This window comes from Carcharodon carcharias, chromosome 9 (genome assembly GCF_017639515.1).
Source record: "Carcharodon carcharias isolate sCarCar2 chromosome 9, sCarCar2.pri, whole genome shotgun sequence".
NCBI classification, from domain to species: Eukaryota; Metazoa; Chordata; class Chondrichthyes; order Lamniformes; family Lamnidae; genus Carcharodon; species Carcharodon carcharias.
The window spans coordinates 143,366,614-143,624,284 of NC_054475.1; the positions used below are offsets into that span (position 1 = coordinate 143,366,614).

General features: G+C 42.3%; 2 protein-coding genes, 2 non-coding genes and 1 pseudogene across 8 annotated transcripts; 1 reads left to right on the forward strand and 4 right to left on the reverse strand.

Moving 5' to 3' along the window:
* Positions 1 to 9,155: 9,155 nt before the first annotated feature.
* On the reverse strand, positions 9,156 to 9,264 carry LOC121282675 (annotated as a pseudogene).
* A 19,369-nt stretch (positions 9,265 to 28,633) lies between these two features.
* Positions 28,634 to 185,939, reverse strand: LOC121281905 (zinc finger MYM-type protein 3-like). Of its 5 annotated transcripts, none has more exons than XM_041195067.1 (25): positions 185,846 to 185,939; positions 128,835 to 129,710; positions 116,865 to 116,938; positions 116,691 to 116,757; positions 111,961 to 112,282; positions 108,962 to 109,130; positions 106,230 to 106,442; positions 102,938 to 103,088; positions 101,814 to 101,929; positions 96,367 to 96,453; positions 94,340 to 94,490; positions 88,666 to 88,838; positions 85,539 to 85,704; positions 79,296 to 79,366; positions 76,905 to 77,079; positions 75,723 to 75,838; positions 74,288 to 74,462; positions 72,329 to 72,475; positions 71,524 to 71,627; positions 70,612 to 70,780; positions 67,823 to 67,974; positions 60,564 to 60,678; positions 48,406 to 48,666; positions 36,562 to 36,679; positions 28,634 to 33,450 (listed from the first exon to the last, which is right to left on the reverse strand). In XM_041195067.1, the coding sequence occupies exons 1-25, from the start codon at positions 185,928 to 185,930 to the stop codon at positions 33,249 to 33,251; spliced, it is 4,455 nt and encodes a 1,484-aa protein (XP_041051001.1). In that variant the 5' UTR covers positions 185,931 to 185,939; the 3' UTR covers positions 28,634 to 33,248. The 5 variants fall into 5 exon arrangements, 4 of the variants coding, with proteins under 4 accessions (XP_041051001.1, XP_041051002.1, XP_041051003.1 ...); XM_041195068.1 differs by lacking the exon at positions 185,846 to 185,939 and adding an exon at positions 144,525 to 144,648; XM_041195069.1 differs by lacking the exon at positions 185,846 to 185,939 and adding an exon at positions 142,637 to 142,751.
* An 18,017-nt stretch (positions 185,940 to 203,956) lies between these two features.
* On the reverse strand, positions 203,957 to 204,070 carry trnal-caa. The gene is made up of 2 exons: positions 204,033 to 204,070; positions 203,957 to 204,002 (listed from the first exon to the last, which is right to left on the reverse strand). It is a non-coding gene; the product is annotated as a tRNA-Leu (tRNA).
* A 2,112-nt stretch (positions 204,071 to 206,182) lies between these two features.
* On the reverse strand, positions 206,183 to 206,296 carry trnal-caa. Its single transcript has 2 exons — positions 206,259 to 206,296; positions 206,183 to 206,228 (listed from the first exon to the last, which is right to left on the reverse strand). It is a non-coding gene; the product is annotated as a tRNA-Leu (tRNA).
* A 551-nt stretch (positions 206,297 to 206,847) lies between these two features.
* LOC121281806 (cytochrome c oxidase subunit 7B, mitochondrial-like) lies at positions 206,848 to 217,870 on the forward strand. Its single transcript, XM_041194809.1, has 3 exons — positions 206,848 to 206,944; positions 210,114 to 210,238; positions 217,656 to 217,870. Exons 1-3 carry the CDS (start codon positions 206,908 to 206,910, stop codon positions 217,731 to 217,733), a joined length of 240 nt encoding a protein of 79 aa, XP_041050743.1. The 5' UTR covers positions 206,848 to 206,907; the 3' UTR covers positions 217,734 to 217,870.
* Positions 217,871 to 257,671: the final 39,801 nt, after the last annotated feature.

Consider the following 257,671-nt stretch of genomic DNA (forward strand, 5'->3'; position numbering starts at 1 on the left):
TCAAAGCTTCTCAAAAAGCAGGGCAACTCAGACAACAACTTGGATAAAAGCAAAATACTGCGGATGCTGGAACAAGAACAAAAATAGCTGGAAAAACTCAGCAGGTCTGACAGCATCTGCGGAGAGGAATACAGTTGACGTTTAGAGTCTGTTTGACTCTTCATCAGAACTAAGGAAATAGAGAAATGAGGTGAAATATAAGCTGGTAGATGGGAGTGGGACAGGTAGAGCTGGATAGAGGGCCAGTGATAGGTGGAGGCAAAGAAGAGATTGCCAAAGATGTCATAGACAAATTGACAAAGGGGTGTTGACGGTGGTGATATTATCTAAGGATTGTGCTAATGGGGACATTAAGGGTAGCAAGCAGGACAAGCTAGTGGCAGATGGACCTAGTGGGGGTGGGGTGGGGGGGAAGCGATCGAAATGGGCTAAAAGGTGGAGATAAAACAACAGATCGAAATAAATTTAAAAATAGGTGGGGAAATAATTTTTTTTTAAAATTATAAATTATTGGAAAGGGGGTGGGGATGGAGGAGACAGTTCATTATCTGAAATTGTTGAACTCAATATTAAGTCCAGAAGGCTGTAAAGTGCCTAGTTGGAAGATGGGTTTGCTTTGAGCTTCACTGGAACATTGCAGCAGGCCAAGGACGGACATGTGGGCAAGGGAGCAGGGTGCTGTGTTGAAATGGCAAGCGACAGGGAAGTCTGGGTCATGCTTGTGGACAGACCGAAGGCGCAACACTCTCTTCTTTGCCTCCACCTATCACTGGCCCTCTATCCAGCCCTACCTGTCCCACCCCCCTCTACCAGCTTATACTTCACCCCATTTCTCTATTTCCTTAGTTCTGATGAAGTCATACGGACTCAAAACATCAACTGTATTCCTCTCCGCAGATGCTGTCAGACCTGCTGAGTTTTTCCAGGTATTTTTGTTTTTGTTTCAGACAACAAGTTCCTGTTTTCCGCACTTAACCACACATATACAGTTGCTGAAAGTTGCCCGATTTACTCTTTAATAGCAGTGAGCGCCAATAGCTTTATTGTCATTTTTACCAAAAGATCCAGGTCAATGTCCTTTGAACCCACTTACGGTTTGCATGACAGCATCTTCCCTGGTTTTTATTCTTCACATCCGCCGTTAAAGAGATTCCATCTGACTTTTCTTATTGGTAATTTATTTTAAATTGTGTCCCCCAGTACTTGACTGTTTATGGAATCCAAGTGAGATTTTAACATTAAATGGACAATGACCATCTGGCAGAGCAACTTATCAAGTTAAAAGATGGGTACGCAAAGTTGGTCTGCGTCTTTCTGCATTCCCAGTACCCATCTGGGTTGATTTTTTTCAAGGTACTTGTCCATATTCCACTTTCCTGCAACTTTAGTCTGTCATCATGTCGATTACAGACATGACTGGTGTGGAAAATATCACTTCTGCCAATATTCTATGTTTCTCTCTTCCCACCAAAAATGTTATGCAAACACTGTTTGCTCCAGAAGGTATTCCTTGTGCACTGTGTAGCTAACACAAGCACTTATTTATTCCAGGAATCTTGGTTGGCCCAAGATTTCCAAAGGGAACTTTTCCTCAATTCTTCCTGCAATTCTTCAGTACTTGGAATAGAATCTTGCAGAACCGAGGGATTGAATAAAACGTCTTTTCAAGAGTGGTGCTCAAGGAACACAAGGTTTTAAAAGATTGTCTTTCAGAATTACTGCCCATCAGTAAACAGGGAAAGGCTTTAGTGAGGGTGAAATGAATGAAAAGAATTGGAAGACACAGATTATAAACATTTCTGCAATGAATTTATTGCAGGACAGTATGAGTTTGCTACATTTAGAAGGATTGGCACAATCTTAGAGCCTTCTAGAGCCTTAAGAAAATGCAAACATCATATCTTGGAACATTTGTAATGTCTGCATAACATGGTTGGAATTGGACAACAATGTGTGGAAATCCCAGCCTGTCAACTTAGACACTTTCTTTATGCATAAACTAAATCAGTTTCCAAGTTAACAGGAAACCACCTTTAGATGAACTGCATGTCCCAGGGAGCTTTGCAGTATGGACAGCTAAAATGAAAATTCCCTCACACTCAGGTTCAATCACAAGGAACTTCACAGCAGAAGTCTCACAAGTTACTGGACAACAATCAGGAGTTTGAAACCTTGTTTTTTTTTGCCTCCTTAGTCCTGGGCACTGTTGTCAATTAACTGAGCATTGGATCAGTGGAGAAGCTAGCTCAGGATGGATCACATTTTGAAACTTAAACCTTCTTGCTATGTGCAACTCAGGACCACTGGGAAAGAGCTAAAGTTATAAAATAAATGCCATAAGAAGAAAAGCGTTTTTAAAACTGCAACATTAATTAGAAAAAAATTTCTTGAACAAATTCCAGAAGAATAATCACAGAATCACTTGGCACCATGCTCAATGAAAAAAATGTTAACGGTTTGTATTAGGAGTATACAGCTTCTTCGTTTAAGTAAAGGAATACTTCGGGAATACTTTATAATATTGCATATGCTTAGAGATAGGACAGTGGTCTAGAAATTCAGCTGCACAGGGTCTGTGTCTTGAGCATTAAATGGCCTCCCAGTATAGAGCACACTCATTATTCACTGGAAATGCATCCCCTGCCATATTGGTAAAGGCCAAAACATCAGCTTACAGTGCCTGTGCCTGAAACAGAGGCCTACCTCCAGTTTGAGGCCCCTACTGCAGAATATTTTGCCCTGAATGCCAGCTGCACTTAGGAAGAACAGGTCCATATGCAGCCCAACATGCAACAAAGTAAGTTTTTTGTTTAAATACTTAACTGATTGTGGAGCCAGGAGGAGCACTGACCTGATCTTCAATCACACTTTGCTTTCGAGCTGCCTAATTGAAAAAAGTTAGAATTTGACATTGTCCTGTTCTTTTCCACTCAGACAGCAAAACTAGTCATCCAGGTAAATCTAGCAAACCTGTGTTCCTCCAACACAGCTACTAATTTCAAACCATGAGCCTCCATTGTCTTTGAGCCTTTGTTAGTGCTGTCAAAACTATTCAGTTTTTCTATAATTCAGCAATGTGGTTAAATAGTCATTTTTATTGCAATGTTTTTATTAAAATATGTTTACAGTTGGTCATCCAAATATTAAGTTGTGTGAGTGACCAATTCACATTTCATGTGCTTTTTCTTTTTTATTTCAATTTTGGTAAATTCAACAGTAGCTGTCAAACAAGAAAAACAACTGATGGTATTTTGTATTCAGTGTGCACGTAGACAAGGGTAGCAGGTGCAAGGGGATATTGTCAACTCCAAGTTCCTCTCCAACCCACTCACCATCTTGACTTGGAAATATAGGCCCAGATCTTCTATTCAGCGGTCAAGTGGGAGTGCTGTTTACTGTTTTATGTTGGAGCCTTTTTTAAAATGTATTCTTTCATGGGATGTGGACATTACTTTCAAGGCCAGCATTTGTTGCTCATCCCTAATCGTCTTTGAACTGAGGGGCTTGCTAGGCCATTTCAGAGAGCAGTTATGAGTCAACCACATTGCTGTGGATCTGGAGTTACATGCAGGCCAGTCCAGGTAAGGATGGCAGATTTCATAGGAACATTGGAACAGGATTAGATCATTCAGCCCATTGAGCCTGCTCTGCCATTCAATATGATCATAGCTAATAATCTACTTCATTGCCTTTTTCCCACACTATCCCCATGTTCCTTCATGTCATTAATATTTAGAAAGTCACTCTCTACTTTAAACATATTCAATAGCCCTCTGGGGTAGAGAATCCAAAAGATTCACAACCCTCTGAATAAAAAAAAATTCTCCTCATCTCAGTCCTAAGTGGCTTCCCCCTTATTTTGAAATTGTGTCGCCTGGTTCTAGATTCCCCAGCCAGGGGAAACATTTTACCTGCATCTACCCTGTCTATTCCTTTTACATATTTTGTTGGTTTCAATGAAATCACATCTCATTCTTCAAAACTAGAGAATACAAGCCGAGTTTCCCCAATCTCTCTTCTTAGGGCAGTTCTGCCATCCCGGGAACAAGTCTGGTGAACTTTCGTTGCACGTCCTCTTTGGTAATAATATTCTGCCTAAGGTAAGGGGATCAAAACTGCACACAGCATTCCAGGTGCGATCTAACCAAAGTTCTGTACGATTGAAGGAAGACTTTGCTACTGGTGCACTCAAATTCTCTTGCAATAAAGGATAACACACCATTAGCCTTCGTAATTGCTTGTTGCAGCTGCATGTTAACCTTCAGTGGCTTATTGATGAGGATGCCCAGGTCCCATTGTACATCTACACTTTCTGATCTCTTACCATTTAAGAAATACTCTGTACATCTGTTCTTCTTACCAAAGTGATAACCTCACATTTTTCCACATTTCTTCCACTGCCTTGTTCTTGCCCAGTTACTGGGCAGAATTTTACGACAGTGGGATTTTATGTTCCCACTGAAGTTAATGGGGTTTATAATGGCTCACCGCATTTTACAACCCTGACCCCGCCAAAACGGGGCCATAAAAGTCTGCCCACTAAGTCTGTACAAATCGCCTTGAAGCCACTTTGCATCTTCCTCACAACATACATTCCCACCTGGCTTTGTGTCATCTGTGAACTTGGAAATATTACATTTGGTCCCCACACCCAAATCATTGAAATATATTAAGTTTTTTTTTACTGTCTCCTCTTTAAATTTCTTCAAACCACACATCAGTCCTTACTAAGGCTCTTAGGTGTCCTGTCCCTGGTTTCCCTGCTAACATTGCTCTTGCTCAGATTCCTCTTTCCCTCCCTGTATAGAAGTTGCTTCATCTGCAACCAATGCCTTGCACCACCCAATCAGGTGGCTGAGATGAAGAATATACTCTGCAAACAGCCTACTACTAATTTAAAGCTCTATACAATGGAGCATTAAGTACTGCCATAATGCCTTACTGTGCTTTGAAACATCTTTTTACAGCTGCAGATATATTTTTCCAGATAATTCAGTACATGGGGAAAATTATTTACAAAATGGGTTCACCTAGTAAATAAAGGATTTTTAGCCAATGCTATTTGGGATAAAAGTAACATAAGAAATAGGAGCATGAGTAGGCATTTTGGACCCTCAAGCCTACTCTGCCATTCAATATGATCATGGCTGATCTGAATGTGGCCTTAACCCTATTTTCCTACCTGCCTCCTCCCTCGATAACCCTTAACTCTCTTGGAGATCAAATGTCTAACTTAGCCTCGAGACCCAGCCTTCAAAACTCACTGGGGCAAAATTCCCAATATTAGTGACCCTTTTGAGAGAAGAAATTCCTCTGCATCTCCATCTGAAATAGGAGACCTCTTATTTTGAAACTGTGCCCACCAGTTCTCGATTCCCCCACAAGGGGAAACATCCTTTCAACATCTACCTTGTCGAGCCTCCTCAGAAACTTATATTTCAACAAGATCACCTCTCGTTCTTTTAAACTCCGATAGGTCCAACCTTTCCTCATTAGACAACCCCTTCATCTCAGGAATCAACTTAGTTAACCTTCTCTGAACTGCAAGTATATCCCTCCTTAAATAAGGAAACCAAATCTGTACACAATACTCTAGATATGGTCTCAACAATGCCATGGACAGTAGAAGGACTTTCCTATATATTCCCTATATTCCATCCCCCTTGCAATAAAGGCCAACATTCGATCTATTTGCCACCTTAATTATTTGCTGGACCTGCAAGATAACCTTATGTGATTCATGTATGAGGACACCCAGATCCCTCTGTACTGCAGCATTCTGCAGCTAACACAACTGTAAAGAAAAGACTATAAATCTGATGTTGGCCATTACTTCACAGCACGAGGAACCTGAGGCACAATGAAAGGATTTATTTTCAGTGTCATGTGGCACATATGTCAGCATAGAGTTAAAAGACAATATCTTTTTCAATTAGTGATAGAAGCAATTTTAACAACTTTGAGCAATTGATTCAAATGTGAACACTATCATCCCATGACTTAAAATGGAGCTCTTAAAATGTCAGTTCTGATGCATTTTAAAATGTCACATAGGTTTTTATTAATGATAAAAAGTGTGCATTGCCCTTCAATGAAAATGCACATGCTCTATTTATGAGAGAGAGGAATCATTCTCAAGTCTTTTTGTGAGTTATTTGTTTTCTGCTGTGGATGTAAGCTAGCCGTCCATTGACAGACAAATTATAATATCAATAAAACACTGGAGAGCAACTCCTAGGCTTCAATAATTCTGAATACAATGATTAGAATTGGCTATCCCCTCATTTATTTAAAAGCTTCATTTGGTGCTCAACTTCCCACTGATGGCCTGGTTGATAATAGCAATCTTAATATGAGTCCATGTCCTACTTTGAATGGCATAGTTTTCAACGGAGCATCAATACACTATGTCTCCCTGGATTCCCTAAAAAACATTAGCACAGGAGATCGTAATCACTGTCACACAATAGCTGCAAAGTGATATCCAATTCAAACATTGATGGTAATTCCTAATAAGGACTATTTCAAGCAACCACCCATCCTTTAATAACGGTACCAAGGAGTAAAAATAAATGATAGATAAGTCAATTGATCATGAAATAACTGGCCAAAGCGACCTTGAATCATACAGCGCAGAAGGTGTTTATCTGGCCCATTGGGGTTATGTAAGGTCTTTGAAAGAGCAGTCCAATGAGTCCCACTCCTTTGCTCTTTCTGCATAGCTTTGCAATTTTTCCCTATTCAAACATATGTCAAATCTTCTTTTGAAAGTTACTGTTGAATCTGCTTCCACTATCCTGTCAGATATTACCTTGAATTTGCTGTGGTCATCAACCCTCCTGCAGGTAGAAACAGTTTCTCCCTATTTAGTTTATCAAAACACCTCATAATTTTAGACATCACTATTAAATCTCCCCTTTACCTTCTCTGCTGTAAGAAGAATAAGCCCAGCTTCTCTTGGCTCTCCACATGACTGAAGTTTTTCAAACCAGATACCATTTTAGTAAACTACCTCTACACTCTCTCCAAGGAATTGACATCCTCCTTAAAACATGGGGCTGAATTTTCCCAGAATTGCACTAAGTGCGGTAGCAGGCGGGTAAAATGGAGTTCTACCCGCTGATAAAAATGGCAGGTTTTCATGTTGTATCTTCCCGAGCCCACCTCATTATATATTCACTCCCGCGAAACACGCCATTTCCATGGCAAGCGGGCTCTCATTTGCCCGTTCATCATCACCCCACTGTTGCATCATGCTGGCCGCCATCTTTAAAGGGCAGCTGCCAGCAAAGCGCTCATCAGCACCGATGCCTGGGAGACGTGGCCAGCAAAGGCAAAAAGACTTCAGCCCCCCCACTTCAACAACAGGTCCCTCAAATGACTGCTGGATGCCGTGGAGGCCCGCCGGGATGTGCTCTACACCCGCTCTGGCTGCAGGATGGGTACCAATGTCACCAACCCAGCTTGGGAGGCAGTGGCAGTGGTGGTCAGCGCCAACGCCCTTCAGAAGAGAACACCCAGTGCTGCAAAAGGATGAATGATCTCCTCCATTCCACAAGGGTAAGTCACTCTTTTCATCACTCCCAACACACACTCACAAACCCATCAAACACTCACAGGGCCCTCACTCACTGGCAGTGCAAGGGACATCACCATTCACTCTTTCACAGACACAATCATTGTCCTCATCCCGTCCATGGGACCACTCACCACCCACACAGGCCAGACATACTTATCATCTGGCCCAGCAGGTTCGGATACACTCTCCCCATCTCTATCCATGCAGGACAAACTGGCTCACAACAGGAGGGAAAGGTCACAGGCAGGTAGAGGGATGCAAGAATTCAAAGTTCTCACAGAATTTGGAAACAGAGCCACCCAGCTGGCCAACGATGACCACAACCAGTCCTGTGCTGATGGTGAGGTCGGCACTGCTCTGCCAAGTGAGGGTCCAACAGTGCAAAATTCATCAGATAACCATGGTGTGAGTGATATGTCCTCTTTCACAGGCCACTGCCATGCACTAATTATCTTCCCTTGCTTTTGCAGCCACATCTGGGAAGCAGTTGATGGAGTCCACGACCCAGGTCCTCCAAGTAAGCTCTGAAGAAATCTCCGAAGAGGAATCTGAAGGCACCCTCCCTGAAGTACTGTCACAACGCTTATCCACACCCTCCACCAGCGCAGACACACACACCTTGGTGGGACCTAGCTTTAGAATAGCCTTGGGATCACAATCTGGTGAACACATCACACTTTCTGATCCACAGCAGGTAGAGACAGGGACTCCCCAGGACCCCGGCACTTGGAGGATTGCTGGAAGCCAGAACATTGCTGAGTCCGGGTCAGATGACAAGCCTCTGGACTCGGTCATGTCACAGTTGCTGGAGCTGCAAAGGCAAACTCGGGAATGTCAGGAAGGGATGTCCGCTGCACTCTTCAGATTGCAAAGTACAATGGAGGAGTCAGTCCATCTTCAAGCTGAGGTAATAGTGCCGGCATTGCAATGCACCAAGGTCAACACTGGCAGGATGGCGGCCACCTTGGAGGCTTTGGTCCAGCATGTCACTCCAGCACTGCTGCGCGGGCTCCATTGCTGATGTAATAGTTGGCCTCTGAGAGAGTGTATGCGAGTGGGGTGCTGGACAGCTCGATCTCACTCCAGCTACCCCTTCCGCTCACACAGTCAGCCAGGGGCCCTCAGTACCCATAGGGAGGAGGATCAGGAGGTGATGCTCTAAGGCCATCCACTCAGGTGACTCTGGGAATGACTGGCCCATCTGACACCCCTCTTCCTGTGACCTCCACAGATCCAGCTTCACAGGCCAAGGAGGGTGCCACTGTCACACGGCAGGATCCCGAAAGCAGGCCAGGGACCCCAAGCCTCGGCCCTCCAGAGGACGCCCGCCAAAGTCATCACAGACAGAACGTCACAGTCAGCAGGCTGCCTCCATCTCCGCTCTGATGTCCGGGGTGCACCAAGATGTAGCGGCAGAGTTAGGAAAGTTAAGTAAAAGTAACTCTTTCGAGTACAAACACGTTTCCATCTGTTTCAGATGAAGTTACATTGTTTGCCATTGTGAGATTTGAACTCTTGACCTTGGGGTTACAAACCCAGTACCATAACCACTTGGCTATTTAGGCCAAGCTTATAAAGCCTACTGCACCTGGTATTCCCAGGCGGTCTCCCATCCAAGTACTAACCAGGCCTGAGTCTGCTTAGCTTCCAAGATCGGGCATTTTCAGACTAGTATGGCCGTAGGCAAAGTAACTCATTCAAGTACAAACACGTTTCCATCTGTTCCTATTCAGATGAAGTTACATTGTTTCATAGTTTGCCATTGTGAGATTTGAACTCTTGATCTTGGGGTTACAAACCCAGTACCATAACCACTTGACTATTTAGGCCAAGCGCTGTAGGCAAAGTAACTCTTTCGAGTACAAACCCGTTTCCATCTGTTTCAGATGAAGTTACATTGTTTCATAGTTTGCCATTGTGAGATTTGAACTCTTGATGAAGTTACATTGTTTCATAGTTTGCCATTGTGAGATTTGAACTCTTGATCTTGGGATTACAAACCCAGTACCATAACCACTTGGCTATTTAGGCCAAGTAGTTGCACAGCCTGGGCACGGGTGTTGATCACTTGTACATGATGTTCACTATTGTCAATAAACTCCCAAGAATGTCTCCCTGCCTGTGGCTCCTTGTTCTGATGAGCAGTATTCTTGTGCAGAACGGTTTCACATCTGAGTGATAAGATAAAAGGCAGGTGTCTCAGTCCAGGGCCTCTTCCCTTTGCTCTGTGCGGCCTTCAGACCACAATGATGGTTCAGCCTCACACTCTCTGGAAACACTACTGATGTCTGCACCTCGGCGGTGCTGGTCATTGCTGCCAGAATGTAGTGGGCAGGCACCACAGAGTCCTCTCATTCTCTCTGTGTGCTCTCAGCACCTTTAAGGCGGGGCTGGCCCCCATCACACCCGCATCTACGACCAGTGATGCTGTGCACCAGCTCCTGAAGGGTTGAGTTGCTGAAGGCGGACACAGCGTCAGATGAGTCTAAAGTTTCATGGCTGCATCTCTGAGATGGTCCTGATCATGGAGCGCAAGCAAGCTGCCATTGACCAGACAGGAGTCAGACATTCTCAGAGGCTGTGTGAAGATCTATGGAGTGTCCTCACTGCATGTTGTCAGCATCCTCCTGCGATCGAGTGACTATTAAGGCCGCCATTGCATCTCCATGACAGGAGCATTCTCACAGAGGGTATTGGTGCTGCAATAAGTTAGGTTGGAGTCAAACATTCACAACTGTGATGTGAAGATCTACGAAGACACCTCACTGCATGTCGTCATCATCCGCCGCAAATCTGGCAGCTGTGAGGACCTCCTGAGTGTGCCTGCCTCCTCTAGCCAGTGTGAGAGCCTCATCCCCATTGTCGTCATGGCTTAGGACCCCCTCATCCTCATCCCCGTAGTGTCCTCCTCATTGGAGGAGACATGCAGCTCCTCCATCTCTTCCTCAGCCAGATCCTCACTCCGTTGCAGCGCCAGGTTGTAAAGGACGCAGTAAACGACGACGATGTGTGACACCCTCTGCGGACTGTATTGCAGGTCTCCACCAGACCGGTCCAGGCACTGGAACCACATCTTCAGCATCCCACTGGTCTGTTCCACCAAGTTGCGAGCTGCTGCATGAGCTTCATTATAGCGTCGCTCAGCTGCAGTCTGAGGCCACCGCACAGGTGTCATCAGCCACGCCCTCTGCAGGTAGCCATTGTCCCCAAGGAGCCTATTTCCAAGTTTTGCGCCTATACCCAAATCCAGGTCATTCATACATGTCAAAAAGAGCTGGGTGAACACCAGTGTCCACTTCTCTCCAATCTGACAGTTATTCAACACTACTCTCTGCTTGCTGTATCTGAGTCAATTTCATATCCACATTGCCTCTGCCTCTTTAATCCCATGGGCTTCAATTTTACTAACAAGTCTATTGCGGCATTTTATCAAATGTCTTTGGAAAGTTCATAATCTTAAAATTAGAGGTAGGCCCTTTAAGAGTATACCCTGGAAGCACTTTTTTCATACAGAGGTAGGTGGATATCTGGAATTCTCACTCTCAAAAAGCTGTAGATGCTGAGTCAATTGCAACTTTCAAGACTGGGATTGACAGATTTTTGGTAGGTAAGGATATCAGAGCTATGGTTCAAAGGATCCTAATGGAGCGGAGGTAGAGATCAGCCATGGTCAAATTGAATGGCTGAACAGAATTGTGGGGCTGAATAGCCTGCTTCTGTTCTTACTTTCCTATGCACCAGACTAAATACAAATATAAGTTCTGCACCCACTTAGGTCCCCAACTGAGCCACAGGAAACAGAAATGTTATAAGCAGAGGCTGCAATCTGCAAGGGGTTTGTAAGAGAGAGAGAAGATGGCTCCAACGATGTCTTCTTGCAGGCAGCCTACCTCTTTGCCAACAAATACAATCAAACTTAGAAATACAGAAGAAAAAGGAGATAGTTACTCATATCCCAAAAAAATAAAGCATTTGTTGGTGCAAAGGGGTTCTTGAACATCCCCAAATTCATTACTCGATAGCTTAACATTTTTTATTACTCAATTATTTGCTTTTACTTACATTCACAATAACAGATATTAATAGTTAGCTAGTAGAGTATTATGAGGTTATAAGACAGCCCCAGAATTTTACATAATATAAACTAAGAGCTTATTAAACTTTAAACATGTATATACGCCCCTTTCTTTTAGGGAGCGGTTGCTGTTTTTGTTGAATCTTTTCCATTACAGCCATGAGATTTTCCCTGATCAGTGCCAATATGGCCATTGGGCTTTTTTCATCTTTGCTTTTTGTGTTGTGACTTTTTTTTTTAAATAAATTTACGTTTATTTGTAGAACATCAGAAATGAGTGAAAACTGCTGTCAGTTAACAGGAAAAGTGATTTACTTGAAAACTAGCACTCCTTTTGACCGCGATATAAGATTCTTTTAGAAGTTAGTTCTGCATTAAACAGATGAAGGTAGGAAATGGAATTGACAGCAAATAGATTGGCCACAGGACTCCTTGGTGATAATTTGCAGATGTCTCCCAATGAATCGATTGTGGAAGGCCACAACTTCACACATTAATGATGTATTAAAAGTTAATTTATCTTTTGTCTTTCAGAAGATCTTTTGCATATTTCTTGTGTTTTCCCTTTTGAACTCTGAGCTGCAACTTGAATTTTAACATTTTATTTTATATAGTAACATAATATTACGAGGAAACATACATGAACATTTCCTGTAAAATTATTTTTCCCCACTTTTGCCCCTTTACTGAAAACTCCATTTTAGTTTAACAGGCTGTGGCAGTTCTTCTGGCCATTCTTTAGGTGTAAAGATCTGAACAGCAAGTGTTCGATATCTGCGGGAATTGGGCAAAGCATCACACACCAGATTGATCCTGTCCTCACGTTTCTTCCACATACATGCACTTTCCAGCAAAGGACTCTGGAGTGGAACCCTGGCTACTGGTTTAATCTGTTTCATTGTGGCCACTCATCCCTCATTATAGTATCGAGGCTGCCTCTGCAGCCAGGACCACCTACTTCAGCAAGACCAATGATGAAATGTGGGCTCTCCTAGTCGACAAGCCTATTGGTGCAGTGGGTCAGTGACTGTTAGATCATTGTCAGAAACTGTTATGAGAATAACTCTAAGCCCTGCACTATTATAATGAAAAGAGGTTCTGAGATTACTTTAAATGCTGTACGATTATAATGCCAACAGCTTGATAGGTCTTGTAGAATGTTTTAATGCAGAATTGTCAGTCTAACAGCCAAGTGTAGGACAGGCTCAGATCTACACTCTCTAAGATGCTCCTAGTATTTTCTGAACAGTGTTACAATATTGCATAAAAGTACAGCGCTATTTACTACCCTGACAGATTAACGCAACAGTATTATAGCAGCTTTACAAAAATACACATTTTTCTTTCTTTATGCCTACTTTACATTTTGTTTTTGTGAAACAAAATCTTGTTGAGTTAAAGAAAAAAATATTGTCAGAATGAGACAGGTTCAATGTACTGAAATTGTGGTTTCCATTTTCATGATGTTGCTATTATCTATTTATTTGAACTGAAGTAAGAAATAAAGTTAATAGAAAAACAACTTCAAAGTGATATGTGTCACAAATTGTAGTAGATTTCAGAATGCATCTGTTTGAATGATAAGGTAATGCAGTGCATCATTTAATAGTTATAGAGAGTTACAGTTTGCACATGGTTCCTTGAACCAGTTTCAGGCCGGAACGGACAGGTGCCGGGGAACAATTCCTCTCTTTCAGCAGCTTAGCCAAACATAGGGTAGGGAATCTGGAGGAAGCTGAGATAGTAAAAGCAGATTTTAAAATTAAAAAGAAAAACAAATCTCACTCATGCAGGAAATGTTTTATTTTCTATGTACCAATGTCAGATAATAAGGGTCAAAGAAATGAAGGAGCAAAGATAATAACAGCAGATCAGTCTTGATGTTCCTATAAAAACCTAGTGTAAGTGAGAGGGAACTCATTTCCCTCCTGTTTGGAATTTATTCCAATACTTTTATTGATGAATTGATTGCAAATTTCACATTGTTTGACTATTAAACTTATTTTGCACAATACGCTGGTCACAATCCCACAAAACATTCTATGGATATCACAGTATATTGAATCAGGCAAATGAACATTTACTAAATGACATCGGTTGTTATCTATAGCTGTAAATATGAGGCAGTACAATGATAACATGTAAAAGTTTCATGATGGCAAGCTAGAGATTCTTACCTCCAATTCCCTAAAAGTTTCTAATGCCAGCTGTATCAAAAGGGATGGGATTGAACAGAGCCAAGATGTTTCAGCTAAGGCCAGGAAGTAGGCGATGCTGTTGGCCTCACAACCAGAAATGTCTTGGAGAGTATTTAAGAGGGAAAAGGGAGATAATGCTAAACATTAATATTTCCAAGACATTACAAGTGAATTTTGAAATTCTCAGGTATGCCATCTCTACTCTGTAGATTGACCATTAGTGCATTCTAATCTTACTCATGTGAATTCCATCAGTCTCCATCTCATTGTTGAGTCACATGCTTGCCCTATTTCCTCCAACTTCCCCAGTGGCTCCCAAATATGACCACAAGAAGTTATTTTTCTGTGCTATCACTGCAAGGAGAAGAGGGAACTTTCATCCATTCTGTTTATCACCAGAAATTATTCAAGCCTACTTGCATCCATCTGTACAGTATTTATCCAAATTGTTTAGTTAACAAGCCAAGCTGGACATGCTGGAATGTAGTTATCATACTGTCCAGCAATTTCCATGATGATGTAATAATGAACAGTGGTCTGAAATTAAAACTGTTGAGGGAATTATTCACAGATCCCAAAAAGGGGGAAAACATTGTGCCAGAAGTGTTAATCTTTTGAATGCTGATTAACCTGTCCTGCACTACCTTTTTTTAAATAAATGATGCTTCCTGAGATGTTGAAAAGATTGGAGTTAGATTACTTAGACAACTGTTGGGTGAGGTATTAATAGTAAAACCCTATGATTCCCAACATGTTTCTTTACATTTAATTTTACTTTGGTTTATGGCAAACATCTATTTTGGTTAAAATATCACAATGTTACCCATGACAGAGCCATTTAATCTAACAAATATTAAGATCTTTTAAAAAATGAACAAATTAATTCCATTTATCAAGAGTCTAGGGTTTCTTTGAATATACATCTATGAAAAAACTATTGGTGGTTATATACCAGCAACATAAGTTTTCAAAGCAAAGGCTTAAATAAGACAGCTGCAATTGGAGGATTTTAGCAAAACAATTAATAAAAATATCTAAATGTTTAGCAAATTAAAAATACAAATTGTTGATACTATGCATCCATAATTTTTTCTAACATAATCCACATGCAAAGAACACAGTACTAATGTCAACTAAACAAAAATTTGGAACCTTGCTTCTAAACACACATTTTCTGTATACAAATAGAAAAATGTAATCCCTTAAGATTTACACAATCTCAGTCTATATCTCAGTAATAAATGCACACAGACTCTCATACTGGAGGCTGTTGATTAACAAGATGCACATCACCAAAGGTAGACAATGGATTGAGCTAACACCCCAAGTCATCAGTAAGATTTAATACTTTCTTCAGTCAGAAGTACAAGAATGCTGAGGTGCAGGTGGTGTCCCATTATTTAAAATTATTTTATTTATGTTTTCCACAGCCTTCCCATATTTCCTTTCAATATGGATTGTTAACCCACAAAGAATCTTCTTTCTAACTGTAACTGACAAGGGGTGATACAAGTGGGTGGCATGATCCAACATCAGATAAACAAGTTAGTTTTTTCCTCATTACCTTATAGCTTAACCCCATCCCTCTTCAAATTAGCAGGTAGGTGAAAATGGAAGCCTTCTTCATATGGATTCGAAACATTAACTCTGTCTTTCTCTCCACAGATGCTGTTAGACCTGCTGAGTTTTTCCAGCATTTTCTGTTTTTGCTTCAGATTTCCAGCACCCGCAGTATTTTTCATTTATCTAAATAGGAGTTTCTGGTCAGAAATCACCACTTCCACCTGATACTGGCTTAGGACGTAAATGCACCACGCAATATGGTACTAAATCATACAGAGCAATATTGGGCTCAGTCAGTTTATTTTTATCTTAAAGAGTTAATTATCACTCCAGCATTTCCGAGATAGAATGAAAATGTGAGCCAAGATTCCTGTTGTTTCTCTTCATTTTTGTGTCGTGCCCCTGCAGGAAAATGTGGATTTGGCTTTAAAGATGCATTGGGATTAGTTGTGGCATCTCCACTTTAGAAGAGATTGCAGATACCTACCATGTTGGTTCAAACATGAAAAATAGCCGGGCAAGGGGCTAGATTCCAAGGATCTCGACCTCAGCATGAGTCACTACCTTCAGGAAGGAAGGGGAGGAATAAAAAACATTCAATTGGATGAAGGACAGAAACCATCACATAATTGCAAATTTTTTAAAAAACACACAATCCAATGAAATAAGAATGTTAACAAAGATAGGAATAAACTCTGGAGAAAGCCATTGTCACATAATTAGGTTCATATCAATATATCTCATTTATGAGTGCATTTCTATGCTCTATTTTCACTAAATTGAAGGGAGAGGTGGAAGAGGGAAAGACAGTGGCATAGTGGTATTGTCTCTGAATTAACGATCGAGAGACCCAAGGTAATGTTCTGGGGACCAGGGTTTGATTCCTACCACGGCAGATGGTGAAATTTGAATTCAATAAAAATATGATATTAAAAGTCTAATGATGAATGATAATCCATCTGGTACAACAATGCCCTTTTGGGAAGGAAATCTGCCTCGTCTGGCAATGTGGCTCCAGAGGAATTTGGTTGACTCTTAACTGCCTTCTGAAATGGACTAGCAACCACTTAATTTTTTCAATCAGGAGCTGGACGGATCACCTGGCATCACCTAGGCAAACTTAGCCCTGTTGACCCTGCAAAGTCATCCTTACTAACATCTGGGGGTTAGTGCCAAAATTCTTCCCTATCCCACGAGCAGAGGTGGCAGCACAGCAATATATAGTCGGGAGGGAGTTGTCCTGGGCCCCATGAAGTCTCATGGCATCAAGTCCTGCTGATTATCATGTACCACCCCCCATCAGCTGATGAATCAGTACGCCTCCATGTTGAACGCTACTTGGAAGAAGCAGAGGGTGGCAAGGAAGCAGAACATACTCTGGGTGGGGGTCCATAAGTCAATGTCCATAAGTGGCTTGGTAGTACTAATATAGGCCAAGCTGGCTAAATCCTAAAGCACATAATTGCTAGAATGGGTCTGCTGCAGGCGGTGAAGGAAAAAAAAACATACTTGACGTCATCCTCACCAACTTGCCTGCCGCAGATGCATCTGCCCATGACAGTATCGGTAGGGGTGACAACCACACAGTCCTTGTGGAGAAGAAGTCCCGTCTTCACAATGAGGATACCCTCCATCGTGTTGTGTGGCACTACCACCGTGCTAAATGGGATAGATTTTGAACAGATCTAGCAACTCAAGACTGGGCATCCATGATGCGCTGCGGGGCATCAGCAGCAGAATCGTACTCGAACACAATCTGTAACCTCATGGCCTGGCATATCTCCCACTCTGCCATTACCATCATGTCAGGGATCAACCCTACTTCAATGAAGCATGCAGAAGGGCATGCCAGCAGCAGCACCAGACATACCTAAAAATGAGGTGCCAACCTGGTGAAGCTAAAACACAGGACTACTTGCATGCCAACCAACATAGGCAGCAAGTGATAGACAGGGCTAAGTGATTCCACAAACAACGGATCAGATCTAAGCTCTGCAGTTCTGCTACATCCAGTCATGAAGGTGGTGAACAATTAAATAACTCATTGGAGGAGAAAGTCCCACAAACATCCTCCAATGGGGGAGCCCAGCATTATCAGTGAAAAAGATAAGGCTGAAGCAGTTGCAACAATCTTCAATCAGAAGTGCCAAATGGATGATCCATCTCGGCCTCCTCTGGGGGTCCCCAACATCATAGATGGCAGTATTCAGCCAATTTGATTCACTCCACATGATATCAAGAAATGGCTGAAGGCACTGGATATTGCAAAGACTGTGGGCCTCAACAACATTCCGTCAATAGTACTGAAGACTTGTGCCCTAGAACTTGTTGCGCCCTAGCCAAGCTGTTCCAGTACAGCTACAAGACTGGCATCTAACTGGCAATGTGAAAAATTGCCTAGGTTTATCCTAAACACAAAGTGCAGGACAAATCCAAACCAGCAAATTATCGCCCCATCAGTCTACTCTCGATCATCAGTAAAGTAATGGAAGGTGTCATCAACAGTACTATCAAGCGGCACTTGCTTAGCAACAATCTGCTCACTGATGTTCAGTTTGGGTTCTGCCAGAGCCACTGAGCTCCTGACCTCATTACAACCTTGGTTTAAATATGGACAAAAGAGCTGAACTCCAGAGGTGAGGTGAGTGACTGCCCTTGACATCAAGGCAACATTTGATCAGGTATGGAATCAAAATGCCCTAGCAAAACTTGAGTCAATGGGATTCAGGGGGAAAACTCTCTGCTGGTTGGAGTCATACCTAGCACAACGGAAGATGCTTGTGGTTGTTGGAGGTCAATCACCTCTTTTCCAGGACATCATTGCAGGAGTTCTTCAGGGTACTGTCATTGGCCCAACCAGTTTCAGCTGCTTCATCAGTGACATTCCTTCCATCACAAGGTCAGAAGAGAGGATGTTCACTAACGATTGCACAATGTTCAGCACCATTCACGACTCCTTAGATACTGAAACAATCTGCGTCCAAATGCAGCAAGACCTGGAAAATATCCAGGTTTGGGTTGACAAGTGACAAGTAACATTCACGTCACACAAGTGTCAGGCAAAGACCATCTCCAACAAGAGAGAATCTAACCATCGCCCCATGACATTTAATGGCATTACCATCGCTGAACGCCCACTATCAACATTCTGGGGGGGTTACTATTGACCAGAAACTGACCTGGACTAGCCATATAAAAAAATGTGGCTACAAGAGCAGGTCAGAGGCTAGGAATCCTGCGGCGAGTAACTCACCACCTGACTCTCCAAAGCTTGTCTAGCATCTACAAGGCACAAGTCAGGAGTGTGATGGAATACTCTCCACTGGCCTGGATGAGTGCAGCTCCAACAACACTCAAGAAGCTTGACACCATCCTGGACAAAGCAGCCTGCTTGATTGGCACCCCATCCACAAACATTCACTCTCTCCACTACTGACATACAGTAGCAGCAGTGTGTGCCATCTACAAGATGCGCTGCAGGAACTCACCAAGGCTCTTTAGACAGCACCTTCCAAACTCACGATCACTACCAATCAGAAGGACAAGGGCAGCAGACACATGGGAACATCACCACCTGGAGTTCCCCTCCAAGCTACCCACCATCCTGATTTGGAAAATTATTGCCATTCCTTCACTGTCACTGTGTCAAAATCCAGGAACTCCCTCTATAACAGAACTTTGGCTGTACCTATACCACACAGATTGCAGCAATTCAAGAAAGCAACTCACCACCACCTTCTCAAGGGCAATTAGTGATGGGCAATAAATGCCAGCCTATCCAGCGACACCAACATGCCATGAATTAATTAAAGTCTAATTGAACTGCAAATAATTGGATTTACCCAAATTCACAATAGCAGCAGAATTGATGCAAATGCTACTAACAGTGAGACCAGTGTGAACATCTGATCATATCACATTGTATGCTAGTTAGAGTCACTTGTGCTGTGCCACAAACTGTGTTGTAGAAATTTATTAGTTTTATTAGCGTTGGTATGTGTGCTTTCTTCCTAACAATTGAATTTGAGTTAATAATGTGCTTGAATCTAGTTAATTGGAGACAAAAACATTTTAAAAGGGTCTTAACTACTGTCCTTTGCAGCTTTAAAACCAGGAGCAGTCCTTTCTTCTTTAGATATGCAAGTCCTATTTTGCATTTACTTCCAGAACAGGCCAGTTTCGTCTGCATTGAAGATCTGCGCTGCCTGGTAGCCTCCCTCCTACAATCGCTGTAGCACCTTGAGCAGTTCTCCGGCAGCTGCATGGTCAGCTGAAGCAGCCTCACACGCTAACTTTACATTAAAAAGCGTTCTGAGCTGCATAAAGCAATCAAACCATCCTGTACTGGCTGAGAATCCTTTGGAAGGCAAAGGAGAGGCACCTTCTGCACCACCTTCATCATCACTATTATCACCGGTGACACCAACACTACCCTTTTTATTACTTTTTACGTACTGTACAATTCAAATGCTTTATTTCTCATGATTGGACCATTAACTGTGGGCCTCCTTTGATGCTGTTGCTCTATCCATACGTTTAATTACTTCTCCATCTCCTCCAAGTGTGGATTTCTCCTACTTATAAAAGTTAACCTAACAGTATGACTACCAAAAACACTAATACTAGCCCTTATTTTTTGCTTCAGACTGCCTAATGTACCTGATTGTAGATTCATTGACACTGTATTCCCTGGCCAACATGGTAGCACTTACGCCATTTTTCAGTCTAAGATTGCGATTTTTTGTGCAAGTGTTATTGCGTTCCTGGGACACTTTCTGCTTGGCTGACTCACTTGTTTTTAACAAGGGGCTGACCAGTATTTTACAGTACAGGATTCACTGTATCTTGTAAATCACAGTGACCCACATGCAGTTACAGACAACGATGCATAGTGCACACTTCCTACTAGGGGAAATACACCATGGAAACCTTGGCTTTTCTAACTTTTAAATGCTGTTTTTTTCTTTATTTCAGGGCCAGTATATGTTCAGATAGAAACTTTTAATGTTTAAATCGCTGATAGGCAAAGATATGGGGCTGTAATGGGTGATCGTGTGTAAAAGGACTGTTGCAAGGGTAAACGCAATTCGCGGAAGTTGTCACAAATGCCAGGACTTTACTGTATAAGGATCTATTTAAAAGCAAAAATAAAAATGTAAATGCTTGTATTGTGTAGATTTATAGGAAAACCACATATAATGCCATAACATTTGGGCTGTATCAACATTTTTCTCAGGGCCTTGGCAGCTGAAAGATCATAAGTTCTGGAATTCGCTCCCCGAACCTCTCTTTCCTCCTTAAAGACCTTCCCTAAAAACTACCTTTTTGACCAAGCTTTTGGTTACCTGTCCCAATAGCTCATGTACTCTTGTGTTGCCATCAGGAACTGCTGAACAGAGGTCATAAGCTTCCCTGCAAGGAGGGTGGCTGAATGAAAATACAGGACCTTGGGCTGCTGTTGCATGTCTCACAGTAGTCAGCCAGGGTTCAAAACACACAGGATGGCAGACAAATTTGCCCTTGAAAGCTCCCAAAAAGGGTGACAAATAAGTTGTCCCTGTATGTGAGAAGAGACAGATCAAGGATGTTGCACACACAAGGCTCAGCTCCTGGCGCACATGGTAAAGTCATGATATTGAGCTCAAGTCGCTGCCATTATGGTTGGGTAGGAAACCCCATCATGCTTTCTGATAATAGCCCAATTTCTATAAAACAGTTGTCCTTCAACTTAACACAAACAAACATCACTTTGAAACAAAAAAAGCTGGAAGAATGTAACAGGTCAATCAGGATATGTGGACAGAACAAACAGGTTAACTTTTCAAGTTGGGTCTGCTTTCCCATCTGAGAAATGAGTGACAACTAGCATATTAACAGGATCAAAAAAGAAGTCAGAGGGAGAAAAAGAAACAGACCAACGCACAGAGAAGAACGAATAACTAAGACAAAATCAGAGGAAGACTAGGAGTTGAATGATGGAATTTAAAGTTTAAAACCTAGGGGTCAGATGTTAGTTGAAATAGATTTGAGAACGAGGATGTTGATAAAGTAATTTAGAGACATAGTCAGAGGTCTACAGCACAGAAAAAGGCCCTTTGGCCCAGTGAGTCTGCGCTGGTCAAACAAGTACCCAACTATTCTAACCCCAATTTCCAGCACTAGGCCCATAGCCTTGTATGCCATGGCATCGCAAGTGCACATCCAAATACTTCTTAAATGTTTTAGAACAAAGAACAAAGAAAAGTACAGCACAGGAACAGGCCCTTCGGCCCTCCAAGCCTGCGCTAATCATATTGCCCATCAACTAAAACATTTTGCACTTCCGGGGTCCGTATACCTCTATTCCCATCCTATTCATGTATTTGTCAAGCTGTCTCTTAAACACCACTATCGTAACTGCTTCCACCACCTCCTCTGGCAGTGAATTCCAGACACTCACAACCCTCTGCGTAAAAAACTTGCCCCGCACATCTCCTCTATAGTTTTCTCCTCTCACCTTAAATCTATGTCCCCTAGTAATTGACTCTTCCACCCTGGGAAAAAGCTTCTGACTATCTACTCTGTCTATGCCACATAATTTTGTAAACTTCTATCAAGTCGCCCCTCAATCTCCGTCACTCTAGTGAGTACAATCCGAGTTTCTCCAACCTCTTTTCGTAGCTAATAACCTCCAGACCAGGCAGCATCCTGGTAAACCTCGTCTGCACCTTCTCCAACGCCTCCATATCCTTCTGGTAATGTGGTGACCTGAATTGCACGCAATATTCCAAGTGTGGCCTAACCATGGTTCTATACAGCTGCAGCATGACTTCCCAGCTTTTATACTCAATACCCCTGCCAATGAAGGCAAGCATGCCATATGCCTTCCTGACTACCTTATCCACCTGCGTTGCCACTTTCAGTGACCTGTGGACCTGCACACCTAGATCTTTCTGCCCGGCGATGCACTTAAGGGTTCTGCCATTTACTGTATAATTCCTGCCTGTATTAGACCTTCCAAAATGCATGACCTCGCATTTGTCCGGATTAAACTCCATCTGCCATTTCTCCGCCCTAGTCTCCAACCGATCTATATCCCGTTGTATCCTTTGACAATCCTCTTCATTATCTGCAACTCCTCCAACCTTAGTGTCGTCTGCAAACTTACTAATTAGACCTGTTACATTTTCCTCCAAATCATTTATGTATACTACCAAAGGGTTGCAGGGTGCCTGGCAGAGAGAGACAACATATATTGTTTTTGAGCTTAATATTGAGCTTTAAATTCAACAAAAAGTTTAACTGCCAAATTTCAAAATTCACTCGTAATTTTCCAAGTCATTTCTACATATTTCGTAACTGCTACTACTCCCTATTGCAATGTCATCAACAAATTTCAGGGCTCGCATTTGCTTTCATCACAATATCAGTTGGGAACATCATTCCCAGGAGGCCACACAGCTTTTATGGTAGCAATTTTGCTTGAGTGAGAAGGTTGTGTGTTAACATATCACTCCAGAGACTTGAGTACATAACCTAGGCTGGCACTTCAGTGTCATACTGAAGAAGTTTGGCATTCCAGGAACTGTTTTTCAGATGAGATATTGAACCAAAACCTTATCATCTTGCAATTGGACATAAATAACTCATGACTGTTTGCAAGAAAGAGTAAAGAACTTCTCTCAATGTCCAGGCCTAAACCTATCCCTCAATCACTACGACTGAAGAAGATGACCTGATCATTTGTCTTATGGTAGCACAAATGCCAAAGAATGTATCTATTAAAAAGGTTCTAAAAAAAAGCCAATGCTAACACTGAAGGTAATGTAACTACATGACATCACCTGATAAAGCAGTAGTGAAAATAAATAAAGAGCCCCTGAAAAGCAAAAGCTAGTCCTCAACAAAATCTCAAAAAAAACTCAAAAATAATTTTCATCCCTGAACACCTGTAGTGGAAACCAGCAAGCAATCTGCCTGTCTATCAAATGGCTGAGAAAGATGTACCCTTTTTTGACTGATAAAATGTTAAGACACTTCACCCTTCAGTCATTCATAGGGAATAGGTGAGCGATTTTTAACACTGGCTAATGCAAAATGAAAGCCATTTATTATTTTTATGCTACCACGTAAAACAGTTTATAACGAGAAAGCAGGCTACTATTTGACCTGGTGACCAGATACTATTTTTGTAGGACAGATGCTCATTGTCTCAGTATTGCATTTCTTGATACATCAGATGATGGGTAGTTTTGCTCATTAACCCATTATGCTACCACCGAGTACTTCCACTGATTATAACTGGTCATTCTGTAACCAGGAGCTGGCTGATCTTGGGATTAACAATAAACTTTTAAACTTTCACTGGCTTAGGACACTCCTATTACATGTCTGAGTCATTCAATGGTGCCTAGGCCATGTATGGTTCAATGTCTCAAAGGCTCAGTAAGTCAAAACAATATTATATTGACACAGATTGTGTGTTTATGATACTTGAACAATAATGAGTCCTGTATTTACAGACAAAAATTTAAATTGGTTTAGCCCGAACTACATGGAACAGCCAGCATTTTGAATTCTCTGATCAGCAGATTACAGTGTGAACGCATATTATCTGTAATGTAGGCAACAATGGGACACCACTTTGTTTCAGTTTGGGGAAAACTCAGGCTTACTTGTGGAAATTGACATTTGCAGCAATGGTTGAATATAGATGTCCAGGGCAAGAGAGGATCTGGGTTGCTTTTAATTCATTCATGGGAAGCGAGTATCACAGGCTAGTCCAGCATTTTTTGCCCATCCTCAATTGCCTTTGAGAAGGTGGTGGTGAGCTGCCTTCTTGACCCGCTGTAGTCCATGTGATACAGGAACACCCAGAGTGCTGTTCAAAAGGGAGTGGCGTAGTGGTATTGTTACTGGACTAGAATACAGAGACCCAAGGTAATTGATTCCCACTGCAGTAGATGGTGAAATTTGAGTTCAATAAAAATCTGGACTTATAAAGTCTAATGATGAAACCATTGTCCATTAAAACCCATCTGGTTCACTAATGTTCTTTAGGGAAGGAAATCTGCCTTCCTCTTCTGGTCTTGCCTACATGCGGCTCCAGACCTGCAGCAATGTGGTTGACTCAAATACCCTCAGAAATAGCCTACAAGCCACTCAGTTCTCAAGGGCAATTAGGGATGGGCAATAAATGCAGCCCTAGCCAGCAACACCCCTATTCCATGAATGAATAAAACTAAAGTTCCAGGATTTTGACCCAGCACAGTGAAGGAATGGTGATATATCTCTAAGTCAGGATGGCGTGTGGTTTGGAGAGTGACATGCAGCTGGTAGTGTTTCCATGCATCTACTGCCCTTGCCCTTTTAGATGGTGGCAGTCATGGGTTTGGAATGTACTGTCTAAGAAGCATTGGCAAGTTCCTCCAGTGCTAGATGGTACATATTGCTTCCATTATATGTCAGTGGTGGAGGGAGTGAATGTTTGTGAATAAGGTGCCAATCAAGCAGGCTGCGTTGCTGTCGAGCTTCTTGAGTGTTGTTTGAGCTGTACTCATCCAGGCCAGTGTAGAGTATTCCATCACACACCTAACTTGTGCCTTGTTGATGATGGACAGGCTTTGGGGAGTCAGGAGGTGATCGTCACGATTCCTAGCCGCTGACCTGCTCTTGTAGCCACAGTATTTATATGGCTAGTCCAGTTCAGTTTCTGATCAATGGTAACCCCCTAGATGTTGATAGTGGGGGATTCAGTGATGGTAATGCCAATATCAAGGGGCAATAGTTACATTCTATTGTTGGAGCTGGTCATTGCCTGGCACTTGTGTGGCATGAATGTTACTTGCCACTTGTTAGCTCAAGCCTGGATATTGTCCAGGTCTTGCTGCATTTGGACACTACTGCATCAGTATGAGTTGTGAATGGTGCTGAACATTGTGCAGTCATCAACAAACATCCCCAATTCTGACCTCATGATGAATGGAAGGTCATTGATGAAGCAGCCGAAGGTGGTTAGGCCTAGGACACTACCCCGAGGAACTCCTGCAGTGATGCTCTGGAACTGTGATTGATCTCTAAAAACCAGGGTGGTAATGGGCTAGGTTGGATTTGTCCTACATTTTGTGGACAAATTGTGTGATGTCCTGTGAAATGAATTGGCTGAAGATTGTTACAAATACTTGGGTAGCCCCATCAGCGAGTTGCTTAATTGCCCACCACCATTCATGACTGGATGTAGGAGGACTGCAGAGCTTATATGTGATCAGCTGGTTGTGGGGTCGCTTAGCTCGGTCTAGCACATGGTGCTTAGGCTGTTTGGCATGCAAGTAGTCCTATGTTGTAGGTTCACAAGGTTGACACCTCATTTTTAGGTATGCTTGGTGCTGCTCCTGGCATGCCTTCCTGCACTCTTCATTGAACCAGGGTTGATCCCCTGACATGGTGGTAAGAACAGAGTGGGGGGATACGCCATATCACAAGGTCACAGATTGTGGTCCAGTACAATTCTGTTGTTGATGACCCACAGCACCATATAGATGTCCAGTCACAAGTTGCTAGATCTGTTCAAAATCTATCCCATTTAGCATGTCGTAGTGCCACACAACACATGGAGGGTAAAGGAAATGGGGAGGAAAATGGACAAAAGGTGTGGAAAGATGACTAAAGAAAATCTTGGAACTTAAAAAAATATGCATTTAAGTATGCTTGGGGTTGGGTCTGTTTGATTTGATTAGTCACCTGCAGAATTCTGGCTAAAAAGTCATGACAAAAATTCCATCACCTTCCATTCTACAAACTTAGATAACTTCCACAAGATGAAATTGACAGATGGCTCTTTTTCTCCCCAAGCCAAGTAAATTGCCGAACACTCCAAGAAAGAAAAAGCAAATGCAAGATATCTGACTGAAATAAACCTAATTCTGTTACCAACAATTAATAAGTCCCAAAGGGAAAAAAATCCAATCAGAACCACAGACATCATCCTTCATCGCATTATGTTCTGAAAGGATATACACCCAAAGTATCAACCCATCTCACTGGATATGCACCTCTCATCACCAGCATTTTCTTTGCAACAGAACATGGAATATACAGTCTGAAATGGGGTCATACGGACTCAAAAGGTTAATTCTGCTTCTCTCTCCACAGCTGCTGCCAGGCCTGCTGAGTTTTTCCAGAATTTTTTTTTTTTCAGATTTCCAGCATCAGCAGCATTTTGCTTTTATACAGTTAAGGTCTGATGTTTAGTGCAGAAGACTGCACAATGCTCATAAGACAGGAATTGTTCCTGAAGCTTGAATTGAGCTTGATTGCAACTGTGTAGGAGGCCAAGGATGCTGTTAACATGGGTAAGGGAAGGATACTTCAAGTAGCAAGCAACAGGGTGATTAGGCAAGAACACACATGGTCAGAAGAGATGCAGTGATCCAGTTTAAACTTGGCACCCTCAATACAGGTGACATCAGGGAGCAGCAATTGCTAGACTGAACTCCATGCACATAAATTGTCACCTTACATGTAAGGGTGTATATAACTTTGTGGTCAGGAATGTATAGTTTTGGTTACTCCCTCCATTTCCCTCTTTCCCACTCCCCAGACTTGTGAAAATGATTGTGATTATTTCGTTTTAAGTTCTGATGATGTGCATACACCCAAACATTAACTTACCTTAAACCTTCACAGATGCCAAGTAGACTATATTTCCTCTAGGTTATTTAAAATTTTCAATATCTGCAGGTCCTTCTTTTTATGGTGTTGTCAATAGTAGGTGCAGAGATGCATTAGGCCCAGAGTTACACCTGCAGTTATCTGAATATTACATCATTCCTAGTTATCAAATGTCTGGATAAGTGAATCAATAGCACAAAGTGATGCAGTTACAGATCTGGTATTAGGAGGCTACTTTTGTCTCACAAAGGCTGTGCTTGAATACTGTTCGATCTCCTTCGGCTTCCAAAAAATTTTGGGGAATACCATTGGGTTCATTTACTCTGCAGCAGTTGTGTCACACTGGTCCATAGAATATACAGGAGAACCTTCTGAAACCAAACTCTGTAAGCTCTCTGTAAAATTCTCTGTAAACACTGCACAACATACAAGGTTATTCAACACAATATATTTACTGTATTTTATCATGCTCGTTACTTTTGTATCTGTATACAGCTCCAGCATTACTTAAGGGGGTGGGGGGAGGGCAGGTGTCTGAATTTTTTGATGAGATGAGCTAAGCTGCATTAAATAACCCCTCTCATTGTCTATATTATGACCGATAGCAGATACTATAGTATATACATATACGAGCACAAAAAATTATAGCCCAGAGTTTGCAACAGTAATGACGACAATCCTGTCAGCCTTTGCTGTCATTACTCATCTTGAATTGGTAGCAGCAACTTCTAGTCCACAAATGCACAAATGTGGAAATTCAGATGCCGATGGCAGTGATTCCACACTGCTCCAGAGAGTGCGCTGTTGAGAATAACTGAATTCTAATAACTAAATTAGAAATTATTGAACCGAGAACTTCCAATTGCTTATTGCACTGCAAAAATTTTTGTAGAAGTTACACTTTGTTGAACGAGCTGTAACTATTTTTAAAAACATACTAATCAATAATTACCCATTAACAGCCTAACCAGCCCTGAAATAATTTTGATGAATGTCATTTTTTCATTATAAGAAATTCCACTTATTTCTATTTTTTTTTTTTTAAGTTCATCATATTTTAGCTTCTACCTAAATCTCAATCATTTATTTCGTTATCAGTAAAATTTTAAATTAATAGCGACAGGATTCGGTGGTTTTTACTTCCTGGTTTGTTATCTGTGAGAATGCTTCAATGTAGCTGCCTACCTGCTTCATGACATCTGGACATCCCCTTGACTTGGCGTCAGATTCAAACTAACGTCAGGAAAGGGAAAATCTGCAGCACAGAGATTGCTAGATCTTTGTGGGCAGCTTTCTTTGAAGTCAACGGCAAGTGCAAAATCCAGCCCATTAACAGAAAACTAATAGCAGCCTTTATTCTACTTTAATAGTCTTGCACCAATTGAGTGAGTTGGCTCAGTGGAGGTGGAATTGCTAATCCTTCATTTACTTGCAGGCAATTACATTTATATCAAGTAAAAGGTAAAAAGCAGTTACTTGCAATAATGAACTTGCAAGGTGCTTAGGGTTAAACGCCCTATAACATGTATTACTCTAAGTGCAAGGGTCACCTTATATATATATATATTATATTTTGCATAACTTTTATTCAATATACAATAGTTGTTTACATAGCAGCTTATTGTATTAGAGGTTCAATCAAACCAAAGAATAAAGCTCTATTGCAAACTATTGTAAAATGCAGTACTTTACAACACTTGAAGTTAAGAACACAATAGAAACAAGACAGCTAATGGTTCAAATTGTGTTCACGGACACTCCCCTGCACATCTTCCTTGTCACACTCCTCCCCATAAACAAGGAGAGCATTTACAGTAAAATAAATTTTCCAAGTTCTTGACAGTAAAGAGACAAGAATTCTGAGTGAGGACAAAGATCGAGACTGATAAGGTTTGGCATGAGTGTTCATTTGGGGTATGGAGGGAGGAAAACAGTAAAATAATTACAGCTAGGTTCTGCATCTATACAGCATTCCATGAATGGGAAGAAACAATAAAATGGCATCACAGTAACTCTTATACAAATTTCATTCTCCCAACTCAAAAAGCATTATGTCTGAGTTCCAATGGCATTTCAACATAGCTGCATCCACTGTTTCTCAGCCTCAAATCAAATAGCACAGTAATTCACTGGGAACAGCAAGGATGACAAGAGAAGGCATCAAAATGGTGAGATAAAGGAAGAAAAGCTAATCAGATTCTTCACCTCTCTCCCTAGCCCAATAGCTCACTTTATGCCAATGAAAGATGGAACAACACACAAGGAAGCATAGCAATGAGAGGCAATACTGGGTAATCTACAAAAAAATAATTAGGTAGTACGATTGTTTTGGAAAATGTATTGATATAAAAAGGTGAAATCAGTGCAATTCAAAAACAAACTATTATAGAAATTTATTGAAACAAAAGATAAAAGCACACTTAAAATATAATCACTCAGAATTCAGTGACTATGCTGAATATTTTCCAATTCAAAGAGGGACTGAAATCTTGCAGTAGTCTTAAATGAAGCAGAATTTCACATGCGGCATGATGTGGTGTACGTTTGTATGTATTAAACTGAAAAGTTATAAGAAAAGGTTCACATAGCCAATATTCTAATATGTGCAGGTATTTTACTTCCCCAATGGCTCAGTTGACAAATGCACACCCACTTTGAAATGGAGTCATATAAACTAAGAAACTTTCCTGCTTTATGCCCAACCTGTGCTGCACTAACATTGCACCTGAGATAAGGATTGGATTGCTACAACTTTCTTCAACTCCCCTAAGCAAAAAAGAGAAAAATCAAGAGATCCAAAGCAATATCCAGTGACCCATGCGGTAAAGTGCATGTGTTTGGATGTCAGAAGAAAACAAGATCAAGTTTAGCTATTCTACCACTGTTTCTCCTAGTCAAATTACCTGCTAGTATTCACTAAAGTGGCTTATATACAAAAAAGCTGCCACAGGGGTGACAGTGGTAATGTACCCAACATAAGTCAGTGAGCTCAGGAATGGAGAAATCATGTCAAGAGGTGAGATGTTTGAAATATATTCAGCACATTTATCCTTCTTAGAAGGTCTCATTTTCCTTGATTCTCCTTTCCTGGCTTACTGGCCATCAGAAGAATTGCAATAAACCTCAATTATGTGGCACATTCAACAGGAAACGCAATGTTACTTTTCTATTTGATTTTCCGCTGTGATGAGGTGAGGAAGTAAAAGAGATACTTTTAAAATATTATATCCGAGCTAATCAACCATATTGCAAACAAGAGACTTAGTAGTCCATCTCTGCAGAACTAGCCTAAACTGGCAACTACATTTACAGGTAATTCAACACAAATGTCAGTTACCAGAGATAAACGTTATTCTTTCCAAAACAAACCACCTCATACAGTTGGTCCAACAAATATTTTGATGAATGGTTTCGTCAGTGTAGACTGGGAGTGGAAAAGAGAAAGGGCTGACAAAAGATCTGGGCAATTTCCCTTACTTGCAAGGTTTCAGCAACACTTCATGAACTCTGATGTGATGAATCATCAGAAGATATGAAAAAGCAGTCTTATAGACTTTTCCCTCTGATCTCTTCAGCTACATACCAGAAGGTGCATCTTTGTTTTAGGAAATCATTTTCATCACAAAAAAGTCGAGCATCAAGTTTGGGAATTCTGCACAAGTTATAAAGGACCAATGAATGCACAATAGACAAAAAAATATAACTGGGAGAACACAATTAATCTTTATGTTTTCAGCCACTTTTCTACAATCTTTTCCAATAAAATATGATGACATCATAGTTCAGCTTTGGTCAACAATTTATACAATGACAGATACCTGTGTGGTTAATCTTGGGAACAGTAAGACAACCAATGCCCATAAATGGATGGACAGGGTGTATTTTAACACGCCCAAACTGAATCCCAGTTCAATGCAACTATTACTGATATTTATTAGAAAGAATCTAATAAATAGACAACTGCATTTCCACAAGCAGATACCATTTAACAGGGTCCATTTAGAACAAACTTAGGCCACCATCTTTCTTCTAATCCCTTTTCCAAGGCAAGAGATAGCATTTTGGAAGTATTACAGCACTCTACATAATGAGATCTCAAGATCCTTATTGTTTCAAATTACCCATCTACCAAGAATTTCTTTCACTTTAAGCGGAGAAGACATAGATCTTCACAGATTACAGTTCAACATAAGGAAGATATAAAAAGGGTCATTATAGTGTCCCTACACTAAATACCCTAAAAATGCTTCACTGCGGACATGTAAATACTTTTTTCCCTAACTGTTACATCACAAAAAAAAGTACACTTTCTGAAATAATTTGAGTGAAACGCAACTGCTTTCTTCTAGGTAGGAGTTTTAACTATTGGTGATTGTGATACAGCAGTTTGTAAATCCCTTGCAACGTAATGTCCATCCAGTTTGCAAAAGCACCTTTTAAATTTTTCTTTAAAAAATTAAACTGTGAGCGAACTTGGCAAACCATCAGGTTACCAACTGAATACTGTGCAGATATTTACCATTTTAAAACAGATTGGTTTTACACTGATCTAACTCACTGAAACAAATTCATATATACTACAGAAATACACACAAGAGACAGTATCCCCTTTTTGATCCCCTTCTCTCCTGGGTTTCTATGAATACTGAATTTCTCAACAGTTCAGTTGAACCACCTGGCAGCACGAAGACAGAGCAAGTGCTGTACAATGATGGAGCAACACTTCTGCTTACCTTAATCCCCATCAACCCTTAATTGCCAAAACAGAAGCAAACATTTTATTCCATTAGTTATCTGCATGAGCTGCAGAGATTTTGTTTGAGTTTCACTTCGAATTCTAATCCAACTGTCGTGGTCCTAAAGAAAGAGGATTTAGCTGGTCTCTCAGTCCTACAGGTCAAGTTGTGAAAGCATTATTGTTCCTCATGGTAGCAGCACTGCAGGATGAGGTGAGGGAATTACAAAGGATTATTTCAACAGAAATTAAAATTCAGATTAAGAAATTATTGGGAACAGAAAAATACTGTCCAGATAACCTTCCCATCCCCATTCCCCAATATTTCAAGGTCCTCTGCACTAGCATTTATGTCATCAACTAGCACCTATAAATGTTCACAGACGTTTTGTTTGTAATAAAAAAATATCCAAAATACAATAAAATCTTCTTACAGATTCAGAAATCAGCAAACATACAAAGGGGCAGGCAAGGACTATGGAGAAGGGTCAATTTATGGTACTCAAACTCCTCATGTTTCTTCTCTGCTGTTCAGAAGCCATTTTCTCTAGCAATTATTCACTAGGCCATCAATCTCTTAAGCCTGAATAAGACCCAGCAGATTGAGCCAGAAAACACCTTTTAAACAAACAGGTATCTCGCTGGTGGTATTCACCTTCCAAATCAATTATAAAAAATACATTTTTAAAAAAAAAATGCTATTCACGCACTTTGGAAACATTTCTCCTTGCACATTCCTGCTCCAAACTTCATCAAGGGATAGCTGAGAATAAATTTGTAATGTAATAACAGAATGCAATGAACTTCAGATGCATATTCTGTATGTGTGACTACACCACTTGTCTTCAAATTCTCCTCCTGACCACCTGTCAGCAATGCAGTAACTTAGGACAAGGTTCCATAGCAACAAATTCTTGGGATATTCAATCTTAACAGCAAAAGATGTGACCCTTCTCCCCCCCCCCCCACCCCCCACAAATAAAATAGGAGCAATAGGTGGAATGTTCTGGAAGGCAGGCTACTTTGCAGCATCTGTCATTCCACAACTGATGTCCATTTAAGCAACTCTAAAATCCCAAGCACTGCAATTAAATGGAGGCTTCTCCCATTGCATCAGCGTGCATACTCCAATCATCACAGCTGTTCCATTCAGAGCAAGGGCCAAGTTGTTTGCTTATTGACTGCAGGAGTTTCAGGTTCAAAGTATTTTTTGGTCTCTAGAGAATGTTACGTACACCCAATTGTTAACAAGTGTATGCAAGCTAAAAGGGATACTGTCTCTAAACAATGGCGATAGTCTAACCGTCTCTGCTCTCACAAACAGGCCACATGACTCTGCAAGTATGTGTGTAGTAATTTTTTTCCGCAGCACCAAGTAGGCCAGCCTATAATGACCCATTGTTTTTCTAATAAAAGTATAACAGAACTCTGTACAACATCTACTACACATCATCCTTCAACGTCATCATCTTCTAGCGAATCCTTCGAATAGTCGTCATAGATTTCCTTCACAGCCATAATTCTGTTCAGCATGCTCTCCAACATACTCCGATCCATGGGAATTACTGAGTACCACAGGGGGCTCTCTGCCACACAGGAGCGCTCAGGCTGCAAGTAGAAAACATCGTTCCTGTTCTTCATACTCTCAGGGCTAGGGCAAAACAAAAAACAAAATTTAGAAAAGTGTCATTGATAAAATGCTGTTTTCACCTCCTCCCCTGAGTTCCATCCTATTGTCAAACATATGCTGACAATTTTTTCTGTTAAATCAGCTAAGAAAACCTTGCCTTTGGCTCCTTACCCCCTACTTTGATGACGCATTTACGGCTGATTCTTATATGTGGTAACAAATTTACACAAAAGCATCCCAGCTGGAAGGTTAATTCCCAAGTTAGTTGACTTCTGTCGAAAAGCAATTAAGTCACTGCAATTAGTCTCTGCATCCATGCATCACTGATGGGAACGTCTGCATGCAAACATATGGCTGAACATAGTGACATCACTATTCCTGGCCATAATGGGGTTAAGAAATTCCCTGAAGATAACAGTGATGAGAGACTGGGATTAGTTTTACATACAATTTGTACACAGCCTTCTTCCAAAACTGTGTTTTGCTTGAGAAGTCACCCTTGCTTTTATCGGGAAAAGCTGTGGTAGTTTCAGTCGCTAATTCTGTTTGCTGCAGTTTGTAGAGCCTGTTTGCCATGTAAATAAGCTTTGTTGCTTGCTGTAAAATATACTTATTTGCTAGAAGATCTGCCCCACGGGCAACTGAGTGGCCGGCACAGTGCAACTGAATGGCCAGCACTATCAATAGACACTCTGGTTAACAGACTGGAATTGATGCCCCCTTTGGTCAGGCTTCAAACACACACACTCAATGAAGATTGGCAATCTATCAAGATACAATGGAACCATACCAATATAACTCAGCTCTTTTAAGTAGAAGGTGTGAAGAAAATAGTTCCTTTAAAGAGGAACCATCTTCATGAAAAGGGTTCATTTTAATTTTTGTGGTGGCAAAGGGACCAAAAGAGAAAGATCACAGAGAGCTGCATTATTTTTGTTATAATGCCCTCCTCAAGCAGCTTGTGGCTTTATATACAACATAAGATGAAAATACATGTCAAAACCCTTTTTGTCATGAAAATACCATCTCTTTCATATTACTGTGGTTTATTGTAAAGTAGGTTTATGAAAGAGAGTGGGTACGGTTCTCTGTGATTTAATTCAATTGGAGTCAGATTGCAAGGTTGAAATTATCAAAAGTTAGATGTAAAAGGCATTTGAAAGGCTAATGAGGAAACATGAAGAGAACAGCATATAAAGGTGGGAAGGAAATTTGCATTTTTAGACAATGACAGAGGATGGAATTTACAGGTTGGAGAGAGGGAAACATATATAAAGAAGGATGGAAAGCTCTGTTGGGGGGCCATGTAAGATTGAAGAGGACCATGTAAAACATCCTTGGGGAGAAAAGCCTCCAGCCTTTTGCAGAAGTCTAGTAACTAAAGCTGTGTTACAAGCCTTTGGAATTCCACTGTCATGTGGGTGCTGTGGTAAGCTTGCTGGATTGTCTTATCTAAATTTAAAATCCATTTTGGATTGTTGCCTTAAAGAAGTGTGTAGTTGGGAATCAGGTTAATTAGGGGTTTTGGGATTTGTTATGGTATTAAGTAACTGCAATCTTATGTATGTGCTTGAAATCTTTTCTTCCGCTAATAAATGTTTAAATTTAATTTTAAAAATCTCTAAAGGTATTAGTGGACTCATTACTCTGAAATCAGTGCACAAATCTCGTAATAAATACAAATTGCAAAACCGTTGTGATAGCGTAGCCAAGATTTCCTTGTGCACTTGGTCCACCTGGCACACATCATAATATTTTCATAAGATAATCTGACCTTGAATAGTGAATTAAAATGTTGCTTTTTAATAAACCTGTATCTTTGTACTGTAATATATTAAAAGCAGATCAATTCTATTTGATGGCAATCGTGATAAAGGTGAAAAGGTAGGTTTAGCAGCCTTTCGGTGGCAACTCATGTGTATGTCATGCTGCTTGCTCTAATTGAGGGAAATTTTGTGAAATGCAAGATATCTAAAACTGGAAGTTTGGCCTTAGATGACGTGCTCTGAAGCTTATGAATACACACTGAAACAGTTTATGTAGAGATTTAAAAATAAGTTTTTGGAAGATGCTCCATAAAGTGAACAGAAACTTAATGCCTGACTCCCAAGCTGTCAGAATTTAACATAACACATCACACCCAAAACTTCCTTCCACATTATCTGACAAAAAAAGCAGAGCTCATTCTCTGCCAATCAGCAATGTATGCAACATTCTTTATTCTTGTCAATGTCTCCATAATGCTGTTTTACTTGAAGATGAAAAAGTGAATTTTCTTAAATCTATAAAAACAAGGCAGGTCTTTATTTTCCCTCCTAAAAAAAGGCAATGCCAAGATACAAGAATTAGTTACGTTCAGCACAATAATCAGTTCAGCATTAGTGCAATCGGAAACAATGGGGAAATCTCAACTTGCTCAGTTCCGCTTTAAAAGGAGGCGGAATGAGGGAAATGATGAAGGATATCAGCAACCGACTTGCACCCAGGAGGCAGTTTGGCAATTTAAATATATAACAAGGCCACAAGCCTCACATATAATCATGAGTGAAATCTTAACCCCGGCCAGACAAGTTTTCCAGGCCTCAAGAAACCCAGTCATAAAGGGAGATGAGGACGGCAGAATCCAGGAGGGTAAGTGCATTTCCACTTACAATGGATCCACTTTGCCTGCCTCAACTAACCTCCCAATCTTCCCTCTGGCCTTCAATCTCCACTGACCTCAATCTCAGGTCTTCCAATCTACCTCTAACTCCAGATTACGATCTTCTGGGTTTACAGACCTTAAAAGTAAGCCAATATTTCAAATGCCACTTTGACGACAACACGGTGCACTTTAGTCAAGTGTTTTCATACTATTTCTCTACATGATCAGGAGTAGGGTTTAATTTTTTTTTAAACTTATAAATATTTTGAACAAAGATCATTGAACAGATCACAAGAATAGATTTTTTATTCCCCATGAAAATTGAAAAATCTCTTTATTCTGCATGCAAATATGTTACACCTGGCCGGTGACTGAGTGATACTAATACTGGATGCCAGAAATAGAAAATTTCCAGCACTGATATTCTTCACCTTGATCACAAAAATCTACCCAAAATGCAAGTTTAAAATGCCAGTAGGTGGCCTCACCATTTCGAGAGGTAGAACTCATAAAATTTCACAGGGCATCTTAAGGGATTCATTCGGTTTTCTCTCTGCTCCAAAACAGCAACTTCTTCTTCACGTTTCCTCTTTCCCATAGTGCTGCCTATAAACAAAATACAGGGGAGAAGAAAACTGAGCCAGGTGCAGAGATAGAAATGATCTTCATAAATTTTTGATTCTGACTTCCCTGGGCAAACAATATTTATAAATTAATGCTTCAGATAACATTATTTTAAATAATTAGCCACTGTGTAATAACTAAAAACAAAAGTACGATCGTTTTAACCTTTATACTGCAAGGATTGTAGAAGTTCAATTTTAGCAAATAACTATTTGTATAGATCTAATAAAGAGAAAAAATACCCCTATGCTTTTTGTCCCTTCTCATCCTCAAGTCATCAACTCTAATTACATACAATCCCACAGGCCAGGAGCCATCTGGTACTGCTCCCAAATAGACACTTCTCAAGGTTGAATCTAGACAATGAGCACTGACGTGTCATTCCTACCTGAGGGCCTTTCAGCTGAGTTCAGTCCTCACTTTCCAGCATAAGTCACTGGATGGGACACAGAATTAGTGACCGAAGCCAATTCTTCCCTGTTGTTCTAGCTCATGGTGCCAAAATTAATGGCAGTTAAATATTAATCAGCTGAAAGAGAATGCCTGAATAGGTGCTAATTACCGAGAGCAGGAAATTGAGCGAGCACTTGCAACTTGAGCATGAATTAAAATAGGTTCAGAGTAAACAATACCTGACACAGAGCGGATGTAAACACAGTGCAGTGTAAACCGAACATAAAGGTTGCAAGTTTGGTGGGAGAAGTACAGGAGGGGAAGGAGGTGCTGCTTTTTTGCCTCCTGTACTTGTAGTGGCTCATGTAAGCTTGAGGCAGTTACGTGTTTAATGCTTTTGACCAGTGTTTTTGTGCAAGTTAGTGCATGGAGAAAGAAAAAACAAATTATAAAGCAGATATAAATAATCTTGACAAAGATATGGCAGAATAGATTGTCTCTCCAGACTGCAACGTGTGGGAGTTTGTAGACATTGAGACCGTCTCATGTGAACATTTGCAATAGATGCACCTCTCTAATCCCTCACATCACTCAATGACTGAGCTGAAAAGACTCCTAACATGTAAAGTGGGGTGAAGAACTGTTTGGACTGTTTTCTCCAGAAAGGTGGTGCATTTCTTAAGCGTATCCAAGACAGTTTTCTGCAACAATAGGCCCAAGAATCAGCAAGGGGTATGCCATATTGGATTGGTTACAGTGTTATTAGATAAATGTTCACTGCAATCATAATATGATCAAATTCAACAGAATGTTTGAAAGGGGAGAAACACAAAACAACTAATAAGATTCTAGATTTAGGAAACACCAGCCTCAAAGCATTGAACTGGGTAAATTTGTTAATGGGTAGAACAAGACAAAAATCAGCCAGAGGGGTTCAAAGAGGAAATTAATGAGACACACAACCAATTTATACCCCAAAGGGACAAAAGCTTGACTTGCCAGAAAATAAAAATCAGCCCTGGACAACACAAAACTAAGAAAAACATACGAAAGTACAAAAAAAGACAAATTTTAATGAAAGGGAGACAAAGAACAGCAGAGGTGCCAAAATAGATAGTAAGAGGTACAAAAAGGAAGCATGAAAATAAAGTTAGCAATGGATATCAAAATTAATACAAAAGATGCTTACATTACATAAAAAAGGACAATCAGGAGCAATACTAGTCTCTTGAAAATTGCTAACAGTATTACTGTCAACGAAAATAGGGAAATGGCAAACATGTTCAATAATTTGCATTATTAGAGGAAGGGGTTAGCATGCCAGAAATTTCAAGGAAACTAATACTGAATAAAGGGAGAGGTTCAACAAAATTAACAAAACCAAAATAAAAGAATAAAATAATAGGATTAAAAAGACTGACAAATCCCCAGGACCATTCTACTATTTAAAGGAATAGGGGAGAATATTGCAAGTATCCCAAACATAACCTTTCAAAGTCTCTTGATTCCAGAACTATTCCTTTAGAATTGCTCATGTCCCTCCACTATTTAAGAAGGGTGACAGAAGGAAATTATAGATCAGTTAATCTAACGTCCGTTGTCAGGGAATTACCACTCTATAATTAAGGATAGAGTGACTGAACACCTTGAAAACTTTCAGCTGTTTGGAGAGTCGGCATGGGTTTTGTACAGGGTAGCTCAGGTGACAAAGCTGATTGAATTTTTTGAAAATATGATTAAAGTAGTGGACAGGGGTTGTCTATCGTTGCCATTTATAAGGGCTTCCAGAAGGCATTGGTAACTTCCCTCAAAGAAAATTAGCAAAGTTGAAGTTTATGGGATTGAAGGCAAACTAGTTATTTGGTTACGAAATTGGTCGAGAGGCAGGAGACAGAGGGTAGTGATAATGGTGAAGGATTCCTTCACCTTTTTGAAGGCCTGGCAGGACTTGCATACAGATAGTCATGCCATGTCCGTTTTGTTTGTTCGACATTGCTAGCCTTTTCACCAATGTACCACTCAAGGAAGTCAGAGACTTTGCACCGCCATACTATATCATGGCAAACTACACGCACCGCCATTGTCTGAATCTGTATTCATTGAAGTTATGAACTCAGCAACTCGTGCAGTTGACACTACATATGCCTAAATAGTGTTGCTATAGGATGCCCTCTAGTTCCAGCTCTTACAAACATCCTTTGTTGCCTTCCATGAGAAACGTGTCTTCGAATGAATGACACCCAACCCCTTAGCCATTGCATATTTCTGATATGTAAATGATACGTTTGCTATTTTTGAATTCACAGCTGCATATAAGAATTTTCTTACACACCTTAATGGGCTCCATCCTGCACTTAAATTCATCTTTGAAATGGAGCAGTCAAATGAGCTCCCTTTCCCTGATGTGGTTAGGAAATCCGCCAATGGGTTCTCTACTAGTATCTCCTGCAAGTCACTTTCATTGGTCAATTTACATGTTGGGATTCCTACAGTTCCACGTGCTATAAGATTGGGTTTAATCGGCAACCTCATAAATAAGGCCCCAAACCATTTGCTCACGGCAAGCTTGATGAAAGCCACCCTGCAGGATAAATGGCTGCCCAGATTAGATCCCTGCTTGCTGTATATCATGCACACTCAAGAATTGGCCTAAAAGGTGCCACCTTTGGTGCTGTTCCCCAGTCTACTTCAGAATGAGGTGTCTCAAAAAATTTGAGCAACAGGTGAAGCTAGCCATTTCACACTGCTGCCAAGCAGTAGCGACACGAGTGGTATTCTCCACAAAGAAGATGCTACCATCAAGGCAAGTAACACGATATATGAATTCCAGTGCTGTTGAGATGCCAGGTATGTGTGCTGTATGTCCTAATGACTGGCAGATCAGATCAAACAGCACATCCCTTAGACCGTTTGCAAAAGGATAAGTATTGACCATACTCAACAAGTCTGTGCTTGCAAAAACTCAACATAAGTGCCCAAGATTAGATGCGATTCCATGATTGCACAGCACTTGCTAAACAATTCTGACTGTGCTAAGAATTACACTGACAACCAATTTAAGATGATCAGTCGGGCTTGCATTGTGACTCACTTATATGTGCCAGAAGCTACATACATTCAAGCACAGGGCCCATTCCTTTGCAGACAGAAGCATCCCCACACATTGTGCCTTTTTCAACTCCCTGGTTCATTCCTCATGGCAATGCCTTGACAAGAGCTGTCTTGAATGGCTGGCTTGAATTTAAACAAAAGCTTGCCAGTTAACTATTGCCTGGTTCATTCTTCATGGCAACACGTCTACCAGAGTCAAGTTGCCAACCAATCAGCACTGACTTCCCATGCACTAGATACTGTTGTTCCCTTTACAATTGGAATTATTGTAAATCTGCCCTGATGAGAGCAGGACAAAAAGCTGTGACAGCATGTCTTTTTCTCAGCAATACCAAACACCATAGTGATAGCCATAGTTTCAGTCAGGTATTCTAATTGGCGGGGTGTGATTTGTGGTGTTCTAAAAGGATGTGCTGGGATCTCAATGGCTTACCATATTTATCAACTTAAATGATTGGAAAGAAAACCATATTTCCAAGTTAGCCACCTATTTGTGTGCCACTGGTATTGAAAGCAATGACGAAGCGGTATTGCTAGATTAAATAAATGGACAAAACTGTAGCTACTGGATTTCAATATATCGAAATGTGAGATCATCCTGTTTGGACCTAAAAAGGAGAGAACAGCTTATTTTCTAAATAATGAAAAGCTAGAAGTCATGGAGATCCAATAAAAATTTGGGGGCCCTGGTGTCATGAACAGGTACAGAAAATAATCCAAAAAGGCTTATGGAATGTTGGCCTTTATATAGAGAGCAGTGTTGCTCTGGATCCAATAGAATTTCGATGCCTGTCAAACTTGTGGTCATCAGATCACCATTTTCGCTAAGATACAAAATATGCATAATATTAATAAAAACAAATGCGCAATCTTTCAAAAATAGATTTGAGGTTTCAAACCAAGAGAAATAAAGATCAACACACAGTAACTATTAGTTATCCCAAAAAAAAAGCATCAGCAGTAATATGCACCAACAAAATAGCCATAACATAAAGGCTAGATACAATATTTACTATTACAAATTTAAATGTTCAATGCAATACTTTGCAATCTTTTCCTTTCACCAACATCCTGAAATTGGGCAGAAACTTTTCACAAACTCAGCATTTCAACTCTACCTCCAGATTCACATCTAGTATCTGCAGTCAACACGTCACCAAATTAAAGTGAACACTGAAAATAGCTGTGCAATGCCCAAGTGGAGACCACAAATTCATTTTCCTTCAAAAACCAACACCACAGCATCGAATTTTATCTTTTGACTGATGGTTGACTTGGCTTTGAAGTGGATAACCGCACCTATCCAGGGTGAACACACCAATGAGCCCTTGAGATAGTCGAGAATTATAGCTGTCAAAGTGAAATGAACTAAAAGTTAAGTCCAAAATTTTCAAAATCAGAGGAGTGCTTGTCAAGTTTGCTGAGCAGATTCTCCAGCCAGTTTACATAGCAGTGCCAGTCAAAAATCAGCATCTTCCACATACTGCTGCAGATTTGGAAAGCGCACGAAATCCTCACTCTGCACGTGGTGCCACAAAGAGTCATAGGGGTATACAGCACAGAAAAAGGCCCTTCGGCCCATCGAGTCTGCGCCAGTCAAACAAGTACTTAACTATTCTAATCCCATTTTCCAGCATTGGGCCCATAGCCTTGCGTGCCATGGCATCACAAGTGCACATCCAAATACTTTTTAAATGCCATGAGGGTTTCTGCCTCTACCACCCTTTCAGGCAGTGAGTTCCAGGTTCCCACCACCCTCTGGGTGAAATAATTCTTCCTCACATCCCCTCTAAACCTCCTGCCCCTTATCTTAAATCTATGCCCCATAGTTATTGATCCCTCCACCAAGGGCGAAAGTTCCTTCCTGTCTACCCTATCTATGCCCCTCAATTTTATACACCTCAAATCATGTCCCCCCCTCAATCTCCTCTACTCCAGGGAAAATAGCCCCAGTGTATACAATCTTTCCTCCTAACTAAAATTCTCCAGCCCAGGCAACATCCTGGTATATCTCCTCTGCACTCTCTCTAATGCAATCACATCCTTCCCATAATGCGGGTTCCAGAGCTGCACACAATACTCTAGCTGTGGCTTAACCAGCATTTTATACAGTTCCAGCATATTTTCCCTGCTCTTATATTCTATGCCTCGGCTAATAAAGGCAAGTATCCCATATGCCTTCTTAACCACCTTATCTACCTGTCCTGCTACCTTAAGGGACTGGTAGACATGCACACCAAGGTCCCTCTGATCCTCGGTACTTCCCAGGGTCCTACTATTCATCGTGTATTTCCGTGCCTTGTTTGTCCTGCCCAAGTGCATCACCTCACACTTATCCAGATTAAATTCCATTTGTCACTGATCAGCCCATCTATATCCTCCTGTAATCTAAGGCTATCCTCCTCACTGTTTACCACCCCACCAATTTTCGTGTCATCCGTAAACTTACTGATCAACTCTCCTACATTCAAGTCTAAATCGTTTATATATACACCACAACAGCAAGGGATCCAACACCTATCCTTGTGGAACCCTACTAGACACAGGCATCCAGTCACAAAAACACCCCACAACCATCACCTTTTGCTTCCTGCCACTCAGCCAATTCTGGATCCAAGTGGGCTCTTACCTTCATTATCAGTCTCCCATTCAGGACCTTATCAAAAGCCTTACTGAAGTCCAAGATGACTACATCAAATGCATTGCCCTCATCTACACACCTGGCCACCTCTTCAAAAACGTCAATCAAATGGGTCAGATATGACCTCCCCTTGACAAAACCATGCTGACTGTCCTTGATTAATCCCTGCCTCTCCAAGTGTAGATTAATTCTGTCCCTCAGAATTGCTTCCAATAGTTTCCCCACCACTGAGCTTAGACTGACTGGCCTGTAGTTCCCTGGTTTAACCCTTCCTCCCTTCTTGAATAATGGTACCACATTGGCTGTCCTACAGTCCTCTGGCACCTCTCCTGAGGCCAGAGAGGTATTGAAAATTATTGCCAGCGCCCCTATCTCCTCCCTTGCCTCACTCAGCAGCCTGGGATACATTCCATCCAGGCCTGGAGATTTATCTACTTTTAAGCCTGCCAGACCACTTAGAACCTCCTCCCTTTCTATGCTAATTTCATTAATTATATCACAGTCCTTCTGCCTGATTTCCATACCCATGTCGTCCCTCTCACTTATGAACACCGACACCAAGTATTCATTTAGAACTCTACCTAAGTCTTCCGGCTCCACACACAAATTACCATTATGCTCCTTAATAGGCCCTACTCTTTCCCTATTTATCCTCTTACTCTTAATGTACTTGTAAAATAACTTTGGATTTTCCTTTATTTTACCCACCAATGTTTTTTTCATGCCTCCTTTTTGCTCTCCTAATTTCCTTTTTAAGGCCCCCCTACACATTATATACTCCTCTAGGGCTTCCGCTGTTTTAAGCCCATGGTGTCTGCCTCCCTTTTTCTCTTCATCCAATCCTGTATATCCCTCGACATCCAGGGTTCCCTGGATTTGTTGGTCCTACCCTTTGTCTTTAATGGAAGATGTTGGCCCTATTTCCTTCTTGAATGAGTCCCACTGCTCTGACGCAGATTTACCTGAAAGTAGCTGCTCCCAATTCACTCTGGCCAAATCATATCTGACCTTATTAAAATCGGCCTTACCCCAATTTAGAACTCTGATTTCTGGCCCATCCTTGTCCTTTTCCATAACAACCTTGCATCTATAGGAGTTATGATCACTATCTGCAAAACATTCCCCCACTGATACCTCTACCAGTTCCGGCTTCATTCCCTAAAATTAAGTCCAAGACTGCCCCATCTCTTGTAGGACTTCTACGTACTGGCTTAAAAAGTTCTCCTGGATGCATTTTAAAAATTCCGCTCCCTCTAAACCTATGACACTATGACTAACCCAGTTAATGTTGGGCAAGTTGAAATCCCCCACTATTACTACCCTATTAATTTTACACTTCTCTGAAACTTGCCTACATATCGGCTCTTTTATTCCTCTCTGACTGTTTGGAGGCCTATAGTACACTCCCAGCAATGTGATTACTCCTTTTTTGTTTTTCAGTTCTACCCAAATGGCTTCGTTTGAGGAGCCTTTTAAGATGTCATCCCTCCTTACTGCTATAATTGATTCCTTGATCAATACTGCGATACCCCCTCCTTTTTTAAGTCCTTCCTTGTCACACCTAAAGACCCTATATCCTGGAATACTGAGCTGGCAATCCTGTGCCCCTTTCAAACATGTCCCTTTGACCTCGTACTTCCATGTGTTAATTTGTGCCCTCAACTCATCTGCCTTATTTCGTCAGACTCATTGCATTAAAATAAATGCCATCCGACCGTGCCAAACTCCCTTGTGCCTTAACAGGCCTATAATTTCTATGCCTTCCAGACTTATTTGCTCTATAATTTTGGCTGTGCATCTCCCCAACAGCACTAGCAAACTTCCCCGCAAGGATGTTGGTCCCATTCCAGCCCAGATGCAGCTTGTACAGGTCCCACCGCCCCCAGAAATGGTCCCAATGTCCCAGAAATCTAAAGCCCTCCCTCCTGCACCATCTCTCCAGCTATGCATTCATCTGGACTAACCTCCTATTTTTATACTCACTAGCGCATGGCACCGGAAATAACCCAGAGATTACTACCTTTGAGATCCTGTTCCTGCTTCCTAGCTCCCTAAATTCTACCTGCAGGACCTCATCCCTCTTTCTACCTATGTCAATAGTGCCAATATGTACCATGATCTTTGTCTGTTTGCTCTTCCCCTTTAGAATGCCCTGCAGCCGCTCAGTGACATTCTTGAAACTGGCATCAGGGAGGCAACATACCATCCTGGAGTCACGTCTATGGCCACAGAAATGCATGCCTGTTTCTCTTACTATTGAGTCTCCTACCACTATTGCTCTTCCCCTCTTTTTCCACACCCCCTGTGCAGCTGAGCCACCCTCAGTGTCATGAGCGTGGCTGCACTCCCCAGAGGAACTGTCACTCTCACTGTTTTCCAGCACAGAAAAATGGTTCTCGAGGGAGATGAACCCTGGGGATTTCCTGACTACCTGCCTGACATCTTCCTTATGACTGATGGTCACTCATTCCCTCTCTGTCTGCACTTCCATAAGTTGTGGGGTGACCATGTCTAAAAACGTGCTATCCACAAAAAACTCAGCCTCGCAGATGCACTTCAGAGCCTCCAGCTGCCGCTCAAGCTCCAAAACTCGGAGCTCAAGTAGCTGCAGCTAGATACACTACCTGCATAAGTGGTCAGTCAGAACACAAGGAACGTCTAGGGCTTCCCACATGTTGTAGTTGGTATATATAACACTGGACTGAGCTGCCCTGCCAGAATTCCAATTTTGACAAGCTCTCGCAAATACTGTGCCAAATCGCAAATCTGATTTCCCTGAAATTTCAGGTTCAGTTCTTTCAAGTGGGCGGTTACGCTTCATCCAGAGTAAGTTGTCAACTTTCCATTCTTGGCAAGAAAGTTTCAGATTGGAGTGAACAAGGCATTAAATCATTGCAAGACCTTTCCACGGCTCAGCCTCTGTACATTCGCAAAGTAGATGATTTTGATGAAATCTGACTCCGTTTCTTCCAACAACTCCACATGAATGAAACTGACCATTTTGAAAACCTTGTTCATCAAATCTTTCAGCATGTCTTCCCTCACCATTTGAGCACAGAAGTGTTCTGGATACAAAATGTAGTGAAACAAGGCCAAATCATCTCCATCAGGACCGTTCGCAGCCGAGATAGAGATTTTTGTCCAATTCATTGCAGATGCACCATGCATCACAACCATAAATCCAATTCAAAACTTTTCCGCAACACCTTTAAAAATACCAAGCATGTCAAAGTGCACTCCTTTGGCCCAGAAATTTCCAGCATCCCTTTGTGAATGCGAGTCTTCGGACATAAAATGAATCCAGAAAACAAACTGCGCGGCGACTCAGATGTCACATGACTTATCCAACGCCACCAAAAATGAAAGTTCTTTCACTGAGTATGCAGTTGGGCTTCAGGATTTTGCGCCAAATCTTGCAATTGACGAACAATGGTCTGGTAACCCAGCTAAACATTTTGAACCTTCAGCATGATGTCATATTTTTGTTTTTGGATCATAATGTTTGAGCAAAGTTCCATATTGTACAGATAGTGGATTTCTTTTACCAGTTCTCCACTTGAAAACTTGATTTTTTCCAAGCCAGAATCCATACAGCTTTGTAGCCAGCTCAGACGATGAAAGTAACTTTCAAATTCTGCTGCTGCTTCAAATTAGGTTCCTGATTAGCAATTTTGTTGACTCAATTTTGATCACCAAAGAGGAAACTTCCTGTCCAACTTTTGTGCACTTTGGAAACTATTTTTCAAACTGACAACCTTGTTTTTGTAGAATGCTTTATTAAATAGCATACACAGTGGTTTCTCATTCCTTTTCCTGACCTCAAATTTCAACACTCATTCACACGAACTCATGCTAGATTTCTATTGAAGTGCAGGCCTTTTCATCGTTAGTCTCAGGTTCGCACTGCTGTTTCTGATAACAAACTTATCCATGTTTGAAATGTGGGAAAAAACAAGTAAATTAGAGCAGCAATTCATCAGTCCTGTGCTGATTTATCACGTGGCGAACGTATTGGACAACACTGATCTACGGAACCAGAATACAAGGGAGTGGAAGTCATGCTACAGATGTACAAAACCCAGCTAGGTCACACCTGGAATACTGTGGGCAGTTCTGGGTAGCACACCTGAGGGATCTAAACAGTTGCCCTGGCAGACCTAATGCCTACACAGTTTTACTGCCTTGGGGTCACAAGTTAGAATCTTTGTTCATTTTATTCCTTACTAACATAAGGAAGCAGAAATCATCTTTAGCATTCCAATTACTAGCATGATGAGGGCAGTTAACTCAGCACAGTCCAGGAGTCAAACCTGGGACCTCCTGGTCTTACATTACATTGCACCAGTCAGTATCACTATCTAATAACACTTTGAAAGGGGAGGATTGGGCTAGGAGGAAGTTTGGTGGTGTGGGAGAGAGTCATTTTTAAAATCCTAAACAGGATCTATTTCAAGTAAAGAGCTAATACTTGTGGTCTCTCACATAAACATGACTCATTTGCTCTGCTGCACTGGTTATAAATAGAATAGAAAGAGTTTAAAATAGAAGCATAGCAGAGTAGGGGGGGGTGGGGGGTTAGGGAAATGAATCAATAAGCCAGTTTTATTTTAAACTGGTGCAGGACTTAGCAGTTCTCCCTTAAGGGAAGAGGAAAAGGAGTACAAGAAAATAAATGAGGATCAAACCAATAACAAATAATTACTCCAAATTATCCCAGGTTTGCTAATATGGATCATGATCAGGAATAAAGCCTTTTGTTGTTTATTTTCCTGCATCTGGTTGAAAAACAATAAACTGATTCACTCATAGGTACAGGTCCTGAGTAGGGCTGCCAACCCTCCACGATTGCCCTGGAATCTCCAGGAATTGAATATTCATCCATAGGACACCATTGCAAGTGAAAACAGAGCGGAAAAATCATAGGCCCATTAAACAAAATTACAGGCATTTTTTCTTTGTTTTCCATTTTCTTCACAAACCTCATTTACTAACTGGAAAATTGTCACACTGGGGTGATAGGGGAGTAGTTGTATGACTAACGAACAAGCTTAATCCAATTAGACATCAAAAAAATTTGTTCCCTTTCCAACTGGCGTCGTATGGTCCTGCATCTGAGGATGGACTAATGGAGTGTGAAGGTTGGGTTTGAGATGGGAGGCCATGAAATGAAACCTTCAGGAATACAATCAACCAGAGCTGACAATCTTAGTCCTAATTCCCTGCCATATTCATCCTCAGCAAGAAGGGAATACATAGACAACCAGAATCCATAAAAACACTCTCTCATTCTTTTCAACAACCGTTGACACTGGTTTGGTTTCACAGGGAGCAATCACACTTGGTCTGGTCAACACTCCTCGGGTCTGAGCATTTATAATGAATGTCAGTTGCTATTTGAACATAGGGGCCACAACAAGCAAACCCAAACCCAAAAAAAGTCTAGAGATTATCTGAGTGCTGGACTGGTGTTATTGCCTCACTGTATTACATTACATGCCCATGTAGAATGCAAGGGCCCCAAACTTCCATCCAATTATTCTCTGCCATGATATACAATACTTACTTTGATCTCTTCCCTTTTTGTAATTAGCAGGCATGTAATAGCGGATGCTGACAAGCTTTGTGGTTCCTCTGGGTGTTGTGCACTTCCTGGACTGCCGAACAACATTAATGAAGGACAGTCGCATGTGCTCTTCTACACACTTCAGTCCAAAATACTTTGTGTTAAAGAACATGAGTGTGTTCAGTAGAACAAAGGGTGAGTATACTCCCAGTTGCTTACATTCCCATAGATGCTCTTCCTCTACCCTGGAGAATATTAAACCTAAGGGGAAACAGTGACGCAATATTAATGAATATAATCATCAAATCGCATAAGTACTTTATGATGCTTTCTAATTTGAAAATTTTCAAATATAATTACAAAGTAGCATTGCCTTCAGCACCCTATGACATAGTGGATGATGGAAAGGAAGATCAACTAGAGCTCTCACTCATCAACATGCATAGATACTGGGTGAGGAAAAGGGTCAGGATCAGTTATAGTGAACCCGTGGCCAAGAAGGCTGTCAAGACTTGCTTCCAAACTAATAAATATAGTCATGTGAACAAGTAACTGTGGAACCACGTTCTGTAAGGGATTTATTAAAAAATTAGGAAACAGGGTTATTTGCTATGTTCACTATAATGAAATAAAACAATAGGACATGGGGGTGGGGGGGAGAGGACACAAATACAGAAGTGATACAAACTTATATCTTGAGGATAGACAAGAGCCTTCAGCTTAAGCCCTCTCCATCACCATGGGCTGATCACTCTTGTATTGGGTAAAACTAAGGAATAAATTATGTATTTAACAATCCAGCGCCAGCTCAAAAGGGAAATAGATGAGTGAAAACTACATAGACAAACACTAACAACAAATACCAAGCAGCAGAGAGCAGAACATTATTCACAAAAAATAAAAAAAACAAAATCTTGGAAATACTCAGGAAGTCTGGCAGCACCTATAGAGAGAAAAATAGTTAGCATTTCAGGTCTGTTTATCAGAGTGCTAAATTCATTTTAGGAAAAAGTATCAAATGCCAGAGATCATACAAAAATAGAACATAGGCCAGTAAGTATCCAAAATTCATCGTTGGAATTCTCAATACTAGAGAGCAGGGTACATTGGGTCGTTGAATCTATTCAAGGCTGAGTTGGACAGATTTTTGATCTCCAAAGAGTCAAGGGTTCTGGGTGGCAGACAAAAGAATGGTGTCGAGGCTATAGTCACATCAGCTATTACTTATTGAATGGCAGAGCAGGTTCAAGGGGCCAAATGGTCTACTCCTGCTCCTATTGGATGGGTGAGGGAAGCAGCCACGCATTAGAGAAACCTGCATAAAAAGTGACTATTCCTCTGCAGCTGAGACAGTTCAGGCGCAGCCACATTGATATGATTGGTGTCAGCCTTCCAGCTTATCAGCCCGCTCAAGCAACGCAGCATCATCAAACTGCCACCAAGCGCTCCAAAGCTTTTCACCCCCCCACCACTGGTTGCTTTTTAGTGGACTGCAGAACAGTTGGACGACTGCACACTTTGTACAATCTCCTTGCTAAAACTGGCCATAGAGCAGTCACTGCTGGAGGCACTCACAGCCTCTTACCATGTCAGCATCCCGATTTGGACCAATCAACCTCATGGTTCAAGCTAACAGTGCAGTCTTTCAGCACGGGTTAGGAGAATGCCTGCACCTGAGCTGACAGCACAACATGCAGTGCAATGGACAAAGCTGCTGCCAATCAGTCAGGTGGAGTGGGGCGAAAATGAGTGGAGTTTTGGGCAGCCACGCAGCGTACCAACCTCTGGCCATCCGAGTGGCGACTAGTACTCTCGGGAACATTAACGGGCATCCACATTTAACCAGGAAAGGTTCATCCTGCAGGAGTAGTAGTACTTCAGGGTCATGGAGCCTGGTGAACTAGCTACATGCCTGATGGCCTATAGAGAGCAAAGGCGATGGAGGAGAGGGCGACTGAGGCTCCTGGCTGCGCAGGGGCAGGAGCAGCAACCTCAGGAAGAAGGGGCGGCTGAGGCCCCCCTCACATGAAGAGTCACAGTGAGCTGTCACTGGTCAGCACCTAGCGACACCCAGGGTCTACAGATACTGCCTTTCACTTCTGCAGATGACCGACAACCAGCATTGCCAAAAACTGCACATGTCTAGGGAACTGGTTGATCACATCTGCCAGCTACTGCAGGAGTTGGCAGCACAGGGACATGGAGGGCATCCACTTCCAGTAGCCATGAAAGTGACCACAGCGCTCAATTTCCATGCCAGTGGCTCCTTTCAGGGCTCCATAGGTGACCTCTGTGGATCTCTCAAGCCTTCACCCACCAAAGTATCTAAGAGGTCATGGATGCCATCTTTGCGAGGGCACACAACTTAGTGCATTTCGCCCAGGACTAGGTCAGCCAGGATACAAGAGCGATTGGATTCGCCCAGATCTCAGGTTTCCCACAAGTGCAGGGTGCAATCGACTGCACTCACTGCGCTCAGATCTCCGTCACAACACGCAGCTACATCAACTGCAAGGGGTTCCACTCGCTGAATGTGCAGCTGGTGAGGGGACCACCAGAAATGCATCCTGCAGGTGTGCGCAAAGTGTCCAGGGAGTATGCACAATTCCTGCAACCTCAGTCGGTCAGATCCCTGACATCTTCCAGGGTCCACAGAGGCTGCAGGAACAGCTCCTCAGAGATGAGGGCTACCAGCAGAGGGCATGGCTGATGACACTCGTGCGGCAGCCTCAGATTGCAGCAGAGCAACAGTATAATGAGGTTGCAACTTGGTGGGGCAGACCATTGGGATGCTGAACATGAGGTACTGATGCTTGGACTGGTCTGGTGGAGCCTTGCAATACAGTCCGCAGAGGGGGGGTCATGCATCATCTGCTGCGCCCTTTACAACCCGGCGCTGCAGCAGGGAGGCAAACTGGCTGAGGAGGAGATGGAGGTCTCCTCCAATGAGGATGCTGCCATCGGAGATGAGGGTGAGGAGGTCTTTGGAAACGACGATGACAGGGATGAGGCCCTTGCACTGGCTAGACGAGGCAGGCATTCGGGAGGCCCTCATGAATGCGAGATTTGTGGAGAATGACAACGACATGCAGTGGGGTGACCCCATAGATCCTCACATAGCCTCAGAACGTTTGACTCCTGTCTGGTTGAGGGCAGCTTGCTTGTGCTTTGTGGTCAGGGTCATATCAAAGACACAGCCATGAAACTTTAGAAGCATCTGATCCTTTGTTTGCCTTCAGCACCAGACCCCTTCAGAAGCACAACATCAGTGGTCACAAATGCTAAAGAGATGGGGGCCAGCCCACCTTAAAAAGGTGCTCAGAGAGCACACAGAGAGACGTAACTTTGTGGCATTGGCCCACTACATTCTGGCAGCAATGGCAAGCACCGAGGTGGAGACATCAGTAATGTGTCCAGGGAGTGAGAGGCTGGACCATCATTTTGGTCTGAAGGCTGCACAGAGCACAGGGAAGAGGCCCTGGGCAGAGACACCTGCCTTTATCTTGCACAGAAAGGTTTCACATCTGAGTGACAAGAACGCTGTTCTTCAGAACAAGGAGCCACAGGTAAGGAGACATTCTAGGGAGTTTATTTATAACAGTGAAACAGTGAACAGTATCTACAAGTAATCAACAACTACGCACAGGCTGTGCAAATTACAGCTTGGCCGCTTGGTCTAAATAGCCAAGTGGTTATGGTACTGGGTTTGTAACCTCAAGATCAAGAGTTCAAGTCTCACAATAGCAAACTATGAAACAATGTAACTTCATCTGAAACAGATGGAAACGTGTTTGTACTTGAAAGAGTTACTCCTTGAGTACTCGTTGAACGTTGTTTGTGATACTATTTTGGCTTGGCCTAAATAGCCAAGTGGTTATGGTACTGGGTTTGTAACCCCAAGATCAAGAGTTCAAATCTCACAATGGCAAACTATGAAACAATGTAACTTCATCTGAATAGGAACAGATGGAAACGTCTTTGTACTCGAAAGAGTTACAGCTTGGCCGCTTGGCCTAAATAGCCAAGTGGTTATGGTACTGGGTTTGTAACCCCAAGATCAAGAGTTCAAGTCTCACAATGGCAAACTACGAAACAATGTAACTTCATCTGAATAGGAACAGATGGAAACATGTTTGTACTCGAAAGAGTTACATACGAGGCAAAAACACGTGGAGGAATTGAAATGTAAAACTGCAAGAATATCAAGAGTTCAAGTCTCACAATAGCCAACTATGAAACAATGTAACTTCATCTGAAACAGATGGAAACGGGTTTGTACTCGAAAGAGTTACAGCTTGGCCTAAATAGCCAAGTGGTTATGGTACTGGGTTTGTAACCCCAAGATCAAGAGTTCAAATCTCACAATGGCAAACTACGAAACAATGTAACTTCATCTGAATAGGAACAGATGGAAACATGTTTGTACTCGAAAGAGTTACATACGAGGCAAAAACACGTGGAGGAATTGAAATGTAAAACTGCAAGAATATCAAGAGTTCAAGTCTCACAATAGCCAACTATGAAACAATGTAACTTCATCTGAAACAGATGGAAACGGTTTTGTACTCGAAAGAGTTACAGCTTCCTGACTGGGCTCAAGTGCAGCTCATTCCTGCCTGTGTGGGAGCTGTTGCTGTGTGCCAGCTGTGGCTGCTGCTAATGGGAGAGGTACACCCCTGCTGCTCCTCTTGCTTTTTCCAACATACTCCTCTCGACTTTTACAAGCTGCTCTGGTTCTGCTGCTGCCCAAGGGATACTAGAAACCTACTGCTGGTATTGTAGCCAGGGCTGCAGGGGCCTGGAGCTGCAAGGCCTGAGGCTTGAAGAATTGGAGGAGAGAGGTGCTGCAAGACAGGGAGACCAGGAAGTAAGAGCTTTTCTCATTACAGCTGCAGTGGGTGTCTAGACTTTTGTCTGGCGGGGGCTGTGAAGGCAGTGTTGCTTTGTAGGGGGAGGAAGACGGCTACTGAAGGGATTTGGGGAGAAGGGGTGCGTGCGTGTCCATTTCATTTTGCCCCTACCTTCAGCACCTGACCTCTTCAGGAGCACAGCATCAGTGGTCACAGATGCTGAAGATATGTCCAATTCCAGGTAGTGGGTGCTGGCTGGTGAACAGGGATGGACTTACTTCCAGCAGTACTGGCTGCCTGGTGAAGACATTGTCCTCCCACTTCAGGAACAACAGCTAGGCCCCCAACACCCCGCTCCATTCCACCCAGCGACACCCATCTTTCCCCTTCTGTGCCTCCCTGTCCTTTTTCCTCCTCTTTCTCCTCCCCTTCTGTCTTTACACACAAGGAGGGAGAGGGTAATCCTCCTTTTCCCCCTCCCCCTCTTTCTAAACACTGTTACTACCACCGACAGAGCTCAGGGTGGGTGTGGCTCATCCCCCAATGGCTGCCACAGGCTCACCGGTAGCCAGGCCCTCCGGGGTAGCTGTGGGGGCGGCGCTATCACTGGTGGCAGGCCTGCCAAGACAACCTATGCAGGAGTGACTGCTTCCGTGGCCCTGACACTGTTCTGCCTACTGACCAGAGCCATGAGGATAAAGAGCTACATTCGCCCTGAGAGGACCGTAGAAACACGCGTGAAGGCTTTGGCTAGGGTTGTCGACCCTTCGGCCATTGTTGCAGCCTTGCGCACGTACGGGAAGGCGGTGTTCTTCCCGAGGTCCGAGCGGGCGGTGCATCTAGGGGGGCTCACCGTAGGCGGGACCAGCTGGCGGTGGATCCTCTTGAGGCCATCATGGGGAGGCACTTCATTCCCAGTGAGCTCCTCCTCCCACACCTTCAACAACTGGGAGAAGTCAGGTCCCGGGTGGTATGGATCCCGCTCGGTCTCAGGGAGCCCAGTCTCTGCCATGTGTACTCCTTCCAGCACTAGGTCTTTGCTCACCTGGCCCAGGAGGAGTGCACGGAGGAGCTGTTTGATGTCATCTTTGAAGGGCCTGCCCACTGTGTTTTCTGGTCTGTAGACAGCGTGTGGTGCCATTGCCTGTGAGGAGGTGGTACACATCCAAAAGAACTGCCCCAATGTCACTCAGGCAGCCGCAGCTGGCACCACTGCTCCTCCCCCCCTGCCACCACTCCATCTTCCTCCCCGTAAGGGGAGGTACCGCCGGCGAGGCGGGGGAGAGACCCTGCACCGGAAGAAGGTATGACAGAAGACCTGCCATGCACTGGCTGCCCGCCCCACAACCCCCAACCAACCCTGATCCCCAGACACCCGGGGACATCGGCTCGAGGAGAAAGATATCACCCAACCTCGACGACGTGTCTCTGCGTGCTCTGAGGCCGGTGTGTGCCTCAGCACCATGTGCTGGGCCCAGCGCTGTTCACGTGTGGGGTCCCGTGTCCGACGGCGATGGGGCGCATGACCCCGAGCTGGTGGTCGTCCTAAAAAGGATAGAGCAGCCAGAACCCTAGAGGGCAGAGCGCCCAGAGGGCTGGATGAGGCAGCGGGGGCCTCGCAGATGGAGGTCTCCCCTGCCCCCAAAGCCTACCCCAGAAAGGACACCACCCCTCGGAGGGGAAAGGGCCTCGCAACTTGTCAGGTCGGATATGACGCCTCCCCCAGTGAAGAGGTGGTGGCATCTCCACCCCATAAGTCGTCGTTCTGCCCTCTGGGGGGAGCCCAAACACCCAACCCCTTGCTGCAGTCCACTCAGCAGGGCCCCTCAGGGATTGGTGAGGGTATCACCCTTGCGGTGGTGCCCCACCCTGACCCACCTTGTACCCCTGAGATGCCATCTGGACCACCAGGGGACTGCAGCAGTCCCTTCATGACCCAGCGGTTGGGGCCATTGGATGGCAGTGGCAAGGAAGGCCTCCCCGTTCCCTCCCAAACTTCAGCGCTGGGCTTAAATCTGAAGTTTTCTCCAGGCTTGCCAGGCGACCCGGTGCTTTGAGCTGCCACCGCCCTTTGGCCCAAATCCCCAAGAGGAGACGAGAGAGGAACCCTCTGCCCTCGATCCTGGGGGGTGGGATAAAGGCAAAGTTGGAGCCAACTGGCAGCTCCAAACCAGCCCTGTCCTAAATACAGAGGAAAGGCTGGAAGCTGGAGGAGACGACCTGGAGGAGGATGGGGTTTCAGTGGTGCCCCCCACCAATTCTCCCCTCATCCCTTTATGGGAGCTCGAGGACTTTTTAGCGAGTAATCACAGCCGCCAAGACAGGGTCCAGTCAGCCCAGGGCCGGTTGCATTCTTTGCCTCCTGTGTTCTGGTCCGCCTGAGGTCCTAAAACCCCCTGGGCTGGACCGGAATGCTAAGAGGAGGGTCCAAACATTTCTTTCTGGGCTCCTGAAGGAGAGGAAGGGATTAAAATAATCCTCTCCTTCTTACACTAGGCATGATGATGATGGTAGCACATGCTTCTGGCATGAAGGCTATCATAGCCAGCCTCAACATCAACACCAGCAGGGATGCACAGCACAGGTTCCAGAACTTCTCGGTCCTCAGGGACTGGAAGCATGTGGTGTGCTTCCTGCAGGAAGCCCATGCCATTCCGGGAGACAAAGCTATGTGGCTCCTGGAGTGGTAAGGTGTTGGGGGGGGGGGGGGGGGGGGGGGGGGGGGGGGGGGGTTCTACATGAGTCACCTAGTCTCCAATTTCGGCAGGGTGGCTATCTTGTTGGCCCCACATTTTCAGCCGGAGATCAAGGAACCAATGCCAGGCCGGTTGCTGCACCCTACTGTGCACTTCAGGGGCGCGGCGCTTCACTTTGAGAACGTGTACGCTCCACTGGGCGTGCAGCAACAAGCAAGCTCCATTCATCTTGGCTCCATCAATATGGGCAAGTGCAATGTCCTCAAGGTGGGGTGGGGTGGATTTCAACTATACCCTCAAGGCCAGGGACCGTCTTGGTGCCAAGCGCCGCATGCTTGGTGTGAGCAGGTTGAGGGGCCTGATCAGGTCCTTTGACTTGGTGGACATTTGGTGACATCTCCATCTGAATCGTGTTTCCACTTGCCTGGAGTCAGAGCATCCAGAGGACTGCCTTTATGTTTCCAAGGCATTCGTGTCCTGGACTCCATTTGCTTCTGTGAGGTAGGTGCCGCGCTCAGACCACCGTCTGGTATGGTTGGAACTAGCTGCATTCTGTGCTCAGACGGAGTCTGCGTACTGGCACGTTAACAACCTGCTGCTGGAGGACCAGCTGTTTCTGTACTCATTCCAACATTTCTGGGCCGGCTGGAGAAAGAAGCGGGGAGGCTTCCTCTACTTGAGGCTATGGTGGGACGTTGGCAAGGCTCACATCCACGTCCTCTGTCAGGAGTAGATGAGGGGGTCGACAAAGAGGCAGAAATACAGGATCGAGGAGAAGGAAATGCTCAACCTGGAGGCACACCTCTGTCAGCCTGATGCGGACCTGGCCTTGTGGCTGGTGTACGAAGAGAAGAAAGGTGTGCTGCGGGACCTGCAACTCGTCGGGCTCCGCGGTGAAGTTGCAGATCCAGTTCCTTGAAGACCTGGACCGCAGTTCCCCCATCTTCTACTCGCTGGATAAAAGGCATGGGGTCTGTCAGCAGCTCCTTCCACTGCTGGCCGAAGACAGGCTCCTTGTCTCGGATCTGGAGGGCATCAGGGCCACTGCCAAATCCTACTACACTGCCCTGTTGTCTCCGGCTCCGTCCATCGAGGAAGCTCGCAGAGTTTTGTGGGAGGACCTGTCGCAGGTCGGCCCAGAGGGTGCCGGAAAGCCTGATTCCCCTATAAGTCTGGGGGAGTAGACTAGTGCCATCGACAGCCTCTCCAGGGGCAAGTCTCCGGGGCTGGACGGGCTGAACATGATGTTCTTCAGGGTGCTCTGGGACGTCCTGGGGAGCGACTACCTGGGGGTCCTGGGGAAGACTATCACTACTGGGGAGATGCCCACTGGGCAGCCATTGCCCTGCTGCCTAAGAAGAGGAGTCTCTGCCAAATTAAGAACCCTCTCAGCACAGATTACAAGATTTTTGCCAGGGCAATGTCTTATCGCCTTGGCATCATGCTGGGCCATATGATCCACCCTGACCAGTCCTACACGGTCATGGCCGCACTATTTTTGATAATATCCATCTGGTCCGGGACATCACCCACTTTTCCCGGAGTACTGGTCTGTCGAGCGCCTTCCTGTCTCTTGACCAGGAGAAGGCATTCGATAGGGTGGATCACGAATATTTATATTGGGACTCTGTGAGCATTCAGGTTAAGGATGCATTTCGTCGCCCAGGTTAGACTTCCATACGCTACCGCAGAGTGTCTGGTTAAGGTTAACGGGTCCCTGACAGTGCCCCTTCGCTTTGGGTGAGGTGTGCGTCAGGGCTGCCCCGTCTGGCCAATTGTATTGTGTGTGGAGCCTTTCCTGCGCCTCTTGCGGAAGAGGTTGTCGGGATTGGTTTTACGCAAGCCAGGCATCGGTGTGGTCCTCTCGGCTTACGGCAATGTCATGCTCATGTTCACCGAGCCAGCTGACCTGCAGAGGATGCCCGAGTGCCAGGAGGTGTACTCTGCCGCGTCCTCTGCCAGGATCAGCTGGGCCAAGTGTCCTGGACTCCTGGTCGGTCAGTGGCAGATGGATCCCCTGCCTGAGGAGCTCAGGCATTTCACCTGGAGCAGGACCAGCCTCCTCGACCTGGGGGTCCACCTCTGCCCTGCTGAGGAATCCTGGCCAACGATCTGGCAGGAGCTGGAGGCCAAAGTCACCACCTGCTTGCTCCGAGTGCTGTCTAACCGGGGTCGAGTGCTCGTCATAAACCAGCTGATTGTTGCCATATTGTGGCACCGGCTGGTCACTTTGACCCTTCCCCCGAACTTTGTCACAAAAATCCAGAGAATGCACATCAACTTCTTCTGAGACAAAAGGCTGCACTTGGTTGCTGCTAAGGTTCTGAGTCTCCCGCTTAGGGAGGGCCGTCAGGTGCTGGTGTGCCTTCCCACCCAGGTGGGGACTTACCGCCTTCAGGCCCTGCAGCGATACCTTTACGTCAAGCCCCCTCTGAGATGGTGTGCCCTGGCGACGTATTTCTTCCTCCAGGTGCACGACCTGAATTATGATGTGCAGCTCCTGGTTGTAGACCCAAGGGGCCTTTGTGGCTCCTTGCAAGCGTTGCCCGTCTTTTACCAAGAGCTGATCAAAGTCTGGAACATGGTCGCCTCGTGGCGCAGCTCTCCACCATCAGGAGTGGCGGCTTTTGTCAGAGATCTCCGGCTCAGGAATCTGGCCCTCCACCCTTTTGAATGGCTGGCGGAGATGAGGACTGTGGCTGTCGGGGTGACCAGGATCGGGGACGTGCTGGGTGGTGGAGGACTGGGCTGGATGCTTCCACAGGAGTTGGCGAATCACAGGTCGGTGGACGTCTGGCTCGCGGCCAATGCCATCCAAGATGGTCGTGCTCGGCCCAGACATCATTCTGGATCTCGAGATGACGGAGGTCTGCGGTGGTCTTCCGTCTGAGCGTACCCATTTGGACAGAATTCCACATTGGCTCCAAGTCCCGAACCCTCCCTCGGGAGGCAGTACCCCGCAACCAGAAACGGTAGCACAGCGCAGAGGGGTTTCCAGTATGGGCTGCTGCTGCACACCCTTCATTTCCTTGTCTTTGCCCGCCACCCAGACACCCACTGGCATGCGATGTTGCTGTCCAGAGCGGAGGTCCCCAGAGGGAGGCCCTCTACAGTGCAGTCGTCCCCTTTTCCATCGGGGACCTGGGTGGAGGGCGTTGTATGCAGCAGCCCCATACAACCGTACAATGCGTTGGTTCATGGACTCCCAAGATGCTTGCGTCTTTTGCAGCCTTGTGGAGTCCATGGACCATGCTTACATAGGGTGTCTTAGGCTGCACTCCCTTTTCAGTTTTTGAAAAACTTTTTACTGTTGTTTTGTTTGCACTTCAGTCCCATGCTCCTGCTCTACAGGCACCTGGTGCGGAGCGGGGCCGGGAAAGAGGGCCTCGTGAACCTGCTCCTGGGCCTGGCCAAGTTGGCCACAACAGATCCAGACAGCAGGCAATCAAGGGGGTCATCTGACCCGACTGTTTGCCCCTCTTCCGTGGCTATGTTCACGGCCGGGTGTCCCTGGAGAGGGAGCATGCAGTGTCTGTCGGCTCTGTCAAGACCTTCTGTGCTCGGTGGGCACGGTAGGGACTGGGGCTTTTTTTATTGACCCTCTTACAAACATCTAACCAAAATGCAAGTAAGTTTTCTTTGAATTTTGTCTTTGTTTTTGCAGTTTCCCCTTAAAGGGCTACTTTTACTTTATCCCTAATTTTGTTAATTTAGTTTAATCGTTTAACTCAAAAGAGTTACATCTTAACTTTCTTAACTCTGCTGCTAAGTCTTGGTGCTCCCTGGCCAACCACAGTGGAGGTGGAGGCAAGCTGCTGACTGCAATGCCCTATGACCTTGGCGGGCATCCTCTAGAGGGCCAAGACTAAAGAGCACTAGCCCGCTTACAGCGTCCTGCTGTGTGGCAGTGGCACCCTCCTCGGCTGGAGCTGCTGAGGTCACAGGAAGAGGGAATTGGGAAAGGCCGGAGACACCTGGAGTCACCTAATGGATGGCCCTGGGGTGTGCACCTGTTGATCCTCCTCCCTATGGATGCCCAAATGTCCCAGGCTGACTCCTTGAGAAGGGGGAGCTGCCCGACACCTCTCGTGTACACACTTTTGTTGGCCGACAATGGCATCAGCAATGGAGCTGAGCCTACACAGCGGTGTTGGAGGGGATGGGGCAAGTCGGGTGGCAGGAGAAAGAGAAAGAGATGTGTGCACGTGCGTGAGGGGGTCCCGTGGGGTCAGCCTGGGTCTTTACAATTTAGCTACTCAGAAATCAGAACAGGTTTTAATTCTTCTAACTTTGTCTGGGTAACTATTGGTATAACCCTGGCGGAACCATCCAAAGTTTGAGATTTAAATCGCATTTCGGATGGTTCCCAGCGCAGCACAATTGTCCAGAGGAAGTGTGTACTTCCGGCAATTGCCGTGGAAACCCTTACCTGGGAGTTTCTCAGAGAGATTTCCCAAGGGCATCTTTGGGGTACTCCCCAAATCCAACGGTGGGGAGCGCAGAAGTTACGGGCCATCCTCTGGTAATTGGTTACTCTCCACCAACACAGGTATAAATAAGTAAGGGTGGACATATGCAATGTTTAAAATGGTAGGAAATCTGAAGAACTTACCATTTGGAAGCAAACTTGGTTGCCAGCCTTGTAACATTTTATTCAACTCTTGGACAAAGGTCAGGTAATAAAGATCAGTGAATATGTTGACCATTCGGTTGTTTTCAAGCAGGAACTATAATAAAGCAGATCAGAAGCAGCAAAATGTGAAATGAAACACCTGATTATCCACACTTTAAAAAATTACAATCTTAACTAACTTTTACTATGGGGTGGGGGGGGGGGGGGAGGAGTTTATTAAATCTATTGAATTTTATATCTATTTAACTTTCTCCTCCTGTATTTACTTCCATTTTAGCCAGGCTGCTCATTTTGTTCTGATATTAGTAAGTGAGCAACTAGTTTAGATAGCAAGGTACTGAGGATTAGTGAGGCATGACACATTTAATTCCTTCATGGGGCAGAATTTTCAATGTGCACTGCTGCGGGGGAAGCACCACGTAGAAAGCCTGCAATTCTGCTCAAGTTAGTGGCGGGGCAAATAAGTAGTTGTCTCTAGTCCCCAGGGAACATGGTGATGGGCAAATGTGTTATATTATGTTCCCAATTAATAGAAAATCCAATAAACACTGAAAGGGCTGGATTTTGATTCCATAGATATTTCCCATTAGACTTATTAGAAAAAGAAACTTGTATTTTTTAATATATAAAAACAATTTTCACACAATATAGTTGATGGGGAATTCTGATAAATTATTTTATCCAAGTCATCATAAAAATCATACAACGCAGGAGGCAGCCATACAGCCCGCCATGCCTGTGCCAGTTCTTTGAAAGAGCTATCCAACACATCCCATTCTCCTGCTCTGTTCCTACAGCCCTGTATTTTTTTCCTTTTAAAGTATATATTCAAGAAACTATGAATTTCAAACACAAAGACAGTTGACTTGTGTCACTACATGAAAATAGTATCTCAGGCGGCATACATTTTTAAACTCAAACTCTGTTAAAGAAAGCAGATCCCAGGCAGTACAGTGCGCTGCATGCTGGAACAGGCATATTCAACGATCATGGGTTCAATTCCTATTCTGCTCATTTCCCAATGATGGAATCTTCTAAATGGCAGCCCACAGAAGTGTCAGTGAAAATGGTTTACTCTCTGCTTGGCTATTGCAGCTTTTGAAAGCTAAAGAGTAAACAAAAACACCACTTTGTCCTTTCCTTGCTTTGGGTGCAAAAGCTAATTGTGGAGGGCAAGACAATGGAGAAAAAGAAGGAAGAGCGAGATAAGCAGGGTCCGGAAATTAAATTGGTTTCAAGATGGTAAAATTAGAAAAATTAGAGGTCAAAAGTCATTCTTGTGTAGTCATCTTCAGAGCCAAACAGGAACATCTAAACATTCTAGAATTACTGCTGATGACTCTCCAGACAGGCTGCACTTGATTTATTCTTTCATGGAATGTGGGTGTCGCTGGCAAGGGCAGCATCTGTTGCATTTCAGAGGGCAATTAAGGGCTGGTCTGGACTCGCAAATAGGCCGACCATATAAGGATGGCAGATTTCCTCCCCTAAAGGACACTAGTGAACCAGATGGGTTTTAATGACAATCAATTTATAAATTCATGGTCACCATTACTAAGACTAGTTTTCAATCCCAGATTGAAATTGAATTCCAACTGAATTTAAATTCCACCAGCTGCCACGGTGGGATTTTAATCTGTGTCCTGAGAACATTAGCCTGAACCTCTTAAGTCTAGTGACATTACCACTGCACCAGCATCCCCCCCTGCCCCGCCCCTCTCCACCCCACCTAAATTGTTATAGATATAAATCAGTTACTGGATTTAGAGATGAGCTGATGTGGGTGAAGCTGGAAGCATGTAATTATGATGTTGATGGGTATACAAGGTGGGAGCAGCTCAGGCCAAATAAGATGCCAACATTGCTAACAGTCTACTTTCACCCGAGTCTAAGGCCGGGAAGGCAGGCTGGAGGAAGTGATGAGAGTACAGAGATGGTGAAAGGGCCAAAGACAAAGACTTCAGTCTTCCCAATTTAACTGGAGGAAATTGCAGCTCAGCCAAGATCGCACATCTGACTCACAGTAAAACATCCAAATATACGAGCTAGGAGCAGGAGTACGCCACTTGGCCCCTCAAGCCTGCTCCAGCACTTAATAAGATCACAGTTGACCTGGCTGTAATCTTAACCCTACATTCCCACCTACCCCTGAATCTATCAATCACTGCCTTAAAATTATTTAAAGCTCTGCTTCCACTGCCTTTCGAGTAAGGAGTTCCAAAGACTCATGACCCTCCAAGAAAAAAAAAATTCTCTTCACATCTGTCTTAAACAGTCAACCTCTTATTTTTAAATAATGACCCAACACAAAGGTATCCAAGCTTTTCTCTTTGCAGGCTGCGTAGGTACATACCAGGGAGCCTTAATGGTCACAGAGTTTAAATCCAAGGATCATTTGTATACATCTCTGGTTGCTGTTATTAACAGATTTAAATTTAAGGATTAACCATCAAGTGAGCAGCTTTAAGAAAAGCCCTTTCCACAACCCCAGGCCCACAAAATTAAAAAAAGACAGATTAAAAAATATTAAAGCAAACAGGACTGAGCTCCATGAGCTCAGAGGCTTAAGGCTGAAAACTATCACAACACTGCATTAAGCTATTGATAAGACTTTTGTCTGTAGCTTAAAACATTAGCCTGCAAGCACTCTTAGATTTTACAAGTAATAATTAACAAACTGAAGATGCATATTTGCATCCACATAAACAACCAACAAAGAATAATTTCACTGATTAGAGGCTGAGGATGCTTTTGATGGGAAATACAAGTGTCATTTTGACAACAGTATCAATGTTTTCATTTTAGTGAAATATTAATATACGTTCATCAAATGTTTATCCACAAGCTCCAGGGGCCAGTAGTCTGTTTAAATCTTCATTGCTGTCTCCCCCCACTTTTCTGAATAAAATTGCTTCCAATTTCAAAATAACAACTACATTCAGAACATTTATACACCAGTGTTTGACCGAAGCTGACCTAAGAGCTGGTGATGTTTCCTTTTGGTGAGAATCAGAAACTGCTTCCCACAAGAAAGTAGATGCAAAGGCAGATGCAGTCACGTGTTCTGCATACTTTAATAGCCCAAAGCATTCATCGAGCCAGAGAAAAAGCACATCATGTGCATTGCCTAGTTCCTGACAGAGACAATAAAAAAAATGCAAATGCAGGAAAGTAAACTACAGATTCACTGGCATCCAAAAAATGAAAAAGGCTGTTTACAAATGCTGGGGAAAGGGGACTACTGCAAGTTTCTAGCATTTGCATTTTTATTTCCTACCTCTGTTGTACCAGTTACATATGTGAAAGCTGCGGTATTTTCAGTATTTGCTCTTGGACACCCCTACAGTACTTGCATCAGAACATCACCTCTTCAGATTCTTCCTGAACCTCCGCCCACTACCCTCCCCACCGCCTTCGGTTTGTAGCTTAAAAAAATGCTTGGAAGCCAGCTCTCAGGACTCCACCTGTGTTGCTTTCAAAACAGTTATGATGTATTTGGGGCGCCACTAAGAGCGCTGGCCGTATTGCACAGAGCTCCGGCTAGTGAGATAGGGACTTCACACTCGTTTTCTGACTCGACCCGTTCGTTCCTAGGACTACTTCCCCACCCACCTCAACTTTTTCCTACAATTTACAGGCTTTTAAAGCCCAAGCTTAGATAATAATTGTTTATTTGCACACAATCAAAATAGAGATTGACCAAAGATCACGATCATCACCGATAATAGATTGCATCACAAACAGGGGCTGAATCACATAAATGCATTAACTACTTTTTCAGGAATTATTCTAGGATCATAAGGTAAAAGTACCAATCTGCTGGTTAGTAATTTTTTTTTACACAACAGCCCACTTATTCAGCATATTTCTACCATTTTTAGACATGCATTTGTTCACTACTTATCCTAAGAAAGTGGTGGGGGGGGGAGGGGGCTTCCTCTTTAACCTCTGCACTTGGATCTTAACCCTCTCCCAAAAAAAGGATGGAAATTTTTAAAATACGTAATTTCCAAAGAAAAAAAAAATCTAGCACTGAAAAACTGCATTGAGTGAGCAAATCCAGGAACAATGCGCTTGAACTGAGATTCATTCATTAAATATGCTTGGATCAGGAATTCTGTCCAATGGAATGCTGGTGGCCTATACTTAGATCAGACGTGTTTCCCCTGACTCAAGTGTCCTTATGGTTTAGCCACCCATCAATCTGAGTCTTATAATATCTGTGGTCTTATGGCCATTTTTAACAACTCTCAGTTGCTTCATTGCCTTTGGCTTCAGAGAAGTCCTTGCAAACTAGTAAAGAAATCAATTCAAAAGAATGTAAGGAGCATGTATGCTATTTTCCAATGTAATAAACTCTAACATTAATCGATGAATATTCAAATACAGGTAAAACATATCAGGTTTCAGTTTGAAAACCTAAACAGTCAGATTTTTGGTGCTGGGGAAGGGTCAGAGGAGGAGACTGTAATGTGTATATTTCAACAGAGGATGCTTGTGCGATACTCGCAGTTGTCTTAGTGGTACTTGAGAATCACAATACTTGGTCTAAACATGTCACTGGCAAAACTTATAAACTGGTAATTAAGAACACTTGATTTCAATTCAGAACTTCTATTTCCACCACATTTTCAGACAGTACATTCCAGATCATAACTTGGTGCATTAAAAATATTCCTTCCTCATTTTCCCCTTGGCTATTTTGACCATTACCTTAAACCTGTTATCTCTTGTTACTGAGCCTCTGCCAGTGAAAAATGTTTATCCCTATCCACTAAATCAAAACCACTCATTTTTGAACACCTTGGTAAAAAAAAAATCCCCCCTCCACCATTCTCCATGGGGAACAATTCCAACTTCTATAGTCTCCAAGTTGAAGACCCTCATTCCTGATATCATTCTGGTAAATCTCCTCTGTATCCTCTCAGAAGACCTGAAAATTCTTCCAAATTTGTGGTACCTAGAATTAGACACAATAATCTAGCAGAGTTTTATCATGGAAGAGAATAATTTGTAACCCAAAAAATGGGAAGAGACAGAAGGCAATGGTAATGAGAGGGCAGAATCAAGGAATTTGAAGGTAATGAGAACAAGTGCAATAAAGGCAAAAAATGCTGAAAAAACTCAGGAGGTCTGGCAGCACATGGAGACAGAAACAAAGTTAATGCTTTGAGTCCATATGACGCCTTCAGAGTTGTGACCGTGCAGTTGGAGTCTACAATTTTTCTTTTTTTAAAGTTTATTTTTGTTAGCTTCGTTTTTGCAAAGTCTTCTCACCTTTTTATACAAACGCTTTACTGAAGCTTGATTCCACAGGTGCGAGACACCCGCACATCCTGCTCAAACTTCCGAAGAGCACCTCAGGCTGCATCAAGATGGTAAATTTCCATTTCTCACTTTATTTATCCTATAGCCTCCAAGTGAGACTGAAAACTTAAGTTTCTGTCCCAGTTTGGTACTAAGGGATCCCCACAGCCCTCTAATGTCATAAATGGTCAAATAACCCCATACTGTCTAAAGTTACACAAAACGAAATGTCCTTTGTGCCATGGGTAGAACAGGACAGTAAGACATCACGGTCATCTGAGAGGCCAGAAACTGCTAGCAAACAGATTTCATTTTATATTGTGTTCACAAGTCCAAATTTTAAAACGACTGAAGTACTGGAGTAACAGTTAATAGATGCTCTTGCAATAAAAGCAAGTGTTCCAACAACACCTATTCATATTCCAGGAATATTGTGAAAAACACTGAAATTTAAAAAAAAAGAAATACATCAATGCTCACATTTGTAACAGAGGCCGCCTTTCAATTTAGGGTTCAAATTAAAGTAACCTCCTTCTTGGCTCAGCAAAAACTGCTCGAGTTATGAAACCTATGATAGTTCACAATTCAAAATTACATTTGATTATGCTTGCAGCAGCAAACAGGCCACTGCTCCCTCTAGTGGAGGAGCAGCATATAAGCGGAAAGAGGAAAGCAAAACAAAAACCAACGCAAAAAAGTTTCAAACAAATTAGTGTCAAAAACCATGAAGAACACTCCTTTCATTTTCTAGGTGCTGTTTGATATGATCCACCAGTCTTTGGGATGTATTGCTGTGATGCTAGGTATGTAGGGCGTATTATTCTCCATGGCACGCTTCTACCAGAGTCCACTTGCCAACCAATCAGCATTTCCTTTGAAGTGTAAATTGTTACTCCCTTTACATTTGGTATTCTTGCGAATGTCCTGATGAGTGCAAGCCGAAAAGCTTTGACGTCTTTTTCAGCAATACTCAACTTGAACCAAAGTTCTTCTGATTTTGACCAAGTGATGTGTATAAGCAATAAGCTATCAATTAATTATAGAAACAGATTCACAGCACAGAAGTTGGCCATTTGGCCCATCATGTGCAAGCCAATTGATAAGGGTGTCCAGCCTAATCCCTCTTTCCAGCTCTAGTTCTATAGCCCTGGAGGTTACACCACCTCAATTGCATATCCTAGTGACTTTTGAAGGCAAATGAAAGTTTCTGCCTCCACCAGCCTTTTAGGCAGTGAGTTCCAGGTCTCCACCACCTTCTGGATGAAAGAATTACTCAACTCCCCTTTAATCCTTCTACCAATTACTTTAAATCTACGTCCCCTGGGTTATTACCTCACCACCCACCCCTCCCCAACACAGAAATAGTCCTTGCAATCCACTTTTATCACGACTCCTCAATTTTATACACCTTTCCTAAATCTGACTGCCTTCCGCTGTTCCAAAGAAATTAACCCCAGCCCATCCAATTATTCCTCATAACTAAAATTCTCCATCCATATCAACACCCTCATATATGTCTTCTTTGTCCTCTCTAATGCGATTCACATCCATCCCTGTGATCAGAACTGTAATGCTATAGTCTATGTTTTATAAGTTCTAGCATAACCTCCCTGCTCTTTGATGCTAGGCTTAGGCCAAGAAAGGAAAGTATCCCAAATGCCATCTTGACCACCTTTTTCCATCTGACCTTCTATCTTCAGGGACCAGTAGACATAAACTCCAAGGTCCCTCTGTTCCTTCCGTAACTCCCTCCTTTACAGTGGAAGGTGAATGGGAAGTTCTTTTGTGACTCTCTCTCTCCCCCCCCCCCCCCAAAATCTCCTGTACAAGGAGACGTAGGCAAAAAGCTGGCATTCTGGCACTCTTAGATAAAATGCACAACAAAATTAACATGCAGATTCAGCTCATATAAATCAAATTTATAAACAAACCTGTTGAATCCCAAGACACAAGTAGTAAACACTATCCGGCTCATATCGCTCCCCATTGGGCCTCTGTACTTCTTTAACAAATTGGGCCAGCCCGTAGTTTAGTTCTGCAGCAGTGCAGGATAAAATATCCTCTTTAATCCTCATCGGTTTAGCTGATGGGGTGGAACAAAATATTTTTAAGGTTAAATGGAGCAAACAAGTCGTTCCCACAAAGTTAGAACGATAAAAGGTAGCATCCAAGTATATGCTCCCTGCACTGTTGCCACTACCAACGACCCCCCCCCTGCCCCATGAAGGTTGGTTTTGAATCTCTAACTGGGTTACTGATGCAAGAGAGTCTCAGATATATGGTTTTCACAAATAAATACATGGAATTACAGAATTCAATCCAATGCAAAACCTCTACCCTCCCCCCAACCCAAAACATCGGATAAAAATCCCAAAATTACACAAGGAAACAGGAGTCAAACTTCTACAGTTAGAATAAAGCAATGGCTCTCTGCAAAAGCATCAATGCCAAGTGCCTGGTATGGAGCATCTCAGTTGAATCTCATCCTGTTATACCAGTTGTATTCAAGAAACTCTCAAATCTCACTGTTCTGTGGGTTTTACTTGCTGTTGAGTAAAACAGCTTACAATTCAAAGCAAAGCTCACCTAGTGTCAACTTCATCCATCATCAGGGTATTAGGTGGCTTAAAGGAGTGATAAACACCATTGAGCATTGAAAAAAATATCTATGGTAGTGTCAAATTTTTAACAGCCAGCCATTTGAAAACAGTAAGTGAAAGATGAGAGCAAAAGCTGGGCATTCTGCAACAAGTGGTTCATCTCATGTTCCCTCAAAGTTTCTCCACCATCTACTAGATGGCTCAAGGCAGGAGTGAGATGAAACATACCCCACCTGCCTAGATGCAACAATTTTTCTTATTCATTCATGGGATGTGCGCGTTGCTGGCATTTATTGCCCATCCCTTATTGCCTTCGAGAAGGTGGTGGTGAACTGCCTTCTTGAACTGCTGCAGTCCATGTGGTGTTAGGGAGGGAGTTCCAGGATTTTGACCCAGCGACAGTAAAGGAATGGCGATATGTTTCCAAGTCAGAATTGAGTGATTTGGAGGGGAACTTCCAAGTGGTGGTGTTCCCATCTATCTGCTGCCCTTGTCCTTCAAGATGGTAGCAGTCATGGGTTTGGAAGGTACTGTCGAAGGAGCCTTGGTGAGTTCCTTCAGTGCATCTTGTAGATGGTACACACTGTTGCCACCATGTGTCAGTGGTGGAGGGAGTGAATATTTGTGGATGTGGTGCCAATCAAGTGGGCTGCTTTGTCTTGGATGGTGTCAAGCTTCTTCAGTGTTGTGGGAGCTGCACTCATCCAGGCAAGTGGAGAGTGTTCCATTACACTCCTGACTAGTGCCTTGTGGATGCTAGATAGGCTTTGGGGAGTCAGGTGAGTTATTTGCCACAAGCTTCCACACATTTCACCTGCTCTTGTAGCCACAGTATTTATATGGCTGGTCCAGTTCAGTTTCTGGTCAATGGTAACCGTTCCCCCCGGATGTTGATTGATTGTGCGGGGGTTCAGCTCTGGTAAGGCCGTTGAATGCCATGACAGATGGTTATGAATTCTCCAACAAGAGAATATAGAGTTTATCTTGACTATATCTCCTACCATTAGGATCTCTATCATGGAAAGTAAAAGCAGTATTACTGTAGGACATACTCTTGATTTGGACGTAGATCACCATTACCACAGGTCAATATCCTGGAAATTTCTACTTAATACCACAGTGCTAGCATCATCACTACAAGAATGCTATGGCTCAACAGCACCACCTCAGAGGAACCAGGGATGGGCAATAAATGTCACAATCATGCACATTTGGATAACAAATCCTCAAAAAACAAGTGCCAGGAAGGAGAACAAGTGGGATATTTCACAAAATACCACACACGTATTATTCATCACCACTGCAAAATACACTGGACAATTCATGTTGTGGAAATGCTTTCACTCAAAAGTATCTGAAAACAAATTTTGAAAAATGATTACATACCAATAAACTTCTATTCTTCAAAAATGTTTTAGCAGCTGTCTTTTTCTCCCCAATTTTCTTCTCTCCTCAAAGCAGTGACCAGGGTGCCACAGGCGATGGAAGCCTTGTTACCTCAAGTGTCCAGTCTCAAGTTATGAACCAGGACAGGGATTGTCAAACTATACAACTGTATAGGACATTACAGCCTCAAAGCTGAACATTGTTCACAGTAGTTATTGCTAGTTGATTCTTTTAAATGTAAAACTCAGTTTAATAGAGGATTTTTACCAAGTAACGCAAAAAAATATATTTTTTTAAAAACTGGGATGTTTTAAAAATCTCATCAAAACAATAGATGCTGGTCTCCACATTTTCAGCACTAAGCAATTACCCCCAGGTCAACTGTAAAAGTGAACATCCCGACCTCAGGAAACCATTCCCTACTGTACCTATGACATTATTCCATTTACCAAAAAAGCTGACCTGTGGCACTCTGAGATTTCCTATTCAATACCAACTGGTGTCACAATAAGGAAAAGTTTTGCACTGTGGCCGACATTCACTTCAGAACAGATGAAGCTTTTTTTTTAAAAAAAAACCAAAGTATTCCAGGACTACTTTTCTGCAGTACAGAACAGAGAGTTCTGGGTGCAGGGTTTTGGCTAGTGGTTATCTTGCTGAGACTATTAGAGAAGTGGAATAAAAGATGCACACCAAGCCAATCAACAGGAAATAAAACAAAGGCCTACACTTACGTCCAAACCTGAGCTCTTCACTTTTACTGGTATCACCACTGGCATATTTAGCCTGGAGCCAGGACTTCCAGGCATTGACTCCATACGAGTAATTTAATCCAGTACAGCACTGTTGGCTAGCAAGAGAATCACGTGAACAACTTTCTGAAAGCATGAGCCGCTTCTGACCCTGCAAGTCAGCAAACAAAAATAAAGTCAACACTAAAATTAAGTTTTTCTTTACGGTAGAGTGAACAGATTTTGCCACATTTCCCTGAAAACCTCTTGGAATTGTCCCATTCCTCTTTGCTCCACTTAATTCACAGAATCTAAGCTTCCTTTTATTTTTAAATTAGGAACTTTTTTTTTTAATTTCAAAAACCTGTTACACAAAAGCAATCATTCATATTGGGGTACAATTTTACAACTTTTTGCCCCTTTATGTACCTCATCTAAGCGGTCATTCTTCATGCTGTGAAGCCAAGTAGCTGGTGGCATGGATCAATTTTTTGAATGAACCAAGTCCAAGACAAATTTAATTCTGTCCCCACAATATGTTTATGCACATCCACTTTCTAACAGGGGGCAACGTGTAAATGTCAGCAGCAGCTACATTCACATATTTTCTCTCTCTCCAACTCATACTTCTAATCATATTATCAATGCAGCCGAACAGCTAACTCACTACAGATGAGGTCAAACATTCCTAATTTCTGTTTCTGAGTGCCACATTGGCATTTACCTACAATCTCTAGTGGTACTGGGGCTTTTTTTTTATAAACCCATGTGATACTGATGGCAAGATTGTCTAGTAAACCTCAACAATTTTATATTAGTTTTAAATAGACCCAGAAGCTACAATTTGAACCCACTGACTGTTCTAATAGTCATGCGACTCTGCTGAATAGATACACAAACTCAAAGAAATCGCACCCTTCTGACAGCTCGTGGGATTTCAGATTCTTGTTGTTCTTCATCTGTTGTCACAAGCCCACAGTCAAACAGAAAGTCAACACCCGAGTTAAGCTCCAATGGGGCTGGAAAATAAAAGAAATGTAATTTTAAAACATATGTATAAAAAAATTAAAATTCCCAAACAAGTTATTACAGCAAAGTCTTGGGAAAATATGAAAATTATCAGCCATTTTGGCTTTCTGATGAGAATATAAATCCTTAGATCACAGGAATTACTGCAACATAGTAAAAGCCATTTAATCAGGTCATCTCCATGGAAAACAATTTTTCAATGAACTGACTGTCACATGCTTGTAGAATAGCCAAGTCTCATGTGGTTTCCACTGTTTACCCTTGCTCCTTCTTGTCTACCTTATGATAACAACCTGAATCATAGCTATTGAGAAAAGTCAACAGAACAATTTCTATTGGTTTGAACACTGTTACTTTATACAGAAGACAGGTAGTCAAATCCTGGGTCAACTTTTCTTCTTTCATTCTCTATACAGAGAATAAATGCAATGATTCACAAATGCATTTAGACTTGCAAGTCAGTGAGACCTTGTCAAATGTTATTTCATAATACACAAAAAGGGAGAAAAGTGCAGAAATGCTCCCTGGACTCCAATTCTGCTCAAGTTTGAATGTCAAATTAGCAATGTTTTCAAATTTGCATTGCAAAAATACGATTAGCAATTAAAAAAGTTAAGTTTACAATACACTGTAATTCACAATGTCATAGCTTCAAAGCAACATGAATATACCAGCAGCCACTTATACATACTTTTGGGGAAGTCTGCTTCCAAATCCTGCCCCGGTTCATCCAAGACATTAGCCATCTTAACTGCCATGGCCAAAACATCATCTCTGGCAGGTCCAAATAAGTCACAGTCTTCCAAGAGCCCATCAGCACTCTGATTGCTAGCAAGATCTGTTCAGGCAAGGAGGAAATAACTCTGTCTTATTGCATATTAAAAAGATAACAAATAATTTAAAAGGCTGGTGGGGGGGAGGGGTGGGGGGCGCAGCGGCGGAGGGTGGGGTGTGTGTGTGTGTATGGGGATGTTGGGGGCAGAAAAAAAGGAGAATGCAATAACTGTTCAACATTAATAACCCTTGGCCAGTAAATGTATGTAGACTTGAAAGAAGAAAACTGATGTTAAGTGTCATTTTTGCTCAGCTGTCAGCACATTCATCTAGGAGTCAGAAGGGTTGAGTTCAAGTTGTTAATCGTATATTAATTATGTTTAATTGTATGCAAGTAGTGGCTTGTTACTGGGGATTCACTTGCACTCTTATAAATATGAACAAGCTGAAACAGGGGATTTGGGGATCTGTATTGTTTTGAAAAAGAGTACCTATGTAGACAAGAGCTTATGAAAGTGTATAAAGATTGGCTCCAGTCCTATCCTTCACCACTGGGCTTTTTGGAACAAAACATAAGCTCCACTTCAGGGCAGCATGAAATATAGACTGACATCAGTTCTGTAATGAGGCACTATTGCATTGCTGAAAGTACTATGGGCAGAATCTTGCCCTTGGCATGCGGGATTGGTGGGGGCGGTTGGTAAGCCGACCGCTGTCCGCGATCAGCAGCGCACCGCGATTTTACACGGGCGGGCCATGATATGCGAGCGGCAGTGCTAAGCACTGCCTGTGTGTGTGTGTGTGTGTGTGTGGTGGGGTGGGGGGGTGGTAGCAGCAGCACCAGGCCTGGCGCAGAAGAGTGCTGAATAATCTCCCTGAGGCACAGAGCTGCCTCAGAGATATGAAGAATATATTGAACAAATTATTGAACATCAGAAATACTTAACACCACATATTCCCTCATGTGACTGTCACATGAGCAGGGGCATGTTTTTAATTAAAAAATAAAGTTTTTATTTTATTTGCAAACCTCATCCCAACCATGAATGAAGTTTCTAAAAAAAATGCAAAGGCCGCTTGGCCTTTTCGCCTGCCTGCCAATCTTTAGGTTGAACAGGCATGATAAATTAAACTCAATTGGTTACTTAATGGCCTTAACAGGCCTTTTAACTGTCGGAGGGTGCGCTGCCGGCTCTGGCGCTTGCCCGCCGACCGAACTATCATGCAACTGTGCATTGACTTCGGCACATTTGGCCGATCACAATGCGTGTAATTTCACACTCAGTCAGGTCGGGTGCAGCATGCCCGCCAAGCTTAATTTTCTGCCCTATATTGCCAATGACATGTTGAACAGAGCTGGAAGTTTTAGATCCCATGATGTGATCTAAGGGGCAGCATGGTGTTCTATTGTTCTTCAGAAGCCAACAACAAATGCAATGCTGCAAACGAGTGAATAAAAACAAAACAGGACACCATTTGCCGCCTCCTTTCTGTTTTGCTTATCCAATTATTTTCTGAATTAGAACCATGATCAATATTCATCATGCTGCACATCAAAGTTTATTAAACCAATAAGACTATCAGACCAATGCAGAGGTTCAGTGAGGAGCAGGACACTTCGAAATCTGATAAACAGGTTACAGAAACCAGGACAGGCTTTGGATTATAGTCTTTTGAAACCACGAGAAAAATTATGATCAGATACAGAGTAGGTGCACATTATGTCAAAAGCCATACTGGGGAAAACTACAATATTGTTAGTGTATGAAGGTCAATATTTTGACAAATATGGTTTAATGAAGGATCCAAATCTTCATCTAAACAGGTTTAAGAACAACACGGAAAGAAAAATGACCAGAATAAAAACGAAACTTGCCGCAGAGATCTGATGAAGCTTTCTCCATTTCCTCAGCCTCTGCTATCATCTCTGCCATGGCGAGTATATCAGCTTCAAACGGGTTTGAAGGAATTTTGACCTTCAGTTCCTCTATTGTCTCTACTATCTTATCAGCACTGTCTAAAGTGGTAGGAAGGAACATCGGAATAGGAACCTATTTGCAAATCACATGACAGCTTGTTACAAAGGTAAAATGTTTCATTTCAAGTCTCACTTACAAACATTTCTGTACATGCCAGTAACTGGGAAATATTTGTTTTTACCTTTCTTTACTCTTGAATGCTGTAAAATCGATCCATCCATTCCAAATAATCCTTCACATCTGAAAATTATATTTCCTACAAACCACAGCTATACCTCATGTCTCCCAATGCTTCTCCAATAGTTAGATGCTGTATCCCCAAGTTCTACTTTTCTCCAAGTTCAGCTTAATGGCATGTCTCTTGATCGTGCGCCCCAAAAATCCAGCCACATGCTATGGCCCCCCAACCCTTTCCTTCCATCTAAAATCCTGTAAGACCTGATAGTAGCCCAATCCTCCTTGAAAACCCTTCCAGAAACTATGGTCAATCAACCCCCTCTATCAAAACCTATATAAAGCAACTGCTCTAATCATACTCCTTCTCAAACTTATATGACATGCCCTCTCAGCACTCAAAATTTCTCTATAAATGAGTTTTGCTGCAGTATTTAACCTTGACTTTCATTTTCTTTTAATAATTCAAAATATAATGTGTTATGGAATATGACAGCTGTCATATTATAGGAATTATAGAAATGTACACAACAAAAACAGATGACTTGATCATCAACAGGTAATTCCATCACAGGAAGTGTCATAAGCAAGCCTGATACAGTTCTCACCAAATGTCTACACGTGCATACTTTCCAGTAGAGATTCCCGGATGCGCTTCAGGAGCAGGAATCGGGAGTGGGAATTCCCTTCCCTTTCCCCTTCCCTATTCCTATCCTGTCAGCACTTCACTGTTGAGTCTGTCCAATGAAAAATGACGCTCAACAAAGTTACAATAGGACAGTCATGCTTTCAAGAGACAAATGAAGGGGAGAAAATTAGAACTGAAATAAACACTTGCACCCAATTGACTGCAGTGTTTCCACCTCCTTCCATCTCCCCAAACTTTTACAAATTCAGCAGCTGAAAAGTAATTTCTCTCAGGTTTTAAAAAAGCTTGCAAAATTAAATCATAGCCATCAGAACTAATTTGAACCAATAAGAAATAGGATAGACTGACCATTTGCATGCTTTCTATATCACGCTCACAAGCTTAAAAATGCAGCTCTAAAATAAAAATTAAAATTGCATATATTCTTTCAATGATATGTACCTTGCAAATTACGATATTTGACTTACAGGTTCTAGTGAAGTATAAGTTACAAAAGCAGTGAAACTTACTGGGATTGGCATAGAGAAAGGCACTGGCGTGTTCTGACAATACATATGCAAAGGCACTGGTATGAAGACTGGCACAGGGATGGGCACCACAATCAGTTGTGGCTTCCATTCCTCCTCTGAAACAGAAAATTAACACATTTAACAAAACGCGTTCAAGTATAGTAATTTACTTGCAGATTTAGAAAAATCACTAACTTCTTAGAATTACTGGGAAATGTTTTAATGCTTTTTAAAAACCTTAAATCAAACTATTTTCTAATGAAGGAATCCACCAAGAACTTCTCATTCCTCCAAATAAGGAGGTCTTAAATGCCTTGAACCAATGGAAGTTAGATAGCACCTTAGTCTGAAAGAGCAAGACCTTGAACCAAGTATTGCTACAAGCACTCCTCCTCCTAGAAGCCCCCTTCCAAATGAATTGGTAGGCCATTCCATAGGACATTAAACATTAACCACCGTGTCGGAGTGGAGTCAAAAATAGCTAACAAAATGAGGATGGCAGATTTTTCTTTAAGTGATATGAGTGAATCAGTGCTTTTTACTAAGACAATCAGCAACGTCATGATGACTTTTAAATAATAAGCTGGAATTGGTAAAGATTTATTTTTAAACTGAACTCATATTTTAAAGTTACCATGGCAAGATTTGAACTCTTTCTGGATGACTCGTCTGACAACATCACCTACACATACCCTTGATGTGGACCTGTCAGTTTCAGTGATGGGCGATTAAGCCAGGTGTGTGGCAGATATGCTCAAGATTGGACTTCTTGGACTTTGAGAGCGCAAAGATGCAGTCCATACCAAAATCAACAACCAGGAAGAGTTTACAGATTCCAGGTATTAATCACTTCTAAATAACTATTATATCAGAGTGCATACTCAACATTAACCTTCTGAACTCCACCTATATCCAAGATACTTTCTATAATGTCCTTTCACATCTGTCTTCATTGGCTATTAGTAACAACACATAGCAAAGAGGAAGGGGAAGCTGACAATGACAACTGTGTAATCTAAATACCCTCAGTATGACGAGCAATTTAAATGTTGATCAAAGGTCTTCAGTTTCTCTACAGCCTTTTAAACAAATTTGACAAATAACAAGAAAGACATAGCAGGATCATCAATTGGCTATGCATTGCTCCCATTAACAGTGCTTCTCTTCATCCTAATCATTTACCTGTTTGACATCCTTTGGACTTCATTTCAGGTTTACAGGAGATGCCCTTATTCTGAGTCAAGGGTTTACACAGTACAGCCTTATTCTTCAGTGTCACAGGAGGTGGAGATGGCGGTGAAGGTGGTGGCGGCGGTGGAGGTGGTGGCTGTTTTGATGATCGAGTCTGTACAGATGCCTAATAAGAAACATTTTAAAATTAGAAACATACAGGACAGTTATCACATTATTGGAAGAATTGAATCTTGAACAAACTATTTTAGCCCAAGTGGATTAATGCACGTGAAACTGCATCATAGTCAACCAAGTTTCCAAGTTGAATTCTTGGTCTGTGATGAGACAGCCAATCTCAGTCAGGGTGGAGTGGGCCCACAACAAGAGGCCTCCCTTACTCCACACAAATCACAGCCATAGTTCTGTTCTAAAATACTATCCAGTGATTCATGCTTATGAGTATCTGTAGGGTCATCGGACAGGACAACAGAATCAGGTAGGAGCTATGCTGCACTACCCCACCCCCCACCCCAACACTAATTGTCCAAGTTCACACATGAACAACAGTCAGTGGTGAACTCCAGGATGAGTTAGTAGGGAAAAAAGTGGGAAAAGAACATTAGATGATGGAATGCTTTCTTCAAAGAATGTGTGAAATGTCACTGGAAGCTATATGAACCAAGTCACATGGCTATGATTGAAAACACCATATTCAACATTCTGAGTCCCACTCTAGAATTTTTCCTACCCTTTAACAAAATTAGGATTTGGTGGTTCTTTGAAACCATCAACCCACAATCTCAAAGCTCTGCAATAAGTAACATGCTGTATCTCGTTTCCTGCCTAGCCACCCAAAGTACTGCTCCACTTTCAGGGTTAAACATCAATGATTATTTTATAGTTAATCATGGTTTGCAGCAGCTGGCCCAATTTCATAACTGAAACATGCACCTATTTTATCTGTAGCCATCCTACAGTGTGAGAAATATTAAGTTGTTACTGAGCTTTTCCCCTTTTTGATTTTTATCTTCTTGATGGAAAGAGCCTCAACTCATCAAAATCCAGCTTCAATCCTTTCCAGAACACCCGTAAACTATGATCCCATTCAACACAGTAGACAGAAGAGGACCAGAAACCCCCTCCCCCGTCTGTTATCCCTCCAGTTTTTCACTTTCACAAGAGGGCAACAAAAAATGTTCAGAAAGAATATAGGTTTTGAAAAAGGACTCAAAGTGCAAACCGCAAACAAATGCAGGAAAAGGAAGGTACTCTGTGATTAAGTACCTGTGAATATTTGTATATACTCACAGAATTACCTTCCATTCCATTGAAAATAATATTTCTGAGTATTAATACAGTGTGAGACTAAGATTTTCAGTTCAATGCCATCTTCCACTTCCCAGGATAGTGCTTATGAGCAAGAGACTCCCAATAAAAGCAGTTAATGCTTTACAAACTGAAATACGAACAAAATATGCTTAAATACACAGTTCTGATGAAGAGTCAAATCTGAAACTTTACCTATTTTTCTCTTTCAGATGTTGAATGGCCTGCTGTACGTTTCCAGCATTTTTTTTGTTTTTATTTCAGATATTCAGCATTCACACTGCTTTTTACCAATGCTTTGCTGATTAACTCCTTAATAAATAAAAGTTATATAAAATAAATGGTTAATAATGGGTTTGAAGGTAGGATAAGCACAAAGATAAATCAAATGCTCCATGGAACAGAGTGTTTCTTGCAGTGGTGGGATTCTGGAGGGCGGCTGACTACTTATGAACGAGTAATACAAGTACAAGGTAGAAACTGTGGAGTTTTGTTCAACTATCATTGGAGACCATACGATATTTTGCAGAACTTTCCCTCATTACAATGGTGGCATGGAATCCATCACAGGACAGATTGTACAAGAGTCTGTGGAGGAAGTGAGCTTGATAAGCCATATAGCCTTTTCCTGTTCAATGCTTTCTTACATTTGTTTGTATCCAATATGATTATGTTTCCATTACACAAAACCAGAAACAAAATTTCACAGTCTGCAGAATTACACAAAGCAAAAACAAAAATAAAGGATTAAGACTTAGGTGATTTAAAAATGATAAAATTGCAATTTCCTGACCTTTGATGACATGTTCGATATGCCTGAAGTGTACAAAGTGCATCCAATTTCCATGGCAACTTTTCTCTGATTCAGGAACTTTTGTCTTTAAAGTTATGAATGGAATATGGATGCACTCACCTCAGACATTCAGAGTTCAATCTCTCTACTGTTCAGCTAGCACCCGGAGCATGGGAGGAAACACACTGAATGTGGAGTTAAAATGGTTTAAAAAAAAAAAAACACTTCAATCCACTCCTGTGGTAGGTGGAAGATCATTCAAAACAAAAAACTTTACTTACTTCAAATTGCGTGGGAGAGGGAGTCGGAGAGGGAGTCGGAGACGTCGCATTCTTAGACTCCTGCGCCTCATCTGCAAACAAAAGACACAGATTGTTTGAAACAAACTGAGCCGATGTTTGTGACTGTGCACGTTCGAGAGTGTGCACATTTGTGGATGTGCATGTTTACAAAACCTCAGCAAGTTGCTTTTTTTTCCAAAACTCACCCACATAAATAATGTGGAAGTAATTTGAGGTCACTACTGCACATCTCTGTACTTGCACTAGTTTGCGCGAGTCGTGCAACATTTGCACGGCATACTACCAACCACAGTTTCTGGGACAAAACACAAACATGCCAATTATTTCTCATTTTAGAAATACATATATGTGTTCATTACATTTTTTCAGCATTACTAAATGCACAGTTAAATATTTTTGAAATGCTGGTAGTTGAACGAACAATTTAAAAAGGACCGTGGGGCGCACATTGATGTCTGGGATTTGGATTTGAAGACAGCTCAGACCAACAAGACTAAAATGTCACATCCCATAGCCACCTGAAACAAATAAAAATGAACCCGGTGCAACCAAATATCTGCCAGGCATCAGCTCACTGAATAAAACCACAGTCTAACCGAAGGTTGGGGCAGAGAGGAATAAGATTTTAATTGGAACTAAAGATTCCTATACCAACCTTACAGGGATTGAAAGCAAAAACCATCCTTCACCTGATCAGCACAACAGAAGAAACAATTCTGCTACTTTTATAAGACTAGAAGCTCAAAATTCAATAAAAACACATTTAACTAAAATCTTACATCCATTTCAAACTTGTACACAGCCAGAAGTCATCACAATGGAGATGTCCAAAACTGGGAGTCTAAGAGAGGGATGGTGGGGGTTTGTTTTGTTGATGACAATTGACCAAACTCTGAAAAAAAGCTGTAATTCTGAAAAAAAAATGGAGGTGAAAAAGTTGTGTGCCTGGTTACTATTTTAGAAATTCATGAAAGCCCACTCAAAACCATCTGAGCATACTCCTTTGTCCTTTTTTAAAATATGTTACCCTATTAAGTAGTTAATTGTTGTTAAGCTAGTAGTCACAAGGTAAGTTAAAGCCATTGCTTCCCTATCCAATTTACAAAATACTTGCAAGTCTTATATGCCTCAAAGGATGATTTTAAATCACTTGCCCTGGTTCCTGGCTCCGAATGCTGCATGCATACTCTAAATGCTCCTGACTGTAATTGTCCATGCAAAGAAATGATAGGAGCAGCTTAAGAGTTTTGCCTGCGACATCAGGTCAACTAGCACTAATGAAACACTAATTAAATCAGGAGATGCACAATGTATAAAGGGCAGGAGAAGCATCTTTTCATATCTCCCCATTTGCCTGGTTATGAAGAAAAATGTGTGTCTGCTCAACACCATTTTTCACTTCTCCAGACTCATGGACTGTGCAAGACAAATGTTATAATTATCTTGCATTGCTTCACAGTATTCCATTAAAGTGCGTCATTTACTCATGAATAGTACATAGGTTGGAGTCTGTTAGAAGGCAGGAATACCTCAAATGTTTCAGGTGGTATCCTAAACCATGGAAATGAAGCATTACAAAATTTTAATAGCACCAGAACTCAGATAAATTGTACTCTTGATCCAACTCGCTGGCATTATTCACAGATATGCACAAATTAGGTTCTTGGTGTGTGTGTGTGTGTGTGTGTGTGTGTGTGTGTGTGTGTGTGTGTGTGTGTGTGGGGGGGGGGGAGAAGGGGCTCCTGATGCCAGTGCCTCATGTGACTGATTTAATCTGTCTCTACATGTAAACTACAGGTTAAACTGAAGTGATATTGGGTTGTATTTTATTGCCCATTACAGGAAAACGGCATTTGTGCATTTAAATAGTGTGCAGGTCACAAAGAGTAGGGAATTGCCAATTATACTGGCATTTATGGCAGTCATTCATTCACTGATCAGTCAACTTCATATTAAGCTACTTAATTGCATGTAAGTCTTGAGCACAACATATTTTATTTATAATTAAAATCTTGGCCTGGATGTAGAATTAACTACACTCTTCAAATATAGATGCTGGCACAACTTACTGTATGTACATTTTATTGCCAGTGCCCATTGACCAGAAATTTAACTGGACTAGCTATTTAAATAGTGTGGCTACAACAGGTCAGAGACTTTTGAATTCCTACTGAGTAACTCACCTCCTGACTCCCCAAAGCCTGTCCACCAAGGCACAAGTTAGGAGTGTGATGGAATACTCTCCACTTGCCTGGATGAGTGCAGCTCCAGCAACACTCACGAAGCCTGACAGCATCCGGGACAAAGCAGCCCGCTTAACTAGCATCCCATCCATCATCTTAAACATTCACTTCCTTCACAACACACACTGTGGCAGCAGTGTGTACCTAATACAAGGTATACTGCAGCAACTCGCCAAGGCTCCTTCAACACCATCTTCCAAACCCATGACCTTTAGCACCAAGGACAGCAAATGTACGAGAACAACAAGCCACACACCTGAATTATATCACCGTTCCTTCACTGTCATTGGGTCAAAATCCTGGAACTCCATTTCTAACAGCACTGTGGCTGTACCCACATCAGATAGACTGTAGAGATTCAAGGAAGCGGTTCACCGCCACTTTCAAGAGTATTTAGGGATATACAACACATGCTGGCCTTGCCAGTGACAATCACATCCATTAAAATAATTTTTAAAAAAATCAACTCAAGAGCATGGATATCGCATCTCATTTTATTGGCTGCTGTCGAAAGGTAACTTTAAAGCAGCGCTCTACAAACTTAAATTCATTGCAGAGCATTTCCTAGGAGCAAGCAGTCCAATGGACAGAACCTTTTGTTGAGTAACACCTCTGAGCTGCCACAATCTTAAACATAGCAGCAGTAAATATCAATACGCATAGTATGTTTCTTTAACATTTCAGGCCTGCATAACTTGGTTCTTTAAAAGAACAAAAGGACACAAGTATTTTATTTCACAACCTTCACTAAGCAATCCTAATCCAGTGCATCTAGATTTGGAAGATCTATCATGGATTTGATATGAGTTGTTAGTACACTTATTTACTATGCTGATACCAATATGCTAGGACAAAAGAGTAAGAAGAAAATTGCACTTAAGCCAATACGCTTAACTATTATACAATACATCCCTTGTTTGTTACTCCAAATCTCATAGTCCCATAATGACTGTTATGTTTATAACCATCAGTACATCATAGTGTTTTATAGCTCAAAATGCTCTCTCTCAGCACTATCCAACTCTGGAAGGATAAAATCAAAGATAATACTGGTTATTTTTCCACAACTGAAATGGACATTATATAAAAACTCACATGCTCGGTGCTACACTTCACTGAAATCCTAGTTAATAAGGCTAACATTCACAAAGTCTTAATAATGCAGTGATTTTGATTCATATTGCATTGTTCTGCAGGGCTGATATCAGTCTTAATTCAATGTCATTTCAAACCTACATTTTAATTTTTTATTTACTTCGACATATCTCTTTTCTCAGCAATACTCAAGGTCTGTACTACCAAATGTCATTTGTTCCAAGAGTTCAAAGTGGTCATCCAAACCACTGGAACAAAAGGCAGCTTTCTCGCTCATCTCCAACCATCCATACCTTTGTACATCATGTGGATGATATGCACACAAAATAAAAACTAAGATGCTATATTATACAGCATGTTCATCAGCATTTGAAAAGAGAAATGTATACTAACATTCTGTAGACCTTTTGTTAGAACGGTTCTGATGAAGGGTTTATATATGATTAATCTTAGGCCAAATCACTTCCAGTATTTGTCAGTTTCTTTATTGCTAGAAGTGCATACACGCAGCATTACAAGACACTTATTCACCAATCACTTAACAGTCAACTGGAGAGACAACAATAAGAGGCAAAGTCCTCAGTACTTTTCTAGGAAGTGTACAATTTGCTACCATCCATGAGTCCCAAATCTTTACAATCTGAGCCATGACAAAAGTAGGGGTATTAGTTATAGGTTCCCAGCTTTAAGACAAGGCTAAAGGATGCCATTATTCCATATATGTAAGATCACAATCTAGCAATGCTTCCATGAAATGCTCATCTGTGAATACTAACAATGCAAGTTAGATAAGGATCTACATTTTACCACCAATAATTAAAACACCTTGGCAATGCTCACATTAATTAACGCTGTTATCTGAGAACCATACTCCAGGGTCCTCACCTTTTCAGCAGAAAGAATAAGCAAGTAAGACAGGACAAAACTGTGAAGATCATTATTATAAAAATAACTGAATTAAATATCCCAATTTTTGTTTTAAGCAATCACATTGAGCTCGGATTAATGGATGCTCTCCCCTCACCACCACCAACCGCAGCCTCCCCCTCCCCACAAATAGAGGAGAAGCTGCTTACTTAATAGCTGCATGCCTTTTCAAAAGCACACTACTTGTGCTAGCGCTATGACTTCTGCGCAGGGAGTTGAACCAGCAAATGTGCACACACTTGATGGAATGTTCTAACCATAAATAACATTATTTAAAGGACTTCTACTTCTAAATGAAACATTAAAACCCCAAGACCTTGAAATTAAACTAGGTGTAACAATGCAAAGGCACTATTTTAGCAAAAGGATTAATCTGTTTAAAATAAACAGATTGATGCCTCTGCCAAAACCGAAAGGAATTTAAGATAAACACATGAATTGCCTGTATGTTAGTAACTCATTGAAATTTAAACTTACATGAGGTTACAAAGTGTACTGAAGGATTACGTAAACTATACGATATATGAAAAGTATCACCTTGGTTCAGTGGTAGCATTCTGAGCTGGAAAATCAGAAGTTCAAATTCCATTTCAGGATTTAAGCACAATCAAGGTTGACACCTCCAATGAAGAAATGCTGCATTATTGGAAGTACTGGGTTTTGGATGAAACATGAAATCGAGATCTGCCTGCTTTGCCTACTCATGTAACAAATCCCATGGCAATATTTTGAAGAGCAGGCAAATTTTCCAACTTTGCTGGCCAATATTTAACCACAAATCAGCACCACCAAAAAAAATATAACCAGTCAAATGCCTCATTGCTCTTTGTGTAACCTGGCTATGATCAAATTAGTTGTTACTTCTTTGAAATGTAGTTTATTATTCTGTAATGCCTAGGCTATGAGTTGAAATCTTAAGGACCTTAAAGGTCTGCATACACACAAGTTCATCTTTTCACCATGGAGGTCAGGAAGGACTCACATTTCATGGGAAATTAGCATCCACATGATGCATACTAACTAAACTGATTTTTATATGAAAAGGATTCCAAGATGAGAACGGCTCCGACAGTTGCACTTTCAATTCAGTTCAAGCATTCTTTTGTCATTCTAAGCGATACCCTTGTGGGACAGAGCCAAGAAAAAGCCCACCCTATCACCTCAGCAGTCAAGGTGATAGATCAGATCAGTCACCTCTACCCACTCCAATCAATGAGTGCAAGATATCCCAACCAAGTAACAAAAAAAGGGCAGCCTTTAAACAAACACTTGACAGAGAAAACAATTTCATACAAGTCAATGTGTAAGCAGCACACATTAGTTTTTATTTTGGCAGGGAGAATTAAAGCTTTTTTTGAAAGCAAGTGGTCATCGTGTTACCCCTTCCACAGCAAGAAGAAAATGTAATGGTAAGCAAATGCATGGGAGAATGCAATTATAAAAGGCAAGGATCTGAAAGGCTCCAGATCTTAATAGCTAAAGCAAAGTTGTAGTAGTTTAAGTATTGATTTGAAAAGGAAAGTTGTATTACTGACTGAAATCATTCTTGCACATGCCTCTTCCTCAAAATAAACATACACATATAACCTATACATCGGTTAATCTCACAATTCTATACTGTGTAGGGTGTGCTTTCATCCAGCATCGAATAGTGAGAATATGGGACTGCAATATCCTAGATAACTGCCATGAAATTCTGCTAAGTTAATGAAGAATTACCTACAATGACAAGATTACTGCAAGTTTACAGAGATGCACAGATTCAGCTGATAGAGCGAAGATTAGAACTCGCAAACATCAGCTAAGAATAGTCAAGTGGTCACGCCCCAATGGTTGCTATGAAATGGCTAACAGATCAATAACTATAGCAAAGCACCATTTGACACACCGGTGCAATTTGCTGTACTAGTATATCACGTCCACTGCCTACAACATGCGGCTTTCTCTACCCACTTACTGTTGAGTAGACTTTCGGGTCCCTTCTGCGTCGCTAGATTGGGCTGGTTTTGCTGACTGTAGAAGCGCAAGAGGCACTGCTGGTTGCAGAAGTGTTTAATTTCCCCGCGCCAGTGTACCGTTTCCAGAAGCTTGCCCTGACGTTTGCAGGCATGGCATCTGGCTACCTGAAGGACACAGTGAACAATTAGGAAGCAGTCACCTTCCGCACCCAAACAAACATGTTGCACAAGGCAGGTCACAGCTGTTAACACAAAGCATGGAACGAGAAAAAGGCCATTCAATCCATCAAGCTTGTTCCTTCCACAGACGGTGTACAATCTGCCCTATCATGGGCTCAAGCACGTTTATTTAATGACCCGAGGGAAAGTTCTGCAAAATTTCTCCCTACTCCCAAGAAGGTTGAACATGCCTCCACAATATCTATCCAGAGTCACTCAAACCTGGCCGGTTGCTCTCCGCAGATGACATTTTCTGGTCCCAGCAGCACAGGAACCATCGTGTTCCATGGAGCATTTGATGATCTCTGTCTGTACCTATCTCTATAATCTTACATCGCATTCCTAGCCAGATACTTATCCAGCTTTTTTTTTGATGGAGTTCGACACCATTAACTGCTTTTGCCAGGAGTCTGTTCCACAGATCCATTACTCTGTGAGGAAGGGGGGACAAAAGGTAAGATTTGTAGCCAAGTCTGAATGACAAGATGGTGAAATTCAATGTCCTAAATACAACATCATCTGTAAGAAAATATCCGTGCCTCTGTTTAAGGCTGGCTGCAAAATCCAGGTTCACAATGTGCCTGTGGAGAAACAGCGGAAGATAGATTTTTTTTTAAAACCGCCAAGGTAGCTAATATAAGGACATGTAACATTACAACAGATTTTGACTATAGAACAATGAGCAGTTCTTCTTTCAAATTTTTCTTTCTTTTGACATTATTAAAACATTTTAAAAATAGGCACTACATCATGGCCCACCACATGGTACAATAATACGTTTTGAGGTTAACTATTATCTAATCACAAGTTTGTCCTTCGAGTTCTTCTGTCAAGCATAAGTTCCCACAGCAGTCCTCCAAGTCATTTGCATCTTCATTGATATACTGGCTGTAGAAATGACCTGGAAGGAACTCACTGGCTCAACTACATAATCAAAAGATTTAACAGCACAGGCAGCCATTCGGCCCCAAGTTCTTTGGCTGGTTTTCTGAGAACAACTTACTTGGTTCTAATCAGCTGCCTTTACCCTGCAACTTTTTAATTTTCCTTTACATATATTTATGCATTTACTTTTCAAAAACGTTCAACGTCTTAACCTTTTGTCTAAAAGGACTTTAACAAAACTCTTCAATTCTGAGCATTATCATCACATTCCCCATTTCATTGGTCCAATCTCAAAACTAACACTCAGTGCACCATTTCTGAATGCCCCTCCAAGAATCTGGGATCCATTCTCAAATACAGCACCCAACACTGGGCACATTATTCTAATTGTAGCATAACCAATGATTATTATAATTTTACATTCTTATGCCTCCACTTAAAAAACCTAGTATTTTGTATGTCTTTTAAAAAGGTCAAATCAACTTGCCTTTCTAATGGTTTGCCTATCAGTATTCTCAAAACTCCATACACATTTAGTCCTATTCAAGTTTCATATTTTAATGCACATTTTCTCTTGTCCTTCCTTGAAAAAGTAATCTCACAATTGCATTAAATTTCATCGGATCTGCCAATTCTATCGGCAAATCTTCTTGGAGGCCTCTAAGCAAGCTAATGAAGTTAGCTAATTTTGCAACATAGCTATCTAGCACAACTTCTACACTCAAGGCCTTACAAACACTGCGGTCAGAGCTGCTGCTTCCTCTCAGACTTCTCTCAGCATTCTAGGATTCAAGACAGCAGGGTTAACTTCTTTTCATAATGAGTTTTTATCAACACTTTTATGATTTCATTATCTATATTTAGCTAATCTCATAGTTCCAACTGTTCTACTCATGCCCTCTCGTGTCCACCATCACACTCGCTGGAAATCAAAGGACTAATTTAATATTTACACCATTCCATGACTATTACATGAATTTATATTTATAAGACCCATCTACTACATTGCTGGCCAGCCTAATAGTTTTGTTTACTTTTTATATTTTTAAACCATGGTTCATGTTGTAGCCCATGGAGCATGGTGTTTTCTCTATTCATCTCAGGAACTTCAGCCTTTTCTCTAATTCCTTTACTACTTCTGGGACTGCATTTAGATCTACCTAAACGCCTCCCATTGGAGTGTTTCCCCACTATCAAACTTCTAATTTTCCCTTGAATTCATCTGGCTCATTCCATTCCATATTGTCAAAGTTTCGACTTCTTTTTTGAAAAAAAGTGGTTACTTTTCTTTTTAACTGTTTGTTCTCCATATTAGCGTAGGACAAGGAGGTCATTACCCTTTTCCACCCAACAAGGTATAAAAATAAATTTATATCTTAAGAATTAAAGGGGGGGCAGGGGAAGAGATGCATATATTAACTATGAAAACCTCTCTACACTTCAGTCTGCAGTGAAAAATACATACAGCTATCTTAATTTTACAGATCACTCAGGAAACAAGAGCGGCGGTAACTGGAATGCTTGGACAGATTTAGAAAAACTTTTCATTTATCAAAAGGTAGAGATAACAAAAGGTTAGAACAATTCGGACATTTTAATATCAAAGCCACTGCATTAGAATTATTTCTATTCAAAGTGCTTGGTAGGCTGTTCATTTCAAACTTCAAACCATATCAGTTCCTCTGAAGACTCAGCAGTTAATGATGCCTGATGTGGTGTGTGCCACACAAAAGATGAAAGTGGCACATTCAATCTACAGTCTAAGGTAAGTTAACTGATTTTTTTCAGGGCAATTATATTGGTGCTACATTTGGACATGACACCCTTTCACCCAGGAAAGTGGAAATAAAACATCATCCACAACAATCTGCACACTTGCACCAAATTATTGATCACAGGCTTCTAGTCTACAGGTGTAAAGCCCTGAAGTTCTTTACCCCACAGGTGAAAGAGGAGGAGAAAAAAAAATGTGAGGGTGAATGCAAGAGCCAGAAAACTAATGATATTCAACTTCCTACTGACCTTGAAGTACCACAGTAGGTATTTGCTTTTGCATTCCTCCCCACAGAAATCCCATGTATTTCCATCCAGCTCTTTGGTCACTGCCCTCTGACAGGTCTGGGAACAGTAAGCACACGTGATGCAGCACAAGCCCAGGTTTTTGGTAAAGTCCTGCTTATAAAGAAGCACACAACCTGCAGACAATGCACATGAAGAAAGAAAATTAAAGGAGGTCAAGAATAGTGCAGCAAATCAATTACACCCAAAGACACTGAAGAAACCAATCACCTAGTTTTTATAAGGGTAACACCCCTTTTCAAAAGTTATCTCCCCCCCCTTTAGATTCTCCTTAAAATTTCCATCATCCTTGCATTGAGGGTAGGCAGCCTGTTCCCAAGCCTTTAACAGCACTCCACAGAACTGATGATTAAGATGGAAACAAGAAGAAAATATGGCATTGCCAAAGCTTGAAGTGAACCCAGTCAACAGTTGGGTCACGAAAGATCAGCAGCAAAGAGGCACCCCACCCCCTCACCAAATCAATAAAGCAGCTCCAAAACACGCTGTGCTCTTCCATATCAGTGACATTGCCAGAGCAGTCTGCAAACAAGTGAACATAGCAGTTAGGGTGGGAAGTGCCTCCTTTAATGTGAGCAAAGGCAGGTCTATCTGCTTTGTAGGCTAACCTCCACTTGTTAAATTGATGAGCATTTACCACATAGAACTCATGTAGTCTAGCAAAACAATTTGTTAAAACCATCCAATGACCATTCATATTTGCATATCTTGGCAATAGTAGTCAGTGCCATACATGATCTAACATAGGTCCAGGGCCTTCATACAACATGGCACAAGGAAACTGTGTGCAGTGCTGCCTACTTAAAACATAACACAAAAAAATTGTAGCACATTATTTTTCCATATTTTATAGAAAATAGTTATACTGCAGGTGTGAAGGAGCCTGATGAATGAATGAGACAATTTAAACATCATGGCAATCTTCTTTAGACAAAGGCACAATACTTCACTTGGCATTTTGAAGTTAAATAATTTCATATCAAGCAATGCAACTGCCTTACTTCTGTGCTCCAGTTAATAATTATTGCATAACATGATTCTGCTTACTCTAAGACTATGAAAAGAAAAATTCATGTTAACCAAACTCGTCCACCTAAACTTAATTTCGAAATGATGCCTCTTTAACTCAGGCATATCGCAAAATCCAAACCAATTTTTGTTTTTTTTCAGCATTTAAGTCAGGTGCGCGTGTGGACATTTCCCCAAATTAATGAAGCTAGTGAACAATGAAGTCAGGGAATTCAAAAAGCCCCAGATTTCATTTGCACTGAATTAACTAATCTCATCCAGGAGTAGCAGCACGGATGCAAAAGTTAGCCTCCACTCTGGGATTATGGAAGTGGAGTGAGCGAAAACAATCAGGAAGGTTTCCTGGTCCTAAAGCCAACTCATGACCTGTGTTGAAAAAAAGGATCATGTGTAGACACTGAATGAGCAAAGGATCAGGCGGAGTTCATGCATTATTTCCCCCCACAGACAGCTAAAAGATTAGCAATACTTGCTCTCCTCACACACAGCTGCATAACTGGCCAACACTCACTCACCAGAGATCAGAACTCCTAGTCTACGCATGTTTTATAAAAAAATAAATGTGGTGGGGCAGAAAACAGAGGGGTTAATGATCAACAAAACTTTAGTGTACCTAACAAAGTTTGACTGAACCTCAAAACTTGGCTTGGGAGCTGTGCAAACCAGAAAAAAGTACTGGATAGATATTATGTAGTCAGTCATTAAGGTCTCTTCTGAACTAGGAGGCTTTAGCTCAGTACAAGTTGAGTAACCTTCATTCATAAATCTGAAAAACCAAACACACCCAAAAACCATACTTTTCTTGAACCTCATCAAACTTTTAGTGCAGGAAATCTATTGACCCGAGCCGACACGAACCTTGGCAACCACACCCGACCTTTAGTGCAGAAAGTCCAGTTGATTGCCTGCAGTTTACCTTGCCATTTCTGTCTACACTGCTTACCTTGAGAACCCGCTCCTACCAACGGAATCATAGATTTCGCCACGAACAGGAACTTACTACAGGTACCCTGTATTGATTATTCAGCAGTACATCTCACTTTTGTAGCAATTTTATTTAATTTAGATTATAGCTAGCCTAGGATTAGGCCTTTACCATATGTAAGTAGGCCTAGGCCATATGTGGTATCCAAAACTGAAATCTGAGACACAATCGACCCCAAGGGTTTCAGATAAAGGATACTCGAGCAATAGCAAGTTAGTCCAAAACACCAGGCCACGTTAAAAGAAAATTTCTTTCTGCAGCTCTTTTCCTCTGTGGCTAAATAAATTATTCAACTGCAACACTAACAAACCTGTAAGCAACACAGTTCACAGAATTTTTATTAACGTGAAGATTTTTAAACTGAGAAAAATAAACTGAATGGAACACTCAACAAATCATTCTAAGATGTGTATTGCACCTTTAACATATAAAGTGCCCCTAAATAGTTTAATGGCCTGGGGGTGTCTAGAGGGAAAAAATAAAATAAAAGGAACAAACAACAAGCATATTTTCCAAAATGGAGAAGAAAAAGGGTGCATAGGTTTAGGGACAGAGCTTCGGAGTTGGGTTGGAGCAACTACGGCTTTGCCAACAATCATGGTATGAAGTTGAAAGGATATGATGCATGAAAGGCCAGTCAGAGGATTGAAAAGCTTCAGATAAAAAAAATTAGAGGTAGGTACAGCAATGTCACAGATAAGGCTGAAAGACAAGGATGAGCGCTTTCATTTAATGGTTGGGGGACTTGGGGTCAAAGTTTGCAAGGACAGGAGTGACAGGTGAGTGGAACATTAATAGCCAAGATGTAGGGCAGATGAGTTTTAGACCAGATGGAGAACGGGAAGGCAGTGAAAAGAGCTTAATGGCGACAAAAGCATGACTAAGGGTTTCAGCGTTGAAAAGCTATATTAAGACCTTTTTTTAAAAATGCAGTATGTAGTACTGATGTTCAGCGCATTTGCTGAAAGGGTGGGCAAAGCAGATTCAGTAACAACTTTCAAAAGGCAATTAGAACTATTTGAATGGGGAAAAGCTTTCAGGGCTATGGGGAAAGCGCCCAAAGAGCTAGCACAGGTATGATGGGCCAAATGCCCAGTGCTGCACCCTTCTTATGATTCTAAGATGCAGGCAATGTTAGAGACAGATACAGGTTAGGGCATAGGATTTTAAGCCAAGTTTAGGGTGCAGCAGGAACCCAAGGAATTGTGTGGTCCAATGCAGTCTGAACAAGTAGCCAGAGATGGGGGATTAAAATGCCAAATAGCAGGGGAACAGCTAGTAACAGGGACCGCAAACAGTGGGTTTAGGCGTTTTGATGTTCAGTTGCAAAGTGCTGACACCGATCACCCACAGAAGTGAACCCAAGCATGGTAACTCGAGATGCCAGACATGACAGCGCAGAAATGCAAACAAAGGCTGTGAATTTGTGCCGCAACTCTAGAGGGAGCACTTCCTGCACGTGCTCAGTTGCAGTGTCAATTGTATCAGTTGGCAGCATTAAAACAAACAAGTTGGCTTGACAGAAACTAATAATAAAATTCATGTTACCCATTTTTTTAGGTCTGTGCAGTACTTAACCATTTGCAGGTTCTCAATCTAGTCCACTATTCATTTAACAACAATCCCCCTTGTAAAACATGCTTCCGACAATTCAGTAAAAGATACAAAACCAGGAAATTTCAGTAAACAAAGATTCTCAACTTCCAATATGGAGAACTGATTATAATATTTAATTTAAGGATACTTTTATATCAATAAAAAATATTTCAACTAAAATATTTTTTTAAAAATTCAGTAACCAATGTGGGACACAAAATGATAGCCCTGGGATTAAGGGTCCCATTATACATCAATTGAGCTACCTAAGCTGTGTAGAAGCTCCATGCACAAAGCTTCAGCATACTGGATCTTGCCTAGTAAAGGCTTTAAACTCTATTTCAATGTATCTCTAGGGTTAAACATTGGGGCCTACAGCAAGGATTCAAAATCAGTGATGCACAAACTAGATGCGTAGAGTAAGCCTTTTTCAGAAGAGTACAGTTGACGTGTCGAGTCCTCATGACCCTTCAACAGAACTGTTCTGTTGAAGGGTCATGGGGACTCAAAACGTCAACTGTACTCTTCTCCGCCGATGCTTCCAGACCTGCTGAGTTTTTCCAGGTATTTCTGTTTTTGTTTTGGATTTCCAGCATCCATAGTTTTTTGTTTTTATATATATTTTTCTTTTTAAGCCTTTTTCAGTATTGTTCTGAATATTTTAAACGAGATCCAAACTCCTCCTGACATAGAGAAAGGAACCAGGAACAGTTGCACATGCGCCAGTGACCACAATGTGGGCTGAGTGCATGCATGCAATTACACCTGACACCTTTCCAGTCAGCAACAGGAGTCACAGTGCAACAAAAACAAAAAAATTGCTGTCTTTGGGCTAGTATATGTAGAATCAAGCAAAAGCAGCTTGCAGGAGCTGAACAGTGAAGAGGAAATAGGGGGTTGGGGAAAGATAGTGTGGTAATCAATGTCAAACGCCTTAGAGGACAAAGGGGGATAATGACTGTAATGGCAGTCAGACAGGGTAACAACATTAAACAAAAACAGAATTACCTGGAAAAACTCAACAGGTCTGGCAGCATTGGTGGAGAAGAAAAGAATTGACATAGAGTCCTCATGACCCTTCAACAGATGAGGACTCGAAATGTCAACTCTTTTCTTCTCCGTCGATGCTGCCAGACCTGAGTTTTTCCAGGTAATTCTGTTTTTGTTTTGGATTTCCAGCATCCGCAGTTTTTTGTTTTTATCTCTTTGGGTAACAACATTCTTGACTTTGATCATGGCAGTCACAATACTCCAGGCAAAATGAAAGTTGAAACAGATAAAGGTTAGAATATTGTTTTTTTCAGAGAGGGACAGAACTAGGGGGTAATGCCAGAATTGTGAACTTTGAAGAAAAGAGGTTGCAGGTGGGTTGATAGTTGGGAATGATGAGTTTTTGGATGGCAGTGACAACAGCAGTTTTAAATAGAGGTCAGTGGCTGAGGAAAGTTGACCATTAACAATGTCAGATGGCATTAGGCTAAAGGCGAGTTGTTAGGGGTCAAGAATTGAACATGGAGTGGGTCAAGGGGACAGGAGATGGGTCTCATAGAAGCTTTGGATGGAAACTATATATAGAACAATAGACAGTTGACAAGAAGTCAGAAGCAGGGGGGTGAGAAAGCAATAAGAGAAGCTAGATGGATTTGAGGTGGTGATCAGCTCTATCGAAGATGAATCTCTTGGGTTGTTCTTGCCCTCCAAGATGATTTTAGAGTGGTATATGGCTTTGAGTGACAAGAACAAGGCACTGTAAAATTTTGTGCATGCCAAGTTCAGGGAACTGATTTCATAGAGCAAATATGACAATTGCCAGTGGAAAGACAGAGGTGGGAAAGAGATTTGATGGGAATGAGGACAATGAAGGCAGAAACGAAGGAATATAAAATTAGATAATGTAAAGGAACTGCTATCTTTGGTAAGGGAGCCTTCACCCCTATGCTTTATAAAGGACAAAATTTACTCAATTATTTTTCTGCATAAGACTGCTCTATTAGTTTGATACCATACCTTCACTACAGAAATTCTTTTCTACTCCTGAAAATTTTATCTTCTCATGTAGTATCTTCTCCTGTTTGCAATATTCACAGACAGACACAACACCATGCAGCCTTTTATAATCTTCACAGCATACTCTGCAACAAAACTGTCGAACGCTGCCCTAAAAAAAATACAATTAAAAAAGTGAATGTCCCCGCTCAAACAACAAAATCGCCCTCTTCGCCCACTAATTTCAAATACAATCTCTCCCTTTAGTTACTTTCCTTTTAAAATATGAATTGTTATTTTTTTTTTACAAGAAAATAAAGCATTCAAATCTATTTCTTTTAGCCAAAAGTGGAAAAATCCAGGTGAATACATTGCCTGCTCGGAAACTCAACCACTGCAACAAAATAATCAGAGCACGCAATCTATTGCTGACTTTAAAATATAAAAACAAAGCATACTTGTTCTAGCTAAAGATTCATTTTCCACCTCTAGAACACACTGTGTAGATTCAGTTTGGATCAGTGGTAACATCCTGCCTGAGTTGGAAGTCCATGTTTCACACCAGGATTTCAACAGTTATTCTGGGCTGATACACAAGTGCAGTCCTAAGGGAGCGCTGCCATTTCAGAGGCATGTTAAACTGAGGCAATATCCCGTTACACTGTATAATTGGCAAAAATGATCTGCTATTCTGCCCAACATTCATTCATCAACCAACATGTCAAAGCAGATTATTTGGTTCTTTATCTGCCACTTGTGGCTCTTTTGTGTTTAAAAGTTGGCTACTATGCTTCCCTACAAGGCCACAGTAACAATAGCAGAGAAAAAAAAATCTAAAACTGCAGAGCAATCGGGAACATTTGTGACTACAAAAGACTTTTCACACACAAATACAAGTTCCTTCTTTTTTTCCACCTCCAAGTTTCTTGGCTATGCTTCATCTACAAGGGGACATACTGCCAGGTCCTCTACCATTGCCTGTGTTTCTTTGCTGGCCTGCAATGGGCTTTTGTAGGGCCAAAATGGTTATTACTGTGCCGGCATCAAGAAACATGAAACCAAACCAACTGAACAAAGTTCAGTCCCAGAAACTGAGAAAGAGAATCAACCCAAATGCTCATTTATTTTTTAAAGTTGTGTGAATTTAAATAGACATTCCATTTAGGTTCTCTACAAATTATCTAAAGGGTAGCCAGAAACTGCTAAACTTTGCCTTAATAAAGGGATTTGAGAATATCACAAGTGATTTATATCAGTGGTGATTTCACAAGTGAGTGTGGAAACTAAACACAGTGGCATTGCATTGCTAGAACATTTCAGGACATAACTTGCATTCCATATTTTCAATTAAACACAACAATGTTTGTCAAAGTACGGCGTATCTAATTATAATATTTTGAAGGTCATTCATCATAAAAGCCAATGCGTCCTTACATATTTCTCAATTTCTGATAATTCTGGTCTCCTTTTCATGTTTTACTACCTTCATCAGAACATTTGTCAATCTTCCTCTTCTTGTAAAAATGAAAGTCTTTCCATCATGATGATGAGTGAATACTCGGCAAGATTAAACTTGGCTCAGTGATAAGGTCTTGTGGTGCAGTGGGTAGCATCCCTTCCTCTGAGCCAAAATTGCTAGGTTCAAGTCCCACTTCAGGGCTTGATGGCCACAGATGCATTCATAACATGGCCAAATATGTACATGTAAATCCTTCCAATATGATTGTGGCAGGCAGTAAAAGTGGGACAGACTCCTGGTCAGCCATGCTTGATGTGGAGTAGTGTCCCGAGCTATAGCTCCTGGCAACCTGTTCCAGGAAAAACTAGCTATGGAAACAGACATAACCATGTACTTAGTCTGCCTCATGCATCACTTGACAGGGGGAGCTTCTACGTCTAAGCTATTGGCCCATTAGAATATAACCACCAAACAAAAGGATAATAAAACACAGAAGGGAAGGAGCTATTACCATCTTTATCTTCAAACTTATTTATTCCCCAACATTATGCATATCTGGAGTACAGAAACAAATTACCAATGCCCTCACCTGCCAGTCCAGTATTTCTGGTTTTCCACTGAAGATGTTGTGGCAGTATGTGCAGTTAAGCTGTATGCTGCCTTCAGGGCTGGATTGCTGCAATGACAGGTTTTCAAAATTAACAGAAATAGAAGGTGGCTATGAATGATATGAATACTCAGAGGAACATTATTTATGAGGCACAAGTTTAATATATGGCAGCTTTACATGAAACATTAAGAATTTCATCTCTTAAGCAAGCATGACATAGCCCTTTGACCTTCAACAATTATAGCCACTGAAACAATAATGGTCTCATTTTTACATTACCAAGTGTACTCAACAGCCACAGAGAGCCCAAGGTGCCTCCAATCAATGCACCCTACCTCCAAATATCCATAAAGCAGCATGCAAATTTACACTTCACTTATTCAAAACCTTCTAGACCAAAGATGCATAAAATTATATAAACTCTGGAATGGTTCCTGTCGAGTGGAAGGTAGCACATGCGACCTCACCATTTAAGAAAGAAGGGAGAGAGAAATGGTGAGCTGCAGGCATATTAGCCTGACATCAGTAGTAGGGAAAGTACTAGAATCTACAATAAATGTGATAACAAGGCACTTAGAAAATAATGGTAGGGTTGGGCAGAGTCAATACGAATTTATGAAAGGGAAATCATGTTTAACAAACCTGTTGGAGCTTTTTTGAGTATGTATCTAGCAGAATCCAGCAGATGTGGTATATTTAGATTTCAGAAAGCTTTTGATAAGTTCCCATACAAAAGATTAGTAAATAAAATTAGAGCATTTAAGATTGGAGGTAATATACTGGCATGGACTGAGAACTGGTTAGCGGACAGAAAAGAGAGTAGGAATAAATGAGTCATTTTCAGGTTGGCAGGCCAGTGGGATACCACAATGATCAGTGCTTGGGCCCCAGCTATTCACAATTTATATCAATGATTTAGATATCAGGATTCAAGATAATATTTCCAAGCTTGCAGATGACACAAAACTAGGTGGAAATGTGAGTTGTGAGGAGGATACAAAGACAGTTCAAGAGGATATGGAGAAGCTAAGCAAGTGGACAAAAATTTGGCAGGTGGAATACAATGATAGGAAAAACAGAAACAGTGTATTTCTTAAATGGTGAAAGGCTGGAAAGTGTTGAACTTCAAAGGGACTTGGGTGTCTTTGGTTCACGAGTCACTGAAAGCTAACATGCAGATAGAGCATGCAATTAAGACGGCAAATGGCATGGTAGCCTTTATTGTAAGTGGACTTAAGTACAGGAGTAAAGATGTCATCCTATAATTATATATAGAGCATTGGTGAGATCACACCTGGAGTATTGTGCACAATTTTGGTCTCCTTATCCAAGAAAATCTAATTTTGCCATAGAGGGAGTGCAACCAAGGTTCACCAGACTAATTCCTGGGATGGAGGGATTGAACTATGAGAAAAGATTAAATAGACTAGGCCTCTATTCTCTGGAATTTAGAGGAATGAGAGGTGATCTCATTCAAACATACAAAATTCTTACAGGGTTCAACAAGGTAGATGCAGGAAAGATATTTTCCTTGGCTGGGGGGTCCTAGGACTACAGATCACAGTGTCAGAATAAGGGGCAGGCATTTAGGAGTGAGGTGAGGAGGAATTTCTTCACTCAAGGGGTGGTGGATGTTTGGAATTCTCTGCCTCAGGGGGCTGCGCAAGCCCAGTCATTAAGTATGTTTCAAGACGGAGATCGATAGATTTCTACATCTTAAAAACATCAAGGGATATGGGGTTAGTGCACGAAAAGGATGTTGAAGTAGCATATCATGATCTCACTGAATGGTAGAGCAAACTTGAAGTGCTAAATGGCCCACTCCTGCTCCTATTTACATTCTTATAATTTTGCCCATTTTCCTTCAGGAAAATAAACTGGTTATCTGCCACAGTTTTATGCAGTTCAGAACATTTTAAATTGTGGAGTTTTATAAAACAATATTTCTAAAAATTAATGAGTAATCATAAGAAATTATATAATTTGCAACATTAACAGTAAGGAGGGAACTAAATCCATATTTCCAGCGAATTGCTTGATAAAACTGTTGGGTGAAGGTTACTTTGAGTTTATCTGAATAACCCAGCATTCTTTGTAACAAATCCTAACTGGAGTTTAACAGAACCATTAAACTTAACACAAAGAGCTGGAACAGGGTATCAAACATAGTCTGTAGTCCACAGATGGCCCGGGGAATAGCTTACAGCAATGCCTTGAGCTTAAAGTTTCTGAGTCCATCAGAATAGGAAACAAAACTGCCAGGATCTGCCTTTAATTATTCGGCAAAACTATTCCTTTTAAATTTTACTTAGCACTTGCTCACAAGACTTTCTATGGGCTTCTGCAATGCAACTTAGAAAAGAAAGCAGCATGCCACCTACAGGAAAGGTTGGATCTGTGTGAACAGGGCTAATACAAGTATCTGAGCAATTCCTGTAATGCAGAAGAGCTTTACCCTAAAGCGGTTCTGATGAAAGATCATTAACTTAAAACATCAACATTATCCCTCTCTTCACAGATGCTGCCCAGTCTGAGTATTTTAAGCATTTTCTATTTTACTTAAGCAACTGTGCACTTCCTTAACGAGACTGAATCTTTATTGAGACACACAGGCTCTGAACCAGCAAGTGAAAAGTAGAATAGTTAATTCTATGCCAAATCATGTACAGAAGCAAAATAGAAGGAGATGGAAAAATGGGATTGAGAAAAGATAAAAAAGGTGGGTCAATAGTAAATAAAATATTTTACAATCTCAAATATTAATTTACATCTGAGGGAATGAGACTCCAGGCTTATAAAAGTCAATTTTCAATCCCAGAGAGGTTGCTTGGCAATAAATAAGACTCATCATTATTAAAATAATGCTTCTACTGGAACGTACAAGCCCTAATTTTCCTGATATGTTTAGTGTGCACCTGTCATGGAAGTACCCCCTACTTCCGACCCTTCCACGTATTCAAATATCGAGTCCCTCGGCGAGATACTATTACAACAAAGCTTCTGGTTAGGAAAACATTTGCAATTTCCGGATTTTCATTTTTATTTCTGCACATGCAGTCACCGGAAGTGATGTCCGATTTACTTATTAATAAAGGTGAGTACTGATGGGCTCAAGATTATTTTTAAGCACAAAATCCAGGCCATTTTTTTTTTAGCTGAGCCAGAATGGAAGGAACATTGCCTGGTGCATCTTGAATCACATCTCAATATGTGGAAAGATGCCAAAAGTTACCCACCCAGGACTGAGCAACATGGAGTGGCTTACTCTAGATTCCTACCTGGCAAGTCTTACTACTCACTCGTAACCAGATAACACATCACACCCCAGATGCCATGTTCATTGCTCTCTCAATCTGAGTGACACTGAAAGGCTATATTTATTTCCTGTTCTGAGCTTCCAAGGGCCTACCATTTGGTCACACTTAGGGAAGAGTCATAGGAACATAAGAACTAGGAACTGGGGTGGGCCATTTAGCCCCCTGAGCCTGCCCCACCATTCAATAAGATCATGGCTGATTTGATTGTGGCCTTAATTCCACTCTCCTACCTGCCTCCCATAACTTTCTACAACGGTTATTGATCCACAAGAGAGTCGGCACTCATCCCTGATGGAAATTAGTGAACCAGATGCAGTTTTGTGACAACCTAGCAGCTTTCAGTTATTTTTCTGGTGGTAGCACCCAAATTACCTGTTTTATTGAACTCAACTTATAACCATGCAGGGAGTTGAACTCAGGATCTCTGGTTTACTCAGCCAAACCTGGGCCACTATGCCCGCATGACCAACGTGGCTGCTGTCTGCACAGAATAGCATTCTGCCTGAATGAGAACAGGTAACTCTGAATTTGGTCCCTGGTGCAAGGATCAAGAATGCTGCACATAAAAGGAATAAGTCATGGTAGGAAAGAGGAAAAAGATTGTCAGGAGATATTTAATGTGTATTAAATACTTAATTCTTCATTAGTCAATACCAAACTAAGACACAAGCCCATGACTGAAATGCAGTTTAAGTGTACTTGACACATGGGCCTGGATTTTATAGAGCGCCGTATTTCCCGCGCTCTGTCACCCACTCCCACCACCAGATAAAAGATTCAATCAGGAACCCAGCCATGAAAAAAAAAACAGCCCCCCCACCCCCCCAAGCCATTTTACACTCGGTGGGGTGTTAACTTGTTCAGGACGTGGCTTCTGCCCCCAGGTCATACCTTGGAGAGCTGCCAGCCAATCTGATCCCAGCAGCTCCAGATTCGAGCAGAAGCAACTGCTGGGACTACAAATAGAGCCCAAAGGAGGTTATGGGGGTCAAACTAAAGGCAAGTCTGAGGCATCAGCAGGGCCCAAATGAGGCCAGTGTTGAAGTACTGGGTGAGGTGCATGGAAGTTGGGTTTGAGAGGCTGGGGATGATGGGGAGTTTGGGGGGGGGGGGGGGGGGGGGGGCGGTATGGCCTTGGGTGGGGTGCCACCAATGAGCACAGGGGACACCAGCCTGCTCAGTAAAAGCTACTATGCTACCTGGTTGATGTAGGCTGTCCCATGCTGCAGGTAAAAGAGTGGCGGGGGGGGGGGGGGGGGGGGGGGGGATGAGGCACTTAAGTGGCAATTAATTGGCCACTAAACAGCCTTAATCGGCTGATTAGGCCCTTCGACTTGAACTGCTTCCCCTGTAAAATGAGACAAGTTTGGGGTGGGCAGGAAGGCAGTGGGCAAGCCATGTGCTACATTTTACAAACCCAACCGCCCCCCCCCAACTTTCAAACGTGGCAGTGGGAGAACGTAGCATCCAGCCCACCATGTCTGGTCTGTCTTTTTTGCAATCTGCTATTCTTCAGTTCTGGCTCATTACTGTTCAATGTCATCTTCAACTGCTCCATCAGCAGAAGCCTTTCCTTCAATCATTTATGCTCCAAATTCTGGAACTCTGTTGATCTTGCCACTTTTCTACCTGCTTCTTAAAAACAAAATTTGGACAAAACAAATTTCCACACCTAACTCATCTGTTCTCTCCACAGATGCTGTCTGGCCTGAGTGTTTCTTGCATTTTCTGTTTTCATTTCCGATCTCTTTATAAAGCCTTTTTTTGCTGCTAAAACCCTTCCATTCAACTGTACTTTCACCATTCTCCTAATTCCCCCTTTCCTCACCTCTTCCAGCTTCTGACATTTTCTGTGACAGAAATGTATAAATTCTAATAAATGCTGCAGATTGCACTTGAATAAGTTATTCATTTGTTCCTTTAATGGAAAATTTGAAAAAAAAGCACTGCTATTAAAATTTCAAGGGGCTACTTCACACATATGCCACTTGTAAGGTTTCAGGTTATAATCTGTATGATAAAACCATTCAGAAATGTAAACTACTTTCTTCCCTCCCACACTAAAATAAAATCACACTAAAAATGTGTTTAAACAAAGCTTAAATTTACCTGAAAGTTAGTCCAACAGTTGGGGCTGCAAAACTGATGCACAACTCGGTCTGTCATGTTGTAATAAACCCGCTCTGAAAGATTCTTTTTACAAAACTTGCACTTAGATTTAGGTCCTGTAATAAACAGACAGTCAATCACCATCTTCTTCAGGTACTGAAAACCAATACTATTGAGGTCATTCAATGGTGCTGCATATAACAGAGCCTATTTTCCAGTGGTAGACAGTGGCCAAATTGTGAACCAATATCTAATGAATATCTTATTTTAATGAAAGAGTTTTGTAATATGCATGCGCCAGAACTTACAAGTACAACTAACAAGTATATAACCAACTAGAATATCCTCCTGTGTTATGTCACTGCCGATCTCACCGGCAATAAAAGAATACAAAAGCCAGTTTTCCTCAGTCAACAAGTGTCACTCTGAAATAAAGAGAATTATTGGGAGGAAAAGGAAACTCTTAGTGATCGAATTTGATTACATAACTTATTTTCCTCCACACCACAGACCCCCACACTCACCAAAAAAGTTTAACACAACACCTAAAATATTAGCTAGCCAACCTTATCTTGTGCTCTTTCCCTTGCTCATCTCATTCCCAGCAGTATGCATATTTACCAGAATGAGTACTTTTCCACTAGGGGGAATGGCAAAGAAAATAAAGCAACAAGCTAACCCAAAACCAGGTTAATGCTCTCATCACCCAATAACTGGATAACACGTTGGCTGTCAACGGCTGAAAGTTGCCTCAATATATTTTTGACGCATCTCTTCCAGACAGAGATTTTGGTCCTGGCTTTCCTCTAAAATTAAAGGATTCTGATCAGTTCACTCCTTCTGCTCTCAAAATGACCCAAGACCAGGAGCCTCCAGTGCCAAAAAGGATACTTTACACATTAAATGCTGTTCTTATATCATAATGGTCTTCATTTAGCCTTTGCCTCTCAGTAAAATGAGCTATGTCCTCTTTTATACATTCTCAATGCAACACTGGATCAAAAAAGTGCTTCATTCAATAACAAACCTTTCCTCAAATCAACAAGTAAAACATTCAAGGCGGAAGAAAGAAAATAAAAGCAAAATACTCCAGATGCTGGAAACATGAAAGAAAAGTTGCATACCTATCGTTCCAGACTGTTTTACTTTATATGAAGTGATGCAGCACAGTGAACAAAAGAAGCCCATCTTTCCAGTGGTATCCACATTTGCTATCATGTCGAAGTTCTTACCCAAAGTTTTGCACCAAGCACAAGGAAGCACTTTAGTGTTTTTCTGAGGGAGGGAGAGAGAAAAAAAACTTGATGTCAAATAATTGGCTATTTGCAAATAATTGAATTGGCATATACATCAACATTTCTGCATTTACAGCTGTATGAAAATAAACATGTTGGCCCTCTAGTGATTCAGTTAAGTGCTGCGTATTGCCTGATACTAAAAAGTTTGCAGGATTGGGTACTATTCTGTATTCTGTAGTGATCGCTACAGGAAAATGTGGATGTCGAGCATAGACAGGATTGCAATTGAAGCAGACTCAATTTTCAAAAGGGAACTGGGTAAATACTTGGAAGGTGAAAAATATGCTGATCTTTGGGGAAAGGGCAGGACACTGGGACTGACTGGATAGTTCATTCAAATAGGTGACACAGCTCCAGTGTAAACAGGAGGCTATAGTTTCAATAGTCTAGTTCTGCCTGAGGCAATGAGTGACCACGGAGGGGTTTGAATCAGTGGTTAGGGAACAAAATTTATGGTAGAGTCTGAATACAATAGCTTTGGTCTACCTAATGCTTAATTGGAGGAAATTGCAGCTCAACCAAGACAGATGTTGGACAAGCAGTCCAATAATAAAGACACAAATAATTGTGATGATGAGGCACAGCAGGTGCCATCACCTTACAAGTGGAACCTAACATTAACCTTGGGCAACACCACCAAATACAGAGGTAAAGAGGTCGGAGGCAGTTAGATAGATAGGCTTAGACATCAGCAACTACCTTGGGTGGACAGACCATCAAGAGAAAGAGGAGCAGGTAATGAGGATTGCTGTTTGTTCAGCATTCTCATTGATGCCTCAATGAGCCCTTCTGAAAAATGCCAAGGACAGCACAGAGAGCGAGCTTTGCATTTATTCAAGTGAGATTCAAGCTTGGAACAGCAGCCAAGTACAGTGGCAGCAAGGCATGATTGTTTGGGGTAAAGATTTTTTAAAATTTTTCCACAGGATGTGGGCGCCACTGGCTAGGTCAGTATTTATTGCCTATCCCCAATTACCCTTGAGAAGGTGGTGATGAGCCATGTTCTTGAACCGGTGCAGTCTATGTGGTTTAGGTATACCCCAGTGCTGTCGGGAAGGGAGTTCCAAGATTTTGACCCAATGAAAAAGTGAAGGAACATGATACAGTTCCAAGTCGGGATGGTGTGTGGCTTGGAGGGGAACTTGCAGGTGGTGGAGTTCCCATGCATCTGCTGCTCTTGTCTTTGTCCTTCTGAATGGTAAAGCTCCTGGTTTTAGAAGGGCTGTCAAAGGAGCCTTGGTGAGTTGCTGCAGTGCATCTTGTAGGTGGTACATACTGCTGCCACTGTGTGCCTGGGGTGAAGGGAGTGAACTTTTAAGATGATGGATAGGGTGCCAATCAAGCAGGCTGCTTTGTCCTGAATGGTGTCAAGCTTCTCAAGTGTTGTTGGAGCTGCAATCATCCAGGCACATGAACAGTATTTTATCACACTCCTGATTTGTGCCTTGTACCTGGTGGACAGGTTTTGGGAAGTTAGGGGAGTTACTCACCACAAAATTCCCAGTCTCTGACCTGCTCTTTTATTTATGTGGCTGCTCCAGTTCAGTTGCTGGTCAATGGTAACCCCCCAGGATGTTGATTTTATTGATGTTAAGTATTAAAAAATGTCAAGGCAAAACAGTGCTACCTAATCACGTTAATATACAACCAAATGAAAAGATAAAGTGTTAGATGTACATACAGGTGGAGGGTGTTCATTGGATAATTACTTCACATATAAGGTGACACTTAATGACAATGGTGGTGGGCTGTAGATTTAGAAGCTGTATGTTTCTATTGTTTCACTTCTGAATAAATCTAAATCGGAGTCAAGATTGACTTTTAGTCTCCTCCTTCACCAACTGGCTGGAAGAAGTTTAACAAGTGGTACACAAAACCTTGGAAATAGCTTACAATTTACTAGGCTCATTAAGCATATTGACCTAACCATGTTTGCACATCACCTGGTACACTCCGACAGATTCTTGCTCCAAGATGAAAAAGTTAGTTTTTCACTAACGGAGGGAAAGCTTACCAATACTGGTCAGTGAATGGAAATACGCTAAACTCTACAGCACTGTGGCCAGATTAGTACAAAAGTGACTTTACCCTGTACAGCTCAAGAGGGAGAACTAGAGAAAATTGTAATCAAGCTGCAGGAATAATACACACTTTAGAAGCACAATAAGTTTGAACCCCAGTCTTGTTTTTTTGGTGCCTCTGCCTTCTCTCAAAATGTTTCCAACATAAATAAAAACACATATTAATCTATGCAGAGAACAATAGGCTGTACTTATCCAAGATACTGCCAAACAAATCTGCCGATAATTGAATATACAACAGCACCACCAACCAGCAATAGGTGGTACTGCTGCTGGTCCTGGTTTGAATAATTTGGTCAAGTGAGGGTATTACTCTATTTTACAACCTGGTGGCAATGCCAACTATTAATTTTCGCTAAAACCCTATAATCCCAACTAAAAGTGTTTACTTTTTCTTTTTTCAAATACTGACTGGCCTTTTGTTTTCCTTTAATACAGCTAACAGTTACATTAGATCAGTAAGGGCCAAGTGGAAGGCAAACAAAACAAATCTGAGCTAGTCATATTCAATATTGAAGAGTGAGCTTGGATCAAAATATTGTAAATTCAAATCCCACAGAGACTTTACAGTATAACCTAGGCTGCTACAACAGTACAGCAACGTGGGATTACCCCATAATGCTTTGAATGAGATCTTAAACTGAGATGCTATCATTTAAGTTTGCATTGTAGTATTTGAAGAGCAAGCATTTCATGATGTTTTGGCTAATATCCTCACCTCAATCAATACCACCAGAACAGATTAATTGGGAATTCAATTCATTGCCATTTGCCAGACTTTATTCACATCAAAAATAAGCTGTACGAAATGCTTTGTAACACAACTATGAAAAGTACTACATACGTGCGAGTATTTCTTTCTGCAATGCTAAGTTGTTAGTTACTGACCTCCACTGAAGACTGGGACTAGTCACTTGCCTGCTTGCTGCCCAAGTGAGAAAATGAATGTGGTACAAAAAGAGACATGGGAAAGTAAGATTTTTAAAAAAGGGGGGATGTGCAAAATGGAGAAAATTCAATATCAGAAATAAGTTTACCTTTTTATACATATTCAAACAGCCTGTGTTGCAGAACCTCCTTTGTTGCCCTTCATGATACAGGTACTGAAGCATAAACCCTCGGTTGTAAAAATAAACACCGCAGTTATCACAACAGTTGGTTTTCAGGCCATTACTTGCTCTGAACTTGCTGAAACAGGCGTTGCTACAGAGCCGATGCACCACATTTCCATTACTGACTTCATGTAGAATCTAGAAGGAATAGTGTAACAGTTTTATGCAACATTATATGAATACGTAATCCAACTTAAGGGAGGAAAGCATTTGTAACCCATCTCCTTATTACCTGCAGTCTCTAACAGCACTTGTCACTGACGAGCCTCAGGGCCTCTGCATTTCTGACTTATCCAGGACCACTTTGGCACCAAGTTCAAGATTTCCAGAGAGAAATTTGTTTTGAAAGTCATAAGCACTGGCATTGCTGAAGAACTCAAATGACAGGCTGCACTGCTAGAACACCCACACCCCTCCTCTACCAGTGTTACCAATAATGGTAAAAAAAAAGGGAAGAAAATTGTGATTGACGAGCTTAAGTTTACTAGATTGGGTGGGCAGGGGGGAAAATCAAGAAGTGGGCTCATTATAGTTCTAAGTTACTTTAACATTCCACAAGCAATAGTTGCTTTTATACTACAAATATCTAGAGATAGAAAAATAAATTTGAATTTCTCAATAACAGTGCACAGGATTAATTATGCTTTCTAGGGGTCATTTCTGCAAGGTACAGAAAATGCACATTTCAGAATGACAGGCAATGCCAATTAATTAGTTTGGGCTTGATTTCGGTCAAACCAAACGGCCTCTCAAGGTCCCAAGATATTGCTTGAAGTCTACATGTTTCTGCAAATACAAATGTTCACTGATTGCTGTTAATTTACCTGCGACATTATTGAAATAGTCATTTATAGCCTGAACACCAAAGTATATTCAATCTGCCTACTTAAGAGAACAGAATCAAGTGGCAGTACATGGTGCAATCCATTTAAGCAGGGGGTGCAATGTTCAATCTAAAGTCCTGAAGTATTAGGCAGGTAAAGGAACACCATGATGCTGAATCCAGGCATTTTGCACAAAAACCAAAAGTAACAATTTGGGATGGGGGACAATACCTTTTGCAGTGTTATGTTGGTTTAAGGTAAGCAATAACCTTTAGCAAACATTCTGCAGTCTGGGCTAACAGAAGAGGATGAAGAATGGATGGGATGAGGATGGTAGGGTCAGGGAAGATGTCAAGAGAATACAACCATAATGGGCGAGGTTTGATCCCAGCCCAGCTTAGCATCCTTGTCTAATAGCACGTGGAAAGAAAACTTAGCACCTGCTGGGGGCACTACTCAGCAAAGACTTCTTAACTAATAAGAACTTAAGACCCAGATGATGGCATGTTACATGCAGATGCACATTATATTCTGCCTCTGAAAATGTTCTCTTCTGCTGGGATAATAATGCACTGGTACCAGTAGTTTTCTATCCTTTATTCCAGTGGCATTAATAGCCTAGATAGCGACTGTTTGCAGGCTATTAGTAAATAAATGTAAATTGTTATCCATCGGGCTAAGACATGAAACTTCTGGTATAAAGTTAAATGCATTCAAGTATCTTAGGCTTAATTGCTAGTGGATAACCATCAAGCGAATCCTGGATATTCCTCCAACCTCAAGGACCAGGACTCGGGTTCCTGAGCCTGAATTTTTCCCGCGTCAGGCAGGCTCAGCGGGGGCAGGCAGGGACAGTCACAGAGCTGACTGCGATCGGCTCCGCACTGCCATTTTACACAGACTGACCAATCAAAGCCGACCAAGCCAATACGCAAGCAGTGGCGTTGAGCGCTAACTGTGCAGGTGGGGAGAGGAGGGAGACGAGGGTCCTATGTTCTTTAGTGCATGTGCGCGAAAGAGCGCTTCAATCTCCCTGAGGCACGGAGCTGCCTCAGGGAGATTGAAGCGCTTTTTAAAAAAAATAAATGGAATAAAAATTCAATGAAACATGGCCCCTCATGTGACTGTGTCAAATGAGATGGGACATGTTTTTATTTCTCAGAAAGTTTTTAGTTAATTCGTAGAAACTTTAGGAAACCTCATCCCACTCATAAAAAAACAAAGGCTGCTTGGCCTTTTCGCCTGCCCACCAGCCAACCATTAAGTTGGACAGGCAGCGTAAAATTCATGTTAATTACCTGTTTAATGACCTTAATAGGTCTATCAATTATCAGCGGGTGCGCAGCTGACTCCAGCGCGCATCCGCCGAATGAAACATGGCGCGACAGTGCGATGACGTTGGGACACAAATAGAAAGTCATCGCTTGTCATTTTACGTACAGGCGTGTCTGGCCCACCCCCGCACACCGAATGTAAGATCCTGGCCCTGAGATTTATATGTAATGTATCAACTCTTCCTGCTGGTATAAAGATTCTGCTACAGAAAAGTAACATTTTCTCTGCTACATTACTGTTTAGAGTCCATCTGCATGTATAGACAGTGCGCGCAAAAATCATTTGCTCAAAAATATTGATACACATGCCAGAACAAACACAAGGAAACTATAAACACCAGCATTTCCTTCTGAAGGTTATTTCTCCACTTTCACTAAAGATTAGGATGTGTAACTTAAAGGCAAGATGACAGAAATTAGAGTCTGTTCTTGTGCTGTTATGTCATGCATCAGGTTTTTAAAAAGCACATAGGCACATTTTCCACTTGGTCACCCTCACCTTTCCTTTTTTATTGCAGATGCTGCATCGTGAGGACTCATCTGATGAAGAAGCTGGTTTAAGTAGCTTGGCTTCATACAGTGATAGACAAGTCGAATTGCAGAATTCCTGAAAGGACTGACTTGAACCAGCCTGTGCCACAACCAATTCCTTTGTGTTCAAAATATCCCTGGGGAAAAAAAGCAGAACACGCCAACCCATGTTGCTGAATCCAGGCATATTGTGCAAAACCCAAAAGTAACAATTTGGGAAGGGGGACAGTCATATTGTACAATACCTTCTGCAGTGTTTTGTTGGATTAATTTAAGCAATAACATTTAGCATACATTCTGCAGTCTGAGCTAACAGAAAAGAACGAAGAATGGTTGGGATTGGGGTGGAAGGGTCAGGAAAGAGGTGAAGAGAATACAACCATAATGGGCGAGGTTTGATCCCAGCCCAGCTTAGCATCCTTGTCTAGGAAGTTTTTCCATTTTTTGCAAGGAGGTAGAATTGGGGTATAAACATAATTAATTGGCCAGGGCTCAACATTAGATCAGAATGCAATACTAGTTCAGTGGTGCTACTGGGCAAGGAAGGTCCAGGCTTGAGACATAAGGTACAGCATAATCAATAAAGCTGTTGGAATATAAGCTGAAGCAGAAACAACCTGAGAAAACATTATACCAAAGGAGAAGAAAGAAAGAAAGAAGCTATCAGCTAAAGATATTAAAACACTGCTGTGGTAGGCAGATATCAGGAAGAAAACCAAAAAAAAAAGGTCAACATTAGAAATATCATGATTGATTGGTATTTCTCTTTGGTATTTCTGAATACTCAAAGCATTCAAAACAAAACTGGAAAACTAGGATGATTAATGGCCATGGAGGGTTAAAATAAACTAGCTATAATGGAGCCGGCATAGATTTGGAAAGGAACAAGGATTAATATTTCCGATTATAACATTTTCAAAATAGATAGAGAACAGAAAAAATGGACAAGGTGGCATTATTTGTAGTGAATTCTATCACAGCCTAAAACAAGGCAAGAACAGGAAGTGTTACATTAAAGCAAAATTAATCCAAGCTAAATTTAAGATTACAAAGAGAAACAATACCATTTTATGTACATAATTACAGGCCACCACAAGTTGGTAGGAGGGATCTGCAGACAGTTTATAGATATGCAAGTAGAAGAAAGCAGAAATAATGGATGATTTTAACCATCATAATGAAATGGAATAAAAGTTAATGCTAATAGTTAAAGTGGGTAATGTTTCTTAGACTGCATTCAGGACTACTTCCGAGATCAGTATGTTTCTCATCCAACAGGTAAAGCGCTATTTAGCCCTGGTTAATGATTGCGCAAAAGAAAACTCCGCACACTAGTTAGGTTCCGCTAAGACTGGAAAAGGGAAAGAAAAATAAGTCAAAAATATAAGGCCACAGGACCTAGAAGAGCAGAGTTCAAGAGGAGGAGAAGGAATTTGGTTTAAATTCATTGGGCAGAAGAGGTGGCAAATTCAATATATATCAGTAGTGGGTAATCTTGAAATAGGCAATTGATATACTTCAAAATAAATACAAAAATAGAGTACAAAGAGAAAGAATTCCATGGATAAAAAGATCAAACCTCAACTGAAAATGTTTTCAAAAATCAAGAATAACAATATTAAGAGATGCTCATTTCAAGGCTGAAAATCCTCATAACTTAGTCCTATAATACTAAGGATCAATTTCATCACCCTTTTTCTGTACTAGCTACAGGGTTTGAAAGGTTTCCATTCTGACAAAAACTGAAGCCAAGTTTAAGGTACATACTGATCAAAGCATTGCGCACAACTTCTTCATAGTGGACTTAGGCTTAAACCCCAGCTTGGCCATATAGTCCAACATTTTGTTTGCTTTAATAGTTGCTGTTCTTCAATGACTAGACATGAACAGCATAGAATCAACTTCAGATATCTTTGAAACACCATTCACGACATTTCTCATTATCACCTTTCAACATGCAAGAACTTGCACTTAATTAGTTGAATTCAATCTGCTACATATTTCTGAATATGGCAAATATTGCCCAGCTCATTCTGTCATGCTTTTGGCAGCTACACGAGATTTTATTGTTGCTCCCCAAACCACCCTGCCCCACCAACCCCCAATTTCTATCATCTGCGAACCTGGCATTGAGTTTCCGAATCATGATAATTTGGGGTCACAACACCATTCTCCAAGGAATCCATGCAATTCCTTTCACTCAGCTAATTCTTAATCTTCTACCTCCAGCTTTTACTTAAGCTGCCTGTTACCTGAAGCTTGTGTAAGAGCCTTTCATGTGGATCTTAAGAGTTTTTCAAAGTCTGGGTATCCTGTCAAGATTTTCCAATGTCCACTTGACAAGACACTCTCTCAAAAAGGTGGTGGTCTAGTCAGGCAGGGTCTACAACCTTCTGCTGTCTTGTGTTACATTTAAAATATTTTCTGTATTTTTTTAAAAACTGGAATTTTCCAATGTCCAGAAAGAAACCATACAATGGTCATCCATCTACACAGGTGTGCACTCGTGGCACAATAAAGCAGGACCTGTTTCAGTACACCCCTTCTTTCTCCCAGAACAAGCCAAAAATTGGAAACACTTCTAACAAGCATATCACATTTCAGGACAAGTTACAATCCAATTTAAGTATTCACATAAAGTATTTTAAGTTCCCAATGTACTTTTCATTGGTACTTCAGTTTCCGCCTGGTACGGTGCTGAGCCACATAGACCAGAAGGCTGAGATTTCCTAATACAATTCCTATTTGTGCTAAGTTAACTAATTTCAGCTATTAGCTATCCTCGGGCTCTGGGAGGTGAAATTAGTCAGGTTTTTTCACTCCTTACTGTTTACTTTTGCAGCTAGAGGTGAAAATATACTGTAGTACAAATCAGTCTTATGTGCTTAAAGGTGACATCACAACTTGGAAAAACATCTGACCTGTGCGTACTCAGGTCAACAAACATGCAAAAGAGAAAATAATTACTTGTTGCAGAATGTGCATATCTTGGTAGACGATGGCTTCTGAGAATAGGTTGTGAGGCATGTGGAAGAGCAGAAGAGCTGAGGAGCCCCTTTTCTCTGGTACGCAGTTTGTCCCTTTTGCAGGGGCTTTTTACAATTAGCACATGTTACTTTTGCCAAGGATCGTGAAGGCCTTTGTGGGCGAGGAGAATGGATTTGGGCTTCAGCTTGAGCTTGAGCTTGAGCCTGAGCTGCTTGCAGAGACAATCTGGTAGTCCGCCTTGGCCGTCGTGAAACATAATCTTCCTCCTTAATATTAACTGTTGTGGTGGAATTATCCTTTGCTAAAGAAAGAAAGAGGAAGCAAAACAAAAGAAATAAAAATACTAAAGCACAAAGCAGTTCCTTTTAATACTTGGAAAAACGCAGCAGGTCTGACAGCATCTGCAGAAAGGAACAGAGTTAATGTTTTGGCCCTTAAACCAGCTATATTTCACCTCTCTTCTATTTTTCCTTAGTTCTGTTGAAGAGTCATACGGACTCGAAACATTAACTGTGTTCCTCTCCGCAGATGCTGTCAGGCCTGCTAAGTTTTTCCAGGTATTTTTATTTTTGTTTTGGATCTTTGTTTTGGATTTCCAGCATCCGCAGTTTTTTGCTTTTGTCCTTTTAATACTTCCTCAATTAGTGACTGAACCTCATTCAGCAGGTTTGGGTTGTAAAATGTTAAATGTTGCTAATTCAAATATAGACAGCCAAATAAAATGAAAGTTTCCACAGTCTACTGCCTACGAGGGTTTCTTGAAATGAGTTTGGGGAATTTCATTTTTTAAACAGATCAATCCACAACATTCAACTCCTAACTAGCAATTTCACTCAAGAGACCATGGTGAGATAATGCACAAGGTGCTCTCTTGATGTTGGAGTTAATGAGCATTATGTTCAAACAAGCAAAGGGACTTTCCTCCTCATCTAACCCATCAATATGCTTCATGGACAATGTAGTTGCACAGAATTATATAGAATGTACAGCACAAACAGGCTATACAGCCCAACTGGTCCTGCAGATGTTAATGCACCACACAAATCTCCTTTCACCATGCTTCATCTAAACCTAAAAAGTGTCCTTAGGTTCCTCTCTCCATCATCTGTTTTTCTGGTTTCCCCTTAAATGCAACTATGCTATTCCACAAATCACAAAACAAAAATCCCAAAAAGCAATTCAAAGAACAAATATAAGCCATGCTCTCTTCCTGCAAACCCTCTCACCATAACCAAGTCACAAATGATCTCAAAATTTGGGAAATGAATAACAGAAGGTTTGTTACTTGAATATGGGGCTACATTTTGGAAACCTTCATCTCCTGCAACCTACATTTGACTTGGAAGAACTGGATTCAGACAGAATGTGCCTCAAATGGAAAATTATTCTTTATCCTAGCAGTGATGTTCATAAGAACAAAATATATTTGGGAAAAATACAAAACTTAAAATCTCATCTATATTTTTCCAACAACAGCTGATACAGAGAGGGATCTGAGAGGAACAAACAAAATCCAATTTTATGCAGGCCAATGAGTTAATACAGAATGTAATGTCAACACAAGATCAATGATGGATCTCTTCAACACTCGTTATTCGTTCAAACATTATTAAAGCTCTCATTTCACGGTCTTCCTCTGAAAGGTGCATACGTTTCAGGGCAAGTTGATTGTGCAAGTGGGAAGAAAGTAATGAAGAGCGAGCTGCACCCACCACTATGCAATTTATAGGTGTTTTAATTCTCTTGTCCTGAGCTACCAGATACAACTGAGGATACAGGCACAGTTTCAGTTTATAAGGGATTCTAAATGTTTATGGAGATTTCCAAACCATTCACATGTGGAAAGGTTGTTGGGGAATATATCCAATTAGTGGTAAAGAGAGTGGAGAAAACAATGCATAAATATAATAAACAAGGTTAAAATGGAGATGGTCAAACAATTCACACATTAACGGGTATGGTGACCATTACCAAGGAGAAGGTGCTAGGAAAACTGAGAGGTCTGAAGATGGATAAATCACCTGGACCAGATGGATTACACCCCAGAGTTCTGAAAGAGATAGCTGAAGAAATAGTGGAGGCGTTAGTGGTGATCTTTCAGGAATCACTCGAGTCAGGGAGGGTTCCAGAGGATTGGAAAATCGCTAACGTAACCAACCATTCCCCCCCCCTATTTAAGAAGAGAGTGAGGCCAAAGACGGGAAATTACAGGCCAATTAGCCTGACCTCGGTTGTTGGTTAAATTTTAGAATCCATTATTAAGGATGAGGTTTCAGAATACTTGGAAGTGCATGGTAAAATAGGGCAAAGTCAGCATGGTTTCATCAAGGGGAGGTCATGCCTGACAAATCTGTTGGAATTCTTTGAGGAGGTAACGAGTAGGTTAGACAAAGGAGAGCCAATAGATGTTATCTACTTGGACTTCCAGAAGGCCTTTGACAAGGTACCGCACAGGAGGCTGCTCACTATGATAAGAGCCCATGGTGTTAGAGGCAAGGTACTAGCATGGATAGAAGATTGGCTGTCTGGCAGGAGGCAGAGAGTGGGGATCAGGGGGTCGGTCTCAGGATGGCGGCCGGTGACTAATGGAGTTCCGCAGGGGTCAATGTTGGGACAATTTTTCACTTTATACATTAATGATCTAGCTGAAGGAACTGAGGGCATTCTGGCTAAATTTGCAGATGATACAAAGATAGGCAGAGGGACAGGTAGTATTGAGGAGGCGGGGAGGCTGCAGAGGATTTCGACAGGTTAGGAGAATGGGCAAAGAAGTGGCAGATGGAATACAACGTGGGGGAAGTGTGAGGTCATGCACTTTGGTGGGAAGAATAGAGGCATAGACTATTTTCTAAATGGGGAGAGAATTCAGAAATCTGGAGTGCAAAGGGACTTGGGAGTCCTAGTCCAGGATTCTCTTAAGGTTAACTTGCAGGTTGAGTCGGTAGTTAGGAAGGCAAATGCAATGTTGGCATTTATTTCGAGAGGATTAGAATATAAAAGCAGGGATGTGCTGCTGAGGCTTTATAAGGCTCTGGTCAGACTATTGTGAGCAATTTTGGGATGCGTATCTTAGGAAGGATGTTCTGGCACTGGAGAGGGTTCAGAGGAGGTTCATGAGAACGATCCCAGGAATGAAAGGCGTAACATATGAGGAACGTTTGAGGACTCTGGGTCTATACTCGATGGAGTTCAGAAGGATGAGAGGGGATCTGATTGAAACTTACAGAATACTGAAAGGGCTGGATAGAGTGGATGTGGGCAAGATGTTTCCATTAGTAGGAGAGACTAGCACCCGAGGGCACAGCCTCAGAGTAATGGGAAGACCTTTTAGAACAGAGATGAGGAGAAACTTCTTTAGCCAGAGAGTGGTGAATCTATGGAATTCATTGCCACAGAAGGCTGTGGAGGCCAGGGCATTGAGTGTATTTAAGACCGAGATAGATAGGTTATTGATTAGTAAGGGGATCAAAGGTTACGGGGAGAAGGCAGGAGAATGGGGTTGAGAAACTTATCAGCCATGATTGAATGACGGAGCAGACTCGATGGGCCGAATGGCCTAATTTCTGCTCCTATGTCTTATGGTCTTATGTTGGATTACACAGATTATCAAGTTTGATGAAGTCATGCCAACAGCAATATAGCACAGCTTAAAATAAAGAGATCAGCTTCCTTGTGTACACCAACACCACCCAATTCACCTTAACAATCATCACCATCATGTCCAAATGCTGTTGCTGTGCTGCTTAACATCCATGTCTTGAATGACCCCACAGCATATTTTCCTCTTAAGAGTATTCAAGTGCAAAACATTACTTGGGCAGGGTACTTAAGGGAAATTTAGGCATGGAGGGTCACACTCCCATAAAAATTCACCCAATTTTCTACTAAAATCTAGAGAGGAAAAAAAAGGTGGCTATTAGAGGTGTACAGCCTTGCACCTAATTTTCCTCAATCCCCTTTGCACAGGCAACGCTCTTGGCTAAGTGCTCCAAGAGGAGTATCAGCCCAACAATATTGTGCACTCAAATCTCTGTCTTTTTTTGAAAAGCCAATACCTACATTTCATTAGCACCAATTCAATCAGCTCACTGACTTATCATTCAAGCTATGCAAATAACAGTCTGTTTTGAACCAAAGTTGAACATGCCCATCTCTGGCCCAATGCCACTGCTTCACTATCCCATTCTAAATCCACACCATCATCTTTTCAACCGTCAACTCGTTTAATGATTTTATGACAGGCGTCTCAAAAGCCTTTTGTCTCACATAATCAACAAATTCAAAACTGCAGGCGGTTTACCCTTCTACGTAAATTTACTTATCTGCCCAACTCCAGTAATTCTTCTTGCCGTAGCAGATGCACTTAAAATCCTCGTCATTTTCACCTTGTGAAAAAGCTTCAGGTCACATGCACCAACCTCTTCAGTCTCACAACAATTTGTCCTCCGCACCCCCTTAAATACTCCACAGTGGGCAGATTTTCCAATCATTATGAACGTGGGCTCTCAAAATTTCTTCTAAACCCATGTCAGTTTACTACCCCACTCACCATCTTCAAACGCATCCTTAAAAATAAACCTCTCCCATTATGCCAATATTGACCTCCTGCCTAAAATTCTCTCAAGAAGCTTCTTGTGTCCCACCCATAAAACACTTGAACACATTCTTTAAATATGTGGCCACATATGAAATCAAGTTGTTTCTCTTACCATTTGTTTTGTTAGACGATGAACAATTTTCTCTTTTTGAGGACTTGTGGGCCGTTTCCTTATTTTCCTGCAACATAATCGCAGCATCCTGTATCAGTATTACCCATGAATTTACGAATTAAATAGGAAACGTTTAAACTGCATTGCAAGGGTGAGCAAAGTAGTAAAACTTACTGTCTCTTTATCTGTTTTTTCATCATCTTCATTAGTTGCATCAGTTCGACAGGGAGACGATTTGTCCACTTTAACTAATGAAGCAGAAACAAAAACATTAGGCTTACAATTTGCAGTTTAGAACAAGGAGACAGATGTTCCCATGATAGCTCAGTGGTGTCATACTGAACCTTCAATTCAATTGTGAAGGCAGAGTTCAGGCTCTGGTTCCACCCACTTAATTTGGTTAAGAGTTCAAAAATAGGAAATATGCAGAAATATTTCAAACAAACCATAGTAGGTAATGAAATACTTCATTTCATGTTAACTTTCAATACATGATATTTGAAATCAGAAAGCCATTGAAGCACACTGTATAAATTCATTAAATAGACAAGAGTTTGTATGCTGAACAAGAGAATTGAAGGATATAGCAAGCTGGCAGAAAGGTGGGGTTAATAGGAGTCAATAAAGAGCTAACTAGCACAGCATGATTGTATAATTTCCTATTTTTCCTATCCAGTACATTTGCTGTCATCCTGTCAGAGGAAACAGTATAAGGTTCAGGCTTTGTTGTTCTGGTCTCCAGAGTCAAAAGGGCCTACCAAAGTTCACCAAGGCTCACACATGGATTGCTATTTGGACTACACTGCAAGACTGATTATGCCTGTGATACTGTCAGTATCTTCAAGTTTAAGAGTTAAGTAAATTTTGCACTCCTTAAAATTCTGCTAATTAAATGATCATAATGGACCATTTCCCATGTTACACGCTACCATCAAGCACTTTCAATGTGATTACACACTTCATCCAGCCTATGTCAACAAATGTCTCAACCCAACCTCGAAAGAGCATTGTATTGCCATATGCCTTCATTGCCCACTCCGCAGGCCTATTGTGCACCACTCTCCAACTCCAATCTGTACTCTTTGCTACATACCAATCATCCTGGTTATGACCCGTCTCCAACTTCCAATGCATTCGTCTCCTCCACCTTCATTGGCAAAGTTTATAGTTACCTCAGCTCAACTCTCTGGAACTTCATCACTAAACCCATCTCACCTCAGTATTTCTCTCTCCACTTTGTAAAGCCTCCAAATGTGTAAGAAATAGAAACAGGATTAGACCATATGGTCCCTTGAACCTGATGCATCATTCAATATAATCACAACTAATCTGCCTAAACACTCACTTTCCCACCTGCCTTCTTCACCCGCCCCCTTCCCCACATCCCTTGAACACCTGTCCTTTCAACTGCAGTTTTAGATTACTTCTCCCAATTCAACCGCTACTGACCAACATTTCATTCTGTTAAACGCCCTAGGATGCCTTTTCACATTAGAAAAATTATATAAACGCAAATAATAGGGACACATAGTTCCACATTTATAAACAGAGGAGTGTTTGCTAGACGCAGCTTTTGAAACCCTTCTGCTACGTCAGAGGTGTGATGCAATGAACCAAAGGCACACAATGAATCAGTGAGCACATTCAGTTTGTGTCACACCACTTGCATTTTCACCTCACATCTTTAATATTAATATCCCAGCTATTGAGTTGAGCATCTTACAAGATCATTTGTATTCAAATATTAATTTCTCACAATATGACTATTCTTTCCAACTTACCCCACCCTTATTTCACTTTGTTGGGTATGTCCTGGATCTCCATTCTTCACAGCAAAGGCTATTTGCAAGTGCATGGAAATACCTATTTTATATTAGGCACTAACAGCAGGCTACAGCTGACCCAGTTAGGACTCTAGACTTCCATTTCACTTTAATCTTCTGAGGAACAAACAGCTTCTTGCTTTGTGCGCCCCCTCCCCCCCAGCCAAGAGTACTTGTTGAAATCTACAAGTTGCTGTCTGACCCCACATCCAGCCATTGCATGGCACCACTCAGTGATTCAACCACCCTATACCCTTTAAATAGCATCAACTTTAGGTAGTTGGAGTTGATTAGATGTTGGACTCCAATCTCAGAAATCAGGTTCAAACTCAACATAGGCAGGCAGACAGAATGTGTCATAAAAACAAAAATGCTGGAAATACTCCAAGCTGGCTGTATTTATGGCTACAGACAGTATGTTAATATTTCAAGTTGATGGCCTTCCATCAGGGCGGCCTGTAAATATTACACACTGCAACCACAGTATGCCCCTGGTGAAGGGAATGGATGTTTAATCTGGTGGATAACTGGCCTATCAAGCAGACCGATTTGCTCTAGACAGTGTTAACTGCACAAATGTAGGCAAATGGAGAGTACTCCATCATGGTCCTGTTCCATGGTGGGTGCTAGAAAGGTTCTGAGAAGTCAGAAGGTGAACGACTCGTTTCAGAATGGCCAGCCTCTGACCTGCTGGGCAATCTCAATCTCAGAACTGCCCCATGGGCATGCAGTAAAAGTCTTTTTTTTTTAAAGATTATACTTCAGTTTGCAGAGTTAAGAAACAATGTGAATTCACAGCCACAGCTCCTTAGATGAGTTAAATCACAGGTCAATCCCAATGAATGGCTGTAAAGGCTAGAAGAGGGGTGAAACGGCCAACTCTTCTTCCTACATCATCGCAATCAATATATGCTTTACTCTGAAGGAGCAGAAAAGAGTCCCCAGGCCATCGTAATACAAACTTATAAGCTGTCAGTCAAACAGCAATAATGAGGACCAAACTGTTGAGCATCACTACTACAGAATATATGGAGAGAAGGGGAGAAAATAACTTTAAAATTGACCATTACAGAAAAAAATAACTTGGGTGAATCGCTACTCATTGATTATATTCATCTTACACCAAATCCTGAACATTATTCAACTGAAGTATAGACATCTCTCAATGAGCTGAGATCAGATTGCTAACTGTTTTCACATTCTTCTAGGCAGCAGAAATTGAAAGTGTATTTTTGTTAGAGGTTTTGGCTCAGTACCAGATTTCTCTGGTGTCTTTCAAAGCTGTCTCCAGGAAGTATTACAACACTAAACTCTGCATGTGCCTGTCTCCTTTCATGCACTTTCATTATTGTGAAAAATTATAACATTTCCTCTTTGATCAGCAGCTGAAATCTTATGTTGTCAGACATCAAATGGTGATGTTGCCAAGCTTTCCAGATTGGTTTCCCAGTTATTTTATGTTGCGTCCTTGTTTCACCTCCTGCTGATTTCCTTGGGCCACACACCATACCCAGACTCACAGGGTATCCAGACATAACATAGAATGGAAGAGTTCAGAAACCTATTTGGCCCATGTGCTTGCTCTTTACCAGAGCTACCAATTATTCCTTGCCCTTTCCTCATTGACCTGCAATTTTTTCTCAAAGTATATATCCAATTCCCCCAACCCCTCACATCTCCCTGTCTTTGTAATCTTTCCAGCCCACAACTCTCTGGGGTATCTACACCATTCTAATTCTGGACTCTTTGAGCAGCCCCAATTTTAAACTGTTCCACCACTGGTGGCTGTGCCTTCAGCTGTCTTGGTCCAAAGCTCTACAAATCCCTCTCCACACCTCTCCACCGCGCTTTCCTCCTTCAATAGAGTCCATAAAACCTACCTTTGACCAAGCATTTGGTTATCTAACCTGATATCTCCTTATGTGGCTTTTTGTCATATTTTGTATTATAATGGTCCTGTGACGTGTTTAGGGACATTTAAAGGTGCTATACAAATAAGCTGTTGCTCCTGAAAGTGACTCCTGAATCTGCTTCCACCAGGCATTCAAGCAGTGCATTCCCTATTCATAACAACTCTTCAGGAAAAGAAATCCTCATTTCCCCTTTGTTCCTTTTGCCGATTACCTTAAATCTGTGTCCTCTGATTACCAATGCTACTACCACTGTAAAGTGTTTCTCATTTACTTACCAAAACCCTTCAAGGGTTTTGAAATCCTCCATTAATTTTCTCCTTAACCTTCTCTACTCTAAAGAAAGCAATCCCACCGTCTCTAAGTAACAAATATGCATCCATGGTATCATTCTAACAACCTTCTCTGCACCTTCTCTGAAGCCTTTACAGTACTATACTCTGGATGCCCAAAATTGACAGAGCCTTCCAGCTGCAACCAAGGATTTGTAAAGTTTCAGCATAATTTCCTTGCTTTCACAGAATCACAGCGCAGAAGAGGCTCTTTGGCCCATCGAGTCTGCACCGACACGTGAGAAACACCTGACCTACCTACCTAATCCCATTTACCAGCACTTGGCCCATAGCCTTGAATGTTATGACGTGCCAAGTGCTCATCCAGGTACTTTTTAAAGGTTGTGAGGCAACCCACCTCCACCATCCTCCCAGGCAGCGCATTCCAGACTGTCACCACGCACTGGGTAAAAAAGTTTTGCCCCCCATCCCCCCTAAACCTCTGTCCTTCACCTTGAACTTATGCCCCCTTGTGACTGGCCCTTCAACTAAGGGGAACAGCTGCTCCCTATCCACTCTACCCATGCCCTTCAATCTTGTACACCTCGATCAGGTCGCCCCTCAGTCTTCTCTGCTCCAACGAAAACAACCCAAGTCTATCCAACCTCTCTTCATAACTTAAATGCTTCTTCCCAGGCAACATCCTGGTGAATCTCCTCTGCATCCCCTCTAGTGCAATCACATCCTTCCTATTGCTATTCTATATTTCCATAGCATAGATAGCACACTTTGCTATTCTATATTTCCATTTACAAACTCAAGGATCCCTTATGCTGTTTTAACAACCATTTCTTGTTCTGTCACCTTCAAAGATTGGTGTTAAATACATTTTACTTCTCTGATCTGCTGGAGATCAAGGAGTTGAAGGACTCTTTTCACTTCCAGTCCCCAGTATCTGATGAAAGTTTCTTGAAACACACTCAACCACCTTCCTACTACTTTGGTCATACAAAAAAATAAATTAGCACTCAATTGACAACGTAGGTGCAGTGCTAATTAATCTGAGAAGGGCAGTAGTTCACTCTGGTGCCCCGAAAGTTCATTTGAAATCAAGATCTACAGTTTTGGGCAGGTTAAATTGGGGGGGGAGGGGGTGCTTTTAGAACAAAAAAAATAGGAGCAGTAATGGACCACACAGCCCATTAAGTCTGCTCCACCATTCAACAGGATTATGGCTGATCTTGGGCTTCAACTCCATTTTTCCATCCGCTCCCCATATCCTGAGACACCCTTAATTCCCTAAGAGACTAAATATCTGTCTATCCCAGCCTTAAATGTATTCAACAGTAGATCATCCACAACCCTCTGGAGTAAAGGATTTAAAGACTCACAACGCTTTGAGTGAAGTAATTTCTCCGCAGCTCAGTCCTAAATGACTGCTCCTTATCCCGAGACTGAGCACCCATGTTGTAGGTTCCCCGACAATCTCTCAACATCCACCCTATCGAGCCCCTTCAGAATTTCATAGGTTTCAATGAGATCGCCTCTTGACTCTTCTAAACTCCAGAGAATACAAGCCTAATTTACTTAGCCTCTCATCATAGGGCAACCCCTCACCCCAGGGACCAATCTAGTGAACCTTTGCTGTACCACCTCCAATACAATTATATCCTTTCTTAAATGCGGTCAAAACTGCATACACTACTCCAGATGTGGTCTCACCAAAACCCTGTACAACTGTAGCAAGTCTTTTTTTTTGTACTCTAATCCCCTTGCAATAAAGGTCAACAAATCATTTGCCTTCCTAATTGCTTGCTACAACTCCATGCTAACTTTCTGCATTCCTTGTACCAGCACACCCAAGACTCTTTGCACATCAACATATACAAGTTTCTCACCTTTTAAAAAAAAATTTTATTCTTACAATCAAAGTGAATAACTTCACACTTCCCCATATTATACTTCATCTACCATCCTGTTGCTCACTCACTTAACCTGTCCATATTTCTTTGCAGCTTGTGTCATCCCTACAGCTTACCTTCACACCTAGCTTGGTATCACCAGCAAACTTAGATACATTACTCTCCATGTCTTCATCCAAGTCATTAATAAAGATTGGAAATAGTCGAGTCCCAGCACAGATCCTTGCAGCACGCCACTAATCACTGCCTGCCAACTTGAAAGATTTTATGCGTACTGTTTTCTATCCATTTACCAATCCTTTATCCATGCTACTATATTAGCCCCAATTCCTTGAGCCCTTATCTTACCTATTGAGTTTTGTGCAGCACCTTATTGAATGCCTTTTGGAAATCCAGCTAAACTACATCTACTGGTTCCCCTTTAACTATCCTACCAGTTATATTCTCAAAAACAAAATTCTAATAAATTTTGTCAAACAAGATTGTCCTTTAGTAAAACCATGCTGACTCATTCTGATCATACTACGCTTTTCTAACTGCATTGTTAAAGCTTCTTTAATAACAGATTCCAGCAAATCCCAATCCTTATCCAGGGGGCACTGAGTTGACCAGCTGCAAGAGCACCAGCTAATTGACACTTTGCACTTTTGGGTTCTATTAACATCCAATATGCAGTTTCAGCTGAATATGTATTTGGTTCTCCTCTCTCCTCACACCACTCAATGAGTTTATAATGTAAACATTTAAACATAACATTTCTTGAAACATAATACAACACTAATCTAGCATCTTTCAGAAACAATTCATAAGGTTTCCAAGTCGATGATGATAAGTCAGTTTTAACTAAATTAAAAATAGTAAAACTCAATTATAACAGGAACTTCTGGAAACCTGTCTAGACACGAATTTTTATTCTTGTTAGCTTTGGGTGGACAGAGGTGGGGATTTAGTGGGGGAAAATGGGAAAAAGCGAAGCAAGATAGAGAAAAGGATGTGATGGAAGGTGGGGAAGAGGTGTATGGTCAAGCACAAATTGCAATCCTGCATAATGTTTACTTGTAATCAGGATTTGACCATCATGAATGCCCGTTTCAAAGCAGATTTAGCCCAGTTTGCCTTGTAATGGCATTTTTCTTATTAGGACGTAACAGCATGCATGAAGTGCAAGCTTCTTTCAAGTTGCTGCTTTTCACATAAATAACATGGCTGATTCATCCATCCACAGCAATCATCAATAATGGACAACTGTTAGCATAGTACCAGAAAATTGAGAATCAGGTCAATTTGAAGGATTTGACCACAGCTCGAGTGTGCCAAACTCTCTGTTGCCCCCAGCCAGACAGCCACCACTGTTACTGAACAAACACAATCTCACTTCCTGGATCCAACTGAAGCTGGTTAAAGTTACTGACACAGCTTACAGCAGCTGCAGGGAAGTGGCCACTGCTAGTCACAGTAGGATAACAGCAAACACACAATAATCAATTGAGTAGCTAATAGATGAAATCCGTATATTGTTAAATCGATTCCTCTTGTGTTCCTTTCTCTCCGTTTTCAATGCTGTGCCACTGTGTTATTAAAAATACCAATGATTGTAGCAATGTGGTTCACCTGCTATTTTACTTCACTGAAAACCTAACATCACTCACTGGCTTCCCAGGAAATACACCTAATACAAGAGGTGGGGCGTGCAATTTGCTTCCCCCATGCCAAAGCAACCATGCTTTTAATGAGTTTGTAGAAATTAGAGAGACTGTTGATGATACCCCCACCACTATACATAGAAAGGGTTTCCAAATGACAATCAAGGACATAATTGAGGTGTATCAGATGGGATGAGGGTGGGACAGATTTATTCAACCAATTGTTTTATTAATTTAAAGCACCAAGGAGCTCCCCCTATAGCCATAAATTTAAACAATACTATTCAACATAGTACTAAGCCAAAACAAAAACAAAAATACCTGGAAAAACTCAGCAGGTCTGGCAGCATCTGTGGAGAGGAGCACAGTTAACGTTAAGTCCAAATGACCCTTCAACAGAACTAAGTAAAAATAGAAGAGAGGTGAAATATAAGCTGGTTTAAGGGGGGGTGGGACAAGTAGAGCTGGATAAAGGGTCAGTGATAAGGTGGAAAGAACCAAAAGATGTCACAGACAAAAGGACAAAGAGGTGTTGAAGGTGGTGATATTATCTAAGGAGTGTGCTAATTAAGGGTCGAAAGCAGGACAAGGTACAGATAGCCTTGGTGGGGTGGGGTGAAGGAATCGAAAAAGGCTAAAAGGCAGAAATAAAACAATGGATGGAAATACATTTAAAAATAATGGAAATAGGCGGGAAAAGAAAAATCTATATAAATTATTGGAAAGGTGGGGGGGGGGGGGGAGGAGGGGGGAGGGGGGAGGGGGGGGGGGGAAATCAGAAAGGGGGTGGGGATCCCTCTGCCCCCATCCTGTTTTACAATCCCAGCCCCAGCCATGTATTCACCATACCCCCTGACGTTCCCCTCTCCGACACTGAACATTCAGTGCTCAGCAAAGGACTTAAGTTTCATACCCTTACGCCCTCATCTCAATGAATTTCAGGCTCGGCACAATGCTGAACTCTTCTTCCGCCGCCTTCGTCTCTGTGCTCACTTCTTTGGGCAGGAGTTCTCTCCCTGTTCAATGGATCCTTTTACCCGCCTCCAATATTCTCCCTCCACCTAGACCCCTCTCTCTGGATTCTTACCTTCTCTTGATCTTTTCATTGAGAACTTGCGGCGTGACATTAGTCGTCTCAATTTCTCTGCTCCTCTTCCCCACTCTAACCTGTCTCTCTCTGAACTTGCTGCACTCCGTTCTCTCAGTCCAACCCTGACATTGTCATCAAACCCACTGACAAGGGTGGTGCTGTTGTTGTCTGGCGCACTGACCTCTACCTCGCATAGGCTGAGCATCAACTCGCAGACACTTCCTCCTACCTCCCCCTGGATCATGACCCCCACCATTCAACATCAAGCCATTGTTTCCAGGACTGTTACTGACCTCATCTCCTTGGGAGATCTTCCTACCACAGCTTCCAACCTGAGAGTCTCCCAACCTCGGACGGTCTGCTTCTACCTCCTCCCCAAAATCCACAAACAGGACTGACCCGGCAGACCGATCGTGTCAGCCTGTTCCTGCCCAACAGAACTCATTTCTTGCTATCTTGACTCCATTCTCTCTCCCCTTGTCCAGTCCCTTCCACACCTACATTCATGATTCCTCTGACATCCTACATCAAATCAACAATTTCCAGTTCCCTTGCCCCAACCGCCTCCTCTTCACCATGGACGTCCAATCCCTCTACACCTCCATCCCCCACCGGGATGGTCTGATGGCTCTCTGTTTCTTCCTCGAACAGAGGCCCGAACAATCCCCATCCACCACTACTCTCCTCCGTCTGGCTGAACTTGTTCTCACACTGAGCAATTTCTCCTTAGACTCCTCTCACTTCCCCCAAATAAAAGGTGTGGCTAAGGGTACCCGCATGGGCCCCAGCTATGCCTGTCTCTTTATTGGGTATGTGGAACATTCCTTGTTCCAGTCCTACTCCAGCTCCCTCCCACAACTCTTACTCCGGTACATCGATGATTACTTCGGTGCTGCTTCATGCTCTCGTCTGGACCTGGAAGAATGTATTAATTCTGTTTCCAATCTCCACCCGTCCATCATTTTCACATGGCTCATCTCTGACACTTCCCTTCTCTTCCTTGACCTCTCTGTCTCAATTTCTGGTGATAGACTGTCCATCAATATCTATTACAAGCCTACCGACTCCCACAGCTACCTCGACTACAGCTCCTCACACCCCACTTCCTGTAAGGACTCCATCCCATTCTCTCAGTTCCTTCGCCTCCGTTGCATCTGTTCTGATGATGCCACTTTCAAAAACAGTTCCTCTGACATGTCTTCCTTCTTCCTTAACTGAGGTTTTCCATCCACGGTGGTTGACAGGGCCCTCAACCGTGTCCAGCCCATCTCCCGCGCATCCGCCCTCACACCTTCTTCTCCCTCCCAGAAAAATGATAGGGCCCTCCTTGTCCTCACTTATCACCCCACCAACCACCGCATTCAAAGGATCATCCTCCGCCATTTCCGCCGACTCCAGCATGATGCCACCACCAAACACATCTTCCCTTCACCCCCTCTGGCAGCATGAGGGCACAAGAGCAGGCAGATTTGGTGGCTGCCCCACTGGTTGTTACTGCTGCTATCTCAGCTTCTCAGTAAGTTGCCATGCGCACAAAAAGCTGTTCTTCAACAGCCACCAGCAAAGGAAGGACATCTCCACTGAGCCTGGATATACAGGTGTGAACCCTCCTGTCAGCAGTCAGCAGCCAGCCCCTGATCCAAGAGTCCAGGTTAACATAATTGTCAAATTTACATTGGGAAATACTGTTGTATTACTACCTTATTTTTCATTAGGGAGAACTGGGAGTTGGGAAAGGGATTTGTCCTTTCAAGCAAAGGTACAGCTCCAGTGTGTCTGGTTCTGACAGTAGTCAGCTACATCTCAGTCTCATGTAGGTACAATCATCACGAGTACAATTGACAAAAATATTTTGTATTTAATTGCAAAGTTAAAATAACCGGGATAGAATAATTAGAACAAAATTTCTACAGGATTGCCACAGCCATTTTGCAGACACTGTGGGAATATGCATTGACCAAGTTAAATGGTTCTGAGCAAGAGATGGAGATGTTTCTGAGTCACATATCACTGCCTCATTACTTTTCCACAGTGTTTTCTGTAAAGGCAGAAACACATGCTATTTGTTGCATCCAGCGTATTTTGACAAATCTTTCCGCTGATTCATATTTGGACAGAAGACATTCCAGTAACTGACTGTTAATTGATATTTTATGTATGCATATTTTTAAAATTGTATTCCATCACATGTTTTAAATGTACTTGCTTACGGAGCTCAGTGTAGCCATAGAACTTGATAACATTTTCCTTAAATCAGTGATGACAGACATCAGGTTAGAATTTTTTTTTTAAAAAAGTAACAAGTGAAGAACCACAAGTTACAGCTTACAATTTCCCTTCAAGAACATACCTGGACGTCTGCACCCACCTGTCTCCTGCACACAAGAGTGGGGATTACATTCCCCTGGTCCCTGTGCGAGAGCTGGCAAGATATGGCCGGCTGTTGGTGGAAATAGAAGGTGGTGAGGAGGCTGATCAGTTATCGACTGGAGGTCTTCCTTTGGCGCCAGCAACTATTGAAGCGTAGCATCCATGTGCTTACTGGTCACTTGCTGAGAGGCTGAATTAACAGTAGCCAATAGGGCCATCTGCAGCCCAATAACAAAGCTATCCCAGCTGAAGAGATAGGCAAAGTGAGGGGGGGTGGGTGGGGGGGGTTGGCGGTGCAACGGGGTGGGGCACATGGAAGGGATAGAGAAAGCAAAGGAAGGTGATGTGGAATGGGGATAAAGTGGAGATTATATGAGAGGGATGAAAGGAATGGGATGGGTATGGCATGAGAAGGACCGATGTGCATGTGATGGAGATACCCTACAGTCGCAATTAAGAGACTAATTTCTCCACAGATGTTTTGCAGGTCTCTGCTCATATTTTCATATTCATGGATGGGAAGCAGATTAGAAACTGGGCATAAAACTTACATGTTAGGGCCAAAAAAAATCAATGCAACCCTAATCTCCTGCCCAGAGTCCAAATTTACAGTCATAAGATTCCCCCATTCCCTCAATGCCAATTTAACTCCCTTTGAAGGTGGGAGGAAATCATTGAACCAAAGCCCTTGCCACCACTTCTCCTGTACCTCACCATTTTTTCAAAGCTCGAGCTCTTCCATCCCAAAACATATCTCTTGGTAAAGATCTTATAAGCATCTTGCATATAGCTTGTTAGTGAGAGAAAGAAAGCAAGGCCAGACAATTATTTCAAATATTCAAATAGAGGTAGCAAATGGCTTTTTGAACTCAGCATGCCACAGTTTTCAGATTCTCTAAACCGACACATTATTCTTCATCGAAACATGCAGCTTTCACCAGAATAAATGTCAGTATTTGTGTTGTTCAACATAAAGCTGCACAACTAAAAACTTTTAGGGAGACGGCAGGCAGGCGCAAACCAAAGCCTTACATTGGGAAATGTATTTACATCTTGACCTATCACAAGGAGCAATGAAAAGCATTTAGCAATTTATAAAATGAAAGGTGCTCACCTTTAATAGTTTCTGTTGAAGTTCCCACACTGCAACTTATTTTTGACAGAGTCTCACAAGTGTCACTTTCTTTTCCCTCCAGCTCATCACCTTCAGCATTTCCTCCTTCTTTGATTATTTCAGTGCCCTCAGGATCCTCCACAGTCTTTACATTACAAACCACCTCTACCTCTTCCTCCCCTGGCACTGGTGATCTGCCACCTTTATCATCAGAGAGTTGCTGTGGACTGTTATCAGCCTTTACATCAGTCTCTGGCACACTGAGCTCCATTCCTGAATTTCCTTCTCGAGCCTCAACTTCTGCAAGTCTGTTGGTTTGGTGTGCTAATTCTGTGGCTTCTGTTTTTTCCTCTGTGTCCACATGCTCAGGTTCTTTATCAGGAGAATCCAAGACAAGGTTATTCTCAGGATTACCTTTCATACCAACTGCCTCTTTGATGGACGAAGGATCAACTGACTGTAGCATATAGTCCATAGTGCTCCCCTCATCATCTGCTCTGCAAGGATCATTCAGTCTGTAGACTGAAGGACCAGTGTGTCCTTCCCCTGAAGGGGAGTCATTATAAAATGCCTCTAATTCTCTTCTTTCACCATTTCCTTCGCTGAAACTTTTTGGTTTAATCCACACCTCATTGCCTCCATCAGTATTCAGCTTTACTGTGACTTGCTCATTGACAGGCGGTGTCTTAAGGGAACCTGCTTCATCAGAAGTGGAATTCTGTTCTCTTTCTGAGCAGGGCTCTGTTGCATCAAGTGAAATATCTATATTCTCAGAAGCAGACAGGTCACTGCTGTTATTTGGGGCATTTTCATTGGGAAGACAGTTTGTAGATTCGGCAACATTGCTAGCATCCATTTTCAGACAGAACACGTAAACTATGGGGAAAATGCAGAAGGAAATAGCTGGTTAGCAGCAAGCTTTTTGCAAAACCAGAACAAAAAGTTGCAGAATAGGCAACTATACACAGTCTATATACCCAAACTAACAATGATGGCAACTCTGCAGCAGAGTGGCGAATAACAGTGTTTCATCAATTATGCAAAACAGATGAAACAGCTGAATTAATTTAATTCTTTTTTTCCCTGAAAACACGAGTTTATGCTGGAGAGAGGCCATAATACTGCTTCACAGCCAGTCTCAATCCTCACCAAGTGAGGATTCTTAGTGAATGAAGATCATGGAACTGTAGAGAGAGATCACCACCAAACAAGACACTGCTCTTATTCAACAAACACATGGCACTTTCCAGCAAATGTTTCTGGACTTTCATCAACAGCAGGAATCCTGGGCTTAATCCAAGGCCATTAATGTCAATTTTATCATCCAGGCCAAAATGCAGTACTTCAGTTTAGTCACAGACTTTCTTAGTCAATGCAACAGAGTAATACCCCATTTAAACATTCAGCAAATGGGAAAACACCAACTTCTCAAACTGCAAATTCTTTGCTAATAAACTTACAGCAAGATGGGTCTGCTAATCTTTCAGCAGAAACCTCTCACACCAGCAACATGAAGTTGCATTTTCTGTCAGTCAACACACAATGAATCAACACTGAAAGTGTCTTCCCTCATCCCATTATCAAATAAAAATGTAGAAACACTGGTAATTCAAGAGTTCACTAATTTTGTTTGCGCACAAAGTGAAAGAGTGTTACTGATGAGGCTGTGTTTATTAGTTTATTGTTAGTATCCATGTTCACCATTGAGCATTCCAACCATCAAACATTTGGGGTAAATGCACTGAAGTAATTTAACACAATAACTGTACGTTTTGCATTTCGACATGGTCCCAGAAACACTAGGGCTGAAGAGAGGACTTCACTCCTTGGGAAGAATTTACAAACTAAACTCCTCAGAGAACAAATGTCTGCCTTTAAAGATAATATCTGTTCAAAAGAGATGAGCAAGTTCACAATAAAATGCGAACACAAAAATTCCAAATGTCCTTGAATATGAGGACAAGTACCATACTTCGAAAACACCTAAGGCCATACTCAGCATCTCTTTTGCCATCAAATTTTATAATCATAGTTTTTTCTTTGCTTGCTGCAGGTAGTGGAATTTTAAGAAACAAGAAGAAAGAAATAGACCAAGGTGGTATAAAATGGGATTGCAACACAATTTTAGTAAAAAGCATCAAACACAGTTTCTCCTTATCTAACTTTGGGCAACACTCAACAACGTTGGCATTAGAAAAATTCAAATTTATGATACAGACATCCTCATTTTCACGAGAAAGCTAACACAAATTATTTCCTACTCAATTTGCAGCGGGATGAGGGGTCCTAAAAATTAGTCATAGGCAGAAATTTATATGCGCTGATTTGGAAGTAACCTGCAACATGGATTAGTAAGCAGCAGACAGATAGGAGAGGAGGTTTGATCCTCAACCGGGAGAATGTTACAAGTGCTGTTCCACAGGATCTGTACTGGAGACAAGCAAAATACTGTAGATGCTAGAAATTTGAAACAACTGAAAATACTTGAAATACTTAGCAGGTTTGGCAGCAATGTGTTGAGAGAAACAAAAACAACATTTCAAGTTGAGGACATTTCGTCAGAACTGGAAAAAGTTAGAGATGTAACAGGTTTTAAGCAAATAGAGGCAGGGGAAGAGCGAGGAGTGTAAAGGACAAAGGAGAAGGTCTTTGTTAGCATGGAAAACAGGAGAGATTAAAAGGCAATAGGAAGGATAGTGAAAGGCAGAAAGAGATAATGAAAGGCAGAAAGAGACTGTAATTAGACTCAATCAATGAAAAGAAGGGTTTAGAGGAAGTGTACATGAGAATACTCATCCACAGATACCATCTGAAAATAAATGGGGGCAGAGGTTATGATCTGAAATTGTTTAACTCCGCGCTTAGTCTGGGGAAGGCTGTGAAAGGGCCTAATCAAAAAGATGACTGAGTTATGTTGAGCTTCACTAGAACAAAGCACGAGACTGAGGAGAAAGGTGAGGAGTAGGTTTGAGAATTAAAATGACATCTGACCAAAAGCTCAGAACTCAATACTGGGTAGACTAAACGCAGATAAAATTTAGAAGACTTCCTTTCAGGACAAAAAAAGTTAGTTTCTTTTTAAGAGAATACGAGCTAATTATTGCATGTTCAAATCCCTGTGAATTGAAACAGGAAAGTTTTATGAAAATTATTGAAGGATAAGCTCCTAGATAGCTCAAGTCAGCCAAGAATTGCCTTGTACAGTCCAGAGTTCCACAAAACAGGGAAATCCCCAGTCTGAATTGAGCGAACCAGTCTCAGCTGAGGCAGCAACAGGACTGCTACAAATTTCTCTAAGCATCCCTGATCGAAGATGAAAGGTATCTGCTCACTGACATTGAGCGAGGATAGGATTGGGCTTGGTCTGTCAATTTCCACTGACCGAGTAGGTGGCTGCCAGCACCTCAAAGAGAGAATCTATTGAAAAAATGAAAAATTTAAAGATTTTTCTCCTAATTGATTTCTTCTAATACACTCAGCATCAAGCAAATTCTACAAGGTTTCCAGCTATCAATAGATTTATTAAGTATAATAGATCAGTTATGCTACAGTTAACATTGCACATGGCCATATGTACTTCAACAGGGTTGTGGTAGTGTACGAGTCTTCTCAAAAGGTCAAGAACATTGGATTCATACCACGAATCAAGGACAATCTGTTTTGTAAGAATGAATCCATTGCAATGATGCAGAAATTTCACTTTCTGCAAGACAAGCAACGCCACTGATTTGCAAGTTTCACAGAAAAATGGGCAGAACTACAGGCCACAAAAATTGCAATGAAAATCCAGAAGTCCTACAAATAAACAATGTCAATGGAAAACAGCAGCTCTGCAGACACACAAACTCCCCCTAGAGTATGAAATTGCCTTTATCATCTAAAGGTTGGGGGAGGTGTTGGTGCTGGTTGACAGTGGGGAGCAAATGGCAAAGAGCAGAAATTAAACAAGAAAGCAAATTAGTAAATTTAATGACCCTCATTACATTTTACCCTGCATCTAAGTAATAACCCTTCAAGTGCAACCCAATGCCATTCAGCCTCCAGCTAAATCTTCTTCAATGTGGTAGAGATGCTTAGCAATTAGTGAGGGTCAATAAGGGATCTGTAGAGGAAATGCAGCTCCCCAATGATTTAATGTAATAGTTGGAAATACACAGTACAAGTGTGACTACCCATAAAAATAAATATATTAACTTGGGGCCAGTGCAAACAAAACAACAGAATTGTTTCAAAAGGCTTCCATTTAAATCATGAACCTATCAGATTTCATGAGACCTAGTATCTTTCCAGCATTTTCTATTATGTTATCATTGCAATTGCTCCTGATCATAGTCCAAATTAGCAAACCGTCCACAAGCAGCCCATAAGGCTTGGTGACCCAACCCCCACAACTCAGTTCTGAATTATACTTTTGTTTCTTGCTCCATATTTCTCCCATTTGAATTGTGAAATGGATTTTCTACATACTGCTCCCATATCAGTAGAAAAATATCAGTACCTTAAGATACGTCAACGGAACTTAAATTTAAACTCTATATACGGTCCGCAGGACTGTGTAAGCACCCCACAAAAAGCACTCCAATCTTCCAGAGTTAGAAAAGCTAGACACAAATGGAAAAAAAATGTGCAAGCAGAGATATACACAAATTGCTAATATTCAAAGTCCAAAATTGAATTCTACAGTAAAAAGGAAAACCTGCATTTTCCATCGATTTGAAAACTGGAAGCACAGCCTTTTGAGTTAGTGAGGTTGCACTGAATGCTACACAAAGTTGTTATTTTTAAAGTACAAGGATCGGGTCTGTTCAAATTAATCGTGAAAAACAAAATTAGTAAACTTCTGTACCTAACAGTTCATTGATAAACTGTACTGCATGGTTCAGTACTTCTCTACAAAAAGAGTTTGAAGGTTTTTGTTCTGCAGCAACTAGATGCGAACAGTTTTTAAACAAAGCATTGACCTGGTTTTTGCAGCAGCAGCAAAGTGAAGGCGTACTCTGACGGCATTTTAAATTACATTCTTAGCATTTTTGTAGGCTGCAGGGGAACTTGCTCTCTTGACTACAGCATGGGTCGGTTGGCGCGGTGAATAGCGAGAACTTGTGGCGAGGCGCAATTCCAGCGAAGTCCTGTCCTCTTCCAACTGCCCTCCTCCCCCATGCAGGACTAGCAGCATGAGCTCTCAAGAAGCTAGCCTGGTAAACTGCAACTTCCGGTTCCAGCACGAGTCAGCTCTCTGGAAATTTGCCACTACTAGTAAGATCCAGGCCATTGTGTTATTGAGGCACTATTACAACAAATTGCATTTATATAGCATCTTTAACATGGAAATACATTCCAAAGCACGTCTGAATTATCAGCAGGAACAAAAGGATGCTGAGGCATTAAAATGGACAACAAAAGCTTAGATGAAGAGGTAGGTTTTGAGGGGGGATGTGGAGGGGTTTATGCAGGGCATTCCAAAGCACCTGGTCTAGGCAGCTAAAGGCATGGTCACCAGTGCTTGGCAAAAGGAGGGACAGATGGTCAAGGAGTCAAAATCAAAGAAAGTTCAGAGGTTGGAACAGGAAAGGTAGTTGTAGGGCTGGAGAAAGTTAGAGAAGGGAATGGATGAATGTGTTGAAGGGCCAATAATACAAGTTTTATGAATGAAAGCGTAGGGCACCAGGAACTAATGCAATTCAGCAAGGATGACAGGTGAGTGCAACTTGATCTAACTTTACAGAAATGTGAATATGGAAGGTCAGCCTGAAAAGCATTGGAAAATTCAAATCATTACGTATGAGGGGTCCAGTAGTGGATAGAGGGGTACTAGTGGAAGGGGTTAATTTTATGACAAAAAAAACAAGGGATCAAAAGATCAGTTTTAAGGATGAATACATCACCCAGGTAGCTAACAGACTGGTTCCTCCAAATGCAGGGACCTAGAATCAGCGGCACAGTGCAGGGTTGAACTGAAGGAAACTAAAGCTCATCCAAAGCTGGACATTGAACAAGCCATGTGACAACAGAGGTAGTTGAGTGGATCAAGATAAATGGTGAGGTATAATTGAGTATTGTCAGTGTACATGCTCAAATTGAACCTGCCGCTGGTGATGTTACAAGAGTACAGAATTTAATTGGGGAAGAGAAAGGGTTCAGGACAGATCCTTAGAGCACTCTATATGAAATGGTGTGGGGACAGGAAAGAAAGCCATTGTTTGAGATGCTTTGGGTACATTTGGTAATCTCACAGACTTGCATTTATGTAACACTTTTCACAACCACCGAACGTCTCAAAGCACAGTACAGCCAATGAAATACTTTTGAAGCGCAATCACTGTTGTAACGTACGAAATGCAACAGCTAATTTGCACTCAGCAAACTCACATATTTGACAGTAACCGGTTAATGTTTTTTGTAATGTGGATCGCGGGATAAAATATTGGCCAGGACACAGGTTAACTCCTCTAATGCTCTTAGATGTAAAAAGTCCTGCTCCACTACCTCAATATAAACAGGAAATAGGACCTCGGTTTAATGGCTCATTCAAAAGACGGCACCTCGGACAGTGCAATGCTCCCTCAGTACTGCTTTAGAGTGACAGCCTTGATCTTTTGTGCTCAAGCTCTGGAGTGGGACTTGAAACCAGAACTGTGATTCAGAGGCGAGTGTGATATCAACTAAGCCACGGCTGACCCTGACAAGGTACTGGTAAAGGATGGTGTGGTACGTAGTGTGCAAGGCGACAGAGAAATGAAGGAGGGACAATGTATTACAGGCACAGTCATGAGCACAGGAGGGCATGAGAGGTGGTGGGAGGGAATCACACTCAGCACGAGGGCAGTGGGTAGTTTGACTTAGTAGGCAGAAGAAAATGAGACAGAGGGAGTGGGTACTGGAAGCAGACAATCAATCATTTCAAAAGGAAATAAGACAGGCATGAGGGAAATAAACTCGCATGGTTACAGGGATTGCATGGGAGAATGAGACTAACAGGATTGCTCTACAAAGAACAGGCATGGATTCAGTTGGGCCAAATGGCCTCCTTCTGTGCTGTAATAACTCAGAAGAGGCAGCTCTAAGTCTCTCGCAACTAAGACATCTACAAAACTGTTGCACTTCTTGAAGGGGACTGGGCAGAATGATTTAAGGCAGATTGTCAGTGGTGAAGAGAAGTGGGAGATTATATTCCAGCATGATCATGCAATGGTGGACTCTCTTGGTGAAGGACAGCGAAATTCAATAGTGCTTAAATATGCTGGATCTGGAAACACCATTCATTCCCTGGAGAAAACGACACAGCAAGGAAACTACACAAATAAGATATATTATACAGATAAAAACAAGTTTGCTATGAGGAATTCTGGGCAGCTAGAGGTTTAAATCCAAAACTAGAGCTCAAAGATAGTCACTAATTAATCCAATGAGGAGTTCACAAGTAACTTGTTCAGTTAGAATGGGCGACTTGCTACAGAGTATTTCAGGCAAACAGAAAAAATGCATTTAAGTGAGAGCAAGAAAAGTACAAGGGAGAAAGGAATGGAAATTTATGCAGATATAGTGAGATGAAGTGGGGAGGGAAGAGGTTCATGTAGAGCATAAACACCAGCATGGATCAGTTGTGCCAAATGGCGTCTTTCCGTCCAATGAAAGGTCAGCGACCTGAAATATTAACTCTGTTTCTCTCCATATACTGCCTGATTTGCTGAGTATTTCCAGCATTTTTTTTATTTCAGATTTTCAGCATCCACAGTATTTTGCTTTAATAGTGGCTTGCTTCTGTGCTTAGAGTTCTATGCAATTTTAAATTACACAAATGTTAAACATACCACCCTCTGGTCCATCTACCCTGTTCCACACAATTGTGACACATTCCACTCCACCCAAAAGCCATTTGATCTCCTGGGAGAGGCAGAAAAAAATGTTAAAAGTTCAGGAAAATTTGGTACTCCAAGTGAGGCCTGAACAAGCTCTTGTACAAAATACTATGTTGAGTCTTATACTCCATTGTTTTAAGAATTCACCCCAAAACCTTATTCATTCTAGCTTCTGTGCTTATAAACCTTCAGAGATAGGTGCACCAGAATGCCCAGATCTCTTTCTGGCTCAACCATTTTGTGTTTTTCCCTGAAGAGTATACGAATATTGAACCAGCCCACATTGATTTACCTAACTTAAACATCATTTGCCAGAGTTCAATCCCCCAATGCCTTAAAATCCACCTGAAGTAGTAGAACATTGTCCACAGTCCTAAAATCAGCACAGATCTTAATACTATCTGCAAAAATGCAGATTGTGCCGCCATCTAGCTACATGTAGATCATTGAAAGTGAAGATCAACGGTCTCACTTCACCCCCCTGGGACACCACTGCTGCCAAAACGATTTAAATCCATCCATAATTACCTTCTGCCATGACACTTCCAGTTTTCAATCTAGCTCAAAATCTTATCAACAATATCAGAAACTTCGATTTTGCAGAGAAGCCTCATGTGGGAACTTAATAAAAGTTCTTTGTAAGTCTAAGTAGACAATGTCTACTGGGCTTCCCTCATCCCCCGTCTTGGTGGCTTCAAAAAAAAAATCACATTTGCAAGAAACCTTTTTAGAAAGTCACATTGGGTGACCCTAGCAGGTACCTGTCTATCCAAGCCATATATTGTTTCCGTGATGATTCCCTCATGAATGTTTCTATGACTGACATCAAACTAATGGACCTGTATCACAAGGTTGCCTTGACACTTTAAAAAAAAAAGATGGGGAGTACATTAGCCTCCTTCCTTCTAGTCTTTGGTAACTTTTCTTAACTAGTGAGTTATTAAAAATATGGACCAGGGGCTTATGCAGCACTTGGCCCATCTCCCAGAGGATGCTCAGGTGGACGTAATGCAGCTTTTTTCCAACTTTAATACGCTTAAAAACTTATGTTCTGTTTGCCTGAAGCTACAATGTGGATTTTCCAGTCTCAAGACCGTAAGTTCTCTGCTCCTCTTTTCATTCTAAGAGAGTTCTAAACTCCATTACTCCCATCTAACTCTCATTCCCATCTAGCTCTAAACACTAAAAATAAAGAAGCTTGCTCGTCAAAACCAATTTCCACCGGTTAGCAACTCCATTCGTTTTCAGAATTAGCACACCACAGATATGGAACATTTCTCAGCAAATCCCATATTATTTCATCACTAACATTTCACTAAAGAATAATTGGTGTTTATAGCTTTTCTGCTATGTCCGTTGAAAAATGCCCAATAAGCATTTGTCCTTCTAGTCTTTTGCACTGCTGTACAATCTGTTCAAATACTGAAAATAACTATTGACTTCTGACATGCAATGGTAATACTACTTAGTCAATATAAACTAGCAACATATTTTCAATTTCAGAGTCCAAACAATGATTATGCTACTTTTGACATGCTGCTTGATAAATCCCAGGGCATGTTAACCAGATCTTTGCTAACTAGGAACCACCAGCATGAAAGTAAGTGTAAAGGCAACTACATATTTAGTGGAAGAGTAAATTCTTCTTCCTTAACCGATGCTTCCCACCCAATGTGGGTTGACAGGGCCCTCAACTGTGTCCAACCTATTTCCCACGTCTCTGCCCTCACATCTTCCTCTCTCTCCCAGAACCATGTTAGGGCCCCCGTTGTCCTCAGTTTTCAACCCACCAGACTCCACATTCAAAGGATCATCCTCTGCCATTTCCGCCAACTTCCGTAGGGACCGTTCCCTCCATCACCCCCCAATACCTCATCCCCTTCCCATGGCACCTTCCCATGCAATCGCAGAGGGTGCAATATCTGCCCCTTTACCTCCTCCCTCCTCACTTCACTTGCACCTCCTTCAAATTCTGTCTACTGCATTCGCTGCTCCCAATGCAGTCTCCTCTACATTGGAGACACCAAACGTAGACTTGGTGGCCACTTTCTGGAATACCTTCAGTCTGTCCGCAAGCATGATCCAGACCTTCCAGTCACTAGCCATTTCAACACCCCATCCTGCTCTCTTGCCTACATGTCCATCCTTGGCCTGCTGCAATGTTCCAATGAAGCCCAACGCAACTGGAGGAACAGCACCTCATCTTCCGATTAGGCACTTCACAACCTTCTGGACTTAACATTGAGTTCAGCAACTTCAGACCATGAACTCGCTTCTCCATCCTCACCCCTTTTTTCAATATTCATCTTCATTTTTAAATTTTTATTTTTTCATTTTTCAATTCTTTTTTTATCCACTTATTTTTATTTATTTTCATTTTTATTCATCGTTTTATCCCCACCTTTTATCCTATTTTCAATCTTTTTTCCCACCATTAACTGCACCCCCCACCCCCCCACCCCAAGGGCCATCTGTCACTTGTTCATGTTGTTCTTTCCAGAGTGCTTACCCTTGTCCTGTTTTTATCACATTCTGCTTTCTGACCTTAATGCCATCATCAGCACCTCCTTTAGCCAGTACCACTAGCATTAACACCCCTTTGTCTTTTACTCATGACATCTCTGGCAACCTCTCCTTTGCCTCCATCCGTCGCTGGCCTTCTATCCAACTTCACCTGCTCCACCCCCCTTAAACAGTATAAATTTCATTACATTTTACTTCTCTTTAGCTCTGAAGAAGCGACATGCAAAGTTGAAATGGTGACTTTTTTTTTCTCTCCACAGATGCTGTTAGACCTGAGTTTTTCCAGCATTTTTTGTTTTTGTTAGATATTTATTGGACTGAGCCAAGACACAAACAAGATTTATTCTCAAGCCACTTACAGGAAATAGGAGTAACTAAATCGCCTAATTTCAAATCCACTATGACTTTATCCACCACTCAAAGTTGTTGACTGTGCTTAATGTGAACATTTCAAGTCATATAATATGGGACGAAGTATTGTTTAGTAGAGAGATCAGTGTGAGGTGATGAATGCCAATACACAAATGCACCCAGCAACACCATTGCATACGAGGTATTATTTTTCAAAGTTTTAAATAACTCTTTTGAGGCAGCCTCCAAAGCAAACAAGTTTTGTGGTTGCATTCAAATCTCATCACATACAAGCAGCTAACACCTCTACAATATCATAGATGTTATTAGCTGTACATAACATGGAAACCCTTTAACCTGACCTTTCATTTTTCACCCTCTTTGGGGAAACTCCCAACCTTTATTTAGCCTACGAGAATTGAAACAGATGGTATCAGAAACTCAATATCTGGGAGGTACAAGGCCTAAGACGTAGGAGCAGAAGTGAGCTATTCAACCCATCGAGTCTGCTCCGCCATTCAATGAGATCAAGACTGATCTGATAAGCTTCAATTCCACTTTCCTGCCTTTACCCCATAACCCTTGGCAAGGATGAATCATCTCCAACTCATGCGATAACCTAGTGGTATATAAACAAGCTGCACAACTTTTGTGAACTTGGTTTTCTTGGTACTTAGCTGATGTAAAAATGATGCAGCTTTCAGAAACCTATTGCAAGTTCACTATACATCAACAAAATATAATTAAGCCTCAAGAACAATGCAAACATACAATTTAGAAACACTGATATTTTCCTCTCCAAGTGAGGAATGATAGTGACAGGAAATGGAACTTTCCCCCCCAAAATATCAGAAACAAGCACTCACAAGCAAGATACAATATAGCTTAAGAATAGACAACATTCCTGCTGTTCTATCTCAAGAATGCCACTAAGAACCAGATTAAGAGTCAGAGTTACACAGCACAGAAACAGGCCCTTCGGCCCATGATGTCTATCTATTTTAATCCCATTTTCCAATACTTGGCCTGTAGCCATGTTATGGCGTTTCAAGTGCTCATCTAAATGCTTCTTAAATGTTGTAAGGGTTCCTGCCTCTACCACCCCCTCAGGCACTGTGTTCCAGATTCTAACCACCCTCTGGGTGAAAAGATTTCTCCTCAAATCCCCTCTAAATCTTCTGCCCATTTTACCTTAAATCTATGCCTCCTTGTTATTGATACCTCTGCTAAGGGAAAAGTTTCTTCCTATCTGCCCTATCTATACCCCTCATAATATTGTATACCTCTATCAGGCCCCCTCCTCAGCCTTTCTCTAAGAAAAACAACCCTAGCCTATCCATTCTCTCTTCATAGCTGAAACACTCCGGCCCAGGCAACATCCTGGTGAATCTCCTCTGCACCCTATCCAGTGGAATCAAATCCTTCCTATAGTGCGGCGACCAGAACTGCACAAAGTACTCCAGCTGTAGCCTAAATAGTGTTTTATACAGCTCCAACATAACCTCCTTGCTCTTATATTCTATGCCTCAACCAATAAAGGTAAGCATCCCATATGCCTTCTTAACCACTTTATCTACCTGTGCTGCTGCCTTCAGAGATCTATGGACATGTACACCAAGGTCCCTCCGGTCCTCTGTAATTCCTAGGGTGCTACCATTCATTGTGCATTCCCTTGCTGTGTTAGTCCTCCCAAAATCCATCACCTCACACTTCTCAGGGTTAAATTCCATTTGCCACTGCTCTGCCCATCTATATCATCGTGTAATCTAAGGCTTTCCTCTTCAAATTTACGACACCACTAATTTTTGTGTCATCTGCAAACTTACTGATCATACTTCCTATGTTCACATCTAAATCATTAATGTACGTGACAAACAGTAAGGGTCTCAGCACCAATCCCTGTGGTATACCATTCATCACAGGTTTCCAATCGCAAAACAACCTTCTGCCATCACCCCTTGCCTCTAAGCCAATTTTGGATCCAATTTGTCACATTTACTTGGATCCCATAGGCTATTACCTTCTTGACCATTTTCCCATGCGGACCTTGTCGAAAGCCTTAGTGAAGTCCACTTAATTCACATTAAGTCTTTGAAAGACAAGAGATTGGCTTCGCATCACCAGGAACATCGAACATGAAAGTGACTGTAAAGACAACTACGTGCTTATGTCTTGGTTCAATCCAGTAAAATAAGAATGAATCTTAGTCACTTGATCAATGCTACAGAAAGCAGAACTAAATAATCTAATTTCAAATCCATTATGACTTTGTCCACCACACAAAAGTTTGTTGACTCAAACATGGATAGTGCTTAATGTGAACATTTTAGGTCATACAATATGGGACAAGTATTGTTTAATACAGTGAAATCAGATTGACAGACTAAAATCCAAATTTCAGAAGATGAAGAGTCACTTGCTCCCTGAAAGAGATGGATAATAACTATACTTACAAAACAAAACATTGTTATATTCATCTCCAGCAGCTGGAGCTACTATTATTAATTTTTCAGTTATTACAACTGAAGTTCAATCTCCAAGGACAAAATTAGCAGACAGAACCGTTTGTGCCTTCAAAAGCAATGTACTTCAGCAGTAAACTATGGGAGAGATTTTAAAAGAAATACCTTGTGAGAATAATGTGACATTATGGGTCATTATACTGGCCTTTTACTTCGTGGATGTTGATCTGAATCCAGCCAATGCTGACAAGACAAATATAACCCATCATCCATTGAGGTTATGAAGTGAGTTTGGACAGTCTCACTTCAATCCATACTGAACACAACCCCATGCCACTAAATTGCTCAAGTAACAACCAAACATGTAATAGGATAGCTAGTGTGAAAAATATCACATTTGTGTATTCATAGTGCTTTTCCAAGTGCCTGATGCTAACTCCAGGAGATTGAAATGGGAAAGTGTCAACATGACTCAATTTTTAAAAATGGTAAAGAAATTCAACCATGCCCCTTAAAAAAAATCATAATACTCCATTGTAGCACAGGCACCTTATCAGTAACAATATATTTAAATTTTGCTGTAAAGATAAATATTTCTCAATCAAACCTTGCAAGGCGTTTCAAGCCAAGGTTCAGTACCAGTGACACACCATTTTAGTGTGAAGCAGAAGCACCAGCTATTTTCTCTATCTTTCTTCTACTGCTCCACTGCATCATTCTTGGTCAACAGCACAAGATGTTCACCAACTTCCGTTAGTTTACCAGCCAGTAGAAGACAGAGCACTAAAGGGGGCAGGCGATTGATTTTCTTTCTGCCCTCCAAGGCCGAGATCTTCAACCTAAGGTGAGCAAAGTATACTTTCCACAACAACATGGTACAAACAAGCTGCCCTGTGTCCTAAATGTGATGATAGTAAGGAGATATGGACTGTGCCAAATACTAGTTTATAAAGAAATTTAGAAAAAGTGGGAGATAAGATTTTTCCCGAACTTAGTACAGTATTCAAAATATTCTTTCCCAATGAGCTGTTGGTGAATATACCCCAGTGTAGTACCAATCCATGTTGATCAGGAACATCCAAACTCTGCTCCCTCATGTGTATTGATCTCGGCTTACACTCTCCATACAAACAGCTGCAACGTGTCCAGGTTTTATTTTGCCATTAAATAGCCAGCAAAGAAAGCTTCTAACCATAATCAATCGCCCGCCCGCTGCCAGGCTAGATGTCTGGCGAGTACATGGCTGCAATGCTTTTCTCTTCCACAATTCCCCTCCCCGAACAGCATACCCACATTCACACAAAGATGAACGCAAAGTAGCAGAGAGCAGCCAGCACCTGTAGAATATACAGTCTAAAAAGGTTGGGGCGATTTAAAGAAAAAGGTTGAAGCATATGTTTAAAAAAAAAATGAATTGATGAACAATGCAAAACTCCTTGCAGCATTTGCTCCTTGGGCTGTGCAGTTCCACGCGTATCCTCCCTCTGTCTCATTGCTGCAGGACCAGCAACAACTAGCAGGCGCCCCCCACGCTTTGGGCAGATAGCCTTCAGATTCATTGCTGTAATTGGTGCTGCCGGCTGGAATGTATGTGCTCAGGGCTCAGCAGCTGGTCGTTCCACAATCCCGGACCGGAATTCCGTCTCCTGGAACGGATGGTCTGAACCTTCCCATTCCCCCCAACCGCCCCCCCTCCTCCTCCTCCCTCAACACAAGCTGAACACCACCACCCCCACCCCCACCCCCCCCCACTTAGTCTGACTGGGCGAGACGTCTCCAACCGCCACCATCGCCTCACATTTAATACCAAAAAAAGACAAATAAAGTCGCCCTTGATGTCTACCACATAATTTATTTGCCAAAAAAGAAATAAATTAAGTGTTTGCAATGCAACGGCTTGGAAGGACAGAATTAAAATGGACCAATTAAAAAAGATTTTCACACACCGAATGCCCTTGACTATCCAGCAGGGTGGATTTTTGTTTTATTTCTACACAACTCCCCATCTCTTACCAAACCAACGGCGTAGAAAAACTATCGAAACCCACAGAAAATGCACCACACATTTACTGATAAGGAGATATTTCACTCCCAAACACAAGCCATTTGTTGCACCAGAGCAATTTTTTTAAAATAAAAACGCTGCTCGGATGGGATCCCCACGTTTTGTGATTTTTAAGAAAAAAATAACATTAGAATGATTTTTTTCTTTTTCTCGATTCGGCCGGAGCACACCTCGCGGATTTTTTTTGTTCCCTCAGTTTTTTTTTGCTCGAGTCCGCCATTATTACATTCAGCCATCCTGCGTGAGGCGCACACACACACACACACACACACACACAGACCTTTACACACAAGACACACAAAAACACACATTTCCCATCGCCAAATTACGACTGCCACAGGAATCAAGGACGTAAACAGAGGAACAAATCTCTGATTCCTGCAAGGCCGTTTACCACCTAAATTTGAAGCCAGAAAAAGTGCAGAACTACCTGCGCCACGGCTGCTAAAGAAACACCAGCAGCAGCTCCAGCCAGCTCCAGATGTCGGCGGTTCCGCTCAGGATCCGATACCTCGCTTTCCAACCAGCGCTGCAAACTGTGCGCTCCGCCTGATTGACAAGGCAAAGGGGCGGGGCGTGGGCGGGGACGAGGAGGAGGAGAGGGGGTGGTGGGGGTTTGATTGACAGTGAGGGGGCGGCCAATGGGAGGGGCGCAACGTTTGATTGACAGGGGAAAGGGGCGGCCAATGGGTGGGGCGGACCGTTTGATTAACAGCGAAAGGGGCGGCCAGTGGGCGGGGAGAAGCGTTTGATTGACGGTGCGAAGTCTGATTGACAGCTGGTGGCTCGGCGGGGGCGGGGTGTGGGTTGGGGATAGGGGTGGGGGTAAGGATAGGGGTAGGGGCGGGATGGAAGTGGATTGGAACCATTCAAACAAAAACCCTCCCCTGCGCGTGCGCAGAGTGCGCCCGCCCGCTCCCTTTTATTTTATTGTTTCCCAAGAAAAACTAACCCCGGAGCATTTAATCGGAAAAGAAGCACGCGGTCAGTCACTGAAATAAAAACGGTCAAACACCTGTAGAATTGAAAATCCGCAGAAAACATGTCTTTTAAAAACAAGGGAAACATTAATTTACTATAATTTCCACACTGCCCCTCCCCCCAAGCCATCAGGAGGAGAATTGAAATAGTTAAGCTACTGGACCTCCTCAACCCATGAGCAGTATGCCTTCCCTCACACCAGCCATATGATTGAACTAACCATGCCAAGGAGGAATATATGAGGACCAATGGCAAAAGAAACCATTCACCAGAAGCCGCCCTCTCATTGCAAACCCCACTCTCCTCCACCTGGGTTTGATCTCCCACAGCAACACTGGGTCCTTTAAAACCATTTCCTGACTGACCAAGGCCTCTTGTGCAGCCATCCAACATCAGTCAGCTCACAAAAGCTACCCAAGCTGCAGCTGTGGTGCAGTCCAAACAATGACTGCTGGAGTATCCGCTGACTAAACTTAAAGGTGGGCTTAAAGAACTCCTAGCAAGGCTACTGCTTGGGCCTGTGACTATGCACACACTAAACAAATAAAATATAATATATAAAGACAAAATGCTGGAAATACTCAGCAGATCAGGCAGCATCCATGGAGGGAAACAGAATTAACATTTCAGGTTGAGGTGACCTTGATCAGAATTGAAGAAAGATAGAAATATCAGAATATTTTAAACAGTAGATGGACAGAGGGGGAAAGAAGAACAAAAGAGAAAAGAGATAGGGTGGAGGACAGGGTATATTAAATAACAAAATTTCATGATGCAATAATCAAAAAGAGTGGTAACGGGCATAGTAAAGAAACAAAAGTTGTCCAAATGGCTACATAAAAACTGGTTGAATGAAACATGAAGGAATAATGAAACAAGATAGAACCAACCGAGAAAAGCAAAAAGAGAAAGAACATAACATATAAGAAATAGGAACAGGAGTAGGCCATTCGGCCCCTCGAGCCTGCTCCACCATTCAATAAGATCATGGCTGACCTTCTTGTGTTTCGATTTCCATATTCGCATCTAACCCCAATAACCTTTGATTCCCTTGCCTCACAAGAATATATCTACCAAGATAAAAGCAAAATACTGCGGATGCTGGAAATCTGACACAAAAATAAAAATAGCTGGAAAAACTCAGCAGGTCTGACAGCATCTGCAGTCTGACAGCATTTGTGTGATGGACTCAAAACGTTAACTGTATTCCTCTCTGCAAATGCTGACAGACCTGCTGAGTTTTTCCAGCTTTTTTATTTTTGTTTAAGAATCTATCTACCTCTGCCTTAACAATATTCAGTGACCCTGTCTCCACCACCTTCTGAGGCAGTGAATTCCAAAGTTGCACAACCCTCTGAGAGAAAAAATTTCTTCTCATCTCTGTCCTAAAAGGGCAACCCCTAATTTTAAAACAGTGCCCCCTCATTCTGGATTCACCCACAAGAGGAACCATTCTTTCAACGTCCACCTTGTCAAGGCTGTTCAGGATCTTGTATACTTCAATAAAATCACCCCTCACTCTTCTAACCTCCAGTGGAAACAAGGCTAGTCTGTCCAACCTTTCCTCATAAGGCAATCCACTCATTCCAGGTATCAAACTAGTAAATCTCCCTTGAACTGCCTCCAATGCATTTACACCCTTCCTTAAATAAGGAGACCAAAACTGCACACAGTATTCGAGGTGAGGTCTCACCAATGCTCTATAACTGAAGCATCCTTACTTTTGTGTTCAATCCCTCTCGTAATAAAGGATAGCATTCTATTAGCCTTCTTAATTACTTGCTGCAATTAGAAAAAAGAATAATAGAACAAGATGAAGTCAGAGGTTAAGATTTAAATCTGTTGAACTTGATGTTGAGTCCAGAGGGCTCTAGACTACCAAGTAGAAAGATAAGGTACCGTTCCTCGCACTTGCGTTGAGCTTCACTGGAACACTGTAGCAGACAATGGACAGAAAGGTCAGCCTGGGAGCAAGGTGGAGAATTAAACTGACAAGCAACCGGACACTCAGGGTCATGCTTTCAGACTAAACAGAGATGTTCTACAAAATGGTCACCCAGTCAGCTTTTTGTCTCCCCATTGTACAGCAGAGCAAAATAGCGAGAGGAGAGCTGGGATTTTCACAGTTTAAAACAGTGAGAGGAGCGGCAGGATTTTCACAGTTTAAAACAGCGAGAGGAGAGCTGGGATTTTCACAGTTTAAAACAGCAAGAGGAGAGCTGGGATTTTCACAGTTTAAAACAGTGAGAGGAGAGCCCAGAGTTTTACAGTTTAAAACAGCAAGAGGAGAACCAAGATTTTTAGTTTAATACAGCAAGAGGAGAGCTGGGAGCACGCAGAGAGCAGATCTTTGTGGGAAGGGCAACAGCGGCGAGAGATAAAAAGCGGCGGCAGAAGCCTCTTCAGCCTTTTTCAACCTGTCAGAGCTGAAGTGTGACATCAAAGGAAAACAGGTAGGTGATTGGTGGGTATCTCTTCTCTGTCTCTTTTGATGGGCCAAGTGGTTGAAATCAGGAGACGTTATTACAGCTGAACAGTACAGTTAAGAAATTCACTTTTAAAATATTTAACATCCAAATTAATTAATTAAATAGAATAGAGATAGCTGGGCAGGCGATGTATTGCAGCTGTAGCATGCGGGAGTTGGTGAACACTGGTACGATCCACGGTGACTACATCTGCAGCAAGTGTTGGCTGCTCGAGCAACTTTGGCTCAGAGTTGATGAGCTGGCGTCCGAGCTGTAGACACTGCAACACATCAGGGAGGGGGAGAGTTACCTGGACACTGTGTTTCAGGAGACAGACACACTCCTTAGAATAATTACATCAAATTTGGTCTGTGGTCAGGGACAGAAGGGTGTGACTGTGAGTGAGGCAGATATGGGGATCCAGAATTTAGCTTTGGAGGAGTGTCAGCCAGTGCCCTTATCCAATAGGTATGAGGCTCTTGCTCCCAGTGTGGACGAGGGCACAGACTGCAGGGATTGTCCACAGCACCATGGTACAGACCATCATTCAAGAAAAGAGAAAAGTAGTAGTAATAGGGGGTAGCATAGTTAGGGGAATAGATACTGTTCTCTGCAGCAAAGACAGAGAGTCCCAAAGGCTGTGTTGCCTACCTGGTACCAATGTTAAGGACATTTCTTCTGGGCTGGCAAGAAACTTCGAGTGGGAGGGGAAGGACCCAGTTGTCATGGTCCAAGTAGATACCAACAACATAGGTAGAACTAGGAAAGAGGTTCTGCTGAGAGACTAAAAGCAGCTCGGTGCTAAATTAAAAATCAGAATCACAAAGGTAATAATCTCCGGATTACTACCAGAGTCATGTGCAAATTGGCGTAGGGAAAATAAGATTAGAGAGGTAAATGCGTGGCTCAAAGATTGGTGTGGGAGAAATGGGACACTGGCACCAGTACTGGAGAAGGAGAGGGCTGTTCTGTGGGACGGGTTTCATGAGCCAAGCTGGGACCAGTGTCCTGACAAATCATATAACTAAGGTTATAGACACGGTTTTAAACTAATTAGAATTTTCAACTGAAGGGAAGTTTAGAAAATCAAAAATAATCGAGAGAGCAGAGGAGCAGGGTGGTGAAGAGGCGAATGATAATCGAAGTGTGACAGGAAGGGGCAGAAAATATAAGCAGAAGTGTATAGCAGAAATTAGAGCCAGAATGAGTAATATTGGTAAAAAGTCAAAACTTAATGATCTTTAGATGAATGCATGCAGCATTTGTAACAAGATAGATGAGTTGATGGCACAAATAGAAATAAACAGATATGACTTGACAGAGACATGGTTGCAGGGTGACCAAGATTGGGAACTCAATATTCAAGGGTATTCAATATTCCAGAAAATAGGTGAAAAGGAGGTGGAATAGCTTTGTTAATAAAGGAAAGTATCAGTGCAGTGGTGACTAGTGATATATGTGCAATAGACCGTGACGTGGAATCAGTTTGGGTGGAAATAAGGAATAGCAAGGGGAAGAAGTCATGGGTGTGAGTCATCTATCGGTCCCTGAAGAGTTGCCTCACTGTAGGTCATAGTATAAATTGGGAAATAATTGAGGTGTGTAAGAAGGGCGCTGCAATTGTCATGGGTGATTTTAATCTGCATTTTGACTGGCCAAATCAGATTGGGAGGGGTAACATGGAAGATGAATTTGTAGAGTGCATCAGGGATTGTTTCTGAGAGCAATACATTACAGAACCTACCCGGGAACAGGAACAGGCTATTTTAGATCTAGTAATGTGTAATGAAGTAGGGATAGTAAGAAATCTCGTAGTTAAGGATGCTCCAGGGGGTAGCAATCACAACATGGTAGAATTTCAAATTCAGTTTGAGGGTCAGCAACTCGGATCTCAAACCAGTGTCCTCAACTTAAATAAGAGCAATTACAGAGGTATGAAGAAAGAGTTGTCTAAAGCGGGCTGGGAAAATAGATGAAGGTGAATGTCAGTGAATGAGCTGTGGCAGACATTTCAGCAGGTATTTCATAATGCTGAGCAAAAATTTATTCCGGTCAAAAAGAAGGACTTGATGAGAAGGATGAACCACCCGTGGTTAACAAAAGTGATCAGAAAGAGTATCCAATCAAAAATTAAGGCATACAAAGCAGCAAAAACTAATGGTAGGCCAGAGGATTGGAATTTTTTTAGGAACCAGCAGCAGATGACTAAAAAGCTAATAAAGAAGGAGAAAATTGATTATGAAAGTAAATTGGCAAGAAATATAAAAACAAACAGCAAGAGCTTCTACAGGTACATAAAAAGAGAATAGTTAAAGTGAGTGTGGGAGGATGTGACTGGAGAAATGATAACAGGGAAATGGCAGATAACTTAAACCAATATTTTGCATCGGTCTTCATGGTAGAGCACACTATAAACATCCCAAAGATATCAGATAAGCAAGGAGCTAATGGGAGGAAAGATCTTGTAACAGTCTCTATCACAAGGGGCAAAGTATTTGACAAATTAATGGGACTAAAGGCAGACAAGTTGCCAGGACTTGATAGCCTACATCCAAGGGTTTTGGAGGAAGTGGATGCAGAAATAGTGGAGGCATTGGTCGAAATATTCCAGAACTCACTAGGTTCCAGGAGGGACCCAATGGATTGGAAAACCATTAATGTGATTCCCCTATTCAAGAAGGGAGGGAGGCAAAAAGCAGGAAACTTTTTCTGCCTAACATCTCTCATTGGGAAAATGCTAGAGTCCATTATTAAGGATATTTAGAAAAGCTTAACACAATCAAAGAGAGTTAACATGGTTTTGTGAAAGGGAAATCATGTTTGACAAATTTGCTAGAGTTCTTTGAGAATATGACAAGCAGAGTTGATAAAGGGGAACTGGTAGAGGTAGTGTATTTGCATTTCCAGAAGGATTCTATAAGGTGCCATATAAAAGGTTATTGCACAAAATAAGAGTTCATGGTATTGGGGGTAATGTATTAGCATGGACTGAAAATTGGTTAACACACAGAAGACAGAGAGTTGGAATTAATGGGTCTTTTTCAGATTGGAAAGATGTAACTAGTGGACTGCCACAAGTATCAGCCCTAAGGCCTCAATTACTTACTATCTATATGAATGACTTGGAGGAGGGGGCAGAGTGTAATGTATCCAAAGTTGCTGATGATACAAAATTGGCAGGAGGGCATGTTGAGATGAGGACGTAAGGATATAGACAGCTTGAGTGAGTGGGCAAAAACTTGGCAGATGAAGTTTAATGTAGGAAAGTGTGAGGTCATGCACTTTGGTAGGAAAATCAAAAGGCAGACTATTATTTGAATGGAGAGAGTCTCAAGTGCAACACTGAGGGATCTGGGAGTCGTTGCGCATGAAACACAAAAGTTAGCATGCAGGTGCAGCAAGTAATTAAGAAGGCAAATGGAATTTTGGCCTGTATTGCTAGGGAGTTGGAGTTTAAAAATAGAGAAATCTTGTTACAACTGTACAGAGTGTTGGTGGGCTGCACTGGAGTACTGTGTACAGTTTTCATCCCCATATTTAAGAAAGGATATATTGGCATTGGAGGCAGTTCAAAAGAGATTCACTAGGTTGATTCCTGGGGAAGGGATTGACCTATCAAGAATGGCTAAACAGTTTCGGCCTTTACTCATTAGAGTTTAGAAGAATGAGGGGGTGATCTTATTGAAATGTACAAGATTCTGAGGGGCCTTGACAGAGGAGATGTTCAGAAGATATCTCCACTGGTGGGGAATCTCGAACTAAGGGACATAGTTACAGAATAAGGGGACACTCGCTTAAAACTGAGATGCGGAGGAATTCCTTCTCTCAGGGGATAATGTATGTCTGGAATTCTCTGCCTCAGAGAGTTGTGGAGGCTAGAACACTGAAAGTATTTAAAGAGGAGGTAGATAGATTTTTGAAATATTGGGGTGTTGAAGGCTATGAGGAGCTGGCATGAAAGAGGAGTTGAGGCCTGGGGCAGATCAGCCATGACCTTATTGAATGGTGGGGCAGGCTTGAGGGGCCGAATGGCCTACCCCTGCTCCTATTTCTTATTCTTATGAACAGCGAATACAGCTTACTAAATTGAAAGAAGTGCAAGTAAATCGCTGTTTCACTTGGAAGGAATGTTTGGGGCCTTAGACAGTGAGAAGGGAGGAGGTGAAAGGACAGGTGTTGCATCTCCTGCACCTGCACAGAAACGTACCATAGGAAATGGATGGGGTATTAGTGGTGACTGAGTGGACTAGTGTGTCATGAAGGGAATGGCCCCTTCGGAATGCTGAAACAAGAGTACAGGGGAGGACATGTTTGATGGTGGCATCACACTGGAGCTGGCATAAATGGCAGACGATGATCCCTTGAATATGGAGGCAAGTAGGTAGAAGGTGAGGGCAAGAGGATCCCTATTATGGTTCTGGGAATGAAGGGAAGGGGTGAGAACAGAAGTGCGTGAAATAGATAGGGTACAGCCCTATGTGACCCTGGCAACCATGCTGGGTAGGAATCCTTGGTTGAAGAAGGAAGACGTATAGATGTGCTGGGGTAGAGACAGAAAAACTGGGAGAGTGGAATGGAGTCCTTACAGGAAACAAGATATGAGATAATGTAGTCGAGGTAGCTAGCTTTTGGCTATCAGCTAATGAACTTTGCAAACCCACAGAGAGCTACCTCAAATAGAAAAGCAGAATACTGCACATGCTGGAAATCTGCAATAAAAACAAAAAGTGCTGGAAATGCTCAGCAGGTCCTGCAGCATCTATGGAGAGAAATGGAGTGAACATGTCAGGTTGAAATGGCCTTTAATCAGAACATTCTGATGAAGTGTCATCTCGACCTGAAATGTTAACACTGTTCCTCTTCACAGATGCTATCTAAGCCACTGAGTATTTCCAGCATTTTGTGTTTTTATTTAAAATGATTGGGTTTGCTTCAACACAGTTAATATCAGGGCTCACTCTCTTGAAACTAGGTCACCCAACAAATCCATTATTGAACAAACCTGGTTCCCAAACAAACCCATTATTGAACAAACCTGGTTCCCCAAACAAACCCATGACTGAACAAACCCATCCCTCTGAAAATGAAAGAACTGCTGAAAAAAAACATGCTCCGTTTCAGAACAAAGGAGAAAAACAAAATGCCACCTGTTTGGCCTAAATTCCTGGGGCTATGGTGGGGGTTAATGAATCATAGAATCATAGAATGGTTACAGCACAGAAGGAGGCCACTTGGCCCACCATGTTTGTGCTGGCTCTCTAAAGCGGAGTGAGTTGCTGTCTATGTATTGGGGGTTATTCTAGGAACTGTGTTTTATTTGGAGTTATTATAGAGTACGATGTGTATTATGGGTACTGTGTTATATTGTGCTTGTGGGATGCTATGTATATTTTGGGTTATTGTGCAGTCTGTGTGTATATTAGGGATTATTATAGGTACCATGTATATTATGCTTGTGGGGTGCTGTGTGAATATTGGGCTTATTACAGGGTGTGTGTGCATATTGGAGGTTATTATGGGTATTGTGTGTAAATTGGGTGTTGTGGGTTCTTTGTTATTTTGAGGGTGATCGTGGGTACTGTGTGCATATTCTGGATTTGGGGTGCTGTGTGTATATTGGGGTTGTTGTGTGGTACTGTATTGGTGTTATCACCGAATGGTTACAGCACAGAAGGAAGCCTATTGTCCCGCTGTGTCCATTCCAGCACGTACCACTCAGCCATTTTTTCCCGGTAGCTCTACAATTTTTTTTCTCTTCAGATAATTCCCTTTAGAAATTCACAATTGTATCTACCTCTACCACACTCTCAGGCAGTGCATTCAAGATCCTAACAACTCAGTGCATTAAAAAGGTTTTTCCTTATATTGCCATTGCTTCTTTTGCCAATCATCTTATATCCATGCATTCTGCTTCTCAACCCTTCCACCAACGGGAACAGTTGCTCTCCACCTACTCTGTCTAGACCTTTCATAATTTTGAACACTCCGATCAAAACTCCTCTTGATCTTCTCTTATCTGAGGAAAACAGACCCAACTTCTCCAATCTATCTATGTAACTGAAGTTTCTCATCCCTGCAATCATTCAAGTGAATCTTGCTTGCACCATCTCTAATCCCTTCATATCCTTCCTAAAGTGTGGTGCCTAGAATTGGACCCAATACTCCAGTTGAGGTCCAACCAGTATTTTATACAGATTTATCATAACTTCCTTGCTTTTATACTCTATGCAGCTATTTATAAAGCCCAGGATCCTTTATGCTTTATTAGCTGTTTCTCAAACTGTCCTGCCGCCTTCAATGATATGTGCACATATACCCCCAGGTCCCTCTGCTCCTGCACTCCCTTTAAAATTTTAGCCTTTATTTTGTATTTCCTCTCCTCATTCTTTCTACCAAATGAATCACTTCACACTTCCCTGTGTTAAATTTCATCTGCCATTTGTCCGCCACTCCACCAACCTCCTTTTGTCCTTTAGAAGTTTATCATTATCCTCCTCACAATTCAAAAGTACTTCCAAGTTTTGTGTCATCCATTATTGTGGGCTACTTTGTGTATATTTGGTCTTGCGGAGTACTATGTGTATGTTGGGTGGTATAGGTTATGGTGTTTACAGTGGTGATTGTGTGGCTACTGTGTGTGTGAATTTTATTTTCTTTTTATTCATTCATGGAATGTGAGAATTGTTGGCAAGACCAGCATTCATTGTCCATCCCTAATTGCCCTCGAGCAGGTGATGGTGAGCTGTGTTTTTAGACTACTGCACTTTGTCATGAAGAGATATTAATGTGTATAATGTTATTGGAAATTATTTTTAAATTGGACTTGTAGTAGGGTCTGTGTCTATGTGTGTCTCTGTGTGTGTCTTAATTGGATTAAAGCCAAGTTTGAGATGTTAATTAGATAAAAGTAAGTTAAAAGATAAAGTCAATTTGCATTTGTTGAATAAGCCATTCAAAAGAGTGGGTAAAATCTTGCACCCAGCTGGGAGACACCAAGCAATGTGTTTATATTACTAATAAAATTGGTGGAATGAGAGGATTATTGTTAGGAGAGGAAACATTAAAAAATCCCTAGTAATACAATAGAAAATTTACATTCAAAGGGAAAGCTAGGTATAAACAGAAAGGAATTTGTGTCTATAGGTCAGAGGCATGTAACATCTCACCAACCTGTAAGCCTACAACTGACTGCAAAGGAACCAAATTGAAAGGAACCTCATTTTGAATTCATAACGTAAAATGTGCATTGCCTGGTGTCTGTTTAAAGTCGATAGGTTCTTGTTGCCTTGGTGAAGATTTCCCTGGGAGTGATTAATTTGGGGATTTGTTTAAAAGTTATTATGATAGTAATTTGTAGACATGTGTATGTGTTTCATTTTTCATTAAATTAATAAATGTTTAATTTAGTTTTATATAAAAACCTCTTGAGGCTTAGTGGTTTTATTCCTGAATTCAGAGCTGCACCTCAAACATACCAATTGAAAATATAAGTGATGGCAGTTGTTGAAGTTTCTCTCCTGGTCTAAAACAACTCAGCCTTTACCAACTGCTGTGTCATAACAAATTCTACTGGTGTAGGTACACTCACAGTGTTGTTTGGGAGGGAGTTCCAGAAGTTTGACCCAGCAACAGTGAAGGAATGGTAATATAATTGTAAGTCATGATGGTGTGTGACTTGGGGCTGAATTTTCCCAGAATTGCACTAAGTGCAGTAGCGGGTGGGTAAAATGGAGTGCTACCAACTGATGAAAGTGGCAGGTTTTCACGCCATATCTTCCTGAGCCCTCCTCATTATATATTCATTCCCATGAATCATTTGCCTGCTCGCCATCACCCCGCTGTTGCATCATGCCTGCCGCCATCTTTAAAAGGCAGCCGCCAGCAAAACACATCGCCGCTAGTTCACCACCGCTGCCTGGGAGACATGGCCTGCAAAGGCAAAAAAACTGAATCCCCCAGCTTCAATGATGAGTTACTTGAGTGACTGCTGGATGCTGTAGAGGCCCGCCGGGATGTGCTCTACCCCCGCTCTGGCCGCAGGATGGGTAGCAATGTCACTAACCTGGCTTGGGAGACAGTGGCAATGGTGGTCAGTGCCAATGCCTTTCAGAAGAGGACAGCCACCTGGTACCGCAAAAGCATGAATGATCTCCTTCGTTCCGGCAGGGTAAGTCACTCTTTTCGCTCCCAACTCATACACTCACAAAACCATCACACACCCACAGGGCCCTCACTCACTGCTAGTGCAAGGGACACCAACATTCACTCTTTCTCACACACCATCATTGTCCTCATTCTGTCCATGGGACCACTCACTACCCACACAGACCAGGCATACTTAACTTCTGGCTGGCAGGCATGCTGATACACTCTCCCCATCTCTATTCATGCAGGACAAACTGGCTCATAACTGTGAAAGGTCGCAGACAGGTGGACAGATGCCGGGATTTAAAGTTCTCACAGAATTTGAAAACAGAACCATCCAGCTGGCCGGCGATGACCAGGACCAGTCCTGTGCTGACGGTGAGATCAGTGTTGCTCTGCCAGGTGAGGATCCAGGAGTGCAACATCCATCAGATAACAATGCCGGGAGTGATGTGTCCTCTTTCACAGGCCACTGCCAAGCACTAATTATCTCCCCTTGTTTTCGCAGGCACACCTGAGAAGCAGCAGATGGAGTCCATTATCCAGAGTCTCCAAGTAAGCTCCGAAGAAACCTCCGAAGAGGAATCTGAAGGGAATCTCCCTGAAGTCCTGTCACAGCGCTCAGCCCAGACCCTCCACCAGCGCAGAGAAATACACCTCGATGGGACCTAGCTTTAGAGTAGCCTCAGGGCCATAATCTGGTGAGCACATCGCACTCCCTGATCCACAGCAGGCGGAGGCAGGGACTTCCCAGGTCCCTGGCACTGAGAGGACTGCTGGAAGCCAGAACGTTGCTGAATCCAAGTCAGATGACGAGCCTCTGGACTCAGTCATGTTACAGTTGCTGGAGCTGCAAAGGCAAACTCCATCAGGAAAGGATAGCAACTGCATTTCTCAGCTTGCAAGGCAGGATTGAGGTATCCGTTTGTCTTCAGACTGAGGTGATAGCGCTGGCATTGCAACGCACCGAGGTCAACACTGGCAGGATGGTGGACACCATGGAGACCTTGGTCCAGGACATCTCTCCTGCACTGCTGCATGGACTTAACTCCATTGCTGATGCCACAGTTGGCCTCCAACAGTGTATACACAAGAGGGGTACTGGGCAGCTCGATCTCACTCCAACTACCCCTTCCGCTCACCAAGTCAGCCAGGGGCCCTCGGGCACCTATAGGGTGGAAGATCAGCAGGTGCACGATCCGGGGCCATCCACTCAGGTGACTCTGGGAGTGACCGGCCCATGTGACTCCCCACTTCCTGTGACTTCCACAGATCCAGCTTCGCAGACCGAGGAGGGTGCCACTGCCACATAGCAGGATCCCAAAAGCAGGCTGGGGCCCTCCAAGTCTCGGCCCTCCAGAGGATGCACACCTAAGTCAACACAAACAGGGCATCACAATCAGCAGGCTGCCTCCGCCTCTGCTGTGGATGTCGGGGGAGCACTGAGGCGTAGTGGCAGGTTTAGGACAGCCTGGGCACGGGTGTTCGTCACTTCTACATAATGTTCACTATTGTCAGTAAACTCCCAAGAATGTCTCCTTGCCTCTGGCTCCTTCTTCACATGAGGAGTATTCTTGTCACTCAGATGTGAAACCTTTCTGCACAAGACAAGGGCAGGTGTCTTAGTCCAGGGCCGCTTTCCTGTGCTCTGTGCGGCCTTCAGGCCACAGTGATGGTCCAGCCTCACACCCCCTGGAAACACTATTGATGCCTGCACCTCCAGCTGTGCTGGTCATTGCTGTAAGAATGTAACGGGCAGATACCACAGAGTCCTCTTATTCTCTCTGTGTGCTCTCAGCATCTTTAAGGTGGGGCTGGCCCCAATCACACCAGCATCTGTGACCACTGATGCTGTGCACCAGCTCCTGAATGGCTGAGGAGCTGAAGGTGGACACAGCATCAGAAGCACCTAAAGTTTTATGGCTGCATCTCTGAGATGGTCCTGATCATGGAGCGCAAGCAAGCTGTCCTTGCCCAGACAGGAATCAGACATTCTCAGAGGCTATGTAAACATCGATGGAGTGTCCTCACTGCACATTGTCACCCTCCTCCTGCGATCGAGTGACTATTAGGGCCTCCACTGCATCTCCATGACAGGAGCATTCTTACAGAAGGTATTGGCACTGAGATATTGTACATTGTGTGTTATTATGGAGTACTGTATATATTGAGTGTTATTATGGAGTATTGTGTTTATATTGAGTGTTATTGTGGAGTACTGTGTGTATATTGGGTGTCATTGTGGGGTACTGTGTATATTGAGTGTTGTGGACTACACTGAATATATTCATTTTTAGTTGTTTGGTAGTACAGGACTTGAGTGTTGCTGAGAAAAGAGGCACATCTAAGTTTTCCTTCTTGCATTCATCAGGACATTCGCAAGAATACCAATATAAGGGGAAAACAACAAATATACTGTATGTGAAGAAAGTGCTGATTGGTTGGCAAGTGGCATTGCCATGGATAATTGCTGTTTTCCCTTTATATTGGTATTCTTGCACATGTCCTGATGAATGCAAGATGAAAAGCTTAGACATGTCTCTTTTTTCAGCAATATTCATTTTTATTCTTAGCTTTTTTGACAGCATGCCAATTAATTGTACACTCAATATATGTCTGAAGATTAAGGATGGAATCTTCCATTCTGGAGACTAAGTGCAGTGGCGGGCGGGATTAGCGACGAGTTTCCTGATGATTTCCTGATGGTTTTCACTCCCAATCTTCTGCTTGGAACCTCATTAATTATGCATAGGTGAGCTGCTCGCTGGATCATGTGATGGGGCAGGCACTGATTGGTCAGCTCACCATCACCTCATGGGGTTGAAGTTCGGCCATATTTAAACATCACCCAGCCACTTACTTTACTCTCTGCAGCCCAGCTTTATGGTCAGAAGTTCCGGAGATGGCCTCAAGGAACAAGAAAAGTGTGCCGAGGTTTAGCCAAAGCTCCCTGGTGGCTTTAATTAGAAATGTCTGCCAGGATTGGGAGGTTCTTTTTCCCAGGGTTGTATCCAGGAGGCCTGCCAACCTCACCTCAGTAGTCTGGGAGGTGGTCACAAGGGTCAGCTTTGTGGGCAACCACTAGAGAAATTACATCCAGTGCAGGAAGAGGGTGAATTATCTCATCCACACCAGGGTAAGTCAACCTTCAGCTCACACCAAGTTCACTTTCATAATGGCATTATGTACTCGAAGTGTCATACAGCTCAGAGATCTCACACAATATTAGCGGGGGAGATATCAACATTGAAAGCCTATTAATCAGCACCTCATCTATCATCCTGCACAAACAGCATCTTCAGCCCTTAGTGGGGAGGGTTCAGCACACACAGCAGGCATGCATGTTTCCCAATCTGTGCTCCATCCCTCCTCTTCACTTTCCATCCAATTATCTTCATCCAGGCCAAGCTTACCTACAACAAGAGGGAGAGATCCCAGACTGGAGGAGGGATGGCCAATGTCTGAGAGCTCTCCAAATTTGAGGAGGATGTCGCTGAGTTGGCGGGTAGAGGACAGAGATCACTCCTGTGTGAGGGCGAGATTGGCCTCTCCCAGCAAGCCAGTACAGTTGAGCTCCCCATGAGCTGATCACATCCTGACATTCATGGTGAGTGACATGTCATGTTGTATTCAGCCTGTTCATTAACTAAATCTATCTTTTATGCCTTACAGCCAGCAGCAGGTCCAGACAAACCAGCACATCCAAAATAAGCTCTAGACCCCAGGCCACCTCCGAGGAGTACGATGATAATCCATTTGAAGAAGATCCATCACTGAGTACACCTGCACCCTCCACCAGCACAGAGACACAAACCCCGGGTGGGTCACGCATCTAAACTAGGCTTAGGGTCACATTCAGGGAACACCTCACTGCTGTGCCTGAGTTAGATAATAACCCTCTGGAAATGGCTGTTGCAAGCATGCTGGAGATGCAAAGTCAGGCAGTGGAACATCAGGCAGAGTTCTGAGAAACAGACGGTCTCTTCCATCCTTTGCTGTAGCCTGTTGACTGTGTTCATCTGATGTCATGGTTCTGACATGCGAGCGCCTCGAGATCTCAATGGGAAGGGTGGTGGCTGCCTTGGAGACCTTGGTCCAGCAGGTTATGCCGGATTTGTGCTTGGATCTGCACTCCACTGCTCTAGGCATAGGTGGCATCCATCAGTGGCTAGGTGAAAGGGAGAGAAGCGGTACCTCAACCTCCCTCCAGATGCCCCTTCTCCTCAAGGCATCAGGCAGATTAAAACACATATATAAGACTACAGTTACATAGTTACTTAATATTATAACAAATCCCAAAATTCCTAATTAACCTGACTCCCAATTAAACATCCCTTTTATGGCAACAGTCTAAAATAGATTTTAAACGTGGCGAGGCAATCCAGCAATGTTACCACAGCACTCACTCAACAGTGGAATTCCAAAGGCTTTTTCACACAACTTTGAATACTGGAACAACAGACTTCTGCAAAGTGCCTAGAGGATGTTTCCCCAAGTCTGTTGCACATGGTGTATCTTTTAGATCTTATACCACCACCTCTGAGACAACCTTTCAACCTTCTTTAAATATATTCTTCCTCTTTAATCTGTAAATCCCATTATTTCCATAAGTCCTTGGAATTTACTTTGCTCATACCATAAAAATCTTTCATGTTGTCAATGTGGCCTTTTCTTTTTGGGGAAAAATACATGAGATAACCTTGTCCTATTTATCCTGTTAGTTGTAAAACATTATCATGTTTCTTTGAAAATTGAACACCTCTCCACTTATCTTAAAATGCAAAGTTCAACCATACCCTATTTACTGACTTTATCCTAACTCATTCATTAGCATTTCAAAGACCTATTTTAAACCTAACTCTTTTGATAATTTCAACTTTGCATTCTATCCAACTCTAATTCAATTTAATCAGCCACACAGATGGAACCATCCACACACCCACAAACAGAAGCCGACTTTACAATGCCCCACAATAATATTATGAAAAATACGGTAGTTTTGTGACACCTTTTTGAACTGCTGCAGTCCCTGTGGTGTAGGTATACCCACAGTGCTGTTGAGGCAGAAGTTCCAGGATTTTGACCCAGTGACAGTGAAGGAACAGCGATATATTCCCAAGTCAGGATGGTCAGTGGCTTGGAGGGGAATTTCCAGGGGGTGGGTGGTGTTCCCATGTATCTGCTGCCCTTGTCCTTCTAGCAGGTAGCGGTCATGGTTTAGGAACATGCTGCCGAAGGAGCCTTGGTAAGTTTCTGCAGTGTGTCCTGTAGATGGTACCTACTGCTGCCACTGTTTGTCGGTGGTGGAGGGAGTGAATGTTTGTGGAAGTGCTGCCAATCAAGCAGGCTGCTTTATCCTGGATGGTGTCAAGCTTCTTGAGTGTTGTTGGAGGAGCACTCATCGAGGAGATTATTCCATCACACTCCTGACTTGTGCTTTGTAGATGGCTGTCATGAAGCTATTAATGTGTATAATGTTATTGGAATTTTTTTTTAAATAGAGGTTTAGTCTGTGGGTGTGTGTGTATGTCTTAATTTGATTAAAGCCAGCTAGTCTGGGTGCTTTGATGTATAGTAGTTTTGAGATGTAAAGAGAGGTAGAGGTACATTTGCATTTTGTTAAATAGGGGCTGCAAGAGTGAGAATGAAATCTTGCATCTAGCTAGGAGACACCAAGCAGTGCTTATACAACTAATAAAATCGGTTCTATGAAAGGAGTTCAAAGGGCTTGGTGATACAATGAGAATTTATATTCAAAGGTGAGTGCTGGGTATAACAGAAGGGAGTTTGATTGTGTAGAGTAGAAGCATGTAAGATCAATGCCTGTAAGCCTACAGCTGTCTGCAAAGCAACCAAATTGAAAGGAATCTCATTTTGAATTCGTAAGGTGAAAATGCTTTGCCTGGTGTCTGGTTAAGTCTATTGGTTATTGTTGCCTTAGTGGAGATCAATTTGGGAATTTGTTAAAAAATTATGATAGTATATTGTAGCCATGTGTATGTATTCAATTTGTGTAAATTAATAAATGTCTAATTTAGTTTGATATAAAAACCTCTTGAGAACTGGTGGTCTTATTCCTGAACTTAGAGCTGCAACTCAAAACATACCAATTGAAAATATAGTTTATGATAGTTGTTTAAAGTTTTCCTCTGGGATTTTAAATAACTCAGACTTTACAAATTGCTGTGTCATAACAATGGTGGACAGGCTTTGGGGGTCAGGAGGTGAGTTACTCGCCGCAGGATTCCTAGCCTCTGACCTGTGTTTGTAGCCACAGTATTTATATGGTTAGTCCAGTTCAGTTTCTGGTCAATGGTAACCCCCAGGATGTTGATAGATGTTGAAAGATGCACTATATACAGTGAGTGAACACCCATGCCCCTAAGTGAGATCAACGTTTCATAATTTTTCTAAACCTATTTCTACATCTAGGTGCATCCCTGTTGGAGGATGTAAGAGTCATGGGAACCCCTGGGGTACCTGGCACAAACATGCATCATGTGGTCCTGATGATCGCATGCCAACTGAATGCTGAGGGAGTGGAACCCTTTCCTGTTAATAAAGATCAGGGACTCCTGCCATGGAGCTCTTAATATTCTAGGGAAGCCTGAAATAGCTGCAAATCCTCAGTTGGGGTAAGACTATCTGTCACTTAGCTCCACGGTTCCTTCGGGACTGACCACAACTCCAACTTCCTCCCCCTGTCCATGAGTCTCTGGGCAATCCTTCCCTTTTGTGCCACACTAACCCCCTACCCTTCCTACTCTAGAGTCCATGTTCATCCCCTCCCATGCCTGCCATTGTTTCCCAACAAACCCCCATCCAACCAAGACCACCCTCCCCTGCACCCTTCATCTTGAGGCCTCTGTCATACACCCATCACCCCAATTGCCATGCTGGCCTCTGTTTTCGAGAACGGTCCTGCCTGAGACCCAAAGCACAACATGAGTGCTCTCCCCCAGAAAAAGTGCAAAAACCACTGTGAGCTGCACAGCCCTACTGCACACTCGAGGCACCCACCCATGCTCAGCCCTACTGCACACTTGTGCCACCGACCGTGAGCTGTCCTACTGCACACTCAAGGCATCCACCATGCGCAGACCTAATGCACACTCGAGGTACCCACCATGAGCAGCCCTACTGCACACTTGAGGCACCCACCATGTGCAGCCCTACTGCACACTCGAGGTACCCACCATGAGCTGTTCTACTCCACACTTGAGGCACCCACCATGTGCAGCCCTACTGCACACTCGAGGCACCCACCATGTGCAGCCCTACTGCACACTAGAGGCACCCACCATGAGCAGCCCTACTCCACACTCGAGGCACCCACCATGAGCAGCCCTACTGCACACTCGAGGCAGCCACCGTGAGCAGCCCTATTGCACACTCAAGGCATCCACCATGCGCAGACCTAATGCACACTCGAGGTACCCACCATGAGCAGCCCTACTGCACACTTGAGGCACCCACCATGTGCAGCCCTACTGCACACTCGAGGCACCCACCATGAGCTGTTCTACTCCACACTTGAGGCACCCACCATGTGCAGCCCTACTGCACACTTGAGGCACCCACCATGAGCAGCCCTACTCCACACTCGAGGCACCCACCATGTGCAGCCCTACTGCACACTCGAGGCACCCACCATGTGCAGCCCTACTGCACACTCGAGGCACCCACCATGAGCAGCCCTACTGCACACTCGAGGCACCCACCATGAGCAGCCCTACTGCACACTCGAGGCACCCACCATGAGCAGCCCTACTGCACACTCGAGGCACCCACCATGAGGGGCCCAACCAGACGCCCCACCAGTCAGGCCTACACTGCAGCTTTGACATCGCTGACAGCCCAGAGCAGCGCTGCTGTAGTTAGGCTTTGAATGTTGCACTTACCTCATAGCGATGAGCAGAGTGAGGATGGACAGCTGCAAACCACTTATATCCGGTCGTGATTCAGACCGGTCTAATTTCCCGCTGGCATGACATATAATTGGTAGGGGGAAACGTTGATTCGGGCGACTTGCATTCTTAATGAGTGTTCATGGAATGCTAATGCATGCAGATGAGGTTCCCAACCTGGGCCAGCAGGAAATCCGACTCACCATCAGCCTGCTATGAAAGTGGTGAGGGGAAAATTCCGACTTGTTCTCCCGCCGGCGGAAATCCGACTTTTGGTCTCTCTCTGAATTTCTGCTCTCACCCACCACATTGCTGGCAGGCCCAGAAAATGCTGCCCTAAGAAATGAATGAGATTGAAATTCTTGAGTTTGGGGTTTTCCCACCTCTGCTTGGCAAGCTTGTGAATTCCCGCCCTTTGAGGTGAATGGAAATGCTTGAACTGGTGACCATAGAAATGGAAAACCCCAGGCAGTGTGTTACACTCACTCTTTTTCAATATATGTCTCACATAATGATAGGACTGTTTAGATATTACTCACTGTTATCCCATTACTATTATCTATTCTATTATGCACAATCATGTACAGTTTCCATTAGTTATGTACAATTCTTAATCCTCATTAATATATATTCAATATTTTCCTAATATTAAATTTCCCCTTCCTAAACTTATTATTATCAAAACAGTCAGATTATAAAACCACAGCCCATTATTAAATCATGATTAAGCATCTTTTATATTCCAGGAACTGATTTATTCCTGCCTATTGCTCTGTTGCATCTGTTTAATGCCCATGACCTGTCAGACCTTCTTAGAAGGCAATCTACTAGTCAGTTATAATATAATTATAATAGTTAATTATTAGTGATTCATTTTGATGCCGAAGACTGTTCGTGATGTCAGCAGATAAGCAGGTAACCTGCTTTTTTCACAAGTGCATGTTATCTGCGTATTATTTCAACAGAATTGTTGACTTATCTAAAATACTTTGGGCGGAATTTTCTGAGCCCAATGGTGGTGGGCGTGATAGGTGGCGTGTGCAGAAAATATGGCGGGACCCACTTCATGACGGCGTGAAGGCAAGTCACGATCTTCTGCTCAGTTGGCCGACGGCAGGCCATGTTTCCTATCTTAGGCCGATGGCAATCTAATTGTAAAACATTAGCATGTAATTAAAAGGCCATTTCACCAGGCTCTTGGAACCCCGCCGTATCGTCTGCCCACGTCAGCGGGAAAGCATGCCGACATGTTTCACACGCATTTGGCTGCCTTCACTTTGGGGGAACTGAGGTGAGTGAGCAGCAGCGTTCTCCACAGCTCGCCTGTTGTTTACAGGCATTAGGGGTGCCAAGGGGGTGGGGGAAACTGATGCCTGGCCGCGGAGATGACAGCTGTGGGGGCGGGGTGTCTGGGGGCAAGTGCTGGCCAGCTTTGGAGGTGATTGCTGAAGAGAGGATGTGGTGGGCAGGGGGAGGTGGTCAAATGCTGCCTGGTGCTGCATCCCACACCCAGGCAATTGAGGTGCGGGCAGGGTAAGTGAGGGAAATGGTGACGCATTAGGGACACCTGTAAAAACTGGTCTTCCAGGGTCCACACAGGCTGCGGGGTTGGCTCCTTGGGGACAAAGGCTACCCGCAGAGGCCATGGCTGATGACACCCATGCGGCAGCCTCAGACTGAAGCAGAGCGACGCTATAATGAGGATCATGCAGCAGTTCACAACTTGGTGGAGCAAGTTCGGGATGCTGAAGATGTGGTTCCTGCACCTGGACCGGTCTGGTGGAACTCTGCAATACAGTCCACAGAGGATGTCACGCATCGTTGTCGTCTGCTGCACCCCTTACAACCTGGCACTCCAAAGGAGAGAGTAGCTGGCTGTGGAGAAGATGGAGGAGCTGCATATCTCCTCCAATGAGGAGGACGCTGACAGGGATAAGAGTGAGGGGGTCCTTGGTGGTGACAATGATGGGGATGAGGCTCTCGCACTAGCTAGACAAGGCAGGCGCACCCGGGAGGCGCTCATAGCTGCCAGATTTGTGGAGGATGATGACAACATGCAGTGAGGTATCCCCATAGATCTTCACATCACAGTTGTGAATGTTTGACTCCAGTCTGGCTTATCTCAGCGCTAATACCCTCTGAGAGAAAGCTCCTGTCATGGAGATGCAGTGGAGGCCCTAATAGTCGCTCGATCGCAGGAGGATGATGACAACGTGCAGTGAGGACACTCCATAGATCTTCACAAGGCCTCTGAGAATGTCTGACTCCTGTCTGGCCGAGGGCAGCTCGCTTGTGCTCCATGATCATGGACACCTCAGAGACGCAGCCATGAAACTGTAGATGTGTCTGATGCTGTGTCCACCTTCAGCCTCTCAGCCCTTCAGGAGCTGGTGCACAGCATCACTGGTTGCAAATGCTGGTGTGATGAGGGCCAGCCCCACCTTAAAGGTGCTGAGAGCACACAGAGAATATGAGAGAACTCTGTGGCACTTGCCCTCTACATTCTGGTAGCAATGATCAGCACCACTGAGGTGCAGGCATCTGTAAAGTTTCCAGCGAATGTGAGGCTGGACCATCACTGTGGTCTGATGGCTGCACAGAGCACAGGGAAGAGGCTCTGGACTGAGACACCTGCCTTTTATCTTGCGCAAAAGGATTCACACTGCTCATCAAAACAATGTCAGGGAGACATTTATTGACAATAGTGAACATTACATATGAGTGATTAACACCCATGCCCAGGCTGTGCAAAAAATTCTCCTGAACTGTCTTGGTGGTTCCTGGGCATCCACAGTGGAGGCGGAGGCGTACTGTTTGTGACGTACTGTCTGTGATGATTTTGACGGGTGTCCACTGGAGGACCAAGGCTTGGAGGACCCGGCCTGCTTTTGGGGTCGTACTGAGTGGCAGTGGCATCATCCTTGGCCTGTGAAGCTGGATCTGTGGAGGTCACAGAAAGAGGGGAGTCAGATGGGTCGGTCACTCATAGATCATCTGGGTGGATGGCCCTGGAGCATACACCTGCTGATCCTCCTCCCAATGGGTGCCCGAGGGCCCCTGGCTGACTGTGTGAGTGGAAAGGGTAGCTGGAGTGAAATCGAGCTGCCCAGAAACCCTCTCGCGTACACACTGTTGGAGGCCAACAATGGCATCAACAATGGAGTTAAGCCCGCAGCAGTGCAGGAGTGATGTCCTGGACCAAGGTCTCCATAGCGACCGCCATCTTGCCAGTGTTGACCTTGGTGCATTGCGATGCCAGCGCTATCACCTCAGCCTGAAGATGGATGGACTCCTCCATTATGCCTTGCAATCTGAGGAGTGCAGCGGCCATCCGTTCCTGATGTTCCCGAGCTTGCATTTGCAGCTCCAGCAACTGTGGCATGACCAAGTCTAAAGTCTCGCCATCTGACTCGAACTCAGCAATGTTCTGGCCTCCAGCAGTCCTCCAAGTTCCGGGGACCTGGGAAGTCCCAGCCTCCACTTGCTGTGGATCAGAAAGTGCGATGTGCTCACCAGGTTGTGGTCCCGAGGCCACTCTAAAGCTAGGTCCCACCAAGGTGTGTGTCTCTGTGCTGGTGGAGGGTGTGGGTGAGCAATGTGATGGGACTTCAGGGAGGGTCTTCAGCTTCCTCTTCAGAGGTTTTGTCGGAGCTTGATTGGAAGCACTGGGTTGTGGACTCAGTCTGCTGCTTCCCAGGTGTGTCTGCGAAAGCAAGGGGAGATTATTAGCGCATAGCAGTGGCCTGTGAAAGAGGACACATTGCTCATGGCATTGTTATCTGATGGGTGTTGCACTGCTGGATCCTCACTTGGTAGAGGAGCACCAACCTCACTGTCAGCACAGGACTGGTCACAGTCATCGCCGGCAAGCTGCATGGCTCTGTTTTCAAATTCTGTGAGAACTTTAAATCCTGGCATCCCTTCACCTGTCTGTGACCTTTCCCTTCTGTTGTGAGCCAGTTTGTCCTGCGTGGACAGAGATGGGGAGAGTGTATCAGGACTCCTGCCAGGCCAGATGATAATGTGCCTGGCCTGTGTGGGTGGTCAGTGGTCCCGTGGACAGGATGAGGACGACAATGACGATGTGTGTGAAAGAGTGAATGGTGATGTCCCTTACACTGGCAGTGAGTGAGGGCCCTGTGGACGTGTGATGGGTTTGTGAGTGTGTGAGTTGGGAGTGATGAAAAGAGTGACTTACCCTGGTGGAACGGAGGAGACCATTCATCCTTCTGAGGCACTGGGTGGCTGTCCTCTACTGAAGGGTGTTGGCGCTGACCACCACTGCCACTGCCTCCCAAGCTGGGTTGGTGACATTGCTGCCCATCCTGCAGCCAGAGCGGGTGTAGAGCACAACCCAGCGGGCCTCCATGGCATCCAGCAGCCGCTTGAAGGACCCCTTGTTGAAGCTGGGGGGGCTGCAGTCTTTTTGCCTTTGCAGGCCATGTCCCCAGGCAGCGGTGGTGAGCTGGTGATGATAAGCATTTTGCTCACAGCTGTCTTTTAAAGATGGTGGCTGGCATGATGCAACAGTGGGGTGATGGCAAGTGGGCAGATGAGAGCCTGCCCTCCATGGAAATGGTGTGTTTCACAGGAGTGAATATATAATGAGGTGGGCTTGGGAAGATACAGTGTGAAAACCCACCATTTTCATCAGCGGATCGGACTCTATTTTACCCACCCGCTACTGCACTTAGTGCAATTCTGGGAAAATTCAGCCCTTTAAGTGGGTAATCCTTCATTAAAATAGTCCACAAAGGAATATTACACAAATATGTGAAAGTTTATTTTGCTAATATTGTTAAGAGTGAAATAGCATAATGTTACAACAAGAAACAATTTGAAAAATATCCAAAAAATACATTCTTATGCTAATAGATTATCACAACGTACATAATTTGCCATTACAAGTTATTTAGAAACATAGAAATATAGAAACTAGGAGCAGGAGTAGGCCATTTGGCCCTTCGAGCTTGCTCCGCCATTCATTATGATCATGGCTGATCATCCAACTCAATAGCCTGCTCCCGCTTTTTCTCCATACTCTTTGATCCCTTTCGCCCCAAGAGCTATATCAGCAACTGGTGTACAAGGACACCCAGGTTTCATTGCACATTCCCCTCTTTCAATTTATAGCCATTCAGATAATAATTTGTCTTCCTGTTTTTGCTACCAAAATGGATAACCTCACATTTATCCACATTATACTGCATCTGCCATGCATTTGCCCACTCACTCAGCTTGTCCAAATCACACTGAAGCACCTCTGCATCCTCCTCACAGCTCACCCTCCCACCCAGCTTTGTGTCATCTGCAAATTTGGAGATATTACATTTAATTCCCTCAGCTAAATCATTAATATATATTGTGAATAGCTGGGGTCAGCACCGATCCCTGTGGTACCCCACTAGTCACTGCCTGCCATTTGGAAAAAGACCCGTTTATTCCTACTGTTTCCTGTCTACCAACCAGTTTTCTATCCATCTCAATACACTACCCCCAATCCCATGCGCTTTAATTTTACACGCCAATCTCTTATGTGGGACTTTGTCGAAAGCCTTCTGAAAGTCCAAATAAACCACATCCACTGGCTCCCCCTCATCAACTCTACTAGTTACATCCTCGAAAAATTCCAGTAGATTTGTCAAGCATGATTTCCCTTTCATAAATCCATGCTGACTCTGTCTGATTCTGCGACTGTTTTCTACGTGCTCAGATATTAAACCTTTTATAATGGACACCACAATTTTCCCCACTAACGACGTCAGGCTGACTGGTCTATAACTCCCTGTTTTGTCTCTGCCTTCCTTTTTAAATAGTAGGGTTATATTAGCTACCCTCCAATCTGTAGGAACTGTTCCAGAGTCTACAGAATCTCGGAAGATGACCACCAATGCATCCACTATTTCTAGGGTCACTTCCTTAAGTATTCTGGGATGTAGATTATCAGGCCCCGGGGATTTATTGGCCTTCAATATACTATTCAGTATAGCAGAATATGTGCATTTATGTACATATGTCCATCTAAAATGCTGAAAAATGCAGATAAAATATCAAAAATCAACATCTTTTGTTGCAGTATGCCCTAAAATCTGCTAGAAATAAAGCTTTTAGCATCAGGTGCACCTTTGAACTTGCGATTGGACTGTTTAGTTCTGTTTATTATTTTGCTGTTTAAAACAGTTGTGTTGGTGAAGCCATCACAACTTACCCATCACATTCTTTTCTTTTGATACATTTCAGTCATTTTAAATGAAACCGGTTGAAAAGATTTTTGCAGCTATGTTTCCTTGTTTCAAGTTCAGCTCATGCTGGGATTATTTGAATATGCAGAACAAAGTATACTGTAAATAACAAATCACATTGAAAGGTGGGCAGTAATCAGACACAGAATTACTCATGAGGACTCAAAACGTCAACTCTTTTCTTCTCCGCCAATGCTGCCAGACCTGCTGAGTTTTTCCAGGTAATTCTGTCTTTGTACAGAATTACTTCATTTGGTGCTCTGGGTAAAGTAAACTATACAATGGGGAAAGGTACATCATGGGAAATTGGTCTTGTTTGGAGATTTTTATCTAAAACCTTATGATTTTCTCTTCATGCCCCATATCTGGAACATCCCTACTTGTATATCTGCCTTCTATTTCCCCCATCCGCACCCCATCTTTCTGAGTCCCATTTAATAATGCCAACCCTCTAATTTTGCCTGATTTAAATACCACACAAGATCTTGACTACCCATGAGCAATCCTATGATAAACTCACTCGTATATGAACAACACTGACTGGATTGCGACGTCAGATCTCAAAATACAAGACAACATCTTTGTGAGGCTTTTCTTAATGGTAAAACATGTACAGTTATCAACAATTAATTGCAATACAGGTTGTCCCTGCAGGTAGTGATCGGGATTAATTTGCTGTAGCCTAATGATAAACAGTGTCCTCAGTTAGTTAGACTTTCCATTGTCCATTCTATTTCCATGAGAACTTCTTGCATTGATAGTTGCTGAGAGGGAGAGTGTGCAAGGGAAGAAATATTACACAGGACCATGAGGTAGGTCTGTGAGAGTGGCCTCTTCAGGGTGATCTATGTGAACAAGAAAAGTAATTGTATATTGCCTTAATCAGAATGAAGGATTGGGAAATGAACGGTGCAGTCAGTCTGAACCAGGAAGTGTAAGTTAGATCTTTTGAATTCAATATCAAATCAAAAAGAGAAGGGAAGAAAGATTGGATTAAGGGAGAGAAAAATAGAGAATGAAGATGTTTAACAAAAATAATTTTAAAAGAACTCCAACAATTAATAGTTGAAGGAATGAGACTTGTTACAGACCAAAATGGGAGGAATGCACAGTTAATTCTAGCCCCACTACTCCACAGGTCATAACAATAGTTTAAATGTTTAATTTGACCCACAAAACTGGCCATTTGTTACCCTTTGATACTGTTTGGTACTATTCTCAAGATTCTAAAAGACTCTAACCAGGCTTCTTTCAGTAAACAGAAAAACAATAGATTTATTATAAAACAAATTACTTTTTAAAAACAAGTTAATGAACTGGTTAACATACAACTTCTAGTTTAAAAGTGTAACGATTTTCCCCTTTTTATAAAAAAAACAGATATTTGAAGGCCCATTACACTCACACACAAACACAAAACAGTACAAAACAAACACAGTACCCTGCAGAGACTGGAGCATGGGAAAGTTTCTTTTAAAAGGATAAAATTCAAAGACTGCTGTTGATCTAACAGAATTCTGGTCACAATAGGCCTGGAAATTCCTTTAGACAGATTTTTTGGTGAAACTGTCCTTGATGACTCTTATTTATCATAACTTAGCAGACATTCAAAAAAACCGATGAGTTATCCCAATGAGATGTTTCTGAGGAAGATTTAACACAAGAGGAGGGAAAGCGGAAGTCTTTTTCTGGTAGCCTGCTTCTAAGGCACCCAACACTCACTCACTCTCTCACTGACTTGAGAGTCATGGCCAACATTTATCCCTCAAACAACAACACTAAAGCAACTTTATCTAGTCAGGCTACACACTGCTATTCTTGTAGGGCCTTGCTGTGCACAGTTGGCTCCTGCTACTCCTGCAATAAAAAAAGTGACTACACTTCAAAAGTATTTAATTTGCAGTGAAGCACTTGGGACATCTGAGGATGTGAGAAGCAATATATAAATGCAAGTGTTTCTTTTTGCTGTTCCCCTTGTTGTATGGCTTCAGCTGCGTCTGGTTTTATCTCCTTTTACTGCCTTGTCACCTAACAATGGACAGATTTTATCGTCACCATGATGATGAAACTGATGGTGCTTGCTTTTATTCATGTGCAAATTGGACAACAAACTTCGGGGGTAGAATTTTTCGTCCTGCAGGTGGAACCGCGCCTGACCTGAATGGGAGTGAAATAATGCGCAATGACATCATCGCGCACTCTGGCCATCTTTTGGTTGGCAGGCGCACGCGAGAGGTGGCAGCGGTACCCACCGACAATTAGGAGGCCTATTAAGGCCCTCAATCAATCAATGAATTAAATTGAAATTTTCGCTGCCCATCCAACTATTCGGTTGGCAGGTGGGCGAATGGGCCTTTGCATTTTTAACAAAACCTCATCCACGGGCGGGATTAAAAAAACAATAAAAAATTTTTAAATTCATATTTCACATGTCCCTGTTCATGTGACAGGGTCACATGTGGGGACATGTTTTCCTTATTTTTAAAATCTTTGTTTCTCATCTTCAGCTCCCTGAGGCAGTTCTGTGCCTTCAGGGAGTTTTCACTGAGTGCACCCCCATGTAACTCTTTCTGAGTCAAAACAATTAAACTAAATTAACAAAACTGGGATAAATCAGGCACAGCCCCTGATTCAGGTCAGCTGTAAAACCAAGAGCAAAGTTTAAAGGAAACTTACAAACTTTAAACCAAAATGTGATTAAAGGAGTCGATAAAGCACCCCAGTCCCCGCGGTGCCCACCGAGCACGGAAGGCCTCGAGAGTGCCGGAAGACACCGCGTGCTCCCTCTCTAGGGACATCCGGCCGCGAACGTAGCCGCGGAAGAGGGACAAACAATCGGGCGGGACTCCCCCGTCGATCGCCCGCTGCCTGGACCTGTTAATAGCCAACTTGGCCAGGCCCAGGAGCAGGTTCACGAGGAGGTCCTCCTCCTTCCCGACCTCCTTCCGCACCGGGTGTTCATAGATCAGGAGCGTGGGGCTGAAGTGCAAATGCACCCCTATGAATGCGCTCACTTCAATCAAGGCCCGCACTCCTCCCACCCCCACCTAGGCGGTGCTGAGGTTATCAGTGCATGTTTCATGCTGGCTAGCCGTTAACTGACCAGCTAGTATGAAATCCCGGTCGGAGCCCGATTGCAGGCGACCGACAGTTATGCGGCCGCTCCCAGGCCAGCTTACCGCTCCCGCCCGACGAGGGGAAAATACTGCCCCAGGTGACAGCAGATGTGCAGTTAAGCACAGAAATCTGAAAAATATTGTCCAAGGTATGCCAGTCCGCAGTTATATTTACAAAACCAGCTTCTCACTGTTTGACTCATCATTCAAATGAATAGCATGAGGTTCCTGTGTTCATGATATTAAGCCTCCTCATTCCAAACTATGCCTGAAGAAGATCAGTCAGTGACCTTGAAGCCACTGGAGAAAGTGTCATATTTGTGACAAATGCATTGGCTTTATTTTAAACCTTGGCCAGGAACAGCATTTAGATTGCTGGTATATTTTTGTGACAAAGACAAAGGGCCTCCTGTTTTTCCCTTACTCTCAGGCCCAAAACCTGGACTGATGCCTATAATTAGCATTGAGCATATGGGAGAAGAGGAAGAGGAGACTTGAAATAAAATGACCTGAATTAAACCCTAACAGCAGACTGGGGAGGATGGCTGGACCCAGGATAGTAAGCGAATTAAGGGAAGTAAAAGAGGAAATGGACTTAAAACATTTTTAATATATAAATTCTATAGTCATAAGAGAAAAGGACTAAGAGCGAGATAGAGGAGGTAGCCACTGGAGGAGGATGGGAGATAGTGGGGAAAGTTACCAAACAGGGAATGGGAACACTATCATAGAGAGAGAGGTGAGCAGCCATAGAAAGGGAATGGGAGCTGTTACATAGATGATTGGGGAACACTTCCAGGGGGGAAATACACATGATGGTATATGAGGGTCAGGCAGAAAGGGGAACAGATAGGCAACCAGTGACCAGCAGATAAAGGGTTGTTAAGAGAGGGAGAAATAGGGAATATAAAGCAGTGAGAGACATCATGCAAATTTAGGGCTCTGGCAGGAGACATAAATCTATCAGATTGGATGATCTGAGGCGAGAAGAGGTGGTTAAGCTACAATGCAGAATTTTAACGTTGAAAAAGCTCTACAAAAGGAGAAAATGAATTTAATTGGAGTGACGCCTCCCCGAGATGAAAATGGATTCTGGCAACATTATGACCTAGGAGCGATTTAGAATGAAGAAAAAGCCGAAGAGAGAGGCTGTAGGGGTAGGAGCATAACAAAGGAATCATGAGCTAGAAGTAGGAGTGGTCACAGCATAACTGCAATCCATAAGTTAGGATGATAGTATAGTGCTGTGATTCAAAACAGGCAGTGAAATAAAAAGCCTGAGCCTTGACTATGTCCACCCTGCCATGACCCGGAACTTCCCTCAAGCATTGATTGGTCATATCCCTCTCCCAACCAATAACCTGAAATCCTCCCTCGTGCTGTCTGGATTTACCACCAATGCCATGTCACGCCACATTACCTTTCTTTTACTTTCAGTTTGAATGTCTATTATTTGAGGCCCACTCCTGCATTTTATTTTACTGCAGTCTTCTTCTAATTATTTTAGATTTTTAAATTCATGTTTCCATTGTTCCTGTAATTTTTATAATCATGCTTCAAGGATTTAGATGGTTTGTAGCCATGTCCTGTGGTTATGTTTTATTTTGAGACCTGCTTCTTGTGTTTGCATTTTTATCTGACTCTCTCTCCTACAGTTCTCCTTATGTATTTTGATCTTGGTGTTTCCCTTTTTTAAGCCCCACTGCTCATGTTTCTGTTTTATTGTGCAGCTTCTCACATTTAAGTGTTTCTGTTTTTAAACCTGATCTTTTTTTACCTTATAACTTGTGTTGATGATTTTTTTCAGTATTACTTCCACATTTTTTTTGTTTTTATGTCTAGATCTGCTGTTTCCTTTTAACTCCTACCTCTACTCTTTCATTTTTTAAGTGTACTCTGTTGTTTGTTTGTTTTCACTCCCACTTCAGTGTTCATATTTTTAGTGTCAATCCAAGTAGTTGTGCTTTTTTGAGTCCTACTTGTCTTAGAAGGACAAGGGCAGCAGACAGATGGGAACACCACCACCTGGAAGTTCCCCTCCAAGTCACTCAGCCTCCTGGCGTGGAAATACTTTGCCGTTCCTTCTCTGTCACTGGGTCAAAATCCTGGAACTCCCTTCCTAACAGCGCTGTGGCTGTACCTACACTACATGGACTGCAGCTGTTCAAGAAGGCAGCTCACCACCACCCTCTTAAGGACAACTAGGGATGGGCAATAAATGCTGGCCCAGCCAGCGAAGCCCACATCCCATGAATGAATAAAAAAAGTCCTAATTCCAGTTACAGTATTTGTATTCAACTACAGTTCTAATGTGTCTTTTAGGTTCTATTTCCAGTGTTTCCCTCTCTTTTAATGTTGCTTCCACCAAGGATTTTCTTTACTTGAGCTCATATAATCAGCAGTAGACCATTCAGCCCCTTGAGCCTGTTTCACTATGCAATTAAATCATGGTTGGTTTCTATCTCAACTCCACTCATGGGGTGGAATCTTCCACTCTGGGTCTAAGTTCTGTGCGGGAGCAAGAAGTCATAGTGACTTCTGCTGTGGAGCAGGGCAGGAAAGCACGTTGAATTTTCGGCTGCTCTCCTCATTAATTATGCAGCTGCACATTTTACGTTGAGTCTCATGGCGGCGAGAGCCAGATGAGTTAAGCCCAACAGTCATGTGCAGGTGCCATATTTAAAAGGCAGCTGAACAGCTGTTCATTCATCGCGCCAGGACTTTAGGAGACAGAAAATGTCTATGAGAAGACAGCAAGCTTTGTTCTCACACTTCAGAGATGTCTCTCTGGAGAATCTACTCCAGGGCATTGAGGAAATGGGAGATGTCATCTTTCCAAGGGATGGCAGCAGGAGGCCCACTTGTCTGACCATTGCAGCCTGGAAGGAGGTCGCCAGGGTGGTCAGCACTCATGGGGTCCAAAAGAAGATAGCCCTGCAGTGCAGGTAGGAATTGGATGAATGATTTCATCTGCACCACTAGGGCGAGTGAGCCTTCTACTCACTCCAAATTCATATCACCACTCATTTTCTATGCTGTCACTGGCAAGGCCAGTGTATTGCCTATCCCTAAATGTAGATGTTGGTCTGGCTTTGGGGAGTCAGGAGGTCAGTTATTAGCCACAGAATTAGCAGCCTACGACCTGCTTTTTCATCACACCAGCTCACAATCCATCTATATGTCTTTATAGATGGACTGCCCACAACAGGAGGGAGAGAGAGAAAACAGGAGGTGGGATACCTGAGCTCAGACTCCTCACTCCATTTGAATAGCAGGCTGCCAAGCTGACAGGCAAGGATCAAGACTGTGCCTGTGCTGACGGTGAGGTCAGCCTCTCCAAAGAGTCTAATGAGGAAGCAAGCATATTCTGAGAACCTCGGAAAATCAAAGTTATTGATACATGCACACTTTGAGCCAGCCTAGATGGTCATTCGTTCTCTCTTTTCTCCATTCTAGGTGCCAGCATGAAGGAGGGGAGGCCAGCCTCTTCAGCAATTGCTGTCAGACAGCTCTGCACAACCCAACTGTTTCCTCCTCTTTCTCTGTAATGCTTCATATCTCTCCAAATCTGGCATATTACTTCCGAATCCACAACTGCATCTCGAATTTCATACTTTCACTATTATCAAACTGTCATATATCTAACATTCTCAAAATACTCATACTGTATGATTTATATTCCAAATATTACTTTCAAATTATATTATTTACTTCTGTTGTTTTAATTTGAAATAAATGTGCATTATTTATACATACGGATATTCTTACCAAATATACCATATTTCTGTGCAACTTAATATATTTTACAGTCATTCTGATTGCCATTTTTCACTGTCAAATCTCTACAATTATATAAAGCCTTTTAATATGCAACTTTATCTCTATTTCCAGATGTTCCTTTTGACTCTAACATTACCTGCTCCTCATTATGCTATATAATCCTCCTATCCTTATCAAACAAATATATACTCTCATTTGCTGCAAGCAATTCAAGTTGGGGACAGCCTTGGACATTAAAAATCTGAACGACAGTATATTCACTCGCTGTCTTCTTGTTGACAAAACCTTTGCCTCAGTCAATTACTCCCATCATGACCCCACCATTTTGCAACCCCAGCGTGTGTTCGCACACTTTAGCTCCCCTCAATCTAATTCAAGTTCCCAACTTGCCATAAGCAACAGCATGAGAGTTCCATTAGATATCTACATAGAGTGATCCTGATGATGTGTTGAATGAAAAACAAACATGATTATGCCCCCGAACAGTGTGATAGACAAATGCCCTCCAGTGCTGCATCATTCTGTTAATCCTATTTGGATTTCTCCACACTGCAGCAGAATATAGTTCAAAACACTTTGAAGCAGATATTATTGAGCAGTTCACTGTCATCTGTATGAGCTATTTCATAGGGGAGAATTTTCTCCCTGTCAGGGGGGTTGTGTGGGAGCGGGCACGGGCACAGAGCTGCCTCAGAGAGATTAGTTTAAGTCTAAAAAATTTTAATAAAGGGAAAAATAAATTTTTAGGACATGTCCCCTCATGTGAAACTGTCACATGAGCTGGGACATGTCTATGAATTTTATTAAAGCATTTTTCAAACATTTAAAAATCTTCATGAAACCTCATCCTGCCCATGGATGAGGTTCCATGAAAAATGCAAAGGCCGCCTGGGCTCGTCACCTGCCCAACAACCTTCAGGTTGGATAGGCAGCTCAGTTCATTGTTTTAATTAATAGTTAACTGGCCTTAATAGGTCTTTGACAGCTTGGCAGTCGCGCACCCAAGTCGGCTGCACGCCTGCCGGACTGAAAATCTGAATGACGCGCAGTGACGTCAGTGACGTTTAGACGCACGCCCGATGTCACCACGCATCATTTTATGCCTTGGTGAGTGGGCCCCGGCCCCGCTTGCCGAGCCGAAGAGTCTGCCCATAGAAACAGAATTGTAATTTTAGGAGTAAAGTGATTTCTCTAAAGTGAAGGGAACATCACTTTTTATAATAAGTTTAAAAGAAGGCTTGTGGGCTCAATCCTTTGCCAATGCTGAGCTATTGACCTCAGCTAAAGTGGCAAATGGGTACTCAAAACCCCTAGAATAATCAAATGAAAAATAACCATTACCCAATGGCCTCTGTGGTCAACCAGATATGTCTGGAGATCAGGTGATGGCAAGACTCTGCTATGAAAACTTTAGTGTTCCAAAAGTCTCCCAATGCTCAGGGGCCACCATTTCTTCCAATGGCAGAGAAAGAAAAACAAAAACTGTTTGTCGGCCATTTAAATTACAGCCATTTGCAGTAATAGTGTGGTGAATTAGCTCTTGGAATACATTCAAGATAGTTTCCTGGATCTGTATGTTGAGGAACCAACTTGGGAAAAGGTTATTTTAGATCCAGTATTGCGCAGTGAGCTTGGATTAATTAATAACCATGTAGTAAAAGAACCTCTCAGAAAGAGTCTGGGGAGTCCAAAGGGGTCAGAGTATCAGAAAGGATTGGCAGTTTAGGACTGAGATAAGACAACATTTCTTCACTCAAAGGGTTGTTGATCTTTGGAATTTTTCTCACCCAGGGAACTGTGAATATTTACTTGTTGGGTATATTCAGTAGATTATTGGATATTAAGGGAATCAAGCTGGGATGCTGCAAGAAGATAGAGCTGAGGAAAAAGATAGCCATGATCTTATTGAATGAATGAGTAGGCTGAAAGGACTGAATGACCAACTCCTGCTCCCATGCCTATTCTTATGTCACAAAACTGAACAAAATCTTGAGACATCAAAGGACTGAGATATCTAATTTTGTTAGCATCAAATAATTGTCAGTCAATCATGGCATACCTGCAGACTGTATCACAGTTCAAAAGCAGCTAATGAGCCATTCAATAACCTGTAAATTTTGATAAGTTCAAAATCCTGCTGTGGAATGCATAATCTCAATGGCCACCAACAGAGCAAACCTTAGCAACAAGACTTGCAAGTGCTGGTAAACACCATCAGAAAGTAACGCAAACACGTTTTTAGATTGTTGAAATTAGTCCCCCTTCCCCCATGCAAAAACAACAGGAACAATGGCAGCACAACACAATCAAGATTAATGCCATCTTCCTGATTAAGAACACTTGAAATAGAACCAGAAGTTGCAAGATCTAACAGGAAGCACAAAACATGAAAACTGGTAAAACAGAAGCAACAACCTATATGTATCTGAACATTATAATTGCAAAAGCTAAATGCAACAAAACTTTGCACTAGTACAAAGAAAATTTTATCAAGAGTATATTATGTAAGACATTAGGGGTTGGATTTTCACCATAAATCTGGGAAATCTCATGCTGAGAAATCCCCTGACTTGGCAGTCCCGTATCCAAGGAAATGACCCTGGCACCCCCACCCACCCCCATGTCCCCACCGACTCAGCATCTACTTTGGGCAGACTGCAGGAGCCATGAGGAGAAGAAAAAACAAACTTCTTACCTATACACACTTGATAAAGAAAATTACTCTCATTCATGAAACTCATTCAAAGGTTTTTAATCTCCTCTCTTCAAGAAAGGAGAGAGACAGAAGGCAGGAAACTGTAAGCCAGTTAGTCTGACATCTTTCATTTGGAAAATGCTGGAATTCATTATTAAGGAAATAGTTGGAGAATGTTTAGAAAGTCATAAAGTAATCAAGCAGAGTCAACATAGTTTTGTGAAAGGGAAATTGTGTTTGACAAACTTATTAGAGTTCTTTGAGATGTAACAAGCAGGGCAAAAAAAAGGGAAGTAGTAGATGCAGTGTATTTGGATTTCCAAAATGCATTCGATAAGGTGCCACATAAAGAGTTACTCACACAAGATAAGAACTCATGGTGTTGGGAGTAATATATCAGCATGGCTAGAGGATTGGCTAATTAACAGAAACAGAGAGTCAGGATAAATTGATTATATTTAGGTTGGCAAACTGTAACTAGTGGGATGCCATAGTGATGGGGCCTCAACTATTTACAACCTATATTAATGGCTTGGATGAAGGGACCAGGTGGATTGTAGCCACATTGGCTGACAATACAACACTAGGTAGGTAAGCATGTGCGAGGAATACAGAAAAAATCTGAAAAGGGATATAGATAGATTAAGTCAGTGGGAGCGGACAAAAATTTGGCAGTGGGGTATAATGTGGGAAAATGTGAGGGCTGTCCACTTTGGTGGAAAGAATGGAAAAGCAGAATATTATTTAAATGGAGAGAAACTGCAGAATCTGAAGGATCCAGGTGTTCTTCTACATGAATACCAAAATGTCAGCATACAGTTACAGAAGGTACTTAAGGCAGCAAATGTTGGCCTTTAATTAAAGGGGGATGGAGTATATAAGTAGGGAAGTCTTGCTACAATTGTACAGGACATTAGTGAGACCACACCTAGACTACTACTGCAATCGGTTTTGATTTCCTTAATTAAGGAGGGGTATGCTTGCCTTGGAGGAAGTTCAGAGAAGGTTTACTAGATTGATTCCTGGGAGGAAGGGATTGTCTTATGAGACAAGGTTGAATAGGTTGGGCCTATACTCATTGGAGTTTAGATCAGAGAGGTGATCTTATTGAAACATCTAAGATTCTGAGATGGCATGACAGGCTATGTACTGAGAGGATGTTTCTTCTCATGGAGAATCTAGATCTAGGGAACAGAATAAGGGTCTCCCATTTAAGACAGAGATGAGGAGCAATTTCTTCTCTCAGAGTGTTGTTAATTTTTGGAGTTTTCTACCCACATTTCTACACTGACATAGAGGCTTTATTTCCTTCCTCAGCTCCCTACCTAAGAAGGTCAATACCTAAACAAAAACAAATCTTACCTTTTGAATCTTCATCTATCCAGGCCACAATCTAGGCATGGACTTCCTGGTTGGACCCACTTCTACCATTCATCAATCTAGTACACCTGGCATCACCAGACATAACAATTGACAATGATTCCTAGCCTTAAGCTGCTACCCTTCTGAGAGGCGGGAGCATAGGAACTCCCAATGTTGGAAGCTTTGGCACTAACCCCCTCCTATTCCACTTGTCTTGTTTAGGTTATGCTAACAGTCTGTCCTCAATAAGGCTAAGCAGGGTTTCCCATCTAAGACAAGTGCATGAAGTATCTTGGTCCCCATTCAATTTGTACCCCTTTCACTGCATTCCTGAGTTACAGTGGATTTTGGTCCCAAAAGTGAAAAAAGCATAATAAATTATACATACCATAATGGAAAAAATGAATATATTTACTCAGTTAAATCGGCATATCCCAATCATTGCTGTTTTTATGTTTCAAGACATATAACTTACATAACAAAATCTATTTTAATCAAGGGTTCTACACAAAACACTAACTTTACCATTCAAAAAGGCCTGGAGATTCCAGGATGAACACAGCTGCTTTGGAGGCAGAGGAACATACAGTGGACCAGGTGGTCCATCAGCAAGCGATGTTCTCAGCGGCTGCAGGGAGCATCCAAAGTCAGTTTATCAATAAGGTATTCTCAACTGTTTAATTGTCTCCTTTTGCAATTCATCGATTTCTTTCTCTTTCAGAGAAATCACAATTCTTTTAAATGCAGAATATATTGTAGAACACCCTCAGACCATTGGGCCTTTTTTCCCCTGACTGAATCTACAAGTCTTTACAAGATAAGTGCCTCCACTGTTGTCAGACTATGTTTCCATGAATACATGTGTAAGAGAAAGAGCATATTCTCTTTTATTACAACCAGTTTCAGAGCGATCAATAATGATCCTACTCTGTCTTCACACCGTGCTTCCTCAGGTGTTTAAAGTGCTTTTCTTTTCTCTTATCCTAAGGCTTCTTCTGGGTACAATATGCAGGCAGTGCTGGACATGGTTGGCTGCTCTAGAGTTCAAGAAGGCTCATAGGACTGATGTAACCCTTGCTAGGATCCACTCAGTCACCGTCTGTTGGATAACTGCAAGGGCAGCCTCATAGGACTGGATGCTGGAAGATGGTGAGTAAGGAGTCTAATTTTTGAAATCTTTTTGTAAAAATCTCATTTTGTCTGTAGTTAGCACTTAATTGAAACCTATAGTTTAAATACTTAAGTTCCCAGCCTTAAGCTGTGTTTTAAAAAGGTCTCCACTGGATGGACAGCTGGGCTTAGTTACTTAAAGAAGCAGCTGAAACTGGTTCTTCTGTGACTCGATCAGCTAGCTTTTGTCTTATGAGCATATAAAGCCAGCAAACTTAGTATGACTTAGTATAGAATGCTGGGAGATGGGTGATTAAGGGAGTTAGTGGAGGAAGCAAAAGAAGTGCTCAGTTGTTTTCGCTTTTGGCATTTGATAATACGAGAGGAGCAGTGGCCTTAAAGAGCGAGGGGAACCAGGCCTGAACCCAGAGCAGGACCAGGAGCCAGCATGAGACAAGTGGCGGCCTTGGTAAGTAGGACCTGTTGAGTACTTACACTGTCCAGTCTTTAAAGTAAATATTGGTCTTTAGTTTAGATTAAGTAGTGTTTAAAGTATAAGTAGTAAGTTCCCTGTTATACATTTTAAATTCCTTAAACTTGAGGAAGTCCAGGGTGACCACGTGTGCAGGAGTCTCCAGCTGCAGCTACTCGAAATTTACGTTTTGGAGTTGGAGCTAGAGCTGTGGCTGGACTCATTGTGGAGCATCCACAAGGCTGAGATCTTCATGGAAAGCATGTATGCTGTAGGTAAAGAGTGCAAAGGCAGAAAGGGAATGGGTGACTGCCAGACAGAGTAAAGGCAGGAGTCCTCTGGGCACAGCTCCCTCTCGGACAGGCTTTCCATTTTGGGGAAATGGCTTCTCAAGGGAGTGCAGCAAGAGCCAAGTCCGTGGCACCATGAGTGGCTCAGCTCGGGGGAGGGGAGAAAAAAAGAGTGGGAGAGCAATAGTGAGAGGGAATTCTATCATAAGGAGAACAGATAACGTTTCTGTGGCTGCAGACGTGACACCAGGATGGTATGGTGCCAGGGTCAAGGATGTCACTGTGCAGCTGCAAGACATTCTGAAGGGGGAGGGTGAACAGCCAGAGGTCATGGTCCATATTGGTACCAATGACACAGGTAAAATGAAGGATGATGTCCTGAAAGCAGAATATAGGGAGCTAGGAAATAAATTAAAAAGCAGGACCTCAAAGGTAGTAACCTCAGGATTTCTCCCAGTGCCATGTGCTAGCAAGATCAGAAATAGGAGAATAGACCGGATGAATCCGTGGCTGGAGAGATGATGTAGGAGGGAGGGATTTAGATTCCTGAGGCATTGCGACCAACTCTGGGGATGGTGGGATTTGTTTAAGCTGGACAGGTTGCACCCCAGCAGGACCAGGACCAATATCCTCGCAGGGCTATTCGCTAATACTGTAGGCGTTGGTTTAAAGTAGATTGGCAGGGGGGGTGGGAGCCATGGTGGGGAGACACAAGAGAGGGAAACAAAGATAGAAATGAAAGACAGAAAAGTAGAAAGCAAAAGTGGAAGGCAGAGGAAACAAGGGCTAGCAGCAAGTAGGGCCATGATACAAAAAAAACTGTAAAAATGTTTTTTAAAAAGTCAAAAAGCACTTTATCTGAATGCATGGAGCATCCACAATAAGGTAGATGAATTAACAGTGCAAATAGATTAAACGGGTACCATATGATTGTGATTACAGAGGCATGGCAGCAGGGTGACCAAGGCTGGGAACTGAATATCCAAAGGTATTTAATATTTAGGAAGGACAGGCAAAACGGAAAAAGACTTGGATGGCATTGTTAGTTTAGGATGAAATCAGTGCAATAGTAAGAAAGGACATTGGCTCAGAAAATCTAAATGTATAAGCAGTCTGGGTGGAGCTAAGAAGCAACATGGGGCAGAAACATTATTGGGAGTTATATATAGTCCTCCAAACAGTAGTGGTAAAGTAGTGGTAAGTATTAAACAGGAAATTAGAGATGCATGTAACAAGGGTGCTACAGTAATCATGGGTGACTTTAATCTACATATAGATTGCGTAAACCAAGTTAGCAATAATACTGTGGCAGAAGAAGCCCTGGAGTGTGTACAAGATGGTTCTTTAGACCAGTACATTATGGAACCAATTAGGGAACAGGCTATCCTAGATTTGGTATTGTGCAACGAGAAGGGGTTAATTAATAAGTTTGTGCGGAACAGGGAACAGTGACCATAACATTATAGAATTCTTCACGAGAATGGAGAATGAAGTAGTCCAATCTGAAACTAAGGTCCTAAATCCAAACAAAGGAAACTATGAAGGTATGAGGGGTGAGTTGGCTACGATAGATTGGGGAACTTCATTAAAAGGCACAATGGTGGATAGGCAATGGCTAATATTTAAGGAACGAATGCATATATGTCATGAAGGTATAATAATTGTCATAATGTTATTGTTATTTGTTGTAAAAGTAGGTTAATAGTGGGGTTTTGGATAGTTTATCTGTGTGTAGGGGATTTAATTGAATTGGAGACAGCTGCCCTGGAGGCTTTTGATTTATCAAAAGGAAGCCAGGTTTGAACATGTAAACATGGCTGAAGTTTTAGAAGGTGAAGTGAGGAGAATTTGCATTTTTAGATAATCAGGGTAGTTTGAATTTCAACAAGATGGTAGGATGTTACATCTAGCCAGAGAAGCTAGGCCAAGCAGTGTGTTTATTGTTCCCAAAAGTTACTGATAGTATTAGCACCATAGAAAGATTTATATTATGACAAAGGTAAAGTTCCAAAGAAAAATGGGAACAATGGAATTTGTATTAAAAGGGAGAAACGTGTATAAAGGAGAAGAGGCTATGTGTCGGAGAGGAAGACATTGTAAGATTACCAGGAGTGTGAAAAGCCTCCAGTAGTTGTGCATTAAGCTGCTGTCTACAGAAACCAAAGCTGGGAAAAGCCATTTTGAATTCTACTGTCCAGGGTTTTGTGGTGATTTTCCAGGATGTGTTTAAAATCTATTTGTTATTTTACTGTTGCCTAACAGGATTGTAACTGGAAGGCAGGGTAATTAGAGGTTTTAGGAGCTATTGGTAGTAAGTTGAAGACTTATATATCTGTTTGAAATCTTATCTTTTATTAATAAATGTTTAATTTAGTTTTGTAAAAAATCTCTAGAGTCTTGGTGGACTTATTACTATTGAATTCAAGGCATGCCTCTCGAAATAAAATACAAATTGCAAAATTGTTGTGACTGCATGATAAAGCTTCCTTCCTCGATTTGATCTACCTGGCACACATCGTCTACCGTGTCATTACATTGTATTGCAACAGGTATACATTCCTTTCTGATGCAAAAACACAACAGGAAAAGTGGCTCAACCATGGCTAACAAAATAAATTAAGGATAGCATTAGACCCAAAGAGGAGTCATATAAAGTTGCTATCAAAAATAAGCGAGCAGAGGATTGGGAACAGTTTAGAATTCAGCAAAGGAGGACCAAGAGATTGAATAATTTATTCATTTAGTATCCTTTTCCCCCAAACAAGCCACAAAGGGTCATCTGTCACAGGTTTTTATGCTTTACTTTTACAAAGCGTTGACCCTTGTCCTGCTATGAACACATTCTGCTATCAGCACCTTCTTCAGTCTTTAAAGCTACCATTAACACTCCCTTTGTCCATGACATCTTTGTTAAATTTCTCCTTAGTTCCTGCCTATTCCTGACCTTCTATTTTGCTCCACCTGCTCCACCCCCTCTTAAACAGTATAAAATCCATCACATCTATTTAGCCCTGAAGAAGAGTCATATGGACTCAAGTCTGTAAGAATCTTAACCAGGGGGTTTCACCACCTCTAAGGTCCTCAGCCTGGTACTTGGTATCAACAACACAAAACAAACTGTGGATACAATTTCCATTTATGTGGAAAATCTTTATTAACCACTAAGCAATAGTATATACTTACACCAGTTGCTTAGTAAGACCTGCGTGCAGGAGCCCATTCCCGGGTGGTCAGTACGCTGGACAAATTCCTCTGCACAACTTTCCATGACTGACCAAATCACACTCCCTGGCTGCAGCCCCAATGTCCTTGAGAGCTGTGGCTTTATACCCCTTTCTGATCCTGGTCTCTCAGCATATAAGGTAATGTTTTATATTGAGTCATCTGATTGGATTATCAATTACACCCTGGCCAAACAAAGAAAACTGTATGTGGCCATTTCCTGCTCTCAGCAGGGGGTGTCTCCAGGAAGCTGCCAGCAAAGGGTGCGATTTCTGTATCTTGTTAAGGCAGGAGGAAAGCCATTCACACATGCCTGAGAGACCACTGACTAGGTCAGTTTCTGCAATCAGCGTGTCTGGTGTTTAGCTACCATCCCAGTGGCATGTCCTGACATGTCTATGTCTGTGTATCCTTGTCGAGTATTTATGTTTTAAAAAGTTCCATATAAGCCTAAGAGTTGATGTCTTTGGTTAAAAATCTTCTCCCTTCATCTGATGACCCCGCATTCCATGTTCCTCCCGCCCGGTTCTGAGCTCAGGACGTTGGTCCACCTCACAGCTGGTTACATTTTGACACAAGTATAAAGATAATACATATTAAAAAGAAACAAAGGGAGGCCTTACAGCATCACAGAAATACAAAAAATATCAATATGCATACAAAACATTAACTCCGTTTCTCTCTCCACAGATACTGCCAGACCTGCTAAGTTTTTCCAATATTTTCTGTTTTTATTTCAGATTTCCAGGATCCGCAGCATTTTGCTTTTTCAAAAGGAAATTAGCAGAGCAATTAAACAAGTACTTTAGTTCCGTCCCAGAAATATTAGGGAACGATGGGTCTAGTGAGCAGGTGGAATTGAAGGAAATTAATATTAGTAAAAAAAAATAGAGCAGGAGAAATTAATGGGACTGAAAGCCGATAAATCCCCAGGGCCTGATAATCTACATCCGAGGGTATTAAAGGAAGTGGTCATGGAAATAGTGGATGCCTTGGTTATCATCTTGCAAAACTTTGTAGATTCTGAAACAGTCCTGACAGATTGGAGGGTGGCAAATGTAACCCCACCATTTAAAAAAGGAGGGAGGGAGAGAGAAAACATACCATTACTATCAAGGAAAATATAAGTATTATTAGTACCATGTTTTATGTTTTTAAATTAAACATAGGGACACATTGTGTTACAGTCTCCCACCGTGTTACATGCCAAAAATGTTTATGTTCAGCCCTAATCCAGACTAACAGTACTGGTGTCTGAATGCTTTCTTTTTTTAAAGACAATCCCATTTTTTTAATGTGTTTTTTTTTCCTTCCCCAGCACACTATTTGTGGCCAATTAGGGGGAAATTGATGTAAATGCTCCAGTAATCCAGCTCTGAAACAGGCGTGCATGATGACTCTTCCTCTCCACCATGTTAACTGGGAAATATCCAGCATTTTATCACCACTTTAAATCAACTGGGGTTAGGAACCTTCACGTGATCATAAGATAATTGTGGATGATGAAGGCCATTCGACCCTTTTGATTCATCCATTCAGAAAGATTCTTGTAGTGTCCAATTCCTTCTTAAACAATTCCGTAATTTGCCTTCGTGACTCTATCTGCAAGTTTATACCACATATTAATTGCTTTTTGTGTGAACAAAGGCTACTTGATATCGAAAAAAATAGACTTACATTTATACAGCACCTTTCGCAACCACAGAATGTCTTAAGTGCTTTCCAGCCAATGAAGTACATTTGAAGTGTAGTCACTGTTGTAATGTGATACAATTTGATCACAGCAAGCTCCCACAAACATTAATGTAATAAAAACTCGAGAATCTGTTTTTGTTGGTCAATGGGTAAATACTGGGAATGTAGCTCTCCACTCTTTGAAATCATGCCATAGGACCTTGTACATCCACCCCTGAGACAGATGTGACCTCACATCCAAAAGACAACAGTTCTGACAGTGCAGCACTGGATTATCAGTCTTGACTTTTGTGTTCAAAGCCTGGAATGGGTCTTGAACCACAGGATTTTGATAGTAATGGTATGTCAGTGGCAAAAGTGGCTACCAAATGAGCTACAGCTGATCAATCTTAAAAGCAAGAGTAAAATATTGTAGCTGCTGGAAATCTGAAATAAAAACAGAAAACACCCAAAGTACCCAGCTGGTCTGGCTGCATTTGGGAGAGAGAAACAGAGTTAATGTTTCAGGTTAATGACCTTTCAGCAGAACCTGGAAAAGTCAGACTCAGTGTTTGAACATGCAAGTCAGTGAAGGAGTGAGTGGGTGGGGAAAAGACTAAAATGGAAGGTCTGTGATAGTGTAGAATGTAGGAGAGATTAAATCATAGAATGGTTACAGTATGGAAGGAGGCCATTCAGCCCATCAAGTCTCTGCAAGGGCAACTCACCTAGTTCCACTCTCCACTCTTTCCCCATGGCCCTGTAAACTTTTTCTGTTGATGCGCTTATCCAATTCTCTTTTAAAAGCTTTGATTGAATCTGCCACACTCTTGGGCAGTGCAGTCCAGATCCTAACCACTCACTGTGTAACAAAATGATTTTCCTCATGCTGCCATTGGTTCTTTTCTCAATCACCTTGAATCAGTTCTCGGCCTTTTTGCCAATCAGGACAGTTTCTCTCTCTTTTTCCAAGCCCCTTGTGATTTTTAAACCTCCAAATCACCCCTCAACATTCTCTTCTCTTATGAGAACAACCCCAGCGTCTACAATCTATCCAAGTGGCTGAAGTCCCTCATCTCTGGAACTATTCTTGGTGAATCTTTTTTGGACCCTCCCTTATACCTTCACATCTTTCCTAAAAGATTGTGCCCAGAACTGGGCACAATAATCCAGTTGAGGCCGAAGTAGTGTTTTAGAAAGATTGACCATAACCTCCTTAATTTTGCATCTTAGGGGCAGGATTTTCCCCTCGTCGGGGGTGAAGTTGAATGGCAGGCGCGCCTCTGATCGGCATCCCCAATCGGGGGTGTGGCGCCATTTTACGTGGGCGGGCCAGTTAAGGCGCTGGGTGCTCCCTGTGCGGGCTGGGGGGGGGGGCGGTTTCCCTAAATCGAGAGTGCGCTCTTTCATGCATGCGCATGAAAGAGCGCACTCATCTCCCTGAGGCTAAGTGCAGCCTCAGGGAGATCGGCTGTTCTGTGAAAAAAATTAAAAATAGAGAAAAAAAAATTCCTGATATGTCCCCTCATGTGACACTGTCACATGAGTTGGGACATGTCCATAATTTTTACAAAAAACTTTAATAAAATTTTTAAAAACCTTCATGAAACCTCATCCCGCCCGTGGATGAGGTTTCATGCTTTTTATCATTCCTGCCGGGGCTCCTGGCCCACCCGCTAATCTTAAGGTTGGACTGGCAGGTCCATTAATTAGTTAAATGACTCTGTCGTGGCCTCAGTTGGCCATTGACAGGTTGGAGGGCACACAGCTGATTTTGCTGCGCCGCCACCTACCTGAAAATTTAAATTGAGCGGTGTGATGTCGGGAGTTCCACCTGACATCACCGTGCATCATTTTATGCGTCGGCGAGCAGCCCCCCCCTGCTCACCGACAAGAAAATCCTGCCCTATGTCTTCATTTATAAAGTTGAGGATTCTGTAAGCCTTTTTAACACTTTCTCACACAAAAGTATTAATGGTGCAAGGAAAAAGGGAGCATTAGTAGGACAATTAAAGAAACAAAAGATGAGTCTAGAGGGAGTGTGAATGGCAGAATCATGAACAGTCGCTGTTTCAAATAAACCCAAAACTAGGAAATAGTTGCTCAGTAGTACAAACTGGAGTATAGCTGAAAAAAGAGGAGTGTCAAAGCTTTTCATCTTGCACTCATCAAGACACTTCACAAGAATACCAATGTAAGAGGAAAACAACAATTTATACTGTATGAGAAAAGACTGCTGATTGGTTGGCAAGTGGACTTTGACTGGTAGAGGCATTGCCATGGAGAATGCACCAGTGATAGTGATTGACAGTCACCTTCCTTGATGTGGCGACATGAGGGAAAACTTCCTGTTACACAGTGCGTGGTTAGGTTCTGGAATGCACTGCCTGAGAGTGTGGCAGAAATATTCGTGGCCTATAAAAGAGAATTGGATAAACACATCAACAGAGAAACTCCCCTTCCTTCACATACTAGTTGAGAAATCTGCCAGGGAGTTCCTTACAACAGTCTACCCACCACAAGCCTACCTTCACTGGTCAATTTACGCATTGGGGTTCTTACAGTTTCACACTCATTGAGCAGGATTTTTGAGTTGGTGTGCAGGAGTGAGCCCAATATGCCAATGCGTAAAATGACGTGTGATGCCCGATGTCATTGCGATGTTTTGTTTGGCGGATGTGCACCGGAGTCGGCTGTGCTCCCACCGATATGTAAACGGCCTATTAAGGCCATTAAGGAAGTGATTAAGGTAATTGTTAACACTGCCTGTCCAACCTTAAGGCTGGCGGGCAGGCAAAAAGGCCAAGTGGCCTTCGCATTTTTTAGGAAACCTCATTCATGAGCGGGATGAGGTTTCCTAAAGCTTTTATTAATTAAATTTTAAAAATTTCCTAAATAAACATGTCCCATCTCATGTGATACAGTCACATGGAGGGGACACATTTAAATAAATTTTTTAACCATTTATTCATTATTTACAATGGCGATTCAGTCTGCCTGAGGCAGCTCCGTGCCTCAGGGAGATTGAAGTGCAATTTTGCACACATGCGCGAAAGAGCGCTGGCCCCGACTCTCTCTCCTCCCCCCGCCCGCACAGGTAGCGCTGCAGCTTGTGTCTTACGCTGGGTGGGCCTTAATTGGCCCACCCACGTAAAATGGTGAAGCGGAGCCAATTGTGGGTGGGGATCGGTTCGGTGACTGCTCCCGCTGAGTCTGCCCGCTGCCTGAAAAATTCAGCCTATAAGATTGGTCTTATTGGCAACCTTGTAAATAGGGGTTGAGCCATTTGCTTATCATGCAAGCTTGATGCTGAAATAGGGTGCATCAAATGCACCCTGTAGGGTAATAGCTACCCCGATCAAATCATTTCATGCCGTACAGCACGCAAATTCATGAATGGGCTTAAGGCCATCACTCTCAGTTCCGTAAAGTGCTCAGTGTACCTCAGATTCCCCTGTAATGGGCAAGGTATCTCAAAAAATTAAGCAATAGGTGAAGTTGGCTGTTTCATGCTGCTACTATGCAACAGGAACATGAGTGGTATTCACCACTAACAAGGTGCTGCCGTCAACCCAAAAAGATGTCCTGCCTATCACACAAATGAGTAATGTGGTGTATGAATTTCAGTGACAGTGTGATGCTAGGTATGTAGGCTGTACATCTCAAAGACCAGCGAATCATATCAAAAAGCATGTCCCAGCCACTGTTCGCAATGGGCAAGGTACAGACCAAACTCAACCAACCCATACTTAAATTCAAAACATAATGTCCAACATTAGATGTGATTCAGCAGGTCTGGCAGCATCGGCGGAGAAGAACAAAGTTGACGTTTCGAGTCCTCATGACCCTTCAACAGAACTAAGTAAAAATAGGAGAGGGGTGAAATATAAGCTGGTTTAAGCACCTATTTCCATTATTTTTAAATCTATAACTTTTATGCCCTTTTAGTCTTAATTCAACCCACCCCCACTGGAGCTATCTGTACCTTGCGTGTCCTGCTATCCATTCTTAATTAGCACATTCTTTTAGATAATATCACCACCTTCAACACCTCCTTTGTTCTTTTGTCTGTGACATCTTTTGGTTATCTGCTCCTATCACTGCTTTCTTGTCCCTACAACCACCCCCCCACCCCACCTCTCCCCCACCCCCCCACCTTAAATCAGCTTATATTTCACTCCTCTCCCATTTTTACTTAGTTCTGTTGAAGGGTCATGAGGACTCAAAACGTCAACTTTGTTCTTCTCCGCCGATGCTGCCAGACCTGCTGAGTTTTTCCAGATATTTCTGTTTTTGTTTTGGATTTCCAGCATCCGCAGTTTTTTGTTTTTATATTAGATGTGATTCTAACCCTCACTGTGCTAAGAATTACGCAGACAGCCAATTTAGGGTTGTCATTTGGGCTCACAGTGTGACACATTTGTGTGTGCTGGAAGCTACATATATTAATGCACAGGGCCCTGTTCCTTACTGACAGAAAGAACATGTATACATTGTGCTTATTTCAGTTAAACAAAATAAGTGACAACCATTCACCGATTCATTCCTCAGGGCAATGCCTTCACCAATCAGGGTCAAACTGCCCGGTTTAAATTTAAAACAATGGTTGGCAGTTAACTGTCAGTCACCATCACTAGTGTATTCTCCATGGCAACACCTCTACCAATCAGAGTCCACTTGCCAACTAATCAGCACTCTCTTCTCATACAGTATAAATTGTTGTTTTCCCCTTATATTGGTATTCTTACGAAGTGTCCTGATGAGTGCAAGACGAAAAGCTTCGACATGTCTCTTTTTTCAGCAAAGCCAGGGAAGGAAAGAGAAACAAAATGGCAGCAGAGGTTACGATCTGAAAATGTTGAAGTCAGTCTTGAGTCTTGAAGGCTGTAAAGTGCCTAATCGAAAGATGAAGTGCAGTTCCTCAAATTTATGTTGAGCTTCATTGGAATACTGATTGTTTTCCCTCCACACCAACAGGCTCCCACCTTTCACTGCCTCTGTTAGGTCAGCCATTGACCAGTTTTATACCAGATAGTCCCACTTTCAGCTGGTCTGTCCACTGCCTGGTGCTGGGCGCTTTTATGATCAGTATTTTTATTTTGGGGTCACTAACAGTGCAAACATTTGCTGCCCTGAATAGGATCACCCCACGCCTCACACTGACCGCTCTGTCTCTGTGAAGGCAGAGGTCTGTTCGCTCCCTTTCCCCACTGCCCTGGCACACCAAACACACTCAGAAACATAGAGACTTAACCCCGGACCACATTGCTTGTTCACAAATGTTGGTGACTTTGCCTCAGGTTTCTGTCCTGGTCCTGGCCCTGGCCTGTGCCCGGCTTGAAAGGGCTCCTGAGCTTGGACACTCTGCACAGTAATGAGCTGCAGAATTAGGGTGGTCATGTGTCTGGACAGTCCAGTTTTCAGCTCATCTGGTATTCTTCAGCTCCACCTTAGCCTTGTCCTTCCTTAAAATCTGTCATTTAATCTTTCCTGCCTTCCATCCTTCCCTTTTATTCTTTCCTCCCACCCGCATTTTATCTTCCTCTGTATTTGCTTGAAACTTATGACATTTCTAACCTTTCCCAGTTCTGATGAAAGGTCATCGACCTGAATCATTTATTCTGTTTCTCTCTCCACGGATGCTGCCAGGTCTCCTGAGCATTGCCAGCATCTTTTGTTTTTATTTCTGACTGTAAAAACACCATTCTTTTGTTTGAACTTGGATCCTTTTGCTCAGGCATTTCAATTTAAAATGATGTTCCAGATTCACTTTTTAAACTACCTTGTATATCTCTATGTGATCCTCTATCAGATACCCTCTTTGCAGACTGTGAACACATGTTTTACAGTCTTTTCTCATAAATCACAGGCCTGAAATTGGAGATCAGCTATGAAGCTCTTTCTCTGCACTGTCCCTGGCATCTTTTGTTTTCTGGCAGCCAGAAATAGACAAAGTCTTTAAGATGCAGTTAGTTTTAAGCAGGAACTGCTGTCCTCAGTGATGTCTACACACATGCTTTCCAGTAGAGAGCATATCAGGGACTGATTTGGAACAGAAAGCCAGCTGATATTTTTCCAATCATAAGCTCAGGAGTGCAGAGTAAAATTGCAGCAACAACAACCAATTATTTTAATTATTCAAAACATGTACCAACTCCCTTGATGGCTCCATTAATTAAGGTTATAGCAAGACGAGTCACATAGTCTAGAAAAGCCAGAGGTTCCAGTTCTGCTCTGTGCTGAGTTAGTTAATCACAGTCAGCCTCAATGTTTCCAGATATTGAAGGCTCCATTGACCCAGGTTCCTCCTCCACATCATTACTGGATACCCATGTGTGTTGGCAGCAGATGAGCATGAGGTGCCTCAGCTGGGGATACATGCCCAGCTTACAGTAGACTAGTCAATGGACACATAACCTACCAACACTCACAGTTAAACCTCACATATGCTGAACAGTCACTTGGACAAGTTAGTGGAGAGCAACCAGAATGCATGGTTCTATACTCCAACAAGAAGTCAATGACTTCAGGAGCAAAGACTTACTGCCTCTAGAGACATATGAGGCAGACAAAACACTTGCTTACATCCGTTTTCCCTGGTTTGTTTCTCCTAGAACAGGTCACCACCCTGAAGCCAGAGGCTATAGCTGAAGGGCACCACCTGACATTAAACATGGCTGACCAGGTGTGTCTCCCACTTTGACCGTCTGCCATAGCCATGTTGGAAGGATTTGCAGGTTGACAATCAACCTACTTGGCGGCATTATGAACACAACCTCAGTGGCCACCAAACCCTGGAGTGGGACTTGAAGTAGGAGCTTGTGGCTCAGAGGTAGGGACACTATCCACTGCAGCACAAGACATCAGGAGGGAGACAATTGGTGAGAAAATAGTAGATGTTATTTACTACAACAAAAACAGAAAATACTGGAAAAACTCAGCAGGCCTGACAGCATCTGTGGAGAGAGAAACAGAGTTAACATTTCGAGTCTGTATGACCTTTCTACAGAGCTATGAGTTACTGTCCACATAATTGAAGTCATTAATCCAGTAACATTCTAGTAAATCTTTTCTGCAACAAATAATTGAAGGTGGCAGGGCAGGTTGAGAAAGTTGTCAAAAAGGCATACAGGATTGCAGGCTTTATAAATAGAGACGTAGGGCAGGATTTTCTGGTCCAGCCCACCACAAGACTGGAAATCCCCAACCAAAGTCAACAGACCTTTTGCTGGTTGCCAAATTTTCTGTCCCGCCTGTGATAATCCCTGTGGTGGGCGGAACCAGAAAATTTAGGCCATAGGATATAAAAGCAAGGAAATTATTATGAAACTTTATAATAAAATACTGGTTCAGCTTCAATTGGAGTAGTCTATACAATTCTGGGAGCTACACTTTAGGAAGGCTGTGAAGGCTTTAGGGAGGGAGGAGATGAACAGACAACTGCCAGAAGATAGCAGAGTCCTGTTCCAAATATTCAGGCAAGGCCCCATGACATCATCTGTACCAACTGCAATTTTAACCCAAGCCTGAGCAGGGAAGCTGTCGTGACACCAATCTAGTGGCCAAAGGAGTGTGCCTAGAAGAGTAAATGGTAAATAAATTAAATTGTTGTGGATTTCTTGTGGGCCGGCAGAGCCAGGCCACACAACGAAGCCATGGATGTTCACACTTTTGGACTTCCCTTCCATCCCCTGAATGCAATGCCTTCTGACACTCCTAATAACCATTTGCTTGGCTGCTGGGATCCAGCAGTGGCTTTTTGCTGCCGAAATCCCATTTCAACTCCTGCCAGCTGCCCAACTATTGCTTTCTACTGGGTTCAGACGGGAGAGTGACGTGGGCCATGAAGATAATGCCTGGAAACTAAAGTCTCCCAGGCCTCATGCTGTGAACGGCTGGAAAATTCCCTATCCATCTTGCACCCTACCCTTGCAACTCCCACCAGGAGTTAAAATCAGGCTGTAGTTTGCAGTGTTTAGGTGTGATGTGGTGTGAACACAGCAGATCGTAATGTCCCTTAAATGGTACTGGTACAACCAGTAGTGATACAAGGCTTTGATCACTTGGCAATATTTGCCCTGAAAGCATCAAAAGCATAATTATTGGTTATGAATTGCGTGCACTACACAATGAAATACATGGTTAGAATTATCAGAAACTACAGCACCTTGGGGCATAGTGGGGTGCACATGTGTTAGTATGGCATTAGTATCAATTCACTTGTGTATTCTGTTTCTACAGGATTTTATGATTCCCAGGTTAAACTTCTTCCAAGTTGATTGTACGCCATGAAGCAGGTGATTTGTTATTTCAGGACCAGGACTTCTCTTGCATACAAGCCTTTGGGTAACATGCTTAAAAATTTAACTTTTTGGGAGTCTTGCACCCAGGATATGTTGAAAAGCAATCAATCTAAATGTGAGTGAAATTGTCTAGATAATCAATTATTTGATTAAATATTTGAATCTACAAAGGAAGGAGGTTACCTGTCACTGATCTATGTATAATGCAGTAGATGTAATTTATCTGGATTTTCAAAAGGCCTTCAAAGAGGTGCCCCCATAAAAGGCTAATTAATGAATAAGGTCATTATTCATTGGAGTCAACCAACAAGTGGCAGAATGATTTGCTGGCTAGTTTCAAGACAGAAAGCAGAGAGAGGGAGCAAAGAGTAGTTATTCAGAGTGGTAGAAAGTGGGAAGTGGTGTTCCACAAGAATCAGTGCTGGGCTCACTGCTGTTCACAATTTGCATTAATAATTTTGACTTTGGAATAAAAACACACTTTCTAAATTTATGGATGACCCCATATCGGGGATGATAGTCAATATTGAGGAAATCTGCAACAAATTACAGGAGGACATGAATAAACTTGCAGTGGGAGGCGGACTATCCAGTTGTCATGATCCATATAGGTACCAATGACATAGGTAGAACTAAGAAAGAGGTTCTGCAAAGTCATTATGAGGAACTAGGTACCAAATTAAGAAGCAGAACCTCAAACCTGAGCGATGTGCAAATTGGCATAAGGCAAATAAGATTAAAGAGATGAATGCATGGCTCAAAGACTGGTATGGGAGAAGTGGGTTCCAGTTTGTGGGGCACTGGAATCAGTACTGGGGAAAGTGGGGGCTGTACCGTCTGGACGGTTTACACCTGAATCATGCTGGGTTGAGTGTCCTCACAAATCGCATAACTAGGGAAGTAGAGAGGGCTTTAAACTGAACAAGAGGGGTGAGGGATCAAGTATGGGTAGAGGTAGCAATTCAAGGTGTGGAGTCAAGATAGGAGAACAAAATAGTAAAATGAGAAATGAGGGTCAGAAAATGGCAGGAAGGTACCGAGAGAAAAAAACCTAAGAGTACATCAACAGTCAAGACTAGATGTTACAAAGGAAACAAAAAGACAAAACTGAAAACTCTCTATCTGAATGCATGTAGCATTCATAATGAAATAAATAGATTGATGGCCCACAGTGAAGTAAATAAATATGATCTGATAGCAATTATGGAGACATGGCTGCAGGACAACAAAGATTGGGTCCTTTGTATTGAAGGGTACATGACATTCAAGAAGAATAGGAAGCTAGGTAAAGGTGGAGGGGTAGCCCTCTTAATCAACGAGGGCATTGATGCATTAGATATAGATGACCTTGACTCAGGAGATCAGGACGTAGAATTGGTTTGGGTGGAGATGAGGAATAGTAGGGGGAAAAAGTCATTAGTGGAAGTGGTTTACAGGCCCTCTAACAGTAGCCACAGTGTAGGACAAAGTATTCAGGAGAAAATATTATGTGCTTGTGATAAAGGGACCGCAATAATCATAGGTGATTTTAATCTACACATAAACTGGAAAAATCAGATTGGCAGTAATGGCCTGAATGAGGAGTTCTTAGAATTCTTCTGAGATAGTTCCTTAGAGCAGCATATTCTGGAACCAACCAGAGAGCAGGTTATATTAGACTTGGTATTGTGTAAGATGACAAGATTAATTAATGATCTCAGAGTAAAGGCACCCCTGGGTAGCAGCAACCACAATATGATTGAATTTTACATCCAGTTTGAAAGGGAGAAGAGCGGGTCTAAGACTAGTATCTTAAAACTTAAATAAGGGCAACTATGTGGGGATGCAACATGAGCTAGCTGAAATGAACTGGGAAACTTGGCTAGAGGATAGATCAATAGGGAAGCAGTGGCAGACACTTAAGGAGATATTTCAGACTATTCAGAACAAGTACATTCCTACTATAAAGAAAAATTCTAAAGGGAGAATCCACCATCTGTGGTTAGCTCGAGATATTAAGGAAAGCATCAAACTTAAGGAAAAAGCAGACAACTCCGCAAAGGTGAGTAGCAGGATAGGTGATTGGACAGAATATAAAGAAAGGCAGAGAATGACTAAAAGGTTAATCAGGAGAAAGAATTTAGAGTGAGAGGAAGCTAGCTAGAAATGTAAAAACAAATAGCAAGAGTTTCCATAGGTATTTAAAAGGAAAAGAGTAAGTAAAGTGAGTGTTTGCCCTTTAGAGAGTGACAGTGGGGAGTTAATAGTAGATAATAAGGAAATGACAGAAGAAATTAACAAATATTTTGTTTCTATGTTCGCTATAGAGGATACAAAAAACATTGCAGTAATAGCTGAACATCAGGAGGTGAATGGGAGAAAGGAGCTTGGCGAAATTGAAATCACTAGGGAAACAATACTGAGCAAATTGATGGAGCTGCAGTCTGGCAAGTCTCTGGGTCCCGATGGACTCCATCCCAGGGTCTTAAAAGAGATGGCTGATGAGGTAGTTGATGCACTGGTGTTAATTTTCCAAAATTTGCTAAATTCTGGAAAGGTTCCATCAGATTGGAAAGAAGCAAATATAACCCCTCTATTCGAGAAAGGCAGAAAACAGGCAACTATAGGCCAGTTAGGTTGACGTCTGTCATAGTTTTGCCATTGTGAGATTTGAACTCTTGATCCTGGGGTTACAAACCCAGTACCATAACCACTTGGCTATTTAGGCCAAGCTTGACATCTGTCATGGGGAAGTTATTAGAATCGATCATTAAGGAGGTTATAATTGGGCACTTAGAGGAGCTCAAGGCAATAAGGAAAAGTCAGCATAGTTTTGTGAAAGGAAATTCATGTTTAATCATTTTATTGGAGTTTTTTGAAGGAGTAACATGTGCAGTGGATAAAGGGGAGCCCGTAGATGTACTCTACTTGGATTTCCAGAAGGCATTTGATAAGGTGCCACATCAAAGATGATTACAGAAAATAAAAGCTCATGGTGTAGTGGGTAACATATTACCCACTATGGAATAGAAGATTGGCTGGCTGGCAGAAAGCAGAGAGTATGCATAAGTGGGTCTTTTTCTGATTTGCAGGTTGTGATGAGTGGAGTCCCATAGGGGCCTCTAATTTGGCCTCAACTTTTTACAATTTACATCAATGATGTAGATGAGTGGAGTGAAGGCATGGTAGCTAAATTTGCAGGTGACACAAAGATAGGTAGGAAAGTATGTTGTGAAGAGGACATGAGGAGGTTGCAGATGGATATAGGTAGGCTGAGTGAGTGGGCAAAGATCTGGCAAATGGAGTGTAATGTGGGAAAATGTGAAGTTGCTCACTTTGGCAGGAAGAACAAAAAAGCAGAATATTACTTGAATGGAGAACAGCTACATATTCTGAGGTGCAGAGGGGTCTAGGTGTTCTAGTACATGAGTCACAAAATATTAGCATGCAGATACAGCAAGTAATTAAGAAAGCTAATGGAATGCTATCCTTTATTACAAGAGGGATTGAACACAAAAGTAAAGATGTTATGCTTCAGTTATACAGGGCATTGGTGAGACCATACCTCGAATACTGTGTGCAGTTTTGGTCTCCTTATTTAAGGAAGGATGCAAATGCATTGGAGGCAGTTCAAAGGAGGTTTACTAGATTGATACCTGGAATGAGGGGGCTGTCTTATGAGTAAAGGTTGGACAGACTGGGCTTGTTACCATTGGAGTTTAGAAGAGTGGGGGGTGATTTGATTGAAGTATACAAGATCCTGAAAGGTCTTGACAAGTGGATGTGGAAAGGATGTTTCCTCTTGTGGGTGAGTCTAGAACTAGGGGCCACTGTTTTAAAATTAGGGTCACCCTTTTAGGACAGAGATGAGGAGAAATTTTTTCTCTGAGGGTTGTGTGACTTTGGAATTCACTGCCTCAGAATGTGGTGGAGGCCGGGTCAATGAATATTTTTAAGGCAGAGGTAGATATATTCTTATTAGGCATGGGAATCAAAGGTTATTGGGGTTAGATGGGAATGTGGAAGTCAAAATATAAGCAGATCAGCCATGGTCTTATTGAATGGCGGAGCAGGCTCAAGGGGCCGAATGGTCTACTCTTGTTCCTATTTCTTATGTTCTTATGTTCTCAGAATGGGTAACTAATTGGCAAATGAAGTTCAATGCAGATAAATGTGAAGTAGTACATTGTGCTTAGAAGAATAGGGAGATCACTTACTACTTGGAAGATACAAGCCTAGATGGGGTAGAGGAACAAAGGGATCTCAGAGTACAAATACACCAATCACTAAATGTTGCATGCAGGTTAGCAAGACCATTAAAAGGTCCCTTAGCTTTATTTTTAGTGATAGAATTGAAAAGTAAAAAAGTAGTATGCTCAACCTGCATTGAACTTTGGATAGTCCACATTTAAGAGTACTGCATGCAGTTCTGTGGCCATATTATAGAAAGGATATAGAGACACTTGAGAGGGCGCAGACAAGGTTTACAAGGATGATATCAGAAATATGTGGGTATACGTATCAGGAAAGCATTCACAGGCTGAGTCTCTTTTCTCTTGTAAAAAGAAGGTTGAGGTATTTAAAATTGTGAAAGGCTGAATTTTAGGGCTCCCCTAATGGTGGGATGCAAGTAGGGGACAGCATAAAATTAGACTGTAAGCATTGCCTACCTGCCCTCTCCTGCCCCCACAGATGTTGTACCTGCAACGGCGGGGGGGAGGCGTCGGGTGGCCTGCTCACTCATGGGCCAAATGAGGCCTTTAAGTAGCCAATTAATGCTGGGATCTTTCCCGCAGCCTGGGAGGCCAACGCCAAGTATCCAGGCTGTCCAGTAAAGCTGGCAGCCTATTGGTCGGGCTGGGGTTGGGGGTGGGTGGGCCTCCTGTGCACATCGGAAGCACCCCCCAAAGTTTCACTACTCCTGTGTTTCCCCTTCCCACCCCTGCCATGTCCACCCCAGCCCACCAAACTCCTCGCCAGGACCAGCCAACCTGGCCCCAGCGACATCCCGGATTCAACTCGTTCAGGGTTCTTAGCAGCTCTTCTTCAGGGGAATCAATGACTCCTGGTGGTGCTGCTGTGATAAGAGAGCTGCCAGCCATTTAATTGGCTGGCAACTCTGGGAGGCAGGACTTCTTTCAGAGGTCTAGATCCAAGCCAGTTAAATGCCCAATAGCTGATATATGGCTGTGGGGCAAGTCAAGGAAATCCATTCCCAGTGTGAAATGCAGCCCAAAAGATTTTGATAGGCTGGATACAAAGAGAATGTTTGCCCTTGTGGGGGAGAGCAATATATAAGATAATCACCAATAAATCTAACAAGGAATTCAGAAGAACTTTCTCACCCAAACAGTGGTGAGGATGTAGAACTTGTTACCACAGTGACTGATTGAATTGGATAGGATAGATGCATTTAAGGGGAAACTAGACAAGATATGAGGAAGAAGGGATAGAGTGATATGGTGATGGATTTAAATGAGGAGAGGTGCGAGGAAGCTCAACTAGAGCATAAACACTGGTTGGCCAAGTGGCCTGTTTCTGTACTTGTATATCCTATGTAATCCTACGTATGTAATATTCTATTTTATTTGTTCTTTCTGTTTTCTCCTCTGATGAAGGCATTAACTGCATCTGGAGTGAAAGGGGAACTTTTCAGACTCTATATCATGGAAAATTGTAGAGTAGTTTTTTAATAATATGCATTCAGTGTTCGGAATTTATTTGGTGATGTTCTTTGTCTTTTTCTTCCCATTAATTTTGTATATTCTACTCCTAAATGGTAACCAATCTTTTCTGTTCATATTTCAGCAACAGCATTTTTTTTCTTTATTATTTCATGGGATGTGGCCCTCATTGACAAGGCCAGCATTTGCTGCCCATCCCTAATTGCCCTTGAAATGAATGCAGAGGGAAGTTAAGGGTCAACCACATTGCTGTGGATCTGGAGTCACATGTAGGCCAGGCCAGATAAGGACAGACAAATTCCTTTTTCAAAAGGACATCAGTAACCAGATGGGTTTTTATGAAAATCAGTAATAGCTGTCATAGTCACCATTATTGAGACTTGCTTTATATTCCTATGGGCGGAATTTTATGGTCTCATTGCAGAGAGTAAAATCGAGGATGCTCAAGAACTAGAATTGGAGGAGAGCAGATATCTCGGATGGTTGTGGAATTAGAGCAGGTTACAGAGATAGGGAGGGGTGAGGCCATGGAGGGATTTGAAAACAGGGATGAGAATTTCAAAATTGAGGTGTTGCTTAGCAAGAGCCAATGTAGGTCAGTGAGCACAGGATTGATTGCTGCAAATTAAGACATGGGCAGCAGAGTTTTGGATGACATCAGTTTTACAGAGGGTAGAATATGAAAGGCTGGCCAGGAGTGTATTGGAATAGTAAAATTTAAAGGTAACATAGGCCTGCATCCAATCATCTGAGGCGGGGTCAGAGTTGGTTTCAGGTAGTGCATTCCAGATTATAACAACTTGCTGTTTATAAAAAATTGCCACCCACCTCTGATTCTTTTGTCAATCATCTTAAATTGGTGTCCTCTGCTTACCAACTCTCTGCACTGGAAACATTTTTTCCTTATTTATTCCATCAAAACCCTTCATAATTTTGAACAACTCTATCAAATCTCCTGTTAACTTTCTCTGCCCTATAAGAAAAACACTGCAGCTTCTCTATTCTCTCTGCATGTCTTAAGTCCCATATCCCTGGCATTATACTAGTAAATTTTCTCTGCACAGTCTTCAAGGCTTTGACACCCTTCCTAAAATATGTTCCCCAAAACTGGCCACAATTCTCCAGCTGGGGTAAGAAAAGTCTGGATAGGGTGGAATGTAATAAATTATAGAATCGTAGAAAAGTTAAAGCCCAGAAGGAAGAGGCCATTTGGTCCAATATGTCATTGTTTGCTCTGTGAAAGAGTTACTCAGCTAGTCCCACTCCTCCATTTATTCCCCGTCACCCTGCATTTTTTCCCTCTTCAGTTAATTCCTTTTGTAAGCTATAATTGAATCTGTCTCCACCACTCTCAGGCAGTGCATTCCAGATCATAACCACATGCTTCTTGTTCTTCCTCATGTCACCATTTGTTTTTTTTAGCAATGACCTTAAACCAGTGACCCCATTATCAATGGGAACAGTTTCTCTCTGTCAGCTCTGTCTAGACCTCTTGTGATTTTGAATACCTCTCTTAAATCTCCCCTTAACATTTCTCCAAGGAAAATAGCCCCAGCTTAACCAAATTCCCTTATCCAAGGAACCATTCTCATAAAGCCTTCATGTTCTTCCTGAAGTGCAATGCCCTGAACTGGTGAGAATTCTTCATTGAGATCAAACCAGCATTTTATAAAGGTTCATCATGGTTTCCTGGTTTTTGTAGCCTACACCTATATTTTTAAAGACCAGGGTTCCGTTTGCCTTTTTAACCACTTTCTCAACCTGCCCTGCTTTCTTCAATGATTTGTGTATATAAATCCCCAGGTGTCTCTGATTCTGCGCCTCCTTTATAATTGTATCTGTTTTCAAAATTCATTTGTGGCATTTGAGCATCACTGGCAAAGCCAGCATTGATTGCCCCATCTCTAATTGTCCTTGAGAAGGTGGTGGTGAGTCGCCTTCTTGAACCACTGCCCTTCATGCTGCTTATAGGTAGGGAATTCCAGATTTTGACCCAAGAGCAATATAGTTCCAAGTCAGGATGATGTGTGACTTAGATTAAAAATCAAAAGGCATAATGATATAATTAGGCAAAATGGGATGACAGTGCAACAAGTAAAGAAACAAAGGCTGAAAAGTAAATGCAAAATACTGTGGATGCTGGAAATCTGAACCAAAAACAAAAATAGCTGAAAAAATCTCAGCAGGTCTGACAGCATCTGTGGAGAGGAAGAGAGTTAACTTTTTGAGTCCGTATGACTCTTCATCAGAACTAGAGAGAAAAAACTGTAAAAGTGTCTGATCAAAAGACAAGGAGCTGTTCCTCCAGCTAACATTACATGTCATTGCAACTGAGGAGAGAGGGGTCAGAAGGAATGGGGCAGAGACAGGCAAGGAGAAACTTGGGGTCACATTGAACACAGACAGTTTTCAATCATTAACCCAAAAGCATGTGTCAGAAGTGGGATTCGAACCCACGCCTCCAGTTGGAGACCAGAACACCCAGCTTATTGCGGAAGGACTTTACTCCTTGAGTCTGGCGCCTTAGACCACTCGGCCATCCTGACACCCATTACTATCTAGCTACATCGTGATATTGAAAGACTGCTAATCTGTAACACCGTCCACTACTATTCATATATGTATGAATCCAGACGCTAAATTTTTCTCGCCACAGATGCTGTCAGACCTGCTGAGTTTTTCCAGCTATTTTTGTTTTTCTTTCAGATTTCCCGCATCCGCAGTATTTTGCTTTTATATTATTCATATATGTATGTTCGTTCTGCGAAACAATTTTTTTTAGATGTTTCGTGAATCTAAAAGACAGGCTCGTCGCTGTTTAAAGGAAGCAAACTGCATGAAACAATATGGACTGCTGTACGAGTCTGCTGACACCTGTTGCTCCCTTTCAGTACTACATGAGGAAATATCCAAGTCGTTTTATGTTAAAAAAACAACCACGTTGTCTAAATTAGCATTAAATCAGTCTATTTTACAAAACAGTTCCTCTCAGTACATAATAATATTTAATGCAATTATTATCATTTAATTTTATATAATTAATTGTTCAAAGTGATTTTACTTTTGAAACTCATTTAAGTGTAATATAGAATTATACAAATTGCAGCATAGAAGGAAGCTACTTGACACAACTCACTGGTGTCAGTGCACTCCAACAGGAGCTATGTTCGATCTTCCGATTTCCCTGTCCACGCCTTCCTTTTCAAATCCTCATTCAATCCCCTTTCAATTATCTTAAAGTCTTTTCCTTAGCTGTCACTTGTAAGAAAGCAATCCATGTTAAATATCCCTCTGTGTGAAAACAAACATTCTTCTAGCTTCCCACTTTTTCTTCTAATACTCCAGACTTTAACCTCACTTATTACCAATTTTATTACCAAGTTGTGAATCAGTGGGAAAACCATTTATTTATCATTAACCCTCTCAAAACCTTTTATAATTTTGAAATCTCAAACCGAAAGCCCCTTAACCATCTCTGTTCCAATGAATAAAGCTTTTTAAAAACCCTTTATATTGTGAGGTGCCCAGACCAACAATGCTCTGAAGAAGTCATAAGGACTCGAAACGTTAACTTTTTTCCCTCTCCACAAAAGGTGTTAGAGCTGCTAAGTTTTTCCAGCATTTTCTGTTTTTGTTTCAGATTTCCAGCATCCGCAATATTTTGCTTTCAACATAAGATAATCCAGCTATAATATTTCATATACACAACATTCAATGTCACATTGAGTTTGAGTTTTGTCGAAGGGTCATGAGGACTCGAAACGTCAACTCTTTTCTTCTCCGCCGATGCTGCCAGACCTGCTGAGCTTTTCCAGGTAATTCTGTTTTTGTTTTGGATTTCCAGCATCCGCAGTTTTTTTGTTTTTATTTTTTTGTTTTTATTCAATGTCACATATTCAATTGCCCTATGTATAAAATCCGGAATTTTCCCTTTTTGCCAATTAAAACCTCGATACCTGTCTTTGAAGATAAATATCTGTACTCCCAATATTGCCGGTTCCTCCATTCCGTTAGCATTATCATTTACAGCATACTTCCTTGCATTGCTCTTTTTCCTCAAAAATCTATCACAACACTATCCCTGCATTGAAATTCATCTACTCCTCTGTCTGCTTTACTAACTCAGTTACGTTCTCCGGAATTCTTCCTCAGTTTGCCATGCTTCCAAATTTGGTAGCATCAACAAAGGTCAGTATAATTTCTCCTTCGTCTACATTCAAATTATTTATATAAAGGCAGAGCAAAAGACATCCTGAGATAGCTCCCTGAAGCACTCTGTTAAACAATCCCACCAACCAGAAGAATATCCACTTCTTTCTGCTCTTTGCTTTCTTTTCCTATTTATACATCCTTTATCTTATGTAATTCATCAGTGAAATTTTGTAATTAAATGGCAGAAGTTACTTGTTGATTATTGTTTTACGTCTGACAACATACTAAACACATTTTGGAATTGTTTTATTACTTGTAGAATACTTCGAGATTTTCAACTATGTAGTTTCTGCGATTTCCTTTTTTCTTTTAACACACGCTGTATAGTCAGCTGCTGACCATGAATCATTCTGATTATAATTTGCTTTGTAAAACATTAATAGAAGATTTTATAAAATGTAATTCAGGTGCAGTGGAATTTTTCAGAAACGTGAAGAAAAATAATGTGTCAGAAGTGGGATTCGAACCCACGCCTCCAGTTGGAGACCAGAACACCCGGCTTATCGCGGAAGGACTTCACTCCTTGAGTCTGGCGCCTTAGACCACTCGGCCATCCTGACACCCATGCTCTAAGCTTCGCCGTTAGGTTTGATAAAGCTAAAGAGGAAGTTTGTGTCACTGTACATCGTGTGCGTTCGTTTTTAGTTAAATTTTAGCTGGAATTGTTCTTTCCTCCCGGTCCGCAGCCGCCAGTACTCCGAGTAAAAAGCTGCGGAGGCACTGAACTCTAATTCAGAATCAAGATCGGTAGCGCATTAAACTTTCAGAAACTCTCCACTCCGATCGAATACCAACATTTTATCTTCAACTTATTCGCAGTATCTCGCCTATAATTTGGAAAATATGCTGGGCGGAAAAGATTTATTTAAAAATTATGAAGGGGGGGGTGGTAGTAGAGCGCTGCCGCTCGGGATTCTGGGAACTGTAGTTTTTCCGTTTGGGCCACAATCGCAGATACGCATGCGCCTTTATTTAATTTTTTTTCTTAGAAACCTTTTGATGAATGTTTCACGTTATCGTATTGCATCGTTCTTAACTAACAAACTGTGATCATGGAAAGGAATTAATTTCTTTATCAAAACCTCCGACCTAAAAAGAGGCCATTGGCGCATGCGCGGTGCTGGTGGCTGCCATTTTGTTTTCCTGAAGGGTAAACGGACGCGAGGTGGAGATGGTGCCTTTAGCCCAGAGTCTGCTTTCCCTGTCCGGTAAATGTCTGCTTGGTACGGTGGGATAGGGGTCGGCCCTCTCAGCTCTCGCCTCTCGTAAGGGTTTAACTGTTGTGTTGTTTTGGAAGGGTTTTCTGTGAGTTGTCAGCCCTTTCAAACCAGCCATCGCGAGCAATTGAGAGGGAAGAAGCGAGAGACAGAAGGGGAAATGTGACCCTATAGTTTAAGCAACTTAACGAGGAGGAAATACGCCACTGTTACAAAATCAGTGTTACAGGGTCGTTTTTCTAGGTACAAATTTGTGCCTCAAAAGTCTTGGGTGGAAACTATAACCTGGTGGGATATATGTTTCGGTTTAACAAAAAACGCTGTCCTTTTTCATTGAATTATCTAATTGCCTCGACATTATCTTAGCTGTATTTTAAAGTGTCCAAATTGCATTCTGTTGTGCCATGAGCGAAGCTATATCCGACACAGCTCTATTTGACTGGCCCACCAGATTTCGTTTAGCTGATAAGATTCTGCAGCCCATTTGATTTCATCATTCCAAAATGTCAACCCGACTAAATTTCTATTACCATATCTGGCTGTTGAGTTCAGTTTATAGGACATATCCATTCTTAAAAACACTCAGTTCTAACTGTATGAAGGTATACTTTCTGGTGTCTTCCCGAATATGCCCTTTTGTAACGCCTTTTTCAATCATAAGTATATTTATTGCCTGAGCTGTTTTTCCCTAGGATTTTTCTTCTCTTGGATAGCTGAACATGGACTCCCTTGACCTGTTTCCCTGTTATATTCAAAAAGGTTATTCTGATTTGCTTCCGGATTGCTGTAGTATCCTCTATATAATCCCTCTGAAATGGCACTTTTAAAAATTCATTCATGGGATATGGGCTTTGCCAGCTAGGCGAGCATTTATTGCCCACTCCTAGTTACCCTTGAGAAGATGGTGGCGAGCTGCCTTCTTGAACCGCTGCAGTCCATGTGGTGTAGGTACACCCACAGTGTTTTTTGGGAGGGAGTTACAGAATTTTGACTCAGCGACAGTGAAAGAACGGTGATATATTTTTCCCAGTCAGGGTGTTGAGTGGCTTGAAGGGGAGCTTCCAGATGGTGGTGTTCCATGTGTCTGCTGCCCTTGTTCTTCTAGGGGATAGAGGTTGTGGGTTTGGAAGGTGATGTGGAAGGAGCCTTGCTTCTCTAGATAGTTAACAGGCTAAGATTCCTTTGAAATCCAAATCCCTTAATTTATCTAAAAATGTAAATTCCCTTCACACCTTACATGCTATGTCAGCATCCATGTTGACTCCAAATGTAATTAAATCACACAGACAGACCCAACTATACTTAACCCCAATAAACCTACCTTGTCATAAACCAGCAAAATGTTATGAAAATTATTATACTTCACAATAGCCTTTGCAGTATCCAGTGCCTTCAGCTGTTTCTTGATATCACTTGGAGTGCGTTGAATCAGCTGAAGACTGGCATCTGTGATACTGGGGACCTCGAGAGGAGACCACAGTGGATCATCCACTTGGCTCCTCTGGTGGAAGATGGTTGCAAATGCTTAAGTCTTGTCTTTGCGTTGATGTGTTGGGCTCCCCTTTCATTGAGGATGGAGATATTGTTGGAGCTGCCTTGTGTTGTTTAATTGTTCACTACCAGTCATGGCTGGATGTGGTAGGACTGCAGAGCTTTGATCTGATCAGTTGGTTGATCAGATCTCTAGCTTTTTGGCGTGCAAGTAGTTCGATGCTGTAGCTTCACCAGCTTGACACATTTTACATGTGATGTTGCTGCTTGTGGCATGCCCTCCTGCACTCTTCTTTGAATTCTTCATGGCTTGTTGGTAAGAGTAGAGTGGGGGATATGCTGGGCCATAATTGTGGTTGAATGCATTTCTGCTGCTGATGACCCACAGCGCCTCATGGATTCCCAGTTCTGAGCAGTTAGATGTGTTCTGAATCTATCTCCTTTAGCATGGTGGTAGTGCCTCACAACACAATTGGGGGATTTGCTCAGTGTGAAGAGGGGACATGTTAGCTGTATGTTTATAATGGCAATGATTTATATTGATTGGTCAATGGCAGCATATTATGTCTCATTTTTGAAGCATGGGTTACATTTAACTTTGCTGACGTAAATTTGTAGTCTCTTACGTAGCTATGGAAGAAAAACAATTCTAGATTATTGTACATGATTTATATTGATTTATTATTACAGATCTGTAGTCAGGTTATCACTGACTACTTCAGAATGATCGCAGGACTTCAGTTCTCGTAAAAGGCAAAGTGGGACTGGATTTAAATCGGCTTTGTCTTAATCTGCCATTGGCAAAATGACAAACTGCATAGAATTACCAATACTGACCATAAAGATAAATTAAATTAGAATTTAGTTGTTATTTTATACGCTGGTCAATTTGCAGCGGTGCATTTATGCAGTGTGCCACCCTACTTGCCACAGTACTCAGCTGATTCATGCCAGGTTAACCTGAACCAGAGCCAACAGTTGAGAGTAGATTTTATGAAGGTTGTGTAATTGAACCCAGCAAAAAAAAAATTGCTACATTTTCAAATACAACCAGTGGACTTGGGGAAACAGCGCAGTCTTGATGAAAATTTCAGATGTTTCATTCAACTATTACAGTATGTCCTGACCTGAAAAATCAAGTTTTTCTTTATTTTGTTTCCTAATTAAATAGGAAATGAATGAAACCTTGAGTAATGAACTGAAATTCCCAAATATGTAGACCACATAGATTATTTGGAGTTTCTAAATGATGGAACACTTGTTGACATTTAATGTAGCTTGGTTAAATATAAAAGTAAAAGTGATATAATTACTCTGCTGCACCTTCCTGGTTTTGGTGCACCATTAAGATCAGGCCTGACAACATCATGGCTGTCGTTTTAAGAATATCATGTTGACTCTTCTATTGATTTCTGTCTGGAGAGATTTATGACCTCTAGGTCCCTCTTTCAGCAATTGTCATTCAGCAGATTCCAATTCTTGCCACTTGTGATATTAACCTGCATTGCTGCTGAACACTGATTCAAGCTTTGGATATGCCTCAACTTTGTATAAATGTTCTCCAGGCTGGAGAGTTCAATAGTGAGGCCTGTGGAGAAGCTTGAAGTTATGAGTAATCGCCATAAAAAGGATTTGTCTGGTTTTCATTGTTGATCTTTTTACGTTTTAGGTCGGAGCATTCGTCAAATTGTAACAAGACAAGCTCATCACAAAACTGGTCCTGACTTTCATGACAAGTATGGAAATGCTGTCCTTGTGGGAGGATTAGCATTCTGTGTTGCAGTCTGGGGTTATGTAAGTTGCTTCAAATGGAGTACCAATCTTTATTTGCTCTTTTCCTGCACTTTCAAAATCAAATGCCTGTATCAGACATCTGAGTCAAGAAGGACTCCTAGGCCTTAACCACTCCATGAGCTGGTGTCCAGCTTGGTGCTACTTTACAGCAACTCAGCAGCATGGGGATTGAATCTGTGTCCCCGGCTTCTGTGACATAGGTGCTGAAGCAGCAGTAAGATGTTTTTTTATTCATCCTGGACTGAGGGATTTGTAGCGTTTTATGGTGTGGCTTACTCATCTCTGACTTGCTCTTTCAAAACAATTATCTAAATTTTCATCAAATTTAACTCATGTACTAATTAATTTCTGAAGCAGAGAAGCACTTCAGGGTGCCTGCATGGCTTATCTGAAAGAGATGTTGCATTCTTCAAATCTTGTTCTTTAACTTTAATGCTTTAACCCAGTATCATTCTGATCAATCTCTGCTGCACCCCCTTCAAGGCCAATATATCCCTCCTAAGATGCGGTGCCCAGAACTGAATGTAGTATTCTAAATGAGGTCTAACCACTGCCTTGTATTGTTGCCCTCTTGCCCTATCTTCAAATGTTAACTTTAGCCAATGATAAAATGGGTGAAATTCCTGCGTTAGGTAAGCAGTGAACTATTTGCATGTTTAAGCCTCCAGCTTTGCTGCTACAATTCTGAGTGGCCTACAAGAAAGGGTGTTCAGTTTAACTGGTCAAATATTGGAGTGGAGCAAGTTTGTTTTTCAGAGCTTGTTTGTATGATATGACTGGATCACAGCACATCTCCAGATTACAGATTACAAAAAAATTAAGCCAGTTAAATGGTGCTTTCTAAGGAAAAAAGAACTTGCAAGTTATGTTAAGTTTAACAGCACCAGTATCATTGCAGTAAATTTCCAAGATTAGTTGAATTTCTTCTCCTTTTGATTCTGATATTTCAGACTGTACTGTGGAAACTTGTCCACTTGGTCATTGACATGAACCTAGACAATATTGGCAGGCTATTGTATTGGGTTGGTGGGACCAACAGCATACTTTGCCTGAATCCTTTTCTGATCTTCCAATATAGGTTTTCCGGCAGGGTCACTTGACGTTAAACAGCAGTATTCTTGTTTTTTTTTTCTTCCCCCATGCCCTCCCGTACCCCATTCCCACTCCTCCTAGCTGAGGGACTCTTGAGGATGGTTGGCCCCACATTGGTTATCAAATCGGAGTCTAAATCTGGAACCTGCCTTGTCTATATTGCATTTATCGACTGTTGTTAAAGACTCAAATTTTCTTAAAGGGGGGGTTATTACAATCAAATAGTGACTGGTAGAGGTCACTCTATATTAAGCAGAAAGAACTAAATTTAAATATTTGATCTCGTGCACAAGTTATTTTTGTTGGCCAGCACATTGGGACCATTATATTTATCTAGATCACAGAATCATAGTGCAGAAGAGGCCCTTCAGCCCATCGAGTCTGCACTGACATGTGAGAAACACCTTACCTACCTACCTAATCCCATTTACCAGCACTTGGCCCATAGCCTTGAATGTTATGACATGCCAAGTGCTTATCCAGTTACTCTTTAATTTAAAAAAAATTTAAAAATGACGGCTGAACTTCATCCAAAGTTGAGCCAAGTGTGTCTGAAAATACTTGTTATGTAATGACAAGTTGGGCCTGTGTGAAGTCAGTGCAATATTAGATGAATATACGAAGTAGAAGCAGGAGTAGGCCACTTGAGCCTGCTCCATCATTCAATAAGATAAAGGCCGATCTGATTGTAACCTCAACTCCACATTCCTGCCTACCCCTGATAACCTTTCATCCCCATTGCTTATCAAGAATCTACCTCCTTTAAAAATATTCAAACGCTGTGCTTCCACTGCCTTTTGAGGAAGAGTGTTCCAAAGATACTCAACCCTCTGAGAGAAAAAAATTCTCATCTATCTTCACTGAGTGGCCTTTTATTTTTAAGCAGTGACACCTAGTTCTAGGTTCCCCCACAAGACAAAACATCCCTTCCACATTCATCCTGTTAAGACCCCCCAGGATCTCTTGTGTTTCAAGCAAATCACTTCTTACTCTTAACTTCAGTGGATATGAGCCTAGCCTGTCTAACCTTTGAAAAGAGAACCGGCCATTCCAGGTATTAGTCTGGTAAGCCTTCTCTGAACTGCTTCCAATCCATTTACGTCCTTCCTTAAATAAGGAGACCAGTACTGTATATTGTGTTCCAAATGTGGTCTCACCAATGCCCTGTGTAACTGAAGCATAACCTCCCTACTTTTGTATTCAATTTCCCTCAAAATAAATGATAACATTCTAGTAACTTTCCTAATCGCCTGCTGTACCTGCATATTAACCTTTTGTGATTCCTGCATTAGGTTACCCAGATCCTCCTGAATCTGAGTTCTGCAATCTCTCCCCATCTAGATAACGTGCTTTTTTATTCTTCCTACTAAAATGGACAATTTTACATATTTGCAAATCTTTGCCCACTCACTTAACCTTTGTAGCCTCCCTATGTCCTCTTCACATCTTACTATCCCATCTATTTGTGTCATCATCAAATTTAGCAACTACCTATGGTCCCTTCATCCAAATCATTTGTTTAAAAGGTTGAAGCCCCAGCACTGATTCCTGTGACACACCACTCGTTACATCTTGTTGACCAGAAAATGACCCATTTATACCTACTGTTTCCTGTTAGCTTGCCAATCTTCTATCCATGCTATCCATATTACTATAGAATTATTATAGAATTATCCATTCTATCCATATTACCCCTTACCCCAGGAGCTTTTATTTTCTGCAGTAGCCTTTGATGTGGCATCTTATCAAGTGTCTTCTGGAAATCTAAGTACAGCACATAAAAACATAGCAATTAGGAATTGGAGTAGGTCATTCGACCTTTCAAGCCTGCTCTGCCATTCAGTATGATTGTGGCTGATCCTGTATCTCAATGCCATACTTCTGTTGTGTCCCCATACTCCTTGAAGCCTTCGGACTTTAGAAATCTATCTTATTTCCTCAAGTATATTCAGTGACTTGGCCTGCACAGCCTTTTGTGGTAGAGAATTCCACAGGTTCACTGCCCTGAATGAAGAAGTTTCTCCTCATCTCAGTCCTAAATGGCCTACCCCATATCTTGAGACTGTAACTCCTTGGTCTAGACTCCCAAACAGAGGAAACAACATCCCTGAATCCAGTCAGACCAGCCCTGTCGGAATTTTATAAGTTAATGAGATCCCCTCACATTCACCTAAACTCCAGTGAATGCAGGCCTAGCCGACCCAGTCTCTCCTCATTCAACAGTCCTGTCATCCCAGCAATCAATCTGGCCTATCTTTTGCCGCATTCCCTCTATGGCAAGTATATCCTTCCTTAGGAAAGGAGACCAAAACTGCACACACTGTTCCAGGTGTGATCTCACCAAGGCTCTGTCTGGCTGCAGACATCCTTGCTCCTATACCCGAGTCCTCTCACAATGAAGGCCAACTTACCATTTGCCACCTTAACTGCTTGCTGCACCTGCATGCTTGCTTTCAGTGACTGGTGTACAAGGATATCCAGGTCCCTTTGTACATTGGCATTTTGCAATCTGTCACCATTTAAATAGCACTCTGCCATTCTGTTTTTCCTACCCAAGTGGATAAGGTCACGCTTATCAACGTTATACTGCATCTTCCATGTGTTTGCCCACTCACCTACCTGTCCTAACTCGCCTTGAAGCCTCTTAACATCCTCCACACTGCTCACATTCCCACGTTGTTTTGTCATCAGCAAACTTGGAAATATTACATTTAGTTTCCTCATCCAAATCATTGATATATATTGTGAATAGCTGGGGCCCAGGCACTGATCCCTGCAGTACCTCACTAGTCACTGCCTGCCACTCCAACAAAGACCCATTTATTCCTACACTCTGTTTCCTGTCTGCTAACCAATTTTCAATCCATGCTAATATATTACCCCCAATCCCATGTGCTTTAATTTTGCACGCTAACCTCTTAGGTGGGACTTTCAAAAGCTCTCTGAAAATTCAAATGCACCACATCCACTGGTTCTCCCTTATTTATCCTGCTAGTTATGTCCTCAGAAAACTCCAGTAACTTTGTCAAGCATGAATATCCTTTGATAAATCCATGATGACTTTGTCTAACACCATTGATATTTTCTAAATGTCCTGTTATCACATCCTTTATAATAGACTCTAGCATTTTCCCCATTACTGATGTTAGCCTAACCTGTCTGTAATTCGCTATTTTCTCCCTCCCTTTTTTAAATAGTGGGATTACATTTGCCAGCATCCAATCTGCCGGGACTGTTCCCGAATCTGCGAAATTTTGGAAGATGACAACCAACACAGCCACTATTTCCATGGTCACCCCCTTTAGTACCCTGGAATGTAGATTATCAGGCCGTGGGGATTGTTGGCTTTCAGTCTCATTAATTTCTCCAGCACTATTTTCTCTTTTTATGAATTTGTCAATTCCTCCTTGCTAAACCCTTGGCTCCCTAGCATTTCTGGGAAGCTATTTGTCTTCCGCCATGAAGATGGAACTAAACTATCTGTTTAGTTGCTCTGCCATTTCCTTGTTCTTTATTATAAATTCTTCCGCTTCAGATTGTAAGGGACCTACGCTTGTCGTCTTTAATTTTTTTTCTTTTTACATACTTTTAGAAGCTTTTACAGTCTGCTATCATGTTCCCCGCTCTCATACTCTTTTTCCTCTGTTAATCAATCTCTTGGTCCTCCTTTGCTAAATTCTATACTGCTCCCAATATTCAGGCTTGCCACTTTTTCTAGCTACTTTATATGACTCCTCTTTGGATCTGATGCTATCCTTAATTTTGTTTGTTAGCCATGTTTGGGCCACTTTTCGTGTTGTGCTTTTGCATCAGAATGCATGCATTCTTTCCTTAAATATTAATCCATTGCCCAGCCTTTTAATGAAGTTCCCCAATCTGTTTTGGCCAGCTGTCACCTCATACCATCGTAGTTTCCATTGTTTAGATTTAGTACCCTATTTTCAGGTTGGACCACTTCACTGTCCATCCTAATGAAGAATTCTATCATGTTATGGTCACTGTTCCCTAACGGACTAGGCACAACAAGATTATTAATTTAATCCATCTCATTGCACAATACCAAATCTAGGGTTGCCTGTTCCCTAGTTGGTTCCTTGGCGTACTGGTCTTAAAAAAAAAACTGCATGCACTTCTGCCACAGTATTATTGTTAATTTGGTTTGGCCAATCTATATGTAGATTCAAGTCACCCATGATTACTGTAGCATTCTTGTTACATGCATCTCTAGTTTCCTGTTTAATGCCATCCCCTACCATAGAACTACTGTTTGGAGGCCTGTAGACAATTCCCACTAGTGTTTTCTGCTCCTTGTTGCTTCTCAGCTCCACCCAGACTGCTTCTATATCTAGATTTTGAGCCAATATCCTCGCTCACTATTGCACTGATTTCATCATTTACTAACAATGCCACCCCATGTCCTTTTCCTCTTTTTGCCTGCTCTTCCTAAGTATTGAATACCCTTGGATATTCAGTTCGCAGCCTTGGTCACTCTGCAGCCATGTCTCCATTTAATCTATTTGCGCTGTTAATTCATCTAACTTATTGTGAATACCCCCAAGCATTCAGATACAGTGCCTTTCAATTTGTCTTTAACAGTTTTAAACATTTTTTGTACAATGGCCCTATTTGCTGCTAGCCCCTGTTTCCTCTGCCTTCCACTCTTGTTTCCTACTTTTCTGTCTTTCATTTCTATCTTTATTTTTCTCTCTTGTGTCTCTCTGCTCAGGTTCCCATCCCCCTGCCACCTAGTTTAAACCCTCTCCCATATTACCAGCAAATACCCTTGCGAGGATATGGGTCCTGGTCCTGCTGAGTTACAAACTGTCTAGCTTGTACAGACCTCATCTTCCCCAGAATCGCTCCCAATGCCTTGGGAATCTAAACCCTTTCCTCCTACACCGTCTCTCCAGCCATGCATTCTTCTAGTCTAGTCTCCTAATCCTGATCTCACTAGCACGTGACGCTGGGAGTAATCCTGAGATTACCACCTTTGGGGTCCTGCTTTTTAATTTATTTCCCAGCTCCCTATATTCTGCTTTCAGGACCTCATCCTTCTTTTTACCTATGCTGTTGGTACCAATATGGACCATGACATCTGGCTGTTCACTCTCCCCCTTCAGAATGTTCTACAGCTGCTCATTGACATCCTTGACCTGGCACTAGGGAGGCAACATACCATCATTGTCTGTGGCTGCAGAAATGCTTATTTGTTCCCCTTACGATAGGAGCCCCTATCATTATTGCCATCCCACTTTTTATTTCTCCTTGTAGCTGAGCCACTTGTGGTGCCACGGACTTGGCTGTTGCTGCATTCCCCTGAGAAACCATCTTGCCCAGCAGTATCTGAAGTGGAAAATCTGTTAGAGAGGAAGATGGGCCCTGGGAGCCTAGGCACTACCTGCCTAGTGCTTTTACTCCGTCTGGCAGTCACCCATTTCCTTTCTGCCTAGCAGTGTTTACCTGTAGTGTGGACCACCTCACTGTACGTGCTGTTCACAAAGAACTCAGCCTTGCAGATACTCCAGTAATCCAGCTGCAGTTCAACCTCCGAAATGTGAATTTTGCGTAGCTGCAGCTGGAGACACTTGCTGCACACATGGTTGCCCTGGACACTGGAAGTGCCCCTGACTTCCCACATCACGCAGGAGGAGCATATCACGTGGCTGAGCTGCTGTGCCCTGACTTGCCCTTAAATTACAACCTTTACTTTCACTTCATATAGCTTAGAGAATGTTACGGACAGTAGAAATACTCACCAGGTCTAACTGACCAAGGCTCCCACTTTTCTTGGAGAAAAGGTCAGAAATGAAAGGATCACCTCCTCCTCTCTTCACTGAACACTCTCACTCACCAAACTCCAACTTAAGCACTTTCATGCAGCCCAAAACAATACTCCAGTGTTAGTCGATACTACTTCAAAGATCTCCTATAAATTGGTTAAACGTGACTTCTCTTTCACAAAAGCAAGTTGGCTGTACCTGATTACCTTATTTTTCCAAGTGCCCTGCTATAACGTCTTTAAGAATAGCTTCTATTAAAAGTTAGTACTGTATTTGGAGTGGACAACTCTACATCCAGGTGACACTCATGCCAAAGTGCAGAAGTCATTAAGTTAAAATGATTCTGGTGAATTTTTCATTTTATCTATGTACCTGGCAGACATTTGAAAACTTAAAAATTCAGTTTTCCTAACTGGAGTCCTCAAATGAAATTCTGTTGTTTCAAACATTGAAAAAAATATAACAACAAATTTTTGGTCTGAGTTATCAGGCTACATGCTGTAGTAATTTCTGTTTCTGTACTTTTTTCTTCTTTTTGCATGTAGGTTGCAACGCAGACTGGGCTCACATGGAACGTGTCTCCCATTGGCAAGATCACCCCTCAAAATTGGAGGGAAGACTAGAGGAATGGACCAAGTGTTTGCAAGAAATTGAGTACAGATGGGCTGGATTGCAAATTTGCGTCTAGCTCATGGCTTCTACTGTACTGATTACCTCTGTATATTGGGTATCATAGTAAATCAATAAATTATAGAAACTTTAAGTTGTGTTCTTTGTGGGGGTGAGGGAGCAAACAAGCTTTTGGGGAGGTCACATGGTTGTGAGGTTTGCTCATCAGTGATATAAATTTAACAATTTGCATTTCAGTCGTGCTGTTCATCAAATATAAATTGAAGGAAAGCAAACAAAAACATAAGGCTTGGGTGGGGAGGCCTAAGGTTCAGTTTAGCAGACTTAAAATGAAGAAATTGTTATGGCTGAGGAATGTAGACAAGGAGCAGAGGAAGTGGAGAACAAGGAATCAATTTGTATTGAAGATTGCTGAGGGAGGTTAAGGATGTGGAGGGATTTGAAAATGATAAGGATTTGAAAATCAGTTTGCTGGAGGACATTGAATCTGAGAATATTGGCTATAGAATCGTAAATGGATCTTAATTTGCGTTTATAACGAAACATAGAATTATAGAATGATGCAGCACAGAAGATTGTCATCGGGCCCTTTGTGCATATGCCAGCTCTTTTAAAAGAGTTAATTCATTTCGAGTCACTCCCCTACTCTTTCCTCATAGCCCTGCAATTTTTTTCACTTCCAAATATTTATCCTATTTCATTTCTTATTGAATCTGCTTCTACTGTTCTTTAGGGCAGTACATTCTGGATAATAACTTGATGTATTTTAAAGAAAAAAGCTATTTTGCCAGTTACCTTAAACCTGGATCCTTTATCAACCTTTCTGCAACTGAGAAAAGTTTATTATTTTTATTTACCCCATCAAAACTATTCAAGATTTTGAGCACCTCTATTAAATCTCTGCTCTAAGGGAAAGAACCTCAATTCCTCCAATCTGTCCCATGTTACTGAGCTCCCTTATCCCTGGTAACATCCAAATAAATCTCTACACCTTCTCCATGGTCTTGACATCCTTCTTAGTTTGGTACTGAAAATTGGAAACATTACTTCAGCTGGAGCCTAATCAGTGATTTAACATATGTTCCTTGCATTAATACTCCGTTTATTGAGCTAACGATCTTGCATGCTTTTTAAACTGTTGTCTCAACTTGCAGAACTTGCAATGGTAATAGAATGAGTTTTGGCAACAGTATGAGAGAGTTAGTGGCGGAAATGCATGGTACAGGAATGTAAACAGTTTTGGTGATGAAGTGAATGTAAAGAAATGAGTTTTGTCCAGCATTGTGTGGTATTCCGCAGTTGGGAATTTGACCTTTGCTGTCAACATATCCAACTGCCAGCAGGGACTGTGGGCCAGACTTCACCCACATGTAAACTGAAGGGAATGTCAGCCTAGATGGCTAATTGCAGAGGGAGTAGCATCAGTGATGGAAGTGGAAAAATAATGCAAACTGACGTTGGCATATTTGGAAATGCTGACATCCCCCCCTCCCTGCCCTCACCTCTCATCTTGCCCAACCCCTTTAATGATATTTTAGAGGATTACAGTACATCAAGAATGGAGCCTTGGACTACATTTGGATGTGACTGAGCATTGGTGGAGAGCTAACACCAACACAAATTAGTGGAACCTGAAGCTCATACTGAGAAATAAAATGGTTGCTAAAACATCAAGGAGCAACTAAGTTATGGTCATCCATTTGGTTTCTTTTGCCTTTCGCATCTTTCTTTCTTGCTGCCTTTCTAACCAAGCACAGCCAAATTTGGTGCAAATCCCAGTTTAAAAAAGTACTTTGGTTTTGGAATGCTTAAAAAGGCAGGAGTTGGTTGAAATACAATATGACAGGTTAATTGGCAAAGGAAGCAACAAAAAGCAACTTGACTCAGCAGTACTTGCTTGACCAATTTCAATGTTCTTAGATTCTGGAAAATCCATTGCAGTTTAGATGCATTGTATACAGTTGGCAGCAAATCTTTACTACACAGTTTAGATATAAAAGCATTTGTAAGATTAAAAGCAAAACCCGCATGTAAAGCAAGTCACTTTAGGTTTGTTTTGCTATTCAGTTGGGCTGTTTGCAGAATATTTCATTCATTCGTTAGTTGAGTTAGTTTAATGTAAGACAACACTAAAGTGAGTCAAAGGCCATCATTGCTAATGTGCAGACAAAAGTGAGTTCTGAAATGTGGATAATGTATTTTTAGTTAATTTAGCTAATTTTCAGTCTTAATATAGGGCTTGGGACTGAGCCACATGTGTGGGCTACTCAAAACCCTAAATGTGATGACATCCTGCCGTTCATCCTTTTTTCAAAATACTGAGGTCAACCTACCTGTTTTACTTCCAGCTATCTCCAACCTTGCCAAATATCCTGCATGGCATCATTGCCTTGCAACTACATGCCCCTTCATGCCATCTCTCCTATCACTTGCTGCTCAGAACTCGAGTTCAGGTTTCTTACAGAATGGATGGCACTGGTCATGACCAAGTAATTCAATGTAAAGATGATTGATTAATTGAAGGTTAATTCAAATAGGGCCTACAATATGCAAATACTTGTATTTGTACAAGGACAAAGATAAAAGCATTTGCGTCCAACATAATTCTAAAATTACATGGGAGGTGAAAAATCAACCTGGGCTTCTGTGTTGATGTTCTTACCTCACAATAAAAAGACTATGATAGGGCTTGTTTAAGTTTGCAGATAAAGATTAAGCACTATTGGAGCTGATCAGAATACAGTACCTCCAAGTGAGTCAAGGCAAAAATCAAATCAGGTTTCTGACTCCTGTTTACTATACTGCAGACATTACTGGATTTTTGTGGACATTGCAGGACCATATGAAATAGGAACAGGAGTAGGCCACTTGGCCCCTCACGCCTGCTGCGCCATTCAATGAGATCATGGCTGAACTGATTGTAACCTCAATTTCACATTCCCGCCTACTCCCAATAACCTTTCACCTCCTTGCTTATCAAGAATCTGTCTACCTCTGCCTTAAAAATATTCAGACTCTACTTCCACTGCCTTTTGAATAAGAGTTCCAAAGACTACCCGCTGAAAAAAGAATGCTCCTCACTCCTGCCCTAATTGGGCGACCTCTTATTAAACAGTGGTCCCTAGTTCTAGATTCTCCCACGAGAGGAAACATCCTCTCCACATTTAGTCTGTCAAGACTCCAAAGGAACTTATGTTTCAATCAAGTCACTAATTACTCTTCCAAAATTTCAGTGGATACAAGCCTAACCCCTCCAACCTTTCTTCAAAATAGAACCTGCCCAATCCAGGTATTAGTTTCGTAAATATCTGAACTGCTTCCAACATATTTACATCCATCCTTAAATAAGGAGACCAATACTGTACACGGTACTCCAGATGTGGTCTCACTAATGCCCTGTTTAACTGAAGCATAACCTTCCTACCTTTGTGTTCAATTCCCCTCGCAATAAATGATATTCTGTTAGCTTTCCTAATTACTGTACCTGCATACTAGCCTTTTGCGATTCATGCACTGGGATCCCAGATCCCTCTGCATTTCATAGCTCTGCAATCTCTCCTTTTAGATAATACACTTTTTTATTTTTCCTGCCAAAATGGACAATTTCACCCTTTCCCATGTTATACTCCATTTGCTAGGTCTGCACACTCACTTAACCTATCTGTATCCCTTTGTGGTCTCCTTGTGTCCTCTTCACATCTTACAATCCTACCTACCTTTGCGTCATCAGTATATTTATATAAATTGTAAAAGGTTGAGGCCCCAGCACTGAACACTAGCACACCACTTGTTACATGTTGCCAACCAGAAAAATACCCATTTTTGTCTACCCTCTGTTTCCTGTTAGCTAGCCAATCTTCTAACCATGCCAATATGTTACCCCCTACACCAATGAGTGTTTATTTTTCACAACCTTTGATGTGGCACCTTATCAAATGCCTTCTGGGAATCTAAATACGGTATACCAGTTCCCTTCTATCGAGTGTATGTTACTTCAAAGGACTGCAATAAGTTGATTAAACATGATTTCCCTTTCACAAAGCCATGTTGACTCTGCCCAATTGCCCTAAATTTTTCCAACTGCCCTGCTATAACGTCTTTAATAATACCTTGTAACATTTTCCCTATGACAGATGTTCAACTAACTGGCCTGCAGCTTCCTGCTTTTTGTCTCCCTTTTTGAATAAAGGAGTTATCACTATTTTCTAATCTAATGGAACCTTCCCCGAATCTAGGAAATTTTGGAAAGTCAAAACTAATTACATCAGCTATTTCACTGGCCACTTTTAAGAATCTAGGATGAAGTCCATCAGGACCCAGGGACTTGTCAGCCCACATCTCCAACAATTTTCTCAGTACTGGTGATTGTAATTTTCCCTGAGTTCCTCCCTCCCTTCCATTTCCTGATTTACAGCTATTTCTTGGATGTTACTTTTATCCTCTAGTCAAGATTGATGCAAAACACTGGCTCAATTCATCAGCCATCTCCTTATTTTTCATTATTAATTCTCTACATTCACTTCCTATAGAACCAATGCTCACTTTGTTAACTCTCTTTTTAAAATATCAATAGAAACTCTTACTATCTGTCCTTATATTTCCAGCTAGCTTTCTCTTGTACTCTAATTTTCCCTTGCTTATCAATCATTTGGTCATTATTTGCTGTTCTATATTTTCTGTCCAATCTTTGTGCAATTATATGCATTTTCTTTAAGTTTGAGACTATCTTTATTTTTAGTTAATCATGGATGGTGTTTTTTAAAATTCATTCATGGGATTTGGGTATTGCTGCCTGGGCCAGCATTTATTGTCTATCCCTAATTGTCTTGGAGAAGGTGATGGTGAGCTGCCTTCCTGAACTGCTGCAGTCCATGTAGTGTCAGTACATCTACAGTGCTGTTAGGAAGGGAATTCCAGGATTTTGACCCAGTGACAGTGAAGGAATGACGATATATTTCCAAATCAGAATGGTGAGTGACTCGGAGGGGAACTGCCAGGTGGTGGTGTGCCCATGTATCTGCTGCCCTTGGCCTTCCAGATGGTAGTGGTCGTGGATTTGGAAGGCGCTAACTAGGGAGGCTTGGTGAGTTCCTGCATTGCTTGGTGAGTTCCTGCATTGCATCTTGTAGATGGTACACAATGCTGCCACTGTGCATTGGTGGTGGAGGGAGTGAATGTTTATGGATGGGATGCCAATCAAGTGGGCTGCTTTGTCCTGGAAGGTGTCGAGCTTCTTGAGTGTTGTTGAAACTGCACTCATCCAGGTAAATGGAGAGTATTCCATCACACTCATTAATAGATGACACTCCTGACTTGTGCCTTGTAGATGGTGGATAGGCTTTGGGGAGCCAGCAGGTGAGTTACTCACTGCAGGATTCCTGGCGTCTGACCTGCTCTTGTAGCCACAATATTTATATGGCTTGTCCAGTCCAATTTCTGGTCAATGGTAACATCCAGGATATTGAAAATGGGTGATTCAGCAATGGTAATGCCATTGAATGCAAAGTGGTGATGGTTAGATTGTCTCTTGTTGGAGATGGTCATTGCCTGGCACTTATATAGCGTGAATGTTACTTTCCATTTGTCAGCCCAAGCCTGGATGTTGTCCAGGTCTTGCTGCATTTGGACATGGACTGCTTCAGTATCTGAGGAGTCGTGAATGGTGCTTAACATTGTACAATCATCAGCGAACATCCCACTTCTGACCGTATGATGGAAGATGGTTGGGCCAAGGACACTACCCTGAGGAATTCCTGCAGTGATGTCCTGGAACTGGGATGATTGACCTTCAACAACCACAAACATCTTCATTTGTGCTAGGTATTACTCCAACCAGCAGAGAGTTTTCCCCCTGATTCCCATTTTGCTAGGGCTCCTTGATGCTACACTCCGTCAAATACTAACTTGATGTCAAGGTTAGTTACTCCCATCCCATCTCTGGAGTTCAGCACTTTTGTCCAAGGCTGTCAGATCAGGAGCTGAGTGATCCTGGCAGAATCCAAACCGAGTGTCAGTGAACAGGTTATTTCTAAGCAACTGCTGCTTCATAGCACTGTTGATGAGCCCAACCATTACCGTACTGATCGAGAGTAGACTGATGGGGCCGCTGGTAATTGGCCGGAATGGAGTTGTCCTGCTTTTTGTGTACAAGACATACCTGGGCAATTTTGCATGTTGCCAGGTGGATGCCAGTGTTGTAGCTGTACTGGAATAGCTTTGCTAGGGGCGTGGCAAGTTCTAAAGCACAAGTCTTCAATACTATTGCCAGAATTTTATCAGGGCCCATAGCCTTTGCAGTATCTAGTACCTTTAGTTGTTTCCTGTGGAGTGAATCAAATTTGCTGAAGACTGGCATCTGTGATGCTGGGGATCTCCAGACGAGGCCGAGATGGATCATCTACTTGGCATTTTGGGCTGAAGATTGTAGCAAATGCTTCAGCCTTAACTTTTCCACTGATGTGCTGGGCTCCCCCCATCATTGAGGATGGGGATATTTGTGGAGCCTCCTCCTCCAGAGAGTTGTTTAATAGCCCATCACCATTCCCTACTAGATGTGGCAGGACTGCAGAGCTTAGATCTGATCCGTTGGTTGTGGGATCGCTTAGCTCTGTCTATTGCATGCTGCTTACATTGTTTGACATGCAAGTAGTCCTGAATTGTAGCCTCACCATGTTGACACCTCATTTTTAGTTATGCCTGACGCTGCTCCTGGCATGCTCTCCTGCACTCTTCATTGAACAACAGATCCCCTGGCATGGTGGTAATGGTAGAGTGGGGGATATGCCAGGCCACGAGTTACAGATTGTGACTGAGTACAATTCTGCTGCTGCTGAAGGCCCACAGTGCCTCATAGTTACCCAGTACTGAGTTGCTAAATCTGTTCGAAATCTGTTCCACTTAGCACAGTGCTGGTGCCACACAACATGATGGAGGGACTTCAATGTGAAGATGGAACTTCACCTCCACAAGGGCTGTGCGGTGTTCACTCCTACAAAAGCTGTCATGGACAGATGTATCTGCAGCAGGCAGATTGGTGAGGATAAGGTCACATATGTTTTTCCCTCTTGTTTACTTCACCAGCTGCTGCAGACCCAATCCAGCAGCTGTGTCCTTTAGGACTCAGCCAGCTCGGTCAGAGGTGGTGCTACCAAGCCACTTTTGGTGATGGACCTTGAAGTCCCGCATCCAGAGAAAGTTCTGTGCCCTTGCCACCCTCAGTACTTCCTCCAAGTGGTGTTCAACATGGAGGAGTACTGATTCATTAGCTGAGGCGGGACAGTACATGGTAATCAGCAGAAGTTTTCCTTGCCCAAGTTTGACCTGATGCCATGAGACGTCACGGAGTCTGCAGTCGATGTTGAGGACTCCCAGGGCAACTCCCTCCTGACTGTATACCACTGTGCCGCCACCTCTGCTGGATCTGTCCTGTTGGTGGGACAGGACATACCCAGGGATGATATGGTGGTGTCTGGGTCATTATCTGTAAGGTACAATTCTGTGAGTGTGACTATGTCAGGCTGTTTGACTAGTCTGTGAGACAGCTGTCCCAATTTTGACTCAAGTCCCCAGATGTTAGTAAGGAGGACCTTGCAGGGTTGACAGTGTCCTCCCCTTGGAGTTTTTTTTCTTGTTGGAATGTATCTATTCTGTGTGTTCTGAAATATTCCCTTAAATGTCTACCACTGCATCTCTATTGACTGATCCCTTTACCTAATTTGCCATTCACTTCAGCTAGATGTGCTTTCATGCCTTCATAATTGCCCTTATTTAAGTTTAAAGTCTTGGGACAACTCTTCTCTTCCTCAAACTGCATGTAAAATTCAATCATCATATGATCGCTGCTACCTCAGATCACCTTCACTATGAGGTCATTAATTAACCCTATGTCTGCACAATACCAGATCTAGTAAGGCCTGCTCTCTAGTTGGTGCCAGAACATGCTGTTCTAAGAAGCTATCCCAAAAAACATTCTATGAATTCCTTATCTAGGATACCTTTGCCCATCTAACTTTCCCAGTCTATAAGCAGATTAAAATCCCCCATGATAATCGCTGTACCTTTCTGACAAGCTCCCATTATTTCTTTCTTTATACCCCATTCTACTGTATAGTTACAGTTATTTTTGTAACCTCTAGAGTTACCTGCTGACTTACTCTTAAATTGACTGTCCCCTCTGTCCCTTCCTGTCATGGCTTGTTTATCATTTCCCAGATTAACTCCTTTCTCTCTTGTCTTTTTTCTACTCCTTGATTTATTACATCTTACTAAATTTGATCCCTTGCCCCCCACTATTTAGTTTAAAACCCTGTCTACTTCCTTCGTTATGCAGCTTGCTAGAACACTGGTCCCAGCATGGTTCAGGTGTAGACTGTCCCAACGGTACAGCCCCCACATTCGCTAGTACTGGCGCCAGTGCTCCACAAACCAGAACCCACTTCTCCCACACCAGTCTTTGAGTCATGTATTCATCTCTGATTTTATGTACCCTATGCCAATTTGCACGTGGCTTAGGTAGTAACTCAGAGATTGTTACCTTTGAGGTTCTGCATTTTAATTTAGTGCCTAGCCCCTCGCAATCTCTATGCAGAATCTCTTTCCTAGTTCTATCTATGTCGTTGGTTCTTACATGGACCATGGCAACTGGATCCTCCCCCTTCTAATACAAGTTCCTCTCCAGTCCTGAGCATATGTCCCGAACCCTGATAGTGTCAATCCCCCTCCCTATACTGTCCCCTATTACCACTACCCTCCTTTTTGCTTCCCCCACTTGAATGCCTTCCTGTACCTTAGTGCCATGGTCAGTTTGCTCTTCATCCTGCAGCCCCCACTCTCATTTGAACAAGCTGAGCAAACCTCAAACCTATTGGACAATTGCGATGGCTGAGGCTCCTGCACTCTGGGTCCTGTCTTACCTGCCTCACTTGCAGTCACACCCTCCTGTCCCTGAGCACTGACCAAATCAGTGGCGTGACTGCCTCCTAGTACAAAATATCTAGGTAACTTTTCCCTCCCTGATGTGTTGTAGTGTCTGCAGCCCAGCCTCCAGCTCAACGAATGAGCCAAAGCTCCTCGAGCTGCAAACACTTCTTGCAGGTGTATTTCCTGGGATCATACTGGCATCCAGGAGCACCCACATGCTGTACTCTTGAGACATCTCCTGTCCTGCCATCCTTAATGTGTTTTAATTAATTATTTAATTATATTATTCACTTATTTATTTTCCTTTTTTATATATTTTATTAACTTTATCACCAGTTCATAGACTATTTTAAACCTTGGGACTGGAATTGACATTAACCTCTTACTCACCAAACAGCTAGCTCCGTGCCCTGTAGTAGAATAAGAATCAATTCCTACAGGGTGAAAAAGGTAGGAAAAGCAAAAAAGAGAGGAACACCTCCTTCCTCTCCTCACCAAACACCCTCACTCACCAAACTCCCAGTTGTGCACTCCATTCCAAAGCTGCACTCATTTGCCTTGGCTGCATGAAAGAAACCTGAATTTATACTAAACTGAACTGCAGCTACAGAAATCAAATTCAACAAGTTAGCTGATTACCTACTCAACTCTCTCAGCAGTTTACCCTGCCCAAAGCTGGAAGAAAGAGAGAAACTTAGTTTAGAACAAAGAACAAAGAAAAGTACAGCACATGAACAGGCCCTTCAGCCCTCCAAGCCTGCGCCGATCATATTGTCTGTCAACTAAAACATTTTGCACTTCCGGGGTCCGTATCCCTCTATTCCCATCCTATTCATGTATTTGTCAAGCTGCCTCTTAAACACCACTATCATACCTGCTTCCTCCACCACCTCTGGCAGTGAATTCCAGACACTCACTACCCTCTACGTAAAAATCTTGCCCCACACATCTCCTCTATAGTTTTTTCACCTTAAATTTATGTCCCCTAGTAATTGACTCTTCCACCCCGGGAAAAAGCTTCTGCCTATCTACTTTGTCCATGCCACTCATAATTTTGTAAAGTTACACGGTACTTTCCAGTTACTGCTAATTACAGACTGGACTAGATTTTTCAAAAACAAGACAAACACTTTAAACTCCTCCACTCATCAAACTCCCAGATATGCACTCAGTTCACAAAGCTGCCTTGCATGAGGACAGTAATTGGCTTGACTGTAATACCCAAACTTCATGGTGATATGGACTCGAAATGTCAACTGTATCCCTCTCCGCAGATGCTGTCAGACCTGCTGAGTTTTTCCAGGTATTTTTGTTTTTGTTCATTATTTCATGCTGAAATAGTTTGCTGACTCTTGTCATAGCTCACACATAAGTGGCCACTTGGATGTCACAGTGGAGAGGAAATCAATGGCCATGCAATTGTACTCGTGTATTTTTTGTCATCTTCAGCTAACAAAGAATAGAATTAAATTCAGGATGGGATTAAAACTGTTACTGAAGAGTGCAGAGGTAGTAGTATTAGGGCCCAACAAAAAAAAGTTTTATTTTTTTAATGTACAGCCTCAGCTCACCCAGATCTGTCAAGTGGAATTCATCACTATTAAAGAACATTCCTTTTCATGGGGTTTAGAAAAATAGTGTATTAATAGCACTGTGGCACAAATGTAGCAGTGAGCAAGCAATGGTGAACAGACGACTGATCTGGAGGCTGCTGTGGAACAACATTGAAACCACTGTTTATAAAGGGGAAAACTGTCAAAAGGCATTAGTGCAAATTAAGGTAGGCAAGGGAATGATGATGTTCATTGAATGATACAACACGCAAGGAGCCACTCGGGCCATCATAGCTCTTCTAAAGAGCTTTCAAATTAGTCCTAACCCCTTGCTCTTTTCCCATAGCTCTACAAAATTTTCTCTTAATTCTTGTACTTATCCAATTATGTTTTGGAAGTTACTATTGAATCTGCTTCCATCACCTTTTCAGGCACTGTGTTCCCAATCACATCAACTCATTGTTTAAAAATGGTTTTCTCATATTGGCTCCGGTTCTTTTGCCAATTCCTTTAAATCAGTGTATTCCCCACACTATAAGCTGCTTGTTTCAGCTATGTTGTACAACAGAAAAGCATAAAACTTCTAATGATATGAATACTGTCACTGTTCATATTTAGCATGAAATGTAATATTACCATCATGTAGTTACACATTCCCTCACAAGGTGGAGCCTAAGCATAACTAGCAACTAACATGCAGCCAAGATTACAGGATTATTTGGGTTCATCAGAGACAAGTGAACATATGACTCCTGGTTGCAGAAAACCCTATGTAGTCCACCCAATATAAAGACGAATGCAATGTTTGTCAAGGTAATCTCCAGTGCAGCTTACTGTTGATACTTATACTAAATTTTTGTTTTAACAGCTTGGATAGTAATCTGCAGAGTCTACAATCCAGCTTTATAGAACCCATTCATTCCATTGCACCACTTGTTGCATACTACCCAGCCTCTGTCCTGTTGTTACAGCCATGGTTGTCCAGTTCTGTTCCTTGTCAATGGTGACCTCCAAGATGATGTTGATGGGGGACTTGTGAAGGGGTGGTGAGTAGGCAATCTCTTGTTCAAGATGATTATTACCTGGTGATTATGTATGCAATTGTTACCTACAACTTGGCAACCCAAAATGTTATCCCACACCCTGCTCTAGAGTGGCAAGTGCTGCTTCATTATCAGAGGGGTGTGAATGGAACTGAATACTGTGGAATCGTTAATGAACAGCCCCACTCCTGACTTTCTGTTGGAGGGCAGGTAATTGGTGAAGTAGTTGAAGGTAGTTGAACTAAGGACCTTTCATCGAAGAATTCCTAGATTGCATCAGGTATGACTACAGCCTTTGGCAAGTTTTCATGTTGACTCCTGTTGATTTCAATTCTTGAGTATCATGGAGCTGCACTTAACCAGGCAAGAGGAAGATATTCCCTTACAGCCCTAACTTGTGCCTTGTAGATGTTGGACAGACTTTTGGAAGTCAGGAGTTGAGTACTGACCACAGAATTCCCAGCCTCTGACCTGCTTTGGTAGCCACTATATTTATATGATTGGTCCAATCAAGTTTCTAGTCAACAGTAAACCCCCAGGATGTTGATGGCGGGGTATTCTATGATGGTAATGCCATTGAATATCAAGGGGAGATGGTTGGGATTCCTCTTGTTGGAGATGATCATTGCTGGGCATGTGTTGTGGCATGAAGGTTACTGATCACTTATCAGCCCATGCCTGTCTGTTGGCCAGGTCTTGCTGCATATGGGCATGGACTGCTTCTGAGGAGCAAATGATTCTGAAAACTGCTCAATCATCAGTGAGCATCCCCACTTTTGACCTTATGATGGAGGGAAGGTCATTGATGAAGGAGCTGAAGATGGTTGGACCCAGCTCTGGTGCACTGGTCGTCAATACCACAAGTTGGGATGCTGTTGAATGTGCACCAGAGCTTGCCAATCATCTAGCCATGCTGCACAAGTAAGCTATGACACTGGCACGTACCCAAAAATGTGGCTTTGTTGTATCCACTGCACTCAGCCGCTTTTGAACGTCATGGGAGTGAAGTGAATTGGCTGCTCACTGGTATCAGTGACAGTGCTGATGGCCTCAATGGAAATCAAGTAGGATCATTCACTTGGCCTTTAGAATCTGGTATGACCCTGGTGAAATTAGTGTACAGGACCACTTGCATGTTAATCAATAAAGGCAGCAGGCAATGGACAGAGATAAGTGTACCCACGATTAATGGATCAAAACAAAGCTCCAAAATGTGTAGCGCCACTACAACCAGTCAAGAAGGTTGATGGACAACCACACAACTGACAAATTGAGGAGACTTCATGAATATTTGCATCACATTAGTCCAAGAGACAAGAATGAAGTGTTTTCAAGTGTCATCAAACAGAAAAGTATTTACAAATATAAATTTTTTCCTTGCAATATTTTCCCCTGAAGGTGTTGATTCAAGCAGGGATAGAATTCCATGGATTCCGCCCTTTCGTAAGAACACAAGAAAAAACATAGGTTTGAAACAAAGCCATTTCGCCCACTGCACCTTATATGTCTAGCACTCTAAATCTTCTATTACATCATCCAAAATATACTTTAAATATTCTTTGCTTGCCCTACACTACTTTATCTGGCATATTATTCCAAATATTTATTGTCTATGAGTAAAGAAGAGCGTCCTGATTCTGTCTGCACTAAGTTTTCATTCATTTCCATTCATGTTATCTAGTTTCATTTTCCTGTCTTATTTTAAAAATAGCATTCTGGTCTTAAAGGCTAGCAAAACACTGCGAGTTTGCTGGGGGTTGTTATCCTTTTCACATTGGATCTATGATGATCTATTCTGATGGGTGTGTGGGCTATTAGCACTGGCTCACTTGACCCCTGTGACTGAGTGTTCTCTGTGGTTTCATATTGCCTGGGTCTGCTGCTTACTGCAGACACACTAATGGAGCAGTGTTGCAAATTTACCTGAATGGGCCCTGTCCTCCTTTCATTGGCAGTGACAATGATGGGCTACAGTGGTGGCTCAGTGATGGGTTCTACGTCCACCCCAGAAACTTGAGCACATAATCTAAGGTGTCAGTCCAGTGAAGGACGGAGGGAGTGCTGTTGCAGCTGCCATCTTTCAGGTGAGATGTTACACTGAGGCCCATCTGCCCTCAGGTCAACAGAGAAGATCTCAATCTACTATTTTGGAGAAGGGCAGGGGAATAATCCTCAGTGTCCTTATCACTAAAAATAATGGACTTCATCACATAGCTGTTTGTGGGGTTTGCTGTGTGCAAACTGGTTACCACACTTGCTACCTTACAGAGGCAACAACTGTAAATTTCAAGAGTACTTAATTGGTTGTAAAGCACTTTGGCAGATCCTGAGGCTGTGAAATATGCCAAATAAATGCAAGTCATTCTTTCTTATTCCCTGTTCTCTGCAGGAAGCCTTACTTTAATTTTAAGAAGTCCATAGATATTTATAAGGTAAAGCCAGGGAGGCAATTTGTTGCCCTTATGGTTCCAATATGGACTCTTGTAGCCCTTTAATTTGTGGCTTGAACCTATTTAACATCTTATATATTGTTGATGAGGTCCCACCCACTTTTCTACACCTCTCCTCCAAGCCATAGGTTTTCAAACTGTTATAATATTCTCCTCAAAATTTATCTGAACATCTTTTACCTCCAAATACTCATTCATGTGCTAAAGTATGTTTTTAAAATCACTGCAATTCCTGACATTGCCCAGGAACAAGAACTTGGCACCCACTCCATCTGCCAGTGCAAGCGCAGTCCCTCCTGCCACTAATGTTATTGTTGTGCATACGTTATCTGTGGGGCCCCACTCCCCCCTTACTGCCTTCCGCTCACTGCCCTGCTCTCAACTCGTCCTCCACTCCCAATCCCTTTCCTGCCCTACTCTCAACCTCTCACCATCCTGCTCACCTCTCCTTTGCTGCCCTGCTCCTGGCCCCTTGCCGACCCCTTGCTATCTCCCTCTCGCCACCTTGTTTCCGAACCCCTCTCCTTGCCCGCACCCAATCTGTCTCCCACCTAAAATAAAACAGAAAATGCTGGAAAAACTCAGCAGGTCTGGCAGCATCTGTGGAGAGTTAACGTTTTGAGTCTGTATGACTCTTCTTCAAAGCCTGTGTCCCACCTGGTTCCAACATCTCACTGTCCTGCTCACCTCTCCTTTGCTGCCCTGCTCCCAACCTCAGCAGCGAGGGCTTGGGAGAGGGACGGTGATTGGGAGGCAGCAAGTGGGTGGTGAAGGGTCAGGAAGAGCTGGCGAGCAAGCCAGCGAGAGGTTGGGAGCATGGTGGCAAGTGGGGGGGCAGTGAAAACGGTGTTCTGTGTTCTTCCTGGGCTGAATCTGATCTGTGCCATCGTTTAAGCAAGCGGCTGCCTCGGGTGTTGCTGACAACAACTGCAACTGCTTGTGTGGGGAGTGCACCCGCTGCAGTCGCCGTGTCGGCAAATTCTCCCTTTGAATATCAAGGAGGAAACTGAAGTTTATTCGGAGTTGATTTTGGTAATCCCTTCCCATTTAGATGAGACCCTCCTCTCCCCTATGTCATGAAGAGACAATAATGTCTAGAATGTTATTGGAACTTACTTTCAAATCAGACTTGTAATACGGTCTGTGTCTATGGGTGGAATTCATCCGAGCCCGCTGATGGCGGGCGTGATAGATCGCGTGTGTGGAAAATATGGCGCGACCTGCTTCACGATGGCTTGAAGGCAGGTCGCGATCGTCTGCTCATCCTGCCAACAAGGGCTGCGTTTCCAGCCGTCGATTGGCGAGGAGCTAATTGTAATACATTAGCATATAATTAAAGGGCCAACCCGCCAGGTTCCTGGAACCCCGATGTATCATCCATCCATGTAGGCTGGAAAGCACACCGAAGTGTTTCACAACAGCACGCAGGCAATGTGCACCTGGCGGCCTTCACTTTGGGGGAGCTGAGGTGAGTAAGCAGCAGCGTTCTCCACAGCTCGCCTGTTTTTTACAGGCCTCAGGCACTGGGGGCAACTGATGCCTGGCCCCAGAGGTGACTGCCGTGGGGGCACAGTGTCCGGGGGCAACCGTTGTCGGATGTCGGGGGGGGGGAGAGGGGGGGGTTGGCAGGGTGGTGTCAAGTACTGCCCTGGTGCTGCATCCCACGCACAGGCAATCGAGGTGGGGGGCAGGGTAAGCGAGGGAAATGGTCACACGTTAGGGATACCTGTATAAACTGACCGAGCCTCTGCAACTGAGACAGATCAGGCGCAGCACAGTGATATGATTGGGGTCGAGCTCCTAGCCTGCCTGCCCATTGAAGCAATGCGGGGGCACCAATGGGCCACCAAGCGCTCCATACCTTAGCACACCATCCCCAACCCCCACCCCCGGCACAGACTACGAGTCTGCCACCATTTTATCGGACCGCAGAGCAGTTGGACTTCACAATCTCTTCGCTAATGCTGGCCATGTAGCAGTCAGTACTGGAGATGCTCACAGCCCCTTGCAATCTCAGCATCCCGGTTTGGACCGGTGTCCCCCATGTTGCAGATTTACAGGGCAGCTATGCAGCACACTCATCTCTGGCCATCCATGGGTGACCAGCACTTTCTGGGAAGCGTTAAGAGGCAGTCTCACAGGGCCAGGAAAGGTGCTAAGTACAACCATGATAACCACATCTTTCTCTCTTTCACGCTGCAGGAGAAACATGTCAGGATCCTGGTGACCTAGCTGTATGTCTGATGACCTATAGAGACTGTAGAAGATGGAGGAGAGAGCGACTGAGGCTCATGGCTGCACAAAGTCAGCAGCAGCAATCTCATGAAGAAGTGGCAGCAGTGGCTCCTGCACATGCTGCCCAGGAATGACAGCGAGCCGGCAGCTAGCAACACCCAGTGTCTATAGACACTGCCTGCCATTCCTGCAGATGACCGAGAACCAGTGCTGCCTACAACTGTGATGTCTAGGGACCTAGTCTACTGCATTCGCTGCTCCCAATGCGGTCTCCTCTACATTGGAGAGACCAAACGCAGACTGGGTGACTGCTTTGCGGAACACCTTCGGTCTGATCGCAAGCATGACCCAGACCTCCCTGTCACTTGCCAATTCAACACACCACCCTGCTCTCATGCCCACATGTCCATCCTTGGCCTGCTGCAATGTTCCAGTGAAGCTCAACGCAAACTGGAGGAACAGCACCTCATCTTCTGACTAGGCACTTTACAGTCTTCCAGACTTAATATTGAGTCCAACAATTTCAGATCATGAACTCTCTCCTCCATTACCACCCCCTTTCCGATCCCCCTTTTTCCAATCATTTATAATTTTTTTACAAATATATTTTTCTTTTTCCTCCTATTTTAAAATTTATTTTGATCTATTGTTTCATCCCCACCTTTTAGCCCATTTTGACCCCTTCCTCCCACCCCACCTCCACTAGGGCAATCTGCTACGAGCTTGTCCTGCTTGCTACCCTTAATGTCCCCATTAGCACATTCCTTAGCTAATATTACCACCATCAACACCCCTTTGTCCTTTTGTCTATGACATCTTTGGCAGTCTCTCCTTAGCCTCCACCTATCACTGGCCCCCTAGTGAGCTCTACCTGTCCCACCCCCCTCTACCAGCTTATATTTCACCTCATTTCTATATGTCTTAGTTCTGATGAAGGGTCATATGGACTCGAAACGTCAACTGTATCCCTCTGCGCAGATGCTGTCAGACCTGCTGAGTTTTTCCAGGTATTTTTGTTTTTGTTCTAGATTTCCAGCATCCGCAGTATTTTCCTTTTATACAGGCTCAACATGTTCCCTCTAGGGTGATAGGAAGGAGTAACAAGCCCAGAGAACCTTGGATGATCAGAGATATTCAGGATACGATGAGAAGAAAAAGAGAGGCTTTTAGCAAGTACAAGGGAAGCAAATCAGCGGAGGCATTAATGGAGTACAGAAAGTGCAGGGCGGAGCTTAAGAAAGTAATTAGGAGAACAAAGAAGGAATATGATAAAGCTCTGGCTGGTAAAAGTAGGGAAGACCCCAAGACATTCTATATGTATATCAATGGGAAGAGGATAACCAGGGAAAGAGTAGGACCCATTAGGGACCAAGGGGGCAATTTATGGGCGGAGCTAGAGGACATTGGTAGAATGTTGAACGAATACTTCACATCCATCTTCACCCAAGAGAATGAGGATGAAGGTATGGAACTCGGAGAGAGAGACTGCAAGGTTCTTGAGCAAATTGATATAGGGAGTGAAAAGGTATTGGAGATGTTGGCAGGCTTAAAAGTGGACAAATCTCCAGATCCGGATGATTTTTAACCCAGACTGCTGAGGGAGGCAAGGGAGGAGATTGCAGGGGCTATGACCCTAATTTTTAATTCCTTTCTGGCCACGGGAGAGGTGCCAGAGGACTGAAGAACAGGTAATGTGGTTCCGCTATTTAAGAAGGGTTGTAGAGATAAGCCAGGGAACTAAACACCAGTGAGTCTCATATCAGTGGTAGGGAAACTATTGGAGAAAATTCTGAAGGAGAGAATCTATCTCCACTTGGAGAGGCAAGGTTTGATCAAGGATAGTCAGCATGGCTTTGTCAGAGGGAGGTCATGCCTAACAAATTTGATTGAATTTTTTGAGGAGGTGACCAGGTGTGTAGATGAGGGTAGTGCAGTTGATGTAGTTTATATAGATTTCATCAAAGCCTTTGACAAGATCCCACATGGGAGACTTATAAAGAAGGCAAATGCACATGGGATACAGGCTAATTTGATAAGGTGGATTCAAAATTGGCTTAGTTGTAGGAGATGGAGGGTGATGATAGAAGGATGCTTTAGTGTCTGGAAGCCAGTGTCCTGTGGTATCCCACAGGGATCTGTGCTGGGTCCCCTATTATTCATCATTTATATAAATGACATAGATAACTATATGGGGGGTAGGATTAGTTAGTTTGTGGATGATACAAAGATTGGCCAGGTGGTTAAGTGAGGTTGAGTGTCTTGGGCTGCAGGAAGATATAGACGGGATGGTCAAATGGGCAGATAAGTGGCAGATGGAGTTTAACCCTGAAAAGTGTGAGGTGATACACTTTGGAAGGAGTAATTTGACAAGGAAGTTTTCAATGAATGGCATGACACTAGGAAGTTCTGAGGAACAAAGGGACATTGGCGTGTGTGTCCATAAATCTCTGAAGGCAGAGAGGCATGTTAGTGGGGTGGTGAAAAAGGCATATGGGACGCTTACCTTTATCAATCGAGGCATAGATTACAAAAGTAGGGAGATCATGTTGGAGTTGTACAGAACCTTGGTGAGGCTACAGCTGGAGTACTGTGTGCAGTTCTGGCTGCCACATTATAGGAAGGATGTGATTGCACTGGAGGGGGTGCAGAGGAGATTCACCAGGATGTTGCCTGGGATGAAACATTTAAGTTATGAAGAGAGGCTGGACAGACATAGTTTGTTTTCATTGGAGCAGAGAAGACTGAGGGGGCGACCTGATTGAGGTGTACAAGATTATGAGGGGCATGGACAGGGTGGATAGGGAGCAGCTGTTCCCCTTAGTTGAAGGATCAGTCACGAGGGGACATAAGTTCAAAGTGAGGGGCAGGAGGTTTAGGGGGATGTGAGGAAAAACTTTTTTACCTAGAGGGTGATGGCCTGGAATGCGCTGCCTGGGAGGGTGGTGGAGGCAGGTTGCCGCACATCCTTTAAAAAGTACCTGGATGAGCACTTGGCACTTCATAACATTCAAGGCTTATGGGCCAAGTGCTAGTAAATGGGATTAGGTAGGTAGATCAGGTGTTTCTCACGTGTCGCTGCAGACTCGATGGGCCAAAGGGCCTCTTCTGCACTGTGATTCTGTGTGACTCAGCAATGTTCTGGCCTTCAGCAGCCCTCCAAGTGTCGAGGACCTGGGAAACCCCTGTCCCCGCCTGCTGTGGATCAGAAATTGCAATGTGTTCACCAGATTGTAATCCTGAGGCTACACTAAAGCCAGGTCCCACCAAGGCGTGTGTCTCTGCACTGGTGGAGGGTGTGGGTGAGCGTTATCACAGGACTTCAGGGAGGGTGCTTTCAGATTCCTCTTCAGAGGTTTCTTCGGAGCTTGATTGGAGGCCCTGGATCATGAACTCTATCTGCTGTTTGGCAGATGTGCCTGCAAAAGCAAGGGGAAATAATTAGTGCATGGCAGTGGCTTGTGAAAGAGGCCACATCACTCACAGCATGGTTGACTTATGGATGTTGCATTGCTGTATCCTCACTTGGTAGAGCAGCGCTGACCTCACTGTCAGCACAAGGCCAGTACTGGTCATCATCGGCCAGCTGGATGTCTCTTTTATCGAATTCTGTCAGAACTTTGATCTCCGGTATCCCTCCACCTGTTTGCAATCTTTCCCTCCTGTTGTGTGCCAGTTTGTCCTGCAAGGGCAGAGATGGGGAGAATGTATCAGGATGCCTGCCGGGCCAGATGATAAGTATGCCTGGTCTGTGTGTGGGTGGTGAGTGGGCCCATGGACAGGATAAGGACAATGACAGTGTGTGTGAAAGAGTGAATGGTGATTTCCCTTGCACTGGCAGTCATTGAGGGCCCTGTGGATGTGTGATGGGTTTGTGAGTGTGTGAGTTAGGAGCAATGAAAAGAATGACTTATCCTAGCGGAATGGAAGAAATCATTCATCCTTTTGTGGGCACTGGGTGGCTGTCCTCCTCTGTCGGGCATTTGCGCTGACCAGCGCCTCCCAAGCCAGGTTGGTGACTTTACAGCCCATCCTGCGGCTAGAGCGGGTATTGAGCACATCCCAACGGGCAAACACAGCTTCCAACAGTCGCTGGAGGGACCTGTCATCGAAGCGAGGGGAGCTGTAGTCTTTTTTCCCGTGCAGCGGTGGTGAGCTGGTGGTGATGAGCGTTGTGTGGGCGGGTGCCTTTTTAGACATGGTGGCCAGCATGATGCAACAGTGGGGTGATGATGAGTGGGTGGATGAGAGCCTACCTGCCATGGAAACGGCATGGTTCATGGGAGTGAATAAATAATGAGTGGGCTTAGGATGATACAGTGTGAATATCTGCCATTTTCGTCGGCGGGTAAGATTCCATTTTACCACTAGCATACTTAGTGCAAATCTGGGAAAATGCTGCCCTACGTTTGTCTCTGTGTGTGTCTTAATTGGGTTAAAGCCAGCTAGCCAGCTAGTGTGAGATGTTAATTAGCTAAACATAAATTAAAAGGTAAAGTGCAATTTGCATTTGTTGAATAAACCATTCAGAAGAATGGGTAAATCCTTGCACCTAGCTGGGAGACACCAAGCAATGTGTTTATATTACTAATAAAATTGGTGGGATGAAAGGATTATTGTTAGGAGAGGTAACATTAAAAAACCTAGTAACACAATGGAAAATTTACATTCAAAGGAGAAGCTAAGTATAGACAGAAATGAGTTTGTGTGTGATTCAGAGGCATCTAAGATCTAACCAGCCTGTAAGCCTACAACTGTCCGCAAAGGAACCAAATTGCAAAGGACCTCATTTTGAATTCGGAAGATCAAATGTGCTTTGCCTGGTGTCTGTTTAAAGTCTATGGGTTATTGTTGCCTTGGTGAAGATTTACCTGGGAGTGATTAATTTGGGGATTATTTAAAAGTTATTATGGTAGTAATTTGTAGACATGTGTAAGTGTTTAATTAGTTGTTAAATTAATAAATTTAATTTTATCTAAAAAAAAAGCCTCTTGAAGCTTGATGGTTTTATTCCTGAATTCAGAGCTGCATCTCAAACATATCAATTGAAAATATAGGTTATGACAGTTGTTCAAGGTTCCCTCTGGGATTTAAGCAACTCAGCCTTCACCAACTGCTGTGTCATAACAATTTGGGGCTCTTGGTGGGATAATATTTGTAATTCCTTGATTGGTTTGGAATTGGTGAATCTTAAGGTTATGAGTACAAGAAGCACTTTGAAATCAGAAGTTGGTGAGGTTTTTATATGTGGTGAGACTGCAAGGTGGCTTTGGCAACTGCTAAGACTTGCCTGGGAGTAGAAGAGATAACTCTGATTGGGTTACAAGAAGTAACCAAGAGTAAGTTAACAGAATTGGCTGATAAATTACCATTGGGATTACCTGTGGGGCCTAGGAAATCAGGTATAATGAAAAGTATAGCACAGCATCCACAGTTGGAAGTGCTACTTGACACTAGTGAGTCACAGTTGGAGGTAGTGAGGCTTCAGTTACAAATGAAGAAACTTGAATTTGAACAAGCAAAGGAACTGAAAAAAACTTGAATTAGAAGCAAAGGACAGAAAAATAGCATTTCAAAGGGAGCAAGCAGAAAGGCAGGAGAAAGAAAGGAAGCTGGAACTGGAATTTCAGGCAAGAGAGAAGGATAAAGAAAGAGAGGCAAGGGAAAGAGAGAAAGAAAGGGGAAGAGAATACCTGCTTAAAAGGCTGGAAGGCTGTGAGTGTGTGGGTTCGGAGCAATGAAAAGAGTGACTTACCCTAGCGGAACGGAAGAAATCATTCATCCTTTTGCGGCACTAGGTGGCTGTCCTCCTCTGTAGGGCATTTATGCTGACCTGCCGCCTCCCAAGCCAGGTTGGTGACTTTGCCGCCCATCCTGTGACTAGAGTGGGGATAGAGCACATCCCCGCGGGCATACACAGCTTCCAGCAGTCACTGGAGGGACCCGTCATTGAAACGGGGCGGGGAGGCTTCAAAAAAGAGATCTCAGATCCTGAGGAGAGTTCTGCTGATGAAAAAACATTTAACCTAAAACCCACTGGGCAGATGTTTAGATTTGTACAAGCTCTTCCAAAGTTTGAGAAAAAAGATTTTGAAGCGTTCTTTATTTCATTTGTGAAGATAGCTAAACAGATGAAATGGCCACAGGAGTACTGGATGTTATTTGTTACTGTTTAAGTTGGTGGATAGAGCACATGAGGTATATGCTTCATTCTCTAAAGAAGTATCAGTGAATTATGATGTGGTGATAAAGGCTATTTTGAGTGCATATGAGTTGGTTCCTGAAGCATACAGGCAGAAACTTAGAAATACGAGAAAACAGCCTGGGCAAACTTATATTAAGTTTGAGAGAGTAAAACAAAGTAATTTTGACTGGTAGGTACGGGCATTAAAAATAGAGACAACATATGCAGCTATTAGGGAAGTAATTCCTAAATTTAAGCATTCAATCCCTTCAGTAGTGAGAACTCATGTGGAGGAACAGAGGGTTCAAATGGTGAGGCAAGCAACAGAGATAGCTGATGATTATGTGTTAATTCATAGAGCTAAATCTTTTTTTGTCACCCGTTCAAATCGGAAAAGGATAGAAAGTGGGAAGGTAAAAGGAAGGTATGTAGTGAAGGAAGGGGAATGGCTGGAAAATCCCAGGAAGCTTTTTCTCAGAATAAAAAGGAAGGTGCTGAGGGTAGGAGTGACATTCAAAAGTTGAGGTGTTTTCATTGTAATAAAGTGGGGCACATGAAGTCAGTGTGTTGGAAGCTGCAGGGAAAATCTGTTGGAATTATTGGAGTGCAGAAAAGTTCTTGAAGTAAAAGTAATGTGGGTCCTGAGGTTCAGGCATAGGAAAAACCAGTGGTTTGTGTACAGGTAAAACAGGGAGAATCAGTGATAAGTAAAGAAGTGGGAATGTGTTCACAATTTACCCAAGAGAATTCTGAGGAGCAGGTTGCAGAATGTTTAAAGACTTTGTGTGAAGGGAAAGTTTTTCCATGTGTACAGGGTGGAGTAGGTAAAGGTGTTAAAATTTTAAGAGACACAGGGGCTAGTCAATCTTTCAAGTTGTGGGATATAAACATTTTTGTTCAGAGGGAGTATTGCAGGTTATAATAAATGGCATTCATGGAGATGCTAAAACTACCCCCTTGTGGATGATAAATTTAAAGAGCAAATGGAAGAAAAATGAAGTTATTGTTGGAGTGGTGGAAAAATTGCCCATTGCAGGGGTTCAATTTATTTTGGGTAATGATATAGCTGGGTCACAAATGTGGGTGATGCCTATGGTAGTTGAACAGCCTGTGGAAGTGTTTTCAACAGAGGTGTTACAGAAGGAGCATCCTGCATTGTTTTCAGATTGTGTGATAATGAAGTCACAGGCACACAGGTTGAAACAAGAAAAACAAGTAGGGCAGGCAGTTCAAAGACAAAAAGTAGGTATTGAAATCCAATTAGCTGGCACTGTGTTTGATAACATTGTTCAGGAGGAAAGACTACAGGACAATTTAGCTGAAGTGTTTAACTCAAGGAAGTTAGTGGAGTTATAGAAAAAATGATTTGCAATTAAAACAGTTATGTCAGAAAGCTTACTCAGAAACAGAAGCAAAATGTATTCCAGCATGTTATTACCTTGAATGTGATATTTTAATGAGAAAATTGAGACCAGATCATGTCTCAGCAAATGAAAGCTGGAGGGAGGTGCATCAGATTGTTATCCCATTAGAGTATAGAAATGCGATTCTGAGAATTGCTCATGAAATTCCAATGGTAGGATATCTAGGAATTAGGAAAACACAGCAACAGATAGAGAGGAATTCCTTTAGGCCAGGATTGCATAGGGATGTAGCCAAATACTTTAGAACATGTCACACATGTCAGGTAACAGGGAAACCACAAGCAGTGATTAAGCCGGCACCTTTAATCCCAATACCAGCATTTGAAGAACATTTTACTAGGGTCATGATTAATTGTGAAGGATCGCTCCCTAAGACCAAAAGTGGAAATCAGTACTTACTGACAATAATGGATGTGTCAACCAGGTTTTGTGAAATGATACCTTTAAGAAATTTTACAACCAAGAAGATTGTGGAAGAATAAACTGAATTTTTTTACAAGATATGGTTTAGCTAAAGAAATACAATCAGATCAGGGTTCAAATTTAAAGTCACAGCTGTTTAAGGAAGTAATGGACAGTTTGGGGTTAAAACAGTTTAAGTCAACAGCTTCCATCCGGAGTCACAAGGAGCTTTGGAAAGTTGGCATTAAACTTTAAAAACTACGATAAGAGCATACTGTCAGGATTATCCACAGGATTGGGATGGAGGAATTCCATTCTTGTTATTTGCTATTAGAGATGCTCCTAATACTGGCTTTAGCCCTTTTAAACTAGTTTATGGTCATGAGGTAAGGGGACCACTGAAATTGATTCATGAGAAATTGGTGGGTCAAAATTCAGAAACTATTCTCCTGGATTACGTATCAAATTTCAGGGAAAGATTGAACAGAGCATGTGAGAAACAGGGAACATTTAAAGATGTCACAGCAAGAAATGAAAATAAAGGCAGATAAGAAAGCGACTGCTCGCAGTTTTGTTTCTAGAGAGAAAGTACTTGTTCTATTACCAGTACTAGGTGATTCATTAAATGCAAGATTTAGTGGGCCTTACAGGATTGAAAAGAAATTGAGTGAAGTAAATTATTTAATAAATACTCCAGATGGAAGAAAGAAGCAGAGGATGTGTCACGTAAATATGCTTAAAAAGTAATTTGACAGGGAAGAGGAACAAAAAGAGATATTAGTGATACTGGACGATGAGAAAGAGGTAGAAGTGCAGGACTCTGAAATTGATTTTCCTCTAACCAAATTGGATAGTGAGGGGGTATTTGAAATTTAAATGAAACATTGAGTTACTATCCAAACAAGTGTCAAAAGGATTTGCAGTCACAAACCTATTTGTAGGAATAAGTTGGGAAAGACAGATTTAGCTATACATGATGTGTCTGTACAGGTTCCATCTTAATAAGGCAACATCCTTACAGATTAAATCTGGCAAAGTTATCGCAAGTACAGAAAGAAATTGATTTCATGCTTCAAAGTTATATAATTGAGTAACTGGAGTTCGCCTTTGTATTGGTACCAAAACCAAATGGAACACAAAGACTGTGTGTGGACTATCAAAGGTGAATGTGATGACAAACGCGAATGCCTATCTTATACCATGGTTGGAAGATTGTATTGAGAAAGTGGGACAATCAAAATTTATCACAAAGATTGACTTGCTAAAAGGATATTGGTAGGTACTGTTGTCAGAAAGAGCAAAGGAGATATTGGCTTTTGGACTATATCAGTTTAAAGTCATGCCATTTGGCATGAAGAATGCACCTGCAACATTTCAGAGACTGACAAACAAAGTAATTGCAGGTCTAAGCAATTGTGCTGTTTATGTTGATGATCTGATATTTTTCAGTTAGATGTAGGAGGCGCATTTACAGCATCTGGAAGAATTACTTACTCAACTACAAGAAGCTAATTTGGTGATGAATTGGCTAAAAGTGAATTTGCAAAAGCACAAGTTATGTATCTAGGCCGTACCATTGGACATGGTAAAGTGGCTCCAAGAGTTACAGTGGAGGTTACAGTGGATTTCCTAGTGCCTACAACAAAATGAGAAGTTTTGAGATTTCTGAGCATGAATGAGTTTTACTAGAAATTTGTACCAAATTATTGCAGTGTGGTTGCTCCACTGACTGAACTATTAAAAAATGAATAATAAGTTTCAATGGACACTGGAGGGTCAGAAGTCATTCAACTGTCTGACAACTGTATTAATTACAACACCAATTGTGGCGGTACCAATTATGCTAAGCAATTTAAGTTGGCCGTTGATGCAAACGATATAGGCATTGGGGCCAGACTGTTACAAGGAGAGGACAGTGGAATTGAAAAATCAATAGGGTATTTTCCATGGAAGCTGAGTGTACAACAGACAAGGTATTCAACAATCGATAAAGGAACCTTGGGTTTGGTGTTAGCATTGCAGCATTTTTAAATTTATGTTGCAAGCAATTCATCAGAAACAATTGTTTATACAGACTTTTTTGGACATGTATAAGATAAAAGCAAAAAACTGCGGATGCTGGAAATCCAAAACAAAAACAAAAATATCTGGAAAAACTCAGCAGGTCTGACAGCATCTGTGGAGAGGGATACAGTTAACGTTTCGAGTCCGTTTGACTCTGGTGTCCATAGACACCAAAACTAAGGAAAACGAGAAAAGAGGTGAAATATAAGCTGGTTTAAGCGGGGTGGGGGGGGAGGGGTTGTGGGGGAGGCTGGGACAGGTAGAGCTGGATAGAGGGCCAGTGATAGGTGGAGATTGCCAAAAGATGTCATAGTCAAAAGGACAAAGAGGTGTTAACGGTGGTGATATTAGCTAAGAAATGTGCTAATGGTAACATTAAGGGTACCCTTTGATGTATAGTAATTTGAGATATTAATTAGATAAGCATAAATCAAAAGGTAAAGTGCAATTTGCATTTGTTGAATAAGACATTCAAAAGAATGGGTAAAACCTTGCACTTAACTGGGAGACACCAAACAATGTGTTTATATTACTAATAAAATTGGTGGAATGAAAGGATTATTGTTAGGAGAGGTAACATTAAAAGAGCCTAGTAATACAATGGAAAATTTACATTCAAAGGGGAAGCTAGGTATAAACAGAAATGAGTTTGCCTGTGAGTCAGAGGCATCTAAGATCTAACCAGCCTGTAAGCCTACAACTGTCTGCAAAGTAACCAAATTGCAAGGGATAAAAACAAAATACTGCAGATGCTGCAAATCCGAAACAAAAACGGGAAATACTGGAAAAACTCAGCACATCTAACAGCATCTGTGGAGAGAGAAACAGAGTTAACATTTTGAGTCCATATGAGCCTTCTTCAGAGCAAAATTGCAAGGGACCTCACTTTGAATTTGGAAGGTCAAATGTGCTTTGCCTGGTGTCTGTTTAAAGCCTATGGGTTATTGTTACCTTGGTGAAGATTTACCTGGGAGTGCTTAATTTGGGGATTTGTTCAAAAGATGGTAGTAATTTGTAGACATTTGTATGCGTTTAATTACTTGTTAAATGAATTAATGTTTAATTTGTTTTATGTAAAAATCCTCTTGAGACTTGATGGTTTTATTCCTGAATTTAGAGCTGTATCTCAAACATACCAATTGAAAATATAGGTTATGACAGTTGTTCAAGTTTCCCTTTGGGATTTAAACAACTCAGCCTTTACCAACTGCTGCATCATAACAGCTATCAACATAGTTAAAGTTCTCATAATTTACAAAACTAACATAATTTGTCAGACGCGACTAAGCAGTGTCAGTATATCATTCCGATCGAAGAAGCATCATGGTTGCAATCTATCCTGTGCTCTTCAATAATTACACATCCGCAAAGGTTACTAGGTACTGCTTCAGAATGAAAAGTCTATCTATTTTCCTTTTTCCTAGCTTACTTATAACTTTCCCAGATCAGTGAACTCAGCACAGACTGAGGATCAAACCACGTTCCACCCTGTAGTAATTATGGTTTATTTAGTGTGCAATGTACCTTTAAGAATAATACTTGTTAAGGAAGATCACATGATCTGTAGTCACTGTAGAGAAAGAGTTGGAGTTGCAAGCACACACCCAGGATGTGTCTGCTGATCAACTCTATCATTAATAGTATAACTCAGCCACCCTACAATACACCCTCGACTCTATGCCTCAGTATCACACTATACAGCAAGATACTCCATCATGAGTTACTTAATTTAGGAGAGAAGATCAATTGCAGAGTGGGACTTGGGAAATTATCCAAGAAAACAAAATGTTTTGAATTTCACTGGAAGTAATCAGATTGTGAATGCATTTGATATTTGGTCTGACTTTATTTTCAAAAGGCAATCTTACATGGAATTCAATCCCAATTTATAGCTTTTTCCTTCAAGGGATTGATTAGTCACTATCCTCTAAACAATTGATTTTTTTTACTTAGTTTGACTTATTCATATAAGCTAATTGACCTCTAATCATTGCAATAAACACACATAAGTAAATATGTTCAGGCATTGTAAAAGTCTGTTAGGACAAAAGATCAAAGCTCTATAAAAAAAGTTCAAGAAAACCTCTAATAAAGTGGCTTAGTTTACATCAGTCAGCCTTATTAGCATGAAAGTTTTAAAGTAGAACTTAGTGGGAGGCTAAATCACTGCCTTTCAACATGTTTCTGGCAGTGGCCAAAAGAATCTCAATCAGCTTAATAATACCTTCTCGTACCAGGACATGGTAACAGTCCCAGATTAAAAATTAATGGGCGGAGAACAAGTTGGAATTATGTCAAACAAACCTTATGTCAAAGTTATGCACTTGCTCTGGAGAAGAATGATTTTATTAAACAGGTTGAAAATGTAGCTGTCTTTGTTTTTGGCAATGAGCATAGAAATTAAAACAATTCGGTATTAGGCCGCTGAGCACAATAAAAATAAAGTAATGATTTAGATTCAATCATTCTTCAAGAAATAGTGGGTATGGTTCATGAGTTACCAGAAATATAATAGCACATATGGAAACATACCCCAGCATGAATGACTGTCATTAGATATGGGGTGGAGAAAATGGGGTGGGGGAAATAAAAGCCTCTGATTAGATTTTATTAGACTATATTTAATGTTTCCTCCTGTTGGGTGTTTATGATAAATCTGTGCAGCTATAGGCAAACTGGCCTTACATTGATAGGGAGCTTTTCACATAACAAAATAATCCAATGTATTTTAAAGGAGGAGTGTGATGGAATACACCCCACTTGCCTGGATGAACACAGCTTCAAAAACAGTCAAGGAGCTTGACACTATCCAGGACAAGCCCATTTCATCAGCAACCCACTCACCACCATTATGGTTTCAAAATGCACTGCAGCAACTTACCAAGGCTTCATTGACAGCATCTTCCAAACCCGAGACCTCTGCCACCTGGAAGGACAAAGGCAGCAGATGGATGGGAACACCACCACCGTCAAGTTCACCTTCAAATTCCCCTCCAGGTCACGCACTATCCTGACTTGCAATTATATCACTGTTCCTTCTCTGTCTCTGGGTCAAAATTCTGAAGCACCCTGTCTCTACACCATATAGACTGCTGCAGCTCAAGAAGGTGGTTCACCAACACCTTCTTCAAGGCAATTAGAGGGGGCAATAAATGCTGGCCTAGCCAGCAATGCCCACATTCCGTGGATGAATAAAAAAAAGCAGAAAATGCTGGAAACTCTCAGCAGGTATTGCAGCATCTGTGGGGAGAGAAACACAGTTAATGTTTCAGCTCGATGATCTTTTATAACTGACAAAAAATTGAAGAACATTGAAGAAGCACATGTGTGAAAAATGTGAATATCTGGTTCAGAATGCAAATAGATACTACTGTTAAACCTTGGGCTATGCAGCTGAATGGTTAAATATCGGGCATTACAGGCACACCCCTAAATGAAAAACACTCAGAAAACTTAGGGGAATGACTACTACTTTTGCACCTAAGAGAATACATGGGAAGAAGCCAAAACTTGAATCAGTGTTATAATATCTAGACTCACCTTAAGAGTTTTTTGCCACTACAGTAAATAAAGCAATAAAGTGTGAATGTTGGTTCAAGCACCTTTTCATTTTGCAGTATTTGCTAACAGGATTGATTAGATAAAGTGAACAATACACTTGCCACATGAAGGATATTTTGTTCAAGGACATCTGTGCCATTAATTAAAAAAATATAGAAGTGCTTAACTTTGTCCCTCCTATGATTATGGCTGTGGCCTCTGGTCCATGACACATTTTTAGGCTTTACCTAAATATTTTTTGTGCAATGTTATGATACACTAACATGGGTGAAGCTTGACTCCATACAAAGCAAAATGTCCTTTACAAACAATATCTCTGAACTGCCTCTAATGTCAATATATCTTTGAAGGTGGGCTGTTGACAATGTTCTACATGTGGCCTTCCCAAAAAGCTACACAAGGATAAAGTAACCTGTTCAGACTCTCAATCAAATATCCTTGAGATAATGGATCCTTGTATCTGATTAGACTTTTTGAAAGATGTGTCAGATTTACTGCATTCTCTGTGAATGATTGCAAATTACTCCAAGATCCCATTATTAAATACAGCCAAATATGCATTCATCACTTTTACATTTTTCATTATTTTATATCGAGGATACTATATTCATGTACCACCCTGGACAGATGGGTAAAGTGAGCTTGACCCCAAGGCCACTGACATATAGGATTGCTCTTTGCAGCAGGCAGTAAGACTCTGTTCCAAATATTGGTCTGTTCTTCTGTGTTCACATCTATGCCATATTCAAACAGCTTCGTTAACAAAACAGAAAGTACAGAGGAAGATAAAGGGCACTTCTGTGGATCTAAAAGTGTTGCTCTCAGAGTAGGTCACGTTGCAAACAATTCCTATACCCCTCCCTTTCAAAACTGCTGTCAGCACCCTGTTGCCAAAAAAATCCTGCACCTACTATTTCTACTACAATCTCCCATTCCTCTCCATGGTCCTTAAAGGTGTTGTTATTTCTCAAATCCATATCCATTTTGCCAAAACACAAATCAAGGTAACATGTGACATCCACTGTAATGGTGACTCTGATGCATTATCCTATCTTGTCATTTCCAACTTCTTTGCAGCCTTTGACATGACTGATGACAAGTTACGTTATTGATTTTCTTATGCTCTATAGCACACCTTGAACAAAAGTTAGCTCTAACTTTTATCATGACTAATGTTTACCCAAAGTTGTTCATTTTGCAAGTTTTCACCCGCACACCACCCCCCATCCCCCCATCAACTTCCTTTACCTCCCAAGTATCCCTGCCATATAGAGCCACACCACCTCATTTCTCTGTTGTGTCTTGTCTAAACACTCTATACCCCGGAATGTTTTATTAATTTCAATCCTCGAAATTAAGCCATTTTTCTGATATTCCCACCAAATCACTGTAACCAACATCCCTAGAGTTCCAGCATCATTTTTCTAAACTTTTGAGTGTTCATTTAAAAACTTATTTTCAAGGGCCATCAAATACTACATGTGCTAAAAACAATTGCGCATCATTGATTAAGATATTGCACAGACCAGTACTGTGCATTAGGCTTCTGGTACACTTTGTGGATTCCTGGGCCGTCTGTGACTTTTGCAGCTTGTCCAGGTTTCACATTAGGCGATTGCAAGAGGTTGCAACAAATGGCAAACACAGCTGACAACAGCAAAACCAGCCCTGCTGACCATGCAAAATCCTCCTTACTAACATCTGGGAGCTTGTGTCAAAATTGGGAGAGCTGTCCCCACAGACTAGTCAAGCAAAAGCCTGACATATTCATACTCTTGGAAACATACCTTACAGATCGCATCCCAGACACCACCATCACTATCCCTCAGTATATACCCTGTCCCACCAGCAGGACAGACCCAGCAGAGGTGGTGGCACAGTGGTTTCCAGTCAGGAGGGAGTTGCCGTGGGAGTTCTCAACATTGACTCTGAGCCCCATAAAGTCTCCTGGCATCAGTTCAAACATGGGCAAGGAAACCTCTTGCTGATTATCATCTACCGCCCTCCCCACCACAGCTGATAAATCAGTACTACTCCATGTTGAACACCAATTGGAGGAAGCACTGAGTGTGGCTAGGGCACAGAATGTACATGGGATGGGGACTTCAATGTAGCACCGCTACTGACCGAGCTGGCCAAGTCCTAAAGGACATAGTTGCTAGATTGGGTTCTTGGCAGGTGGTGAGGGAACCAACAAGAGATAAAAATCTACACGACCTTGTCCTCACCAATCTACCCCTGTCACAGATGCATCTGTCCATGGCAGTATTGGGAGGAGTGACCATGCACAGTCCTTGTGGAGCTGAAGTCCCATCTTCACATTGAGGATACCCTCCATCATGTTGTGTGGCACTACCACCATGCTAAATGGGATAGATTTCGAACAGATGTAGCAACTCAAAGCTGGTCATCCATGAGGCGCTGTGGGCCATCAGCTGCATCAAATTTGTATACAACCACAATCTGGAAACTCATGGCCCAGCATATCTCCCATTACCATCAAACTGGGGGATCAACCCTGGTTCAATGAAGAGTGCAGGAGGGCATGCCAGGAGCAGCACCAGGCATACCTAAAAATGATGTGTAAACCTGATGAAGCTACAACACAGGACTACTTCCAAGCCAAACAGTGAAAGCAGCAGGCGATCCCACAATCAACGGGTCATATTTAAGCTCTGCAGTCCTGCCACATCCAGTTGTGAATGATGGTGGACAATTAAACAACTAACTGGAGGGGGAGGCTCCACAAATATCCCCATACTCAAAGATGGGGAAGCCCAGCACATCAGTGCAAAAGATAGGGCTGAAGCATTTGCAACAACCTTTAGCCAGAAGTGCCAAGTGTATGATCCATTGTGTGCCTCCTCCTCAGGTTTCCAGAATCACAGATGCAGTTCTTCAGCCAATCTGATTCACTCCATGTGATATCAAGAAACAACTGAAGGTACTGGATATGGAAAAGGCTATGGGCCCTGACAACATTCTGGCAATAGTGCTGAAGACTTGTGCACCCTTAACCAACTTGTTCCAGTACAGCTAAGCACTGGCATCTACCCGGCAATGTGGAAAACTGCCAGGTAGTTCCTGTCCACAAAAAGCAGGACAAATCCAACCTGGCCAATTACTGCCCCATCAGTCTACTCTCAACCATTAGCAAAGTGATGGAAGAGGCTGTCGATAGTGCTATCAAGAGGCAATAATCTGCTCACTGATGCTCAGTTTGGTTTCTGCCAGACCCACTCAGGTCTTGACCTCATTACAACCTTAATGCAAACATGGACAAAAGGGCTGAACACAAGAGGTGAGGTGAGAGTGACTGTCCTTGACATCAAGGCAGTATTTGACCGAGTGTGGCATCAAGGAGCCCTAGCAAAACTGGAGTCGATGGGAATCGGGGGGAAACTCTTCACTGGCTGGAGTCATACTGAGCACAAAGTAAGATGGTTGGAAGTCAATTGTTTCAGTTCCAGGGCATCACTGGAGTGTCTTAGGCCCAACCATCTTCAGCTGCTTCATCAATGACCTTCCCTCCATCATAAGGTCAGAAGTGGGAATGTTCGCTGATGATTGCACAATGTTCAGCTCCATTCGCGACTCCTCAGACACTGACGTAGTCCATGCCCATATGCAGCAAGATCTGGACATTATTCTGGCTTGGGCTAATATGTGGAAAGTAACATTCACACCACACAAGTGGTCAGGCAATGGCCATCTCCAACAAGATAGAATCCAACCATCTCTCCTTGACATTCAAGTGGCATTAACATCACTGAATCCGCTACTGTCAACATCCTGAGGGTTACCATTGACCAGAGATTTAACTAGATCAGCCACATAAATATTGTGGCTATAAGAGCAGGTCAAAGGCTGGGATTCTGCGGAGAGTAACTCACCTCTTGACTCCCCAAAGCCTGTCCAGTATCTAAAAGGCACAAGTCAGGAATATGATGGGATACTCTCCACTTGCCTGGATGTGTGCAGCTCCAACACTCACAAAGCTTGACACCATCCAGGACAAAGCAGCCCGCTTGATTGGCACCCCATCCACAAACATCAACTCCCTCCACTACCGACGCACAGTGGCAGCAGTGCTTATATTGTACAAGATGCACTGCAGCAATTCACCAAGGCTCTTTCGACAATACCTTTTAAACCCACAAACTCTACCATCTAGAAGGACAAGGGCAGCAGATTCATCAGAACACCACCGCCTGCAAGTTCTCCTCCAAGCCACACACCACCCTGACTTGGAACTATATCGCCGTTCCTTCACTGTTGCTGTGTCAAGATCCTGGAACTCCCTCCCTAACAGCACTATGGGTGTATCAACATCACATGGACTGTAGCAGTTCAAGAAGGCAGCTCACCACCACCTTCAAGGGCAATTAAGGATGGGCAGTAAATGCTGGCTTAGCCAGCAATGGCCATGTCCTGTGAAGGAATTAAATAAAAACCCCAAAAATTCAAATTTCATTATTTGAAGTTGTTTCTCAATGTCAGACTCCACTTCAGCCCTACATTCCTGGTCATTGGCCATCTGGTGCAGAGGATGGTAGGAGCACCTCCTCATGGGTCCTGCTCCTGTGCCAGGCCATGGTAACCATTAATAGGCTGGGCACGACAGTATTATAAGGAGTTAATTCTAACTTGTGATATGCTAATAAGACACACTGTACACCATCACAGGAAGTGCTGCACTGTCTCATGCTCTTGCTCTCTCTTCTAGAGCCTTGTAGTTAAGATGTAGTCACTGTTAGAAATGTTCCAATAAATTTTGCATTTTCCTTACCTTGGCAGACTCTATAAATATTTTGTTTTAGCACAATGATACCAAGAATATTATATGGTGGCAGTGAGTGAGAGAACAAGTATGGAAAAATCTTTGGCATTACTGGAAAACATAGAGCAGGTTGCAGGTCTCAACCAAGCAGAAGCGAGGCTGAACTGTCATTGAAGATTTATCAGTTATCACAATACATTGGGCCATGAAGCCGAAGCCGAGCAGCGAGCAGGTCAGTACCCCGTTATATGTAATGGGCAGCTGTAGAGATGATATACTAGTCAGGCAAGGGATCAACAAATAAAAAGGTACAAATTATAAAGTCACAAAAGCTCTCAATCCCTACTTCAATCTGCGAAAGAATACGGGAAGAATGAGTGGGCTAAATTTAACAAGACTACCCAAGGACAAATCACCAATGATTTGCATAGATTTGCTGAGAACTGTGAATATGACAGCTTAAAAGATGAACTAATGAGGGACAGTTTGTTGTCAGAGTCTTGGGTGGAGCATTGTCTGACCACTTACAGTTGAAAGATGACTTAACCTTAACAAGAGCAATTCAACTGAGCAGATAAGCGGAGGTCAGGAAGCAAAACTGATCAGTAATTTGGGGTGACAGAGTGAACCATATCTCAAAATTAACTGACTCAGTGGAATACGTTAAGTTTAAAAGCAGGTAAGTGGCCGTAGAAAAGCAGGGGAGGCAGGAAGAGAGTCCATCAACTGCCCTATCTAATTGTAATCAGTTTGGTGGGAAAAAACACAGGTGCTAAAATTGTACCGCCAAAGAGGCTGAATGCCATTTTTGCAGAAAGGTCATTTTCGGGCTCTGTGTCACAGCAAGAAGCCTATAAAGAATAAGCAAAAAGAAAAGCCTTCGGAAGGTGGTAAGATCCATGAAATAGAAGATATTAATAATAGTGAGATGCTGTACCTTGGAGAGATCCTAGTAGAATGCAACAAAACACACTTTAAGTCATAAATAGGTGCAGCAGTTTCGGTTCTTTCTGATGCTGAACCGTAGTTGAAGAAAAGTTCTCTTCAGCCATCATGCATAAAACTAGATGGGCCAGGAGGTATAGAACTCACGGTCATAGGACAACATTTCATATAGAAAGAGAAAAATCACTGAAACCTTAAGTGTGATACTGAACCAGAGTTGTTTACTCTTAAGCAGGAAAGCCTGTATGGAGTTGCAGAGTAGAGGAACTGGAAAGGTAAGTAGAACAGCCTAAAAACTTTAGAGCTGAATTCCCACAGCTGTTGACAGGACCAAGAAAGCCGAAGACAGCACACCACTTCACTCAACATCCTGAAATGAAGCCAGTGTGTCTGTTTATACCCAGAAAAGTTCCTCATCCGCTCTTGCCAAAAGTGTAGGAGGAAATTGTCTCGATGTTGAAGTAAGCAGTTGAACCCAAAGTTCATCCTATGTCATCTCTGGTCAAGAGTTTAGCATAATTGGGAAAGGGTCTAATCTTCAAGAAGCAAAATGCAAATTGTGATTTTTGGCAACTACCCCTTGATGAAGAGTCTAAGTTGCTCACAACCTTCATTACACAATTGGGGAGCTTTTGTTTCAACAGGTTACCCTACATCACGTCAGCACCAGAAAGCTTTCAGAGGACAATGTCAACCATCCTAGAAGGACTGGATGTAGTTGTATGTCAAATGGATAATGTCCTGATCGATGAATCCACTCAGACAGAACATGATGCCTACAGGAAGCAGGACTTAAATGCAACAAAAAAGGTGAATGCTCGTGGCCGACTATCCAATTCCTTGGGCATATCGTGGATGCATCTGGTGTCAAAGTTGATCACAGAAGACGAGCAATCGAGCAGTTTCCAGCTCCTTTGCCATGTGACTGAGCTCCAGAGATTCATGGGTATAGTAAACCAAGTTGGAAAGTTTTTGCCCAATCTAGCTGTCATCTCTGAGTCACTACGTCAGCTGTTATGACAAGACAATTAATGGTGCTGGGAGGAAGCGCAATAGAAGATTTTTGAGAAAATCAAAGATATGTGATAGCACCTGATATAGCTCACTATGACCACGAGATACCCACTATCATTGCTACAGATGTACCTTCTACAGGGTTGGGCGCTGTACTCTTTTAGGTACACATGGATGGAAAGGCTAGACCATACCTAGCACAAAGGAAGATGGTTGTGGTTGTTGAAGGTCAGTCATCTCAGCTCCAGGACATCACTGCAGGAGTTCCTCTCTTATGATGGGAGGAAGGTCATTGATGAAGCAGCTGAAGATGGTTGAGCCGAGGACACTACCCTGAAGAACTCCTGCAGTGATGTCCTGGAGCTGAGACGACTGAACTCCAACAACCACAACCATCTTCCTTTGTGCTAGGTATGGTCTAGGCTTTCCATCCATCTGTATCTGAAAGAGTGCTAGCTCTCTAAGATATCCTCAAGCCAACAGTGAAGCTGAAAGATGAGTGCGTACAGTGAAGGCATTACTAGAGAAGAACAATGCCATCCAACTTGCACTTCTGAGCTATCATTCAACTCTACTCTAAAATGCTTTAGCACCATGTGAACTCCTCATGGGGAGAAGATTGACAACTCAAATCCCTACTCTCACACACACTCATGCCGCATGTACCACCTGATGACTTGGACAAGGGGAGGGGTTAAGAGAATGGGTATCGATCCAACCAGATGCGGAAATATTACAAATATCACAAAGCATTCAACCTACTAGACCTCCAACCAGGAGAGCCAGATTAGATCCGAGACCAAGTTCGCTATGAACAAATGATTGCATATTTGCCACATACTCGGTCCTACCTCATTCAAACCAAAAATGATACAGATGTGCACAAGTTGTCACACAGAAGCAACCTCCTTCACAGCTAAAGCGATCATCTAGCCAATCTAACAGCCAAAGGTGCTACATTCATTGAGAGATTCAGATGACAACCAGATTGGTGAACCTGAGTCATCTACAAATTCCCCTTTTTCCCAGCAGAGTCTGACAAATCACATGCAAGATTCAAAATCCCCAATCTCCTCCAAAGAAGCAGAGGCAGACTAATGAAACCTCCACAGTGGCTGTCTCCATAAAAATGACATGGAAGTCAGGGACTTGGGGGGAGATGTAGTCTAATGGGTTAATTCTGTGTGATACATGAATGAGACAGTATATATCATCGCAGGAAGTGATGCAATGCCTCATGATCTTACTCTCTGTTGTACAACCTCGTGGTTAAGATGTGGTCATGGTTAGAAATGTTCCAATAAATCCTTACCTCAGCAGACTCTAAATATTCTGTGTTAGCACAATGAGACTAAGAATATTATAATAATCTCTGGGGGATGGGTTGCCCTGGCTGCCTGCCTGCCTCAGTCTGTGGAGCCATGGACGATGCTATGTGCACCGCTACGCTTGAGACTCTGTGCAGCTGGTGGGCACCGTCAGGGGCTGAAGAGTGGCAAACTGATAATATTTTTACTTAATTTTCTACATTCCTTTTGTTTTGACGTTTCCTTTTTTTTAATTAGCTGAATACCATTTCAAAAGAAGGCACTTTTGTTAGGGGTTTGGGGTTTGTTGACGTCCAGTGTCCCCCCCTTGTATTTCAACCAAAAGCGTCCCAACATACATAAAAGCAAAAAACTGCGGATGCTGGAAATCACTCCCACAGCTATCTCAACTACAGCTCCTCACACCCCACTTCCTGTAAGGACTCCATCCCATTCTCTCAGTTCCTTCGCCTCCGTCGCATCTGTTCCGATGATGCTACATTCAAAAACAGTTCCTCTGACATGTCCTCCTTCTTCCTTAACCGAGGTTTTCCACCCACGGTCGTTGACAGGGCCCTCAACCGTGTCCGGCCCGTCTCCCGCGCATCCGCCCTCACTCCTTCTCCTCCCTCCCAGAAACATGATAGGGTCCCCCTTGTCTTCACTTATCACCCCACCAGCCTCCGCATTCAAAGGATCATCCTCCGCCATTTCTGCCAACTCCAGCATGATGCCACCACCAAACACATCTTCCCTTCACCCCCCTTATCGGCATTCCGTAGGGATCGCTCCCTCCGGGACACCCTGGTCCACTCCTCCATCACCCCCTACTCCTCAACCCCCTCCTATGGCACAACCCCATGCCCACGCAAAAGATGCAACACCTGCCCCTTCACTTCCTCTCTCCTCACCGTCCAAGGACCCAAACACTCCTTTCAAGTGAAGCAGCATTTCACTTGCATTTCCCCCAACTTAGTCTACTGCATTCGTTGCTCCCAATGTGGTCTCCTCTACATTGGAGAGACCAAACGTAAGCTGGGTGACCGCTTTGCAGAACACCTGCGGTCTGTCCGCAAGAATGACCCAAACCTCCCTGTCGCTTGCCATTTTAACACTCCACCCTGCTCTCTTGCCCACATGTCTGTCCTTGGCTTGCTGCATTGTTCCAGTGAAGCCCAACGCAAACTGGAGGAACAACACCTCATCTTCCGACTAGGGACTTTACAGCCTTCCGGACTGAATATTGAATTCAACAACTTTAGGTCGTGAGCTCCCCCCCCCATCCCCACCCCCTTTCTGTTTCCCCCTTCTCTCTTTTTTTTCCAATAAATTATAAAGATTTTCCTTTTCCCACCTATTTCCATTATTAAAAAAAAACCCACTAGAGCTATACCTTGAGTGCCCTACCATCCATTCTTAATTAGCACATTCGTTTAGATAATATCACCAACTTTAACTTTAACACCTATGTGTTCTATTGTACTATTGTCGTTGACATCTTTTGATGATCTGCTTCTATCACTGCTTGTTTGTCCCTACAACCACACCAACCCCCTCCACCTCTCTGTCTCTCTATCTCTCCGCCCCCCACACACACACCTTAAACCAGCTTATATTTCAGCTCTTTCCTGGACTCGAACTCAAGTTCTGTCGAAGGGTCATGAGGACTCGAAACGTCAACTCTTTTCTTCTCCGCCGATGCTGCCAGACCTGCTGAGTTTTTCCAGGTAATTCTGTTTTTGTTTTGGATTTCCAGCATCCGCAGTTTTTTTGTTTTTATCTCTGTGTTTAATTGACTGCCACTGCTCTTCAAGAAATGCCTACCTCCTTGAAGAAGTTCTGTTCCTCTCTGCGACAAGATTTCCGGATCTCTCTGTTTCCTTGTTCACCTTCATTGCTTTCCATTTCTCTCCTAGTGTTTGACAAGGTGTTTACTAAAACCCGCTTTCACAGCCATATCTCCTTTCTCAGTGACTGTCTTCGTCTCCGACTTACCCCACGTGGATTTCAACTGAAATTCCACCCCTCATGTTTCGAACCCACCCAGGATTAC

Excerpts from the sequence above, each read along its gene's own strand:
- LOC121281905 (XM_041195067.1), bottom strand. The coding sequence starts at position 185,930 with ATGGAAAGTTGTGCAGAGGAATTTGTCCAGCGTACTGACCACCCGGGA. Across the intron at positions 106,443-108,961 it reads TCTGCAATAAAAAAGGAAAG|ATTCTACATGAAGTCAGTAA; the intron begins GTGAGGGTGACC and ends TATTCCTTCTAG. Across the intron at positions 67,975-70,611 it reads TGAAGAGCTCAGGTTTGGAC|CTAAACCGATGAGGATTAAA; the intron begins GTAAGTGTAGGC and ends CCACCCCATCAG.
- LOC121281806 (XM_041194809.1), top strand. The coding sequence starts at position 206,908 with ATGGTGCCTTTAGCCCAGAGTCTGCTTTCCCTGTCCG. Across the intron at positions 206,945-210,113 it reads GAGTCTGCTTTCCCTGTCCG|GTCGGAGCATTCGTCAAATT; the intron begins GTAAATGTCTGC and ends TTTACGTTTTAG. Across the intron at positions 210,239-217,655 it reads GTGTTGCAGTCTGGGGTTAT|GTTGCAACGCAGACTGGGCT; the intron begins GTAAGTTGCTTC and ends TTTTGCATGTAG.